Genomic DNA, 276,419 nt, shown 5'->3' on the forward strand with positions numbered 1-276,419 from the left:
GGACACCAAAACCCACAGCACTTTGTACCCAGAGTGCTAATAAAGCCAGTAGTCAGGACTTCTCTGGTGGTGCAGTGGTTGAGAATCCGCCTGCCAAAGCAGGGGACACGGGTTCGAGCCCTGGTCCGGGAAGATCCCACATGCCACGGAGCAACTTAGCCTGTGTGCCACAACTACAGAGCCTGTGCTCTAGAGCTGTGAGCCACAACTACTGAGCCTGTGAGCCAGAACTACTGAAGCCCGCACGCCTGGAGCCTGTGCTCCACTGCCATGAGAAGCCCATGTACCGCAACGAAGAATAGCCCCCACTCACTGCAACTAGAGAAAGCCCACACGCAGCAACAAAGACCCAATGAAGCCAAATAAGTTGATTAATTAATTAAAAAAAAAAAGCCAGTACTCATCCTGGTCCAATCCCTACCCCAGGTAAACCTCTCCTGGTTTCTGTGCCCAGTCTCTGGCCTCAAACTCAGGGTACCTGCCTTTTCCTTTGAGATGAAAACATTTGCTCCTAAGAGAGGTCACTTTTAACCTAGTTCAAATCTGATCCAGCCTGTGGATGTCTTCATTAATTTATTTCTTCAAACTAGGGGGAAAATGTCTTTTCAGTGTCTTCACCTGAACTTGAAACATTCCCAGGTAAGAAAGCAGAAGCTGTAGAGGTTCTTGAGGCCCTAAATCAGCCACAGAGCCCAGCAACAAAACACAGCCATGAATAAAAATAAAAAAGAAATAAACAAATGTAAGATTAAACACACACACACACCACAACCATGAAATGCAGTTGTGGAACTCAACATAAAAGCCAGCCGTAAAACCTGGCTATAGAACCCAACATAAAACCCAGCCACAGAACCCAGCCACAAACTCAACAGTGGAACCCAGCCACAGAATCCAACAGAAAACTCAGTCACAGAATTCAACCACAGAACCCAATCACAAACCCCCACTATAGAATGAAGCCACAGGACCCAGCCACAGAACCCAACATGAAACCCAGCCACAGAACCCAGCTGCAAACTCAACAGTGGAACCCAGCCACAGAATCCAACAGAAAACTCAGTCACAGAATTCAACCACAGAACCCAATCACAAACCCCCACTATAGAATGAAGCCACAGGATCCAGCCACAGAACCCAACATAAAACCCAGCCACAGAACCCAGCCACAAAACTCAGGCATGGAACCCAGCAACTACTCACCCTGAAGGGAGACATTTTTGTAGCTCTTCAGTTTTTTCTTTTTAAATAAGATTTTTCTTATTTATGTCGTTAAGACTTTCTCTTTACAAAAAGTGCTAGGAAAGAAACCACGTGTGAACAAACGCTTCTGGGTTACCCCAACCTCCAGCGCCTCTTGATCAATTCCAACCAGGTGACTTACAAAACGGAAGTCCAAGTTGTAGCACAGCAAGTTGTAATTATGGAGTTTGTCAGTGGAGAGCTGGACGCCCAGGACCGAACTGCAGAAGCTCATTCAAGCCTCTACGATGCAGCCCGATGCCGTGTCGAGAGGGAAGTGTTGGTGATTCTGCTGCTGCCCAGCTGGGCACACTCAAGCCAAATTGCTTCCTTGCTTTGCCGTGTGTGAAATGCAGCTCCAAGACCAGCTCTGTCTGTGCAGTTGCCCAGAGCCCCATGCTCAGAAGAAACTTGCACTTCGTTTTAGGCTCTGCAGCTGCCCTCAGGGAATTTTTTTCCTCCCCAGCTTTATTGAGATCCAACTGGCACGTAACTGTGTACATTTAAGGTATATGATATGTTGATTCAATACACTTGTAAACTGCAAAACCATTACCACCAGAACCATCCTGTCACATAGTTACCATTTCTTTTTCGTGATGAGAACATTTAAGATCTACTCTCTTAGCAACTTTCAAGTATGTGATACAGTATTATTAGCTATAATCACCATGCCAGACGTTAGATCCCAAACCTTTTAATCTTATAACTAGATGTTTGTACCCTTTGACCAACATCATCTTCCCATTCCCCTCCCCACCCCCCTTATTTTGGTTTCTAAGGGAAAGGCAAGGCGGAGCAGGGTAAGGTTCAGGATTGACTTATTTGAATAATTTCAGCCAACTCTGTGGCGTAGGGGCTCTCCCTAGTCGCCTGGCACTTAGCCTCAGGGTGACTGGAGCAGGGGAATGTTGGCTCAGATTGGAGAGCCCAGTAAGGACGTGGTTGTGTTTATGAGTTTTGCATTGGCTGGTCTGCAAAGGAAAGAAAGGTGTGCTCTCCGAGGCAGCTGTTCACTATCTCTAGGAATTAGCTAATCTCGGGAGAAGCCTGTCTCCAGGATCAGCAGGGCCCCCGGATGTCAAAGCATCAAAAAATACAGAACGTGCAAACGCATGATGAATATACTCTTTCACATTGTGACTCCACTCACCTTTACCCCTTTATCGCTACACCTGTTCCCTGGTCCTGAGCTAGCACGTGTGTCCTGTGTCTTCTGTTTCCCTCCTGTCTCCATAGCAGCACAAGTGTCTCAGGGAGCCTGAGACCCACATGTCCTTCGCCTTCCCAGATATGTCCCCAGAACCCATCTCAACGTTGTCCACCGACCCAGGTAAGGGCCCAAGCATCCTCCTAAATGGCAACTTCTCCCTCATCCCCTGCCGCCGGTTGACCATCCAGCTCTACTGGAGATGTCCCCTCTTCACTCCACCAGCGACGCATGGCTTCATTCCATCAACAAGTGCGTATCAGCCCCTTCGTGCAACGGGCCCTAGGTTCCTAGAGCCACTGCAATGGCCGGGACGGACAGGGTCCCTGCCCCAGGGATCCAGACACTTGACCCCTGTTTCTGCTTTTCAACCAGCTTCCTGCTTGGTGCTCCTGACTCAGCCCAGCCCCATGCCCACCAGCCACCAGCAGCTAGAGAGATGGCTTTGAGAGACACAGGATGGCATCCCTCATCCCCACTTAGAATCCCCCAGAGCTGTCCTAGAGCCCGGAAAAGAGCTCACGCTTCTTAGCTGGGGACGTAGAGCACTTTGCAAGCTGAACTCGCTGGGCTTCGGGGTGATTCACTCATTCCTTCCTTTTGGTCTTAGGCACTGATCACCACACACACACACACACACACACACACACACACACGCACGCGCGCGCATGCGCCTGCTCCCCCAGGACATCAGAGCCTCACTTGTCCCCAGGCCCGTTCACATGCTCTCTTAAGCCTCTCTGGTATCAGATGGGCAAAGAGCAAAGTTTGAGAAGACAAGGTGTGGGCTGAACTGTGGGGACCCAGCCCGTCAGTCATTGCAGGGGTGACCCAGCCCCGGGCACAGCCTCGGAGGAGGGCAATCAGAGGCCAGCTATAAAACTGTGAAATGCACATGCCCTTCGGCTCAGCCATCCCACTTTTTTTTTTTTTTTTTTGTGCGGTACGCGGGCCTCTCACTGTTCTGGCCTCTCCCGTTGCGGAGCACAGGCTCCAGACGCGCAGGCTCAGCGGCCATGGCTCACAGGCCCAGCCGCTCCGCGGCATGTGGGATCTTCCCGGACCGGGGCACGAACCCGTGTCCCCTGCATCGGCAGGCGGACTCTCAACCACTGCGCCACCAGGGAAGCCCAGCCATCCCATTTCTGGGAATGCATCCTGCAAATAAACTTGCATGTGCAAGGAAATTCGAGAAGAGACTCCTTGCTACGTAATTTGTGGTAGGAAAACATGAATGTTTGCCCACTGTGGTCCAGTTAAATAAAAACAAGGGCCCCTCCACGATATGGGACCCTGTGTAGCTGCCACGTGGGAGGAAGCAGGTCGGGACACACTAATAGAAGCGGCTTAGATGCATGCACTATGATGAGTGCTTTATCTGTGTTTGTGTTTTTTCTTGGCATGTACTGAAACACCACGTTTAGATCTGGAAACCAGCTGTTGTAATTCTCCCCCATTTTACGGATGAGGAGGGAAGCTGAGGTGGCATTGAAGGGTTAAATGATCTGCCTGGAGTCACAGAAGAAGTGACAGAACCAGGAGCTGAATCTGGGCAGTCCACAATGCTAATCTCTGAGTTAGCACACCTCGGTGAATTTGTAAAGGTGTCCAACTTCCACCGTTCGTTTCAAAAGCACGGAACGGTTTTGTAAAATGCTAGTATTTAGGAGAAGAATTAAACAGAAACACGCCTCCAAGAGATATTTGTACACCATGTTGATAGCAGCATTATCCACAGTAGCCGAAAAGGTGGAAGCAACCCGAGTGTCCATCGGCAGATAAATGGATCTGCCCAGGGGGCTGGGCATGGCTGGGGCTGATTTCCAAGATACCTGAGTTTATGCAACTCGGCTGGCACCCAGATCACAGAGGCTCTCCACGTCAGAGAAACCTCAGTATCTGGCTAGCTGGGAACAGGGTAAAGAGGAGGCAGATAGTTTTTCCCAAAAGAGGGTGTAAGGTTACCTGGTCAGAGAATAGATTCAGGGCAGGGGACCTGGGAAGGGAGGGAAGGGAGGAGTTTTGCCTGCAAGGGCCCCTCTCCCATCCTCGCCCTCCCCTCATCTTTTCCCAGGCAGATTAAAGAGACTTAAAAACATTTTTTTTAAATTGAAGTACAGTTGATTTACAATATTGTGTTCATTTCTGCTGTACAGCAAAGTGATTCAGTTACACATATATGTATACATTCTTTTTCATAGTCTTTTCCATTATGGTTTATCATAGGATATTGAATACAGTTCCCTGTGCTATACAGTAGGACCTTGTTTATCCATTCTATATATGAAAGCTTACATCTACTAACTCCAACCTCCCACTCCATCCCTCCCTCACCCCCCACCCCTTGGCAACCACAAGTCTGTTCTCTATGTCTGTGGGTCTGTTTCTGTTTCATAGATAGGCTCATTTGTGTTATATTTTAGAGTCCACATATTAGTGATACCATATGGTATTTGTCTTTCTCTTTCTGACTTACTTCACTTAGTATGATAATCTCCAGTTGCATCCACATTGCTGCAAATGGCATTATTTCGTTCTTTTTTATGGCTGAGTAGTATTCTATTGTATATATGTACCACATCTTTTTTTTTTTTTTTTTGCGGTACGCGGGCCTCTCACTGTTGCAGCCTCTCCCGTTGCGGAGCACAGGCTCCGGACGCGCAGGCTCAGCGGCCATGGCTCACGGGCCCAGCCGCTCTGCGGCATGTGGGATCTTCCCGGACCGGGGCACGAACCCGTGTCCCCTGCATTGGCAGGCGGACTCTCAACCACTGCGCCACCAGGGAAGCCCTGTACCACATCTTTAAAGAGCACTTTGAGTGGGAAATCAATGCCGAACCACAAACTGCAGGCACAGGGAGCAGGTGGGCAGGGCAGGGGCTGCAGTGTGGAAAGACCAACCTCCCAGAGGTTCCTAGAGATCAGAAAAGGCATCAGCTTTGCACGCCCACAAGCTGGATCTTCTCAGGGCCCACTGAAGTTTAGACATAGTAGCGGTTGATGATCATGATTATAATTAGTTACAATGTGTCTAAGCTTCCCCATGGAAGAGGCAGGAAGCCCTAGCCAGGGCACAGGCTGTCTTTGTGTAGATTGCAAAAACAAAGTGTGCCCTCTAAGAGGCAAGAGCACACAGGAATCAGAGTGTGGGCTGTGGAATTGCAGGACAGAGTTCAAATTCCAGCTCTGCCAGTGAATTATTCAACCTCTTTCAAACGCAAAGTTTACTCTTGTGCAAGATGGGCATGACAGCAACACCAGTTGTGAGGGGCTGTCCCGTGAGTTGGATAATATACATAAAGAAGAAAGGCAGCGCCTGGCACAGGAAAAGTACATTCTGACTCTTAAGTATTACTTCATGACTGTTATTGTTGATGTATGATGTTTGAGACTCAAATGTAACCTCGAATCCCTATGAGGACCCTAGAAGGCAGGGATTATTATTATTTGCATCTTCCAGATGGGAGATCAAGAGTCATGAAGATTGAACCTGAGAGCCTAGAGCTATAGAGTAATGAGTGGGGATTTCATCCAGCCTGCCCATTGCCCCAGACTCAGAGGCCTTCTCCTTGTCCTGGATCAAAGCCCCAGACGTGGAGAGGAAGCCAGGCATCCGGTCTGTGAATGGCACAAGAAGGGCAGAGTTCACCAGAGCGGATTCTCCGGCCATGGCTAAGCCCCCTAATTCCAGCTACAGTTCTTTTCTCTTTGAATGGGTTCTAGGAAGATGCTTTCTTGTGTCCCTTACCCAGCAGGGCACAACCGTTTTCCAATCCCACCAGCCCCATCCTTCCTGTCTGGAGCTGTGGACAGTGTCTCCAGGGCCTGGGCTATTCTCATGGCCATTCTGGCCACTGAACATGAATTTTTCCATTAATTTATCTCCCCAGAATGGTGCTTGTTTTCCAGGAATCTGCGGGGGGGGTGTCATTCACTGGAGCCCCCACTTTGCCCATTTGGTGGACGGAGGTTTCTGCAAGGTGAGTGACCACACGTATCCAAAAGTTGAATAAATGGCCTTTGACCCAGAAATTCAACGTTTAGGATTCAATCTTAAGAAAATTATTAAAGGCTTAATAAAAGTTATATATATATAATATATGTATATTACATAAACATATAGTTATATACATAATATATATTATATACATATATAATTATATTTATACATTATATATTACATATAGTTATATAATATAGATGTATGTAATATATATCTATATATAATGTATACTTATGCAATATAGTTATATGTATATAAGTATATATGTTATCATAAGAGTAAGTAATTAGAAGCAACCTAAATGTCCAATAATATCGATAGAATATTGGCTAAGTATATAATGCTATGGCCACATAATAGAATACTATACGGTCAATTTAAAAAAATGAGAAAAATGAGGTCTAAATTTATGGACATGGAAAAATGTCAATTATGAAACAAAACAGATGGTTAGAAAAATAACCCATTATAGATAAGGCTAGTTAATGAGAAATGGGAACCACAGGAAAAATTTTAAGGGGCATGGAGGATAAATCCAAGTATTCCAACAGAGAAGGTTCCACAAGGAACTAGAACGGGCAAGCTCCAAGTGGTATAAATCGTCTGATTTGCTCAGTGTTATATTGCCAGGACCTAGAATGGTGCGCAATAAATAGCTGTTATCAAAAAGAACAATATTTGAAGAAATAATGGTAGGAATTTCCTGAGGGGTAGGAAATAGATTCTCTTGTGAAATTAGTTCCCAAATGGGAGGTACCAGGCGTGAGGAGGGAAGAAAAGGAACCACATTTAAGCAAGGGATGGGGTGAAAACTTTGTGAAAATTAATAACGGGAAACCTCACTAAAATAGAAGTGGGAGGCCAGAAGGGGGCGCTCCCATGCACATGTATCAATACAAATTCCAGCAGGAAGAGATACTTTGCATCTCTGGCAGGAAGTGACACTACGTTACTACCCAGCAGGGAGAAGAAAGATTTCTCCTTGCCTGGCAACAGTTCAGCCAATGAAAAACCACTATACTTCTAATCCCAGTTTCCTCCAATGGCCTTTTTATTTACAATATTCCCTCCCAACTTCCCCTTCTCCTCTATAAAAGAGTGTCCTTTGTTTTACTGGAGTTGCATGTGGTTCATCATAGTTGCATGTCCCGAATTGCAATTCTTTGCTGCTCTTGAATAAACCCATTTTGCTTGTAAAATAACTGGCTGTTTTATTGTTTTAGGTTAACAGCTTCCATACTGGAGAAGATCACAAGCGCTTCCCTGCTGGGCCGCAAGAAAGCCAAGGGTACTCCCTCCCACCTCCTACCCACACACACAGGAGACTGTGAGTCTTCTCTGGAGAAACCAAATGGCTTCAGAGAAAAGACCTATAGTGACTGACGTTTGTGGGGGGACCTCTGGGAAAGTTTGCCTTCAATGAAACTCCCCACTGACATGAACCCCCTACCATTTCAGCTGCTGGACCTCACATTCAAATATAAGATTTAAGGAAACCTCCAAAATGAAAGGTAGAGACCAGAATAAACACAGGAAAAATAAACAAACTCAGGAAAATAAAAACAATTGAAGGAGAAAAAAAAGCACAACACAACCCCACTGAATTATTATCTTCAGAGAAATAGAAGAAGATATACTGAGTAGACCAATAACACAGCAGATGGCTGTTTTAAAAAATAAAAAAGAGGAATAATCAAGTTCATCACATACTTGTTTTGCTTGGTAGAGATTTGAAGGGGTCTGGGGTCCATTGCTGGGGGAGTAGATGGATGGTGAAACTGGGAGATGCACAGCCAGAAGTCCTGAGTGTAGCTGGAGTTAACAGACACGCCTCACATGAAGCAACCTGGATAAACCTTCCTAACAAAGTGCCTCCTAATAGCCAGGAAGTGGGAACGACCCAAAAGTCTATCAAATATGAAAGGGTAATAAAATGTGATCCATCCTTCCATACAATGGCACATGAGCCAGCCATGAAGTGTTGATACACAGTACAATACGGACGAACCTCAGGACATTATGGTGAGTAAAAGAAGACAGATACGAAATTCACATGTTGTGTGATTCCATTGATATGACACGTCCACACAAGCAAATCCACAGAGACAGAAGGTAGGTTCACGGTTGCCTGAGGCAATGGGAAGAGGGGAGGAGGGGTGACTGCCAAGGGGTATGAGGTTTCTTTTCGGGTGATGAAAACGTTCTGGAATTAGATTGTGGGGATGGTTGCACAACCTTTCAAATATAATAAAAAACCACTGAATCGTACACTTTAAAAGGGGTGAATTTTATGGTATGTGAAAGATATCTCAAGGAAAAAAATGCAGATTCTGATTTAATCAGAAAATAAAATGCCAATAGAGAAGGGAAGAAATGAGAAAGAGAGGGAGAAAGAGAGAGAGCGAGTGAGAGAGCACAGCATCGTTTGGGCAAATGTAAAACACAGGCACATAGCTCAATACACATTTTGCAGAATCAGAAACAAAGAAAAAGACACACACTAAACTCTCTAGGATGGGTAACATTCTAGAATGGAAGTAAAAGAAAGAAGTGGGCAAAGATCCCCCATAAGCTCTCTCATAAGCCCACCCTTCCACCCCATACCCTCCTGTCACCCTCCTCGCCCCAAACAGATCAGCAGTGACAAAGGACAATGCCTTGAATGACAAAGGAAGCCAAAAGGGAACTGGTAAACTATTCAGAAAACAGTGAAAGTAACATTTTATATCAAAATCCCTGAAAGAGATAAAACTGATCTTGGAGAAATGCTCAGAGCCTTAATTATCCCATTGTTAAAGAAAACAAAGATGTGGGAACTCCCTGGCGGTCCAGTGGTTAGGACTCCGCGCTTTCACTACTTTGGCCCGGGCTTGATCCCCAGTCCGGGAACTAAGATCAGCAAAAGAAAAAAAAAAAAAAGAGAGAAAGAGGAAAAGAAAACAAAAATGATGGAACTGTTTTAACAAATTAGACTAAGAACAAAAAGAAATTAGGAAGATGGAATAGATAGAGAGGAAAAACGGAAATGAATCAAATGGGGAGGAAGATCAAACAGGGTGAGAAAGGAAGTGGATTCTTTAAAAGCCAATGAAATAGGGCTTCCATGGTGGCGCAGTGGTTGAGAGTCCACCTGCCGATGCAGGGGACGCGGGTTCGTGCCCCGGTCCGGGAAGATCCCACATGCCGCGGAGCAGCTGGGCCCGTGAGCCATGGCCGCTGAGCCTGCGCGTCCGGAGCCTGTGCTCCGCAACGGGAGAGGCCACAGCAGTGAGAGGCCCGCGTACCGCAAAAACAAACAAACAAACAAAAACCAATGAAATAGACAACCTCTCACAAGCCTGATTAATTTGTAAAAATCAGAGCGGGGGTGGGGTGGCATGGGGGGAGGTAATAAACACGATTAGGGACCTCTAAGGAGATAAGGTGTCAGCATAGATGCAAACAGTCAAATAAGAGGATTCTATATGCCGCTCAGGCAACTTTCTGGAAAACCTAGAGGAAATCAATGATTTCTGAGAAAAATGCACATTCTGCTCACTGGCCCAAGTGGAATATCTGATTAGGTCAATGAACATAAAAGATATTAGAAAGGTGATTAAAGAACTATATTAAGAAAGTTTCTCTAAATAATCATAATCATAATCCAAATTATTCAACCTATTCCATAGAAAAATACAGAAAACTCACCCAGTAAATCTATGACCTCATTTTATGAATGCATTTCACAGCTTCAGTTCCAAAACCATAATGACAGGATGGAAAAATACAGATCAATCTCACCTAAGAACACAGAAAAATTCTAAATGTTATCAAACATTGTCATTTGTCCAAAAGAGAAGCTACAGTCTGATATAGTCAGCTTTATCTCCGGAATTCCAGAGAGTTCCAATAAAAAGCACTCTATCAAATTAAACAAGAAAACCCACAAGATCCTATTAATATGTACTAAGAAACATTTGATAAAATTCAGCAGTCTTTTTCAGTGAAAGTGAAGTAACATTTAAAAAAAAAAGAAATTGCTTAAATATAATAAAAGCAATTACCCTAAAATCAACAGTAAATATTATACTATATTTAGTATATATGATACTGTATAAAAAATCATAAAATCTCATTAAAGAAGATAAAGCAAGATCTGAAGTAATGGAAAGACATAGCATTTCTTTGATGGGTCGATATCGATAAAATATGTTATCCAAAAATTATAAACTTAACGTGATTACATTCAGCATTCCAGTGTGGAAAGCATAATTATTTTTCCTGAATTGGATAAAAATTATACGGAAGACCAGCCAACACAAATGTAAAAAAGAATAGGGGGATACTTCAATTGAAATAGTTAAAATGGAACTAATTAAATAGATGAGTAGGAAAAAAAATCACAAAAATTCAGGAAGATGTCCCAACATACATGAAAAAGGTGGCATTTTAATTCTCAGGGAATAGCGTGATTTATTTTTTAAATAAATCTTGAATACACTTTGGTACACTGCTATCAAACCATCTGAAAAAAAACAGGTAGACCCTCAGCTGATACAATAAACAAAAATATGTTCCAGTACTCAAATACAAAAAATAAGAACGTGGTTAAGAAATCTAAGTAGCTATATATATGATCTGAGGACAAAAGAGACTTCCCTAGGCAAGACTGGAAACTCTGGATGACAAAAGATACCACAACATTTTGAAATCAATAATTCAGCTGAGAAACAGCATGTACAAATTGAGAAGAAGTCAATCCAAAAGGAAATAAAGGTTAAACAGTATGAATAAGCAGTACACAAAAAAGCAAATCCGGGCTTCCCTGGTGGCGCAGTGGTTGAGAGTCCGCCTGCCGATGCAGGGAACGTGGGTTCGTGCCCCGGTCCGGGAAGATCCCACATGCCGCGGAGCGGCTGGGCCCGTGAGCCATGGCCGCTGAGCCTGCGCGTCCGGAGCCTGTGCTCCGCAACGGGAGAGGCCACAACGGTGAGAGGCCCGCGTACCGCAAAAAAAAAAAAAAAAAAAAGAAGCAAATCCAAGTCACCAAAATCAGATGAAAATATGCTCAGATGGGCCGGGGGTCAGGACATGCAAATTGAGACAATGGTGAGATGCCACTTTCTCAAACTGGCAAAATTTTTGAAAAGTGATAACACTCATTTCTGGTGAGACTGTGGCAAAAAGTGTTCTCGGGCATGGCTGGCAGGAATGTGCTCTCCAAAAGGGTTTAAACACTTTGCCCTGGCAACAGCTATTTTGGATACAAATCCTTTTTCAGAAATGTTTTGTAGTATTTTCTTCTAGTCTACGACTTGTCTTTTCATTCTCTTAATAGCATCTTTTGCAGAGCCAAAGTTTTTAATTTTACTAAAGTTCAACATCAACTTTTTCCCCCATGGATTATGCTTTTGATGTTGTATCTAAAAACCCATTGCCAAACCCAAGATCACCTAGATTTTTTCCTATGTTTCCTTCTAGCAGTTTTATAGTTTTGTGTTTTACATCCAGGTCTATGATTCTATGTGTGTGGGCCGGGGTTAAAATATACATAATACACAGTGTACCATTTTAACCAGTTTTAAGTGTACGATTTGGTGGCATTAACTACAGTCACAATGTTGTGCAGTCATACCACTATCTATTTCAGGAACTTTTCATCATCCCAAACGGAAATGGTACCCATTAAATGATAACTTCCTATACCACATTCCCGCAGCTTCTAGTAACTGCTATTCAACTTTTTGTCTCTGTGAATTTGCCTATTCAATGTAACTCATTACGATGCATTTTGAGTTCATTTTTGTGAAAGGTGTAAGGTCTGTGTCTAGATTCTCTCTCTCTCTCTCTCTCTTTTTTTTTTTTGGGCATATGGACATCCAATTATTCCAGCACAATCTATTGAAAAGACTGTCCTTTCTCCGTTAGATTGCCTGTGCTCCGTTGTCAAAGATCTATTGACTATATTTGTGTGGGTCTATTTCTGGGCTCTCTATTCTGTTTCATTGATCTGTGTGTTTATTCTTTTGCCAATTCCACACTGTCTTGATTACTGTAGCTTTATAGAAAGTCCTGACATTGGGTAGCGTCAGTCCTCCAACTTTGTTCTTCAGTATTGTGTTGGCTCTTCTAGGTCTTTGCCTTTCCATAGAAATTTTAGATTCAGTTCATTGATATCTACAGCCTGACAAAATCTATTAAAATTTAAAATACATAAACCTGGGACTTCCCTGGTGGCGCAGTGGTTAAGAATCCGCCTGCCAATGCAGGGGACACAGGTTTGAGCCCTGGTCCAGGAAGATCCCACATGCCGCAGAGTAACTAAGTCCATGCGCCACAACAACTGAGCCTGCTCTCTAGAGCCTGTGCTCTTCAACAAGAGAAGCCACCGCAATGAGAAGCCCGCACACCAAAACAAAGAGTAGCCCACTCTCGCCACAACTAGAGAAAGCCTGCGTGCAGCAATGAAGACCCAACGCAGCCAAAAATAAATAAATAAACTTATTTTAAAAAAAGAGAATCCGCCTGCCAATGCAGGGGACACAGATTCGAGCCCTGGTCTGGGAAGATCCCACATTCCACAAAGCAACTAAGCCCATGCGCCACAACTACTGAGCCTGTGCTCTAGAGCCCGCGAGCCACAACTACTGAAGTCCGCACATCTAGAGCCCGTGCTCCACCACAAAGAGAAGCCACTGCAATGAGAAGCCCGCGCACCTCAATGAAGAGTAGCCCCTGCTCTCACAACTAGTGAAAGCCCATGCACAGCAACAAAGACACAACGCAGCCAAAAATAAATAAATAAATTTACTAAAAAAAAAAATACATAAGCCTTTCACCCAGCAATCTCATTCCTGGAACTCTGTCCTTTAGAAATAAAATAATCAGCACATATGGACATAGGTATAAAAATATTTATTGCAGTGCTTTTTTTTTCTTTTAGGTAGCAGAGGGAATAAAACCTATAAAGCAAGTGAAAACCAGTTAATGGGAATGTGGTTGAACAAATTATGGTTCATCCATACCATGGGAGTTTATCAAACAATTACGAAGAGTGAATTAGGACCTTAGCAGGTGGTCTGAGCAGTTTCCATAAGATACCCTGGGTAAAAAATAGTGTATCCAATATGATTCCAATTTATAAAACAATAACCCTCACTCTCTATTTTTGGTCTATTTATTATGTACTATTATATAATTATTATTGTTATTTTGTGGTCATGCCATGCAGCATGTGGGATCTTAGCTCCCCAGCCAGGGATGGAACCCATGCTCCCTGCAGTGGAAGCACGGAGTCTTAACCACTGGACCTCCAGGGAAGTCCCTGTATTATGTACTTTTAGTCAATGAGCAGGAAGAATAACCTGGTAGAAAACACTGTAGGATGCTTACCTTGAAGGATGTCCAATATAAGAGAAAATAAGAGGAAAAGAGGGTAGTTTGCCCCCTGGCAACTGTTGAAAACGGTAACTGTTTTCTCTAAACCAGTTCTGTTCAATAGAAATATAAATGCGACCCATTTGCACAATCTTAACTACATTACAAAAAAGTAAAAAAGAAACAGATGAAATTTAATATATTTTTTAGCCCAGTGTGGCCCAAATATCACCAACATCATTGATATTTATAAAAGCATCAGTGAGGCATGTGACATTCTTTTTCTCTTATGAAGTCTTCAGAATCCTGTGTGTATTTTAAACTTAAATCTCCATTTGGACTGGCCATGTTTGAAGTACACAACCACTCCCTGTGGCCAGCGGCCACCATCTGGACAGTACAGCTCTGAAGACAATCTATAGGAAGACTTGAGTGCCCCCTAGTGGCAGGCTCCATTAACTCCACCCTTCTTGGCAATCTGGTCCAACTCAAACATCAATCAGATTGTGTGGCTCCCTGCCTAGAACCCTCTATGGCTCCCTGATGCCACCAGGTCACGTCCACACTCCCAGGTTTAGCTTTCAAGGCCCCTCTCAATCTGAGTCCAACTCACCTCTCTCCAAAGGAGAGGATGTTTTCCACTCCTTCCCCCCAGCCACAGTGGACTTGCCCACCATTCATTCATTCACTCATCCATTGATTGATTCAGTGAATGTTCACTGAGATCCTAGGGGCTACCCTGGATCGTGGGTGTCTTCCGAGAGTCAGTGGTGCTTGAGCTTCTGGGATCAACAGTCTGCACTTAACCAACTGCCTCCTTGGGCCTCGGTCTTCACGTTTGATATTGGACTTCACACCTTCCTGGTAGGATTATCGGTGGAACTCATGTAAAGCTCCTGGCACACAGTGGGTGTTTAATAGATGTTGACTGAACCAGTGGTATCCTTGAGGCTTGGGGTCAGGGCAGGAAGCTGCAAGTAGAGACTCTGACAGCAGCTGTGGGGTGGATGGGTTCATCGGGAGACAGGCTAGGCCGTAGCCCCAGAGAGATGGGTTCAGACGGTGGGGCTGGGGGTGGGTACCCAGGTCCTCCCTCTCCCAGCAGGACTAATCCACACCTGGCCCAGTGACCCCAATCTTTGCAGAACCCACTTGCAACCACCTCCCTGCATGAAAACCTTCGATGGCTCCCTGTTGATTTTAAAATAGCAAGAAAATCCCCATAGATTGTCTCAGCCTCACCTCTCATTCCCCTCTCCCTTAGTTCCTGGTGCTCCAGCCACGCAATTCACACAGGGTCTTTGCACATGCCATTCCCTATCCTTGGGATGCTCTTCCCTTCCTTTCCCTCAGTATTTTTTCAAAATTTATTTTATTTTTATTTATTTTTGGCTGCATTGGGTCTTCGTTGCTGCATGCGTGGGCTTTCTCTAGTTGCGGCCAGTGGGGGCTATTCTTCGTTGCAGTGCGTGGGCTTCTCACTGCAGTGGCTTCTCTTGTTGCAGAGCACAGGCTCTGGGCACACGGGATTCAGTAGCTGTGGCGCACAGGCTCAGTAGCTGTGGCGCACTGGCTTAATTGCTCCGTGGCATGTGGGATCTTCCTGGAGCAGGGCTTGAACCCATGTCCCCTGCATTGCCAGGCGGATTCTTAACCACTGCGCCACCAGGGAAGCCCTCCCTCACTTTTAACTCCTCCTTATCTGGCCAATCTCAGAGCAAGTGTTACCGCCTTGGAGAAGCCTGCCCTGATCCTTGGCCAAAGTCAGGCCCTGGGGCACCAGTACCTCCCTTCCATGGCACTTACTACCACTAGAATGTGAGTTCCAGGGATCTTTGCTTTGTTTGCGACTGTGTCCCCCCAGCACCTAGAACAATGCCTGGTATACAGCAGGCACTCAATAAATGGTTGTGTGAACATTCCTCAGACTCTGATAAACTGCAGGACGGCAGGGCCTGAAGCTGTTTCTGCTTCCTTCCTGTCCCCCCGTACCTGGTATGCAGTAGGTGATCAGTAAATGGTTGTTACAGAAATGGAGGATGCCCTCAGGCCTAGGTCGCTGGGCGCCTGGGTCTTGGGCCACCACGTGGCCACTGCATATTTCTATCAACTTGATCCCACTTGATTTTCCCCAGAAGATCACCAAAAGAGAGATTTTCTTTCCTATTTGGAAGATGAAGAAAACAAGATCTGGAGGTTGAGAGCTCAGACTCCATATCTCGTTTATTCCTCTGGAGCGAATGAGGTTTCTTCTCCATCAGGAAGACTCTCTGTGGCAGGCTACATAGAGCATCCCAAAGATGTCCACACCCTAATCCCCAGGACCTGTGAAAGATGGTACCCAACATGGAAACATATTTACAGACGGGATTAAGTTATGGATATGCAGAAGGGGAGATGCTCCTGTGTTACATGGGTGTGCCCAGTGGAATCACAAGGGTCCTTAAAAGAGGGAGACAGGGGTTTCCCTGGTGGCGCATTGGTTGAGAGTCCGCCTGCCGATGCAGGGGACACGGGTTCATGCCCCGGTCCAGGAAGATCCCACATGCCGCGGAGTGGCTGGGCCCGTGAGCCATGACCGCTGAGCCTGCGCGTCCGGAGCCTGTGCTCTGCAACGGGAGAGGCCACAACAGTGAGAGGCCCGCGTACCGCAAAAAAAAAAAAAAAAAAAGAGGGAGGCAGGAGGGTCAGAGAGAGATAAGAGGATGCTACACTGTTGCCTTTGAAGATGGAGGAAGGGTCCACGGTCCAAGGAATGCAGGTGGCTTCCAGGAGCTGGAAAAGGCCAGGAAACAGACTCTCCCCAGAGCCTCTGGAAGGACTGCAGCCTTGAGGGTGCCTTGATGTTAGCCCAGTGAAAGCCATTTCAGATTCTGACCTCCAGAACTGTAAGATAGAAAATTGGCATTTAAAAAAAATTAATTTATTAATTTATTTTTGGCTGCATTGGGTCTTTGTTGCTGAGCGGGCGTTCTCTAGTTGCAGCAAGCAGGGGCTACTGTTCGTTGCAGTGCACAGGCTTCTCATTGTTGTGGCTTCTGTTTTTGCAGAGCACGGGCTCTAGGCGTGTGAGCTTCAGCAGTTGTGGCACACGGACTCAGTAGTTGTGGCACACGGGCTGAGTTGCTCTGGGGCATGTGGGATCCTCCCAGCCTAGGGCTCGAACCCGAGTCCTCTGCATTGGCAGGCAGATTCTTAACCACTGTGCCACCAAGGAAGTCTGAAAATTGGCGTTTTGGGGTTTGTGGTAATTTGTTACAGCGGCCATGGGAATACACCCTCCAACCTGGGAGGAAGTTTCCAGCCAATCAGAGGGCAGAAGGCATCTGACAGATGCCACATGACCATTGCCTCAAGTTCAAAGCCCCGTGTTTCGGACACAACCAGCGCTGCTGCCCTAATTGTCTCCCAGAAAACAGTGGCCAGGTCTGCCCTCTCTAGTGACAGAGAGAGGATTGTGACTTTAGAAATGTGACAGAACCGTCAGAGGTACAGGAAATGCATGACTTGTGAAATAAAATGGCCACCAGCAATTATTCATCCTACAGCTGCTTAAACATCCAGCCTTCCCTCCATCAAGAGAGAAAACAAAAACCAAGAAAAACTCTGAGCCCTCAATGAAACTAACATGATATCATGTTTCTGGAGCTGCATGCATAACTGGGTCACTTTGTTGTACAGCATAAATTAACACAACATTGTAAATCAACTATACTTCAATAAAATAAATTTAAAATATTTTACTATCCTAATCATTATTGAAATTATTTTTAAAAATTTTCCCACTTTATTGAGGAATAATTGACAAATATAATTGTATTGATTATAAGTGGACTGTGTGATGTTTTGATATACATATACATTGTGGAATGATCGCTTAAGCATTTTTTATTTTATTTTGCGGTACGAGGGCCTCTCACTGTTGTGGTCTCTCCCGTCGCGGAGCACAGGCTCCAGACATGCAGGCCCGGCGGCCATGGCTCACGGGCCCAGCCGCTCCGCGGCATGTGGGGTTTTCCCGGACCGGGGCACGAACCCGTGTCCCCTGCATCGGCAGGCGGACTCTCAACCACTGAGCCACCAGGGAAGCCCTGCTTAAGCATTTTTAAGTGTGCAGTTTAGTGCTATTAAGTACATTCACATTGTTCGGCAACCATCCCTACCATCCATTTCCAGAACTTTCTCATCTTCCCAAACTGAAACTCTGTCCCCATGAAACACTGACTCCCCACCCCCTCCCCCAGCCCCTGGCCCCCACCCTCTACTTCCTGTCTCTATGGATTTGACTCCTCTAGGGACCTCATGTGAGTGGGACCATACAGTATTTGTCCTTCTGTGTCTGGCTTATTTCACTGAGCATCATGTCCTCGTGGTTCATCATGTTGCAGCAAGTGTCAGAATTCCCTTCCTTTTTCTTAAAAAAATTATTTATTTATTTTTCGTTGCATTGAGTCTTTGTTGCTGCGCGCGGGCTTTCTCTAGTTGTGGTGAGCGGGGGCTACTCTTTGTTGCGGTGCGCGGGCTTCTCACTGCAGTGGCTTCTCTTGTGGAGCAGGGGCTCTAGGCACGTGGGCTTCAGTAGTTGTGGCTCGCGGGCTTAGCTGCTCCGCGGCATGTGGGATCTTCCCGGAGCAGGGCTTGAACCTATGTCCCCTGCACTGGCAGGAGGATTTTTAACCACTGTGCCACCAGGGAAGCCCTCCCTTCCTTTTTAAGGCTGAATAATATTCCATCATATGGAGCTGGAGCAGGTGGGAGAAAAAGGAAGCCTCCTACACTGTGGGTGGGAATCTAAATTGGTGCAGCCACTATGGAGAACAGTGTGGCGTTTCCTTAAAACCTAAAAATAGGGACTTCCCTGGTGGTCCAGTGGTTAAAACTCCATGCTTCCACCTCAGGGGGAGCAGGTTCCATCCATGGTTGGGCAACTAAGATCCTGCATGCCCCGTGGTGCTACCAAAAAAGAAAAGAAAACAAAACAAACCTAAAAGTAGAACTACCATATGATCCAGCAATCCCATTCCTGGGCATATATCAGGGGAAAACTCTAATTCAAAAAGATACATGCACCCCAATGTTCATTGCAGCACTATTCCCAATAGCCAAGACATGGAAGCAACCTAAATGTCCATCGACAGATGATTGGATAAAGAAGATGTGGCACATATGTACGTACAATGAAATACTACTCAGCCATCAAAAAGAATGAAATAAAGCCATCAGCAGCAACACGGATGGACCTAGAGATCATACTAAGTGAAGTAAGTCAGACAGAGAAGGACAAATATCATATGATATCGTTTATATGCAGAATCTAAAAAAAAAAAAGACACAGATGAACTTATTTACAAACCAGAAATAGACTCACAGACTTAGAAAACAGACTTATGGTTACCAAAGGGGAAAGTGGGGGAAGGAGTTTGGGATTAACATATACACACTACTATATGTGAGGACCTACTGTATAGCACAGAGAACTATACTCCATATTTTGTAATAACCTATAAGGGAAAAGAATCTGAAAAAAAATCTATATATGTATATACATACATATATAGATATATATATGAATCACTTTGCTGTACACCTGAAACTAACACAACATTGTAAATCAACTATACTTCAGTTAAAAAATTTTAAAAATATTCCATCATATGGATACCACATTTAGTTTATCCATTCATCTGTCAATGGACACGGGTTGCTTCTACCTCTTAGCTGTTGTGAACCATCCTGTTTTCAGCATGGGTGTGCAAATATCTCTTCAAATGTGGCCTCCACACTTTGACCTGGAATGGTTGACCCACCTCCCCCACTGTACTTCCCTGAGCCCATGCCTTGTGTCTGACTCTGTCCTCAGACGAGGTCCCTGAGAGTGTGGTCCTAGGGTCCCCTGAGAAGGGGCTCACCTTCTCAGCCTCCTCCAGATGAAATGAAACATGTCCTCAGCAGGCACAAGCTGCTTATACACTTTGGGGACCTCAACTCTGCAAGCCCACGTGGGCTCTGCCGGTGTGCTGCCCCAGATTGGAATCTGGAGGGCTCAGGACACACTGGATGCAGAGGGATCGGAAACACTCCTGTGTCACACCTGGTGTCAGTCAACAGGCAAACAGTTTCTCTCAGGGGCTCGGGTGAATGTTAACTGATAGAACCCACTATGGTTTGAATTGTACCCCTTCCTCCAAAAAAGACATATTGAAGTCCTAACCCCCAAAGGAAGTCCTAACCCTAACAAAGAATGTGACTTTGTTTGGAAATAGCGTCTTTACAGAGGCAATCAAGTTAAAATGAGGTCATTAGAGTACATCTTAAACCACTATGACTGGTGTCTTTATAAGAAGAGAGAAATTAGGATGCAGAGACTGTTTTAAACTGCAGGTCCTCATCTGCAGGTATGACAAAGCCAAGAGATCAGGAGACAACTGCCAGTGAAAAGGTACATTGTTACTCACAGCTCCTAAAAGGAGGGGGCACAGCACACCATGCAGGGCCACACAGAGAAGCACCAGGGTTGGTCAGGAGGCCTATGGAGCAAGGGGGAAAGATGGGAAAAAGCCTTTCATTGTGGTTTCCCGGGGAAAGGCCAGGCAATGCAGGGTAACCACACTTGGGATTGGCCAATTTGAATAATTTCAGCAAGCTCTGGGCATAGGGACTGGCTCTAGCTGTCTGGCACCCGGCCCTGGGGTGATTATGGCGGGGGAGAACTTGATAAAGGAGGTGGTTGAGGGTGTGGGCTCTGGATTGGTTGGTTTGCATTTGAAAGGCGCACGGGCAGGTGAGCCTAGGAATTAGTCCTGGGAGGGGCAGCCCCTGAGTCAGCAAGGCCTCGGGTATCAAAACATGAAAACTACAGATAACAAAGAGACATGCTTAATACAGAGACAGACACACACAGAGGGAAGGTATTATGGAGAGACACAGGAAGAAGACAGCCATCTACAAGTCAAGGGAAGCCTGAGACTGCCAAAAGCTAGAGAGAGACCTGGAACAGATCCTTCTCTCTCATCCCTCAGAAGGAACCACCTCTATTGATACCTTGATTTCACACTTCTGGCCTCCAGAACTGGGAGACAATACATTTCCATTGTTCTAAGTCACCCAGTTTATGGTACTTGGTTATGGCGGTCCTAGGAAACTGACATAAAATCTTTCTAGAGGGTAGTTGTGTAATCATCACATAAATATTTCTCTGTTCTTGAATAAAAATAAGGCCGAATACTATTCCATTGCATGGATCGACCACATTTTGTGTATCTATTCATCCTTTGATAGACGCTTGGGTTGTTTCCACCTTTTGGCTAGCGTGAATCATGCTGCTATGAACATAAGTGTGCAAATATCTTTTCCAGACCCCGATTTCACTTCTTTTGGGTAGGTCCCCAGAAGTGGAATTACAGGATCATATGGTAGTTCTTGGTTTAACTTTTCATGGAAACACCATGCTGCTTTCCACAGCAGTTGCACCATTTTGCATCCCCACCAGCAATGCACAAGGCTTCCAATTTCTCCTCATCCTCAGCAACACTGGTTATTGTCTGTTTTTAATTTAATTTAATTTATTTTTTATAATAGTCATCCTGGTGGATACGAGGCAGCATCTCACTGGCATCACAGTTAAAAAGACTCTCAAAAGTACAGCATGGTTTTCTGTTGTCTTCTGTCTTCTGGTGGTTCTAGATGAGAAAGCTCCCTCTTGGTTTTCCAATTCATGACATTCCAGATGTGGTCGGCATGTGTCTCTTCTCGGGGGTGCGTAATGGGGGGAGTCTGAGAGTCAGGAGCCCTTTCCTTCAGAAACACAAGCCTGTCTTCAGCTCAGGAAATGTTTGCCCATTGTGGTTCTGTGGCTCTGTCCCCTCTGTCACTTCCAATTTCTCTTTCTGGAGTGTCAGGAAGACCTCCCATTTGGGAGCTCCTGCCTTGGACATCCAAGTGACTTTTTTTTAAATTTATTTTTTAATTGAAGTATAGTTGATTTAAAATGTTAATTTCTGCAATATATCAAAGTGATTCAGTTATACATATATAAACATTGTTTTTTAAAAAATATTCTTTTCCATTATGGTTTATCACAGGAAATTGAATATAGTTCCCTGTGCTATAAGTGGGACCTTGTTGTTTATCCATTCTATATATAATAGTTTGCTTCTGCAAATCCCAAGTTCCCACTCCATCCCTCCTCCCACCACCTTGGAAACCACAAGTCTGTTCTCTATGTCTATGAGTCTCTTTCTGTTTTGTGGATAAGTTCATTGGTGTCATATTTTAGATTCCACATGTAAGTGATATCATATGGTAGTTGTCTTTCTCTTTCTGACTTACTTCGCTTAGTATGATCATCTCTAGGTTCATCCAAATGGGATTATTTCATTGCTGTAAATAGGATTATTTCATTATTTTTTGTGGCTGAGTAGTATTCCATATACATACCACATCTTCTTTATCCATTCATCTGTTGATGGACATTTAGGTTGCTTCCATGTCTTGGCTATTGTGAATAGTGCTGCTATGAACATAGGGGTGCATGCATCCTTTTTTTTTTTTGCAGCATGCGGGCCTCTCACTGTTGTGGCCTCTCCTGTTGCAAAGCACAGGCTCTGGACGCGCAGGCTCAGCGGCCATGGCTCACGGGCCCAGCCGCTCCGCGGCATGTGGGATCCTCCCGGACCGGGGCACGAACCCGTGTCCCCTGCATCGGCAGGCAGACTCTCAACCACTGTGCCACCAGGGAAGCCCCATGCATCTTTTTGAATTAGAGTTTTGTCTGGATATACACCCAGGAGTAGGATTGCTGCATCATATGGCAACTCTATTTTTAGCTTTTCTAGGAACCTCCATACTGTTTTCCATAGTGGCTGCATCAACTTACATTCCCACCGACAGTGTAGGAGGGCTCCCTTTTCTCCACACCCTCTCTAGTGCTTGTTATTTGTAGACTTTTTTTTTTTTTTTTTGGCTGCACCATGTGAACATGCTTGCAGGTTCTTAGCTCTTCGTTCCCCGACCAGGGATCAAATTTGGGCCCCCTGCAGTGGAAACACGGAGTCCTAACCACTGGACCGCCAGGGAATTCCCTGTAGGTTTTTTAATGATGGCCATTCTGACCAGTGTGAGGTGGTACCTCATTGCAGTTTTGATTTGCATTTCTCTAGTATTTAGCGATGTTGAACATCTTTTCATGTGCCCGTTGGCCACCTCCAAGTGTTTTTTATGACCAGCGTTTCTTCCATCTCTCCTCCAGGCCAGCACTTTTGTTGTCAGCAATGGCCATCCTTCCTTGCCCTGGGCTGAGTAAGCACTCGACCACATGATGGCTAAGTAACATCTGCCACCCCGAGAGGATTCTTAGTGCTCCCCTAGAGCTCCCTGCATGCTCTTGTGGATGTGCTGTTCCCATCCTCCCCATCACTCTGGCTTCAGAGGGATCACGGGGGACGAGTGGTCCCCTGGGCACCTCAGGCTCCTGCTCTCCAGTAGCTGATCCTGCCGAGAGTTGTCATTACCCATGCTTCTCCGCTCTGTCCCTTGTTCCTTCATTGGACAGGCTGGCTGGGTGGGAGGGGACAAGGGTGACCATATATTGATAAGTATTGAAGCTGAATGATGGTGCCATGGAAGCTCATCACACTGTCTATATATTCACTCTACTTTTGTATATGCTTGACATTGTCCATAACAAAAAGATTTCTAGAAACCCTGCATGATGTCTAGTGTAGGATGACCCCTGTACCAGGCTATTTCCTGAAGCACTGTCTGAAATGACCAGAGGTCTAGCACCTGTAAGTCCACCAGCAGGCGACTAGGTAAGTAAATCGCAGTTCAGCCCACCAAAGAGTCCTCTGTAGACATAAAAAAGAAGGAGCAAGTTATCTCAGAACTGACACAGAAGCAGTACCGAGATGTTTTAATAAGTGAAAAGAGCAAGTACATTCATAGCAGATTATTCACAAGAGCCAAAAGGTGGAAACAGCCCAAATGTGTGTCAGTTGGTGAATGGATACCCAAGCTATGGTCCATCTATACAGTGGAATATTATTCAGCCATGAAAAGGAAGGAAATTCCTATACATGCCACAGCATGGATGAACCTCGAAATCATTATTAATAGTAAAAAAAGCTAGATTGAAAGGTTACATGTTGTGTGATTCCACTGATATGAAAAATCCAGAGTAGGCAGAGCCATAGAGACAGAAAGTAGATTATTGGTTGCCAGGGGCTGGGGGGAGGGGATAATGGGTCCTTGACTTCGCTTTGGGGTGATGAAAATATCTTGGAACTAGATAGAGGTGATGGTTGCACACCACTAGTTGTGGACTTTGGTTAATTTGATGTTATGTAAATTTTTACCTTAATTTAAAAAACAGTAGGAAAGATACATGCACCCCAATATTCATTGCAACACTATTTAAAATAGCCAAGACATAGAAGCAACCTAAACGTCCATCAACAGATGAATGGATAAAGATGCGAGGGCTTCCCAGGTGGCGCAGTGGTTGAGAGTCCGCCGGCCGATGCAGGGGACATGGGTTCGTGCCCCAGTCTGGGGGAATCCCACGTGCCGCGGAGCGGCTGGGCCCGTGAGCCGTGGCCGCTGAGCCTGCGCGTCCGGAGCCGGTGCTCCGCAACGGGAGAGGCCACAACAGTGAGAGGCCCGCGTACCGCAAAAAAAAAAAAAAAAAAAAGAAAAAAAGAAGATGTGGTACATATATATAATGGAATGCTACTCAGCCATGAAAAAGAGTGAAATAATGCCATTTGCAGCAACATGGATGGACCTAGAGATGATCATACTAAGTGAAGTAAGCCAAAGACAAATATCATATCGCTTATATGTGGAACCTAAAAAATGATACAATTGAACTTACAAAACAGATATAGACTCACAGACATAGAACACAGATTTATGGTTACCAAAAGGGAAGGGGGGGAGGGATAAATTAGGAATGTGGGATTAAAATATACACACCACTATATATAAAATGGATAACCAACAAGGACCTACTGTATAGCACAGGGAACTACACTTAAATATCTTGTAATAACCTATAATGGAATAGAATGTAAAAAAAAAAGTATATGTGTATATATATACATATGTGAATCACTTTGCTGTACACCTGAAATTGTCAATCAATGATATCTCAGCAAAATTTTTTTTAAAAAGGATATATATGTATAACTGAACCACTGTGCTATACACCTGAAACTAACACTACAATGTAAATCAACTATACTTAAATTAAAAAAATAAATTCAAGGTAAGTTAAAAAAATAAAAAATAAATTTTATCCCGGTCCCTAAAATAAATAAATAAATAAATAGATAGATAGGGACTTCCCTGGTGGTCCAGTGGTTGAGACTTTGCTTTCCAGTGCAGGGGGTGTGGGTTCGATCCCTGGTCGGGGAGATAAGATCCCACATGCCTCACGGTCAAAACACCAAAAAACATAAAACAGAAGCAATATTGTAACAAATTCAATAAAGACTTTTAAAATGGTCCACATCAAAAAAATATTTAAAAAAATTAAAATATATATACATATATATATAATTTAAAATACAATAAAAATGATAATCATTAAGAAGCATTTATTTGGTTGACAAGTAAAATAAATGTTTACAAAAAGAAAAAAAGGAAGGACGGAACAATGCGTATGGGGGTTAACATTTGTGTTCATTGTTAAAGAGAAAATATATGTTTGTGTATCAAAGAGACACAGGATTCTGCTGCCTCCCTCTGCCCAGGAGACTGAAGTTTGGGGCTTTGTGACCTGGATTCAGTTCTGCCTGTGATCTTTACTGGCCCTGGGGACAGGGTGAGTGACTTGGGGCTCTGTGCCTCCGTTTTCCCATCCGTGTAATGGGGATAGCAGAGCCTGCCTCGGGGGTCTATTGTGAGAATGGTTGTGAGGGCGGGGAGCTGTCATTCCTGGAGAACCAGATGGGGAAGCCCTCGGGGTTCAGCTGCTGTCTCTGCCCCTCCCAGCCTGCCCCTGACCTTCCCGGGAACTCCAGGACCGGCCATCTCCCCAGCCTCATTCCCAGGCATCCGGCCAAAATCCCCAGCCATGTGCTCCATCCTCCCTGAGCCCAGCTGCTTCCCGTGCTCAGACAAAGAGAACTCTGTCCCCAGACCACCAGGCCTGGGCAGGATCAGTGTACCCCACACAGCACACACCGCACTCCCATCTCCCCCACTGTGTCTCTGTCCCCAGCCCTGGCCCTGTGCTCCTGGACACGCTGTGCCAGCACTGGCTGTCCTTCCCTCAGGCCCACGTTAATGGGGCATTTCGGAATCTTCTGCTCCTGGACGCACACAGTTGAGTTCTGTCTGCAAGAGGCGACTCCAGGACAGCACAGAAAGTTGGGGCAGGGGGATGTGGGGAGAAAGAATAGAGCTGGGATGACTTAGACGTTCCATACTGACCCTACAGATAACAGCACGGAGGTCCTCAGTGTAGCATGAATGGTGTGGCAATGTGACAGGGAGAGGTGACGATGAACAAGAACAGGGGGTGATGGAGACAGTAGGACAGTAACAGGTGACATGGTAAGCATGACAGCAACAGGTAACATGGCAATAAGAAAATACCCTAGGGATTGGTGTAATGTTGGTAGGGCAGCCATATGATGGTGACAAGGGATGGTAAGGAGAGTGCTGCAGTGAGAGATGACAGTATTAAGACACTGCCGTGGTAATGGGTGACAGTAGGGAGATGGTGGGGCAGGAAGAGTGACTGATGACCAGACGGGGACAACACAACATATAGGATCTTTGCCATCTCCTTGGCCATCAGGTGACTCAGATGATCCTTCCCCGGGTCTGGGAAGTGCTCCCTTCACGAGGCGGATTCCATGACAAAACAAGACACCAGATCCCCATTCTCCCAGTCCCCTTGAAGCAAGGTGGGGACATACGCCCCCCCCCCACAGTCCTCCAGCCAGGTAACTCTGCCCCAAACTCTGATGGATGCTGGCGTCAGAAGCGGGGCCCCCTGGACTCCGTTTTGCTGAGGTTGGCCCCGGTTTCCAGTGTCCAGGATCATTAAGCACCATTTGAGCCCGGGGAGCAGAGAGGGGATGGATGGTGTCTTGGTGGGACGCGATCTGCGGGTGATTTGGTGGTGACTCTGCTAGCTGCAGAAGCCCCAGGCTTGGGTCTCCAGCCTCCCGGGGATTCTGCACGTGACCAACGGCTCTTTCTGCCGTGACCGATTTCTGCTGCTTGCAGTTTAAGAATCCTGACACTCTGGGTGACGGTACAACTGTTAATGGGTGACAATGTCACAGCAATAAGTTAAAGGTATAACGGTGACAGGAGACAACATGAATGTCCCAGGCAGTGGAGCAAACCAGAAAACGGCAAGGTGTCCCATGGATGGGTGACAGTGAGAGGGCGACAGCAGTGGGTGACACTGACAGGTGATCCTGTAATAAGAATTTGGTGGTCATGCAATATTGACAGGGAGACTGTATGAATGCTCTACCCTTAGGACAGTGTTGGGGTACACTAGGATGCCGGAGGGGGAGTGAGAGCCTAAATGTCTCTTCATGACAGTGTGATGTAACAGAGTCATCGTATCGGTAATGGACACCAGTGTAACAGATTCAGGCAGTGGAAGGCAAGGTGGTGTGACAGTAGTGAGGAGGGTGCAGTGGCAAAAAACACTCACTCCCCGCTGTCACTGAGAACTTCCACGTGTCACTGAGACTTCCAACAGCTCCACACCGCCTCTGTCTCGCCACACCTGATGGATTCCTTCTCCCCTGGCTTCCGGAGAGCGGGTAGGGAGAATTCTAGAAGGAAGCACTGCCTGATCTACCAGCCTACCTCGGGGTTTAGCCATCGAAGTATTGGTCGTGCCGTGTCCCTGGTGTGGGACTGTACCTCCCCACATTCCACACATATGCTGGGCTGCTTCTGGGGCAGCCGGAACCTAGCCCAGTGCCCGTGTAAGGCACACTGGGTGGCTGAAGAGCAGACCAGGGTGGACCTTGGCAAAGCAGCCTAAGAAGCGGTGACACAGGTGTCCCCGAAAGCTGGCTCATCCACGACAGCCCCCGGGCCTTCCCACGCTGGAATTCCACACCTCTGTCAACTTGATCCTGGGGTTCCTTTCCTAGCTCACTCTCCCCACACCTCACCACCCCTCCTGACCGTCCTCACTGGCCCCGGAAACCCCTCTCCCTCAGTCAGGATGCCCTGAATCTTGTCTCCAAAGTTTCGCTCTTCCTCATGCCCCCCTAGCCCAGCCCTGGAGCCCTCACTGCTCCCCTGACCCAGTTCTAGGCCCCACAGAGCAGCCTTCAGAGTGACTCCTCTTCCTGGAAGCCCACCATGGCTCCCCTCAGAGGTGCGGGGACACTACTGAGGGCTCCTGGCCTCTGCTTACCCCTCCAGCTTCCCTCTTGCCCGCCTTCCCTTTTCTCCCCTCCCCAAAAGCTCCAGTTTTGCTCAATTTCCGCATGTTCCATACTCTCCTGTCTCTAGGCATTAGCCTATCTTTCCCCCAACTTTTCATATTTGCTCTTTTCCACTGAGCCTTCAAGGCTCCCATTCCCAGGCAGAATGCTCCTTTCTGGGCTTCCCTAGTGGCGCAGTGGTTAAGAATCGGCCTGCCAAGGCAGGGGAAATGGGTTTGAGCCCTGGTCCGGGAAGATCCCACACGCTGCGGATCAACTAAGCCCGTGCGCCACAACTACTGAGCCTGCGCTCTACAGCCTGAGAGCCACAACTACTGAGCGCGCGTGCCACAGCTACTGAAGCCCGCGTGCCTAGAGCCCATGCTCCACAACAAGAGGAGTCACCACAGTGAGAAGCCCACGCACCGTAACAAAGAGTAGCCCCTGAGAAGCCCCCGCTTGCCGCAGCTAGAGAAAGCCCACGCGCAGCAACGAAGACCCAACGCAGCCAAAAATAAATAAGTAAAAAAAAAAAAAAAGAATGCTCCTTTCTTTCCCCCCTCCTTCTCTCTGGCCCAGGAGTGTCATAGAGTCCAGGTCTGTCTCTTGGGACCCATATTGGGAGATTATAAAAGTTATCTCTCTCGTAGAGATTTTTTGGTGATTAAATGAGATAATGTGTATGAAACTCTTAACACCAAGTCTGGAACATAAGCACCTGCTAAATATCACCTCAAATTGTTATTTGCTATTTATTTCATTCCACAAGTACTTTGATGGAGGCATGATCAGCACAATCAGCTTTGGAATTCAATAGGGTAAACTAACAATTTCGGTGTGGGGAATGGATTTTTGAACTGGGCTTTGACAGATGCACAGGAGTTTGCTGAGTGGACTAACAGCCTCAGGTCCAACAAACACCTTCTGACTAATCCCCATATTCAGGCTCACTGGTCTGGTGGTGTCTGTTTTCAGAGGTGGGAAAGTAGTGGGGAAAGCTAGAAATTTTTGTTTGGATATAAGCTCCTGCTAGGGAGCAGAAATTCTGAAATTCAGCCCCTGTGACAGGTGGAGAAACTGAGGCTCAGAAAGTCTAGAACTTCGGGATTCTTAAACTCTCCATTTTGAGAATCAGATGAAAAATGTGGACCTCCTCTCTAGAAAACTCATCTTTGGCCATCGTTTTGCCTACATTTTTAGGGGCTTCCGGATGTCCGTCTAGTTAAGAATCCAGGCCCCAGGCGCCAGGTAAGTTTCCCAAGTCACCCTTGGAATTCTCCTTGCCCGAGGGAGGAGGCGGCTCGGGAGGATGTAGGAGTGAGCCTCCAGGTGAGTCCCGGGACCTTTCAAGCCTGGTTCTCTTACAGGCCACCCCAAATCGCAGCCCCATCTCAGGGCACCACCACTCAATTTCTATGTGAAAACGTGGTCCCCCCAGCCTCCCCACGCCGCGTCTCAGCCCACGCCTACGGCTCTTTGCCCCCCATCCCATTTCTTCAGCCCCTCGGAGTTTCTCCCGTAGCCCCAGGCCATCCCCCAGCTCCAGCCCCTCCCTCCGCCCGGCCTCGGAGCCCCCGGCCCCCGCCCCGGGAGCTTCAGAGGTGCAAACGCGCCCTCCCCCAACTCCTCCCGCCCCCGACTCCCCCCGTGTGGCAGCTCTGGGCTGGGAACTCGGCGGGGTCGGCCTCTCGGTTTCGCGTTCCCGCCCCGGGCCCCCGGCGCCGCGCCAAACCGGCCCTCCAACGCCGAGCCCCGCGCGTCCGCTCGCCGCGCCTGCCTCCACGCGCGCCGGCTGGCAGGTAGGGAAAGCGCGGGACCATCGGCGGGCGGAGAAACCGGAGAGCAGCGGGTCGGGGGGAGGCAAGGGCGGGAGGAGGGGGCCGGGGCGACGGAGGGGGAGGGGATTCCTTTGTTTGCAGCCGGCAGCCCCGGACCCAGCCCCTTCCCCTCCCCGCGCTACGCTCGTCGCCGGCGTGGGGCGCGGGGACCTGGCGCGGGCGGGAGGGGCTCGGCCCGGGTGCGGGTGCGGGCGCGGGCGGCGGACACAGCCGGGCTCTGACCCGCAGGTGAGGGCGGGGCCGAGCGTGGTCGCGGGTCCCGGGCCTGCGTCCCCGGCTCAGCCCGGTGGAGAACGCGGCTGGCGGGCTCTGAGGACGCGTGCCCCCTCCTCGTCGGCGGAGCCCGGGATTCCTCGCTTCCTGCCCGCCGCCTCCCCCAGTTACCCCGTGCAGTGCGCGCCGTCCCCCCGCTCATTCATTCCACAAACTCCCGGGCGCGGTTCTCAGAGGCGAAGTGGGGGGTGAGGGAGGAGTTGGATCAAGCCAGGCCGGAGATGGAGGCCCCGTGGGCCCTGAATTCTGCCTAGAGAAGGCGTCCTCGGAGTGCAGACCAGCCGGGACAGCCTGGGAGCAAGAAAGGGGTGCCCCTCACCAGCCGGGCCGATTCTTTCTCGCTTCCCCGTCAAAGGTGACAAAGGTCTTTTCCTTCTCCGAGGACCTTGGGACCACCTGGTCAGACTCTCATGTCACCCCAAGGCCCAGAGAGGGGCAGCCACTGACCCAAGGGCACACAGCAGACTCCCCGTCTGTTCTGCACCCAGGCCCAATTCTTCTCCCTGGTGTGGAAAGTGGGACTTGAAAGGGGCCCCCCCATGAAGGCCACTTGGTCTGCCTTTTGTTCCCTGAGGGTTCAGCTTCCATCCTCCTAACCTTTGCCCGGTCATCTTCTCTGCCAGGAGTGGCCGTGTCCCCATCGCCTCCCTCCCATCCTTCCAGGTCCTGGAGAGAGCCAGCCACCTCCTGGAGGGTAGGGTACCCTTGATCTTCTTCCCCTCCCTCACCTCTGCCTGGGCTTCAGCTCCCACTCAGCCCTTCGCTAAATGTGTGATGGCCTTTGTTTGCTCCTCTGTGAAGTGGGCACAAAAGCTGTCCCTTCCCTGCTGGGCAGAGGGATGTTCTGTCCTTTGGGAAGTTCCAGCCTGTGCCCCCTGCTCCTGGAATCCTTTCCTCTCATCTGGATGCCTGCCCCAGCCTCTTCAACTGCGTGCTTCCTCTGGGGCCCCTGCAAGTCCTTCCACACTCCATCAAACACCCATTTCTGCCCTTGTTCCTCCCACTTAGAGCCCTTCAAGGGCTCTCCATTGCCCTTGACGTACAAGTAGAAGCTGCATTACCCAGGTATGCACTCCTGAAACACCCTAGCTGCCTGCCAACCCCTCCCCTCCTCTCAGCGGTCCACGATCTTCTTGCCTCTGCTCTCAGTGTGCTGTGTCTGCCCCGACACCCTTCTCTTGGATGACTCCGTCGCTGAGACATCACACCTCCTCCGAGAAGCCTCCCGTGACTGTTCACCTGCTTGTGGGTCGGGGTTGGATGCCTCCCTGGGCTCCCACAAGCCCCCAGTTTCTCCATCCCGGCAGCGGTCCCACTGTTTCTGGTTCTCGTGGGTGCCCCGTGGCCAAGGGCTTCTTGCTGAGGTTGACTCTGCTTCCTCTCCGCAGCCTCCGAGGGACACGTCATGGTTCTGGAGGGTCTGTGCTTGACAAGGAGAGGGGCCGGCACCCACACCATGGCCCGGGACCCCTTGGCTCGGCTCTTGCTGGCCTGGACAGCCCTGTCGTGCATGGCGGGTGTCCAAGGCCGTTGGGATGGGGCTGTGGAGCCTGCAGGTCTCGGACGTGTGCGCAGGCGTGGCAGCCCAGGCTTCTTGCAGGGGTGTGTGGTACCCGGGATGCCGAGAAGCCCCTGGGGTGTGGGCTGGGCTGGGCTGTCCTGCTAGGTGCGGGGGGTGAGGCCCAGGGGATGTCCAGCTGGGCAGGGGCTCACCAGCCATGCCTGCTCTCCTGAAGGCCGAATGTGTGTGGCTCCCGATTTCATGCCTACTGCTGCCCCGGCTGGAGGACGCTGCCTGGTGGGAACCAGTGTGTTGTGCGTGAGTGTCGATCCCTTCTGGAGGTGGGGGATGCAGGCAGGGGACACTGGGGCAGTTCTCTTACTTACGGCCAGCAAGTCCAGCCTTGTTTAAAAGTGGACTTGGCCTGGGACGTCTGGCTAAGCCACAGGAATGGCCCCTGCTTCTGTCTGCAGGCTCCCAGGCCACCCGCCCGTGTTTCTTTGTCGTACAACTTCCCTGTGTCTGTCTGCTTGTTGGTCCGTCCGTCTGTCTCAGTCTCTGTCTCCTTCTGTCTTGGTCTCTCTCTGAGTCTCTGTCTCTCTGTGTCTGTCTTTTTCTCTGTGTGTGTGTGTGTCTCTCAATCTCTCTGTTTCCCCACTCCCACACGCACCCCATTCTAATGTGTCTAGAATCCGACTCTGCTTCCAGGAGATGCCCCCTCGCCTCCTCCCCAACAGTACAGCCAGTGCCCCAGCACCTCCAGCTTCTGTCCTTACTACTCAGCGTTTCTGGCCCAAAGAGCACCTCTGTCTCCCAATGGCTCCAGCAGAGCCTCGGCCCCCGGGGCACCCATGGGGTGGGGATGGCGGAGGATTCGGGTTCTGGCCTTGACCGTCACCTGTTACTCTCCAGCGGTCTGTAGGCACGCCTGCGGCGAGGGCTTCTGCTCCCGACCCAACCTGTGCGCCTGTGCTGATGGGAAGCTGGCCCCCAGCTGCGGGATGAGCCGAGGTGAGCAGGAAGTGACCCCCCAGGACTTCCCTGGCGGTCCAGTGGGTAAGACTCTGCGCTCCCAACGCAGGGAGCCTGGGTTCGATCCCTGGTCGGGGAAGATCCTGCATGCCGCGTGGCGAGGTCAAAAAAAAAAAAGTAAAAAATGAAAAAAAAAAATTATAAGCTTAAAAAAAAATAAAGAAAGCAAGTGACCCCCTAGGGGTGGGAAGAGAAGGTGAGAGGCTTCCCGAAGCTTCCGGGAGCCCAGGCGGGTTTTGCTGAGGGACCAGAGCCAGGCTGGGCGCACCTGGTCCCGGCGCCTTGTGCATGCATCTCGGGGCCTTCCTGTGTGTCCCTCTTCCCCGCCCGCAGGGTCGGGGTGCAGTGTGAGCTGCATGAATGGGGGCAGCTGCCGAGGGGAGTCCTGCCTGTGCCAGAGGGGCTACACGGGCACCGTGTGTGGGCAACGTGAGTACCCATCGTGCACACCTGGGCTTGGGACCCCAGAGGTCAGGTCTCCGCTGCCACCCGCCCACCGCCCACGGGTCACTCCTCTGGGACCAGGATTGGAGGGGACACATTCATTGTCACAATCTTATCTCTTGGTCTGGGCTGGATTATGGGGATTCCTGCGTGAAGAAGGGCCCGCCCGGGGCCCCAGCTCCCTCTGCTGCTGGGGGACCTCAGGCCACACCCCCGCCACTTCCTCCACAGCCGTCTGTGACCACGGCTGCCACAACGGGGGCCGCTGCATCGGGCCGAACCGCTGTTCCTGTGTGTACGGCTTCATGGGGCCTCAGTGTGAGAAAGGTACCAAGCTGAGCGCGGGGCAGGGGTTTGGGGGGAGGAGGGCTTCCTGGCAGCCCCTGAGACGTGGCCAGGCCCTGGGAGGGTCCAGCTGACCTCCTTCCTGCTGTCCCTGCTGCTGTGAAGGGCAGAGAAACTGTGCTCCAGGGAAGGGAGTCACGGAGGGCTTCCTGTAGAAGGGATAAGTCGGAGTTCATGAGATGGACACGCCCCCTCATGTTTCATCCTCACTGTTGAAATGATCCCACGGGCTGAGGTGGGTGGAGGTCACCTGTTGGGAGGCTGTAACCAAGACAAACACGGTGGAAAGAACAATGTTTTGTGAGAAGTTGGATGTTGGGGGGTGGGGTGGGCAAGGGGAGGGACGGAAGCAGGGACAAATCCCAGGTCTGCTCTGAAAATGGGAGGGAAGATGGTGCAGCCGGGGGTAGGGAGGGGGAAGACCCTGAGGCTCAGTGTTGGCCGAGGAGTCCGTGGGTCACCCAGGAGGCAGTTGGACAGCCAGGCCTGGGGCTGCCCCATCCACGGGGCTGAAGCCCAGAGGATAGTTGAGGTTCTTGGGGAAGAAAAGGGAGGGCGATTTAAGGGTCCACCAGAGAGATGGAGACCATGGGCAGCTGAGAATGAGAAAGTGAACAAAAGCAGGTGGCGTTGGGGATGCCCAGGCTGGCGAGTTTTGCAGCTGTAGGAGCCATCAGAGTGCCCTGTGTGTCCAAGGAGCCCGGGAAGGCAAAAATGGGCAGGACCCTGGGACTCACCCCAGTGTGAAGGGTGCTGCTGGGGATGGAGGCCCATCTGTGGCCGAAGCCGGGTCGGAGAGGGTATAGCCATGAATCAGAAGCTGGAGGGGCTGGGGGTTACCTGGGTTTGAGAGTGAGCGTTTGGAAACGGGATTTGGCGAGAAAACAGAGTTGGAATTTGGGCCGACTTGGGGAGCAGTCGGGATGGCTGAGGGAAAATGAAGGTTAGTGGAGAGGGTGGGAGAGGAGAGGCCTGGAGCGGGGGTGGGGGCCCCAGAGAGAGGCAGGGTTGGGTGCCTAGGCAGGAGTGAGTGGGGTTCCAGGGTCCTGGATGACTGAGGTGAGATTCTGGGGGCCGTGTTTTGCTTTAGGAAGTCAGGACTGTCGCGGGTCTCCCCTCCTTCATACAGGCCTGGGGGCTGGCTTTGGCATCTCCTTCTGGAAGGGGCTTCCCTTGGTCCAGTGCCAGCCCCTTGATTGGAGCCATCTGGAGGATGGAGCCAGGAAGTCACATCTGGGCCCGTGCACGGCGGTGGGGGGGGCCAATGAGACCACCTTCAGCTGGGTGGGGAGGGGGTGTCGGGGATGCAGAGTTGTGGGTTCAGAGCATTTGGGCGGATGCTGGGTCTGGGAGATTTGGCAGAGCCAGATGTGTGCTCAAGGATGAGAGAGGCTCTCCAGCGGGGCATCCATGGGTCCCCGCCTGGGCTTGAAGGGAGGGTGGGCCTGGGGGAGTGGTGGGGGTCTCCAGACATGCCCTGGGTTTTGTAAGCTTGGAGGTCCTGGCCTCTCTTGGAGGTTGGTTGGAGAATGCTTTGGAGAGAAAGGGTTTTGAAGGGTGAATAGGAGTTCATCAGGTAAGGAAGGGGAACAGTATGAGTAAAGGCTTGTGGTCAGGAAAAAAACCTGGTGTGTTGGTATAGGGAGGCTGGGAAGGTGGCTACCGCCGTGGTCCAGGCGAGAGAGGTAGAGGCCTGAGTTGGGCTTGCTGGGATGGAAATGCAGAAGACTATGGGGTGGGGGCAGCCTGAGGCCAGCTGCCCACATCCATCTGCCCTGCAGACTACCGGACAGGGCCCTGCTTTGGTCGAGTGGGCCTGGACGGGTGCCAGCACCAGCTGACAGGCCTCGTCTGCACCAAGGCGCTCTGCTGTGCCACTGTGGGCCGGGCCTGGGGCTTCCCATGTGAGCTCTGCTCTGCTCAGCCACACCCCTGCCGCCGGGGCTTCATCCCCAATATACACACGGGGGCCTGCCAAGGTGAGTGGGGGGCCCAGTGCGTAAGGACCGAGGTCCTGGGAGCCAGGGCTGAGTGGGAGCCCTCAGCAGCCTTGGTTTCTCCCTCTGACGTGCCTCTCATCCCCTTGCAGACGTGGATGAGTGCCAGGCTATCCCAGGCCTGTGCCAGGGGGGCAGCTGTGTTAACTCTGTGGGTTCTTTTGAGTGCCGCTGCCCAGCTGGACACCAGCTCAGTGAGAACAGCGCCAAGTGTGAAGGTGGGCGACGGGGAGAGCTTCAAGCTGGGACCTTCTCTCTGCTCTGGGCAGCTCAGGCTCCCCTGCAAGGAGGAGGAGGTGGAGGTGGGGTAAGGCTGCTGGGGGGCTGGACTCTAACCGGACATGTATCTACGTAGATGTGGACGAGTGTATCAGCGTGCCAGGCCTCTGCTCCGGGGGCGACTGCACCAACACAGTCGGGAGCTACGTGTGCACCTGTCCCCGTGGTTATGCCAGCAGCCTGGACGGTACCCGTTGCCTGGGTGAGCCAGGGCCCAGGGGGGCTGGACGGGCAGAGGGCAGGTAGGAGACAGACCCTCTGCTCATCTATCTCTGCAACCCTCTGGCCCTCGGGCTCCTCTAGTCCTTCGATTTCTATGCCCTTCTGTCTTTTTCGGACCCCGGTCTCCATCCACTCGTTAATTCTGGTTCCCTACCCATTGGCCTTTGTGCTCTCTGGACCCCAGTCTGAGAGGCCCTCTAGCCCCCATCTCTATGCCCTTTAGCTCTCTGGTCCCCTGTCTCGGTGTCTTGGCTGTGCCCCTCTGCCCCTCGGACTCTATGCCCTTCTGGCTCACTGGTTGCCTTTTTCCCTTTCTGGCTCCCGCCGCTGTGCCCCTCTAGCCCCCGCCTCTATGCCCCTCTGTCCCTCTAGCCCCCACCTCTACGCCCCTCTAGCCCCCACCTCTATGCCCCCATCTTGATGCCCATCTGGTTATCTGGCCTCCGTCTCTACGCTCTTCTGCCCATTAGCCTCTCTGGCCCCCTCTCTGTATCCCTCTTTACGCTCCGGAAGACTTTTTAAAAGTACCCCGTCTTCCCTCACACTGTGTTTGAGATAAACTGAGGCCCAGAGAGGGGAGATTTGCTTAAGCCAAATCCGCAAGTCCAGAAGAGAGAGCTACCCACACCCCAGCTCCCCAGACCACCCCGCTCCCTGCCCCCAGCCAGGGTGGGGTCGTCAGGGCTGTGCCTCCCCCTGGAGGCTCACCCTCCTGGCTGGGGTGGGAGGATCCTTGGGCTCTCACTCCCTGTCCTGCTGTCTTGATGAGCTGGTCATTAGACTTCACAGGTTGCCAGTGGCCAACAGGGCTGGCCAGGAACACTTGCGGTGGGGCATGGATAGCGTCTTGGTTTGGGGAGGTGGGGTGGGCTTGGCAGGTCTCCAGCACCACTCGGACATCTCAGGCTGGGTCTCTACCAGCCAGGACAGGGAATATTGTGTCTGGAGTTCTGCCAGTGTACCATGGCCAGCGCCAGACCTATTTATTCCTCCGCCTCCGGGGGCTATCTTGGCTGGCAGGGAGGCTACCTCTGGGCACGTCCCCTGGACTGTAGCGCGTTTCCCAACCACTAAATAGCAGAGCCTAGATTTGAACCAAGGTCAGGTGTCCTCTGAACATGGGCTTGGAATTCAGTCCTGAGTTCCAACTGCTACTTAAGCTGCTTGCGTACTCTGTGACCTTGGGCGAGTGACTTAACGTCTCTGGGCCTCAGCTGCCTCATCTGTGAAACAGAGATAATGGCTGTTCTAAACCACATGGGGAGGATTAAATAACAATTTATGAAGAGATTTGCCCAGGGCTGGGTGTAGGGGGCACTCAATACACATTCACAAAGACAGGGGAGCAGGGAAGTTGGGTCTGTGACTGCTTAGCAGGACCTGATCACAGTAGGTGCTTAATAAGCAAAGGCAGCATCATTTTTGTCAAAATTCTTACATTTTGTCTCATCTTCCCTACTTGGGAAGCAGCTGCTTGGTCAGGTCCCCTGGGGTTCAGGGATTTGGGTTTTCATCCCGCCTAGCTCTCCAGCAGCTGTGTGACCTTGAACAAGTCTGTTGACCTCTCCTCGCCTGGGCAGGCCCAGTCCTGTTCGTGGGCCAGGGGTGGGGCTGAGTGCAGAGCCTCGACTCCCACACATGCACCTGGGGACCACCCCCCTACCCTCCCGCCAGGTGCACGGGGTATGGCTGGGGAGGTGGAAAAGCTTGCTGTTTTCTCCGCCTTGGGCAGCTCAGGGACAGCTGCAAGGGCCCTCCCGGCTGGTGGGAGGGGTTTTTCCGCTGTGGGCCACTGGCCAATATTTGTGGGTTTTCAAACCTAAAAATATGCTCTTTTAGAGTCAGAGCTTGAGAAATATGATCACCGTGTAACGCCATCAGGCTCGAGGGCACAGTGGAAGCGTCTGTGGTTTTCATACCTGGGGAGTCTCTGCCTCAGTCTCTCCAAGAGTTGCAGCCATCAGTCCACCAGTCTGCTTCCCCAGCCCCTCCTCAAATTCACAGCCTCTTAGGTTTCCCCAGAATGCCCAGGGCTGGTAGGCAGGGGACACACAGATACAGATCCCAGCATCTCTGCTTGAGCACCCAGCATGACTTCTCACCGGGGCAAACCCCTGAACCAGGGGTCTTACTCAGTGTGGTTGAATACCCACAGTGACAGGGAGCTTCCTAACAATGCCAGCTTTAGATGTTGGGACACTTTTGCTCAGCGTGAGCCTAAGTCTCCCTCCCTGGGGTAATTTGGAAATCTTGGTAATAAGATCCTCACTCGGTGAGGATTGGCCAGAGTGCCGGATACGGTGCACTCTGCAACACTCTACCGAGGTGAGGTGGGTGTTCTGAGCCATCTCCTACCCATGGATGGAGAAACTGAGGCACAGAGAGGCAAGGAGGTCTGTCCTGCAGATGGTGCTGGTAGAGCTGCGGTTTGAAGTCTGGTAACGGATCCTCCCGACCCCCCACCCCCTTGCAGACCACCGTGCCGGCACCTGCTTCTCGGCGCTGATCGTGGGCCGCTGTGCCGGAGACCTCGCGGGCCACTATACCCATAGGCAGTGCTGCTGTGATACGGGCAGGTGCTGGGCAGTTGGCCCGGCCCCTGAGCTGTGTCCGCCGCGGGGCTCTGGTGAGTGGCCTGGGGCCACCTCCCACCTTCCTCTGCCCCCAGAGCTTGGCCTGCGGGTTGGGATCCCGGGTCACAACAGAAGGCTTGGCCTCCAACCCCGCCTCCTTGCAGATGAGTTCCAGCGACTGTGTGCCCTGGGGCTCCCGCTGCTGCCCTCCTACCCAGGCCCCTTCCCCGGCCTCCCTGGCTTCGGATCCAGTGGGCGTGGGGTTCCCAGCCTGGGCCTTGGTGACACCAACATTGGTGAGGACTTGGGATCCAAGACTCCTCCCTTGGGGGAAGGGGGTCCAGGCCTCAGAGACAGAGAGTCAGGGCTTTGGAGTATGGGTCCTGGCCTGGGCAGTAGGGATGAAAGTACTGACAGTGGTCTGGGGCTGGGGATAGATTGGGGATCCAGGCCTCCAGGTCAGGGTTTGGGTTTTGGGTGAGGGTCTAGGGCTGGCGTGGGGGGCTGGGGGTCTCAGCCAGGGTGGAGGTGGGGCAGGAGTCGGCTGAAGTGGGAGAACCTGGCCATAGGGGTAGGGTTCCAGCTTCTTGAGTGGGTGTCTGAACCCGGAGGTGAGGTCCAGACCCAGGGGGCCAGCACATGCTCGGGTGCCCCACGTCGGCCCTACTCACAGGCACAGCCACGCTGAACCAGACCATTGACATCTGCCGACACTTCACCAACCTGTGTCTCAATGGCCGCTGCCTGCCCACCTCTTCCAGCTACCGCTGCGAGTGTAACGTGGGCTACACCCAGGACGTTCGGGGCGAGTGCATCGGTGAGCAGCGGCTGGGGCAGGGGTGGGCTGGGGGCGGGGGAGCGCCCTGGCGGGCTGGGGCTCAGGGTCCTCTGCCTGCAGACGTGGATGAGTGTGCCAGCAGCCCCTGCCACCACGGAGACTGCGTCAACACCCCCGGCTCCTACCACTGCCGGTGCTGGGAGGGCTTTCAGGCGACGCTCACCAAGCAGGAGTGCGTGGGTATGGCCGTCCATCGGACAGTGGGGGTGACCGGGAGCCTGACTGATGGAACCTGCATCTGAATTAGAGCCTGGGGGCCAGGAGGACACCTGCTGACTGCCCACCTGCCTCCCCACCAGACATGGACGAGTGCATCACCAGCAGTGGCCTCTGCCACCACGGCCGCTGCGTCAACACAGCAGGCAGCTTCCAGTGTGTCTGCAATGCAGGCTTCGAGCTCGGCCCCGATGGCAAGAACTGTGTGGGTGAGTTGAGGGTGAGCGGGTGGGGAAGCGGCTTCTGGGCCCCAGTAGCTGTCTTCTGCGTCTTGCCACTCGTGCTGCATCACCCACCTCCCTCCTCACGGTGGTCCTCTGCTCCCCTTTCTGAGCCGAACCAGCCCATCTGAGATCCTCCTTGTGGTCTATCCAGCCCCTACTCACTCCTTCATTCTCTCCTTCCTGAATTCATACCCTGAATCCCAGGAAGGGGCCTTTGGGGTAAGACCATGCCATCAGCTGTCTGCATCTGCCTCTGCCCCTGACTCATGGCCCCTCACCTGTCCTCGAGAGAGTCTGGCCTCCGAGAGAGGTGGGTCAGGACCGTGGAGAGCGCCCCGATCTCAGGCTCCCTGTGGGGTATGGGGGTGCCACCCAAGCTCCCCACAGCTTGTAGGGGCCACCGGGGACTCCCTTTATTCTTTTCTGTCACCCTCTCTGAGGGGACCTGCCTTGTAGTCTTCCCTCATCAGGAAGGATTTTCTTCCTTTCATTCTTTTTTTTTTTTGCAGAGCATTTACTTTCTGTTGATTTTTAGATACGTTTAGAAAGTTGATTATTAAATTAGCTATTTTCTTAGCATTAACTTTAGGTATAGTAATTTATGTCTGTGCACAAATCATTATAATTTTTATTTGCATTGTTTTTTATTAGTTAGATATCACCTACTGAAAGTAATTTTGATTAATTCATTGTTTTATAATTTTACCATTGTCTTTTTTTTTTTTTAATTTTTGGCTGCTTTGGGTCTTCGTTGCTGCACACGGGCTTCTCATTGTGGTGGCTTCTCTTGTTGCGGAGCACGGGCTCTAGGCGCACAGGCTTCAGTAGCTGTGGCGCGTGGGCTCAGTAGTTGTGGCTTGTGTGCTCTAGAGCCCAGGCTCAGTAGTTGTGGTGCACGGGCTTAGTTGCTCTGAGGCATGTGGGAACTTCCCGGACCAGGGCTCGAACCCGTGTCGCCTGCATTGGTAGGTGGATTCTTAACCACTGCGCCACCAGGGAAGCCCTACCGTCAAGTCTTTAATATTTCCTTCAGATCTCTGCATAGTCTGTAACCAGTAAGAGTTGAAATCCTTAATCAGTGTTTTTCTTGGTACATATAAATTTTATTTTTTTAATTTATTTTTTGTAGTTGAAGTATAGTTGATTTACAATGTTGTGTTAGTTTCAGGTGTACAGCAAAATGATTCAGTTATACATGTATCTATTCGTTTTCGGATTCTTTTCCTTTATGGGTTATTATAAAGTATTGAGTATAGTTCCCTGTGCATTCTTTCTTTTTTTTTTTAAATTAATTAGTTTACTTTTTGGCTGTGTTGGGTCTTCGTTTCTGTGTGAGGGCTTTCTCTAGTTGTGGCAAGCGGGGGCCACTCTTCATCGCGGTGCGCGGGCCTCTTACTATTGCGGCCTCTCTTGTTGCATAGCACAGGCTCCAGACGCACAGGCTCAGTAGTTGTGGCTCACGGGCCTAGTTGCTCTGCGGCATGTGGGATCTTCCCAGACCAGGGTTCGAACCCGTGTCCCCTGCATTAGCAGGCAGATTCTCAACCACTGCACCACCAAGGGAAGCCCTCTTTCATTTTTTAAAAAACCTTCTTAGCATCTTTATTGATATATCATTCCATACCATGCGAGTGGCCATTTAAAGTGTCCACTTCAATGGCTTTTAGTACGAGCACCACCACAATCTAAGTTTAGAACCTCTTTATCACCTCCTCTCCATTAGCCGTCATTCCAGAATCCTCTCTCTTCCCCCCCAGCCCTCGGCACTAGGCTAATCGACTTTCCGTCTCCATGGATTTGCCTGTTCGGGGCGTTTGGTATAAATGGAATCACGTACTCCGTGGCCTTTTGTGACTGGCTTCTTTCACCGAGCATCATGTTTTCAAGGTCCACCCGTGTTGTAGCAGTTGTCAGAACGTCATTCCTTCTTATTGTCAGATGACATTCCATTATACGAATAGACCACATTTTGTTTATACGTCATCAGTTAATGGCTATTCGGGTTGTTTCCACTCTTTGCTGTTGTGGATAAAGCTGCTATGAATGTTCATGTACAAGTTTGGGTGTGGACCTTTTCTTCATTTATTCTTTCCTTTCCTTCCCTCCCTCCCTCCCTTCTTTCCTTCCTTCCTTTTGGTACAGTCCTTTATTGTTCAAAACTGATACTTTGGGGGCTTCCCTGGTGGCGCAGTGGTTGAGAGTCTGCCTGCCGATGCAGGGGACACGGGTTCGTGCCCTGGTCCGGGAAGATCCCACATGCCGCGGAGTGGCTGGGCCCGTGAGCCATGGCCGCTGAGCCTGCGCGTCCGGAGCCTGTGCTCCGCAATGGGAAAGGCCACAACAGTGAGAGGCCCGCATACCGCAAAAAACAAACAAAAAAAACCTGATACTTTGGTAAACAAATCATTTCTGCACCCACCGCCTTCCTTTAAATTAGACTTTTCTTCTCAGCTGACGGTTTTTGCCCTTTTCTTTTTAAATTCAAGTGAGATTCACGCAAGATAAATTTAACCATTTAAAAGTGAAAAATTCAGTGGCGTTTATTTAGTAGTTCCCAATGTTGTGCACCCACATTTATTCAATTTTTTTCTGCAGGAAAGTGAACGTAGCATTTTTAAGTGAACAGTTTGGTGGCACTTAGGATATTTCCAAGGTCGTGCAACAACCATCTCATGTATGCAATTCTTTTTTGCATTTTTAAAAATCGTGGCACAATATACATAGTGTACCATTTACCATTTAACCCTTTTTTTTTCTTTTCCATTATAGTTTATTACAAGATATTGAATATATAGTTCCCTGGGCTATACAGTAGGACCTTGTTGTTTATCTATTTTATGTACAGTAGTGTGTATCAGCTCCATTCCTACCCTTTTTTTTTTAAATTTTATTTATTTTTGGCTGTGTTGGGTCTTCGTTGCTGTGAGCAGGCTTTCTCTACTTGCGGTGAGCAGGGGCTACTCTTCGCTGCCGTGTGCAGGCTTCTCATTGCGGTGGCTTCTCTTGTTGCGGAGCACGGGCTGTAGGCGTGCAGGCTCCAGTAGTTGTGGCATGCGGGCTCAGTAGTTGTGGCTCGCGAGCTTTAGAGCACAGGCTCTGTAGTTGTGGTGCACGGGCTTAGTTGCTCCAATGTCGGATCTTCCCGGACCAGGGCTTGAACCCATGTCCCCTGCATTGGCAGGCAGATTCTTAACCACTGCGCCACCAGGGAAGCCCCCTACCCTTTTTAAAGGAACAGTTTGGTGGCATTTACTACATTCATAAAGTCATGCAAACAGTACCTCATTTTTTCCATTTTTTTTGCGTTTCTTATTGTGGTGAAATATACATAACATAGTTACCATTTTAACCATTTTTAAAGGAACAGTTGGTGGTATTTAGTGCAATGTTGTGTCACCACCACACCTCACGTATTCGACTTTGAGCAACTATTTGTGGAGCAGCTACGGTGTGCCAGGATGGAAGATGCAGACTCGAGCTAGTGGCCCCAGTCTTGCCCCAGGGGTGTTCACACTCCAGCAGTTCACTATATCCAAGCCGACATAGTCCCTGACAGTCACATTTTGTCCTGTCAGGCTCGAACTGCCCTGGGAAGGGTCCCTGGAAAAGTGAGGGGGCGGGACTGGTCTACCAGGCAGGGCTGGCCCAAAGAGGGGTGACTGCTGGGACCCTGCTGGGAACCAGCCTCTCCCGGTGTCCCCAGACCACAACGAGTGTGCCACCACCACCATGTGTGCCAACGGAGTGTGCCTGAACGAGGACGGCAGCTTCTCGTGCCTCTGCAAACCCGGCTTCCTGCTGGCGCCCGGTGGCCGCCACTGCGTGGGTGAGGCTGGAGGCTGGACCACAGGGGAGTGATGGGGATTGGGGAGGAAGAGGTGAGGGGAGGCGGCAAGGGCGGGTGGCGGGGGACTGGGACCTGTCGCAGTCGCCCACGGCCCCCCGCAGACATCGACGAATGCCAGACACCGGGCATCTGTGTGAACGGCCACTGTACCAACACCGAGGGCTCCTTCCGCTGCCACTGCTTGGGGGGCCTCGCGGTGGGCGCTGATGGCCGCGTGTGCGTGGACACCCACGTGCGTAGCACGTGCTACGGGACCCTCAACAAGGGCTCTTGTGCCCGCCCCTTCCCCGGTGCCGTCACCAAATCCGAGTGCTGCTGTGCGAGCCCCGACCACGGGTTTGGGGAGCCCTGCCAGCTGTGTCCTGCCAAGAACTCCGGTGAGGGTCGGCTGCCCCACGTCCACCTGCTTTCCTTTAGTTCTTGCTTCTGGTTGATCACCCAGGGGGCAGGAGGGGACAGTGGGGGGGGGGCTTGGCTCCTATGGGGTGGGGGGGTGGGGATTTCTCTCCCCAAGAAGACATGGAAGTTGCTCTTCCCATTGCGGGGGGGGCATCTTAGTCCCAGACCCTCGCTCATCTCCAAGGGGCCACGTCTTGGGCGTGGTTTGGGTTCGGCAATGGCCACTGACCCCTCTCGCTCTGCTTCCGCCACTGCAGCCGAGTTCCAGGCCCTGTGCAGCAGCGGTCTTGGCATCACCACGGATGGCAGAGGTGAGCGGGGCAGTGCTGGGACAGAGGGGTGGGGTCGTGGTTGGGCACTGTCATGTCGCTGGGGCTGCCGTAACAAAGTACCACAGGCTGGGAGGCTTCAACAACAGACGTTTATTCTCCCACGGCTCTGGAGAGGCGAAAAGTCCGAGATCAAGGTGTGAGCAGGGATGGCTCTTTCCGGGGCTGTGAGGGAGAGTCTGTCCCGTGCCTCTCCCACAGCTTCTAGGACTTCACTCTTAAATCCTCAGCTGGCAGAAGCATCACCCCGATCTCTGCGTTCATCTTTTTTTTTTTTTTAAGTTTACAATGTTGCGTTAGTTTCAGGTGTACAGCAAAGTGATACATACATATCTAGTAGATACATACATAGATACATACATATCTCTTCTTTTTCGGATTCTTTTCCCTTATAGGTTATTAAAAATATTGAGTTCCCTGTGCTATACCGTAGTCCTTGTTGGTTATCTGTTTTATATATAGTACTGAGTATGCTATTCCCAAACTCCTAATTCATCCCTACGCCCTCTGTCTTCATCTTTTTTTTTTTTCACGCCGTGCAGCTTGCGGGATCTTAGTTCCCCGAGCAGGGACTGAACCCGTGCCCTCGGCAGTGAAAATGCAGAGTCCTAACCACTAGACCACCAGGGAATTACCCCTCTGCCTTCCTCTTGACATGGGGTTCTCCTTGTGTGTCTGTGCCCAAATTTCCCCCTTTTATAAGGATACAGTCATATTGGAATGGATTGCGGGTCCACCCTAATGAACTCGTTTTAACTGGATCACCTCTGTAAAGTCCTTGTCTCCAAATAAAGTCACATGCTGACATCCTGGGGGTTAGGACTCCAACCTGTGACACCATCCCTTCCTGAAACAGCCTTTCTGCCTGAGCAAGAAATAAAGATTTTCCATCCACTGCTAGGCCATCAGGGCAGGACAGATGTCCACCCCTCCCCCACCCCCTGTCAATTAAAGGGACAGATTCTGGAGCCAGATGCATGGGTTCGAATCCTGGCCCTACTATTTATTGATTGAATAACCTCAGGCAAGTTACCTAACGTCTCTGTGCCTCCTTGTCTGTACAGTGGAGATAACGGTAAGACCCATTTCAGGGATGTTGTGAGGATCAAATGAGCTAATACGCTTGGCACAAAATAGTAAACATCCTATAATGGTAGTGATTATGATTGCACTTTTTTTTTCAAAATTATGTCGCTGCCGTATAAACATCTGTTCCATGAGTTCCAAACTGGGGACAGTTTTGTTCCCCCTCCCGAGGGGCCATTTGGCAATGTCTGGACAGATATTGGGGAGGGTGCTACTGGCACCTCCTGGGTAAGGCTGGGAATACTGCTCAACATCCTACAATGCACAGGACGCCCCCCGTCACAGCAAAGGATGATCTGGCCCCAAATATCCACAGTGCTGAGAAACCCTGGTTTCAAGGGGAAGGAGGCAGGGTCTAGGCTGGAGCTCTGGCCCCGGAGGACATGGCTTCTGGAGCCTCCAGGGAGCCAGGGCAGCTGCTGACGCCCTCCTCCTGGTGCAGACATCAACGAGTGTGCCCTCGATCCTGATGTCTGTGCCAACGGTATGTGTGAGAACCTGCGGGGCAGCTACCGCTGCATCTGCAACCTGGGCTACGAGGCAGCCGCAGCCGGCAAGGAGTGCATGGGTGAGCGTACCCGGCAAGTGGACGGGCAGGTGGGTGGGCCGCCCCCACTGCACACCCCTCACCCCGCTCTCCCCCCCTCACCCTGCAGATGTGGATGAGTGTGCACTCAACAGCCTCCTGTGTGACAACGGGCGGTGCCGGAACAGCCCTGGCAGCTACAGCTGCTCCTGCCCCCAGGGCTTCAGCTTCTGGCAAGACACGGAGACCTGCGAAGGTACAGGGCCGCGGGGCACACAGCCACGCACATGTACACGCAGATACTTATGCACGCTGCGTGCTCTGGGTACACACATGCTCAAAGACGCATGTATACCTGCATTCACGCACACAGACACGCTCAAAGGCATACATGTATTCACACTCAGTCTCACGGTTACACACACTCATAGGTACACACACAATACCCACATTCACACACTTATTCTCACACTTTACACGCATGCCCACAGCCACAGTTACACCCTCAAAGGCACACCCTTATGCAGACACTCAGACCCTCTGACATTCACACATGTGTGCATATGATCACTCAGTCACACACACCGGTACTCACACAAAACACACTCACATACCCATATTCACACTCACAGACATTCCCACAGCCACACACCCTCACGTGCACACTCTCAAAGATATGTGTGTGCCCACGTTCTTTCACTCACCCTTTCACACACTTAGGCTCACAGCCACACACACTTACGTGTGCAGTCACACACACCCTCACATACCTGCACAGTTGTGCACTCACATGCTCATACACACTCACGCTTATACACAAGAATACGTGCCCATCCTCCCTCTCCCACGCGTGCAGTCACTGACACATACACATGTTCAAGTGTGCATGCTCGCCATTGCCCACACACACGTTGTTGTGATGACCTTGCCCATCGCATAGATCCCTTGGCGCTCACAGATGCCTGCGCGCGCGCACGCACACAGTCACGCACAAGCTTTTCGTCTGGCCCCACCCCTCCCCTGGTCCTTTGTCTTCTTTCCAGCTGACACCCCTCCCCCACCCTGGCCACACCCAGGCCTCCATCCCCTCTGGGTTTTCCTCCTGCCTCTCACCTGTCTTGTGCCATGACCGACCCTTTGAGGGCCACAATTCCCCACCGTGCCTATCCCTCTGCACTTTTACCTGTGTGCGCTCCCAGGACCCTGCACGTCAGCGTGCTTGTGCAGGTGCACAAGACGATTCAGTGCAAACTCACGTGCGTCTGAGCCTGCGCAGTCCGTTCCTTGTATTCTGACCGCTTGCGCCCCCGCCTCTGGACTTTGGCAGCCGTGGGGAGGAGGGGCCCCTGGTCAGGTGGGGCTCCCCCTCCTGCAGCTCAGGACTCAATGTGGGGTGGGGCGGCTGGGGGGCTGTCCCTGCAGACATCGACGAGTGCCTGTCCAATCCGTGTGTGAACGGCGTGTGCCGCAACCTGGCCGGCTCCTACGCCTGCGAGTGCGCCCCCGGCAGCCGCCTGGGACCCTCCGGCACCGTGTGCTTAGGTGAGAGGCCCCACGGAGCAGCGGGGACCCCGACGCCCCGGAGTAGGCTGGGTCTATGCGGGTCGGCGTGCAGGTGTGGGCCCGCCAGGTGAGACAGCAAGCGCCTCCCCTCAGACAGCACCAAAGGCACCTGCTGGCTAAAGGTCCAGGATGGCCGCTGCGAGGCGAACCTGCACGGAGCCACCCTGCGGTCCGAGTGCTGCGCCACGCTCGGGGCTGCCTGGGGGAGCCCCTGCGAACGCTGTGACATGGGTAATGCCCTGAGGGGGGGCTCCGGGGGCTCCCACGCCATTGGGACAACTGGGGGGGGACAGATCCCCTGTGTTTGAGTGGAGAGAGTGACTCCTCTCCCCAACCACAGACCCCGCCTGTGCCCGTGGCTTCGCCCGCGTGAAGGGGCTCAGCTGCGAAGGTAACCCCCATCCCCACCCTCTTTGGTTCGCCCTCCAAGCCACACGTGGGCGAGTGTCATGGGGGCTGCCTGGGGCCCCTCCCTGAAGTCATTTGAGATCGAGACATTCTCCCTCTTTGGTACCTGGGTCTTCCCCGCGATCTGCCAGCCCGAGGCTGGCACTGCCCCTTCCCCCTACCCAAGGACCACGTGGTGTCCTGAGGCCCCAGGGGAACAGCTCCTGGGAGCCTCCAGCCCTTGCCTCTCCTCCTTGTCTGCTGCTGCCCAGATGTGAACGAGTGTGAGGTCTTCCCGGGGGTCTGTCCCAATGGGCGCTGCCTCAACACCGCTGGCTCCTTCCACTGCGAGTGTCTTGAGGGCCTGACGCTGGATGCCACGGGCCGGCTGTGCGTGGGTGAGTGCGGGCTGGGTCCCCATGCAGGGCCCCCTGCCCTTCATTGCCTCCACTCCCGGCGGCTGGAGACCCCTCCTAGGGACAAGTGGGATCTCGGGGTTCTTCCAGGACCCTCTGCTCACTGCCCACCTCCTGCCCACGTGTCTCCAAAGACATTTGTTTTGGGGGATGCATCTTCTCAACTGCCCTTCTAAGGAAGCTCATTGCAGATGGCAAAATCTCGTGGAATAATACTTGCAACCTTCGTTTATTCTTTCTTGTTAGCGAGTAAGGTTTACACGGGGGGATTTGAGCAGGAGGTACCTCTAGCATGAGAGCTAAGTGATGCTGGTGAACCTTCCTCAGCATCCAGGGCTCAAACCCTCACCCTGAATGGCTTACCCTCAGTCTCAAAGGCTCTGAGATATTTTCCCCCTCGATGAGGGCTTCTTGCTTTGTCCCTATCAACATCTCGAACAGGACATTTCTTGGCCAAAAGCATGTGCCGGCCAGCAGGTAGTGCTCCGAGTTCTATCAGCTTTGCCTCCTGTAGTCCCGTCAATCCATTGGTAGCCTCCTCAGGGTCACCTTGGAGCCTGGCCAACATCAGGCAGATGGGCCCTGATGACCCTTCTCAACTTCGATTTCCTTCTAAACTGAGCTTCAGGTGTGCAGCGGGTCTTCTTGCTGATTCCAAAAGGTGAGCAAGGAAAGAAAGTAACTGAGTAAAGAGAAAAAAGCCATTGCTGAATTCACGGCCAGGTGAAATGGCTCAGTCTGGTCAGCCCTGGACCAAGCCACCGGGTACACGGGAACTTAAGACAGATCCCTGTGTGTCACGGCGCTTCTGCTTATCTTTATCTTTTCCTAAAGATTCCGTAACAGGGTCTTGTCCTCAAATGGACCCCCTTAAACGTATGTTCCTTTTGTAAAGAGTGAGAAGTTGTCTTAGACCAGGGATCAGCCAGCTGTTTCTGCAAATGTTTTCAGCTTTTGGGGCCTCACAGTCTGTTGCAGCTACTCAGCTCTGCCGTGTAGTGTAAGAACACCCACAGACAGTACAGAAACAAATGGATGTGGCTGTGTGTCAATAAAACTTTATTTACAAAAACAGGAGGCTGGCACCCCAGGCCGTAGTTAACCAGCCCCATTCTTAGACCCTCATGTCTGGTGCTGAGGAAGGCTTATCCACTCCCAGATTATTCTAAGGGAGTTTTACAGGTTAAACACACACACTCTGGAGCCAGATGGTCTGGTTTGAACCCCGCTCTACCTCTTACTAACTGGCCTCAGGTCAGCTACCTAACCTTTCTCTGCCTCAGTTTTCTTGCCTGTAAAATGGGCATGATGATAATATTTTCCTCTTGGTGTTATTTTGAGGATTCAATGGGTTGATGAGCTTAGAACAGTGCCCATCACATAGCAAGCACCCAGCAGTGCAAGTTATTATAGTGTAAGATTTGAATGATACCATTATTCAAATGTAACTATTGGATGATATCATTTTTAAAATGTAACTGTTGGGAATTCCCTGGTGGTCCAGTGGTTAGGACTCGGTGCTCTCACTGCTGGGGGCCCCAGGTTCGATTCCTGGTCAGCCATGCAGCACTGCCAAAAAAAAAAAATATATTGGATGATATCGAATCTCAGCATAAGGAAGTCACTCTTCCCGTTGGGGAGGAAGTTTCAGAAGAAGCTGCTGAAGGAGGATCTAATGCCTGTCCTGGCAGGCACAGTGTAGCAGGGGCAGGACTGGTGACTGCCCCTCCTTGCAGATGTGCGCCTGGAGCTTTGTTTCTTGCATTGGGATGAGGATGAATGTGGGGCCGCCCTGCCCGGCAAGTACCGGATGGACGTCTGCTGCTGCTCCTTGGGAGCTGCGTGGGGGGCCGCGTGCGAGGCGTGCCCTGAGCCTGAGTCCCCAGCGTTTGCCAGCCTGTGTCCCCGGGGGCTGGGCTTTGCCAGCCGGGACTTCCTCTCAGGCCAGCCCTTCTATAAAGGTGTGTTTGGGCTCAGGGAACCTGGTGGATGGGGAGAGGGCACAGCGTGGGTAGAGGCCTGGAGATGGGACGTGTGTTTGGGAGAGAGCAAACATCTGTGGCCAGAGGGGTGAACGCTCAGGAGGTGGGGACCCAGAGACATCGGGGCGGCGTGACATTTTGTGCTCCCGTGCTGCAGATGTGAACGAGTGCAAAGCCTTCCCCGGGCTGTGTGCACACGGCACCTGCCGCAACACCGTGGGCAGCTTTCGTTGCTCTTGTGCTGGGGGCTTTGCCCTGGACGCCCAGGAAAGGAACTGCACAGGTACGTGCCCGCGTCTGCCTCCTGGGCGGTTGGGGGGCGCCTACAGGGATGGGGGCCATGAACTAGAGGCACCTGAAAGACAAGAACTGGCCTTTTCCTGCCCGTCTGCCTGCCTGCTCTGTGACCGAGGACAGCTCAACACCCTCTCTGGGCCTTCAGGATCCCAGCTATAAAAGGAGGGGCTGGCACAGGTGGCCTCCAGGGGCCTCCAGGCTGGAAGGAAATTCCCTACCCTCGTCTGGGGTGCAGTCACGGCACCTCTGTTAACCTGGGTTCAGCAGCTTGGGGCTCCTGTGCACCCCTGGGTGTTTGCAGATGTGGAGGCCCGGCCCGTGCCCACTCTCTCCACAGACATTGACGAGTGCCGCATCTCCCCTGACCTCTGCGGCCAGGGCACCTGCGTCAACACTCCGGGCAGCTTCGAGTGTGAGTGTTTCCACGGCTACGAGAGTGGCTTCATGATGATGAAGAACTGCATGGGTAGGCAGCCACCCCAGGCAGGGTGATGCTCGGCGGTCTCGGGGCCGAGCCGAGGGATGGGGGTGACATTGCTGTGATGGATGTAGGTGGAGGGGGCCAGAGTGGGGAGAAGCCATGATCCAGCTGGGACACAGCGAGTGTGGGCGTCATCCCTGTAGGCTGCTGGACATGGGGTGTGGCAGTCAGATGAGAAGCCTGGGAACCAAGATTCGGGCAGGCCTCCCCGGGGGCTCGTAGCATGAGAAGAGGAGGGGGCCCGGGACAGAGGAGCCTCTTCCCCTTTCCTTCACTTTTTCATTCAATGAACATTTCATGTGCATCTACTCAGGGGAACCACAGAGAGCTCGGCAGCAGAGGGCCATTTTCTCTGAGCTCGTGACCTAATGGGGAGATAGATGTTTAATAAAATAAATCGCCAGACAAATGCAAAATAAACAGCCACTGTCACAAGCACTTGAAAGGGCCATATGGTGCAGCGGGAGCGTAGACCCCTAGGATGTATCCCATTCTGTGGGGCTGAGAGAGTGGGAGTAATTGGGGTCAAGAGGGGCTGAAGAGCGGCTTGAAGAAAGAACAGTGCATGCAAAGGCCCTGGGGTGGACGTGAAGGATAGAAGGAGCTGCTGTGTGGAGGGCCGGGTGGGAGGGGGAACAGCACCTGAGGGGTGGAAGGAGGCCCGTGAGGCTGGAGTGGGAGGAGAGTGGGGGTGGGTGGTGAGGTCCCCCACTCCATGTGCTGATGTCTGGAGGGGCTGGGCCTTGCCTTCCCTCTGTGTCCTCCAGGGGGCGCTTCTCAGGGCCTCCTTCAGCTCCAGGAGTGTCAGCCTGTGTCCCTGATAATTCTGAGAATTCCAGCTTCCCTCCCAGTCTGACTCCCATGGGTCACCCAAGTCCCAAAACTCCAGGCCCTTTCGGCTTCAGCCAGGGTGACAGGGTTGGGGGAGAGGGGCACAGGGAGAAGCTTCCACAAGCCACATCACACCCTGCCAGGTCAATGTCCTCACACCTCCTCTCTCTCTCTCCACACGCCCAGACGTGGATGAGTGTGCCCGGGACCCACTGCTGTGCCGGGGAGGCACCTGTACCAACACAGATGGGAGTTATGAGTGCCAGTGCCCCGCTGGACATGCGCTGGTGGCCAAGGGCACTGCTTGTGAGGGTGAGTGTGGGTTGCATGAGGGAGATGATGGGAGTGTGTGTTTGTGCATCTCCCTCAGTACATACTTATGTATATGTGTGCACACGTGTGTCAGTCTCTATGCATGTGAGCGGTCGCATGCATGAGGTAGCATGGGTGCAGGTCATTGTGTGTCCGTGTGATATGACGTGAGGCGGAGGAAGTGTGTATTTGTGTGTCTGTGTGAGCATGCAGGTGTGTATCTGGGAATGTGTACAAGAGTGAGTGTGTGCATGGGTGTTTATATGTGAGTCTGAGCGTGTGTCTACACAAGGATGCGTGTTCTTATGTGAGGGGATGTGGTGTTTGTGCATCTAATGAGCTTGTGAGAGAATGTGTGTCTAGGTGTGGATGTGTGTTTGCACACGGGTGGGTGTGTTTGTGAATGGGGCTGTGTGCATGTGGGTGTGGGTGTGTGTCGAGGGTGTGTTTGCATATGAGTGGGTATGAGGTGTATTTGTGAGTCTTATGAGTGTGCATGTGGCTGTGAAGGTGTGTCTACTGAGGGTGATTGTGTTTGCATGTGAGTGGGTGTGAGGGTGTGTTTGTGTGAGCTGTGTGCACGTAGGTGCATGGATCAGGGTGTGGGTGTTATCTGCTGCGGGTGTGTGTATTCAAGGGTGTGTTTTGGGTGAGTCTTGTGGGTGTGCACGTGGGTGTGCACGTGGTCTTGTGGGTGTGCACGTGTGTGGGCACGTGGATCTGGGTGTGGGTGCGTGTTTGTACAAGGGTGAGGTGTGGACTCCCCCCTGTGGTGGCGTGTGGATGCCAGGAGCATGAATGTATCGGAGTGCACACGTGTCCCAGTGCCTCGGGGTCTTGCAGATGGCGGCTGAACACAGGCCGGGCCTTCCTGGGGCCCCTCCCCTACCTGCTGTCCCCACCAGCCATGTGCTCCCCCTGCAGACGTTGATGAATGCTCCCTGAGTGACGGCCTGTGTCCCCACGGCCAGTGCGTCAACGTCATCGGTGCCTTCCAGTGCTCCTGCCACGCCGGCTTCCAGAGCACACCTGACCGCCAAGGCTGCGTGGGTGAGACCGCGCCCGCCCCCAGCCCCAGCCGAGGCCCCCACTACCACAGCAGTCTCTCTCCAAGTCCCTGCCTCTGCTGGCCCCGCCCCCTAGTCTGACCCCTGCTTGACCCGCCCCCGCCACGCCCCCACCTCGCTCCCACCTCCCCCTGCCTCCCGTCCCACCACGCCCCTACCTCGCTCCCGCCATGCCCCGCCTCGCCCTGCCTCCCGCCCCGCCACGCCCACCCACCTCACTCCCGCCACGCCCCCACCTCGCCCTGCCTCCCGCCCCGCCACGCCCCCACCTCGCTCCCGCCATGCGCCTACCTCGTCCTGCCTCTCGCCCTGCCACGCCAACCCACCTCGCTCCCACCACACCCCACCTCGCCCTGCCTCCCACCCCGCCACGACCCCCACCTCACTCCCGCCACGACCTCTACCTCGCCCTGCCTCCCGCAGATGTGGACGAATGCCGCTCTGGGAACGGTGGGTGCCACGTGCACTGCATTAACACCGAGGGCAGCTACCGGTGTGGCTGCGGACACGGCTACTCGCTGATGCCTGATGGGAGGGCGTGTGCAGGTGGGTGGGCGCGGCCTCCTCCCTCCGCGTGGGATGGGGAACACACCTTTCCTGACCCAGACGCAGCCGGCCAGACCCGGGACAGGCCGCTGACCCTGCAGCAGGGTCCCTGGGACTCCCCCTCCATCCCTGCCTGCCTGCAGCCCAGCCCCCCACCCTGCTCCCCCAGACGTGGACGAGTGTGAGGAGAACCCGGACATCTGTGACGGGGGCCAGTGCATCAACGTGCCGGGGGGTCACCGCTGCCTCTGCTACGACGGCTTTGTGGCCACGCTGGACATGAGGACGTGTGTAGGTGAGGAGCTGGGACTACATACAGGTGGAGGAGGCAGCTTCACAATTCACCCACCAGGCCTTCCACAAGGAGGCCACGTGGGCAAGACAGACGACAGTCCCATCCCCGTCACACGCGGGCAGGGGAGATGAGGCTTTGCACTTGGCAGTCTGCTCCTGGCCACCTGTGCCTAGAGCCCCTGCACCAAGACCCGTGGGATCTCATTCACAGCAGCAGAGGCCCTTGAACCTTGTTATTTTATGAACAGTTATCGAACACTTACCGTATACCCAGTGCATGCAGAGGCGTGTGCCCTGTTCTGAAAGCAGTGTATCGGATCGCTGCAGACCAAGGGGTTTTCTGCAGAGGAAGGTGAGCTAGATGGAAAGACACTGTATTCTCTGAGCCCTGCTTGGGGATCCAAGCTGTTTGGGCCGTGATCACCGTCCTGTCCTGGCTGCAGGTCATCACGGGGCCCAGGGAGCAGATGTCTACTGGGTGCCCCGTCAGGGCAGAGCTGCGGCCAGTGTGAGGAAGTACCAGGAAGTAAAAAACATAACCCTCCCAGGGAGATGTGTCCAGCCCAGGACAGCTTAAAGCATTCCCGATCACAGGTGTCTTAGGAAACACTGAAGAAAAGGGGGCTTAGGACCAAGTTAAATAGGAAATGCTGCTTCCTCCATCCCTTCTTGCAGATCCACGTTGGCATAAAGGCTCTGAAAAGGCCTGCAGGAGGAAAAAATCCAGTTAGCTTTGTTTAACTCAGCGTTGTCTAAATGTATTGGTATAAAATCCTTTTGGGAATGCATGTCCGGTGTGTTCCACGGAATATGTGCTGTAGACTGTTGACTGAACATTCGCGGCTGCCCAGCAGTGGAATTGGGGGAGTTCCCCACCCCTGAAGATGGGCAAAGAGAACCCCGATGCAGGGGACCCATGTGGCAGGGCACTTAGCAATGCTGCTGCATCCCCACCCTCACCTGCTTCCTCTCTTGTCATCCCACAGACGTGGACGAGTGTGACCTGAACCCCTACATCTGCCTCCATGGGGTCTGCGAGAACACAAGGGGTTCCTTTGTCTGCCACTGCCAGCTGGGTTACGTCGTCAGGAAGGGGGCCACGGGCTGCTCCGGTGAGCTGGTGGTCAGTGGAGCAGGCGAGGGGGCCCTCGAGGGGCCAACTTAGGGTTCATGGGGTCTGCCCCATCCCTTGGAGCAGAGTACAGCCAGACCTCATTCTTACACACTTCCACTGGTGGGACCTCACGTTAAAGCAAAACGTAGGATCCGATCACGTGCCCCTGGGGCTCCCTTAACAGCTCTGCCAGGGGGAGCTCTGGGTCCCTTTGTATGCACACGAGTTCCCAGAGCATGCTAGCCTGATGCTCTTAAGTGGTACAGGGATGAACATTTAAACACTTCCGTAGTTCTTGTTTTAGCCTCCCAGGATTGCTGAACCCCCTGACCACAAACCTGGTGCCTCAGAACCACAGAAATCTACTCTCTCTAGAATTAACAGTTCTGGAGACCAGAGTCTGAAATCATAGTGTCGGCAGGATTGGTTCCTTCTTGGGGCCCCAGAGGGAGAATCTCTCCCATCCCTCTCTCCTCGCTTCTCATGGTGCCCATTGGTCCTTGGCATCCTTGAACACACCATTCCAATCTCCACGTCCATCATCACAGGGTGTTCTCCTCTCTGTGTCCAAATTTCCCTCTTCTTATGAGGACACCAGTCATTGGTTTTGAACCCACTGTAATCCAGGATGACCTCATCTGATTTTGGTTACACCTACAAAGACCCTATTTCCAAAAAAGGCCACATTCAGAGGTTCTGGGAGTTAGGATTGGAACACATTTTTTTGGGAGAACATAATTCTACCTGCCATAATTACATAGTTATTTTAATGCATACTGGAAAGAAACCTTGGAAAACAGTATCAAATCCGTGATTTCTTAGAGATCGTTGTTATTTTTCTTTTAAAATACGTTCACGTGAGTAAAAATGGGAGGCAGTGTAAAGAAACTTTCAGCAAACAGCAGTTCATTTAGGTGGTGTATGAACATGGCCGAGATAAGTGTGATGCAAAATTGGTTGAGGATTAGACACACGGCTTTAGAAGGAAATTCTGCTTTAGAGAGGGAGCGTGTGCATTAGGACAGTTCCTCTTAGCGTCTGCCCTAAGTCTCTCATGCTGCCATTTCAGGGCGCTTCTGGGAGTCATGCCCTGTTGGGTTTGGGGGTTTTCCTCTTGGGCTCTGGGTGAAGGTGGAAGCTCCCGCAGTGGTGTGGGGACATGTCTGGGCCAGCCCTGCCCTAGGGAAGATCCTTGCTCTCTCCCTTGCTCCTGCACTGAGTCTTGCCACTCTGTACCTGAAGCCCTATTTCTACTGGGCCCAGGTTTCCCGGGGGTGTTGCATCCTCCACCCCCTCTCCTGGTCCTGCCCCTCCTATGCCTGGGTCCCTCTCCTCTCAGATGTGGACGAATGTGAGCTTGGGGGACACAGCTGTGATGGTCACGCCTCCTGCCTCAACGTCCCTGGGAGTTTCAGCTGCAGGTGCCAGCCAGGCTGGGTGGGGGATGGCTTCGAATGCCACGGTGAGTGCCTGAGGGCAGGAGGTCCGGGCAAGAGCTGTAGAGGTAGGTGGGGCGGTGCAGGGGGAGGCAGGTGGCAGGGAGGGGTGACTGGGCTCAGGCATGTCCAGGGGGGCCGGTCAGGGCTGGGGTTGGAGGGTCTGCCTCCCTGCAGCCCCTCAGTGCACACACCCAGGGGACTCCGGGTCCCGTCTCCTGCAGACCTGGATGAATGCGCCTTCCAGGAGCATGGGTGCAGCCCGAGAGCTGACTGCCTCAACACCCCCGGCTCCTACCGCTGTGCCTGCCCCCCGGGCTTTGCTGGGGACGGCTACTTCTGCGAAGGTGAGGTCAGGGGTTAGGATGGGAGGGCTGGAGGGGCCCGAGAGGCACAGCCATGGGGGCTGGATTCCAAGGTGGCCACAGTGGTCAGTTGGCTTCCCGACTTGCACTGATCCACCCACCCACCCCGTGGGTGCCGGAGAGGACATGCCTTCAGCATTTGGGGCCACAGGCCAGAGCCTGAGTCCCTGGAGGCAGTCTTCTCCCCTGGACTCAGAATGCATGGAGCCTTATGGATGTGGGGAACAGGAGAACTTGCTTACTTCCTGGCGGCCCTCCACCCCAGATCCTGAGTGACCAGGTCCCCTCTCTGCTCCCTGGCCCTGACTTGGTCACCTGCCCTCCAAGTTCCCCGGGCTACTTGCCAGCTCCCTGGAACCCTGGGTGACTGAAGGATTTGAATGACAGGGGCCACCTGCCCACCCTGAGTGGGTCCTGGCCAGCTGACCCCCAGCCCTCTGTCTCTGGGTCCCCTTAGACAGGGACGAGTGTGCGGAGAATGTGGACCTTTGCGAGAATGGGCAGTGTCTCAATGCCCCCGGGGGGTACCGCTGTGAATGCGAGATGGGCTTCAACCCCACAGAGGACCAGCACGCCTGCCAGGGTGAGGTCTGGGGCTGCTGGGGTGTGGGCGGGTCCCTGGAGCCGCTGGCACTGGGGGTGACAGGAGCAGGATGCCAGGTGGGCTTGGCTGCGCTGAGCTGGGGTCCCCCCCCCAGATGTGGACGAGTGTGTTCTCGGGAACCTGTGTGTGTTTGGGAGCTGTGAGAACCTGCCAGGCATGTTCCGCTGCGTCTGCGATGAGGGCTACGAGCTGGACCGTGGAGGCGGCAACTGCACAGGTGTGGGGTCCGTGGGGCTGGGGAGGGGGCGTGCAGCTCATGTGTCCCAAACAGGGTTCAGCAGTAAATATTTTCAGGTTTCGGCCATACAGTCTCTGCCCTGTTGCTCAGAAACAGACACAGGCGATAAGTGAATGAATGAGCGTGCCTGTGTGCCAATAAAACTTTATTCACACAAACAGATAGGGGGCCGGATTTGGCCCACAGGTTGTAGTCTGCCAGCCCCTGGCTCAAAACATGTCCTGAATGTTGCTTTTTGTAGGTTAGCTCGTGGAATCTGGGACAGGGAGAGCTGTCAAGGGCAAACCTCCAGGCCAAGTAGAACAGAGCAGGGGAGGGCGTGGGGTCGCCTGGGACAGGGCAGACCCCAGAGGCTGCTGTCCCATCAGGCTTTCTTCCCGGGGGAGGATGTGACCTGGCCCCTAAGCCTGGCCCCCAACAGCCAGGGCTCGACTCCCTGGGAAGAAGGCAGGAGGGAAGTGGGTCAAGGGAGGGCTCCCTGCTGACGGTGCCCCCACCCCACAGATGTGAATGAGTGTGCAGACCCCGTGAACTGCATCAACGGCCTGTGTGTCAACACCCCCGGCAGCTACGTCTGCAACTGCCCCCAGGATTTTGAGCTGAACCCCAGCAGGGTGGGCTGCGTGGGTGAGCACGCACTCCACTCCGGGTGGGGTTTTGGGGTCAGTGGGCTGGATGGGGCCATAGCCTGGGTCACCCAGATGCACCTGCTCCTGACACACAGGCCCTTGGCCAGAGTGATCATCCCGATCGTCTGTTGAGATACAGCCTTCTGCTCTAGACAGATGGACAGACACATGCATAGAGTCACACATGCACACAGAAATATGCATGCACACTTCCACAGTCACACACACAGGCACCCATGCACACACAGACACACATAGAGTAACACACAGTTACACGTACACAGAAGTGCAAACACACACACACACCATTTCTCCCCCACCACTTGCTAACCATCCCTTTCTGCCTCTTAAGACACCCGGGTCGGGAACTGTTTCCTGGACACACAGGACCGAGGGGACGGTGGCATTTCCTGCAGTGTGGAGATCGGGGTTGGCGTCACCCGAGCATCCTGCTGTTGCTCCCTGGGACGGGCCTGGGGCAACCCCTGTGAGCTGTGCCCGCTGGCCAATACCAGTGAGTCCCTGGGGGAGTGGGGGCGGGGGAAGGCAGAGACCTAGCCCTGGTCCAGGCTCCCGCAGGGCTTAGTGGGTCATCTCTGCTAAGGGAGGGACACTGGGAACGAGAGAGGGAGGGCTCGCCCTGGGTCACACAGCATATTCTCAGCAGTTCATCATCTAGGTCTCTCCCCAAAGTCTCCTTCTGCCATCTCTTCCTGCAAATTCTTTGTGTGTTTATATTGACTTGCTCACTCAGTCAATCAACAAACATTGAGCATTCCTCTGTGTCCTGTTGTAGGGGTGGGGACCTAGAGAAGGATGGGCCGCAACTGCTGTACACTGCCCCTTACCCGTAAACCAACAGTCCCTGGACTGTTGAGAGTGGAACTATCCTAAGGGTCTGTTTGAGGCATAGTGATGGGTCAGGAGGAAGCCATGGAGAGGAAGGGGGTAAGGGAAGCCTTCCCAACATAGGGACTTGAATGAGGTTTTGAAGGGTGAGTAGGAGTTTTCCAGGCAGAGTAGGGGAAAGCGTGTGGAGTGCAGTGGGAAGAGCATTTGCAAAGTCGTCAGGTGTCAAGTAGGGAGGCAGCTGTCCACCTATTCAGGTGTGTGTGTGTGTACATCCAGGGTCTTCCTTTCATGGGGGAAACTTGTGGTCACACTAGGGTCTGGTTGTGGATCACAAAGAATCCCTACCTACCCTGAGCTACTACCACAAGATCCATCTGCTCACATGTTGAATTGTGAGCACATGTTTACACACACACACACACACACACACACACACACACACACACACACACACACACACACACACACACACTGGATCCCCCAGGATTGGCTCAATGTCTCTTGGTCCCAAGAGGCTGAGGAGGTAAGGGATGTAATTTCTGTGCTAAAGGGATGTAAGGCCCACTCTTGAGCCCTTTCTAGGGGACCTCCTCTCCCCTGCTTCCCCTGAGCTTTGCCCAAATGCCCCATCCCACAGCCCCTCACAAGCACCTCTTTCCCTTGCAGCTGAGTACAGAACCCTGTGCCCGGGGGGTGAGGGCTTCCGGCCCAATCCCATCACCGTCATTCTGGAAGGTGAGTTCCTGGTAGACCATCCACTGATTGACCTTCCTCTCATTCCCCCCTCAGCGAGGAACAGAGTTGGGCCGCTTTGGGGTTGGGGGCAGATCCTCTCAGCCATCTCCTCTTCCACCAGTTTGTTTATTGATTCATCCTTCTATCCAACCCCCATCCACCCATCGATCCATTCATCTCTCCTCTACCCACCCATACATCCATTCCCTATTTATCCATTCTTCCTTCCTTCTTTCCTTCCATCCGTTCATCCATCCATCCATCCATATATATAAGTATGTTCGTACATCTACTCACCCACCCACCCACCCATCCATCCACTCATTTAGCTTTTCGTCCATTGACCCATTTGCTTATTCACCCATCTAGCACTTTTCATATCCACCCATGTACCCATCCACACAGCCATCCTCCCATATCCATTCATCCATCCATCTATCCATCCATCCATCTATCCATGGGGGTAATGAGATTGGAGAATTCCATCAAGACGGAGCTTTGTGATGGATGGATAGATGAAAGGATGTTCTATCCAATGAAGGGAAAGAGGATGAATTCAGGGTGACATTGACCCAGGAGAGTCTGGGTGCAGCCTCCAAATATCCAACAGCTCTTGGGTATTCTTTTTTTTTAATTAATTAATTTATTTTTGGCTGTGTTGGGTCTCCGTTGCTGCACGTGGGCTTTCTCTAGTTGCGGCGAGCGGGGGCTACTCTTCGCTGCAGTGCGCAGGCTTCTCATTGCGGTGGCTTCTTGTGGAGCACGGGCTCGCAGCGCGTGGGCTTCAGTAGGTGTGGCTCGCGTGCTCTAGAGCGCAGGCTCAGTAGTTGTGGTGCTCGGGCTTAGTTGCTCCATGGCATGCGGGATCTTCCCGGCCCAGGGATCGAACCCATGTCCCCTGCATTGGCAGGCGGATTCTTAACCACTGCGCCACCAGGGAAGTCCCTGAGTATTCTTAAAGAAGCAGGACTGACTCTCCAGGACCCTGGAGAGCCCAGGGCAAGGCATGGGTGTCCCCCAAGTCCTCTGCTTGGATTTACCTTCCAATCACAGCTTCCTCACTTCCTGACAGACATTGACGAATGCCAGGAGCTGCCAGGGCTGTGCCAGGGAGGCAACTGTGTCAACACCTTTGGCAGCTTCCAGTGCGAGTGTCCACCTGGCTACCACCTCAATGAGGACACCCGCATCTGTGAGGGTGAGCTTGAACCCACCCCATCCTCCCTGCCTTCCTGCTCAGCCTCACCTCCTTTTCAGGTACTGGGGCCTCACATGCCCCTTGGAGTCTTCTCACCTGCTTTGTTGCCTGGGGCCCATTAGAAGGGTTGGGAAGGTTTCCTCGGAATGTCCCAATCTACCCTCTGCTCCGCTGCCCCCTCCCCGTCTCCCCATTGCCTGACCTCCAGCCTCCTTCCCACTCAGAAATGACCTGGCTTTATCTCGGTGACCATGCCCTTCTTCCCTTTGATTAAAAGCTGAGCAAGGCCCAGAGCTAAGAGGGGGAAGGGAAAGACACCAAAGGAACAGCCATACCTTTCCTTTTCACTTGTCTCCTTACTGTCCTCTTCTGCGTCTTAGTAACAATCAACAGTTAATTGGTGTCTGTGATTGCATGTCACCACGGTGCTGACATCTGCATTTGCCATTCGTTCATTCACCAAAACAGCCTCATGAGAAAGATGTTCCTATTATGACCCCATTTTTCAGATGCAGAAACTAAGGCTCAAGGGGGTTAAGTCACTTGAGAGGTACCAGCTAGTAAGTGATTGAAACTGGCTTTGAGCCCAGCCATCCTTATCCTTGAGTCTGAGCTCTTTTGATGCAATATATGAAATTCCTTCCTTCCTTCCTTCATCCATCCATCCATCTGTCCACCAATCCATTCTTTTTCTTCTTTTCAACAATATTAACTGAGCACCTGCATGCAACCAGACACTGACATCAGCACACGAGGACAGTAGATCTTTCACTCTGATCAGCACTCTTTAGAAACTCAAGGAAATGGTGAAAGAAGGGAGAGATCTAAGATTGAAAGCCCAATTTCCTTTCTACATGGAGGTGGGAGCTGTCAAACCAGAGTCAGAACCCAAAACGCTTGAAAAATATCTCATCCCTCCCTGCCTCCCCTATTCCGTAGACTCTCAAGGGAAAAAGGGAAAAGTCCTGTCCTCAGATATGGCCCTGTGTTGCATTTCTTGACTGTCACAGGGCAGGGAGACTTCAACCTGAATGTTAACCTTGGCTGTGGAGCCTCTCAGGGCCAGTTTGTGCCCTTGAGGGCTGCAGGCTTGCAGCATTTCCCAGCTTTCAGACTCAAGGGCCCTGTACTCCAAAGGGTGCCATTCTCCCACCCCTCCCACCCCCGCTTAGTTTAATGCTCTGCTGTCACCATCTTGAAATTCTTCATATACTTTGCCCTGGACAAATTCTGTAGCCAGTCCTTGTCAAACATTTTGTCTAACTCCTAGAATCACTAAGTCATATGGTAATTCTATGTTTGACTTTTTGAGGAACTGCCAAACTGTTTTCCACAGCACCTGCACCATTTTGCATTTTCACCAGCAACATAAGAGGGTTCTAGTTTCTCCACATCATTATCAACACTTGTTATTTTCCATTGTGTAAAATATTATCCTAGTGGGTGTGAAATGGTATCTCATTGTGGTTTTGATTTGTATTTTCCTAATGACTAATGAGGTTGAGTACCTTTGGAGAAATGTCTATTTAGATCTTTTGCCCATTTTAAAATTGGATTGTTTCCCTTTCTGTTGTTGAGTTGTGGGAGTTCTTTATATATACTGGATATAAGACTCCCATCAGATATGTGATTTGCAAAGAGTTTCTCCAGTTCTGTGAGTTGTCTTTTCACTTTCTCGATAGTGTCTGCTGATGCACAGCAGGTTTAAATTCTGATGAAATCCAATTTATCTGTTTTATTTTTCCTTTTGTGGTTTGTGCTTTTGGTGTCATATCTAAGAATCCATTTGCTAAACACAAGGTCATTAAGATTTACCCCTATGTTTTCTTCCAAGAGTTTTATGGTTTTAGCTCTCATGTTTAGGTCTTCTATTTTGAGTTAATTTTTGTATATGGTGTGAGGTAGGGATCCAACTTCATTCTTTTGCCTGTTGGTATCTAACTGTCCCAGCACCATTGGTTGAAGAGACTTCTTTCTGCACTTTGGTGAAAATCAATTGACTGTAGATGTCTTGGTTTGTTTCTGGTCTCTAAATTCTGTTCCACTGATTTATAGTTCTATCCTCATGCCAGTACCACTCTGTTTTGATTACTATAGCATTGTAAGTAGGTTTTGAAATGGGAAAGTGTGACTCCTCCAACTTTATTTTCTTTTCTCAATATTGTTTTGGCTGTTTGGGGTCCCTTACAATTTCATATGAATGTTAGGATCAGCTTTTCCATTTCTGCCAAAAGAAGAGAAGTCACTGGGATTTTGATGGGAATTACATTGAATCTATAGATCACTTTAGGGAGTATTGCGATTTTAACAATAATGAGTCTTTTCATCCATGTACACAGGATGTCTTTCCATTTATTTAGGTCTTCTCTAATTTTTTTCAGAAATGTTTTATAGTTTTCTGTGTACCAGTCTTTCACCTCTTGGGTTGAATTTATTCTTAAGTATTTAATCTTTTGGATTCTATTATAATTGGAATTATTTTCTTAATTTCCTTTTCAGTTGCTTTTTGGTAGTTTGTAGAAATACAACTGAAATTTCTATGTCAGTGTGTTGATCTTGCATTCTGCGTTGTGCCCACTTCATTTATTAGCTCTAATAGTTTTCATTCTGTGGGTTCTCTAGGATATTTTATATATCAGATCCCCTGGTTTTGTAAGTTTTTGACGGGATTCCTGAGTTCCTCAAAAGTTCATTTTGTCAGTTTTTGCTCAGCTCAGTAGCTGTTTTTGTGGAGGAATAAAGCTCTGACATTCCCTATTCTGCCATTTTTGGAAATGTCACTCCTAGCTTGCTAATACTCCACCACCTGTTTTTGTATAGCCCACTAAGAATGCTTTTCACATTTTTAGGTTATTGGAAAAAATCAAAAGGAGAATAATACTTTGTGCCGCATGAAAATGACATGAAATGCACATTTCAGGGGCCATAGATCAAGTTTTACTGGCGCACAGCATGCTAGTTTGTTTACCCATTGTCTATGGCTGGCTGCCTTCACGCTACCATGGCAAAGTGAATAGCTCATCAGAGACCATTGTTTGGCTCGCAAAACTGAAAAAAATATTTACTTCCAGCCCTTTACAGAAAATGTGTGCTGCTTCTGGACTAAGGGATCAATGAGATTGAGAATCAACTTTTTTCTTTCAAGAATATTTTATCCATAGGGCTTTGCTTCCTATTGCATCACACTGGGAAGCACATGATTGCCCCACTCTTGGTGATAATATCATTAAATGAGCTCAGATCATATTTTTTCTTCATAGAAGTGGGATCATAGTAAACTTTTTTCCCCACCTAATACTGTGCCGTGTCTTTACGTATCACTAAGATGTCCATGCATTTTAACCTAATCTTGAAACTCAACTCAACCGCATAGTGAAGTGGCTCTAGCAGACCTGGGGTGGGGAGTTATCCAGACAATTCCTGGATGCAGACAATTCCTCCCTCCCCCTGCAGACATCGATGAATGCTCTGCACACTCGGGCATCTGTGGCCCTGGTACCTGCTACAACACTCTGGGGAACTACACTTGTGTCTGCCCAGCGGAATACCTGCAAGTCAACGGTGGCAACAACTGCATGGGTACGAAGTGTGATGATGGGGGACCCCAGCCGTTGTGAGAAAAGCACTCGGGTGTGGGAGGGGCTTCTGGGAGTCTCCAAGCCTTGGAAGAGTGTGGAGAGGCATGTTTGTGGGAGGAGAGAGGGAGGGTGAGTGTATTTGAGATGCTGGTATGCAGCAGTGAGCAAGGCTGCAGGGCTCAGGGACCCAGGGCTGCCGTGTATGGTTGTCCAGGTTGTGCACTGCCTGAGAAGGGCTAAACGTGAAGGGCACCCTCATGTGTGTTGGGGAGAAGTCAAGCCAGTAATTTCCAAATGGATTTATGAATGAATTCCTATCTCTCTGGCTCTCTTCCTCTGGTGTCTCTTGCCTGCATCCTTCACCCCAACCCAACTGCAGACATGAGGAAGAGTGTCTGCTTCCGGCACTATAACGGTACATGTCAGAATGAGCTGACCTTTAACGTGACCCGGAAGACGTGCTGCTGTTCTTACAACATTGGCCAGGCCTGGAATAGACCCTGCGAGGCCTGCCCAACTCCTGCCAGCCGTAAGTGCCCCTCCCTGGCCTTCATTCCAGCTTGGCCCTTTTTAATGCAGTGTTTAATGAGGCATACCGCACTTAGAACTCCCAGATGAGTCTGTTGTTTTGATGAGAGCTGAAGAGTTGAAGTTCCATCGCAGTCAACGTATGGAAAAATCAATACTTTTAAGGAGGGCAAGGCATCCTTCTATTTCACAGACTCGGGGAATTCAGGATGGATCAGTGAGGCTTTCATTTGTGCTAAAGAACCTTGAACACTCACAGATTATTTGGTGGGGTGGGGGGGTCAGTGAGTGAGTGCCTAGGGCCAGAGAGAAAAGCACAGCTGGTTGGAGGCACCAGGGCCCCATGAGCTGCGGGCGGAGCAAGCTTGCAGAAGCTCTGAGGAGGATTACAGAAATGTCGGTCAGGATGAGGAAGGGTATTCCAGGCAAGGAACAGCAGGAGCAAAGTCCTGAAAGAAGGACTGAGCAGAAGAACTTTTTGGCAGTTGGGATGAGACCTATTAGGATGATCTAGCAACCAGCCCAGGCATCAGAAAGAGCTGCAGGAATGGAGCAGTGAGTAGAGGGGATAACTAGGGGGTTACAAGTTTATTAGTGCTATGGACTGAATGTTTGAGTTCCCCCCAAATTCATATGTTGGGGCCCTAACCCCCAGTGTGATGGCATTTGGAGGTGGAGCCTTTGGGAGTTAATTAGGTCATGTGGATGGAGCCCCTAAATGCGATTAGTGCCCTTATAAGAAGAGACACAAGAAACGTTCTCTCTTTGCCACGTGAAGACACAGCAAGAAGACAGACAGGAAGAGTTCTCAGCAGACACCAGATCTGCTGGTGCCTTGATCTGGGACTTCCCAGCCTGCAGCGCTGTGAGAAGTAAACGTTGGTTATTGAAGCCATCCAGTTCATGGTATTTCCTTATAGCAGCCTGAACTAAGACAATTAGTTTCCTAGGGTTGTGGCAACAAATACCACAAACTTGGTGGCTTAAGAAAAAAAAAGAACACCAGAAACGTATTTTCTCACAGTCTTGGAGGCTAGATGTCATAAATCAAGGTGTGGGCAGGGTCACGCTTCCTTCAGAGGATCTAGGGATGAATTCTTACTTGCTTCGTCCAGGTTCTGGTGGTTCCAGGCATTCTTTGGTATTGCTTGGCTTGTACCTGCATCTCCTCCATCTCTGCCTTCAACTCATATGGCTTCTCCCTGTGTCTCCACATGTCTCTTCATTTCTTATAAGGACACCAATCCTTGCATCAGGGCTCCTCTGATCCAGGATGACTTTCACTTGACTGTATCTGCAAAGACCCTATTTCCCAAAAAGGTCACATTCAGAGGGTCTGGGTGGACATGAACTTTGGGGGTGGAGGGTCATTATTCAACCCAGTGTAGTGGTATGAGAAGGGGTCATTACTGGCTGTCTCTGAGTGCTGGGCCCTGTTCTGGGTTCTAGGAAATAAGAATAAGGTAGACCCAAGCTGTGCAGTCTGGAAGGAAACTGCAGACAGCCAAGTCTGGTCATGAGATTGTCAAGACAGATCAAATGTCACTCACAGATTATGTGCTGGGAGTTAGGTACCTACCTGAATCTTAGGCACCTGAATCTGAGGTGCAGGTTGAATATGATGAGACAGAAGTCCACACTAGGCATAGGGGCCACTGAGATTGGTCTGTTCTCATCATGATACAGGCAGAAGAGCAAGTGAGGAGCAGGGCAGGGACCTGGGGAAAGGTGGCACTGCCCAAATGCCTGCCCATGTCTATCAGGTGGGTCCAGGGACACCCACCCACCTGGGAATCTAGGTCGGGCAAGCAGCATCTTGGTGTCAGCAGTGGGATACAGTCAGAGAGTGAATTGCCCTGGAAGAGCCAAAGGATGGCGTCATCAGCTGTCCAGGGCCAGAGTGGTGGGCTGCCCAGAGTCCTCAAGGTTGAAGTGGACTATGCTAGGGAACAGCAAAGGGAACAGCATATGCAAAGTTCCGGTAGCATGACAGAGCAGGACACATCCAGACATGGAATGAAATCATATAACAGGAGGGCAGGAGATGCTGTTGGAGGAAAGGTGGGACTGAGGGTGAAGGTTCTTGAGGTCCATACTGAAGAGTCTGCATTTTATAGTGAGGACAGTGGGGTGTAGCTGGTGGCACTCACGCAGGGAAGAGATGAGGGAGGTCATGTCTATGTGTTAGAAGATCACACCACACAGGCGAATGGCACCCGTAACCCTCCCAGCACTGGTCAGAGTGGAGGGAGGGAGAGGGACTAGTTGTCAGGGGCCAGGTGAGCACTGGGCTATAGGGATGGACAAGCTGATCAGAGGAGGAGGAGGTGTCCTCCCAGGGAGGCTGCAGCCCCAGCGCCCTGCCTTCCCCATTCTCCTTTGCCCAGTGGATTACCAGATCCTGTGTGGAAACCAGGTTCCCGGGTTCGTCATTGACATCCACACAGGGAAGCCCCTCGGTGAGTGACCACCACCCTCCTGTCTGTAGCCCCAGGTCACTCTGTGCCCAGAGCCCTGCCCCCTCTCTTCCTCTCCCCCCACAGCTCTTTCCCTTCCACCCTCCCCTACCCCACACCCTCATTCTTCCAACTCCCCAGGCCAGGAATCCTGACCCTTTTTTAAAAAAAGCAATGAGAGTATTTTTATTAAATTCTTATTCATTTTTTAAACTTCTGTAAAAATACACATAACATTTACCATTTTAACCATTTTTATGTGTCCAGTTCAATGGCATCGATTACATTCACACTGTTGTGCAACCATCCCCACCATGCATCTCCAGAACTTTCCATCTTCGCAAACTGCAACTCTGTCCCCATGAAACACTGACTCCCATCCCCCTCCCCCAGCTCCTGGGAACCCCCATTCTACTTTCTGTCTGTAAATCTGACCTCATAGAAACAGATTCGTACAGTATTTGTCCTTTTGTGTCTGTCTTATTTCACTCGGCATAATGCCCCCAAGGTTCATCCGTGTTGCAGTGGAGCAGAACGCTCCCTTTTTAAGTTAAATGAGGTTTTGTGCAATTCAATACCTGAATGCCAAATTTCAGCTGTGCGGTGTTTCATTGATGAACCTATTTTCAGTTGTTTTCATTCCACCGTTGTATTCTCCTTATTTTCAACAATTGGAACAGAGCAGATAAGAGCAACTCCCCCTCCAGTCACCCCCTCAAATCTAAGTCTCCTTCATACTCTCCCAAGGTCATAACTCAGTCTCCCATGGATGGATACAGGCTGATTCCAGGTTCTTTTATATGAACAATAGATTTATTGATTTATAATTCATGCTTTACACCTGGAGTATTTCTTTCTAGTTCTTTTTTTTTTTTTTTTTGTGGTACGCGGGCCTCTCACTGCTGTGGCCTCTCCTGTTGCGGAGCACAGGCTCCGGACGCGCAGGCCCAGCAGCCATGGCCCACGGGCCCAGCCGCTCCGCAGCACGCGGGATCCTCCCAGACCGGGGCACGAACCCGCGTCCCCTGCATCGGCAGGCGGACTCTCAACCACTGCGCCACCAGGGAAGCCCTCTTTCTAGTTCTTTCTTCATGCATTTAAACACACATAGAGATCCGCCTTTGAAAATGTATGGCATTGTTTTCTGGGGAGTTGGACATAAATTCTGTGCTTTCTTATGTCTTGTCTGCAACTTATTTTTCTCACCCAGCAAAGAGTCGTGAAGAACCAGCCAGGTTACTACACGCAGCACTGCCTCCCTCTTTGCCCTGCTTTGTAGTATTCCATACATGGACACATCCCAGGTCATAAGTCAGTCCCCCATGGATGGACACATAGGCAGATTCCAGGTTCTTTTATATAAACAGCAGCTTTATTGAGATATAATTCATTTCACCCATCAAAAGCGCACAGTTCAGTGGGTTTTCGTATATTCACAGAGTTGTGCCCCATCACTTCAATTGAAGTTTGAACATTTCATCACACAAAAAGAAACCCTGTCCCCATGAGCAGCCATTCCCTGTTCTGCCTTCCCCCAACCCCTGGCAACCACTATTCCGCTTTCCATCTCTTTGGATTTGCCTGTTCTGGACGTTTCATATAAATGGAATCGTACGGTATTTGTCCTTTGGGGACTGGCTTCTCTCACTGAGCATCATGTTTTCAAGGTTCTTCCACGTTGTAGTGAGTGTCAGTGTTTCACCCCTTTTTCAGGATGAATCGTATTCCCTTGTAGGGAGGGACCACATTTTGTCATCCATTCCTCCGGTGATGTTTCCAGTTTCTCGCTAAACGTCACCACAGGTCCTCCCGTGCAGCCTCCTGCTCACACACGGGACTGCCTCGTTCCCGGAGACCCCACAAAGCAGGCTTGCTGGGTCACAGCAAATGTGCATTTTTGTTGAGAAAGAGGCTCTCTCCCCCTGCCTTCCCTCCCACATCCTGATTTCTTTCCGGTGTGAGCAGATATAGTTTGGCCACTGCAGGATTTTTCAAGTGTGTGCTGGTTGGGGGACACATCTTCTCCTAGACTGCATGATCTCTTAGGTCAGGGTCCCCAGACGTTGCCGGGAGCTGAGCTGCTCCTGACGGCTGGCGCCCTCCCCAGACATCGACGAGTGTGGGGAGATCCCTGCCATCTGTGCCAGTGGCGTCTGCATCAACCAGATTGGGAGCTTCCGCTGCGAGTGCCCCACGGGCTTCAGCTACAACAGGGTGCTGCTGGTCTGCGAAGGTGCCGCCCCCCTGCCTCCCCAGCCCCGGGTGGGTTGCTGGTTCCCCCTCCCAGCCTGTGCTCTCTGGGCAAGTCTCTTAAACCCCGTGAGCCTCAGTTTCCCCCTCTGTGTATGGGGCTAACGCCTTTCCGAGGGGCTCCATCCCACATCACCCCGCTCAATGTGGTTCTGGAGGGACCACCTGCTCTGAAGTGTGGGGGGGGAGGGCTGGGTTTAGGGTTTGATTCTGCAGGGAAGCGTCACTTTCAACCCCGCCCCGCTGGCTGTACTCCCCAGATGTGGACGAGTGTGCCAGCGGGGAGAGCCCCTGCCAGCAGAATGCCAACTGCATCAACATCCCCGGCAGCTACCGCTGCAAGTGCGCCCGAGGGTACAAGCTGTCGCCAGGGGGTGCTTGTGTGGGTAAGTGGGGACCCTAGTAGGGAGGTGAGGGAGTGGGGTGTAGGACAAAGCCAGACTCTGCCTCCCGCTGTGACTTGGGTAGGACACGGCTCTGTCCGGGCTTTGTTCCTTGGCTGTACTTTTTTTTGGGGCGGGTGGTGGCTGTGCCGCTCGGCTTGCAGGATCTTAGTTCCCTGACCAGGGATCGAACCCGTGCCCCACTGCAGTGGAAGCGTGGAGTTATAAGCTGTGGACTGCCCGGGAATTCCCTCCTTGGCTGTACTTTGGGGTGGGGGTGCTGAGAGCATCTGTTAACGGGAGTCGTGAGGGTGAAATGGGAGGTGAAGCATTTCCCCTGGGACAGCAGCTAGAATGGGTAGGCGGTCGGGCTCTCCCACTGCCACGTGTGATGGCTTGCAACACACTGTGGGGTGGGGACTCTGTGGGGCACCACACTCCCTGCCCTCCCTCAGGACGGAATGAGTGTCGGGAGATCCCAAACGTCTGTAGCCATGGCGACTGTGTGGACACAGCTGATAGCTACATGTGCCTGTGTCACCGTGGCTTCCGGGCTTCAGCAGACCAGACCCTGTGCATGGGTGAGAGCGCCCTCTGCTCCTTCCTCTTAGGCCAGGCTGCCAAGGGCGAGGGGCCATGGGTCTACACCTCCCCTGGGGTGGGGGTGGTGCTTCTGCCCATCCTGATTCACAGACTCACAGCTGTGAGCCCTGGCACCTAAGACCTTGGGTAACTGACTTATTCACCTCCCTGCACCTCAGTTTTCCCATCTATAGAATGGAAGTGATAAATAGGGATATATCCCAGCCATCACTTCCCATCCACCTGGGCAGGGTGAAGTACAGGAGAGGGGGGCTGGGTCCAGCCAGGCCCTCACTGCCCAAGCTGCCCGATGCCCTGGGTGAGCTGGGCGGGGATCAGGGGCTTTGCTCTGGCAGACGTCGACGAGTGTGACCAGCAGCCATGCGGAAATGGGACCTGCAAGAATATCGTCGGCTCCTACAGCTGCCTCTGCTTCCCTGGCTTTGTGGCGACACACAACGGACATTGCGTGGGTGAGCTGCCCAGGCTGGTGGGCAAGCCTCAGTGCACCCCCACTGAAAAGTGGGTCCTTGGCTTGAGGACACCCCTCTGAAATGCAGGATCTCGCCCCAGGGATACCTTCAGGAAAACAACCTCAGGGGATTGAAAACTAGTTAACCGTAAAGTTCTCCAAACCCCTTCAATTGTCAAGTACCAAGGGTCCCTCACTAGAGCTTACACTCAGGTCGATAAGAAGGAGATGGACAGTACAGAGAGAAAAGTGAACAGTGAAGACAAGACGTGGGTGGTGTGATGCTGGCAGTTCAGTGCAGTGGTTGAAAGTGGATTCCAAGGTCAGGTGGTGTGAGTTCAAATCCCAGCTTTGCCATCTGCCAGCTGTGTGACCCTAGGCAAGTCGTTTACCTTTCTGTGCTTCCGTTTCCTTCTCTGTAAAAAGAAGATTAATAGTAGTACCTACCTATCTTAATATCAGGCCAAATTGACTTCTTTTTTTTTATAAATTTATTTAATTTTTTGTTTATTTATTTATGGCTGTGTTGGGTCTTCGTTGCTGCTTGCGGGCTTTTATTTTAGTTGCAGCGAGCAGGGGCTACTCTTCGTTGCGGTGTGTGGGCTTCTCATTGCGGTGGCTTCTCTTGTCGCGGAGCATGGGCTCTAGGTGCGTGGGCTTCAGTAGTTGTGGCATGCAGGGTCAGCAGTTGTGGCTCGCAGGCTCTAAAGCGCAGGCTCATTAGTTGTGGCGTACGGGCTTAGTTGCTCCGTGGCATGTGGGATCTTCCCGGACCAGGGCTCGAACCTGTGTCCCCTGCATTGGCAGGTGGATTCTCAACCACTGCACCACCAGGGAAGCCCCCAGATTGACTTCTGAACAAGGAATATTACCAGAAATAAAGAGAGTCAATATATATTGATTAAAGGGTCATTTCTCTGAGAAGACATAACAATCATAAATGCATATGCAGCTAGCAATAGAGCTTCAAAACACATGAAGTAAACATTGATAGAACTGAAAAAGAAATAGACAAATTCATAATTACAGTTTGAGGCTTTAACACTCCTTCCTCAATAATAGAGGGAACAAGTAGAAGATCGGTAAGAATATAGAACACCTGAACAATCATGTGAACCACCTAGACCTGAGTGATATTTATAGAACATCCCAGAACATACATTCTTCTCAGGTGCACATGGACCTTCACCAGGAAAGACCATATTCTGGGCCATAAGGTAAACAACAAAATTTTAAAAATTGAGGTTACACAAGATAGGTCCTTGGAATGTAAGTGAATTAAACTAGAAATCAGTCACAGAAAGATATCCAGAAAATCCCCAAATGTTTGGAAGTTAAATAATACACTCCCAAAGAATCCATAGAAAAAGGAACAAATCATAAAGAAAATTAGAAAACATTTTGAATTAAATGAAAACGAAAACACAACAAAATTGGTGGGATGCAGCTAAGGTAGTATGTACAGGCAAATTCATACCCTTAAGATGCTCATGTTAGAGAATATTGGTGTCTGCTTTATAGGATAGTTGGAGGGTTAATATACAGCTGGTATATAAGTGCTCAGTAAATTGAAGTCATTGCCATCAACTCAACTCTGTGAACAGAAGAGCAAGGGAGGCTCAGAGCCCTAGGCTATGTGGGTGACCCCAGTGGCCCATCTTCCATCTGCAGATATGGATGAATGCACCACCATCGTGGGGCAGGTGTGCCGATTTGGCCAGTGCCTCAACACAGCAGGCTCCTTCCACTGCCTCTGCCAGGATGGCTTTGAGCTCACAAGTGATGGGAAGAACTGCATAGGTGAGTCTCACCATGGTGCTGGAAGCCATCTCAGCCTGCCCCTACTCTAAGTTTACCTTCAGTTTGTACTTCCAAGTGAGCATGGTTCCATTTCATAAGCATGCATTTATTTTAAGGTATAAAACCAGCACATCACACCCATGTTTTCACAGGGTTTGTGATTTAGGGTGAGGCTGTCTTGAAGCTCTAAGTTTTATGAAGTATGGTATAATAGAGGTATTGAATGGATGCCATGAAAACCATGAAAGGGGTGTGTGAGTGGCTTGAGATTAGGAACTTTGCTTCCCCTTCCCCTGGCTCCACCTATAACCCCCATCAAGACCGAGAATATTCTTCTCCAGATGTCCCTGTTTTCCTGAGTATCAGCCCTTCCTCTGGATCCAGAAAGGCTTGTCTGGGGGCCTTGGCCATCATGCAGTGACCATAGGTGCCGGTCCTAGCCCCAGGCAAGCCCCTGCCACCAGCTGTTGCTGGGACCCCTCCTCCTCCTCTCCCCAGACGCCAACGAGTGTCTCAGCCTCGCGGGAACCTGCCTGCCAGGCACTTGCCAGAACCTTGAGGGCTCCTTCCGCTGCATCTGTCCCCCCGGCTTCCAGGTTCAGAGTGACCACTGTGTCGGTGAGTGTCTGGCCTCACCTCCCAGCTCTGGAGCCAGGGAGGTACCTCCGGGCCTCTGTTCTTCCCCCATCTGTAAAATGGGAATGCCAGCTGGGGTGGTGGTGAGTGAAGAGATGCAGTTAGCACAGCACCCCATACAGCTCCATATACTGTTACTGTTATTAGGATGCTCTCTTGGCTCAGGGCGCTCTCTCTCTGGGGCCCCCAGGCTTCCTCGTGAATCCTATAAAATGGGCATGGGTGTGGGTCTCACTGCACCAGACATGGAACTTCTCGCTTGATGAGTGGTGGTCAAGGACCAGTCTGGCCTGAACACCTCTGGTCCACTCATCCACTTGGACTAGGCTTGTACAGTCTGGGCTAATGTGGGCCAGCCTGGGCTTAGCAGATGGGCTAGCCTAGTACAACGCAAGCTAACTTCTTCCACTGTAGGCTAATTTTATCTAGTCTTACTTAGTTAGCTCTGTATAAATTTACTCTCTAAAGATGAACTTTTCCAGACCATGACCCCTACCCTGGAGACACCTTCTAGGAAAGACCCCACACACACACACTGCCCACCTGGTGCTTCCGCTAATCCTGAGCCCTGGGGACCCCACCCTGCGTCAGTCCCTGGACCCTCCCTGCCTGGGCCCCCCACTCCATCTGCCCCTCCCAGCAGCCGAGGCCGCCCACCCCAGTGGAGGGCCTGCTGCACCCCACCCACCTCATGTCCCTGCCCCTCCAGACATCAACGAATGCTTGGAAGAGCCCAACCTCTGCCTCTTTGGCACCTGTACCAACAGCCCCGGGAGCTTCCAGTGCCTCTGTTCGCCTGGCTTTGTCCTGTCTGACAACGGGCACCGTTGCTTTGGTGAGTCTGGGGCCAGGGAGCACACAGGGTTAGGGAAGAGGTGGGAGGTGGGGTGAGGAAGAGCTGGGTCACCCAGAAAGGGGGCTGCAGTTTCTTGTATGTATCTCCAGGAGCCTGGTCCAGTGTGGGCTAGCCTCACCCAGGCTGAGCTGGCCTCTTCTCTCCCAGGTTAGGGCAGCAAGGCAGAGGGCAGGGCAACTCAACAAGTATTTGTTGTTATGGGGGCCAGTGGTGAACCAAACCCCAGCCTATCTGTAAGGACATCTCAGGCCGGTAGTGTTCCAGGGCTAAGGACTGGGAGTCAGTAATGAGGATTTGGAGTCTGAAATCTGGGTCCTCTGGCTTTCTGGAATGAGTCACTTTGCCTCTCCAGGAAAGGAGTTCTGATCCAAGAATAACATGGCTAGGTTTGACCATTCTCCCAGCCTGAGATGACCCCCACAGATGTGAATGTGGGGTGTTGCTGGAAGGGATTCTCAGATTTTCAGCAAAAACCCCAGGACTGACCCTCATTGGCCCAGTGTGGGTCACATGTCCGTCCCTGAACCAATCACCATGGAGTGATTCTGGAGCATTCTGATTGGTCGCTGGTAGGGTCAGGACCACCCTATTCATGAGGACTGGGGTGGCTAGCCCTCCTAGCTTTTCTCTGGGGAATCACCCCACAGACACACGGCAGAGTTTCTGCTTCACCCATTTCGAGGCTGGAAAGTGCTCGGTACCCAAAGCTTTCAACACCACCAAGACCCGGTGCTGTTGCAGCCAGAGGCCCGGCGAGGGCTGGAATGACCCCTGCGAGCTGTGTCCTCAGGAGGGCAGTGGTGAGCGCCCACCCCCATCCAGTCTCCCCTGACCCTGCCTGCCTGCCCCCATCTGCTCTCCTTCAGCCTTCCCTACACACAGGGGCATCCTGGGGGCTGCACGTGGCCCCAGGCCCTCACCTCCCTTCCCCTCTCGGTGTCCAGCCGCCTTTCAGGAGCTGTGCCCCTTTGGCCACGGGGCAGTCCCAGGCCCAGATGATTCTCGGGAAGGTGAGCCCCTCGCCCACGTGCTAAGAGCCCCCCTGGGGCACCGCAGTCTCCTCTTTTCCCGCCCAGCCCTGTCTGGGCTCTACCCTGGTTCCCAAGTCTCAGGCTCCCTCCTCGTCCCATGGGTAGCCCTGGACCCCACCCCCCTGGAGGGAAGGAAGAGACCCTGATTGTGGCCAGGGCATGACAGATGCCGTGCCTGCAACCTCCGCTACCTGCAGACGTGAACGAGTGTGCGGAGAACCCTGGCGTCTGTGCTAACGGCCTTTGTGTCAACACTGATGGCTCTTTCCGCTGCGAGTGTCCTTTTGGCTACAGCCTGGACTTCACAGGTGTCAGCTGCGTGGGTGAGTGACCAGCACGCCCCAGCCTGCTTCCCAGGGAAGGAAGGAGCCAGGGAGGGCAGACACCACCCAAGGCAGCACCCTGCTGCTCAGCCACTGTCACTCTCCCCCACCCACTCGTGCTCCTTGCTGTTTATTCACTCATTCATTTATTCATTTACTTATTCATTCACGCATTTGCACACTTTTCATTCATTTACTTGCTCTTCACTCGTTCATTCACTCACTTATTTACTTATTCACTTATTCATTTATTCATTGAACACATACTGCATGCCTGCCCCGCGTCCAGTCTATTACGCATTTTGTTTTTTGTTTTTGTTTTTGGTTTTTTTTGCGGTACGCGGGCCTCTCACTGTTGTGGCCTCTCCCGTTGCGGAGCACAGGCTCCGGACGCGCAGGCCCAGCAGCCATGGCTCACAGGCCCAGCCGCTCCGCGGCATGTGGGATCCTCCCGGAGCGGGGCACGAACCCGCGTCCCCTGCATCGGCAGGCAGACTCTCAACCGCTGCGCCACCAGGGAAGCCCCCGTCCAGCCTAAAGGTGCAGCAGATCTGGCCCTATCCACTCTGTAGGAAGTCAGCAGGAGGCAGACAGGATCATGTCAAGGGTGGGAGCCCTCTGCAGGCTCTGACCACCCCCTTACCCCCACCCCAGACACAGACGAGTGCTCTGTCGGACACCCCTGCGGGGAAGGCACCTGCACCAATATCATTGGAGGCTTCGAATGTGCCTGTGCTGATGGCTTTGAGCCTGGTCCCATGATGACCTGTGAGGGTACGACCCTGCCTGCCCAGACCTGGGCTGTGTGATAGGGGTGAGGGGGGCTGGCCTGAGAGAGGGACAGGGGGTCCTGCAGGCAGACCCCACCCAGCCGGCACCTCCACTGACCTCCCCAGACATTGACGAGTGCTCCCTGAATCCCCTGCTCTGCGCCTTCCGCTGCCACAACACTGAGGGTTCCTATGTGTGTACCTGCCCGTCTGGCTATGCCCTGCGAGAGGATGGGGCCATGTGCCGAGGTAGGACACGTATGGGCAGGCGGGCTATGGGTAGGGCCCTGGGGCTCCCCATGCCTCGGTCCCGAGAGAAAATGGAGACATAAGACCTCTGCCTCCAAGGGTGGGAATGAGCGATAAGTGATAAAGTGAGGGGAGAGCTGAGGCGAGTGAGGGTGCAATGGGTGCTCTTTTGTGAGCAGTGGTTCTGCTTTTATAGTTATGAAAGGGGGTGCTCGCATCTCCTTGGCTCCCCAATCTAACAGAACAGTGAGTGTGGCTTTCGAGGCGTCTCCAGTTGCGGCTGGACATGCTCTGAGTGGGCTAGCACAGTGGGGACAGCAATTGTGCCCCTGACCCAGGGACATGTGGCAATGTCTGGAGACATTTTTTATTGTCACAGTTGGGTGGGTGGGTGGGTGCTACAGGCATCGAGTGGCCAGGGGTGCTATTCAATATCCTACGGTGTGCAGAAGAGGCTCCCACCACAAAGAATTTTCTAGTCCCAAATGTCCAGTGTCGAGGGTAGAAACCCTGGCCTGTGACTTGGTCCCTCAAGGGCTATTTCAGAGTCAGTGTTCCAGGGACCACAGTGCAGGCCAGACAGATTCACAGACCCTGATGTAAGCAAGGAATGGGGGTGCTGGGGGCAGTTGTGACCGCCCCCCTTGGCTTCCCAGGAGGTCTGGGACGGTCGGGGGAGGAACGGGCGCCTGGCAGTGCTTCAAGGACCTCACTCTGGCCCACCGAGGCCACTGGGGGGTGGGGTCCAGGTCCTCACATCCCGGAGCTGGTCCATGGTGTGTCTGGTCTTCACCGCCATTGGTCTGGGGTTGCCCGCAGATGTGGACGAGTGTGCAGACGGCAAGCAGGACTGCCACACCCGGGGCATGATGTGCAAGAACCTCATCGGCACCTTCACCTGCATCTGCCCCCCGGGCATGCGGCCCCAGCTGGGCTCTGGGGAGGGCTGCACAGGTACAGGAGGGCTTCAGGCATGCAGGGTCTCCCTGCCCCCGACGGATGGGAGAGTTCAAAGCCAGAGGGTGTGGGTGGGCAGACTTTGACCCTGGAGGTGGAGGCCAGCTCGAGGGACTCTGGCCTCCCCCCCGGCCTGCCGCATCCCTCCCGCCTCAGATGACGATGAATGCCATGCCCAGCCCAGCCTCTGTGCCAATGGCCGCTGCGTCAACACCGCAGGCAGCTTCCGCTGTGATTGTGACGAGGGCTTCCAGCCCAGCCCTGACTTCACTGAGTGCCACGGTGAGTGTGGCCAGACCCAGGTACGGGGGACATAGCCACCCAGCATGTGGCACCGCCACCTGGGAGCTCCCCAAGGCGGGGACGGGGCCAGGGCCACCGAGGGGGTCACTGAGCCAATCCAGACACACGTGTCCACCGCACGCCCCCAGCTTCCCTTTGTCCCTTCAGTCAAACCCCCTGGAAGATTAGAGCATCTCCCCCCTGCCCTGTCCATCATCACACCCAGGAACCGGCCCTCCCCAGGTTCACCACTTCCTAAGGGCTAAACCTGGAGGGTGACCCAGTGGTACCGTCTGTCCCGGAGACTTCTCTGTCCCTGTCCCCACAGTCCTTGCCACTCTTCTCCCTTTTTACTCTCCCCCGACCCCGAGCACAGTGTCCACCCCGCAGCTTCAGATCAAGCGTGTGTATCCAGCTGTCTCCTGGACACCCCCATCCCCCATGCACCCCAGGTTCAGCTCAGCATCTTTGCTCCCCAAGCCTCGTCTCAGCGATGCCCTGCCTCCCACCCAGACCCCAAGCCAGCCTCCTGGCTGACCCAGCGGCCTCCCCCCCACTCCCCTGGATGCTGCCCCTCGCTCTGTCCCTACTGTCTCTCCTGGACGCCACCACCTTTTGCCTCCACGTTGTCCCTTGTTCTCTCTGCGGCCAGAGGGATGCTGCCCTCTGACCTCAGGAAGCCATCCTCTGCAGCCCAGGGGTACCTCTCTGGTTTGGGGTCTGCAGCTTCCGCCACAGCCCAGCCCCAGCCCCGAGAGGGCATTTAACAGCACTGAGCGGCCACAGCTTGCAAGATGCCACCCCGTGCACGGGCACGGATGCGCCGGAGATGCTGGGAGCCCACGTGTAGACTCTCAACACCGCTGGACGCCACGGGGAAGGGGCACCCAGACAGCTCGTTCCTCCCACCCACCATCCCCACCCGTTCTTTCCAGACACCCGGCAAGGGCCCTGCTTCTCCGAGGTGCTGCAGGCCACGTGCCAGGCTCAGTCCAGTGGCGGCGAGGCGGTCACCAGGGCCGAGTGCTGTTGCGGGGGTGGCCGCGGCTGGGGCCCCCACTGCGAGCTCTGTCCCCTGCCCAGCACTGCCGCCCACAAGGAGCTGTGCCCCCACGGCTCGGGCTACACCGCCGACGGCCGAGGTGGGTGGCGATCTGTTCATGATTGTGTGTCTGTGCTCCAGCCAGTGTTAGAGTACGTGAGCCAGTGTGTGCATCTCTGTGCTGGCAGGTGTGTGGACCAGCGTGAACCAGAGCCTGTTGGTCGCTCTGCGTGTGTGCGTGAACTTGGGTGGGATAGGGGAGCAGGTGTGTGAGCCAGCGTGTGTGCGTGTGTCCTTTGTTCTGTGTGTGCAGGCTCATTAGTGAGCGCATGACTGGTGTGCAATGCTTATGCGTCCATCTCTGCTTCCATGTATGTGGACGGGGTGCCCTGAGAAGGTGTCGCTGATGAGGCTGTGGTGTGGGTGTGTCCCCACCACGGGGATTCTCAGCGTCCAGCGGAAGGAGTTTCATTCGCCTCAGGGTGGGGTCCACGGGGGCCAGGCCGCCAGCTCTGGGGTGCCGGGAGGGGAAGCAGAGGCTGGCCTTGCCTCCCGGGAGAGGGCTGGTGGGCCCAAGGGAGGCGGCATGCCCTGGTGACCCAGGGGGGACGGCCCCAGCCGAGCCCTGCTTGTCCTCAGACGTGGATGAGTGCCGCGTGCTCGCTCACCTGTGCCCCCATGGCGAGTGCATCAATAACCTTGGCTCCTTCCGCTGCCACTGCCGGTCTGGGTACGCGCCTGACACCACTGCCACAGCCTGCGTGGGTGAGCCCCCTGCCCCACCCCATGAGCCTCTCTGTGCAGCGCCTGGCACACACCCCCGTGAGAAAACCGAGACCAGAGGCAAAGCATCCTTGTTTCTTCCCTCCACCCCCAGCCCATGTGGACCACTTTCCTCCTGTTATCTGGTGCATCCTAAGTTTTTCAGTCACGTTGTGCAGCAGGTGTTCATCTAAGTCAGGGTCGGCAAATTCCTGCCCAAGGGCTGAGTCCAGCCCTCCGCTTATTTTTGTTAATAAAGTTTTATTGGCACACGGCCACGCCTATTTGTTTCCTTACCCTCTGTGGCTGTTTTCCTGCTACAGAGGCAGGGTTGAGTGGCTGGGATTGAGACTGTCTGGTCCGCCAAGCCAAATGTATTTACTCTCTGGCTTTTTACAGAAAACAAACAAACAAACAAAAAAACAGTTCCTTGTGTAAGCCCACAGATTCTGAATAGCTGGGGTCCGGGAAGGAGGCCTCAGCAGGGTGGGGGTGGGGACCCCAGCCCCTGAGCCCCCAGGAATGTCTGACTGACCCTCCTGAGTGCTGCGTCCCCTCTAGATGTGGACGAGTGCAGCCAGGTCCCCACGCCATGTCCCTTCCTCTGCAAAAACACCAAGGGCAGCTTCCTGTGCGCCTGCCCCCGAGGCTACCTGCTGGAGGAGAATGGCAGGATCTGCAGAGGTGACGTCCCTCTCTCCCCACCTATGCACCATGGGGCTCTGTCCCTGTCCCCCACAGGGGCATCTCACACCCTCCCACTGCATGGGGTCGGGTGCCGTCTCCAGGGTGTCTCCCCTGGGAAGCCCCAAGTCCCGGCGGGCCCTGCCCTGAGCCCGCTGGGACCCTGTGTGCTGCAGACGTGGATGAGTGCTCCTCCAGGCAGCACAACTGCCAGTTCTTCTGCGTCAACACCATCGGTGCCTTCACCTGCCGCTGTCCCCCTGGCTTCACCCAGCGCCACCAGGCCTGCTTTGGTGAGTCCCCTTCGGCCCTCGCAGCTGGTGCTTGGCCCCAGCCTTCACCAAATAAGTGGCAAATGCACAGTGTGTGCCAGACATCAGGGACACAGGGGTGATTAGAACAAAGCCCTTGCTCTGTCGCTGCTTACGCCCTGGTGGCAACTGGGACGTCAGTCTCCTTCCTTGCCTTAGGGACCTGGGAGACCACCCTCAGGAGTCTCTCTGACCTTGGCCCAGGACACCTACCCTCACCCTTGACCTGCCGAGTCTCTCTGCAGAGGGCCTCCCCAGGGTGCCCCCAAAAGCCAAGGGGGTGACGCAATCCAACTGTCACTTCTTAGTGTCTTGTGACCTGGGAGAACTAGACCTCCCCCAAGGGCTGAACCTAGACACGGGTGGCTTCTTTCAGGCTCCCACGAATCCACTCAGCCAACACCTACCAGGCAGTGCTCTAGACCAGAGCTCAGCAGACTCCAGCCCCCAGGTCAAGCCCGGCCCCCTGCTTGCTTTTGTCAATAAAGTTTTATTGGCACACAGCCATGCCCATTCATTTACGTATTGACAGCAGAGCCAAGTAATTGCAACAGAGTAAAAAATATTTCCTACCTGGCCCTTTACGGAAGCAGTTTGCCTCGTCCTGTTCTAGACCCTGAGGGCACAGCAATTGAACACAAGGGTCAAGCTTGCTGCCTCATGAACCATCCCTTCTGCCAGGCAATGACTAGAAACAAACATAACAGCTTACCACTGTAGCGTGTTAGAAGGTGATGTGGGACATGAAAGAAAGAAAAAGTAGAAAGCAGGGGAAGGCAATCAGGAGGGCTACAATATAATTCTATTTTTTAAGTGAGATATAATTGACGTGTAACATATTACTTTTAGGTGTACAACATAATGACTCGATATTTATGTATATTGCGAAGTGATCACCACAGTAAGTCTAGTTAACATCCATCATCACATAGTTACAAAATTTTTTTCTTGTGATGAGAACACTTAATATATACTCTCTTAGCAACTTTGAAACATACAGTACAGTATTATTTTTTTTTCATTAACAGATTTTTTAATTTAATTTTTATTTTATATTGGGGTATAGTTGATTTACAATGTTGTGTTAGTTTCAGGTGTACAGCAAAGTGAATCAGGAATACATAGACACATACTTATTCTTTTTCAGATTCTTTTCCCATATAGGGTTATTACAGAATATTGAGTGGAGTTCCCTGTGCTATACAGTAGGTCTTCATTGATTATCTATTTTTGTGTGTGTATATGTTAATCCCAAACTCCTAATTCATCCCTCCCCCTCACCTTTCCCCTTTGGTAACCATAAATTAGTTTTCTAAGTCTGTGAGTCTATTTCTGTTTTGTAAATGAGTTCATTTGTATCATCTTTTTAGATTCCACATATAAGTGATATCATATAATATCTGTCATTCTCTGACTTACTTTGCTTAGTATGATAATCTCTAGGTCCATCCATATTGCTGCAAATGGCATTATCTCATTCAATGCAGTATTATTTATTTATTTATTTATGGCTGTATTGGGTCTTCCTTGCTGTGCACAGGCTTTCTCTAGTTGCAGCGAGCAGGGGCTACTCGTTGTTGCGGTGCACGGGCTTCTCACTGTGGCGGCTTCTCTTTTGTGGAGCACAGGCTCTAGGCGCGCCAGCTTCAGTAGTTGTGGCATGCGGGCTCAGTAGTTGTGGCTCCTGGGCTCTAGAGCTCAGGCTCAGTGGTTGTGGTGCACGGGCTTAGTTGCTCCGTGGCATGTGGGGTCTTCCCAGACCAGGGCTCGAACCCAGTGTCCCCTGCATTGGCAGGCGGATTCTTAACCACTGCGCCACCAGGGAAGCCCTCAATGCAGTATTATTAACCGCAGTCACCATGCTGTACATTACATCCCATGACTTATTTATTTTATAACTGGAAGTTTGTACCTTTGACCACCTTCTTCCCTTGCAATCACCTCCCAGACCCTCCTCTGGCAACCACATGTCTGTTCTCTGTATCCGTGAGCTTGGCTTTCTTGTTTTGTTTTTAGATTCCACATATAAGTGGGATCACACGGCATTTGTCTTTCTCTGTCTGACTGATTTCCTCTTAGCAAAATACCCACAAGGTCCAACCATGTTATCACAAGTGGCAGGATCGCCTTCTTTTTTATAGCTGAATAATATTCCACTGTACGTATATAACACATTTTCTTTATTCGTCCATGTTTGGGTACTTAGATTGTTCCCAGGTCTTGGCTATTCTGAATAATGCTGCAGTGAACATAGGGGTGCAGGTACCTTTTCAAGTTAGTGTTTTCATTTTCTTTGGATAAATACACCCAGAAGTGGAATTGCTAGGTGGGCTGCAGGAAAAATGGCAAGCCTCACTGAAAGGGGAAAGATTTGAAGGAGGTGAAGGAGTGAGCCGTGTGCATATCTGTGGGAGGAGTGAGCATTCCTAGCCACGAAATGACTGGCATTTCTCCTTTTTCTGTACAGTCAAGTTATTTTCCCTCCTTCTTAAGGTGAGCACACTTACTATGGCATTTGTGTGTGTGCAGCTGTATGCGTGTGCACACAGGGGCTTAGAAGCCCCATGTCCCAATGCCTCTTGTACCCAAGAGAGATTCCAGGTTCCCACAGGGCTGTGCCTGGTGTCAAGAATCTCCACACTCAATAAAGAAGATGTGGGCTTCCCTGGTGGCGCAGTGGTTGAGAGTCCGCCTGCCGATGCAGGGGACACGGGTTCGTGACCCGGTCCGGGAGGATCCCACATGCCGCGGAGCGGCTGGGCCCGTGAGCCATGGCCGCTGAGCCTGCGCGTCCGGAGCCTGTGCTCCACAACGGGAAAGGCCACAACGGTGAGAGGCCCGCATACCATAAAAAAAAAAAAAGAAGAAGAAGATGTGGTATATATACAGTGGAATACTACTCAGTCATAAAAAAGTATGAAATAATGCTATTTGCAGCAACATGGATGGACCAAGAGATTACCATACTAAGTGAAGTAAGTCAGACAAAGACAAATACCATATGATATCACTTATATGTGGACTCTAAAATAGAACACAAATGAACTTATTTACAAAACAGAAATGAACTCACAGACATAGAGAACAGACCTGTGGTTGCCAAGGGGGAGGGGAGGGATGGAGTGGGAGTTTGGGACTAGCAGATACAAACTATTATATGTAGAATGGATAAACAACAAGGTCCTACTGTATAGCGTAGTGAAGTATTGATATATTCAATATCACTCAATAAACCATAATGGAAAAGAATATATTTATGTATAACTGAATCACTTTTGTACACCAGAAACTAACACAACATCGTAAATCAACTATACTTCAATAAAATAAAATTTTAAAACTTAAAAAAAAATCTCCATGGTCAAGGAAGCCTAAATTAGGGTTCCCCCTAGAAATGTAGGGTTCATTCTCCATGACCCCAATCCCAATGCAATTTACCACCATGGACCATGACCACCATAGCAATGTTGCCTGATAACCAGGCCTGTCTTAGCTCAGGCTGCCATGACAAAATATCATAGACTGGGTGGCTTACAAAACAGACATTGCTCACAGTCTGGAGGCTCTAGGTCCAAGATTAACATGCTAACAGGGTCAGGTTCTGATGAGGGCCTCTTCCTGGCTTGCATACGGCCACCTTCCTCCTGTGTCCTCATGTGGTAGGGAGAGAACAAGAGTAAAGGTCTTTGGTGTCTCTTCTTATAAGGGCACCAATCCCATCAGGAGGGCCCCACCCTCATGACCTCTTCTAACCCTAATCACCTCCCAAAGGTCTCGCCTCCTCATACCATCACTCTGGGGGTTAGGGTTTTGGGAATTTGGCAGTGGTGGCATTGGGGGTGGGGCAGGGGGGACACACACATTCAATCCATAACTCTGGCTGACATCCCACAATTGTCAGGTTTCCATGAGGACAGAGTGCAACAGTTACCCCGGGTCATTTTCCCACAGAGAAGGACAAGGGGTTTTGTTAATCTTTTACTCTTAGGTTGAGCACTGTCCCAGTGCTTCATGTGATTAGGTTAATTTAATTCTCACAAAACACAATGAGGTAGATATTATCATCTCCATGCTACAGCTGACAAAACTGAGGCACAGAGAGAGTAAGTCGGTTGCCCTACGTCACACAGCACTGAGGTGGTAGAGATGAGATTCAAAGTCCTATATGTGCGTGCTCTTAAGTGTTTGTGACAGTTCTGTGAAGTGGGAACTGTTATGGATCTCCTTTCACAGAGAGGGAAACTGAGGCCCAGAGAGGTTAAGATTTGCCTGGGGGACTTCCCTGGCTGTCCAGTGGTTGAGACTCCTCACTTCCAATGCCGGGGCTGTGTGTTCGATCCCTGGTCTGGGAACTAAGATCCCACAAGCTGCATGGTGCAGCCAAAAAATGTGTGTGTGTGTGTGTGTGTGTGTGTGTGTGTGTGTGTCTGTCTGTGTCTGTGTGTGTCTGTGTGTGTGTGTGTGTGTGTGTGTGTGTAAAAGATTTGCCTGGAACAGTTGATCAGGTGGTAGGCCTGGTATCGTGGTGCCTGACATGAACCCCCTAACCAGCAGGTGGCCCTGCCCGTTCTATGTCCTCTGCAGACAATGACGAGTGCTTGGCCCAGCCTGGCCCGTGTGGCACCCGTGGACACTGCCACAATGCCCCAGGAAGCTTCAGCTGTGAGTGCTATCAAGGCTTCACCCTGGACAGCTCAGGCCATGGCTGCAAAGGTAGAACCGGGCTTTGGGTGGGGTCTAGGCCTTGGGGGTGGTCCTGAGGGCTGCCTGGCAAGCCTTCTGTCCTCTCGACATCTCACAGATGTGGATGAATGTGACGGGCCTCATCGCTGCCAGCACGGCTGCCAGAACGAGCTGGGGGGTTACCGCTGTGGCTGCCCCCAGGGCTTCACCCCACACTCCCAGTGGGGCCAGTGTGTGGGTGAGTAGTGGGGGCTGGGAGGAAGCCGACCCCCCACCAGAATCTGTCCAAAGTGGGCAACTGGGAACCACCCCCATGGCAGGATGTTGTGATAAGCACAAGTACCTCAAGGCCGATGGCCTGGTCTGGAAGGTAGTTAGTTCCCTGCTGCTGGGCAGGCTGGGGAGTTAAGGGTCTGCAGAGTCAGCCTGGCAAAGTGGTGGCCGTTTCTTAGGGAGTGATGGTCTGGAGGGCTCAGTGGAGATTCTGAGATAGTATCTGTGATCACTGGGAAAGGAGTGCTGGGATTGATTAGTGACGTCTGCCATGGATGTGGCAACGGAAGTGGGTGCATGCATGCTGCATCTTTTGTCATAGCTGTTGCAGACGCCCTTGGTTTGGGGAACTAGCCTTCTGCCTTCCCTCCGACCTTGCCCACTGCACCCTTCTGTTTGCTGCTCCGGGGCCTCCCAATGACAGCCTCGTCCTCACCACCTCTCTTCGTTCCTCCTCTGCAGTCGGGCTTTCACTCTGTACCCATGTAGGGACCACTCTCCTGCATCCTCTCCATCACCTTTCCTCAGATTTCGCCTTCCACCTCCTCTGCTCTGGGCACCACTGCCTGCCCCTCCTGGACTCTCCACCCACAGCCTCTGTGACTCGGCTTTCCCCTCCCTCCCACTGCCTCGGCACTGCCTTCTCTCCCGCTCGTCCTCCTGCCCCTCCTGGTGGGTCCTCAGCTAAGTTCTCTGTCTTTTCCTCTGTCCCTCAGCATTTGTCCCCTGGGAACCCCGCAGACCATTGCCTCTGCTGCCAAGCCCTCTTTCTCAGCCTGCTCCACATTAGTTACTCATTCATTCCTTCGGCGATGGTTTGCCCAGGACCCATGGATACAGAAGTGAGCTGAGATCAGATTCCATCCCTGCCCTCCCATTGTCCAGTCTTCCGGGGGAGACAGGGGTTAATTAGGCCAGTGGTTCTCAACTGGGCACCGTTTGAAGTGTCTTGGAGATATTTTTTTTTCTTTTTTTTTTTGTGGTACGCGGGCCTCTCACTGTTGTGGCCTCTCCCGTTGCGGAGCACAGGCTGCAGACGCGCAGGCTCAGCGGCCATGGCTCACGGGCCCAGCCGCTCCGCGGCATGTGGGATCCTCCCGGATCGGGGCACGAACCCGTGTCCCCTGCATCGGCAGGCGGACTCTCAACCACTGCGCCACCAGGGAAGCCCTCTTGGAGATATTTTTGATGGTCACAACTGGGCACTGGGTGCTCCTGGAATTTAGTGGGTGGACACCAGGGATGCTGCTCAACGCCCTGCGGTGTGCAGGACGGCCGCCATCACAGAGAATGAAACGGCCCCTAACGAGGATAGTGCCGAGGTGGGGAAACCTTGTTCTAGACCATCCCACCGTTTAACATTCCTGGGAAGTTTTGAGCAATGCTTTAAAGCAGAATTACAGGATGGCGGGGGGTGCTGGGGGGCTGATAAAGGAGTGTAGAGGACAGCAGACCTAGTCCAGAGGCTCACTGGGAGCTTGATGGAGGTTTTGACGTTGGCCTTGGGCTCTGAAGGAGGAACTAGAGTTGCCACGTGGGCATGGGAGGGAGGCATGTGGAGGGATCTGGAGATGCGAAGGCTGTCCCCTGCCCCTCCCCCCGTCCTCCCCCTCCCCCTCTACAGACAAGAACGAGTGTGTCCTGTCACCCGCGGCCTGCGGCAGCGCCTCCTGCCACAACATGCTGGGCGGCTTCCGCTGCGTCTGCCCCTCCGGCTTTGACTTCAACCAGGCCCTCGGGGGCTGCCAGGACGTGGATGAGTGTGCGGGGCGGGGCGGCCCCTGTAGCTACAGCTGTGCCAACACCCCCGGTGGCTTCCTGTGCGGCTGCCCCCGAGGCTACTTCCGGGCTGGGCAAGGGTGAGGGGCTTGAGCGGGGTGGACACAGACACCCGAACCCTGGGAGTGCGCGCACGCACACACACACACACACACACACACACACACGGGCCTGTGCACACGTTCACGTACATACGTGTGCATGGAGAAATGGATGCAGGGGACTTCCCCGGTGGTCCAGTGGTTAAGACTCTGCGCTCCCACTGCAGGGGCCGTGGGTTTGATCCTGGTTGGGGAACTAAGATCCCACATGCTACACACACTGCATGGCCAAAACAGAAACCAACAAAAACAAAAACAAAACAAAAAAGAGAAATGGGTGCAGAGGCCCCGTGGCAGCTGTACCTGTGCAGACACAAGCTCACACCCCACGTGGAGTAATTGTCCTGTATGTGCTTAGTGCAGGATGCACGCCTCCCTGTAATACATGTGAGTGTGTGTGAGGCTCACACCTGTGCCAGCATGCCCGGGCACCCTCATTCATATATCCCAAAGTGCACATGCGTGCAAGCACACGTCAGCATCCAGGGTGCACGCAGGCTCATACACGCATACGCCCCTGGGTACACTCAGGTATATCCTACACCCCTGCACGCATGCAGGTTCACACCTACACCCAGGAAAGCCAAGGGATGCACACACACACGTGTAGGCACGTGCAAATCCGCACTGGCACCTTGGTACACTCGTAGTTGCCCCCACGGGCAGAGTGGCTCCAAATGGAGTGTAGGGGGTGGGAGGATGGTAGGAGAGGTCCCATCAGCCTGCCCTGAACACTTTCCCACCCCTGTCCTGGCTCAGGCACTGTGTCTCTGGCCTGGGCTTCAGCCCTGGACCTCAGGATGCCCCAGATGAGGAGCTGCTCTCACCTGAAGCCTGCTATGAATGCAAGATCAACAGCCAGCCCCCTCGTGACCGGCCACGGCGCAGCCCCCGTGGGGACTATCAGGTGCCATGGGGAATGCACTGGGCATGGGGCACAGTGAGTGGCAGGGACAGCCAGGGAACCGGCCATGGGTAAGAGGACCAGGCTCCAGGTCACAGCTTGTCCCCTAAGTCATGGTGCCTTTCTGGGTCTTCGTGTAGTTCCTCAGCCTGAGGATTCCCCTTGGGGGCTCTCTGGGGGACACAGGCCCCCAAGCACCCCACCTTGCTCCAGATGAGAAGTCAGGCACCTCCCACACAGGCCCTGGGTGTGATGCTTCCCGTGGATCCCTTCCATGGAGCTTCAATGCATGCAAGAAAAATGCCTTGGGCCCCCCAACCCTGCCTGCACCCTGGAACTTGTCACCTGTCACCTCCTGGCTGGCAGAGCCCTCCCTCAGAGCCCCTCTGGATTTAGCACCAATAGCGCTCAGAGCAGCTAGCTTAACCGCTTCCATCATCCCCTTTCTTCAGACCCTCTGCACCTCTTTCCTGCACCCACAATGCTCCTGGAGCTATGCTCAGGCCTCCTGAGCCCACCTTGTCTCTCCCCGACCCCACCCGCCATGCTCTCAAGAACAGCAGAGCAGCCCTGTGGTTTAGTCCCTCTGTCCCCTGGGACCACTCCAGCTATGACCCTGACCCCACCAGGTTGTGCAGGGAGGGCAGTTTTGTCACAAATTCAGCTTGCTTGTCCTACAGCTGAAAAGTCGTTGAGGCCATTGCTGCCTGGTCTTGCCACTATGCCCCAAAGAATATGAAAGCTAACCACTTATTAAGCACCTGCTGGGTACACGTGCTGCTCCAAGCATTCTACATTCATTCACAACCTCTCAATGTTTACAACAGCCCTGGGAGGTGTAGGTACCACTATCATCCTCATTTTACAGATGGGGAATCTGACGCTCAGAGAGGTTAGGTCACATGCCGAAGTTACAGAACTAAAACCTGGCAGAGCAGGATGGCAGTCATCCCGGGCCCCTCTGCAGCCACCACCTTCTGAGGTCATTACTTTCTGTTATTTCAAGAAAAAAAAAATCACTGAGCACAGAAGCCATTACCCACATCTGGAACCAAACTCCTTCACTCCATAGATTTTACTGAACACCTACTCTGTGCTGGACTCATAGCGAACAAACAAGAAAATGGAGCAACAGTGAACAACACATAAAACACACAATAAAAAAAAAAGTCCCTGTCCCCATAGGACTGATATTCTAATAGAGAGACAGATAAGAAATATGTAAAACACATCATATTTTGTAACACATGATAAGTATGATACATGATAAATACTATGGGGAAAAAATGAAGGCAGAAGTGGGAAAGGAATGCTGGGTCTGAGAGGCTCTCAATATTAGATTATCTAAATATGAATGTTCCTTTGCTTTCCTTTTCCTTCTAGTTGTTTCCCCTTTCTGGGAAAAAGAGTGTGTACATATTATTCCCATTGTTACCGTTATTTTTGTAAGCATCACAGGTATAGGGCCCAGTGTCTGTCAGGTTTGCCACTATGTCACCAGCCCTTGCTACTCAGTAAGAGTGAGTGGAGAGGTTGTCAGGGCTCCTGGCATGGACACAAGCAGATCTGGGCAAAGGCAGGCAGGGTCCTGTGGCTTTGCCTGCAATACCCACGGATTGCCAGCAGGTGTCAGTAAGAGCACACGTCTGAGCAACAGTCCTGGTGAAGGGCTGGGAAACAAGAATAGTTTTCACTTTCCTGCAACAGCAAAACACTCCATCAGCATGTAAATTAGGCAGAACAAACAGCTCTGCCCAGAGCAAAGGAGAAGAAAGCACAGATAATCTCCTGTGGGATTGGATACATCACCCAGCCCCCGTCAGCCTGCCTTTGAGGTTTGCTGGCTTATTCAGGGCCCTGTCCGGCTGCCAGGATCAGGAAGCATTCTGAGGAGCTCAGATAAAGAGGGGTTTGTCATCTGCACACAGGGGGGGTCTCAGAGAGCGCAGATGCAGGAAGTGCAGCCAGCCTCCAGGAACCGGATAGCTACTGGGCAGCTCCTTTGTATGGCCCAGCAGGGTCTTGTGTTTCTCTCACTGTGTCTGGGGCTGGCTCGTGCTGCAAGGCCCTTGGTCATAATTCCAGCCACCCCAGACCACCTTTGAGTGACCTTGGGTGCTTTGGGGCCAGATGCCATCTGACTGCCTCCCAGTCTGGGTATCTGAGGGAAAATTCTCCATTTCCTCCACCAGGCTGGCAGGGATCGAACTAAGACAGACAGTTGAAACAAGGGGTCTGGAGTCAACCTGTGAAAAAGTTTCCTTTCCACCTGGGAACCAGCCTCCACCTCTATCCTCTACTATAGCCCAAGCTGACCATTGGCCTTATGGGTGGGGAGGGCTAGACAGGAGTCAAGGGCAGGGAGTGGTCTGTGTTTTCCTCCATTTTAGAGATTGCCTAAAATTCTCCTCTTGGCCCCCTACCCACCGCATTCTGATTTCTCCCAGCCCCTGCCATCATCCACCTGGTCTTTCTCCCCAGGCGAGCCTGGCCAGCCTTGATTCGGAGGCTCCGCTGACCTTGGGCCTGAACCTCTCCCGCCTGAGCCGGGCCGAGCACATCCTAGAGCTGCGGCCGGCGCTGGAGGGTCTGGGGGGCCGCGTCCGCTACATCATTGCCCGTGGCAACGAGCAAGGTTTCTTCCGCATGCATCACCTCCGCGGCCTCAGCTCCCTGCAGCTGGGGCGTCGGAGGCCGGGGCCAGGAATCTACCAGCTGGAGGTGGTGAGCGTGGCTGGGGCCTGGGGCACCCAGCCTGAGGGGTGGCCGGCAGGCCGGGCCTTGCGGCTAAAGGTACAGCTGCAGCTGCTGTAGTCCAGAGGCACCCACGCCTCACACCTGGCCCCAGGCCCCTCCTGCAGCCCGCTTCCCAGACTCACCACCTGGGCACCACCCCCACCCCCCACCTCCTTCCACAGGATGTCACTCTGTTTGCTACACCCCTGCCCCCCCCACCCCCACCCCCGGGAGACCCTTGACAAGCCCAGGCGTCGATGGGCCCCAGGGTCGCTATGCGGTCCTCCTCTCCAGAGGCGGGAAATACTAGAGCTGGGAGAGATCAATCCCCGGCGGCAGTGGCTGACCAGGTGGAACCCCAAAACTCAGGAAGAGCGAAATGCTATCCTGTGACCTCAAGCGAGCCCAGCCTCTATCCGAGGGACCCCACCATTCGGTGTTTCCTGGAGACAGCAGGCAGCTGCTGTGGCGTGCCCCCTCCACTTCAACAGCCAGGGTCAAGGAGGGCCCTGGGTTTCACTGTATCTGGTCAGTCTCAGGCTTAAACTTCTGCACTGCACGGGGGCTCAGCCCTGGGGGTTGGCGGGACATGGGAACGGGTGGCTAGGGTGGGCCTAGGGCTCGTCCCTCCCAGCAGAAGGGCCCACGGGGCCCCAGCCAGGGTTGCTGACATGCAGCCATGTTCACTCCCACGGGGAGCTGGGCTAGGGTTCTGAGGGTGCTTTTCTATCGGAAGCAGAGACAACAATAAAGTTATTTTGGGTTAAGTCTGTCCCTTGGCAGGTTCTGGCAGTAAGGAGACGCTGCCCTTGGCAGGGCCGGGCAAGGCTCACGTGGCGGGGTAGCAGGAGGCCCCAGGAGGGCAGCAGCTTTGGAAAGGATGCACTTCTGCCTAGGGTTCTGAAGAGGATGTGTGTACGGGAGAGGTGGGTGAAGACCATCCTGCACCTGGGGGTGGGGGACACCATCCCGGGGTGCAGGTAGGTTCTACCAACTTCACACCTGGGAGTTTGGCACAAAGCCAGGCTGCAAGTGGCAACCATTGGATCCCTTGTGGGTTCACCATTACTGATAATAATGGCTCATGATTTCTGACCCCATACTATGTACCAGGCACCATTCTAAGCATTGTACAATTACTGACCCATTCAGTCCTTGTGACTGAGTCCAAGCTCATACTACTCGCCACACGACAGGCCAGTAAATCGAGAGACGAGTTGTTGGGACAAGGAATAGCGACTTTATTCGGAAAGCCAGCAAACCGAGAAGGTGGTGGACTCGTGCCCCAAAGAACCATCTTGCCTGAGTTAGAATTCAGGCTTCTTTTATACTAAAAGGGGAGGGAGTAAAGTCAAACCAATTTCCTTGTTCTGGTCAGCTTCTGGAGGGGATGTGTTCATTTCTTCCTGCAGACATTCACAGGTGGGCCTGGCCTGGATGTTTCCTGTGAGCTAAACAAAGGTATTTTAGCTCAGCACTCATTACCTGGGAAGCAGGGTTCCTGGCCCAAGATGGGCCATTATGTATAATTTAAGCTTATAGGCAACATCCCTTTAGTGATTAACTTATAATAGAATATAAAAGTTCTTCCTGGGCTTCCCTGGTGGCGCAGTGGTTGAGAGTCCGCCTGCCGATGCAGGGGACACGGGTTCGTGTCCCGGTCCGGGAGGATCCCACATGCCGCGGAGTGGCTGGGCCTGTGAGCCATGGCCGCTGAGCCTGCGTGTCCGGATCCTGTGCTCCGCAACGGGAGAGGCCACAACAGTGAGAGGCCCGCGTACCGCAAAAAAAAAAAAAAAAAAGAAAAGTTCTTCCTTATTACATCATCACTATGACCCCATGGAATAGATACTGTTATTCTCATCCCCATTTTACAGATCGGAAAACTGAGGCTCAGAGAGGTTAAATGACTTGGCCGAGGTGACACCAGATTACAGGTAGAAGAACCTGTTGGGCAGTGTCCTGGCTCCAGGTTGGACTGGATCTATTGAATTTGATGGCTGAGCTCAGTGGATGGGATACTCACTGTGTTAACATGCAGGTTGTGCGTGTGCTGTATGTCACAAACGGCAGTGTATTTAGCCCCCACAGACTTGTATGAGGCAGGCAGTGTTATCACCTCTGTTTCACAGCGGGGAAACCGAGGCTCAGAGAGTTTATGGCATCTGCTCTGGGTACCCATACAGTGTCGTGGGGCCTGGAAGTTCCTTTGAGTCTGCACCCTGGCCCCAGGCCCCAGTGCTCAGCACCCCAGGCTGAGAGCACAGATCCTGGGGTGGGAGGGGATCACATGGGTTTCAACACAGGCTGGGGACTCGCACCCCACAATGAAAGGTGACAGAGACAGGAATGACGTCCCACCAATGGTTTATTTAAAAGTTACAGAGAAGCACATCCTGGGAGAGAACTGAAGCTTTGCAAAGACCCAGAGGGACACAGGCAGGTGTGTCCCTACAGCTAGGCAACTATAGTGATGGTTCTTTCCAAGAATCGTTGCCCAGGCAGGTGTGACTCTGGTGCCTGGAGTAGGCACGGGGCTTGAAATAACAGAGCTCCCTTGTTCCAGCTATCTGAGGAGCAGGAGGTAGCAGGGGTGACAGGGAGGGAACTGATGCAGCCTCAGGTGCGGGGACTGAGATTTGCCCTGAAGCACAGAGGGGCTGGGGCAGCTGAGGCTGCAGGGTGATAACTGTGGCATACAGAGGTCCAGCCCATCTCGTGCTGGCTGATCCTAGAGAAGTGCGGGCTCATGGTCCTGCAGGAGGGACAGGGCGGATCGGCAGGGGAGGGGGCGCTGGAGTGGAGTCAGGGGCCCTGAAGTTTTCAGTCCACGCACTTGGCGTTTCATTTCAGCACTTGCCGAAGCCCCTGGGCCGGAGCAGGGTAATAATGAACAGCCCCCTAGGACCCCCCCATGCGAATCTGTGGGGCTGACCACAGAGCCAGCCCTCCGTGGTCCTGGAGGTGAGCCCCCTGACCCAGTCCGGGCTGATCAGGAGCACTCACTCCTCAGCAGTGATGAGGGGAGGAATGGTCACAGGCTCAAGAGTCCTGACCTGGATTCGCTGTTCTCAGGAGGGAGGTTTTCCTGTTGCTGCTTCTGGTGGGACCGCTAAACTTCGACAATGGTAGTGTGGAGTTTCCAGAGCTCAACTTCCTCACCCCAGAATGAGGGGCTGTCAGAGAGAAGGCAAGAGAAATAGATAAGAGCTCCACCAATACCTTTGGATTACGTGGATCCAGCCCAGCCGGATGCCGCCCACTGGGTGGTTATTTGAGCCAATGAGTTTCCCGTTTGCTTGAATTTTCCATCTCTAGCAATTGAAAGTGTCTTGACTAAAAGAGCTGCATGTTCACTCAAGCCTCCCACTCACAAGCCACTGACTCTTCTTGGGGTGCAGGCAGCTGTCAGATGCTGGCCTGCCATTCCCTCCTTTGGGGGTTGAGAAACTCAGGGGCCCGCAGCAGGGAGGGTCGGCCCCTTAGATGCTGGGCTGGGGTCTCACCCACCCTGGAAGTTTCTCCGGGTGCCGTGGTGGGGCTTTAAATGGGTCTTCTTCCGAGCATCCAGGATCTTCATCCCAATCTGCACCCACCTGGCCCTTGGCTTCCCACACACCATCTTGTTTTTCTGGGGGAAGAAGAATCTGCAGGGATGGGGGTGTAAGCGGGGAGCGAAGTTGCGTGAGAGTCCCCACCCCCTCCCCCTCCCCCATGGTCCCACTCACATCACCGCAGGCAGGTTGCAGCTCCCGCTCACGTCCTGGCGATGGTAACTCTGGGCGAACCGGAGCATGGACCGTCTTGCTGGGCCGTGGTAAGCCAGGCAGCAGTCCTCAAAAGCACCTGCGACCACACAGCCGCCCAGAGGCTCGCATCTCTACACGTGCGTGTGCGGCTGCGCATGCGCTCTTCAGGAACGCCCACAGCCTTGGGCACCCGCGAGCCTGCGCGCACACCACTACCCTCCCATGCCCTGTGGAGGCCCGGGCACAGCCCAGACGGTAAGGAGGCCGTTCGGCTCACCTTTGGTCCTTGATAAGGGGACAGGAAGCGGGAGTTGGAGAGGGCCCCGCAGGCCCCTGCTGGGTAGGGCCCAGGACCACGAAATAAATGGCGGACCAAGGCCATTTCCATTCCTGCTCTGGGGCGGAGGGCAAAGAGGGGGTGCAGCGCCCTGAGAAGGGGAAGGGGGCATGGTTGGACGAGGAGGAGGTGGTGGTGCCAGAAGGTTCTGGAAGAATGAGCAGGTGGAATGAGCAGAGGATGAATTAATGTGGAGACGGTGCTGGGCCTTCAGGGTCCTCTGGGATCCGTCCCTCTGCCCACCCGTGCCTCCAGGGGCCACATCTCAGTTCTGGGAGGGCCGTGGGAAGGGCTTGGAGGCTCCCTCCATCCCCCACCTTGACCCTGAGAGCAAGGGTCAGTGGAGTCAGATGGACCCTGTGTTGCAGTGCCAGGCAGGCAGTTCCCCGGGGCTGAGGGCCCCGCTGGCCCCAGGATCAATGGGCCCAGGCTGGGCCTGGCGCCTGAAATGGACCTCTAATAGCAGGACAATGGGAACGCAGCCCAGTCCCCTCCTGGGCAAAGGGTAAGGTCTGCTGGGGTCAGGGCTAGGGCCTCTCAGAGCTAATGAGGGGCAGGTGGGTGGGGCCATGGGGCTTCCACCTGGGCAGGGGCCCTGCTTGGCCAGCTGCTGGGGCTCAGCTGCCTCCTCCGGCCCAGCGGGATGCAGAACGCAGCGGCAGAGCTGGGGGACACTGGGGGCAGTCAGAATAACCTTTGGTCACTAATATCACCAAATGCCTAAGCTAGGGAGAGGAGGAGAGGAATTCCCCATTGATAACAGTAATGGTTATCAGTGCTGCTGCCAGGCACTGGGCCAAGAGTTTTGCGGGAATCAGCCCATTGGATCCTCACGTCCCATCTCTGCGACAGGAGTTTGGAGCCCCACTTTGCAGATGAGGAAACTGGGGCTCGTAAACGCTGAGTAGCTACTCTCAGCCGGACCGCACAGGTAGCCGGAGTAGGGGAAGCTGAGATGGAGACCCATGGTTGTTGGTCTCCCAGGTTCTGATCTCAACCCCTACCCCTGGCTCTGCAGGTTCAGGTCACTGCAGTGTGTCCCTGAGGGTAAGCGGCCCCGCTGCCCGCAGTCCCTGGGCTGGCTGGAGTCCAGAGGGAGGCCTTGGGTCATGGACTGTGGAGGAGGCACCCAGGGGCTCTGAAAGGAGGGACTGAGGACCATGCACCCCCAAGGAGCTGCACAAATGCTGGGAGTTTTTGCATGCCTGCTGGGGGGAGCTGTCCACCCGAGAGTGAATTCAGTGGTGAAGGGATGGGGGAGGCTTCTGGGGGAGGAGACAGGCACATGGCAGGGGAGGCACAAGAAGGATGGGGAGAGGGGGACTCCAGGGGGGAGGGTAGGTATTGTCTGAGATAGTACCTTGAGCGTGGACAGTGGGAGCCCAGCCACCCACGAAGCAGGCCACCAGGCAGACCAGGAGCCATGGATTCATAGTGCAGGCTGGTCTTCCTCCTCCGGCGCCTTGAGGGTTAACTAGGAAGGGCGGGTAGGTGGTTGATGAGGACCCAACATGGACAGTGGCAGGCACTGGGTGCACCCCCGTCTCGAGCCAGGGCCCTCTGCAAGGGAGGCAGGTGGCATAGGATGGGGACAAGTGTGCTGGAGGGACCTGCTGCTGGTCTTGGGGGGAGGACTCACCAAAGCCAGTGGGGTCCCTGGAGCCGGTATCTGCTGGAGTGGACCTGCCTGCCACGCCAGCAGGCTTCACCCTTTATAGATGGAGCCCCGCCCTGCCGCTCCCTCCCCACCTCCTCTCCCACTCCACCTCCCAGCTTCTCCCTCCCGCCCTGCCCTCCTCTGTTCTCCCCATGTCTTTCTAGCTCCTCTCTCCAATGTCAGGATGCACCTGTTGGAAGTTGGGCGCGAGGGGCAAAAGGACCCAAATCAAAGAGCTGGGCAGAAAACAAATGACACCTTCAACTAAGTACTCGGACGGGGCGGGGGGGCGGGAACGGACGGACAGGGATTTGGCTCCTTCAGTGATGAGAGGTGGACGGATGCAGGTGGACAGTCACAGCCTTGACCTCAACGAGCCCCCTTGAAGGCTCACGTGCCCCCTATCCCAGGCCCCTCAGCCAGCACCCCGGCTTTCTCCCTGGAGGGTCCTTTCTCCTCCTTGTCCTGGCCCCTCTCTTGCTGCACCTCTAGGTGGATACTGGCTTCCCAGGGGCAGGACCCAGGCAGCCTAGAGCAGGGGGCAAGCCTCCACCTCTGCTCCCCACTCCCAAGCCGCCTGTTCCCACGGGGCCCTGATTTCACCGCATTTTTCTCTCCTTCCACACAATGGGATGACTTATCGTGTCACAGAAAAGCCTTGTTTTTGAGAACAGGCAAACCCATAGAAATAGAAAGTAAAATCAGTTATTGCCATGGGCTGGGAGGAGGGGAGAATGGGGGGGGGTGAGGGCGAAAGGGAAGGTATGGGTTTCTTTTTGCTCTGAAATTAGATGGTGGTGATGGTCAAGGGACTCTGTGAATATAGTAAACACCACAGAATTGTACACTTTCAATGGGTGATGTTGGCGAAGATAATCAATATTAAGATTAGAAAGGAGTTTGGGGACTTCCCTGGTGGCAAAGTGGTTAAGAGTCCACCTGCCAATGCAGGGGACATGGGTTCAATCCCACATGCCACATGCCACGGAGCAACTAAGCCCGTGCGCCACAACTACTGAGGCCCGCGCGCCCTAGAGCTCGTGCTCCTCAACAAGAGAAGCCACCGCAATGAGAAGCCCGTGCACCACAATGAAGAGTAGCCCCCGCTCGCCACAACTAGAGAAAGCCCGCACGCAGCAACGAAGACCCAATGCAGCCAAAAAAACCCAAATTAATTAATTAATTTTTTTAAAAAGAAAAGAATAGAAAGTTTTATTTGAGCCAAACTGAGGACTAGCCCAGAAGCCCGCTTCCCAGATTACTCTGAGAAACTGCTCCAGAGAAGCAGGGTTTTCAGGGCAGTTTTATATCTTGTCAGAAGAAAGAATATGAAACAAGTCAGGGAGATATTTCTTCAAGGTTTCAGAAAAACAGACCAGCATGTACACAAGTCAGTATGACCTTGGTACCTGGAAGGGAGTCTTATCATCAAAGGAGGACCAGCCCTGGCATCCCAGGAGGAGGGGCTTTAATCTTTATTTTTAACATGGACATTCTTTACTTCTGGTCAATGTGCCCTTTTCTTTAATAATTAAAGCAGACGGCAGTGCATGTTTGATAGGCCACAAACAGGCTATTTTAGGTAACATCAAATTCAAGTTAACTTATGTATAAGCCAGAATGGCTTCCCTATATCTCAATATGTAAAAATTTCTTTTATCATGCAATGTATGGAACATGAATTTTCCCCAGTATTACATTGAGAATAATCTCAATAGAACTGTTATTAACGACCACAATAAAGCAATGCTCTGGTTTTGGAAGAAAAGAGGGAGCCCCAGGTAACCACGCAGGCAGGAAGCAAAGCAAAACCCAACTAGAAGTAGTTTCTTTTTCTCCTGGGTTAGCGCGGCCCACCCGGAACAGGGGTGTGGGGATCGGGGTGGTGGGGTGGGGAGCGTCGGGGAAGGGGAAGGGGGTTCTGCAGAGAGCTCGCAGCTGATTGCTTTTAACTTTTTTATTGTCCGCATCCTTAGCTATGGACCACCCTGAGTATTTATGACACTCTGTACCGCTTTCTCATCTCTCGCGCTCCACCAGGAGGCCCTGGCAGGGGGTGGGGCACGCCACCCACTCCCTGGGTCTGGCCGGATGGGTGGGGCTTAGCACAGGGGGCGGGGCCTGATGAAAGGCACTGGGCGCCGGGGCGGGGCTTTCTCTGTGGGGCTTAGGCCAGGGCAGGGCTTACGGGCCCCGCCCCGCCCCGCCCCTCCACAGCCGCCGAGACTCGGCGGCCCGGCTCGCGGTCCTGTGCCGGTGGCAGTGGCTGCTCCCGGGGTGGGTAAGGCTGGGCCAGGACGCGGCTCCGCGTGGCTGAGGGCGTGGGGACGCGGCGTGGCGGGCTGGGGCCAGCCTCCCCGCTGCGGCCCACTGCCCCTGCCTGCCCCGCCAGCGGTCAGCGGCCAAGACGTGGCGTTAGGAAACCTTGGCTGAGGTCCCCGTGAGCGAGCCCACCTCCCTGCACCTCACAATTTGTCCCACCGGCAGCCTTAACGGGGAGGAAGGGGTGAGAGGAACCAGCACGCGCGCGGGGCAGACAGGGATTGTGCGCTCTTGGACCCGGCTCAGAACCCAGGTGTCCCGGCAGTGGACGGGATACTTAGGGACTAAAGGCTCTGGGTTGAAACCCAGAGTTCGGAGGACCGCAGTTGCTCCACGGTCAGGGCTAAATTGCGAGAGGGGAAGCCTCCACTCCTACAGCTGCTGGAGGCATTAAGGGTAAACTGCTTCCAGCAAGGGGACTCTGTTCTCCGCACGTGTGAACCGGGCACAGAGGACAGAAGCTTCCTCCCGGTCAGCAGCTCAGAGAATGGGGCCGTTGTGCGTGGCCTCCAGCCTGCAGCTGAGCCAGACGCAGGGGCTGACCACACCCTAAGGACTGCAGGGCAGGCTGCAGTGCCCCCGGGGTGGGGGAGGGGTGGGCAAGGGCACAGCTCAGCTCAGGGTGCCTCTGGTGGGTGCACACAGATGGCTGTACTGCAGACTGGGGCAACAGTGGGCTTGGTGAGGGGAAATTCCAACTACTGCCTTTGGAGTGAGCTCCTCTGGGGCGGACTGAATACCGGCTCCCTCTCATTTCTCTGCTGGAGGAACTTCCCAGGTGCTCAACGGTTGACCCACTTTTACAGAGAAGGAGACCGAGGGTCAGAGAGGCCAAGTCGGACTTCCCTGGCGGTCCAGTGGTTAAGACTCCACACTTCCAATGCAGGGGGTGCGGGTTCGATCCCTGGTCAGGGAACTAAGATCCCACATGCCGTGCGGCACATCCAAAATGAAATAAAATAGAGAGGCCAAGTCATTCCCCCTTCTAACTTTTTATTCTTGGCCAGGAAAATCCGACTTTTATTTCTTAAATATTGTGAAGGAAAGGGGGACAGTCCCCTAATGGGAGAAGGCCATTGAGCATCTCCAGCCACAGGTTAGAGTCAATTCGAAAGTTTACATTGTTTCTTTTTCCTTTTATTTATTTATTTTTCTGTGAAAATTTTTATCAATAAGGATAATTAACAATACCAAAACAATACAAATCACCTCAAAATATAAATTGGTGAAACAGTGGTAATACACACAATGTAACATTATATAGCTATCTAAAAGTTGTCAAAAACTAAGATGGAAAAATGCTCATTAAACATTAACACAGATCATTAACAAATAGGTACAACAGAATCTCATATTTATTTCTTAAAGTCTAAATGCATAAAAATATGAAAACGTTTGCAGTAGTTATCACCACTAAGTGTTAAGATGAATGCTCCGAAATCTTCTTGGTGTTTTCCTGTCTTCTCCCAGGTTTCCTTACAATAAACATGTGTTACTTTTGCAATCAGAAAAAAAGGGAGGGGGAGGTTTGGGAGTAAATTTGACAAATCATTTTTTTGCAGTACTGAGTCCCTAGCAAAGTATTCTCCCCCAAGACTGCCACCCTCAAACCTTAGTAACTCAGCTACTAATTCAAATCACTATAGAAGTGGTGCTGTTATGAAGACTGGTATTTTTGATGAGTTTTTTTCTACTTCAGCGTTAAATTCTTTAGCAGATGACACATTAGACTTCCCTCATTTTGATGAGTATCTGTTTGAGAACTGTTGAATGGTTGTTAACTCTTTTTAGTTTAATATTTATTGTTACTCTTGGAAAAATTTACTATGTTTTTAGGTAGAGTTTATACACCGGCCTCGTCATGAACAAAATGTAAGCTACTGAAGGTTTTGCCTTTGGTTATGCCCACAAAGCATTTGATCTGTTTCACAAACTTAAGTGATGAAGAATTGGTTCTCCTTGTTGGCTTCATTTTGTGTTTGTAGGAGAATGAGGATTTCAAAATGTTAAAAATGAAAAGTAGTTTATAGTTTCTGGCAGTTTGTACAGTTCGGTACATTAAAGTTCTACATTTTAAATTTTAGTTACCTTGGTTCAGGAAAAACACTAGTTGATACAAACTTAAGTCACTGTCTATGATACGTGAACACGTGAATGTTTTGCTAATGGTTCTGTGGTCTTCCCGTAAGAGCCTAAGCCTGTCTCTTCTACCATTAGAGTGGTGTAGAATGTAAGCTTCCCCTCATACAATTTGTCTCCTCTTTCTCTCTTTACAAAAGATGGCAGGAAACTTGTTACTAGAACTTAATATAATGTAAAGTGATCAAAAAATTGATCTGTAACAGGAAAAAGTAACCTATTTTTGTGTTGATGTGCTTAAAGTTTACGTTATAAGTATCATCTTTCTCCCCCAAGACATTTATTTCTGTAACCAAAGTGAGACACCATCTAACAGTTATATTTTGGGAGAAATAGCCAGTGCATGTAAGGCTTGCATATGTTGGATTCTACTATAAATGAAACATTAATTCATTTAAACCTCAACGTTCTTATGAGCAAGGTACTCTTATCACTTTTAACAGATAAGGAAACAGCACAGAACGAGTAAGTTGTAGAGCTGGGATTGAGTAGAGTGGTTACTACAGTGCTTGAACTTACTATATGTTCTACCTCTAGCTTCATTTCCTTTTATTTTTTATTAAGACATTTTTGTTTAAAGCAGTTTAATTTTCCAAGCAAAATTGAAGGGAAGGTGCAGAGATTTACCATATACCCCCTGCTCCCACACATGCATTGCCTTCCCCATTATCGACATGCCGCATCTCAGAGGTATGTTTGTTACCATTAATGAACTGACACATCATTATCATCCAAAGCCCATAGTTTGCATTCGGGTTCACTCCTGCTGTTGTATATTCTACGGGTTTGGACAAATGTATAATGACATGGACCCACCATTATTGTGTCATATAGAGTATTTCACTGCTTTAAGAATCCTCTGTGCTGCGAGCATGTGTTTTTTATTCTGATGATTTGACAGCCAGGGCCTTACTGATGGTGGAAGTACTATCCCTCCCAGGGCTAGCAGGTTCCCAAAGATAGTAAATGACTTCCTTATAAGGGCACCTTTCATATGCAAACCAGACAATCCAGAGCCCATACCCTAACCCCCTCGTCCATCAGGCGTCTATCCTCCAGCCCTGATCACCCCAGGGCCAGGTGCCAGACAACTAGGGACAGTCTCTGTACCCCAGAGCCTGCTGGAATTATTCAAACTAGCCAGTCCTAAGCCTGCTTACCCTGCCTCACTCAATCCTTCCCACAGAAATCACAATAAAGCCTCTTGCCCACATTTCCCCCTCGCTCCCTCTGCCTCCTGACTGGCCCTGGTGCCTCCCCATGTGGCCCTGCATGGCACAGTGTGTGCCCCCTCCTTCTGGGCTCTGTGAGTAACAAGGTGCCTTTTCAGTGGCAATCGTCTCCTGATCTGTTGGCCTCACCATACCTGAATAATTATAAAACCTACAGTTTAAAACAGGTGTCAAGGGGGACTTCCCTGGTGGTCCAGTGGTTAAGACTCTGTGCTTCCAATGCAGGGGGCGTGGGTTCGATCCCTGATTGGGAACTAAGATCCCACATGCGGTGCGGCACAGCCAAAAACTAAAATAAGTAAAGTAAAAATAAATAAAACAGGTGTCAAGTGATATGCAGAGAGTTGGAGACAGAGGGCAGGTAACAGATGCATCACTCCCCACATGGGGCTCACAGCTAGTGGGGGAGATGTTCGTGGGATGCTGCAAGGCTACATGGTCAGCATTCTAGAAAAACATTCACAGGCAGGCTGTAGGGGTTCAGAGGGCATCCTATCAGGTCTCCAGGGGGAATAACTTGAATGGAGACCTAAAGACAAGCAGGTGTTAGCGGCCAGATGGAGCAGGACACCAGAGAGACCTGCCACGTTCAGGATGGCTGGGGACTGGAGGTGCGGGGGGGAGGATAGTGGAAGATGAGGTGGGAGGCGATAGGCTATTCAGGGCCTCACGTGCTGAGCTAAGAAGGGCCATCTTCATCCAGAGGGCGCTGGGGAGCTGCTGAGGGATTTAGCCAGAGGGAGGGTTGTGGTCAGGCCTGTGTCACAGCTCTGCCAAGGTCACGTGGAAGATGCACTGGAGGGGCATCAGCTCAGGCACAAGAAGACTCAACAGTCACCAGGCTGTCTTCCCATGAGGGCTGTGGGGAAGCCTCTTTCCCAATCCTTCTCATGCCCTACCTTAGCAAGAAGTAACTCAGGAAATATTTACCGAGGTCTACTATGTGCCAGGTTGGGTAGTTAGAGCGGTGACAAGACAGACTGGTGCCTACTGTCGTGGAGATTTTTCATTTTTGTTTTTCTAACAAAGGGGTTGCCATAGCATGTGAGGAATGCTAACATGATGCAAAACAGGGACCCAGAAGAGAGAAAAAAAACAAAGTCAGAAACAAAAGTGAATGAATTTTATCTACAACCCATTTTGTGTCCGTCATCTCTGTGACAAGAGCATTTTCCCAAGGTTCTGTCCCTGGTCCTTTTTTGGGAGGGCTGAGGCTGCACAAACCCTGCTTTGGTATTTTAGCTGTTGATGAAAGAGCTTGAGGTGCCTCGTAGACTATATGTCTGTTTGGCTGTGAACTTCTGCCAACACAAGATGTATGGCTATAAAAATGAGATGTTTTCTCCTAGGGATGAGGGGAAAACAATTGGTCCAGGACGTGTTGGAGAATGTGGGAAGCCTTTCAAAGTCAACTACGTGAAGCAAGGATTAGGGCTTTTCGGTCTTTACGTGCATAACTTTTTTTTTTTTTAATTTGGGCAGAAAAAGTGATCATTTTGTCTGTTTCTCCATCTCAGTGTTCTAAGCCTGAGAAGGTCTGTCTGGTCCACCCAAGCCCTGATTCCTGGTATTCTCTTACAGTCACGGAGGGCAGAAGTCCTAAAATCAAGGTGTCGGCAGGGCTCGTTCCTTCTGGAGGCTCTAGGGGAGAATGGGCTTCCTTGCCTTTTCCAGTTTCCAGCAACCGCCTGCATCCCCTGGCTCCTGGCCCCTTCCTCCATCTTGAAAGCCAGCAGTAGAGCATCTTCAAATCTCTCTCTGACCTCTGCTTCTGTTCTCACATCTCCTTCTCAGACCCAGACCCTCCTGCCTCCCTGTCATAAGGACCACCATGATTGACGCTGGGGCCGCTGGATAATCCAGGATCATCTCCCATCTCCAGGTGTGATTAACTTAATCACACCTGCGAAGTCCCTTTTGCTGTGTAAGGTCACATATTCCCAGGTTCTGGGGGTCAGGACACAGAGACAACTTGCGGGAAGGGCATTATTTGGCCTACCACAGCACCCATGGGGGTCAACCTCCTAAGGGGGACGGGGAACACTCCTGGGGGCAAGTGATATGTAGACTCAGTTCTGGAAGATGGCAGGTAGGGAGGGGGATGGGGGGCAGAGAGTTCCAGGTAGAGGGACTAGGGCACATAAAACAGCAGGCTCCCTGAATACCTGACCTGGCTGTGACCTGAGGGCCCTTAACATCAGCACAGGAACCTGGTCGAGGGGACAGCTGCCCAAGTCCGGAGAGATATTTGGCTGTCACAGTTGGGGTGGGGAGGTGGGGGGCCAGAGATGCTGCTACACATCCTGCAATGCACGGGGTTCTGTCTCCACTAGGAAGAATCCTCTGGCCCTAACAGCAGGAAGCCCTACTGCGGCCACTTTCTGGCCCTGTCTCTCCAAACCCAGAGGGGCTTCTCCCCTTCTCTCCGCATGGAGGGTTTCTGCTCAGCAACCTGTAGCCCATCTACCCCTACCCCACCTTTCTGGGGAAAAGCTGTTTCTACTTCCTCCTGACCTTTGGCCCACCCCAGAACGGAAGCCTGTGTGTGGGCTGAAGGCTCCTACCTCTGGAATGTGGGGCCCTGGGAGGGAGACAGAGCTGAGTAGTAGTGCTTTCTCCCTGCGCCCCGCTCCGCAGCCCCACCCCAGGCCTGACCCACTCTGACCTCTGGGTCCCTGCAGCACCGGGAAGGGAAGGGAGTCAGACGGTGTGCTAAGGTCGATGCATCTGTCATTGGACGGGGAACAATCTAGTTCACCCACGGGACACTAGACAGCAGGTGACAGGGCTCGTGACAGGAGGAGGGGTGAGTTGGTGCGGGGGATCCCCCCTCCAGCTCCTTGTTGCCGCCACCCTGCAGGGCTCAGGTCGGTGACGTCCCTCAAATACGGGCCCCTTGAGTTCCGACGGGTCTTCCTGGGGTCTGGGCAGGAGTGGGTGTCCATCTCACCCACTGAGGAGGGGACCCCTGTTGGGGTGGGGGGGACGGAGCGGGGTGGGTTCTGCCGCGACATGGTGAAACCGGGCTAGTGCCTTACTGCCGTTGGCCCTTGAGAGCAAGTTGGCTTCTGGTTCATTAGGTCAGCAGACCTTTGACACCTACTGGGTGCCAGGCTCCGTGCTGGCCGCTGGGGGTGATAAGGCCAGCAGTTCCCTCAAAGAGCCCGCAGAGGCTGGGGAGGGCAGGGCTCTCACTCTGCTGACCGCTTAACCGAGAGCCAAACCCTGTGCCGGCGCCCCATCTCCCAAGATGGCGTGGGAACAGAGGGGCTGCATTTCTGGGGGGAGAGACGAGGGGGTGGGAGGAAGGGGCGGGGTGGGAGGAAGGCGGGCTGCGGTGATCTGGGTAGAGGAAGCCCCGGTGCAACTGCGCAATGGCCCCGGGAAAAGGGGGAGGCGAGCATGTATTCAGTGGGACTTCCCTGGGGTGAGCCCAGGAAAACCGCTGCTCCTGGAGGGGAGGGCTGGTCTGGGGTGACGGCCCACCTCTCCCACCACCACTGGCTCCTGCCCCTGCTGTGGCCAGCCTCTGGGCATTTCCACGTGGCCCCTGGCTGTGTCAGAGCCCCTAAGGTATGGCTCCCCGTCCACCCACTGGAGCCCCAGGGCTGCTTCATCCACCAGAGAATGCGGTACCCAAACCCCAGAATCCCCTTGGCCTATGGAAGACTGGGCAGTGCCTGTGTGTGATGAGGGCCACCTGAGCTCCCCCGCCCACACCCAGTGGGCTGTGGCAGAACTACATGCTCCCCCAGTGTTATGAGCTGGATTGTGTCCCCCTCCCCCAAATTCATATGTTGAAGGCTTAGCCCCCAGGACGTCAGAATATGACTGTCTTTGCATTTAGGGTTTTTTTTTTTAATAAATGTATTTATTTATTTATTATTTTTGGCTGTGCTGGGTCTTTGTTGCTGTGCACGGGCTTCTCATTGCGGTGGCTTCTCTTGGCACAGGCTCTAGGCGCACAGGCTTCAGCAGTTGTAGCTCGTGGGCTCTAGAGCACAGGCTCAGTAGTTGTGGCTCATGGGCTTAGTTGCTCCGCGGCATGTGGGATCTTCCCGGACCAGGGCTCGAACCTGTGTCCCCTGCATTGGCAGGCAGATTCTTAACCACGGCGCCACCAGGGAAGTCCCTGCATTTAGGGTCTTTAAAGAGGTCTTAGAGTTAAAAATGAGTACAGGGTGGACCCTAATCCAATATGCAGTCATATGTGTGTCCTTATAAAATGGGGAAATTAGGACACAGACAGATGCACAGAGGGAAGACCACGTGAGGACACAGGAAGAAGATGGCTGTCTGCAAGCCAAGGAGAAATACTTCCGAATGAAACCAACCTCGACCCTGGACTTCTCGCCTCCAGAACTGTGAGGAAATGTGTTTCTGTTGTTTAAGCCCCCAGCCTGTGCTTTCTTTTGGCAGCCCTAGTGAACTCACACACCCAGGATGCACCTGAGCAAGGTGGCAGCCCATTGGGTGCCTAGGGATGTGGGGGGGGGGACAAAGATGAAGATGGACCCTTTCTCCATGGCCTTGGTTTCCTCCTCCTCCCGTGTGAACCTGAAGCCATCACTTTAACTGCACCACTGAGGATGCCCGCTTCCCTTCACCCTCGAGCATCTTAAGCCGCTGGGCCCTGGCTGGGTGGAGGAGTGGAAATAACACCCCACAGATGCTACCACGAAACCACGAGCCTCCACCCCAGCTGGGTTCTCCTTCCCCAGAGTGGTCCATGAAAACCATCCCCCCGGCCCCTCCCCTCTCCCCAGCTCCCACGCCCACCCCCGAGTTATCTGCGTCCTGCTCAGTCCTTCCTCCTGCCCATCCAACAGTACCCAACTCACAGGTTTATGGTGAGGATTAAACTGCGTCCCCATAGTGCTCAGCCCACGCCTGAGAGGCACTCTTACTCCACATGGTTGCGGGGCTCCTGCCCATCATTTCTAGAGGACGCGCGATTCCCCAAGCCAGCTGCGTCACTGTGCGTCTAGATCACTGCCAACCTTTTACTCATTGAAAGGAGTTCCCCGGTAGCCTAGTGGTTTGGACTCTGGGCTTTCACTGCCATGGCCTGGGTTCAACTCCTACTCATTAAAGGCTGTAAGAATAGCCCTTCCACTGGGGGCTCAGGACACTTTTCGGTGGTTTAACCAAAGTGTGAGACTATGACCCCTGTAAGATGCTGGGTAAGTATCTTCCAAAGGTTTTGGAATTTTCTGATTATCATGGCCACCACCCTGAGGAAAGCCAGTGTCCGGGTCCCGGCAGCCCTGGAATGATCTTCTTAACCAGCCTGCACCCGAGGGCCACTCTGAGGTTTGTTGACTCCCCCACCCCCACCCCCGTGAACTGTCTGTTTCTGATCTTTGCTCCTTCGGTTCTTAGCAATTTGCGTGAGCTTTTAACAGCTGATAGCACACCTGGCTTTTCCTCTGGCGCAACTTGCTCTTAACTACGGGAGATCAGAGGTTAGCACTCGTGGAGCACTCCGAGACATGCCACCAGCTGTGCTTTTGGACCTTTCGTCTGGGGAGCTGGGTGGTTTGAGGGTTTCCTGCTACATGGAATGTGGGAGTTGCCAGGGTGGGGCAGAGGCCCCGTAATGGGAACACCCACCCTTGGTTGCACTTGCCCGGCACATCGGGACAGGTGGGAGGCACCCTGGCAAATCCACGGGCCCCTGGCCTGCTTCCCATGGGAGGCTGGACAAGGAACAGGGCTGGAGAACGGTCACAGCCAGGTGAGCCAACGACTGATAGGCATGCAGCCTCCATCTCATTTATAAAGAAAAGATTTGGGAAAACAGCCTGGCAGTTCCTCAAAAAGTTAAAGTTATTTTGTCATCCAGCCACTCCACTTCTAGGTATCTACCCAAGAGAAATGAAAACACATGTTCATACAAACGCTTGTCCATAAACGTTCACAGCAGCATGATTCACTAAAGCCAAAAGGTGGAAACAGCCCAGAAAACGTCCATTGATGGATGAATGGATCAACAAAATGTGGTCCATCCACACAGTGGAATACTACACAGTCCTAAAAATGAAGGAGGTACTAAATCACACTACAGCACAGATGAACCTCGAAGACATGATGCTCAGGGAAAGAAGCCAGGCACAATAGGCCACATATTGTATGATTCCATTTATATGAAGTGATCAGAACAGGCAAATCCATGGAGTCAGAAAGTAGATTAATCGTTGCCAGGGGCTAGGGGAGGGACTGCTAATGGGCATGGGGTTCCTTCTTGGAGTGAAGAAAATGTGCTGGAATGAGATAGTGTGAATATACTAGAAACCACTGAATTTCTGCTTAATTTTTTTTTTTTTTTTTAAGAAGCACTGCAAAAAGCCCAGCAGAGAAATGTAAAACATTTAGAGACAGAGCAAGAAGGAGAACCTGTATGGCATGAAAAAGAACAGTTGGGTTTTTTAAAAAAAAACCAGAAATCTTAAAAATGGAAAAAAAAAAAAAAGTGACACAGCAGTTACTACCTGGTCACTGGCAGAAATGAGGAGGGTGACATGATGGTGGAAGTGAAAGTGATCACCGTCAATAACACGGTGACCCTCAGAATCAAAGCTGTTCTAACCTTTGACCCAGTAGGAGATAAAATGCAAAATGCCACTGCTGTTCTTGCCGGAAGGTCAGCCGAGTGTAAGGGGCATGGGTCAGATCCAGAAAGGTAATTCTGGAAACCAACACTCGCCACGCTCACTCAGGTCAGTGACCCGTGTGATCTCATGCTGGGGCATTTGGAGACGAGTTGGGGAGCCCTTCCTGCTCTCCCGGGCACTAAGCATAGAATTTTCTTTATGGGGCTGCACCACAATGGTTGTCCCAGGCATCATCTGCTCTGCTCGGGGCCTGCTCTACATGTGTCCCTGGTGCCCCCTGCTTTTTACAAATAAGCACACGGAGGCTCGGGGAGGTTATCAGCACAGCAGTTCCTGGACGAAAGCCCTGTGCTTCTGTGCCCGCTCCAGGGCCAGGCTCTTCGGGTGAGAAATGTGTACAAGTAGGAAGCACGGGCGACCCACACCCGGAAGGAGCCAGCGCCCGTGGCCACCCACTCTTCCAACACTGAAGTAATCAGGGCCATGAGCCCCAAAGGGTTGCCCACCGAAAACTAAACTCAACCGTCCAGGGAAAGGTCAGTACAGCTTTCTGGTTTTCTAAATAACTCACCTATTCAGCACTTGCGATGGAATCAGTTGAAGTCGGGCCCCAAAGAGCTCAAGTGCCAGAAGGTTCTTTGGGCTCGACCAGGCTGCCCGGCTTCTGTCCAGAGCAGGATGGGTGCTCTGCTTCAATGCTTCGGCTCTGTTTGGGGGCTGACCAGTGAACGGCACCCCTGACATTTAAACCTATTGTTTTGGTCGTGCTGCGCAGCCTGCGGGATCTCAGCTCCCCGACCAGGGATCGAACCTGTGCTCCCTGCAATGGAAGTGCTGAATCCTAACCACTGGACCGCCAGGGAGTTCCCTAAACCCATTTCTTATGTCCCCAAGATACCCACACACACACACACTCGGAGCCCTGTAAGTGGTCCAGATGTCATGGCTTCCCCATCACTGTGCCTAATGACTCGGGCCACCACCTTCTCCACACGTGACTGTCACTGAGTCCCAGAGATCCCACCTCTAAGACATCTGGAATCCTCCTCCTCTCCATATCCCACCCATGCCTGCTTTGACAGCTCTCCCGAGGGGTTTTCTTGACAGCCTGCCTCTTTTGAAGAGTGCACACCCCGCCTGCCTCTGGGTCCCTTCCTTCTAACAAATAAGCAAAGAATCATGTTAAGTGTCTCATTTAAAATTCTCTTTGGCTGAAAGACAAATTCTTTTAGGTGCCCACTGCCTGTGGCAGGAATATCAGGGTCCTGTGGCTGCTACAGTAAAAGACCACAACCTTGGTGGCTTAAAACAAGACACATTTATTATCTTACAGTCCTGGAGGTCAGAAGTCCAAAGTTAGTCTTACCGGGCTAAAATCAAGGTCCCGGTGGGTCTGCGGTCCTCCTGGAGGTGCTAGGAGAGAATCTGTTTCCCTGCCTTTTCTGGCTTCTACAGGCCGCCCGCATTCTTTGGCTCATGGCCACGTCCTCCATCTTCAAAGATGTCAATGGCATCACTGCTTATAGTACTGCTGCATCTCCTTCTCTGCCCCTCCTGCCTCCCTCTGATAAGGACACTTGTGATGACACTGGTCTCATACAGATAATCCAGGGTCACCTGCCCATCTCCAGATCCTTAATCCCATGTGCAAAGTCCCTCTTGCCAGGTCAGGGAACACCTTCACAGGTCCAGGAGACCAGGACCTGGACCGCTTGTGGGGCAGTTATTCTGCTCACCACAGCAAGACCAACCTACTTTTTCTGAAAAGGGCCCCAGGGTAAATATTTTAGGCTTTGTGGGCCATCTGATCTCTGTTGCCAAGATTGGCTACACAATTTATAGAGCCTGGTGCAAGATAAAAACATGGGGCTCCTCATTCATAGATTAAGAATTTCAGAACAGTGACAGCAGAAGTGCAAGACCCTGTGTCACTGCATCGTTTACGTAGCCAGAAAGCGGGCCCTGCCTGAGCAAGTCCACCTCTGCTCCTGCGGCCTGAAAGCAGCCACCAGCAACACGTGGACGACAGGTGCGGCCGTGTTACCATCAAACTTGATGGATGCTGAAACTGCACGTCATGTAATTTTCCCATGTCACAAAATGCTATTCTTCTTTTGTTTTTTTCCAGCCATTTAAAAATGTAGGGACTTCCCGGGTGGCACAGTGGTTAAAAATCTGCCTGCCAATGCAGGGGACACGGGTTTGATCCCTGGTCAGGGAAGATCCCACATGCCGCAGAGCAACTAAGCCCATGCGCCACAACTACTGAGCCTGCGCTCTAGAGCCCGTGAGCCACAACTACTCAGCCCTCATGCCACAACTACTGAAGCCTGCACGCCTAGAGCCCGTGCTCTGCAACAAGAGAAGCCACCGCAATGAGAAACATGCCCACCACAACAAAGAGATGCTCTGCGCATCTAGAGAAAGCCTGGGTGCGGCAACAAAGACCCAACACAGCCAAAAATAAATAAATAAAATAAACAAATTTATTAAAAAATAAAAAAATGTAAAACTCGTTTGTAGCTCACAGGCGGTACAAAAGAAGAGCCATGGGTGGAATCGGGCTGTAGTCTGCCGGCTCCTGGTCTGATGGATAAAATCCCACCTTCCCTGCCTGACTCTCTAGGGCCCTTTGCAGCTGGAGACAGACACTTCTCCAGTCCCATCTCACCATCCTCTTTCCTCATGACCTGCATTTGGCGTGTCCCACCGCTCCCTGCTCCGGAACCACGCTCGGGAACAAAAGCTGTGCCTTTGCTCTGGCTGGTCCCTCTATCTGGAAGCCCCACTTCCCACATCCTCTGGCTGGTAGACCCTTGCTCCTGCTGTCCTCTGGCCCAGACGCTGCCCTCATGAGAGGTGGTGCTCTGTGCCTGGCCCTCGTCACACTAACTGGGTTTATGTGTCTACACGTCCTCTTCTCCCTTGCAGCAGTGATGTCCTCGAGAGCAGGAACCCAAGCTGAGTCATCTTTCTGTCTCCTGATCTCACGGACCCTCAGAGCATGTGCTGAGAGAGATAACAAGAATAACCTGGGGACTTCCTTGGAAGTCCAGTGGTTAGGACTCAGCACTCAGTGCTTTTACTGCCAAGGGCTAGAATTCGTCCCCTGGTTGGGGAACTAGGATCCCACGAGCTGTGCAGCGCGGCAAAAGAAAAAAAAAAAAAGATTGGATAAACTAATAAATGGGGGGAAGAAGAGGTAAGTCTTTCATGCAGAAGAATTCCATATAACTTAAGTAGATATCCACCCTTGAGAAGGGGAACAGACATCTCCACTCTCCGTGTGGGCTGCACATAGTGACTACCTTCCAAAGGAAAGGGGGGAAAAGTGACTTTATAGTGGAGAAACCTGACAAATACTAACTCTGCCAGGTGATGAAAGCCAATATCAACATGCATAAATAAAGCTGATAGTATGTATCCTTGATATGATGTAATAAGGATAGCACTTTACCTCTTTGGTCTTCCTCCCTCAAACCCATCATCCCAGTATTACCACGGAAAAATACCAGACAAATGCCAATAGAGGGACATCCTACCAAATATTTTTTTTTGCGGTACGCGGGCCTCTCCCTGCTGTGGCCTCTCCCGTTGCGGAGCACAGGCTCCAGATGCGCAGGCTCAGCAGCCATGGCTCACAGGCCCAGCCGCTCCGCGGCATGTGGGATCTTCCCGGACCGGGGCACGAACCCGTGTCCCCTGCATCGGCAGGCGGACTCTCAACCACTGCACCACCAGGGAAGCCCCCTACCAAATATTTGACCAGCCCTTCTCAGAACCATCAAGACCATCAAAAACGAGGAAAGCTGGAGAACCTGACAAAGCCAAGAGGAGCCTAAAGAGACAGGACAACTAAGAGAATAGATTTTGGGACTTCCCTGGTGGTCCAGCAGTTAAGACTCCGCACTCCCAATGCAGGCGGTCCGGGTTCGAGCCCTGGTCAGGGAGCTAGATCCTGCATGCTGCAAGCTGCAGTGAAGATGCCGCGTGCCGCAACTCAGACCCAGTGCAGCCAGATAAATAAATTTTTTTTTTTAAAAGGGATTTTTTTTTTTTTTTTGGCCGCACCATGCGGTATGTGGGGTTTTAGTTCCCTGACCAGGGATCGAACCCATGCCCACTGCCCGGATTCTTAACCACTGGACCTCCAAGGAAGTCCCAAGAATAGATCTTAAAAAGTTCTCATCACAAGGGAAAAAAAAATTGTAACTATGTGTGGTGATGGAGGTTAATCATTAACCAAACTTATTGTGATCATTTTGCAATATATACATGTATCAAATCATTATGTTGTATACATAAAACTAATGCAATATTGTATGTCAATTATATCTCTTTTTAGAGAGAGAAGACAACTAAATGTAATGTGGTATCCTAGATGAGATTCTGGAAGAGAAAAAGGACATTCGGTAAAAACAAAGGAAATCTAAACAAACATGAACTGTGGTTGACAATAATGCATCGATATTGGTTCATTAAGTGTAACAAATGTATCATACTAATGAAAGATGTTACAGACGGGGAAACGGTATGGGAAAAATGGCAACCCTGTATCTTCTATGCAACATTTCTGCAAATCTGAAATTCTTCTAAGAAACAAAGTCTATTAATGATAGCAAGGATAAAGCACAGACGAATGAATGAAAGACTACATTATTCATCACGGTGACAGTGACTATAGCTCCCCTCTCACAGAGCTATTGTAAGGACTCCATAGAACCCACATAAAGCATTCAGCACACAGTACAAGCTCAACTCAGAGCACTGGACTCGTCGACATTCTACTAAATCTATGCCATCCACTCTGGGAGCCACGAGCTCTAGGTGACCAAATTTAAATTAAATGAAAATTAAGTACATTAAAAACTCAGTTCTTCAGTGCCACCAGCCACATGTCAAGGGCCCAAAAGCCACATGGAGCTAGTGGCTATTAAATTAGGCAGTGCTGATAAAAAAAACCCAACATGCCCATCATCACAGAAAGTTCTATTGGACGAACACTGCACAAAACCATAAATGGCATGATTATTGGTTCAGTGTTCTTGACTCCTTGGGGTCCTTCTGCAAATCCTATCTTCTCAACCTTCCTGACAGCCCTCTTTCAAACTGCAACCTCCACACCCCACCCTTGCCCTATGTCCAATTTACTTTTCAGTCTTACCACTTTTCACCACTTGGTGTGGAATCCACTTGATTTCTTTCCTGCCTCCCCATCTAGCTCTGCATGGTCCGATGCGGTAGCTGCTATCAGTTGTGGCTGTTGAGCCCTTGAAACGTAGCCAGTCTAACTTCAGATGGGCTGTGAGTGTAAAAGACATACCAGATTTCAAAGGCATGAAAAGAAAAGAGAATGTAAAAAGATCTCATACCTTTTTATATTGGTTACACGCTGAAATAACATTTTGGACATAAATTGGATTAAATAAAACACATGATTAAAATTAACATCACTTGTTTCTCTCTCTCTCTCTTTCTCTTTTTTTTTTTATCCTTTAGTATGGCTACGAGAAATGTTAAATTATGCGCGTGGGTAACATTTGTGGTTCGCTTACATTTCTCATGGACAGCGCCAGTCTAGAATGTCAGCCAAATAGAGGCAAGTATTTTTGTCTGTTCACTGTCCATACAGTGACTGGCACATAGTAGGCGCTGAATTAAATTTTAATGAATGGATGTCAGGCAGAGCCTCTGGAAACCCGCTAGTTCTAATAATCAACACTGATGGTACACTGATCACGTCCCAGGCCCCACTTCCTCACTACACCTGATAAGGAAACTGAGGCCCGGCGACGTGACGTCAGCCCATGCCCAACGGCACGTAGTGCTGAAACGTCGGGGCCGGGATTCGAACCCGGGTTCTGTCCCCAGAGCCCTGGCGTGCTTACCGCTCCTACCTCGCAGGGTGGTGACGGCGGCCGCGGCGGCGGCGGGACAGACAGGCGCGAGACCCACAGCATGCCCTCGACAAGTGGCATGGCCCTTCGGCCACCGCCATCCATCGGCCTCCGTGGGCCAGGCCCCAGTCTGCCCCCTCCGCGGCCATCGCTGGCCACCCGCGTCTCTGCCTGCAGCCGATCCCTCCTCAGGCGGCGCCAGACGGAAGTCCCGCCCCCGCCGTGCGCCCCGGTTCGCCGCGACAGCAACGCGGACCAATGAGGAGCGCGCCGTGGCGGACGCCGGCCAATGGGCGCGCGCGCCGGGGGGGCGTGTCCGGGCCGTGGGCCGGAGCGGGTCGTGCGCGCTGAGGAGGAGCCGCCGCTGCCGTCGCCGTCGCCGCCGCCGCCGCCGCCGCCGCCACCGCTACCGAGGCCGAGCGGAGCCGTTAGCGCCGCGTCGCCGCCGCCCGCCCGCCCCGGAGCAGACCCGGGCCCGCCCGCCCACTTCCAGGTGAGGCGGGGGCCTTTGGCGGTGCCCGACGGGGTAGGCCGCGGCAGGCCTGATCTCGCCTGGCCGGGCCGCGGGCGCTCGCGGGCCTGCACCGGTGGAGGCCCAGGCCGCGCCGGGCCAGGAGGGGACGCGCGCGGGCCTCGGCGAGCGGGCTGGGGCCGGCCGGTGTGGGCGCCGGCGACAGACCCCGGGCCGGATTCCTCGGCCGCCGGGAGGGCCGGGATAGGGGGGCACGGCGTGGGCACGCGCCTGGCGGCCGGGTTCCGAGGCCGGGCCCGAGTAGCCTTGCAGGCCGGGTATCCGGGGGCGGGAGAGCGAAGCCAGAGGCGAGGGAGTGGGGTGGGCGTCTTCCGCGCGCAGAGGTCACGGCCCACGGGCTCGCTCCCCCGGGAAATCCTACACATTCTTTTGTGGTCGTTGTCAGAGGACCGCGGCCGATCTGAGGTCCTCCTAGAAGTGTGCAAACCCTTCAGTATGTATGAGAGTCCTAGAAAAAAATAATTTTTTTTGAACGCCATCTCTAACAAACAATTTTTGGGGCGTGGGACGTTTGGATTTGTAAAGTGTGTGTGTGTGTGTGTGTTGAAAACACAAACTGCACGCAATTGAACAATAGGGTATGGATGCTCTTCCTTTTCCGGCGTCCTTTGCTGCTAGGCTTATTAAAATGGGTTCTAATACCTGCCGTGTGTAGGGCAGGTGGGTAAGGACTTCTGCAGGTGCTGCCCCTGGAGGAATAGAGCACACACCCCCCCTTACTGAAAGTATTCATGGGGGATCCGGATAGCCAATGCTCCAGAAGTGGGACGATGGGGAGGAGGATTCACTAGAGAAGGGTTTCTCAGCCTTGGCACTACTGACATTTTGGGTCTGATCATTCTTGGTTTGGGGTGGGGGGAGCTGTTCTGTGTGTTGTAGGATGTTGGGTATCATCCCTGGCCTCTACTCACTAGACGCCAGCAGTGTCCTCATTCCCCAGTTGTGAAGATCAAAAATATCTGCAGACATTGCCCAGAGTATCACACACATACACACTCACACGTGTGAGAACCACCACTGGACTAAATGATCTTCCACTAAAAGGTCCCCTAGCCCCATCTCTGATGCCTTGGAATCCAGTGCTCCCGAGACGTTGAACAAACTCAACTGTGGGAGCCTTAGTTTTCTTATCTGTAAAATGGGATGGATTAGAATATTGCCCTGCAGATTTAAGGGTGTGGGAAGCGCCTTGCATCGTGCGTGACCTGTGCCTGGTAGACACTGAATTTATAATGTTATAAGTAGTCGACAGTAATATTTAGTGGGGATTTACTGTGTGCTTTCTACTCACAGATGTTTATCTCCAGCCCTTGAGGTAGGTGCTGTGTGTTGTAATTTCCATTTTAGGAACAAAGAAACTGAGGTTTCGATGGGTCACTTAATGAGACCAGTCTCACACAGGAAAGTGGCTGATGGCAGGATTTGAACTCAGGCCCTCTGACTCAGAGTCCTTACTCTTAACTACTGGGGTTTACTGTTCTTATAATCCCAGGGTCTGGGGGACCCCCGAGAGACATTCCATTCAATTGTCATTGAGCATTTTCAGTGTGCAAAGCTCTGTGGTGGGATCTGTTATAAAATTCTGCGACTTCATGGCCTATGAAGAAGCCAATATATAAGAACATCTCAAAATGTGGAAATAAATCACGTTTATGTTGAAGCACTTGGTTTTGAGGAGGCGGAGTTTCAGGTTGGATGTGTTCAATCTGAGGTCATGGGGCAGCAAGTGGAAAATGAGAGGAGAATTATGAAAATACCATCTTCCTGATGCCTTGCTTTTGCCTCTCTCACTCCTGCCTCCCATCTCTATAATCTTTCCACACTCCAGCAAGAGCTGTCTTTTTTAAATGCAGATCTGGTTATGTTACTCGCAATTAAGAGTCTTTGGGTGGAAAAAAAATTAATTTTTTAACCTCTTTAGGTGGCTTAAAAGCTAAAGTTTGGGGTCCCAGGTCTTGCACTTTCTAACGCTCCCCTCCTTTCTGAGTTCACCTGCACATAGGCCCTAAACTCTGACACCCTCTGCCTTTTGCCCCCATTGCCTGGAATGCCGTTTTCCTCCACCTAGAGATCTCTTTCTCATGCTGTGTGGCCCAGGTCAGAGCTCACTCACCATTTGAAGCCTCCCCTGACTGCCACTCTTTCTCTACCCACGCTGGAGTCAACTGTTACCTCGCCTGTGTTCCCATCTCATTCAATGGAATCAAATTAAATGCTGAATGGTGAAAGAGGTGCAGTTACCTCCTTTCACCCCTAGGTGGCAGTAGTGAAGCAGCGAGGCCGACCTGAGATTTTGGGTCAGGGGAAGACCAGAGGAAACCAGCCTAGGGAAGGGAAGTCAGTCTTGCTTCCCGCCTTTAACCAACTCTCTCCGCTCCGCTACTGTGTCCCAGGTCCTGTGCTAGGCTCTGGGGAGGCACTGGTGATTGCGATGTGTGCATAGATCGTTTTAGCCCACTCTGTTGAGTGTGGTGATTGTTATGCGCTGGCTGATGGAAGCACAAAAACTGTTAACCTAGCCTTGGTGGGCAAAGGGGACCACAGAATGCTTCCCAGAGGAGGTGAAGCGTGAGGGGAGGGGTTAGCCAGGCCAAGACTGTGGGGGAAGGGCTTGGCAGGAGATTGGGACAGCATCCGCAAAGGCACGGAGGTGGGAACATCTAGGTTTGTTCAGGGAACCACATGGGGTCTGGTATCTCAGAGGTAAGAAAGGTGAAGTGAGGGGCGGCAAGAGGACTCGCACAGCTGGTGTGCAGAGGGCTTGGCTGTTGGCCTGTAGGCCAGGCCAAGGGTGTCTGTTGGGCAGTTTCAGTCCACAGTGAAGGGGTCAGTTCTGCACGCTGGAGGGGGATATTGCTGAAGGCTGGCAAACCATTGAGGAGGTGATTACTTTCCCATAAAGCAGAAAAGTTGCTAATATGACCCAGGGCTGTAGTCGGGAGAGAGAGGGGGTGGGTTTGAGACACGGTTAGGGGGTAAAGGACACAGGGCTCAGTGGGTGTTTAGCTGTGGGACGTGAGCTAGAGAAAAACATGGGTGGATGATTCTGGGTCCCTGCCTGAGTGCCTGGCAGATGGATACGGTCACTAAGAGAAACAGAAGGCTGGAGAAGGAGCAGTTTAGAATGTAGACGTGGACAAAACAGCGCATCACTCGAGTAGGGTGCGCGTACGTGGATATACAGACAGGAAGTGGGAAGGTGGCAGAAGGTACTGTCTGTGTCCATATGTGTTGACGGGACTCGCTCATATGATCACTGTCCATCCTCACGTGACCCAGGGCCTCGCGTGTACTGGCCAAGTCAGTGAGCACAGTTTTATAGACTGAGCCCATGTAACCTTACCGCTTGCTCATTGTTGTGGGGAACGGGGAGAAGTGGAAGAAATTGCCTCCTTGAGGAATTTACACCCTGAATTGGTGAGAAAAGACATAGATGTGTGAGATTAAAGTAATGAAAAGAGGAAGCCGTGAGTGGTGACAGCATCGAGACTATTGAAAGAAATGATTGTCCGTTGCTTGGGTTTTGTTCTTGATGAAAGAGCCGGTGTCCAAACTGGTCGCTGTGACCAGAGAGGCGTAGGCAACAGTTTCCAGGTGCGGCCAGCAGCCCGAGTGAGTAAGAAACGAGGCGAGTGCAAACAGGTCCGGAAGCCTGAGGGGACCAGTTTGGGCAGGCAGAGGGTCAAGAAGGTGGACTTGGAGATAAATCTAGAAACGTATGCCATGGTCAGGTGGTAGAGGGTTTCTGGGCACAGTCAAGAGGTGAGCTCAGAAGATCGCTTTTCTGAGTGAGAGGTTAGGATGGACAGACCAGTCAAAGGCTTTTGCGGTACTGAGCTGGTCTGGTACTGGCCTGAATTTGAGGGTTGGGACTGGGATTGCTTCTTTATCTTATACACACACTGCCTTGCTCGTGCTGGCACGTGGTCGCACTCCATGTGTGCTGGGCGAAGGAAGAGTTAGAAAGGAGCTCAGAAGTGACTGGATCCAGCTACCCATCAGACAGGCATTCATGCCAGAGGAAAGATTTACAGGAGAGGGAACAGTCCAGAGCAACCCAGTGGCAAGACTGATGTCACCACGAACAGAAATGGGGAGACAGAAGGAACAGGAGTGATCTGGAGGGAGAAGACCAAATGACTCTCGGTTCGAAATAATCGTGTGGCGGGGAGACCAGTTAGGAGTCAGTCTAGGCAAGAGGTGACAGTGACCTGAACAAGGATGATGGCAGTGAGATGGAGGGAGAGTGAGACATCTCAGATGTAAAACTGGCAGAACTTGGTGCTTACTTAGGTTTGGGGGATGGACAGAGGTGGCCTGGGGGACAAGTGCGTGCATGTGCCACCAAATGAAGTAATTCGGGGGAGGAGGAGGTTTGAAGAGGGGGGCGAGGACAGGCGGAGAGGAGATGAAGGTGTTTGCAGCTGGAGGTGGGGAGGGCAGGGAGACACGCGCTCACCTTGATTTTGTTGATAAAGTAAGAGTAGGGGGACAAGACTTGAATAAGGTTCATATCTTTGGTGAACAGATAAGGAGGCCCGCTGATTCGTCCAAGGTTGCGTGTGCGACTGGTGAGTGATTGAGCAGGACTACCCGCGAGATCTTACACGTTCCATGGGGCGCTGCGCTCGTGGGCCCAGGCTGGTAGAACCGCATGTGGCTTCCGTGGAACCCAGGCCCATTAGAAATGGCCTCAAAGGTGTGGATCGGTTCCAGGGTCCCAAGGGGAAAGGGTCAAAGTGTTCCTTAGTAAACCTGAGGTGAGTGGTGAAGTGGGCGCTCACCAAGTGTCGGGAAGTGTGTTGAGAGCTGCAGAGCAGTGGGTAACACCCCAGTTTGCAGGCAAGGAAACGGAAGCTCAGGGAAAGGAAGTGACGTCCCCACAGTGGTTCGGATGATTAGCCGTAGGGTTAGTGTTGGAACTCAGGTCTGTCAAAGCCCGTGAGTTTTTCCCGCTGTGCCATGTTGCTTTGCAGTTCCCTGTGAGAGCCCTGGAGGGCCCTTGACCAGCCAGAAAGAAGCCAGGACTCCTAGCAGCGCTCTGGGTCTGATCAGGTCCCCTTGGGACCCATGGGGCACTTTGACTGGGCCAGACACTGGGCTGCACCGATGGGCACCTGCTCTGCCCCTCCCCTGGGCTTCTCAGGCTGGCAGGCGTGGAGTTGCTGTGACTTAGATGAGCTGCCCACTGGGCATCTTTCCCCTCTGTGGGCGGTGGGAAGGGACGAGTAAGGAAACGTGGATCAAGTCAACCTAAAAGAGCCCTCACCTTGCGTAGCACTTATAATTGGGTCAGGTGGTGCCTTCAGTTTCTTTCTGGCACCACAGCGTTTCTTGGGTGACCTTGCATTCCTAAGACTTTAACCTTGAAGAACTCAGGACTATACATCTGGAAAGGACTGCAGAAACAATTGAGTCCAAGCCCTGTCGTAGGATGTGTGAAGTGTCAGGGTTGAGCCTGAGGTTATATTTGACTGTTCTAGTTTTGTTCTGGCCCAAGTAGTTTAGAAAGCCTGCTCTGTGACTATAAAATGAGACAGATTCTCAGGGGTGCCTGATGGAATCCGGTCTTGCTCCTTTACATAGGTACCATCTACGCATGTTTTTACGTCGTTTATATTTATATATATACATACACATGTACACGTACATAGATATTGTATCTGTTCCTTATATACATAGTAGGTATACTACTGATGTGAACAACATCTCTGAAGTCACACAGACAACCAGGATCGCTTAAAATAGTGCAGTAGGGCTGAAAACCCTCAGAGATCATCCTAAAAGGACTTCTGCATGGTATATCTGTTACCAGAAACATTTCCGAATCAGCAGGAATTGCTTTGCTAAACTAAGTTTCCCTTTTGCTCCCTGCAATTGACTTTGATTCTGTGGGTTGGGATGGGATGGGATGATTCTAAAAAAGTAAGATACTAAGTGTATTAATAGACTGTCAGTACAATTTCCAACCACCCTTCTTTAATGTAAAAGAATGCACCAAATACACATGATTCCCAGGTGAGTCTGAGACCCTGTATCTGTTCCCCCCTCCTGTGTGTGCCTGCATGATGCACCTACATTTTGCCAGGTACCTTGGGTTTACCTGGGGACCCTTGGCCTTGAAGCCTTGGGCCTCAAGGCTTTCACCAGTGCTGTGGGTGAAAAGCAACTAATTACGAGTTGGAGTGATTCATGCAATAATAAAGGTTCACGCCAGTGGTATACGAGCACTGAGAACTAGAGCAACCAAGCGTCCTGGGAGACTCTTTAAAGACAAGTGAGGAGGTGGTGGAGACGGCGGGCAGTCCCTGCCAAGGGAGCAGCCGTAACAAAGGCACAGGAAGATGAAGGTCTGCGGCGTGCTGGGGGAGCTCAAGTGAGGGGAGAAGGGGGACAAGCAGGGGCCATCGCAAAGGGCCTGGTGTTTCATCCTTGAAAGACTGCTCTGTAGCCATAGCTCAAGGCCTGGCCCTGCCACTGATTAACAGTGTGATGACTGCCCCTGAGCAAAGTCATGTAACCTCTGAGCCACAGCAGGTGGTGACCCCACTGACAGGGAGAGCCGGGGGAGGGGCTAGCTTGATGGGGCTGAGTGCGACAACCTGGAGGAGTCTACAGGACAGCCACGCGGAGAGAGACACGCTGAGTGAGAGGTGGCCAGAGGTGGCCATGACTGGGAGTCATTGATTGTCAGGCAGATGCCAAGGCCAGGTTGTAGTTGGTACTTGTGGGAACAGAGCTTGTTTGGCCCTGTATCAGATATGCAGGTTTGGAAAGGTCAGGGGAAGGGGCCTGGATGGCAGGGTGGCACTGAAGCACCGAGAAACTGTGCTCTTGGTGTTTGGGTTCTTCATTGTTGCCAGTTGACCAAGAATGGGGCCCGCAGGGGGCTGCTCAGCCTTGGCTGGGCCCGTCAGTCATGAGGAGTCAGCATGCCGAGGAGCAGGGCAGTCGTGCAGAAGCTTCACTTTTTAAATCTTTTAAAATTTATTTTTTAATCCAGTTTTTGGTGTAGAGTTGAGTTTTGATAAATGAGTGACCACCACCATGATCGTGATATTGGAAAATTTTATTGCCCGGGAAACAAAACTATTTCCTCATGCTCCCCGTGTCAACCCTTCCCCTGCTCCCTGCGCCCAGCAACCACTGATCTATCCCTGTGATTTTGCCTTTTCCAGAATGGAATCATGCAGTAGCCTTGAGTCTGGTTTGTTTCATTGAGCAAAATGTATTTGAGATTCATACAAATTGCGTGAATAGTAGTACCTTTGTATTGCTGAGTAGTATTCCATTGTATGGTGTACTATAGTTTATCCACTGAAGGTTTGAGGGACATTTGGGTTGTTGCAGTTTTTGGTGATTATGGAGAAAGCTGCTCTGCGTGTAAATCAAAGAAGTTAAGACACCACCTCACACCATACACAAAAATAAATAAAGACGTAAATATTAGACATGGCACCATAAAACTCCTAGAAGAGAACATAGGCAAAACATTCTCTGACATAAATTGTACCAATGTTTTCTTAGGTCAGTCTCCCAAGGCAATAGAAATAAAAGCAAAAATAAACAAGTGAGACCTAGTCAAACTTATAAGCTTTTGCACAGCAAAGGAAACCATAAACAAAATGAAAAAGACAACCTACAGACTGGGAGAGAATGTTTATAAACAATGCTACCGACAAGGGCTTACTTTCCAAAATATACAAACAGCTCATACAACTCAATAACAAAGAAACAACTCAATCGAAACATGGGCAGAAGACCTAAGTAGACATTTCTCCAGAGAAGACATACAGGTGGGCAATAGGCATATGAAAAGATGCTCAACATCGCTAATTATTAGAGAAATGCAAATCAAAACTACAATGAGGTACCACCTCACACTACTCAGAATGGCCATCATCAAAAACTCTATACATAGGACTTCCCTGGTGGTGCAGTGGTTAAGAATCCACCTGCCAATGCTGGGGACACAGGTTCGAGGCCTGGTCCGGGAAGATCCCACATGCCGCGGAGCAACTAAGCCCGTGCGCCACAACTACTGAGCCTGCGTGCTAGAGCCTGTGAGCCACAACTACTGAAGCCCGCGTGCCTAGAGCTGTGCTCCACAACAGGAGAAGCCACCGCAATGAGAAGCCCATGCACCGCAGCGAAGAGTAGCCTCCACTCACTGCAACTAGAGAAAGCCTGCGTGCAGCAACAAAGACCCAATGCAGCCATAAATTAATTAACTTAAATATATATATATATATTTTAAAAACTCTACACATAATAAATGCTGGAGAGGGTGTGGTGAAAAAAGGAACCCTCCTACACTATTGGTGGGAATGTAAATGGGTACAGCCACTTTGGAGAACAGTATGGAGGTTCCTCAGAAAACCTAAAAACAGAGTTACCATATGATCCAGCAATCCCACTCCTGGGCATATATCCAGACAAAACTCTAATTCAAAAAGGGACATGCACCCCTATGTTCATAGCAGCACTATTTACAATAGACAAGACATGGAAACAACCTAAACGTCCATTGACAGATGAATGGATAAAGAAGATGTGGTACATATATACAATGGAATACTACTAAGCCATAAAAAAGAATGAAATAATGTCTTTGCAGCTACATGGATGGACCTAGAGATTATCATACTAAATGAAGTAAGTCAGAAAGAGCAAGACAAATATCATATGATATCACTTATATGTGGAATCTAAAGTACGGCATGGGGACTTCCCTGGTGGCACAGTGGTTAAGAATCCGCCTGCCAATGCAGAGGACATGGGTTCGAGCCCTGGTACGGGAAGATCCCACATGTGGCTAAGCCTGTGCGCCACAACTACTGAGCCTGCACTGTAGAGCCCTCGAGCCACAACTATGAAGCCCACGTGCCAAACTACTGAAACCTAGAGCCCGTGCTCCGCAACAAGAGAAGCCACCGCAATGAGAAGACCGCGCACTGTGATGAAGAGTAGCCCCCGCTCGCCACAACTAGAGAAAGACCGTGCGCAGCAGTGAAGACCCAGTGCAGCCAAAAACAAATAAGTAAATAAAAATTTTAAAATATGGCACAAATGAACCTATCTACAAAACAGAAACAGACGTACAGACATAGAGAACAGACTGTGGTTGCCAAGCAGGAGGGGAGGGATGGAGTGGGAGTTTTGAACTAGCAGATGCGAACTATTATTAGAGAATGGATAAACAAGGTCCTACTGTATAGCACAGGGAACTATATTCAATATCCCGTAATAAACCATAATGGAAAAGACTATGAAAAAGAATAAATAAATAATAAAAACCGAGTGTTAAAAAAATGCATAGTGCTTCCCTGGTGGCGCAGTGGTTGAGAGTCCGCCTGCCGATGCAGGGGACACCGGTTCGTGCCCCGGTCCGGGAGGATCCCGCATGCCGCGGAGCGGCTGGGCCCGTGAGCCATGGCCGCTGAGCCTGCGCGTACGGAACCTGTGCTCTGCAACGGGAGAGGCCACAACAGGGAGAGGCCACAACAGTGAGAGGCCGGCGTACCGCAAAAAACAAAAAACGAAACGTTACAGCCACTGTGGGAAACAGACTGGCACTTTCTTATGCCTAAATATACTCTTACCATGTGACCCAGCAACCTTTGCCTAGTCCTCACGTACAAGAAATAGTTTTGTTCATATAAAAACCTATGCGATACCGTTTATAGCAGCTTTATGCATTTTTTTTCCTTTTTTTTTTCTTTTTTTTGCGGTACGCGGGCCTCTCACTGTTGTGGCCACTCCCGTTGCGGAGCACAGGCTCCGGACGCGCAGGCTCAGCGGCCATGGCTCACGGGCCCAGCCACTCCGCGGCATGTGGGATCCTCCTGGACCGGGGCACGAACCTGTGTCCCCTGCATCGGCAGGCGGACTCTCAACCACCGCGCCACCAGGGAAGCCCTGCTGTAACGTTTTTACAATTTCCACCAGCAGTACATGAAAGTTCTAGTTTCTCCACATCCTCACCAGAACTTGATATTGTCTGTTTTGTCGTCATTGTTTGCTTGCTTGCTTGTTTTGTTTGGTTTTAGGCCTCCTAGACGGGTAGTGGTATTTCGATGTGGTTCGTTTGTTTGTTTGTTGGCAACACTGCACGGCTTGCAGAATCTTAGTTCGCTGACCAGGGATTGAACCCGTCCCTCGGCAATGAAAGTGTGGAGTCCTAACCACTAGAGCACCAGGGAATTCCCTTGATGTGGTTTTACTTTGCTTTTTGCTAATAACTGATAATGTTGAGAAACTTTTCATGTGTTTATTTGCCATCCGTATATCTTCTTTGGCTCAGTATCTGTTTACATCTTTTGCCATTTTAAAATCGGGTTGTTTTTTTCTTATTGTTAAGTTTCAAAGGTTTTTTAAAAAAATATGTTCTGGATACAAGTCCTTTTTCAGATATGTGATTTGAATATTTTCTTCCAGTCTGTGGGTTATAGTTTTCCTAGCAGTGTCATTTGCAAGAGCAGAAGTTTTAAATTTTGATGGTATCCAGTTTGTCAATTTATTTTAAATGAATTTGGCTTCTGGCATGGTATCTAAGAACTCTTTGCCTCACCTGGTGTCGCAAAGATTTTCTCCAAGAAATTTTTCTGTTATTTACATTTTAGAACAAAGGTCGGCACACTTTTTCTGTAAAGAGCCAGATGGTAAATATTTTCAGCTTTGTGAACCATATGGTCTCTGTCACAACTACTCAGCTCTGTCACTGGAGTGCAAAAGCTGCCATAGACAATTCATAAACAACTGGGAGTAGCTGTGTGCTAATAAAACTTTATTTATGAAAACAGGAGGTGGACTGAAAAAATTTGGCCTGCAGGCCATGGTTTGCCAACCACTGTTTTAGGAAGCTAACTTTTTACCAGGCATAGAGGACACCCCACTCTGGATAACGAGAATGGGGTAATTACTGCCCAGTTTATCTTCCATGAAAGCAGGGTGAGGGAAAAGGCAGAAGAGTGGATGCCTAACTCAGAACAAGAGTGAAGAGAGAGGGGGATAAAGGAAAAAAAGAGGAAGGAGGAAGAAAAACATTTGAGTCACATTTTGAGCAAACTTCAGTGTGCATTAGAATTCTTCAGAGTTAACCCTTGTACTTTGGTTCAGGCTTCAACAGATGTTTTTGTTTGTTTGTTTTTGAGCTAATGATTTATCTTAGTCTCATGGCCACAGAAGGTTTAATAGATTTGTGGAGTTTTTCCTTATTAAACCCGTTAATGCCATGCTTTCTACTGAAAATTGTTATTTATTGAACCATCCCCCACTAATAACATACTTAGATTGTGTCCAGCACTTTACCAGCCATGGGGTCGGTGTGTTCCTCGCACATGTTTTCCTGCATATGTATGATTATTTCTGTAGAGCAGTTTCCTACAGCTCTGAGTCAGAGGGTAGCATTCACATTAAACATTTTGATAGGACCGGCCATGTTATCCTTCCAAAAGGTTGTACCATGTCACACTCATATCGATGGTGTATAAGGGTGTTTTTTCCTCCTTATCCTTACTTACACTGGGTTTTATCCATCCTGGATTGTATTCCATCTGACTGACGCAAAGTAGCATCTCTTTTTATTTTGCATTTTCCTCATTGTTTGTGAACTTGAGCTTCTTTTCATGGCTTATTAGCTCTATGAATTGCCAGCATCTATTAGTTGCAGCTCATGTATTTTGTCCACTTCTCTGCTAGTGATACGTGGGTTTTTTCTTTTTAATTTGCAGATGCCCCAAATCAACTTTTCTCAACCTCAGCAGTACTGACACTTTGGATTAGATCATTCTTGGTTGGGGCTGTCCTGTCCTGTCCTGTGCTTTATGGAGTATTTAACAGCATCTCTGGCCTCTACCCACTAGATGCTAGTGGCCCAGCACCACCCCCCAGTCCTGATAGCCAGCAGTGTCTCCAGACACTGCCCCCTGTCCCAGGGGCTGGGGGGTGGGGAGGCGGGCAGAATCACCCAGTGTGAGACCCACAGCTCTGAATAAGATGATAGGCAGCAGGCATTTTCTCCCAGTCTGCTGCTTGTCTGTGTGTGATGCGTTTGCCCTCCAAAAGTTTTTAACCTTATGAAGTCTAAGTTTCCAATCTTTCCTTTTATGGCTCTTGATGCTGAAATATTTTATAAAGAGCAGGAAGCATAGAACATTTTCAAATAAATAAAAGAAATTCTGGGAGACTGGACTAATTTTGCATATTGTGTATGGTCTGAAGCAAGTGAGAGGGTAGGAAGGTAGAGAAGACCTGAATGTCTCCACCAGGAAACAGGGAACCAGACCCGATTCCTCTCTGCTTCTTGATTCGGGGCAGGTGGGAAATCCTGTGCAGGAGATGTGTTCAGGTTTCTATATAACCGCTGGCAAGGCTATTTTTAGAGGAGGCTAAATGCTCCTGACACTGGGCACTGGGTTGTTGTTTTCTGGGGTTTTTTGGCTGCTCTAGGTCTTCGTTGCTGTGCATGGGCTTTCTCTAGTTGCGGCGAGCGGGGGGCTACTCTGTTGCAGTGCACAGGCTTCTCATTGCGGTAGCTTCTCTTGTTGTGGAGCATGGGCTCTAGGCGTCCGGGCTTCAGTAGTTGTGGCTCACAGACTCTAGAGCGCAGGCTCCGTAGTTGTGGCGCACTGGGCTTCATTGCTCTGCGGCATGTGGAATCTTCCCGGACCAGGGCTTGAACCTGTGTTGCCTGCATTGACAGGCGGATTCTCAACCACTGCGCCACCCGGGAAGCCCTGGGCACTGGGTTTTGAAGCATAAAATCAGAACTAGGCAGTAGGAATCTGGAGAAAGGAGTGGGCTGCTCCCCTGTAACCTACCCCGACTGATGGGCAGCAGGGCCTTTTTCTCAGTGATGACATTTCAGCCCCACGGGGTGCCTATTTCTTTAGAGGCAGAGACACAGGACATCTTGGACGAGGCAGCCGCAAAGCAGTGCCTGTGAGCAAAACCCAGAGTGAGTGGTGCTTCCAGAAGAGTGGTCTTGAGCTGACTCTAGTCCGAAGCCATCACTGTGCTCTGGTATTTGTCACTGAAAGTAAAGATTTGTGCAGGTGGCTAAAGGTATTCCAGAGCCTGCCAGCTTTGGAGACCAAGCTCCTATAACAGGAAGAGACATCTTAACCTCTTTCTTGGCTCAGTTGCTCTGTCTTGGGAATAAAGGGGCACAGAGGACCATTGCCTGCCTGCTAGAGTACAGACAGCGTGTCTGGGTGGGGTGCTCAGGTGCACCTCGCAGGCTCCTCCATGTACAGCTGCATCAGTAGTGCATGTGGAGATGAGAGAAAGCAATCAGAGATCTTTGGAACGTTCTCAAGACAACCCACTTTTCCCAGAGGCTTGAATTGTGGTGCTGGAATTGTTTGTAGGTTTGTTTCTTTAAAGCCCTCTTGGTAAGTGGAAATGGTTGGACTTGGGCTTGTTTTGTTTTTGTTTCAGTAGACATTATTTTTAGAGCAGTTTTAGGTTTACAGAAAGATTGCGAAGGAAGTCCAGAGTGAGTTTCCATAAACCCCTCCTCCAACACAAAGTTTCCCCTATTATTAAATCTTGCCTTTGTGTGGTATTTTGTTGTAATTGATGAGCCGTTGTTATTGCATGCTAGCTAAAGCCCAGGGTTTGCCTTAGAGTCTACTCTTCATGTTATGTTCTGTGGGGTTGGACAAATGTATAATGACGTGTATCCACCATTACACCCTCATACAGAATAGTGTCACTGCCCTGTAAAACCCCCTGTGCTCTGCCTATTCATCCTCCCTCCCCGCAACTCCTGGCAACTACTAATCTTTTTGCTGTCTCTCTAGTTTTGCCTTTTCCACAATGTCGTATAACTGAGACCCTCTAGTGTGTAGCCTTTCAAGCTCTTCTTTCACTCAGCAGTGTGCATGTAAGGTTCCCCCATGCCTTTGTGGCTTCCTAGCTCCTTTCTTTTTGGCACTGAATAACACTCCATTGTGTGCATGTACCAGACAACTGGCCTGTGTTTCTCCATTCACCTACTGAAGGGCATCTTGGCTGCTTCCAGTTTGGGGGCAGTTATCAATAAAGCTGCTATAAACATCCACATGAAGGTTTTTGTGTGGACATAAGTTGAACTTCTAGTGTTGAAAAGAAAAATGTCTAAATGCAACACAGTCGCGAGCGTTGCCTTAATATCCTGCATTATGAACATTTGGAATTTACTTCCCTTTTTTTTTGCCCCCTGCAGATTTAAAAAAAAAATACAATGTCTAATGGTTATGAAGACCACATGGCTGAAGACTGCAGGGATGATATTGGGAGAACAAATTTGATTGTCAACTACCTCCCTCAGAACATGACCCAGGATGAGTTACGAAGTTTGTTCAGCAGTATTGGTGAAGTTGAATCTGCAAAACTTATTCGGGATAAAGTAGCAGGTAAAGAAACAAGAGCCGTTTTTGTAAAGGGGGTACGTGTGGCCGTCCTGCTAAGCACTGTCTTCTTTGCCCTGCAGTGCTCCTCAGCCAGGAAGAGCCATAGCCTTGAAATGATAGCTGTGAAGTTTCATTTTTATCTCAACTCTGTTTTGCCCCCACCCAAGTGTAAGATTGGACATAGGTTCCCCAAAGAGAAAAATCCATCATAAGATGGAGAGTATATACAAAACACGACGGTGGGAGGGGAGGGAAAATGAGAAGACAGGAGAACAGGGACAGTCTGAGAGCTGGAAGGGGCATGGTGCCACGTGTGGAAGGGACTCTGGCCAGCGCCCTGCCCGGGGCAGGCCCAGGCAGGTCCACCCTCTCTTCCCAGGCTCACATACAAGGTCAGGCCCGCAGCAGAACACTGAGTCCCCTGTGGGCTGTCCTTCGTTAGGTTTGGGCCACCCTGACTGTCTGCTGTTGTGCTATCAACTTAACGTCTGAAACTGAGGTTGCACTCTCAGGGCGGCTGGAGCAGGGCAGCGGGTCATGGGCAGGCTGTGGGGTTGGCAGGCTGGCTCAGAGCCCCACCCTCCCACCCTGTCTCAGTGTCCTCATCCATGAAGTGGGGATGGTGGCGCCTACATCCTGATGCTGCCAGCTGCCTAAGAGATTGCACAAGGCCCGGTGCCTGGTAAGGCCCTCCCTACAGAGAGGCCTCTGTTCTGAGAGCGTGGTTTCAGGGGCTCTGGAGAAAAACATGGGGAGACCAGGTGCTCCGAAGCACTTCTTCCTTTCTTTCCTCCCCAGGGAGGAACGTTTTAGGGAGCCTCCTCCTCTCTCTCTTCCCCTCTTCCCCCCTCCTCCTCTTCTTCCTCCTCTCTGCATAACTGGGCTGAGGAATGGCCGGTCCTCTCAGGAGGGCTCTGGCTGCCACTCTGGCTTGTGGGACCAGGATTCCCTACACTGAAAAATAATTTCAAAGTCAAAAGCCGTATTTATTATAGAAACCTAATATTTTATTGTATTTCAATTTACATTAAAGTAGAGTAATATTATTGAACCCCATGTACTCATCATCCTGCTTCATCGACTTTCAGCCTTTGCCAGTAACGTGAAGATGCCTGTACCCGAGATGACTCCTGTAGAGGCTGGCTGACTACTGTACAGGGAGTTGGTTCATCAGAACGGGACTTTGAACGCAAAAGTCCTTTAAGGACCCTTCCAATTCTGAGAGTCTGCAATGTAATAAATGTCTTCAAAATAGGATCTTTAGATAATACACAAAATTGAAGTGTTGGAATGTTCTAGAAGCCACACTCTCTCTCCAGTTCCAGGAGACCATCCTGAATAAGAGAGTCCTTGTTCAGAGGGGTTTGAAATTCTCCTGTGCTGCTACTGAGTCTTTCCTTTTTCCTTTTATGTTCTGGTGGAAGGGAATTTTCAGTCCTGTTGATATTCCTGACTTCTTTGTCTCTTGGCTTGTTGTGGTTTTCAAAGGAATGTGAGCTATGTTAATAGGAACACCTAGATTTGGCAAGATCAGTCCGGAGAGAACTGGTTTTGAGAACCAGCGAAAGCAGCAAAAGTGTAATTTGGAAATTATTTCAGTACAGAAATAGTCCTTTTCTGCTCTCTGGGCAAAGTTGAGTGTAATGCACCGGGAGTTGTGGAGTGGGTGGGCCTGGGTTGGCATTTCAGCTCTGCATCTTGCTAGCAGTTCTTTAAACTGAATGAACTTGACTTTATGGAAAACTTACTGCATTCACTTTTCTCCTCCTGCCACCGGTGTGTGAAAACTAATTAGAGGCTGTTCCCAGGGCCGTGGCCTCACATCTCATTCCCTTTTGTCCTTTATTACACCGCTCTGGTGAAACCCCGGACTTGGTTATGTCTGGCTGCTTTCTCCTGGCCTGTCTCAGGTGCCCACCCCAGAGAGAGTCTCGCACCCCAGCAGACAGGCACCCCGTCTGATGAAACCCCCAACCGAGTTCACAACATGGGCATCCCTGTGCCACAGCAGCCACTTCAGCGCATTTTCTCCCCTGAGGCCCCCTTTCCTCTCACATGATGGCCGCTTCCTACTTCACAATGAAAATAACGGCTGGCTCACTTCTGCGCTAGATCCCTTCCCTTCTCGGCATCCCAGGAACCTCAAGTTATGCAAGTACCCACTTTGCTGGTGGGTCTTTCCAGGATCACCTGCCAGCATTCAAACACGCTCCAGCCTCTGCGCTGTTTAAGAGATGCCTGGACTCCCTCTAGCTCACAGTTTCTCCGCTTGAGCACTGTTGACGTTTGGAACTAGATAACTCTTGTGGGAGGGCCGTCCTGTACATTGCAGGCTGTTCAGCGGCATCCCTGGCCTCCACCCAGTAGATATGCCAGGGGCACCTTCTGAGTTGTGAAAACCAAAAAATGTTCCCAGATGTTGCCATGTCCCTGGGGAGCAAATCGCCCCCGACTGAGGAGCTGCTCCAGCTGATGTCCTCCCTCTCCTCCCAATCACAGAGCCGTCTCCTCTGCCTCTTCCTTTTGGAAGCTTCCTCTTCCCTCGGGTCCGTGAACCTGGCTTTCTCCTACCTCTGAGGCCTCCCTCCCTCTGTCTCTCTTGCGGCTCCTTCCCAGGCGCTGACCTAGGCAGTCCTCGGCTTATTCCCATGCCTCCTCTTCTTTCTAAGCCAACCCTCGGGTCAGCGGATGCACACCCACAGCTTAGCTGGACATTCAATTTGGCCACCTCTCTTTCAACCAGAAAGTTCTCCCGAGAGAACTTTCTAGGCCCTTCAGCCTCTCAGTGTTTCCCAAACTGACCTTGACTCTCCCACAAGCCGACTGCTTATTTCCCAGGGTCCCCATCTTAGCAGATGGCTCCACTGTCCACTCAGTGGCTCCAGTCAGAAGTCTAAGCATGACCTTTGACGTGTGTCCCTGACACTGGTCCTTCTGGATGCTTCCATCCTTTTTCCTCCATCACCCCTGCCACCATCTTAGACCAGGCCACGTCGTCTTCTGCCTGCCCTGTTGCTTTAGGCTCTTAACTGGCCAGCCATGCTCCCTCCAGCCCATTCTCCCAACTGCGGCAAAGGAATCTCTCTTTAACATACCAGATGTACCCTGTCACTCAGCTGCTTTTAAAGCCTTCACTTCCTGGGCCCCGTTTGCTTTAGGATGTCTTTCCTGGCCTGATCTACTCGGCGTGAGATGCTCTTTGGGTCCCCATAGCAATCAGGCAGACCTGCAACGTGGGTTTCCACACTGCACTGGGGTTGGAACTTTCTGGTCCAGTAGGTCCTTATGGTTCTCGGAGGCAAGGACCCTATTGTATTCCCAGATGTAGCCAGAGTCAGTGTTTGTTGAGTGAATGAATGAGTAGATCTAGGGATTGGGGGAGAATGCAGATCAACATAGACATTCATTCATTCAGCAAATATTTATTGAGTGCCTACCATGGGCCAAGCACCAGTGATAGGAGGAAGCAGGGACATGGTGGTGGCTGGGATGCTGAGAATGTTTGACATGCTGGCCTCGAGGTTCAGAGTGTTTCTGGCCAGCCAGGCCCCCCTGTGGGAGACGTGCATTTGTTGATGCCTGTTGCATCCACAGTCACTACCTGGCCTTACTGTGCAGCCCTGCCCTGCTCTCTGTCCTGGTGTCTAGCCCCTCCTCAGATGACATATGGCCCACGTGGGACCATGAGCCAGGCTCTACCTTGCTGCATTACGTCATGCTGGCCACTTGGTCCCCAGACTCCAGCCTACATGCTCAGCTTCTGTCTCATTGCTCAGCTTCTGTCTCATTGCTTTGCACCTCTGGTCAGGATAAAGCCCATACCCTGGCCTGTAACTCCCAAGTCTCCTTGAGACCCTGTCCCCCTCTTCCCCAGCCACTGCACCCCCCCCATTCACCCTCCTGTTGGGCTAGACTGAGCTGCTTGTCATTTTCCAGACACACCCTGCTGTCACACTCTTGTGATTTCTCCAGTACTCTTCCCGCTGCAGGGATGCCCTTCCACACCTACCCAGCTGACCACTTTTTTTCTTAATGTAAATCACCTCTGTTCCTTTTAGAAAAAAATTTAACATGAGACAAACAGGAAGAAAAGTTTAAGTTACCCATAATTCCACAACTGTTAGCTTTTTGGTTCATGTCCGTCCAGACTGTTTTCTTTACATATTTATGGTTGTGAGCAGTCATGTGCTTTTACAAAAATGGGCTCGCACCTCCCAAGCTGTGTGGGGAACTTTTCTTCCTGTACCTGTGAACATTTTTCCCTGTCACTGAACATAGCTGTCTCATGGTCACAGGGGTTGCGTGGTATTCTGTTGCATGCAGGTTCTGAGTTCACAACAGGTTGTAACTGTTTTTCCATAGTTACAAGCCCGGCTGAGATAAATATCCTGGCACAAATCTTTGCTGACTGGTTATTTCTGTAGGAAGTCTTCCTAGAAATGAACCGCAGAGGGGAGAGAGTGTAGTTTCTAAAAGCTCTTGACCCTTATTGCCAGCTGGCCCTCCAGGGGTCTGCGGTTCACCCTCTGCTCGGCCCTGCCATCCCCTGGGCCAGGCAGGGTTTCTCACCTCTTAAGTGAAAAATGACATCTGATCGTGGTGGCAGTTTGCATTTCTAGTAAAGTTCATCTCTTCTGGCTGTTTGTACTCCTCTTTTGTAAAAGGACTCTTGTCCTTTGCCCATCTTCTTTCCTTTGGGGACATTTGCTACTTCTTATTTATTGCCTAATTAATTCACTCATCCCCCCCCCCCAAGACCCAGTCTCCCTCCATCAGTGATGTCTTCCCTTGAGCCCCGTGGACCTTTAGAGAAAGGACTCACGTTGCAGAGGAGGGCCTCGTCCACGGGGCACTCACCTTCCTCAGCTGTGCACCCCAGGTCAGTGTGAGGAACACTAAGGGATTAAAACATTACGTCTGGCTGCTCTGGTCCACGAAAGCAAGGCGAAATGCCATGGAATCGTCTCTTAGTCTTAACCCTTGTCTAAAGAGAGAGAAAGATGTTTGGCAATGCAAGAGCACTGGCCCAGGGGTCACCCAGCAGAGCGCCCCTTGTGGAGACAGCCTTGCTTTCTCCAGGGCAGCGGCTCCTGGGTGCCAGCCCTTGACCAGCCGCAGCACCTGGGGACTGGGAGAAATGCCTCTCAGGCTCCAGTCAGACCCACTGAGTCGGCCAGTCTGGGGTGTTTGAACCTTTCTGGAGGGAGGGCAACGCCGGTGCCGGGCATAGTCAGAACCAGAGCTGAGAAGCAGTGCCCTTCCTACGGTGCAGGGAAGTGAGAGCTGGGGGACGCTGGCCTCATACATCTCTAGATCAGGCCCAGGGTTTATTCATCCTCCGTCCCCGTCCTTCTTTCCCTCATCTCCCTCCCCTCCGCCCTCCACCATATCTCCCATCCTGGGCTCTGGTTGCCCCCACTCCTGACCCTGGCAGGCCTCGCCCTCCTCAAGCCCCAGCAGCCTGTACAGGATCCACGCACTGACCGGGCTTGTGCCTGAGCACCACCCCCCTGCTCCCCCACCAGACCTCAGACCCCCCTCATTCAGGGCTGGTCTTCCATCGCCCCTAAAGTGGGAGGGGGCAGCAGCTGACCTGCTTTCAAGGCACTGACTGCAGCAGGCCCGCTGCCTCTAGGGGGCAGGATCATCTATAAGGGGCTTGGAAGTGTGGATCCCGACGCCTGTCCGATGTCCTGGGTCCTGGGCTGAGGAGGGCCCTGGGGGGGCTGCATCGTTACCCCGCGTAGCTTGTGGCCCCTATTAGAGAAACAGTAACTTGGGAAGTGAGGGCCTTCCCCCAGGCACCTGCTCTGATCACAGCCCGTTAAGTGGGGGCTCTTCTGCATAACCACGGGGAGCCCCGCTCCTGTCGTGCACTTCCAGCGACAGTTCTCAACCTGGGCTCTGAGTTGGAATCATTGGGGAGCTTTACAAACAACCGAAACTGTCCCCACTCCTGCCTCGCTCACCCCCATTCTGATGTCATTGGTCGGGACTTGGCCTGGGCAGTGATAGTTTTTAGCAGCCGCCCTGGTGATTCTAACAAGCGGCTAGAATTGAGAGCAGTTGGTTTATAGTGAAGGAAAGGGGGGAGGTGGGCACTCAGCACTGTGTGTTAACGCTTTAGTCACCGGCCTCATCCAGTGGACGAAACCAGGGCCTCCCCTTCATTCCTCACCCGCCTTCCCTCTTGGCGCACACAGCTGCCCACCACAGAGAGTAGAACACTCCAACCCTCCCGGGGACCCACAGCCCCTCTCCTGTGCCGTGTCCCTCCTGTGTATCCAGTTGGTGGTCACTCCTGCCACTTCTGAACAGTTCCCCAAGAGGGAGTGGGGACACCCTGCTTGTAACCCTGGACTTCTTTGGGAAGAACTCAGGTTTGCACCTGCCTTACAACTCCCCCAGGCTTCGGCTAATGAGGCTGTTGCCGAGGGAGCTGCTTCCAGGGGGGCTCTGGATACCTGGCCAGGGCTGTGGAGGTGGGGCCCCCGGCTTCTCCTGGTGCTTCCTTCCTCCTCCCCGAGCTGGGCGGCAGGTTTGGGAAAGTGAGGGCAACCGACACTGGGTGGCGCCAGAGCCCAGCAGGCCTTCCCACTCTGGGCGTGGAAGTCGTGGAAAACAGCCTGGACACTGACAGATCTTAGTCAGGTTCTCCCCACCAGCCTGTCCTGTGTGCTGCTGTGACTGTCCTCCTCCTCACCCCCCCAACGCAGTCCCCCGCGGAGCCACACAGAGCGGCCGGCACCAGTGGGACGGCTCCTTGTCACTGCTTTGGTGATGGGTTCCCTAGGATGCTCTTAGTAACACAGTGTTTCTCTTTAAATAAACTTTTTTTTAAAAAGTAACATTTTGTAAATTTGTTCCTTGCAGAAAATGTACAGGTTGGCCAAGGGAGTGTAACAAATAAACCATCAATATAGATTGTAACCATTGATCTCTAACTCCCACCTTCCCAGAGGCCTTGGCTCTTAGCGTTCTCTCTCGGTCTTCTCTCTGCTCTTGTCCTTTTGAGCCCAGCCGGACATAGTCCTGTTCATCCTCCCCATCTCTCTGTCTCACTCACCCACTGGCTCTCAGCGGCTCACCCATGTCCCTGTGTTCTCCCACACAGGACACAGCTTGGGCTACGGCTTTGTGAACTACGTGACTGCAAAGGATGCAGAGAGAGCGATAAACACGCTGAACGGCCTGCGGCTCCAGTCAAAAACCATTAAGGTAAGGAGCTGCAATCACCATCTCGTTCATTCCTGGCTGCACAGAGGTCTGTGCTGAGCCCTGGCCTGGGTGAGAGACCCCCCCCAACCCTTACTTCACATCACCGTCACCGCACCATTAGCACAGTTGCGCCTTAGAGGCCTGCCGCTTTTCCAGGGCATCTGGGGGGCCTCCTGTCTGCTCAGAAGAGAGGCGTTGCGTGTCAGATGTGTCGGGTGGTGACCATCCCAGGCCTTGTGCCTCTGGCTCATGTCCTCCTCAGCCCCACCAGCAACGGGAGTGTCTCCGTGAAGGACTTAGGCTGGGACATCCCTCTCCCTGGCCCCCGGTGTCCCTCGTATGTTTGCTCACAGCAGCCTCCTCCGAAGGCCTCCCCACCGGTCTCTTCTACTGGCCAAGGTGCTCCCGTCCTCTTGCAGCTCCCGACCTCATGCTGAGCGGGTGTTGGGCTTGCCCTGCCGTCCTGCTCGCGCCCGGTTGTTGCTGTGGTGGTGGCAGCGGCAGCAGCAGCATCGTCCCTCCCGCCTCCTGCCCAGGCTTCCATTCCTGCTCCATCACTGGTGTAATCCTTCTCCCACCAGTCATTCAGCATTCATTTGGCAAATGTTTATGAGTGCCTACTATATGCCACGCAGTGAACAAAACAAATTCCATACCCTTGTGGGGCTGGGCCTGTGTGTGTGTGCGCGCGTGCGTGCGCACAAACGATAAACAAAACAATGAAAGCCAGGTGTGGCAGAGGTAGGCATCCCAGGGGTGCCGTGTCCTGGGGGGGTGGTTCATGACGACTTTAGGAGAGTGAGGGAGCCATGCAGCACCAGCTGGGAGGCCCTTGGGCAGACTGTCATCAGCGTCATTCCCAGTTCAAGGGCTGTGTGGCGGCTTCCTGGGACAAGTCAGCGAGTCCTCCAGGCCTCAGGGTGGCTTCTCCAACCTTCACGCTCCTCTCAACCTGCCACTGCTAACCACGCCCTCCTTCTCTCAGCCCGGAGCCCCACCTCCTCCCCACCCCAAGTGTCTGTCTTCAGGCTCTGCCTACCCCTGGACCAACCTTGGGTTTTCCCGACCATCGGTCCCTGCCGAGCCCTCCTGTAGAATATGCCTCCTACCCCCGCCCCACGCAGGACCCTGACCCGGCTTCCTGCAGCAGCCTCTCAGCACTGTGCCCACTGCCCCTCACCTGCAGACTGGCGAGTCAGCCCTCATTCCTGAGACACATGCCTGCCAGAGTCACCAGAGTTGTGTCCCTCGACCCGAAGCCACTGGAATGAGATCATCCTGTTGAGCCTTTGCATCTTCCAGTTCCTCACACCGAGTTCTGAGGGCTGGAAGTCCAAGATCCAGGTGTTGGCAGGTTGCGTGCCTTCGGAGGGCTGTGGGCTGTGAAGGGGGATCTGTTTCGTGCCCCTCTTCTGGCAGCTGGTGGTCACTGAATCTTGGGCAATCCTCGGCTTATAGAAGCATCACCCCAGTCTCTGCCTTCATCTTCACACGGGGTTCTCCCTGAGTGCATGTCTGTGTCCAAACTTCCCCTTTTTATAAGGACCTCAGTCATTGATTTGGGGCCATCTTATTCCGCTTTGGCCTCATCTTCACTAATCGCATCTATAATGATCCTGTTTCAAATGAGGTCACATTTTGAGGTACTGAGGGTTAGGACTCCAACATGTGAATTTGTGGGGGAACGTAATTCAAAAATTCCTTGTTCTTCAAAAACCTCTCACAGGAATGTTTCCTAAGAATAGGACAGTAGGGCTTCCCTGGTGGTGCAGTGGTTGAGAGTCCGCCTGCCGACGCAGGGGACACGAGTTCTTGCCCCGGTCCGGGAGGATCTCACATGCCGCGGAGCGGCTAGGCCCATGGGCCATGGCGGCTGAGCCTGCGCGTCCGGAGCCTGTGCTCCGCAATGGGAGAGGCCACAGCAGTGAGAGGCCCACATACTGAAAAAAAAAAAAAAAGAATAGGGCAGTAGACCAGATTGAGGCAGAGGAGCAGGTGGTGCCAGGAACTTAGAAAAGAGGGTTCTGGGCCTAGTGTCTCAGAGCGGGGCCAGGCACACCTGCTGCGTCATCACACACCTGCCACGAGAGGGTTCTCTAGTGCAGTCTTCTTGGATTCTGATTTGACTCTGAGCTTGACAGTGGCTGAAGAGCAAAGGAAAGCTGCAGTGGCCATCAACGTCCTTGGAGACACCTGTGCTGAAAAGAATTGAAGCGCAGTTGGCTTTGAAAGTATTGCCTCTCTGGGGCTTTATCAGGGGACAGTTGTAACTACAGTCAGTGCCAACCTCTACACCACTCCCACGGTGCTAATCTGGGAATGTTCTTTCCCACGGTGACCTTCACCAAAAGCCAAGGGCAGACCCCAAATGCAACCTGTTCTGGACAGATCTGCAAGGGACGAGACAGGATAGTCGTGGGAGGCAGCTCCCTACTGGCCCAGCCTGATCCTGGGAAAGCACAGACTAGCCTGAGTCCCGGCAGGCCTGCCTCCCTCCTTCAGCTGTCCTGCCTGAAATCGGACGCCCCTCGTTGGGGCATTTGATAAAATTGGACAGCAGACGGTTGGAGTGACCCCCTCTGGCAGGAGTCTGAGTGGGGTGTTCTGTGGGGCTGGTTGACGTAGATCCGGAAAGTGGAGGCCCAGAAGTGGGGCAAACGTCCTTCCTGGTAGTCAAGGAGCGTGACCACGCCCACCTGGGAGGCCCTGGGGAGGCCCCAGGGGCCAAGGTGGCCTCTTGGGGACAGTGCTGCCTCTGCCCCAGGTCGTGAACAAACCATCGGGTGGCCCCAAAGTGTTCCCAGAGTGCCTTAGGCCTGGCTGCAGTGCAGGGAAGCTTTCAGGGAATGTCAGCTTGTACAGTACTGCTCTGTGGAGGCCACCAGCCCCTGACGGGACCCGGTGCCCTGGGGCATCCTTCCGATCAGCATCACTTCTATTCCGCTCTCCTCTGACACTCACCTCCATGAGCCCAGCTCCTCTTCGGGTGGAGCTGGGCTCTGACCACGCCACGCTGTTTCTCCTTCCATCTGCCGTCTCTCCCGCTAGACTGCATTCTGCTTTGCAGGCAAAGGTGGCGTCTGTCTTCTCCTTTTCTGGAATGTCCCAGGTGCACCTCAAATGTTTGCGAGTCAACGAGCACATGAATGAAGGGGTGGGTGTGTGTATGTGAGTGTGTGGTCTTAGCATGTAGAGTTACACCCTTGCCCTTCCTGGCAGGCCTGAGTGTTGTGGTGAGAACACACCTGTCGTCTTGCCCTTGTGCTGCCCCCTTGGCTGGCAGGGTCCACCCAGCTGTCGCCCCAACCTGGGAGAGCGCCAGAGACCCTCTCCTTGCTACCAGCCCCACACGCACGCACCCTTTTACGTAAACCACTGCACAAGCTCCTTTTAGCCTTTCTTCAGCTTTGCAGAACATAAGCCTAAAAAGCATGGGGTCATTTAATATGTGTGTACCCCCCAGCACTCGGGCCCCACTGGGCTCCCATGGCGAGCTTGCCTGTTGTCAGGTGGGTGTCACAGTCCCAGAGCACCCAGCCCGCTGTCCCCTGGGCTCCTCACAGGCAGGACCAGGTCCCCTTTCCAGCCCTGCTCATTGTCCAGAGAGGCCTGAGGCCACGGTAGGAGCACAGGCAGCCGGGGTTGGCTCCCTGCCCTGCCCCCGAACAGCCATGGACCCTCAGACTCTCGACTGTGAAACAAGGATAATGTCTTGTCATCAGGGTGTGTGAGGGCCCTTGCCTGGCCCATGGGGAGCTGCCAGCACGGGCTGCTGCAGGTGACCGCCTTCCATAGGGTTGGCTTTTTCTCACCTGAAAATTTAACACCCTCCCTCGATGCTTTGACCACACATCTGCCCTAATGCCAGTGAGTGGTTTTGTTTTCAAGGTGTCGTACGCTCGCCCGAGCTCAGAGGTCATCAAAGATGCCAACTTGTACATCAGCGGACTTCCGAGGAACATGACCCAGAAGGATGTGGAGGACATGTTCTCTCGGTTCGGGCGGATCATCAACTCCCGGGTCCTCGTGGATCAGACCACAGGTACGGCGGGTGGCCCAGGATACGGCGAGGTTTTCCTCCAGGCAGGGGCTGGGTCTCCTAGGGAAGACAGATCGCTGTCATTAGTTATTCCACCAATGAGGACAGAATCAAAATGAGAAGACGTTGGCTTTTGTTTAATGAGGCTGGGGAGGTTAAGTGGCATAAAAGCAGCCCTGACATAAAAGCCTGTTATGGTGAAAACACCAAGAGATTCTGGCACTTTCTACAGGCACCCACACGTCCTAGCCTGGACTACGAATGTTGCCGTTCTTCCTGCAGGCAGTGGTGTGCTGCGTGAGACAGTCTTTAGCTGAGGTCCAGAGTCCCCACCTTTCATTACCCCAGAGCTCCAAGGGTGACTGTTTCTGAGGAGCTCTTCTTCAGTCTTCATGACTTGGATGCCGCTCCCACCTTGGGTAGCACATTCAAAGCTCAGAGCTCAAAGGCAGTGACTTCCTCTCTCAGGCAGTCCTGGCCACTTTGCCAGCCACTCTCGGGTCGTCTCAGTTCAGGACACGAGCAGCTTGGGCGATGGGCTTTGCATAAAGCAGTAAGGCACCGCCAAGCTGAGCCCTGCGTACCCCGGAAGCAGCCCCTCACTGCGGCCACCTGCCCCACTGGGGTCGGGCCGGCCCCGCCCAGCCCTGTGTGTGGCTCCGTCTGGGGAGCAGCGAACTCAGGCCGCCCTGCTTTAGGTCCCTTCATCTCTGTTCTCAGCAGGAGTGGGAATTTACTGACCAACTAGCAAAAAAGTTTACTGCTCAGGGAGCTCAGCGAAGCCAGTGGAATTGTCTGCGGTTGGTTTTTATGTTCTTCCAGCACAGAGCGTGTTCACCACCCCCTTGGCTGAGGTAGTCAGACACACACTGGGTGGTCGGGCCAGAGCAGTCGTGGCTCTGAGGTGACCTCCCCCGGGAGGCTGCAGGGCCACACAGAGAGCAGGTGGGCAGGGTATCCTGGCCCATGACAGATGGGGGTGGAGGTGCATGCGTGTTTTCCCACATCCCCCCTAAGCTGTGTGCTCTGGGGCCCACAGTCTTGTCACCTGCACTCCCTTGTCCTGTCCCAGCTGTGGAAGCTCGTTTTGGCATGGGCTGGCCCTACCTGCTGCCCAGGCTGCAGTCCTGGGCTGGGGCCCGGCCTGGAGACGAGTGGACAGCTCGAGTCTCCCAGGGGCCTGAGGAGGAGAAGGGGCTTCTGGACCGCAGGCTCTGCTGGAGGGACATAGACTCCACCCACCCGGCCTCCTTCTTTCTGCCCCTCGGCTCTAGGCCGGGGGATGGGCATGAGGTAAAGATGCCGTGTACTTGGTGTAAACCCCTGTTCTGTGCCAGAAGAGCTTCCCGTGGTCCCTAAAGTTCCCCTTACTTATCTTCAAATGCCAGTTGAAAGAGTGATCCCGTCGGCTGGTCAGCACATGTATTTATCCCCAGCCCCACCTGCACAGAAGTGCCTGAGTGGGCCACCTGGAGACCTGGCAGGGATGACGGTGCTGGCCCGTATTCTGCCTCTGTGGCCCTGCTTTTCCTGATCCTGTACGGACTGCTGTGCCTCTGCTCGTCTCTGTCCAGCCCAGCACCGCTGAGCAGGGCCCAGCTCTCAAGTTGGAGTCCACCCACCTCGAGAACGCACCCCCTGCCACGTAGCTTTTGTCTGCATCATCCTGAGGGAGGTCTCTCCTGCAGACAGTTCCCTCACCCCTTTGCTGGGACTTTGCCTCCTTTCCCTCTGCAAAGTTGGTGTCTCCTAGAGTTTGGGGGCACCTCAGGGTTGTGCCCTCAGGCCTCCCCACCAGCTTCTGCCACTTAGGCGAGAGGACAGGGTCCCTACCCCACACCTCTGTCTGTGTTCAGGAGCTTTGCGAGAGGGCGGGGGGGATGGAAGCCGCGAGGGAGCCCCCGGGGCTCCTCCCTCTCCACAGCCCTCCCCTAGGCTGCGTGTCGAATTGGAGAGTAGAAAGGTGAGCCCCCGGGACTGTGGGCTCCCCTTCCTTCCCTCTGCTCCGGAGGAGGCCACCATGCAGGGCTCCTCTGCTGGGACCCCATGGAGCCCCGGCGGCTGGGGCAGAGAATAGCGGGGCAAGCAAGTTTGTGTGTCAAGTCTCCTTCGTATGACGTGCTTTTTAAAGAAACAGAAGCTCTCTTAAAAAACCTTAATCTCCTGAGCTGACAGAACTTTTTCAGAGAATGTCTTTGCTTCTTTATACATTTTAATTGTGAACTTCATAGTTGACTCATCTGGAGATCGTACCATTTATTGGTCTCTGCTCTTAATCCTAAAAACGCTATAGGAAAAAAAAATCCAGTCATCTTCAAAAAGTGTACATTCATCCAATCATTGAGTGAGTTTATATTCCCTCAGTTTAAGTAACATTCTCTCTCTTTCTCAGGTTTTCTTCATTTTACTCGGGCAGTTTTCATTTGATAGTCATTTTGCAAAACCAAACAGGGAAACCACACTTGCGCGTACACACTCTGTCTGCTTGATTGCAAGGTCTTTATAAATAGAGTGGAACCGTATCCTGCAGACAGCTTTCTGTAGCAGCCAGCCAACCACAGCTTCCAGTGGGATTTGCCTGCAGTTAGATTTCGTTCGGGTTCCCATCTGTCTAAGCTGTCGTTCGTGCCGTTTAAGAGTAAATAAAAACAGTGTATGCCAAGTACATGTTTTCAGGTGTTCCTTCTGAACCGAAATTTCAAAGTGGGCTCAGGCTCTAGAATTTTCCTGGCACACGTGTGAATTGCTGGGTCTGATTTCACTAATTCAGTGAGCATCTCTGGCTGTGTCAATTTTAAATTTATACTTAAATAGTGATGGAACCAATGCAGGGGCAGCCCTGAGGCCATGAGGAGCCGCTGTGCTGGGGGCGCCCAAGAAGGGAGAGTTTCCCAGTTGGAGAGTTGGGGTGTGTGCTTTAGGACTTGGCGGAGGGCATCCACAGGACGCTCCTGTTGTAAAGAAAGAGCCCCTGCCCGAGGGCCCCTGACTACTGTCTGCTTGTTCACAGGGGGCCCACGGTGTTGCATCCAAGTCAGGACAGAGCTTGGGATTCTAGGCCCCAAGGGGACGACCGCGCCTTGCAGTGACACTTGTCATCTCCGCACCAGCCTGGTGTGCCCGAATCTCCCAGGCCCCTCCGCGGCCTTGGGGCAGCTGGGGATGCCCACACCTTGTTGCCCATCGTGGGGACGATGGGTGGGACCCTGCGGGAGATGGCGAGGAAAGGTGCCGGGATGTGGGAGCTGACTGGGGGACGTTCCTCACGCTCACTTAGCCGGTGGCCCGAGGCCCTGGGCTCTTCTGCTCTGATGGTCGTCACTCACCACATGCTAAAGGCCTTTGTCTAGAGGAGAAATTGTGTCTTACGGCTGTCTGCCTCAGCCTCCCCTACCAGGGCACACGGTGCCTCCAGCCCAGGCCCGTCACCCCCAGGCTGGCCCTGGCCGTCACCAGTACACTTCGACCTTCACTCTTGACCCCTGTTTCTTCTCCCCAGGAGAAGGAGCCAGTTCTCTTCCGCGGCTCCACGTTCCCTCACCTCAGCCCCACTCCATTCCTCGAGTTCTTCAAGGGGCTAGAGGGTGACTGAGCCCCTCCCATCTGGTTTGTTCAGGTCCCACACTTGTGCCAGACTACGCTGACCCTGCCTTCAGCAGTTGGGCCTGGGACTCGGGTAGCCTGGCCCCGGGCCATGTCCTTGCTCTGTTGAGGGTGGGGTTACAGCAGGCCCAGGACTTGCCTTTGGTGGCTCAGTCCACGTGGCAAGAGAAGGTGTTCTCCCAAGGCAGCTTGAGGCGGCGGTGAACGGGCGCAAGACGGGGACTCTTCAGCTGCTGGGGAGTCTGTGGGTGGGTGAGTCAGCACCATTGTCGGCAGTTTTCTGGGAAAAGAATGCGTGGCCTCACTTGATTCTGAGGGCAATTTGCGGCCCACAGGAGGTCCAGGGACCTTACAGTGGAATATCCAAGAGGTGAGTGAGGTGTTGGTGGCAGGAAAGAGTCATCAGGGTTCAGCTTGGTTACTAGGATTCTACGCCCTTGAGGGATGCAGGAGGCTGAGCCAGGCACCGAGCAAACAGGGATTCGGTCAGGCCGGCCCAGGAGGCGACATGCTGCAAAGGCCCAGCTGGGGTATGTGGCCAGATGGCCGGGAAGGCCATGGGAGGGAGCTCCCGGAGCCCAGGGACAATTCCTTGTCACCCACCTACCCCTCAGCACACCGTGCACCCACACTGCGGTGGGCACCTGGCATCGCAATGGTGATGGAGGACATAATCTCTTCTAATGTGGCTTCTTTTAAGAAAGAGGTCTGGGGTGTCTTATTTGAGACTCCTTTCACCAAAGTATCTTTTGGCACTGAGGCTGTGGAGTCGTTGCTTCAACTCAGAAGAAAGTCTGAAACCTTAATCTTTTATTAGTTATTGTTTGTTTTTTTTAATTTGTTCATGTTTCCATATTTAGGTTTAATTTTTGTTTATCTCATTAACCAAGCATCCAGTTTTGAACCACAGTAGCCTGACTGACTTGACTTTTGCTTTTCAGTTTTAAAAATCCTTGCAGTTTTTCCCCTAACTCCATTTTTGTTGGTTTGTTAAAAAGGTTTGTCCAGAGGGGTTGCGTTTATCCGGTTTGACAAACGGTCGGAAGCAGAAGAGGCAATTACCAGTTTCAATGGTCATAAACCCCCAGGTTCCTCCGAGCCCATTACAGTGAAGTTTGCAGCCAATCCCAACCAGAACAAAAACGTGGCGCTGCTCTCCCAGCTGTACCACTCGCCAGCTAGGCGGTTCGGAGGCCCCGTTCATCACCAGGCGCAGAGATTCAGGTGGGTCAGGAGGACGCGCTCTTCCCACCACGGCCACTCGGGCCCCTTCTGGCTGCGCGGAGCCCTGCTGGTTGGGTGACTATGTGCAGTGGAAACCTCTGGGCTGATCACATCAGAAAGTCGCGCTCACGGCCATTTCATGTCTCCATGTCCCCCACCTGCATCAGAAAGGTATCTGTATGGAAGCTGTTTATTTCCATCCAAGTGTTGTCTTTAACTAGAATGAAAAAGGTAGTGCAGCTCCAACCAGCTCCCAGGAGAGTGAGTGCATAGCGCTGCAGCCCACAGTTTCTAGTGATATGTGAGTAGACCTATGAGTTTAAAAGATCATCCCGTATTTGGGAGAGAAAAGATGCAGCTTTAGGGGTGCTTAGGCAAGAGCCGTTCTTCCAGAGTTTTAAACAGGTTTTAGACATTTGATCAGCAGTCCTAAGGCAAACCTTTCTCATACATCTACCTTGTGGAGTCATTTGGTGTCGAAATATTATTATATGCCTTCTGTTTAAAAGCCGCATCCTAGAGGTGAACTGTTTTCCCACCTTCCTTAGTCTTTCCATATAAAATGATTCTAGTCGCCAGGATCTAGCAGAACAGAGACAAGCAGAGTCAGTAACTTGGACTCTGAAATCAGGTGTGTTACTGCCTCACGAACAGCTGAGATCCCACTTCTCCCAGTTTTGAGAAGTGGCATGAGGGCTAATCTCAGGTATGTTAAGGATTTCTCTCTGCGACTTTTCAGGGTTCCCGTCTTTGTTTTAAGCAGTGAGGTTGGGTAACACCCCGCTCATTTCCACAGATGCTGTTTTTCAAGGTCTTATTTTCACAGTCCAGTAATCCAGTGTTCTCAACTCAGCTCAGGTTCCAAAGCTGGCCTTCCTTCGTTGGCTCTTCTGGTTTAAAGGCAAAGCAGGGGAAGCGTCTTTGGACAGAAGTGAGCTAAATCCAGTTTTGAACGTCAGCACGGTCGACCTCACTGGTGATCGGGTGGGATGTATAGATAGCCAAGTTCAGTGAGTTACCCAGAAACTCTGGAAAACCAGGAAGCTTGGAGGAGAAGAGAAAGGAGAAATGGGAGGTGCAGAAGGGGCCAGGCAGGAGAGGGACCGTGACGTCCAGAGATGGACAGAAGGAAGGGGCGGGCGGGAAGGTTCGCCACCAGAAGGCCAACTAAGATAAGAAGGAGAAGAAAGAAGACCCAGAAGAGGAGAGGGTTTGCAGTCCGTTCTTATCACGTTGGGAAAAGTCCCCAAGTCAAGGAGGAGTCAGTTCTCCTCTTGTACCATCAGAGGAAAGAATGGGGGTGGGTTTCATGACAGTTGAGATGAAACAGATCAGCTCCAACTAGCAGGAGAAAACTCACAAGAATGAATGAGAATCATGTCAATAAAAGACAGTAAACTATTACCTCCGATTATTTTCAGTATAACATCTATCTCAAGATGTAGTTAACTGTGATAACGGGTCCGCCGTGTCCTACAAAACTTGGAGAAAAGGAGGTCCTTCTAAAAGTCAGAATGTCTTTCCATTTCTCACTGAGAAGCAGCTCATACAGATACTTGGGTGCCTTTTCCCACCCCCATTTCAGTGATGCTGTGGTCTCACCACTAACAAGCCTCCTGAGTCATCTAACCAATTCAGACATTTGGTACGGGCTGTTTAAAATTATTCTCGCAAATTCAAAACCATGGCCCACAGTGTGCCTTGATTCTTCTGTACCTGCATCAGCGATCACCGTTGTGTCAGTGGTCTGCACCTCGAGGGCTGGCCACTCTTCTCCCATGTGTGCTGAGTGCGTGAATCTGTTTAGTGACACTTGAAGGCACCCCCACTCACCCCTGGATCAGACCCACAACTCGAACCTGATTTTATTTTGGAGCAGGTAATACTTCGCCAGTTGCATTGTGTGGCTTCAGAGATGCTGTATCGTGCTCAAATATTCTTAAATTGATCCTCCAACAGTTACTTTTGAGCTTGTGAAACATCTCAAGGGCCACGTGGCTTCAGTAACAATCTTGTCATCTCCCTTAATCCTTATTGCCCACGACTTGTAGAAGGCTTATTTCTGATGTGACTAAAAGTGGTGCTTTAGAAAGGAGCTCCACATTTTTGGTAAAGCTTGGTGGACTTACAGTTCACAGCCCTGGCCCTTCTGGGCTGTTAAGAGCCAGCAGCAGAAGGGTGTCCGGAGCTGTGCCCTGCCGGCAGTGGCCCTTCAGGGAGTGTGCTATATGTAGGCACCGCTCGGATGTGAACCCTCGGAGAGTGAGGGTGCTGATGTGGGTGGGAATGGGGTATGAAATTCAGAGAAAGAAAAAAATTCAGCCCTCTCCCCACCCCCACCCCCACCATACCCCCGCAAACACACATACAGACACAGGCACAGGATGAGGAACGGTTTCCTCCAGGGAGAGCTGGGGGTGTAACAGCACCTCGGAGGATGTGGAGAAGCTTCCATCACTTAAAATGTGGGAAGTACGGGTGTGACTAAACAGGACCACCCCACCAAGGTGGGAGGGGTGGAGGGAGCGGCTGGTCAGAGGCCACTAGAGGCCGTAGCTCTGAGGCCTGACCCCCTGCAGGCAGCAAACGTCTCTCCTCAGAGTCGACTCCCTACAGAGCAGGGAGCCCATGCCCTCCCTCTGCCCCCATATTGAGTTCCTCTCAGTTGAAAAGTCCTGATTTTGACTGAGTGGGGTGTGTCAGCCCGAGCGCCTCACGTGGGCTGCGTGCAGCTCGCTGGCCCGCACTGACCTTGACCTGAATGCTGTGCTCTCTGTTTGCTAGGTTCTCCCCTATGGGTGTAGATCACATGAGTGGGCTTTCTGGTGTCAATGTCCCAGGCAACGCTTCTTCGGGCTGGTGCATCTTCATCTACAACCTTGGTCAAGATGCCGATGAGGGAATCCTCTGGCAGATGTTTGGCCCCTTTGGTGCAGTTACCAATGTGAAAGTGATTCGCGACTTCAACACCAACAAGTGCAAAGGCTTTGGTTTTGTGACCATGACAAACTATGAAGAAGCCGCGATGGCCATAGCAAGTCTGAACGGCTACCGCCTGGGGGACAAAATCTTACAGGTTTCCTTCAAAACCAACAAGTCCCACAAATAACTCGCTCATGCTTTTTTTTTGTACGGAATAGATAATTAAGAGTGAAGAAGTTGAAACTTTTTTGTTAGTGTACAACTCATTTTGCGCCAATTTTCACAAGTGTTTGTCTTAGTCTAAATGAGAAGTGAAAAGGTTTTTATACTCTGGGATGCAACCGACATGTTCAAATGTTTGAAATCCCACAATGTTAGACCAATTTTAAGTTTCTTAAGTTATTTCCTTTAAAATATATATTAAACAGAAATCTAAGTAGACTGCATTGACTAACCAGTCCTTCGGGATGGTGGTGAAACTGAAGCATGCTTTAACTTCTGAGACTGTCTAACACGCGTTTCATTCGATGTCTCCACAAACTGGATAGAAACAAACAAACAAAAAGAAATGACCTTTTAGTTTTAGTTTTTAAACTAAAGATGTTAGACAGATGCCTTGTGTGCGTTTCTCAACCGCTTCAACATTTTAAGCGATTTCTGCTTTGGTTGACAGGAAATTGCTTTCCCAAGCAGGTCCCATTGCCACCTCCTGCTCACTCAGCCGATTGGCCCCGGCAGTGGCAGCGGGCCCGTCTGCCGTGGGCCGCAAGCGGGGAGGGGGGCCACACACCAGGCCGGGCCAGGCTCTGCCGAGGACACGAGTGGGTTTCCTAAGCCCAGGCGCCAATGGGAACGGACCAAAGAGTTTCAGGGAAACTCCAGTATATTCCAGAGTCAGATCTCAGCTCCAGGCACGCCTGAAGACGTGTTGCTCCTCTGACATCCCGATTCCTGTCCACACATTGCATGCATGGTGCCTCCACACATCAGATACTGTTGTTCACAATCATCTCTCCAGTTTTCAAGAGCATTGAACATGGCCCCAGTGCGTAAAATAGCTCTATTTTTTAATGACACAGAAACATTTGAGCATTGTATTTCTCGCATCCCTTCTCGTGAGCGCTAGGCTTTTTTCTATTTTAGTCGGATTTTGTTTTGAAACTTTGCTTTCCTATGAACACTCAGCAGAAAAGTACTTACTTCCTGCCAGTTACCTATTAACAAAAAAAAAAAAAAGAAAAAAGAAAAAAAAAGAAAAAAAACCCTTTGATTTGTAGTTTTAAAGATTAACCTTCAAAGTTCTCTTCATAACTGCCTTGACATTTTGGGTTGTTCTGTTCTGTTAATTTTCTTTTGCTTTTTTGTGTTTTTCGTTTGTTTTTACTTTTGCATTTAAGACCATTAAATTTGATTTTGTTTTGCTCGAATTTTGTTTTGTTTTTTATTTTACCTTTTCTTTCTTTTTGGCTAGGTAAGGTACAGACAGCCCAGCATTCAGGGAGGATTTATAAGATCTTAAGAAACAAACATACTTGCCTCAAGACAAAGCATTTACAAATCTGTGACGTTAGGATTGTGCCATCACAGATGGTGTTTTTTTTAAATGGGGAGCCGGCAGGGAGAGTCTAAGAGAGGGCCTGAGAAGTAAATAGGCAGGGCCCGATCTCCGGGCAACTCCTCAGGAGCGTGATCTGATTTTTATAAATAACCAGTGTGCAAGAGAATCAAAAACACAATAACTTAGTACCAGCAGTTTTTAACCTTGACACGAGACTAAAACATGTAACAGTAAGCTGCTTTTTAGTTATTGATGTCATGAAATTGCGACATTATTTATTTATCTATCTATCTATCTATTTATTTAAGTGGAAGACATTGGGCAGTAGGCACAGCGTTCTCCAGAGCGGGTCTGTGTTCTGAGCAACCCCTGGACCGTTTGAGGCTGCCCGTCCCCCCCCCCGCCCCCACTGCTTCCCTCATACTTCACTGAGGGGCTGCCAGCTGCTTGCGTGATCCTCCTGAATTTCCCATGTTGCCCTCTTCTTCTCCCACAAAGGGCCAAGTTCATACCTTGAAGCCTTGTCTTATAAAGTGGCCAAGTGCCATGGAGGGCCTCCTCTCTGCAGCAGAATTTTCCAGATTCTAAGTCAAAGCTAGCTTGTGTGCCTCTTCCTGGAACCAAGGCCCGTTTGCCCAGATTTGATGCAAAGAGGGTCCCTGCTGCGTGTGCCCCAGAGCGCTCTGCACCCCGGGACTGGGATGTTTTCCTGGAAAAACATGCCGTGTAGGTTGTGCTAGCCTCGGGCCAACATCTCAGTGAAGATGAGCTTCCCAGTCCTGAGAGTGACCCTTGAGTCTCCTCGCTGACACACCATCCTGCCAGCCTGCACTAGTGTTCCATTTCCTACGAGAATTCTGTCAGAGGCCTAAACTGCGAAGTGACGGGCTCACAGCCAGCACCGCAGCTGATTTCCTCCCCTCTATTTTATTGGAACCACACTGATTATCCTGGTGCTGGCACAGACGAACAGGAAACGTGAAGCGCATACGGACCTTTGAGAGTTGCCTGAAGTTTCTCAGTAAAATTCTCGTTTTACGTGGTCCCCACTCTTTGAACATCCTTCTGGCTGAAAACCCCAATGTGCTTCTTCGGGAGTTTTAATCTGTGAGCGTGCGGGAGGATTTTGCCTTTGACATGTTTTACTCCTGAAAAGTAATTGTCACTCCCATGGAAGTGCCAGACGCTGGCCCTGTGTCCAAAAAGTTCATTACATCTTCTCTCTAGGCCTGTTTGCAAAAGGAAGATGCCATTTTTTTTAAAGTTACAATCCAAAAGAAACTGTGTTTAAAAAAAAGTTGTGTTTTTTTTTTTTTACATAGATCTATCTTACTTGTATTTCGTAAAATGAGTGCTCTCCTTTTATTTGGGAATTTTGATGAAAAAGTTAAGAGTAGATGATGTTAATTTATTGAAACTTTGGTTTGGTACATAAATACCAAAGAATTCTCTTTTGATTGAATCGATTGAATTCTCTTTTGGCCTATGTAACTTCCCCTCAGAGTTGTTCGCTAAGCAGCTCCAGATTTGTGAACCTGGTTCCAGTTGAGTTATTCATTGTTTATTACCCCGTGGCGCTGCCTTTCTTTTTAGCTTTTCGATGTGATATGGCAAGCTGTGATTTTCTGCACTGGCTGTGCCTCTGGTCACGCGTCCTGTGACTGTGATCCCCCGGCCACCACGACCACCCTCTTGCCAGAATAACGGAGGAGCTGGGCTCAGCCCACGGGCAGGTGGCGCCGGGTGGGTTTCACCTTCTTTGTCCCCCGAAGAGTGAGTCTTTCCCTTGCCAAGGGCAGCTGCCTTAACCTCCGAGAGTCTGCACTTGGTGTTAGTGCTGGAAACCCAGGGTCTGAACCGCGCTGCTTAGGGAGTCGGCCCTTCGGGAGCCGGCAGCTCGAGGGGAGCCCTGCCGGGTCAGGCAGACAGATGAATCCCAAGACACTCACTGGCAATAACTTATCGCTGGTTTGCCTCCAGACTAGGGCCATGGACTGACCCCATTCGCTGTTGGCCTTGAAAATCAGAGTTCACGTCTCCCAGCTGCCCCATTTCCCATCCGATTCAGCCTGACCGGACTTCTCTTGCTTTCCGCACCCATCCTGGGTTGGATCACAGAGAATGAGAATAAGCTGCTGGGGGCATCTCTTCCCCATAACCCCCAAACCCTCCATCTGAAATCCTTCCCATCTTCCCAGGACCCGTGGTACCTCCTGGGCCCTGAGGCAGCTCCTCAGGAAAACACCTGCTGCTCATCAGATTCCCAGGCCCGGCCCCCACCCGAAGCCCCACGTGCTTTCCGTGGAGCGGCATCGAGAATGGACAGTCCTACGGTAGCTAGTGGTAGGACCCCCGGCAGGGTTCACATTTCCACACCTTTTGATTGGACTCTGACTTCTAATGATTGTATTTTTCCACAACCTTTTGGTGACAGAGTTCAGTTTTCCGCTTGGTAGTTTAAATAAATAAATAAATGACTCCTTGTAAGTCCCCGTGAGGACCGAAGATAGGCTGACCGGTGGTTTGCTGCGACTCGGTAGGACTGTTTCACTTCCACCAGGAGAGAAGGCTTGTCTGTTGGTTGGGGCCACCTCTTTACCATGTAACGTTCCGTTTACAGTGATTTGCTCTGGGGGGCACTTTCCCAGCTGGTTCCCATGTTGTACAGTAGATGGGTAGACCTTTTGTATATTAGTGTGTTTTAAGTTATTGATTTGTTTTATATAAAATAATTTATTTTTCAGGTACCATTTTTCATTTTAACTTTGTTTTTACATGGGTTTGTTTTCAATAAAGTATGACACTGCTGTCCAAAAGTCAACAATAAAATGAATCCCATTGTGTTCTTTGGAGGATGCTTATGTAACTAGCCTTTTTTCTTTTTTTTTTTTGCCTTTTTTTTTTTTCTGGCTTTTTTTTTTTTTTTTGCTTTTCAGAAGAAAAAAAAAGTCCTTCTCAGTTTTCCATCTCCCCGAGTTTGCCTTTTTATCCTTGTGAATAAATGTTCTTTAGTGTTTTAGGAGGAAAAAGCAAACCTAGATTTTGATAATCCAGAAGATTTCAGATTAATAAAGAAGCTTTGAAAGAAGACCATTTTTCAAAATTTTAGTGAAGTGTGAATATTTTTTGTCAATGGCTTTCTCAAAGAGAATGAAACTTTTGCACCATTTTCAGAGTTTTTATAGAGATGCCAAATTGATATATTTACATGTAATGGAAACATGAAAAAGTTTTATTAAACAATTGTTCATAGCTGTGTAGACATTTTAATTCAGTTTCCAAAGCTCTCAAAAGTGTATTTTTGGAGTACGGAGTGATAACGGTTTGGGGCGTTACGGTTCCAAACGACTCGATTGTCCGAATACTTAGTTCCTTTCACAGGTATCAGGTTTGTGTTAAACGCTGTATGTTAACTATGACTGGACCTCTGTGATATTTTGGTAATAAATGAAGTGGGATCGTTGAGACACGGTGGTGTAGGGGTGATGGTGTGTGACTCGTAAGCAGCCATCGCCGAGTGACGCGCCAGCCAGGGCCACAGGTGACTTGCTCCTCCCTAGGTGAGCGTGGGCTGCCCCTCGCCAGGCTCTGTGCCAGGCCGTGGCCTTGACCCGTGTGGGGAAGGAGGGAGCCCTCAGACAGCCCAGCCTGGAGGACGGAGAGGAAGGCACCAGGACACGCCCTGTGACTGGCTCCCCCACCTCCCTCTGCCCCTGCCCAGATGCTGGCCTCTCCCCCGGACGCACTCACAAATCAGCCCCCTCCCCCTGGAGACCCAGGGACCCCTCTTCTCCAGGCTCAAAGGTTCCTGGGCCTCCTGTCTTGTCCCTGAGTGTTGCCTGTCTGTCTGCTCCCCACACCTGAGCCCCTGGCCATTCCAAATGTCTTCTGACACTAATCTCCTCGGGTGACGGAAGGTGAGTTCGAACTCACCAAGAGGCAGGACGGAGCATAAGAGTCTTAGGGTCGGAGTTTTAGGTTCGAATCCTGACTCTGCCGCCTCCCCAGTGTGCACCGCAGGCAAGCCCCTGACTCTCTCCGAGCCTCAGCCTCCCCGGCTGTGAAATGGGGTCCATAACGCCCAGCCCATAGGATTCTTGTGGAAAGGAAAGCAGATCAAGTAGGTACCACACCACAGCCACTCTGAATCCAAGACGCATCCAAGGAGAGAGGCTACGGTTGGCAGAGAGAGCAGGAACCCCCCCCCCGGCTCCCCCGCACCCAGCGGGCTCAGCTAAACCCGCGGACGTGCTTCCCCAGCGGCACTGCAGGGCCTCTCCTGAAGTCACTGGATTTTCTTTCTCCTCTGTGTGTGTGTCTTGCGGTTCTGCGTTGAGGTCCCTCAGAATACCCAGCCCGAGTCCCTGGCAGAGGGGCAGGCGGGCACCACCTGGGGAAGGCGGCTGGGCTCCAGCTGGAGGTGGCTCCAGGGATGTCCTGGGACCTCCAGGCAGCTCCGCAGGCGCCGTCTACACCTACTGCACTGAGGAGAAGGGGTCTGGGCGTCGGCCCTTGCCTGCGCATCACAGACCAGAGTGTGCGCCCCCCTCCCCCAGGGGCCTTGTTCAAAAGCAGATCCGAATTCAGCAGTTCTGGGCTGAGCCTGAGACTCTGCACTGCTAATCTAACCAACTCCCAAGTGATGCCGACACTCCAGGGACCCCCTCTAAGAAGCCAGTGGTGTAAGTGGGGGTGTGCTGTCACAAAGCCTTGCTGCCCCCAGCTCCACGTCTGGTGCGCAGGCCATCTTCCGACTCCCCCCACCCCAGGATTCAGAGCTGAGAGGCTGAGTCCACGTGCGAGGTGGGGGGCTCTTGCCGCCAGCCTGCCCGGGGTGGGGGGGTGCCGTCTTCATGGTTCCGTGCAAGGTTAAGACTCTGAGGGCTTAATGCCTGCATCCCTTTGCTTTGGGTCTTTTTTTTTTGAAGATATATATTTTTTAAATATTTATTTATTTATTTGGTTGTGTTGGGTCTTAGTTGCGGCACTCACGTGGGATCTAGTTCCCTGACCAGGGATCAAACCCGGGCCCCCTGCATTGGGAACGCAGAGTCTTAGCCACTGCGCCACCAGGGAAGTCCCTGTCTTTTGGGTCTTTTTGTTTGTTTCACCTCAGTACTTTCCTAGCACAATTGCAAAGGATTTCCTAAAGAGAAGGGAGAAAATCATAGACACTGGTGTCCCTGAGAACCACGGTTTCTGTTTAGTGACAGGAAGGACCGTTCTGCTGTGAGAGTGTTTTTTACCATGGAGTCGGGGGCGCTAGGGACAGCACAGTGGATCTTACCCTCTGCCCCTGGCCTGGATCCCACTCAGAGCAGGACAGATGGTGGTGACGTGGGCCTGCAAGCCTGGACAAGTGGCAGCCCCGGGCTCTGGGAAGCCGCCCGGAAGTCCCGCAGCAAACTTCAAGCTGGCCAGGGAGCATTTCTCGCCAGTTCACGCCTTGCTTTGCCCACCCAGGGGTCCAAAAGAACAGACCGAAGACCCCCATCCCACGTGTGGGTGTGCCGAGTGCCGGGGCATGTGAGGCCCTCCGGGGCGTGGCGTCTGAGCAAGTTCCGAGGAGCCAGGAGGTGGTGGTGAGAGGTGATCGCTATTAGCTACTAGCGTGCTGTGCACCTTACAGAGTACTTCACTGAACTGTGAGCAAGGTCTTAGTATTGCCCACGTACTCATTTAAAGGTGATGCCCTGAAGCTTAGCCAGTTGGAAAAACAGACACCGTTTGGCGCTGGTGATTTTTGTCTTTTTCACTGGTTTGATACAGAGCATCCTGGGTTTGGACCTGCCCCTTAGCTCTGTGCCTCTGAATGTGTCCATTTTGGGGTTCAGTCAGGGATGGGAAGTTGGGGGTTTGGACGGGGCAGGGCTCCTCCCACAGGTGAGACATTATGCCTGTGTAACTGCACAGGGGTGGGGAGAGGCTCAGGTGCCCGTGGGCACGTGCCAGGGGCCTGAACCCAACCCCCAGCTCTCCCGGGGGTCTTTCAGTCACCCCAGAGCAAGCGAGGGACAGAATTTCTCTTGAGCCCCTGCATCGTGAGCGCACAGCCAGCTCCCCCCCACCCTGGACCTCCAGGGACAGTGTCCTCTGAGAGCCCGAGGGCTTCTCCTAAACTCCACCAAACCGGGACAGAATTTGCAGGGACCTCTGGTTCAGAAAGTACCAAGAATTTCAAGTCAGTGACCGCAGAGCGTTAAACCAAGCGTGGGGCATGGCGCCCTCTGAGCTTGGGGTCTTGTGGAAGCACGGGTCCCACTCCCACGGCCTGCCACCCTCTCTGTTCAGGAGGTTTCTGGTTTTCTTTGGGCTTCCTGGAGACTGTGGAGTCTCAAAACCCACCTTCCCGGGACTTCCCTGGTGGTCCAGTGGGTAAGACTCCGTGCTCTCAGTGCACGGGGCCTGGGTTTGATCCCTGGTTGGGGAACTAGATCCCGCATGCATGCCTGCAACTAAGAGTCCGCATGCCGGGCTTCCCTGGTGGCTCAGTGGTTAAGAATCTGCCTGCCAACGCAGGGGACCGGGTTTGAGCCCTGGTCCGGGAAGATCCCTCATGCCACGGAGCAACTAAGCCCTTGTGCCGCAACTACGGAGCCTGCGCTCTAGAGCCCACGAGCCACAACTACTGAAGCCCGCGCGCCTAGAACCCGCGCTCTGCAACAAGAGAAGACACCGCAATGAGAAGCCCGTGCACCGCAACAAAGAGTAGTTCCCACTCGCCGCAACTAGAGCAAGCCCGTGCGCAGCAACAAAGACCCAACGCAGCCAAAGATAAATTAATTAAATTAATTTTAAACAAAAGAGTCCGTATGCCGCAACTAAGACCCGGAGCGGCCAAAATAAGTAAATTAATTAAAAAAAACAAAAAAACTCCACCTTCCTCTTCATTCCAAGGACCACCTTCCGTCTGATTGGTTTTCTCAGAGTTGAAGGATTTGGTGCAGGGCCTGAAGAGTCAGAGCACAGCGGCATCTGGGCCCTGCGGTGTGAGGGCCTGGGTCCCAGAAGAAACTGCAGCTCAGAGAGCCGCTGGGTGGGTGTCGGGGAGAGGGACCAGGGCTCGGGGCAGGCCCCGCTGAAGGGACATTCCCGGTTGGAGGGATCCCAGGACAAGAGGTGGGGCTGGGCAGGCACAGGCACGAATACCCTCTTCTCTCTGTCAAGTGAAGCCTCCTGGAGACGCTTGGTGGGTCAACTGTGTAAACCACCCACCTGCCCGCCCCACGCCATGCAGCCAGCCCCCGGGGCAGCACCGAGGAACGGGGCAGAGCGAGTCCTCAGACATCGTCTGTGCAGGGGCTGGAGCTCCAGGACCACCAGGGCCCCGCGGGAGAGACCCTGGGATCCAGAGGCTCTGAAACTAAAGCCAGCTGTGACCGACAAATGCACATCCACATCAATAAAATCGCCGCATGCCTGGAAAACAGGGAAGTGGCCTGATGGGGATGTCTCACCTGACATACATGACGCACGGCAACCAAAAGCCCAGGGCCCCTCAGAGAGCCATGCACGTGTGCTTGCACAGAAATCTCAAGGCAGACCCTGCAAGACGGCGTAGATGGGCACGCAGGCCTTTCCCGGGGACGGGGCACTGGGTGTGTCTATCTCAAGGTTCACAAGTCAAGGCGGTGGAGGCCTCGAATGCTGAGGTCACACCCGCAGTGAAGGGGTCCGTGTTCCTCGGATGCCAGGCCTGGCCCTTGCTGTTCCCCTTGCTGGGAGTGGCCCTGCCCTTCTCATGTCGGCTCTTCAGCATAAACTCCACCTCCCGGGCTGCGTGGACTGGGCCGGGGCGCGAGGGGGCAACGCCACTAAAGGGTTTTCACGGGGCATCTGGCGGTGGTGCCTGTGCTCTGACTGAGGAGGCCTGGGGCTAAGGAACAAATGGACCACAGGGCAGCGTTTCAAGGTGACAATAAAATGTGAATGAATAAAGGGAAACTTACAAAGAGATGTGCCCCAGATGGAGGTATCGACGTGCTTCTTAGAGCGCGAAGGAGGACGATCATTGATTGTGGATGCATCGGGGCCCCGGACCCACAGAAAACCAAAAGCATAAACCTTAAATATGCTTTTTCAAAAGGCTTGGTCTCTTGTGGGGTTTTTTGGTAATTTTTAAAAATCTTAAAGCATTTCACTCATCTGCTTTCGTGACTGAAGAAGAACATTAAAAGGTATCAAGTTCGGGGCTTCCCTGGTGGCGCAATGGTTAAGAATCCGCCTGCCAATGCAGGGGACACGGGTTCAATCCCTGGTCCGGGAAGATCCCACATGACGCGGAGCAACTAAGCCTGTGTGCCACAACTACTGAGCCTACGTGCCGCAACTACTGAGCCCACATGCCACAGGTACTGAAGTCCGCACGCCTAGAGCCCGTGCTCCGCAACAAGAGAAGCCACCGCAATGAGAAGCCCGCGCACCGCAACGAAGAGTAGCCCCTGCTCGCCGCAACTAGAGGAAGCCCGTGCACAGCAACGACTGGCAACGCAGCCAAAAAAATAAATTAAAAAAAATATCAAGTTCTTTTTAAACCCTTTTGGCCACACGAAGATGCAACCTGTAAACGTTTTCAATTTAAAGACGCGATGTGTGTATAGCACCCCTTTCCTCACCTTCCCCCTTTACAGGCCCTTTGAATCCTCCCTTGCCCAGTGCAGATTAGATCCTGCATCAGACGGGAGGGTGTGGGCACCATGTCAGGGAGTCGGGACAGAGGGAAGGGAGAGGCTGAGAGCATCCCAGCCGCCCCTGGGCATCCACAGGCAGGTGGGTTCACACAGGCCTGGGTTCTCCCCGTGCCTGCCCCATGCGAGTCTCAGCGGAAGGGGTGGCGCCGTTCCTTGGCTTGTAGATGTCTGTCTCCTCCCTGTGTCCTCACGTTGTCTTCCCTCTGTGCATGTCTGTCTCTGTATCCAAATTTCCCCTTGTTATAAGGACACCAGTCCTATTGGATTGGGGCCCACAATGATTTTCACTTGATTACTTCTCGAAAGACTGTATCTCCAAATACGGTCGCATTCTGGGGTCCTGGAGGTTAGGATTTCAACATACGTTTTGTGGGGGACACAATTCAACCCATAAAAGGCCCTTCAAAATTTGTCACTGGGTCTTCTCCGAGTTCTTCCCCAAAGCAGCGTATGGGGGGGAGTTAGTCATTTGACCCCCTCTGGGTTCCCTTCAGGGAGTTTCAGGGAGGAGGGGACTGAGTAAGCTGTCGGCTGGGCCTGGAAGCATTTCTCCTACTGGATCTAGTGTGACAGGGGCCAGCTGGACAGGCTATGTAATTTGGGGGGCCCAGTGCAGCATGAAAATGCAGGGCCCCTTGTTCAAAAATTATTCAGAATTTCAGATAAACAAAATGTTAGTATATACATAAAATGGACTATTATTCATCTTTTAAAAGGAAGGATATTCTGACAAACGTTACAACGCGGCTGAACCATGAGGACATGATGGTAAGTGAAATAAACTAGTCACAGAAAGATAAATACTGTCTGATTCCACTTATGCGAGGTCCCCAGAGGAGTCAGATCCACAGAGACAGGAAGTAGATGGTGGGAGCCAGGGGCTGGGGAAGGGGGATGGGGAGTCAGTGTTTCATGGGGACAGTTTCAGTTTGGGAAGATGAAAAAGTTCTGGAGACGGATGGTGGGGATGGTTGCACGACAGTGTGAATGTGCTCGATGCTGCTGAGCTGAACACGTTTACAAATGATGCATTTTATGTTATTTGTATTTTACCACACTTTAAAATAAAGTTTTTTAAGATGTATTAAGAATTTCAGGGTGACAACAGCAGAGCATGAAACTGAGCACGGACCAGCCCGGGGACCAGACGTTGCCCCAGTTGGCTGCGTCTTGCATCCCCCTCTGGTGCAGCCAGCAGACCTCTCAGTGCTGCCAAGACGATGTCGCCCTCGGTGCCCAGGTGGGGAGACACCTGCTCCCCACAGCTGGTGTTTTCAGCACCTGGACAGATGCAGCCCAGGTCTCTCTGTATGAAAATCCACAGTGCGTTTGCTGGCAGAGAAGCAGGCTGGGTGGTGATCGGGTCCCAAGGGCAGAATTTTGGCTTCCCTCCTGACAAGGTCTGGGTGTTGCAGGTGGAGGACTGCCCCTGCTGGGGTCCCAACCGAAGGACCCCAAGGGGGGGCCTCGGCCACAGTCACCTAGAGAGGGGAGCAGGTCAGGCGCGGCTCTGAGCGAGGACGAAGTTTGCTCCCCTCCCCCCATCACCTACCCCACATCCCCCCTCTCCCATGCTCCCCTGGCTGACCTAGGAGTCCCCGCTGGACTCCTGGCCCTGAGGGAGGGCGGCAGGGCCTGGGCCACCTGTGCCTCTGTCCCCACAGCTCACCTGTCCTCAACCTCTATCCTTCCAGTCATTCTTTTTTTCAGTCCTCACATATTCACTGGGTAGAACATTTTAAGGCAGGTGGGCCATCAACACACGAACATAAACACAGTGTGGTCCATCCATACAGTGGAGTATCATTCAGCCGTAAAAAGGAATGAAACACGGACAGACACACTACAACATGGATGAAGTCAGAGAACGTGATGCTCAGTGAAAGAAGCCAGACACAAAAGGCCACACATTATATGATTCTATTGATGTGAAATGTCCGGAACAGGCAGATCCACAGAAAGTAGATCAGTTATTTCCAGAGGCTGGGGGAGGAGGGAACGAGAGCTGCTGCTTAATGGACACAGGGTTTCCTTCTGGGGTGAAGCAAATGTTTTGGAACAAGATGGAGGTGGTGGTTGCACAACCTTGTGAGTGTAGGGAAGTCCACTGAACTGTTCAGTTTAAAATGGTGAATTTTCTGGGAATTCCCTAGCAGTCCAGTGGTTAGGACTCTGTGCTTTCACTGCTGAGGGCATGGGTTCAATCCCTAGTCGGGGAACTAAGATCCTGCAAGCCGCACAGCACAGCAAATAAAATAAGACAAAATAGAATAAAATAGAAATTTCTGATACCGGAATTTTATCTCAATTAAAAAAACAAAAATCACCTTAGGGCTTTCCACTGCCAAGAGTTTGACATTCGTGGTGGATCAGCTGACCCAATCATGCGTGCTCAGCCCATGTGGGGACCCCATTTGGCACTCCAAATCGGTCAGCTCACATAGGGAATATTAAGTCTATTCATGCACAGATATTAGCGTGCAACAGGCATTAACTAAAGACGTGTCTTAGTTTGCTAGGGTGGCTTAAACAACAGAAAAACTTCTCACAGTCCTAGAAACTAGAAGTCCAAGATCAAGGTGTCAGCAGAGTTGGCTCCTTCTGAGGGCTGTGAGGGGGAATCTCTCTCTCCTAGCTTCCATGGTTTCTGGCAATCTTTGGCATTCCTTGGCTTCTGGTAGCCTGACTCCAATTTATGCCTTCACCTTCACATGGAATTCTCCCTGTGTGCACGTCTGTGTCCAAATAAGGCCACCAGTCCTATCGGATTTGGGGTCCAGTATGACCTCATCTTTATGAATTACGTCTGCAATGAACCTATTTCCCAATACGGTCACATTCTGAGAGCCTGGGGGTTATGACTCCAACACATGAATTTGGGGAGACATAATCCAACCCATAACAACCTACAACGCGCTGGTTCTGAGAGTACAGAGATGAGCCCAAAAGGACAGTCCCTGTCCGCACTGAGCATGTGCTACGCTGGTCAAGGCTGAGCACAGCAAACAAGTACAGGACCGGAGCAGGGGTGTCTAGAAATGCGGGAAGCCGTTTGATATTGTTGCGACCTCCAAGCGCAGCCTCAGCTAACCCTTCTCCTTGCCCAGGGTCGAAGCCAGTCTTAGAAGTCGCTTGGCACTTTCCCAGCTGTGTGTTGGCCACATACAGCAGAACAGCACATTGCTCCACAAGAGGTTGGCAATTTAAAAAGAAGCACAACCACAACCTGATGCTTCACTATACATTGTTAGAGAAGAACAGTGAGCCTCAAGAAGGAACAGCAGAGGGGCCCAATCTAGAGGGGGCTCAAGCAACTGGCGGGGATTTCATCCAATCAGGAGGGGTCAGAGTAGGGAGGAGGACGGAGAAGCCATTGGCGGAGCCGGGCAGGAGGAATCCAAGGGCAGTGGGGCAGGGCTCCTGGGACGACTCCGTCCATAGACACAGCTGCACCTGCCAGAAGCCGTAAGCAAAGCCAGAAGAAGACAGACCCCTGGTGGTGCCGGCATTGTCAGCCTGGACCCCAAGCTTGGTCCCGGCAATCCCCTCAGCTCCTCTGTTCCACAGAAGGCTCAAAGGCAGAGGGCCTGGGAGGGATGGGGGAAGTCTCAGCTTTGATGATCCCAGCCTCCCACATCACCCATGTCATAGAACCTGCCCTCAGTCCTGCTCCAGCCTTCCTGTCTTTGTCCTTTGGCAACGCTACTCCTGTTCCTTGCATATTAACTGTGTCCTTTATTTTCTGTATTCTGATGATTTGACATCTTGGGGCCTTGGTGATCTGGGAGAGACTCCCAGGGCTAGCTAATTCCTAGAGAGAGTAAGCAACTTACCAACAAGTGCACCTTTTGTGTTGGTGGACAAATCCACCAGTCCAGAGACGATAGCGGCAACCACCTCCTTTATCAGGCTTTCACACTCCAGGAGGTAATATTCCTTTGCCCTGATCACCCCAGCACCAGGTGCCAGACAACTAGGGCCAGCCCCTACACCCAGAGCCTGCTGAAGTTATTCAAATTAGCCAAGCGTAAGCCTGCCTACACTTCCTTGCCCATTTCTCCCCATGGAAACCACAATAAAGGCTGCTGTACACGCTCCCCGCCAGCCCCACCTTCCACCCCCCACCTCCTGACTAACCCTGGCCACCAACTCCTAATTTATCCCTCCCCCCCTTTACCCTTTGGTAACCATACGTTTTCTATGTCTGTGAGTCTATTTCTGTTCTGTAACTATGTGTCACTTTTTAGATTCCATTTAAACTATTTTTAAGTGTCCAGTTCAGTGGCATTCAGTACATTCACTTTATTGGGCAACCATCCCCACCCTCCATCTCCAGAATTTCCTCATCACCCCAAACTGAAACTCTGTCCCCATTAATCACTAACTCGCCATTTCCTGTGTATATTCTTTTTTTCTAAATTTACTGAAGTATAGTTGACTTACAACGTTGTGTTAATATCTGCTGTACGGCAAAGAGATTCAGGTATTCATACATATATTCTGTTTCATATTCTTTTCCATTATGGTTTATCACAGGATATTGAATATAGTTTCCTAGGCTGTACAGTAGGACCTTGTTGTTTATGTATCCTACACATAATAGTTTGTATCTGCTAATCCCAAACTCCCAATACTTCCCTCCCCCACTCCCCCTCCCCCTTTGCAACCACAAGTCTGTCCTCTATATCTGTGAGTCTGTTTCTGTTTTGTAAATATGTTCACTTGTGTCATATTTTTGATTCCACATATAAATTACATCATATGGTATTTGTCTTTCTCTTTCTGACTTACTTCGCTTAGTATGATAATCTCTAGGTCCAGCCATGTTGCTGCAAATGGCATTATTTCATTCTTCTTACTGGCTGAGTAATATTCCATTGTATAAGCGCCACATCTTCTTTATCCATTCATCTGTCGATGGACATTTAGATTGTTTCCATATCTTGGCTATTGTAAATAGTGCTGCCAGGAACATTGGGGTGCATGGATCTTTTCAAATTATAGTTTTGTCTGGGTATATGCCCAGGAGTGGGATTGCTGGGTCATATGGCAACTCTATTTTTAGTTTTTTGAGGAACCTCCACACTGTTTTCCACAGTGGCTGCACCAGTTTACTACATTCCCACCAGCAGCATAGGAAGGAGGGTTCCCTTTTCTCCACACCCTCTCCAGCATCTGTTATTTGTAGACTTTTTAATGATGGCCATTCTGACAGGTGTGAGCTGGTACCTCATTGTAGTTTTGATTTGCATTTCTCTAATAATTAATGATGATGAGCAGCTTTTCATGTGCCTATTGGCCACCTGTATGTCTTCTTTGGAACCCTGTGTTTATTCTTAATAAGTAATGTTCACTGTGCAAAGCATACAAGGTCCAAAGATGAGTGAAGGAAAGCTCCCCCTCCCTCTGGTTTCCCAGCCACCTGGCTTTCCTCTCTCGAGCTGCCTGTGTGTTTCCCTCCTGAAAAACTCTGCACATTCAAGCCAACTGTAGGTCTATGCTGTATTTTAAGTGGGGAAGGGGAGGCGAGGCCACCAGATCTGTGTTTTAAGCCCACCCAAACGCTGAGAGGAGAATGGCTCTTTACGTGTAGAGTTTCGTGCATTTCAGAAACCGTAGGCTTATTTAACAAATGTTTTCAGATTCATCCATGCTGTAGCATGTATCAGAACTTCATTCCTGGGACTTCCCTGGCGGTCCAGTGGTTAGGGCTCAGTGCTTTCACTGCCAGGGCCCGGGTTCATCCCTGGTCAGGGAACTAAGATCCTGCAATCCACATGGCCAGAAAAAAAAAAAAGAAAGAAAGAAAGAAAGAAAAGGAAAGAGAAAAGAACTTCATTCCTTTTTAAGGCTGAATAACATTCCATCGTATGGATGGACCACATTTCGTTTTTCCATTCATTCATCAGTGGACACCTACATTGCTTCCACCTTTGGGTTATGATGAATAATGCTGCTATGAACATGGGTGTGCCAATACCCCTTTGGTCCCACTGTTTATTTTTTTTCTCTCTTCCCTCCCCACCTCCCCTTCCTGGGTCATGGTAACAAAGGAGTTGATAATGGCACCCAAGACTGAAGAGACAGACCTTAGCATGATAAGGCCAAAGAAGTAAGCTAAAATCATACCCCACTGTGACTTTCATGGGTCCCAGGCACTTTTGCCTTCATGGGTCCCATCCTTCACGAAAAAAAGAAAAAAAATTTTAAATTATATTTTACAACTAAGTTGGCATAAAGATGACTATAATTCCAGCTAGATTATATATATTTCCCTTCTTATTAAAAAAAAAAAAGTGAAACATTTGCAAGGGCCCCCAAAGTGTCGTGGGCCCTAGGCAACTAATAGGTAGGTCAGCCCTGCTAAGAGGTCAGGCCTGGTTCTTTGAAAGGCCTGATCGCCTTAGAAGCCCTGCATCTGCTGCCTGACTGTTCCACCCACACCCTCCATAGACTCTAATAAGCGCAAATAATTGTGAGAAGAGAGATGAGGTTCCAGAGAGAGAGAGTGTCCTCAAGGGCCACTGGAGATGCTAGAAGCCCCTCCCGATCGCCCGCCTGCGATGGCCAAGGGCACTGCACCACGGCCGCGCCTGGAGGTTGACAACCAGGTGTGCCACCGACCTGTACCATAAAAGGTTTCCTTGTCCCTGAGTCCTGAGCGCCCTGACTCCTGGCTGCTCAGCAGGCCCATCTGCCACGTCCCCTTCGTTTGGGACACTGTTATCTCCTAGCGACCACAGTGGCCTCCTCACTGGAGCCAGAGGGGGAATCTTTCCACAAAACAGAACTGACCGTATGGCTCACACAACACCCCGCCACGCCCCATTTAAAACTCCCCGGAGCTCCTGGCTTAGGCGACCCTCGTGATCTTGTCCCTGCCTAGTCTCTCCGGCCAAGCTCTTTTGCTCCCCCTGGTATTTCCCCAATCTGTCCTCATCCCCTGCTGGTGCCGTCCCCACAGCAAGCCTTCTAGTCTAGCTGCCCTTTATGGCTTCTTTCAAACGCCTTCAATTTCCCCATCCTAGCACTTGAGTGGCTTAACTTCTGGAGGCCTTTGCTTCCTTGCCAGGAAAGGGAATGATGCCACCAGCTTCACAGATATGAAGGAGGATTCAAAGCCTGTCTTACAGACGGCCCTTGCTTTCACATCACCTGGTCTGGGCACAGCCGACGGGGCCAGGGGTCTATGCTGTGACCTGGGTCCGAGGCTCTGCCCTAACCGGGCCAGCTAGATTCTCTTTGTTGACGTGGTCAGTACGGGCAGCTTCCTTTCCCTCTGCAAGCTTTGGGTGCCGGTCTGTACGAGAGCGCTAATGATAGCATCCGCCTTGAAGGCTGGTGGGCTGGTGCTAAATGAGACACCGCTTCCTGGGGCCTAGCGCGCCATCTGGAACAGGGAAGGCACACAGCCAGTGCCAGCAGCTATTATTATTCCTGAGGAAGGGGAACAGGAGAAGGAGGAGAGAGTCAGCTGGGTAGAGGGGGCAGCAGAAGTGGGAAGGAGGCCAGACAGAAGTGAGACAGATGGCGGAGGCCCGTGGGCAGCAGAAGCTGGATGTGCGCAGGGGCTCTGAGCCTGAGGGGAGAGGTAGAGGATCTGTTGTCTGAGTTTGCATGGGCTGCCCTAACAGAGGACCACAGTCTGGGCAGCTTACACAACAGAAATTAATCTTCTCGCCGTTTTGGAAGCTGCAAGTCCACAGTCAAGGTGTCTGTAGGGTTGGTTTCTCCTGAGGCATCTCTGCTAGCCTTGCAGACAGCTGTCCTCTCCCTGTGTCTTTACATGGTCGTCCCTCTGTGTGTGTCTGAGTCCTAATCTCCTCTTCTTATACGGACACCAGTCATACTGGCTTAGGTCCCACCCCAGTGACCTCATTTTACCGTAATTACCACCTCAAAGGCCCTCCCTCCAAACACACATCCTGAGGTCCTGGGGTTAGGACTTCAATACATGACTTTGGAGGGACACCACTCAGCCTATAACAGCTGGTGAGGGGGTCGTTGGGAGAAGGGGAGCAGGAAGGTTGGAGACAACAGATTCCTCTTAATAACGGAGTGCCTGCATCCCAGTCTGAGGCTGGAGGGACGGTTCAGTTCTGCCCATGAGGCCCAGCTGCAGGGTTAGATGCCCGTCCCCCCCACACACTCAGGCTCCTTCCAGCCACAGAGGGCCTCCCTATGTGTGAAGCACTTGGCACCCTGCCTAGCCCAGGAAGAGCTCTACAAATCGTAGCTATTATTGTTCTAAGGGTTATTTGATCAGTGATATTAATTTCAGAAAAAAATATCAAGAACCTGATTACATAATGATTACCGTTACCGTAAAATTGGAGCTGTGGCATTATTAAACCTAGAGCCTTCGTAACATACAATAATAAAATGGAAAAAAAAATGTTAGGACTAGAAGACATTGACAGAGGCATTCATTGCGGCGAGAACTGAATGTCATCCTACTGAGTGCATAAAAAACAAGTAATTGATCCAGCAGTTGCCCCTGTTGGGATTTTTCCAAACGAGGTTAAAACTTACCAGCGCGCAAAAACCTGCACGTGGATGTTTACGGCAGCTTTATTCAAAATTACCAACCAAGACGTCCTTCAGCAGGTGAGTGGCTAAATAAACTGTGGTATATCTGGACAGCACTCAAAAGAAATGACCTACCCAGCCATGAAAACATGGAGGAAACTTAAAATGCACGTGACTAAGTGAAAGAAGCCCATCAGGAAAGGCTACATGATGTATGATTCCAACTCTATGACATTCTGGAAGAGGCAAACCTATGGAGACAGTAAAAAGATCAGTGGTTTCCAGGGGTTATGGGGCAGGGAGGGATGAATAGGCAGAGCCCAGAGGAGTTTTAGGACAATGAAATTATTGTCTGATACCGTGATGGTGGATACAGGTCATTGTTCATTTGTCCAAACCCACAGAATGTTCAACACCAAGAGTGAACCCTAATGTAAACCATGGACTCTGGGTGGCGATGATATGTCAGTGCAGGTTCATTGATTGTTACAAAGGCACCACTCTGGTGCCAATGTTGACAGTGGCGGGGAGGCTGTGTGGGGCGGCTGGGGGGCAGGGATTATATGGGAACTCCCTGGACTTTCTGCCCAATTTTGCTATGAGCCTAAAACTCTAAAAAACAAAGTTTTATGTTCCAAAAAAAAAAACCCAACAGAAAACGAAGAATGGTCCCTAATTATTTTTTTTACGTTAATGCCTATATTGAGACTAGTAAAGCAAATACATTAAAATTATGCATCTATTCATTAAAAATAATGACACAGACACCATTTCCCCTATTAGCAATATCTTAGACTGGTAGGAGACATTTGTTACAATTAAGGAACTGATACCGATACATTATAATGAACTGAAGTCCATACTTTATTCAGATTTTCTCAGATTTCCCCTAATGTCCTTTTTCTGCCCCAGGTTCTGTTTGGTACAACTGTAACAAATAACGTTTGAGTCAGCCCTCAATCTTGGCCTCCCCAGGCCATAGAATCAAATTGCTCTAACACTTACAAAGAGTGTAGGTGGGGGGCAGCCTCTAACATAGCCTCCAGGACCCCCTACCTCCTATATTCACGCTCTGGTCTGATCCTGTCCCCTTGAGGGTGGGCAGGACCTAGTGAGTCCCTTTTAACTAACAGAATATGACAAATGTGGTGGGATGTCACAGCCAAGATTTGGTTACAAAAGACTGTCTTGCTGGCCCTCTCTTGCACCCTCGGATGGGAGCCAACCGCCATAATGGAAGCAGAAACTGAAGAGGGTCACCAGGCAACAGTCAGTGGGAAGCGGAGGCCCTTCATCCATCAGCCAGCAAGGGACTGAATCCTGCCAACAGCCACGTGAGTGACCTTGGAGCAGAACCTTCCCCCAGTTGGGCCTAGCGGGGCAAACTTCCGGATGCGTCTCATCAAAGTGCCCCAGTACCTTTATAAAAGAGGCCCCAGAGAGATCCCTTGCCCCTTCCACCATGTGAGGACACACAGCGTTATTGAGGTACCATTGATATACACAAGCTGCACACATTCAGTGGATACAATTTGATGAGTTGAGGCATCTGCACACAGACCCCGTCGCCACCATCGAGGTGATGAGCACGTCCATCATTTCCAAAGTTTTCTATGTATCCCTTTGTTTTGTGTTTTGTGTGTGGCTTTTTGTTTGTTTGTTTGTTTTGAGGGGCGTGGGGAGGATGAGATCTACCCTCTTTTTTTTCACTTTCTTTTTGATTGATGTATAGTTGATGTACAATATCATATAAGTTACAGGTGTACAATATAGTGATTTACAATTTTTTTGTGTGTCAATCCCAAACTCGCTATCTATCCCTGCCCCCCACCCTTCCCCCCTAGTAACCACAAGTTCGTTCTCTAAGTCTGTGAGTCTGTTTCTGTTTTGTAAATAAGTTCATTTGTATCACTTTTTTTTAGATTCTGCATATAAGTGATATCATAGGATATCTCTCTTTCTCTGTCTTACTGAGATCTACCCTCTTAAGAAATGTTTTAAGTGCACAGTACAAGACTATTAACTGTAGGCACCAAGCTGGCTGTATGAGAGAGCTCTAGAATTCACGCATCTTGTGTATCTACCCCCAATCCCTGGCAACCACCATCCTACTCTCTGTTAAGCCGTTACATTTTGGGTAATTTGTTGCAGAGCAGTAGATGAATAATACAAAGAGTCTTTCTGTGATCATCTTAGCCCCAGATCTTGCCCTTCCAGGGACACCATGCACACACTGCCATGCACACACTCCCCATTGCCTTGGTCCATGTCCCACTCCTGGCCTTGCTGTTGACTGTGCCCAGCCCACTGTAACACACACTCACTGGACGGCATTGGGAAGGTTTCCAGGCAGCCTGGGGTTAGTCTACTGATCCGGGAGAACAGACTTGTCTTAGTCAGCTAGGGCGGCTATAACAAAACACCACACCCACTGGTGGCTTCAACAACAGACCATGATTTACTAGTATGCTTTGCAGGAACATGTAGATCGATCACAATCACCAATGACACACCAAGTCACAAGACGAAGCTGGTACGTCTGCAACTGAGGTCTTATCAGGGAGCTGAAATCACAAAGACCCCTTCCTTTTTACCTTTTTTTTGCCTTTAAGAAGACCTAAACAGACATTTCTCCAAAGAAGACAAATAGATGGCCAACAGGCACATGAAAAGATGCTCAACATCGCTAATTATTAGAGAAGTGGAAATCAAAACTACAATGAGGTACCACCTCACACTGGTCAGAATGACCATCGTTAGAAAGTCTACAAATAACAAATGCTGGAGAGGGTGTGGAGAAAAGGGAACCCTCCTACACTTTGGTGGGAATGTAAATTGGTGCAGCCACTATGGAGAACAGTATAGGGGTTCCTTAAAAAACTAAAAATAGAGTTGCCATATGATCCAGCAATCCCACTCCTGGGCATACATCCAGGAAAGACAAAAGCTCTAATTTGAAAAGATACATGCACCTCAATGTTCAGAGCAGTACTATTTATAATAGCCAAGACACGGAGGCCACCTAAGTGCCCACCAACAGACGAATGGATAAAGAAGATGTGGTATACGTAATGGTATATATAATAAGTAATGGAATATTACTCAGTCATAAAAAAGAATGAAATAATGCCATTTGCAGCAACATGGAAGGGCCTAGAGAAAAGTTTACTAAGTGAAGCAAGTCAGAAAGAGAAAGGCAAATACCATATGATGTCACTTATATGTGGAATCTAAAAAATAGTACAAATGAACTTATTTACAAAACAGAAACAGACTCACACACATAGAAAACAAACTTATGTTTACCAAAGGGGAAGGGGGGGAGGGATAAATTGGGAGTATGGGATTAACAGATACACACCACTATATATAAAATAGATAAACAGCAAGGACCTACTGTATAGCACAGGGAACTATTTCCAATGTCTTGTAACAAACTATAATGGAAAAAAATTTTTTAAATCATTACACATATACATATATGTATATAATTGAATCACTTAGCTGTACACCTGAAAGTACCACAATACTGTAAATTAACTATACTTCAGTAAAAACAAAAACCTTGTGCCCACAGCCAGCCAGCAAGATGGATTTGAGATGAGTCTACGTCTCTCATCTTCCAGGTTGGTGCCTCTTCAACTAATTAACCTTTCTCTGCTCCAAAGTCCAGTGTTTCGGTTTGTTTGCCTCACTGTTCCTTGGGCACACAACCTTGAGTTTGACAACACATATATATTTGTTTGCATACATATGTTTGTTTGCATATACATAGAGAAAGAATGCTAAAGCAAGAGTAGCAAAATGAATCTAGGTGAAGGGTACATGAGTGTTCATTATAGTATTCTCGCAACTTTTTTGTAGCTTTGAAAATTTTCAAAATAAAAAGGTGGGAATAACACAAACCACCCTCACTCTACTCCATATGTCCCTCCAGCTGTCATCATTTCACCTTCTAAGCACGGCAAAGATTCCTTGGAGGCGTCTCTGTTCTCCCTCTCTATGTGGTGGTTAAACATTTAATAACTGGCCCTCCAAACAAACCAGAAAGCGACCGATCTGTAGTGTTTGTCAATTCCTAAATACTCCCACCATGGGAGTAAATACTCCCACCACGGCCAATTTCAGGCTATTAATGTGGTGTCATTAAAGACAAAATGCATAAGAGATGCACCGCATATAATATGGTATTTCCAGCCTACAGATGTGATATATGCAAATAACCTCAGTAGCATAGATAGTAACATAATTAAGAAGTGCTGAGTTTTGAGTAGTTATTACCTTTGTTTTAATAAAATCCAGTTGATCGTAAGTTTATACAATCAATTTTTAAATAATGGCTGTGTTTAACAACTGGCCCCAAAATTCCTGAAAATTTGATAGTTGGCTCTTGCCAGGCAGTACAAGCTGGCTCCAGCACACCTCTGTAAAAAAAAAAGAAAAAATCTCAGCCCACTGAAACCTGGCTTCCACAGCCACCATTCAACCAAAACCCTCCAGCCTGTCTCCCCAGGGACCTCCTCCATATTACAAAATGAAAAGAACGATAGATAGAGCTCTGGCCTGGTCTGCCTTGCTTGAGTTCTCTGCAACATTTAGCACTGTTTACTCTACCTGCCTTTTCCAAGGCCCTCTAGGTCCTCTTCTGACCTGCTGACCAGTCCTTCCCAGTCTCCTTTAAGGGCTCTTCTTCCTCCATTTGACTATGGGGCTTTGATGTGCCCCTCTGACATACTTCCCCTGGGTGCCCTTGTCCAACTCCACGGTTTCAACTACAACTAAGAAGCCCAGACCTTTTTCTCAACAACAAACCTGTATATCCCAACCTCTTAACTAGTTTGCTCCTCTTGCAGTAAAGACATTTCAAACAAAGCCGAGTGGAAGCCCTCATCCCTTCTGTCACCTCGAGGTGGAGGTCCTGAGTTACAGGAAACGCAGATCTGTCCAATCCTGAAGCCAGGGAATGTATGTTGCCTCCCTTTCAAGTCCCATAGACCCTATCACAGTTTAGTAATGCAAAAGGTTTCAATAGGGCAAAGGCAACATACATTAACTCTCCCCGGGGTACCAGCCCACCACCCCTCCCCAGCCTCAGATTGCATGGCCATGTCAAGGTACCGTCACTTGGTGGCGGCATTCTCCAAATGGAAAATAGTATCTGGGTGCTGACATGACAGAGGCTTGAGCTTTTTCAGGGCCAGATGTATCAATTCACAATGAATCGATGGAGGGAGGAGTAGTCCACCCCCACCCAGGTCTCAGCTTCCCGTTCCTTTTCTGGACCAAAACCAACAGGCGCCTTCCCAAAGTGCTGTACAAAAGTGGGCTCATTCGCCCTTGCTCGTGAAGCAACTCACTTGCCCGTCTGTTGGTCACTGTCCATCATTGTCAGTGAGAGCCAGAGTCAGTGGCTTTCGGGCTGGTGCGTCGGTGCGGGTCGTTCTGTTTACCCGTTCTTCCGGCCACGCGAAACCCGAGTTGCCAATCGGAGAATCACAGCTCGCGACAGAATCCACACCCTCAGGCTCCGCCCCCCCGCTGTTTTATCCAACCATACGTCTCTGCCTCACAGGAGTACCCGCCCCCCAGGTCACATCCAGTCACAGTCCCCGCTCTTCCGAAATTCTGCCCTATCAGAGGCCTAGCTCTCTAGGAATCCCCGCCCACCATTAGGCCACGCCCCCATAGTGGATTTCCCTCCACGGCGCCGCCCTCCTTGGGAGCCCTGTCCAGTGATAGGCCTTTCCCTCCCACAAACCCCACCCACAGGTCTCGCTTTTCCCAGGCTCAGGCCGCACTAGGCCGACGCGGCGGATGACGCCATCGGATGACGCCGCGAGAAGGTCACACGGGATCTTACAGCATGGCGGCGGCGGCGGCGCTGCGGGGATGCTGGTGCCGCTGCCCGCGGGTGAGCAGAGTGCGAGGCCGGGGGGGCGGGCTTAGGGAGCTCCGGACCCGTGACCTCCAGGGCCTCGTTCTCCCCAGGCCTTTGACCCCTTCGGCTCTTCCCTGAGCTTGGCGAGAGGCTAGGAGTTTGGTCGCTGGGTCAGCCGAGGCCGGGGCGGGGGCCCCGGAGCGAGGCCTCGGAACGTGGGTCCCGAAGCAAGGCCGGAGGGCGGGGGCCGGGCGTGCCGGGCCGGGAGCGGATCGCCCCTCACTTCCTGGCTGACCCCATGTGTACCGAGGAGTGAATGGTGTCCGTGGTGCTCAGTGGAGAAAAAGTAGCGAGGAAAAGGCAAAAAACCGTGACAGTCACAGCTCACCTTTATATGCCACGTCCCCCTACCAGGAGCATTTCCTGCATCGCCCCTCTTAATCCTCTGAAAGTGTGGGAGGTAGTTGTCGCCCTGGCTAAGAGCCTGGGCTCATAGATGCCCTGGGGGTCAAGGCGTGTAAAGCGGCTTCAGAAAATAGTACTCACGTTGCTGCTGTTTGTCGCTGTTTCACAGGGTAGGAAGCTGGGAACTCAGAATTGTTAAGCAAGCCGCGCACGGTCTCAAGAGTTCAATTGGGTGGCTGACCTGGTCCAAAGCTCAGGTCAGTCTGACGCCAGAGCCAGACTCTGGAGGAAGAAAAATATCTCCCAGGAATCTGAGTGTCAGGACAAAGAAGGTGTTTTTGACTCAGGACTGAGCTTTTTTTCCTGGGCTTGCTTGTCTTTTGAGGCAGGTTTTAAAGGTTGAATGTACACGTGTTTGGATTTGGGCACGTCCCAAGGAGAACCACCCTCAGGTTTGGTCCTGCTGGAGGATTTTTCTCCTCAGTGAGACAACCATCCACTTCTATTTCAGGCTGTTACTGAAGTCAGTGGCTCCAGGATCAATGGGTGTAGGCATTCAGAGGAGTAAAACAAGTTAGTTAAACTCCCAAGAGTTACTCTTGAGTAGCTATAGGAGAGTGTGGCATCTGTGTAAGTTCGGGGTGTTGCTTAGAGTGACTGGAGACAGGAAGCATGGAATGGGGAGAGGAAGGGCCCAGGGGATGTGGAAATGGAAGAGTGGTTCCATCAGGTCATTGACATCAGTGTACCTCGCTCCGTGCTGGGTGCTAGGGTGTAGCGTTGAACAGGACCTGCATGGAGCTTCCCTCGTGGAGCTTTAAGTTCCTCATTTGGTAGGAGAAGAAATGCTTACCAAAGAGGTGCTGCACATGAGGTTAGCAGCATCTTTGCCCAGGTGACGCCCCTAAGTTGCTCTGCTCACATCTCAACCCTGGACCAGGACATGGTAGCTTTATTCCAGGGTTGTGCCTGGGACAAGTTAGCAGTGTTCACCCCTTGAAGCCCAGGCCTCTGGTCCTCCGAGGCTGGCAGAAGTAGGGTGGGCTGGTGAGAGAAGACTGCTTGCCACCAGCATCGAGTCTTAGCCTGCCCATTTTCAGACTAAGGTGTTCAGCTAGACTGGCATATTTAGCCTTCTTCCACCATAGGTTGGCATTTCCTAGGACCCATCGGTTTCCCCCACGTTCAGAGGCAGGAGGGTAGATATGGGCCCCGGAGGTGCAAATCGAGCGTTTTCTCTTTCCACCAGATTCCGCTGGCTTCTCAGAATTTGGGAAGATGGTCAAGCATCTAGCGTGGAGCAGACATGTGATAAAAATCGTGAAATGAGTCTCCGACAACCCCTGCTCTTTTGGCGTGGCCTGCTTCCTCATCACCCTCTAGTTTAAATGGATCTTTCTCTTTTCTCCCTCAATTAGAGATGCCTTGGAGGTGGAGTCCGTTTTCTCTCCAGCCACAACCTAGTGCCACTACCCCATGGTACCTATCAGATTCCCCGGCCGAGTGGAGAGCTGACCCTGGTGAGTGACTCAGGATACAAGCAAGCCGGCAGGAGGGGGAGGTGTGAAAATCAGACCTAGTTGACAGGAGAGAGGGCTGCAGGATGCTGTCCACACTGCTGGGGGTGTCTGATTGGCAGGCATTCCGCATCCAAGGTCTTCCGGAGTTACAGAGCCCAGTGGGCCTGGTCCTCTTGGTATCCCGGGAAGTGCTCGACACTGTTAGGGGTAGGGCTCCTGCCTCACACAAAGTAGCATGTCTCAGCTCTGATGGCTAGAAGGGCATTCCTCTAACTGAGCTGAAATCCACCTCCCGGTGGCTCCCACGTGTGGGTCCTTCACCAAGCAAGGCTGTGCCCTCTGCTGGGTGACAGCCCTCTGGGCATTTGAGCAGAGTCACCCATCCATCTCCTGGAGCTGGGTTTCCCCAGGCCATATCTCCCTTCTTCTTTATGTTGTTCTTCACAGAGAGCATTTTCTAGAGCTTTTCTGCCCTCCCTGTCATGTCTCTTCACGTTTCTGTTGGTTCCTTACCACCATGGGGAAGAAAGCCTGAAATCTCACAGTCTCCAAATCCGCATGCTCAGGCAGCCCACACCCTCCCTTCCCTTCTGAGTCTCATCTCATCCTCTAGCCTCAGCATGCTTTATCTCCCGGATCCTGTCCTGGGGCTGTTGTGGGCTTGGGACATGCCCTTTGGTGCTTCCCCTTAGTTGTCCAGCCCCGCCCTCACCCCCAGTTTGCAGCCCTGGAGTGAGCCGTGGGGCTGCCGCGAGCTGGCGCAGTCCCTGACAGTCTTAGAACTTGGACTTCCCCTGGAGCAAGGCTGGTCAGGGCACATCTGGACCAGACAGCAGCCTGCTGTTGCCAGGCCGGGCCACCGCACCTGTGGGGCAGCACCCAGACTTGCGGCTGCTCTCCCTGGGGCTGGACAGGGACCGGGTAAGCAGTCGCCCCTGAAACTGGTAGGGTGAACCCCCAGCCGCTGCAGCGGACCCCGCACACCGGCAGGAGTGGTGGGAGCAGCTGAGCACATGCAGCTATTTCCCTGTGACTTACTGGCTCACAGTCAGTCTCTAAGCTTTCTCTTTCCCGAGCCTGCAAGTAGTTACACAGGGGGCGAAGCAGGCATCTACAGCCGGCTGTGTCTGACCCAGAAGCCTGCGTCTCTGGTAGGGCAGTGCCTGGAGCAGGGCCTCAGGCTATCTTCTGGCCTCTGGGTGTGTTTGGTTGGGTTTTCCTGTGGGGATTGGAGGGGGGACGCTGAGCTCGGGCTCTCAGAGACTGTGATCCTGTGGGCCAAGAGAGGGAGGTTTGTGCCAGTCCCCAGGCCCTTGGGTGACATGTAAAGCCCAGCTGGGGACTCGGGAGTGGCCCCAAAGGAAGAAGTTACCCTGGGCCCAGAAGCCCCTGGAGTAGTGCCTGGGCCGGCTCTTTTGGGATAAGGGGCCACAGAGTCCTTTCAACTCTAGTCCTGGGACGAGGGTCCCTTTGGGTGTTGGCCTTTTCCTTGGGTGGGCGTGTGTGAGGCCCCATGAGGATTCCAGGCTGTGCCTGTTTCTCTCACCCCAGAGGGAGAAGGGGCCTGGCATTTTCTTTTGTTTTTTAATAGACTTTATTTTTTGAGCAGTTTTAGTTTTACAGGGATATTGAGTGGAAAGTACAGGGCCTGCCCATCAACCTCCTGTCCCCCTCTCCTCCCGCCGGGCACGCAGTTTTCCTCCGGTTGTACATCTTGCAGTTAGGGCGGTACATTTGTTAAAACTGATGAGCCAATATTGACACATTATTGTTGACTTTAGTCTGTGGTTGACATTGGGTTCACTCTCTGTGTTGTACATTTTATGGGTTTGAACAAATGTATAACGTATCTACCGTTAACAATATGGTTACAGAGTAGTTTCATTGCGGTGAAAATCCTCTGTGCTCTGTCTGTCCACCCTCCCTCCCCTCCTCCAGCCCCTGGCAACCACCAGCCTTTTCCTTGTCTTCATAGTTTCACCTTTTCCAGGATCTTAGAGTTGGAATCCTACAGCCTGTGGCCTTTGCAGATTGGCCTCCCTCCTTTAGTGATATGCCCTTAAGGTTCCTCCGCATCTTGTTTTATTGCGATGTAATTGACATAACATGTCATGTGACTCCTGTATTTTTTTCATGGCTTGATAACTCATTTCTTTTTCTTTCTTTTCTTTTTTTTTTTTTTGCGGTACGTGGGCCTCTCACCGTTGTGGCCTCTCCCGTTGCGGAGCACAGGCTCCGAACGCGTAGGCTCAGCGGCCATGGCTCACGGGCCCAGCCGCTCCGCGGCATGTGGGACCTTCCCGGACCAGTGCACGAACCCGCGTCCCCTGCATCAGCAGGCGGACTCTCAACCACTGCGCCACCAGGGAAGCCCAACTCATTTCTTTTTCTTGCTGAATATCTTGTCCCACAGTTTACCGCCTGGTGGCTTTTTACTTTGTCTGTTATCTCTTCTAAAAGAGATAACTATTCATTGTGGGGTTTTTTTGCCTTTTGTTTTGCTTTGTTTTGTTTTTGTTGTTGTTTTTGTCCGCACCGAGCAGCCTGCAGGATCCTAGTGCCCCAACCAGGGATTGAACCCGGACCCTCAGCAGTGAAAGCGCAGAGTCCTAACCACTGGACTGCCAGGGAATTCCCAAATATTGTTTTTATTTATTTTTAATTTTTTATTTATTTATGTATTTTTGGCCACGCCGTGCGGCTTGTATTCATTGTTAAACCTGTATCAACAGAAAGGAGAAAATGAAAACATTCTTCCTTCCTTTTACATTCTTTCTAGTCCAGATCCTATTCTTCTGGAAACAGGAAAGGCTTTCTCTCCGGCTTGCTAGATAATATCAAACAAGAGTTAGCCAAAAACAAAGAAATGAAAGAAAGTATAAAAAAGTTCCGAGATGAGGCCCGGAAGCTGGAAGAGTCCGATGCGCTCCAGGAAGCCAGGAGGAAATACGTGAGTCCCCTTTGCTCTGAGTCTCCCTGGGCAGTCACACCTGCTCTCAGAGCCAGGAGTTCCCTCCCAGTGCAGTGCTGGGGCGGCCGCGGAGTGAGGGGACAGGAGCAGGCCCCCAGCCTTCCAGTTCAGCCGTGAGACTGCAGCCTTCTCTACACACGGCCCAGCAGCACTGACGGGGTTTCAGAGCCCTCTCGACCTGCTGCGTCAGAATCTGCATCTCCACGGGTCCCTCGGGCACTAGGTTTGAGATACGCTGCTCCTGAGGGCCTCTGACTGAAATGGGTAGAAAGTGAGTTGCGGGGCTGGTGTAATCATTATATTAATCACTGCCGCCGTCTCTCACGGAGCAGCTGCCAGGCGCCCGCCAGCGCATGGGCTTGGCGCCCTTTATTTGTCTGCCCTTGAGGGCTCTGCCCGGCGGCACCCCCATCTCACCTGTGGGCAGCTGAGCCTGGGGTTGTGGGCATTTGCCCCAGGCCCCTCGGGGGTTTTGTTCTGTTGGCGCCCCTCCCAGGCCATGGGCGACGCCTGTACCCCTGAGTCTCCCCAAGTCACTCACTTGTATGTAACTACCTGTGAGGGATCCGACCCTGCGGGAGATCGCCCTTCCTTTTCATTAAGGAAGAGGAGTGAGCCGAGGTATCGTCTGGGGGCAGCGCAGGCCGAGCTTGGGGCCGGGTGATGGGGAGGGGGCAGAGCCAGGCAGGATGACGCTGAGAATGCCCCGCCCCGCCCCCAATATATCACTGGTAAGCATATGGGCAAGATCACCCCCTGCCGCCCAGAGACAGATGCGGGGCCTGGGGCCCTGTGCTCAGGAGGTCCCTGTCCCAGCCTACAGCCAGGGACCCTGGGGGGCCGGGAGGGGCCGGGTGGACAGGCTGAGGGGGTGGAAGAACGGGGTGTGTCTGGGGAGGAAGGAAGGGACTTCTGAGAAAACGCTTCTTTAGACTGTGTCGCAACACAAAGATCCAACATCCTTTACCCTAGAGAACCATTGAATCAGAAACCATGCGGACGGGCGAGGTGATCAGGAAGAAGCTGGGGGAGATCACCGGCACCGTGAAGGAGGTAATGGCCTCTGGACCCCCAAGGCCCCTGACGGCCCCCGGAGCCCATCTGTTCCTCACCTCTGGCGGAGGAGCCGGGGAGCAATGCTGGGGGCAGCCGGGGGTGAGCAGGCGGGGGAGGCTGCCCGGTCGGGAGGCTTCCGGAATCAAAGTGCAGGATGCCTTTGGGAAGGAGGGAGAGCTCAGACTAACCCACTGGCCTGCGAGTCACCACTTAGGTTAGAAGCCTCTGGACTACAAGCAAGAACAGGAGGGTGAAAGGAGGACGCTTTTCTTCCTGCCTTAGGCTAGAAGGAAGCTGGGACCCTGCACGCCCCGCCCCCCACCCCGGGAGGGTGGAGATGGGGGTGAGACTCCTAGAGGGCCTGGGAGACTTTCTTTTTGTTGCTTCTCCTGGGCTGGAGAGAGGGGCAGGGCTTTACCTCGAGGCCAGCCCAGCGCGCTGGACACGCCTACCTCCCCTTCGTGTCCTGACCCCGGGGCTGCTGCTCCTGTGCTGTCCTTCCTGCATGTTCCAGGCCGGAGCCCTAGGGTCCAGCGCCCCAGAAATCGTAGGCATCCTTCTGGGGCATGTGCACCCCAGTCTCGGCTCCATGAGCCAGAATGGGCTCAGGACACCTGCTCCCACCCTCTGGAGGCCGGGTCTGCTGTTAGCTCGGGGGGAGCTCCTGCAGGCCCCCACCGGGTGCCACGCCAACACCTCCCTCTTCTCTGTCTCAGTAGAGTCTTGACGAAGTCAGTAAAAGTGACCTTGGCCGGAAAATCAAGGAGGGTGTGGAAGAAGCAGCCAAGACCGCCAAGCAGTCGGCTGAGTCTGTGTCCAAAGGTGGGGAGAAGCTTGGCAGGACCGCCGCCTTCAAAGCCCTCTCCCAGGTGAGCTGGGCTGGGGCTTGTGCCCGCGGGCGCTCTGGGCTCAGCCCCGAGAGACCTCACCAAGGGCTGCAGGGACACCAGGCCTCAGCCCCTCCTGGCTGAGCAGCCTCGGGCAAGTCAGAGCCCCTAGGGAGCTACACATAACCCGATGTCAGCTGCTGACACCCTTAGCTCACATCCAGAGACTGTCGGGCTCTGGGTCACTTGAGGTCCTGAATTCATTCCGTAAATATCACTTACCACACGCTGGGCCCTCTACTGGCCATGGGGCCTCAGGAGAGAAGGTCCGAGTTCTTGCTCTCAAAGGATCCTGGGACAGGAATAGGGACAGGGAAGGGGCAGGCAGTTCCAAGTAACACATGACAGGAACGCTCGGGGAAGGCGCCGGGCCAGGGGAGCGGGCATCACCGGCTCGGGGCGCCCCACGCAGCTAGGTGTGGCCAGAGTGGCTGCAGGGACATCAGAGGGTCCTGGAGGCTGTGCGGGGGAGTTTAGGTTCATCCTGAAAGCACAGCCTCCCAGTGAGGATTCCGGCAGCAGCTCAGAGGAGGCCGGAGAGTGTCTTGGGTGATGGAGCCAGGAGGGAAATGGGCTCCAGAGGTTTGCGGAGGTGGGATCCAGAGGCTGGGTCAGCTCGGATGGAGGTGGTGGGGCAGAGGCAGCCTCTCAGGACGCCTGTCCGGTTTCTGGTCCATGTGAAGGAAGTTTCCAGCGAGAGTGTGGAATCGGCCTCAGAATGTGAGGGTCATCTGGGGGCAGCTCTTGGCGGGGGGCAGGTGGGGGCAGAAGTCAGAGCTGGGGTCTCCCCTCTGCCTCCCCACGAGGCTTGGGCGTGTCCTTGCCCTGCACCTGCGAGTCACGTGACCTTGAGACCTGGGAGGCATGGCCCCGGGGTGGGTCCACAGCTGCTGGTCTGGGGTGTTGGGGAGCCCCAGCTCCCACATGGCCAGCTGTGCTCTGCAGGGTGTGGAGTCCGTCAAGAAGGAGATCGACGAGAGTGTCCTGGGGCAGACCGGGCCCTACAGGCGGCCCGAGCGGCTCAGGAAAAGGAAAGAGTTCTCGGGAGAGAAATTCAAGGAAGAGAAAGTGTTTGAGGCCAATGAGTAGGTACCAGAACTGCCAAGGGGCCCACCTCTCACCACCTCCCTTTGCAGCACCTGCACTGCTGTCCATTTCCCAGGACCCACAGAGGGTTCCTACCCAAGTCAGTTTGTGGGGTTTCTTTCTGCTCGAGGTTCCCAGGCACCCTGAGAGAACCGGGAGGGGAAGGGTAGGGTGGCAGGAATGGGGAAGGAGAAGGCAAGAGGCCGGGGTCATCACACCGTCCTGCTGCCCCCTCTTGCCATGAGCGGAGCGGCTCCCGGGCTGCGCTCACTGGCTTCCCTGATCTTCCCCAGGGAGGCCCTGGGGGTCGTGCTGCACAAGGACTCCAAGTGGTATCAGCAGTGGAAGGACTTCAGGGACAACAACGTGGTGTTTAATCGTGAGTGTTCCCATCTCAGAGAATTGCCTGACAGCAGGCTGGTGACGGACACTTACCAAGTGCTCCCCGAGGGCCGGGCACAAGACAGGAGGAGGCCGGGGTCAGAGAGGACCAGTCACTCCCACAGGGTTGCCCAGCGAGTGAGCAGCGGAGCGCAGGCCTCAGGCGGCCTGAGGGGGAGCACCCAGTACCTCTCGGGCGGCGGGCTACCGCCGTCAGGGCTGAGCCACCACCTTGGCTGGAGCCAGTGTCGTTGTGAGGCAGCCAGGTGCACGCGCCAGCCACCCCCCATGTGAACTTGGCCTCAACACACCCCCTCACGGGCCAGGAGCCAGCTCAAGGCCCAGAGCTCTCTGCTCAGTCTGGGGCACGTGGCTTCCCAGGCGCTGACAGGGAGCCCTGGCCCTCCTCAAATGAGGATGTCCAGAGGCCTGTGTTCCCTCAGTAGCGAAAGCCGCAGCCAGCAGGGGTGGCGCCCGGCGTTCACTCGCCTCCCCTCAGCCCCTGGCGGAGGGGTCTCTGCAGCCTCCCAGGGTCGGCCAGCAGGCTCGGAGGGGGCTGCGATGGAGTGGGTGTGTCTCTCCGGAAGGGGCCCATGACCCCATCCGCCACCCCCGACAGGGTTCTTCGAGATGAAGATGAAGTATGACGAAAGCGACAACGCTTTCATCCGGGCGTCCCGCCTGCTGACAGACAAGGTCACAGACTTGCTGGGTGAGTGGGCTGCCCCGGGACCGTCCCCCCACAGCCCGAGCCGGCGGTGGGAGGAGGTCCCGGGCCCTCACCCCACTCCTGGCTCGGCTGCCCCAGGGGGCCTGTTCTCGAAGACGGAGATGTCGGAGGTGCTCACGGAGATCCTGCGGGTGGACCCCGCCTTCGACAAGGACCGCTTTCTGCAGCAGTGTGAGAACGACATCATCCCCAACGTCCTGGAGGTGGGTGTGCGGCTGGCAGGGCCGCGGCCCTGTGGAGAGTTCTGGCAGGGCCGCTTGGCTGTGGACAGGGCTTCTGAGCGGAGAGGTGGCTCCAGTGTTGACAGAGGCCTGAGCACCCCACACGCCCAGCCCTTGTTAGTCGAGCAGCTCGAGAAAGCCAGGCCGCTGTGGTCTCCTGCAGCCCCCGCTGGTCCCTGGGCCGGTGCCCTGACCATTCTTGCCTCGCCCACAGGGTGTGTCTGCCCCAGGGACTGAGTTTCTCACCCACTGGAGCCTGGAGCCCCGTGGCTTGTTTCCCTCGAGCTCTCTTCCTGAAGTTGTTCCCTTGAAGCTGCCAGGGGCCAGGTGTTTGTCTCCCAGAGGCCAGGGGCCTTTCAGGAGTTGGGAGAAGCCGGCTGCTGCTTCAAGGGTGCGGGGGCAGCGCATGACTCAGGGCAGGGAGGCGGGACCAGCACAGCAGCCCAGGGGCCTTTCCTCTCTGGGAGCCCTGAAGCTCATCTTCTGGTCTTCTCGCCTCTCCTTTTGGCACATAAACAAGGAGGAGGCGACCTGCTCAAGGTCACCCTCCTCGAGACCCCCCCGCCCCAAGCTGGGGCTGGAGCCTCGGCATCCTGCAGCCCAGCCAAGCCAGGGGCTGTTGGCGCGGCCTTAGTGGGGCCGCAGGCAGCCCGTCCAGCCCCGTGAGGATGTCCGTCCCTTCCTCCCGCGCCGCGTCTGCCTGGCCCCCTCTCCCGCCTCCGAGTTCCCAGATCCCTCACGACACTCGGCGGGGTTGGGAGGAGGTGAAACTGTAGCATTTCCCCAAAGCAGCAGCCCAAGCACGGGCAGAATCTTCTGGGCTGAGATTATCTCAGCCCCCAGATTCCCTGTGGTTTCCCACCAGCATCTCACCACCCCACTCCCCCCAAAACCCACCCTCTCCCTCACCAGATCCAGCCCTGTCTCTGGGTTCCTGTGGAAGCTTCTCTCATTGCACCCTGGGAACCCTCCCCTGCACTCCCCCTCTGCCCCGTCCCGCGTGGACCTGGCTGCCTAAGGCTTCTTCATCCCCAGGGGAGGTAGAATGCCCTGCCTGGCCTCCTTGGGTTGGTTTCCCGGCCAGGGCGAGAGCCCGAAACGCTGCCACCTTCCTTTTCCTTCCAGCAGGCCGCTGGGACCCAGCCTGGGCTGCCCCGTTGTCACTTGCGGGGGCTCTGCTCCCACTGCTGCAGCCTAGCCCAGTCTCCCTTCCCCAGACTAGGACCCGGAGGCTGGGGCCGGGGGTCTGCAGAGGAAAGGTTCTAACTGGAGAGTATTCTCCAGAGTTTACCTGCCTCAAAAGCCCACTCTCATTCTCACACTTTTTTTTTTTGTCTTTCCCTTTTTAGGCCATGATTTCTGGAGAGCTCGACATTCTCAAAGACTGGTGCTATGAAGCTGTAAGTGCTTGCTTGCTTCCCCCCCTATTCAGGCCTCAGAAGAATCACAGTTCAGAGCAGATCTGCTTGGGTGGCTCAGTCCGAGAAGGGCTGAGATGTCAGGGGCGGGGGTGGCTACAGGCTGGGGGCCCAGGGGTCAGGGGGTGGGCAGAAAGGGACGGCGGATAACTTGGAGGGTGCATTCGATGTTCCCTCAGTGCACGGGGGTGGTGGGTGCTGGCGGGCAAGTGGGGTTTGAGACCCCACAGCCTCCCTTCCCTGGGCCGGAGTTACATCATCGGGCTCATCTCATGGGGGTCGTGAGGACGCTTTGGGGACACAAGGGCAGCGCTCCAGCACATGCAGCGCTGGATGTATTCATTAGCTGTTCTCATTGCAAGATCCTCAAACACATCCAAACCGACATTGATAGATTCCCACCCGGGAAGAGCCGCGTGTCCTGACGAGGCCCGGCTGCTTCCTGGAGTCCGGGCTCTGGGCCCCGGGCCACAGGCCGCGCCGGGCTGCATGGCGGCAGCTCAGGCGTCCTTGGGAGCATGCTGTCTGCACTGCCCCTTCCTGGCAGCCTCCCCGTCCTCGTCATCAGGCCACCTCACCCCACCCTGCTCACTCCCTGACCTGTGTCTTCACAGCATTTGTTCCCCCCGTCCCTCCCCCACCAGCTCCTTACTGAGCAATCCAGAGTCTCTTGGCTGATTTATTCTGTACCCAGCTCACAAACAACTTGAAAAAGCAGAGGAGAAGATGTCAGCTTTCCTTGTTAAATACTCCCCTGCACGGTGACTAATCCAGCGGGCATTTATGAGTGGTTTGGTTTTTGTTGTTGTTGTTTTGGTTTTTTTTTTTACTTTGGGACCATTAGGATGTAGCTGGTTATCTTTGCCAGCAAGGTGCTGCTGGTGCCCCTGGAAGCGCAGCTGAAGTTGCAGCCGCTCACACAGGGGTGTTTTGAAAGTGTCATCTTTAAGAAACCACACAAGATGGGCGCTTTTTTTTCACTTGGTGGATCAGTTACTTCCATAAAGAGTGAATGCTGTTGGAATGTCTTCTGTCATGGTTGCTTGTTGAGATATAAAGCTGCTGGCTGCTGTGTCCCGGGCTTGGGAGCAGGCACAAGAGGGTTAGGGTGTCATTTGGGGCACCACTGCCCCCGTAAGAGGAAGAGGCTGCCAGTGGCCGAGACCCGCCCACAGGGGCTGGTCAGTGACAAGGCAGTAGACCCAGGCAGTTCACCCCAGAGCAGCCGCGGGGTAGGATGAATCCTAGAAAAAGCGTTTGGTTCCAGGCCAAGATTCACAGTGAGGTGAACATGGGAATGTTCAGGGTCAGCCAGAGAGGCCTCGACTTACCTCTGGGAGTGTATTCCAAATCGCGTTCCCGGAGAACTAACCAGACTCACTGATTAATACCGCTTTCGATAACGTTGATACGGTGCTGTCCTTATAATGAGAGGGCAGTGTGTGATTCGAGCCAGCCAACGGGTGGCACCGGCCTCCCTGCTTGGACCCATGCTCCTGGCATCTGCCACTCCTGGTGCCGCACACCCAGGAGCCGGGAGCCATTTCTGGAAGGTACAAGAGCTGAAAGCCTGAAACCCCATGGTGAGCTCGCCCACAGGGAGCTTCCCGAGACACCGCAACAGCCCCCGGCTCCCCTGCGGTGCAGTGCCTTGGCCTGGGTCGCACGCACAGGTGGGCGGCCATACGGTTGTGTCTGGCTTCTTGTTGCAGACCTACAGCCAGTTGGCCCACCCGATCCAGCAGGCCAAGGCGCTGGGCCTCCAGTTCCACTCCCGCATCCTGGACATCGACAACATCGACGTGAGTGCCTCTTCCGGGGGCCCAGGTGGACCCCAGGGTGGGCAGGGGTGCTTCTCTGAATTGCGCTCAGCTGGGAGGGTTGAGCTCCCCCTCCCTGGAGGAGTTCCAGTGCTTGGATTAAGTGACCTCCAGGGTCCCTTTCAGTGGAAGGTTTCCACCGTCTTGCTGTCGGGAATTCTCAGGCAAGTGGTGGCCCAGGGGGTGCTGTTGCCCAGACCCAGGGTCCCCTGAGGCCCCTGAAGCCAGGGCTATCTCTGCACCTTCACTGAGGAGGCTTTGTCAGGACCGCTCAGGTCCCCCACTGGTCTGCTCTGCCACGATCCCCTCGATTTCCTCCCCGTGGGGAGCTGAAGGCACACCCACCACACGTGTGCGCGAGACAGCCGGCTCCGAGAGGCCATTACACGCCTGCACAGCCTCAGTCCGCGGAGCCTGTGTGGGTCCTCAGTGGTTCACGTTCTTCCTCACAATTGAGAAGTGCCCGCCCGGAAACGGGCCAGTGGCAGGTGGCAGCCCTGGAGTGCTGAAGCAGGGGTCTGCACCTGGAGGGGGGAGCGGCAGCAAAGGGGCTGGGGACCATTCTCAGGCCTGCCTGCCCTGTCGTGCCCCTGCAGTTGGCCATGGGCAAGATGATGGAGCAGGGCCCTGTGCTGATCATCACCTTCCAGGCCCAGCTGGTGATGGTGATCAAGAATCCCAAAGGCGAGGTGGTCGAGGGTGACCCGGTGAGTGAGCGGGGGAGGGGATGGGGCGGGAACACGCAGTGAGGCCAGTTAAGAGTCAGGAGTTGCGGCGTGGCAGGGCAGCACCTCGAGCTGGGCCTGGTGGAGGGTAGCTGATCTCTCCAGTTTGACCAAGTCCTGAGTTACAGCCTCTGTTCCTGCCTCTGCTCTGGACCCCAGACCCCGCAGCACCACTCCCTGGTCCCTCCCAGTGCCCTGAGCTGGCAGTGTCTCTCTCCGTGCCCTGCGCTCGTCCTGGAGTGGGTGCCGAGCTCGCACCCTGCCTTTAGCCCTCACCCTTCCCCGATTCTGCAGGACAAGGTACTGCGAATGCTGTGCGTGTGGGCTCTCTGCCGAGACCAGGGCGAGCTCAACCCCTATGCGGCCTGGCGGCTCTTGGACATCTCCGCCTCCAGCACAGAGCAGGTCCTCTGAGCGCAGCAGCCACGAGTGGGGCCTCGGGGCTGGATCGTCACTGCAGACACACGGGGGACTGGTGTCCACCTGCAGCAACTAGACCTCTGGGGACAAGACTGTCAGCTGTGCCCCCGCCGTGCCAGGACTGCTGCAGAGCTAGCGGGATGCGGCGGGGAAGGGAGGGGCTGCTGTGCACAACGCCAGCCCCAGCACCGCCCCTCTGCCCCATGGGGGCTGCTTGGGCCGTGGGCACCCAGGCTACGGGCAGTGCCCAGAGGCCCCCAGCCCAGGGGTACCCTCCCAGGACCCAGTGGTGCGGCCTGGGCCCACTGGCCACATCAGCCAGGCCGTTTCAGCCTTTTTTTTTTTTTTTTTTTTAACAGTGCCCTTATTATTATCCTATACATATGCAGAGATTTGGAAATAATAAAACACCAAAGTGCAGGAGAACAACCTGGGTAGTCCAAGGTGTCTGTCACTGGGGTGGGGGGAGCTGGGACTGGGAGTGGGCAGCCCAGTGGTCATGGGGCGGCGGTCGTGGTCACTGAAGGAACTCTAACAGAAGAGGGGGAGGACTCACCTGGACGGGACCCTGCCCACCCTGAGTATGTTGTCGGGCGGGGGGAGGGGGGGGAGGAAGGAGACTGGAAAAGCTACGGAGGTTTTTAGTGACCTGGCTGGGGTTGCTTGAGGGTTGGGGTCCCCGAGGCTGGAGGACCTTAAGCGCCTGTATGAGTTTTAGGGGCACTGGGATCCCCCAAACAGGGAGTCTGAGGGGTCGGTTGCAGAGGAGAATGGGGCTGTGGGAGCTTAAGTCGGGCTGGGTGGTTTTGGGGGGGTGCCTGTGGGGGTGGGGGGTGCCTGTGGGGGTGGGAGGGCGAGGCCCTCGGTGCTCATGGTTCTTTGGGGCCGGTGGTCTCCCCGGCGCCTCTGGGCGGGGCCCGGTTCTCCCGGAGGACGGGGCGGGGTCGCGGGCCCGAGCGCCGCTCCCTGCGTAGTCTCCGCCCCCCGCGGCGGCCCCGCCCCCGTCGCCATGGGAACAGCCGCGGCGGCCCGGCTGGCGCGGAGCTCGCCTGCCTCGGTCTCCGCCGCTCCAGGGGCGGGTGGGGTGGGCAGAGTCCGGGCCGCCGCCGCGGCCACCGGGGAGAGACCAGGAGCGGGTGCGGGTCCCGGAAGAGAGCGCGGCTGCCGGCCGCTTGGTCCCGGTCCCGGTCGAGGCCAGGGTGAGGGGCGCGGCGGGGCGGGGGCGGGGGCGGTGGGGGAGGGGGGTCCCCAGGACGCAAGAACAAAGGGAGCGGGGTGGGGGAACCGGGTCTCGCCCCCCACCACGCAGCCCGGGCCGCGCGTTCGCACCTGTTGTGCGCGGGCCGGCCGGGTCGGGGTTTCCTCTCCTTGCTCTTAGCGTCCCCACCTGCGCGCACGCCCGGAGTTGGGTGCCCGCGGGCCAGGCATGGGCGTAGCCAGGGGACAAAGGCGCGGGCGGGGGCTGGGGCTCGGCAGGGTGTGTGGGGGGGCGGCGGGTGGGGACGATGCGGGGGCGCGGGAAGGCGCAGCTTCATCCCTGCCTCACGGGCGGGCCCCCTCCTCCGCAGGGCGCGCGGCGATGTGAGCCATGAGCGCGACGTGGACGCTGTCCCCCGAGCCGCTGCCGCCATCGACGGGGCCCCCGGTAGGCGCGGGCCTGGACGCGGAGCAGCGCACCGTGTTCGCCTTCGTGCTGTGCCTGCTCGTGGTGCTGGTGCTGCTGATGGTTCGCTGCGTGCGTATCCTGCTCGACCCCTACAGCCGCATGCCCGCCTCGTCCTGGACAGACCACAAGGAGGCGCTCGAGCGCGGGCAGTTCGACTACGCGCTGGTCTGAGCGGTGCGGCGCCCTCGGCCGGCCCTCCGCGGGGTCTCTCTCCCGGGGCCGATCCGACGGTGCGCCGCCGGGCCTGGACCGCGCTCAGGATCCTGCCCCCGAGCCCGCAGCCCGAGGGGGGAGGGCGTCAGGATAAGTCCAACCCCTCCCCCCTCACACCCCTCCCATCTTCCCTCCTGGCCAGGCCGGAGCCCCACTTCGTGCCTTTATCCCGCCCTGTCCTCTCTCCGTAACTCACCGGCCCGGCTGGCCCCCGACTCTAAAGCCTGGGTGGGAAGAGGACGCCCGCCCCTCCGCCCCCAGCGTGTAGGTGGCTCTGCTACTGCCCTGCCGCCGAGCATGAGTGTCATGTCCGCTCCCGGGTTCGGGGACCCCCGTGTCCCTTCCCCTCCCTCCCCTGTCCTCTGGCCATCCTCACTCCCCCGCCGCCCGCCCCCGCCAAGTGTTGAGCCCCTCCTCGGGCTCCGGGCCTGCGGGCTCTCCTGGGCCCATGAGGTGGACGCTGCATACCAATATGACCTGCGGGGCCTGCTCCGGAGACAGTGACTGAAGAGCGACAATGGCTGCTGTGTCCAGGATGCGAGGCTTCTTCCATGGGGGGGAGAGGGCAGACAGGCTCCCTCCCGCCCCCAAACCAGGCCCCAGTTCAGGTCAGCGCGCCCCTCCCTCTGTCACCACCTCCACCCCTCATTGGCCCTCCTGCCACCTCCCCCTGGTTCCTCCTGCAACCCCCCCCCCCAGGCTCTCCCCTTGCTTTCTCACTCCTCCCTGCCTCTGAGCCCATGGTATTAATAAAAGCTGTTATTGAGCGCTTACTGCATGCCAAGCAGCGTGCTGAGGTAGCTCCTCCGGTACTTGGTCTGTTCTCTTTTCAGGACCCTGTTAGCATCCTCATTCTACAGGCCGGGGGACTCGGGTCCAGGCAGGTTGAGTGACCTGCCTATAGCTGGCTTCTAGCCAGGCTAGAATTTGAACCCAGGGCTGACTTCTGCACACTCTTAACAGCTGCCCAGGGCTGCGAAACACCCAGATGTACACTCTGGGGGACCAAGGCATAATTCATCCCCCTCGCTCCAGGAACAGCCAGGACCACCCTTCTTTCCCTTGACTTGAGGAGACTCTGGGGGCCGTGGAATGGACTTGGGCTAGTAGGGAGCCTGGATGGGGTGCCCTCAGCCAGCCCTGGAGGTTGTCTCCAAGAACTGGCACGGCCTTCTGGTACTGTGACCACACCCGCAGCCCCAAACCTCTCTGGCCTGGTCCCTCTGTCCCACCATCAGCATGTGCACTTTGGACACCAAGGGGCTGGTGCTGTGAGTCCTTGGGCATGGAGTGGGCTGGCTCCGCTCCACGGCCCGCCTGCGAGATGTGTTGTGCGCCCCCCGGGGGAGCCGTGTGCAGTGTGTGTGGGGAGAGACGAGCGTGGCTATAAAAGGAAGGCTGTGTGAATGCACAGGCTCTGCGAACAGAAAATTCACTGGCTCTCAGAGGACTGGTTCGATTTGGGGGAAGGTGGTGCCGTAGGAGGACACCCGGTTCCCTCACCCGGCCCTCACCAACCTGCCCCTGAATCCACACGCTCATCGAGGCTGAGGGAGGGGGGGGCCCTGCGCAGGGAGACCTGGCAGCACCTCTGGGACTTGGAGACCTTGGGTCACGGCCAGGACCCCAGCCCCCTCCTCCACCCAGCTCTGCCCCCCCTTTCCTGCTCCTAAGGCCCCTCCAGCTCTCCCTCCCTCCCCCACTTGCTTCCCCAAGGCTACCTCAGGGACTCACTCCCCTCCCTCCAACTTCCTGCCACATGGGCAGCCCACCTTTAACCCTCCGGTGGTCAGGAGTCCAGCTCCCCCGACCTGGCCACCCTCACTCTGCTAGCCTCTCCCCTCCGTCTGTATGATGGAGGGTCATCGGGCTCTGAAAACCTTTCCCCGACACGGGTCAGGCTCAGGCCTAGACCCTCCAAACAATCACCAAGGGTCCCCTCACAGCCAAGCCAAGGTCGCTCCAGATGGCATCAGACTGGACCTGGTGCAGTGGCCTTTACCGAAAACCACACCCTCCTCCCTGGCATGTCCCCGCTCCGTCCCCAGGACTCCAAGCTATGGCTCCCTACCTCTGATTCTAGGCCCCCTCCCACCTTTCACTCACAGGAGAAAGACAGCCAGGGGTATAGACCAGAACTTTATTCACAGTTACAGGACACCGGACACAGGACTTCAGAAGGGATGAGAAACCAGTGGGGGGAGTATTTGAGGGTGATTTTAGCCCAGCCATCTGGCTGGAACCCCCCCACCCCAGTTCTATGGCTGAAACCCTGTACAACTTTGCTTCGGTTTTGGGGGTTTTTTTGGCTGTGCTGTACAGCTTGTGGGTTTTTAGTTCCCCAACCAGGGATTGAACACGAGCGCTCGGCAGGGAGAGCGTGTAGTCCAACCACTGGATCACCAGGGAATTCCCTGTGCTTCCATTTCTGAGACCCACACTGTATCGAGCACCTTAAAGGCGACCTGTACTGCACACTGCATCAGGGACCTTCCGCCGTGGCAAGATCCTCAGTGACAACCCAGTGCCAGCCCAAGCAGGACTGAGGGCCTGGGGGCTCACCGATGTCTGGTGTGTCTGGTGAGGTGCCGGGCCCCTCACCTTGCAGGGGTGGCCACCTGGCCCAGAAGCTCCAGGGGTACCAGGAATGGGTTCAGGGGGCAGATCCCAGATGCTTGCCAAGTGGATATCGGTTCGCTGGGCCCAGCATTCTCGGGGGCCTGAGGAGTGGCCTGGCCAGCCTCCTCTTGCCCCCTGGAACCTGTCCCGTCATCCTCAGCCCCAGACCCCAGGCCCCCACTGGCAGGGTCGGGCTGGGGGGCCATCAGGCGTAAGTACGTATCTGACATATGTTCAACCAGGGCAGCGCAGGGCAGGCGGGACAACTCCTCAGGAAGTGCCATGAGCAGGTCAAGGACCACAGCTGACTCTGGTGATGGATGGAAAGGGGACGGGTGAGGGAAGGGCGGGGCTTGCCGCCGGAGACTCCCACCCCCAGATCGTCAGCCCCTCCCTTCTCACCAGCTGGGGAAAGCTCGGGGCCTTGGCCGCCGCGGGAGATGGACGACAGGTACTTGTAGATCTTCTCGAAGTCCACAGAAAAGTCTTCCTCAGCGGACGGGCCAGCCAGGGACTCAGAGGATGCCTCAGGGGCAGGGCCTTGTGTCTTGGGGGCGGGGCCAGGAGCCTCAGGGCCCAGGTCCTCCTGCCTTCCAGGGGCGCTGAGGAGCAGTAGCTTTCCACGAGCCTGCGTGGGCTTGGGGGGCTGGGAGTACAGGAGGCTGATGGGCTCCGTGGCTGCGATGGTGAGCACCTGGCAGGCAGAGAGATCAGGCAAGGAAAGGCAGAAGTGTCCCCGTGGGCTACTCCCCTGCCCTGCAGGAGACAGCCTTCCACCTCCAAATCCTCCCTGCCACCCTGAGGAAGGCGTCACATTCAGCAGAGGGCCTCAGAAGGGCGGACACTGAGGCTAGGGTGTCCGGTGACGGACCAGAGTCACAGAGCTGGCAAGAGGAAGGGACCCAGGAACCAGGTCCAGCTTAATGAGACTCACATATATGACCCCGTCCCCGGGATACCCCCATCCTTCCTGGCAGATGGCTGTACCTGTGAGAAAGCCACGGTCAGGGCCTCCTCCAGCGGGCCTGTTATCTTCTCAGCCAGATCCATCCACACCTGGGTGGAGTAACCAGAAGGTGCTCACGGATCAACCTTCAGGAGTCCCCCAAGCCCTACCCCTCCTGCGGCTCCCCTGACCAGGTTATCCCCCCAACTCCCACCTCATCCTCCAGGGGCCGGCCTTGGGGAGCCTCGCCCCGCCTCACCTCGATGGGGGCCGGGGTCTGTGTTTCCCGGCGCCTGGGACCCTGTGGGCCACCTGGATGCATCCTCCGAGTGGCCTTTCGGAGCACTCGGCCCTTGAGCTGCCGGAGAAAGTCCTGGATCTGGGGAAGTGAGAGGATGAGGCCAAATGGACCTTCTAGAAGCCCAGGGCTAGGCAGTCCACTGCCTGCTCCAGGGCCGGCCACTGCTCCCTAGCCTCCCGCTGGCCCGGAGTTAAGGGTCATAGGGACTCTGCCCAGGGGTCTTGGGCCAAGGCCCCAGGTGTGACCAGCTACCTGACAAAGATGTAAGGCCCTGGCTGGTTCTGGCTCCTCCCCGCAGCCAGGGCCCACCCTTTGCTAAGTACTACCCTAGTCACCTGCCCGCTTCGTCCACTCCGCCCCATTTCCTGACTCACTTCAACCTCATTCCCGCCCAGTCCCTCTGCGCCTTCCACCCAGTCCGGGGCCTCCGCTCTAACTCGAGTTCGCCCCGCTCCTAAATTTTGGGTTCGCCCCGCCCCTCAGCCTGCCGCAGCACTGCCTCCTCCTCGCCCCGCCTCTCGGCTATGTTCCGCCCTCGCCCCGCCCTCAGCTTCTCGCAGGCACACAAGGCCCAGCCTTGCACTAATCCCGCCTCCTCCGGCGTTCTTCCGGTTCCTCAACCTCGCCCCCGCCTCACCCTCGACCCGCCCACTCCAAGGCCCCGCCCCCAGCCTCACTCTCGTCCCGCCAACTCCCAGGGCCCGCCCCTCCGCCAGCCCCGAACACATCCTAGCCCCACCTCCAGCCTCGCTCCCATCCCGAGACCCCTCTCACCTCGACCTCGCTCCGGCCCGACAGCTGCCGGGCCAGCTCGGCGGCGTCCGGCTCCGGCTTGCCCCGTCGCGCCTGCAGTAGTCGTAACAGCTGCCGCTTCTCGCGGGCGCTCCAGGCCGCGGGGCCGGTCACCTCACCCAGATAGCGCGCCGGGGCCGCTCGCCGCCGCTGCGGGGGCTTCATGCCGGTGAGCCGGGTGAGGGCGGTGTCGTCGTTCCGGGGCCGTTTCCCTAGTGGGCGGGGTTACGGCGGCCGCTGGGGCCAAAAGACCCCGCGCGGAGGCAGAAGTAGATGGGGGCGTGGCTCTGCGTTTGCGGGCCGAAGGGAACTGCTTCCCCGGGAAGTAACGGGGAGACTGGCGTCTAACTGAGGCGGGGGCGAACGAGACCCCCCGCCCGCATTCTATCTCATTCGTGAACTGGAGCCAAGTTCTTAGATCTCGTGCCCTCCCTCCCTTCCAGAACTACGTCTTGTGAAACTCCTATTATGTGCTTTGTAGCCAAGAGCCTGGGCTGTGGGGTCGGCCAGCCCTGACTGGTGAGCAAGTGATTTGGCCTTGCCGAACCTCAGTTTCCTCAACCGTAAAATGGAGCTAATAGTCATCCCCTTGTCTATGCTCTGGGGAGGGAGGAGCTCGGGCAGGAGGGATTTAAGGACCTTTAGGCTAGACGGAGAGGAGACTGGAGCAGAGGCCTGAGCTCGAGGCCCTAGCGAGGGCAGGGTCCGGGCGGTGGGAGTGGAGAGCGGAGAAATCCTGGGGTTGAGAAGGCAGGTGGGCGGTGCAGGGGTGGAGAAGGAGGCGAGGCTTATTTTTAAATTTAAGCTGGTGGGGTTGGGTGTCCCTTTTTTGTCTGGGACAGAATGCCCTTGGGGCTCCCCTGGGCGGTAACCGCACACGTATATATAAGGGCGTATGAGCCCCGCCCCAGAGCTCCACCCCTCCAGTCTGGACCTTTTCCACCCCGGAATCCCCACCCCCGCGCCACGCGCGCACGCAGACTTCAGAACGCTGCAGTTCAGGCCAGATGTTTATTCTGAGCCCAGGTGGGAGGGTGGGAGGAGGAGCAAGAGGGGGCGCGGGGCGCAGGGATCTTAGTCCCATCGAGTCTCAGGTCCTGGCGGGCCTGGTCCAAGGCTGTGGCTGGTATGTCTCTGGACCCTGTTGGGGGCGCGCTATCTCTGGAGAGGGGCGACTCAGGCTGAGCAGGGTAGAGGACGCTACGGCAGGTCACCCCCTTCCCAACCGATCATTGGCCGCCCCATCAGTCTGTGTGCCGGGGTGAGGGTGGGTGCTAGGTCTGAAACCCGAATTCTCCTTGCCTAGTGTGCCTGTCTGAGGTGTTGAGGTCCTTTCTTACGACACTAAGCCCTCAGTCGGCCGCGAGTCACCCACTACGTGATTTCTAATCCCAGCTCCACCAAATTTTGTGATCTTTGGCAAGTTAATTTCAGAGCGTGTCTCATTTTTAAATATCTATTATGGGGATTATAGGAGTATCTACCTGAAGCTTGTTACAAGGATTAATATGCGTAAAACATTTGGTACTCCGCCTGGCAGAGAGAACGCGCTATGAAGAGTCATTATCACCTCCCTCCTCCATCCGTCCTACCGGCCCCAGGTTACACTCCCCCTCTTCCCTCCCCCCAACACTTACCTGCCTCACTGGGGCCTGCTGGGCGGGGGGCCGCTGGGCGAGGCTGTCGGGGGCGGGCCGGGGGGCAGGGGCGCTGGAGAGGAAAGGCAGTCTGAGGAGTAGGGGTTGCTGCGCGCTGGGCCGGGGCAAGGTCGCCCCCTGGGGGGCTGCTGCAGGCGTAGCGGAAGCAGGTCTAGGGATGGTCAGGCCCGAGCAGGCTGGGATCGCCGCGACCAGGGGTCCGGACGCGTGGGAATAGGCTGGGGGCCAGGCGGAAATCCCGGCGGACGCAGGTTGGTACCTGAGTGAGCGCAGACGAGGCCGAGCCCGGCGGCCAGAGCGGCGCCCAGCACGAAGGCGGCCAACACAAGTGCTACCACCGGCGCGGGCTCTAGGACCCCCGGGGCCGGCGCGGGAGGCTCGGGTCGCACGGCTCTGCCGGGGACGCCCTTGGGTGGCCCTGTGAGGAGTACAACGCAGAGACTGGGCTCATGCCTCAGATGTCCTCCCCATCCCCCTTCCCGACCCCAGAGAGCCCCGCTGAGGACTACTGCGTGCTCACTGGGGGGCAGCCGCGGCACCGTGACCACGATGGGCTGCGTCAGCGTGTGCAGGTGAGGGCTGTCGGCACCCAGACTCTCATCGCGGCCACTGCCGGCGCCCGCGCACGCCTCATCCCGAGGCAGACACTGGGAGGAGGGGGAGGCAAGAGGCGGGGACGTCAGGGCCCCGGCTCCAGGGGCGGGTCCCCAGGGCTCCCAAGAGATCTAGGCGTCCAGCACTATATTGCAACCAGGTGTCGCAATACTAGACCCCTGGAAATTCGGCCCCTTCGGACGCCCCTGAGACCCAGTGCCTACTCCCAGTTTCGAGGTACCTCCGCCCCCAGGTCCAAAAGCTCCCAGACCCTCAGATCCCCAAACCCTAAGAGGCTTCTCCCTCAGATGCCAGAGGCTCTTGTGCCCAGCCCCGATGGGCCCGGGCGCCCAGATTCCCCGCCCCGTGCCCGAGCACCGGCGACGGTGGAGACAGCGTCAGAGGCGCAGGCGTCTGGCGGGCTCCCCGGAGGCGGCGGCAGCGGCTCAGCTGGCAGTGCAGGAACTGCACAGAGGCGTTGAAGACCGGGCGCAGGCGGAAGCTGAAGCGCGCGGGGCGAGGGGCACCTGGGAGCGGCCGCGGTGGCGGGAAGGTGACCGAGGAGTCGGCGGAACAGCCCCCGCGCAGCAGCGCCAGGGCGGGGCCCGGGGTCTGGCGTGAGGATGGTGTCACCCAGCAGCGGTGCAGGGCCATGCCCCAGCGCGGGGAGGGACGGGCCAGGGCCGCCTGGGGGGCGGGGTCGCGGTCAGGGTTGGCTGCCCCCACCGGCTGCCACCCGGCCTCGGTGAGCCCCGCGCCCGTACCTGCACGAACACGCGGCTGTCAGCCGGGACCTCCAACGGCCCCGCGCGGCGCGGGAAGGCGTCCTCCGCGTCCGACAGCTCCAGACTGAAAAGGGGTCGGCGCAGCCTGGGCCCTGGCGCCGCGCGGAACGGGGACACTGGCAGGGAGAAAGGGTGGCACAGGGGAAGGAGGATGCGCTGTCCCTTAGGCCCCCTTGGCAAGTGAGCCAGCCTCGCCTCCACTGCCTACTTTGGAAAATGGTTGCAGTTGCGGTGGAGGATTCACCCGCGCTCGGCTCCGCGCTTCCCACCGCCAGCCGTAAAGCAGCTGGGATGTACCCGCTGGAGACCTGGGGGACATCCCAGCCCAGCCCCTGAGCCTGGGCGCAAAGCTGCGCCTTCCTGGGGAGGAGCCCCCTTCCCAGACCTCTACTTCACCATCCCCAGTGAGCGAGGGAATCCCTGGCCCGGAAGGGGTCGAGGGGCACCTGATGGTGGAGGGTCAGCCTGGGTAAGGTCAAAGGCCCTCCCCTTCTGGAGTCTGAACCCCCCGCTCATCCACCGAGGACCAGGGGCTCCTCTGGGGTCACAGCAGGGCCGTTTGGGGGGAGGGTGCTGGCCCCATTCTTGCCTTTCTAAGGGGAGGGAAGAATAGCAAGGCGCTCTCCCCCAAGCCCTTTGGGCATCGTGGAGGCCCAGCCCGGGGCCTTTTCCCTTTGTCAGTGTTCCTCACTCACTCGCAGGCTGAGGGCAGCATCGGCAAAGGGTAGAGGCACAGGGGAGCCTCCACTGGGGTGTGTGATCACACACACATGCACCACACTGACAAAGACCTCTGCCTTAAGGAGGCGCTCAGCTGGGGTCCTCATCAAAGGATGTTCTCAAATGTCCAGAATTACCGGCACAGACACTCCCTAAAAGCATTGGCGCAGACTGCTCCCCTCCCACAGCCCTTGGTCTCACCTGGCTGCTGGGACTTCGAAGAAGTTGGGGATCCCAGAGAACCTGGAAAACGGGGGACGGTGCGGACCCCACCTCCCACCCACCCCCGTTCCCCCAGGCGGGGTGGATGAGAGGGTGCACTGAGAAAGAGTAACACGGGAGTTGGGGTGTGCTGGGCCACGTCCCCTTGCCTGTACATACCAGCTGACTCGCTGGGCAAGGTGGTCATCCCTGGGAGCAGGGCCAGCAGCAGGATAGCGGTGCCCAGCATGCTGGACCGGCTGAGGCAGCACTGGGCCAGGCAGGCGGGCAGGCGGCTCTGGCCTTGGCTGGGGGGCCATTTGGGGAGGCAAGGAGCGGGGGCGGTGCACTGATGGGCCGACATCAGAGCCCACGGCCAAGGCCTGCTGGGGATTAAGGGCTCTCTGGCCAGACCCGTAGCTATCAGGCTGGGGGGCGGTCCCTCACAATGGCCATTAGATATGGGGCTAGTCACTACAAACACCTCCCCCCCAGGCCCCAGCCCTGCCTGTCTCTCTTCGCTGCAGAGGCCCCATCCACCAGCCCCCAAGCCCCAAGGTCGGGGCTCACGACCCCTTCCCTGGCCCCTTTCCCCACCTCACTGCCAGGCCCTGCCAGGCTCACAACACACACCACAGACACCGCAGAAGAAAAGGGAGGGGTTTTATTCTCAAGCGTCTAAGGATTTACAAACGAGGGCGTTTCGTTTTAAAAAGGGACGGGGCAGTACTGGCGGCCTGAGAAGGGGTTGTAGACCATGGGCTGGGCCCAGGCCCCCACCTGCCCACTTCACCCTCTGCCTGATGGAGAGGGATGGCTGGTGACTGGTGACTGGGTGGAGGGGGGGAGACACGGGAAAGGTAGGGGGGAAGGAGAGGCTCCCATTTAACACTGAAGGCGGGGAGGGGAAACGGGCCGACACACACTCACAAAACAGAAAATAAAGTTAAATAAAAATAAACTCAGGCAGCTGGCCCTTGGGGCCAGCCACGCGACCTTCCCGGCTACCCACAAAGGCCCCTGTGGCTGGGGCCCATGAGGGAGGGCGGGAGCCAGGCCTACTGGCCCCGCACCCTGCCCCCCTCCCCTCACAAAGGGGATTGGAGCGAAAGAAGGTGGCCACCCCCGGGGTGGGGGGCAGAGAAAAGATGACTTCGAGTACTTTTTAAACATGCGGCGTTTTGTGACTATCCTAGTAGTAACTACAGTCGGTGAGCTAGATGGAGGGTACAGTGACGCCTAGTCTAGATTGCTTCAGCTACATCCAGCGAGCTTCCTCACCTTTGGTGTTGGTTGCTTTTTGTGGTTTTTCTGGAGTTTTCTTTTGTTTTTTGTTGTTATTTCGTTGTCCACTTGATTTGCATGCATCACCAACAAAAAGGAAACACACCCCCTCCTCCTGCTCTCGCTGCTCCCCAGGGCCCGGGCCTCGGTGTGGGCTGGGGACTGGCCAGCTCTGGGTGAGTCGAGGGGCGCTCAGGGCCACTACGAGGGCGTGACTGCCTCCACACGCCCAGCCCTCGGCCTGCCCCACCTCTGTCCCTGTCACACATCCTCAGACCCCCCACGTCCACTCCACGTGCCCTCAATCCCTGTCTCCCCGGGCCCCATGGCCCCCGCTCCTGTCACCCATTCCCTCCTACGCCTCTGCCTCACCGGCACCTGCTGCCCTCCACCATGCCCCACGCCTGCCTTCCCTGAAGGCCACCCTGTGTGGCCACGGCCCCTTGGGCTCCCTCCACACCCCCCGAGGTCCTCAACTCACCCCTACAAGCTGTGGCCAGTCTCCAGCCCCGAGGGAGGAGCACCCCGCCCCCCCACCCAGAGCCCACCTTTGGGACTAGTCTCTCCCCGGCGGGGTGGCCCAGGCCCCCAAGGCTCGGCCCCCAGCCCCCCAGCGCCCGTGGGCCATCGGGGGGGCTGCCACCACAAGCAGCTAAACATGACTTTGGTAAAAGTTTCTGAAGGTACCGACAAACCCCATGAGAACAAGCTCTTCTCCTCCCCCCACCCCCCAAACACCCCACCAAGTACAATAAAATACGATAAACTCCAAAAAGGACCCCCTGAGATCAAAAAGAGAAAGAGAGAGACCAGCCCGGGTCTGGCTGCAGTCACAACGTCCAGCCCGCCTGCCCAGGGCGAGGACGCCAGCCAACTGACTCATGGCTTGCCGGAGACCTAAACGGACCCAGGGGTGCCGCCGGGGGTGGCAGGGCCTGGGCCAGGAGAGAGGCAGAAGCAGGGAGGGAGACAGGGAAAGCCAGAGAGGTAGAGAGGGAGGGGACAGAGAGAGGGAGATGGAGCCAGGGTGCATGTGCGTGCGAGGCGGCGGTGGGACAGCGCGGTGTGGAGGGGAGGGGACAGGACGGGCGGCTCTCTCCCGGCCCCTGGGGGCCGCCCCAGCCCAGAGGTTACAACTGAATAAATAGCGAGTCTGCTCGCGGCCTGCTGTCTTCCGTTCACAGTGTCTGTCGGAGGGGATGCGCACAGCCGGCTGATCCTAGGACGGGAAGGGCTGGGGCCTGGTGGGCCCATCTGTCCATGGCTGGTGGGCAGGGAGTCAGGGGTGGGTTGGCGCCCCCTACTTTCTGTCCTCAGCCCTCGGCGGCCGTCCAGGTCCCAGGGCTCCCCTGGCGGGCAGCTGGGTGGCCGGGTGGGGAAGGGGAGGCCGGTGGCCACGCCCCCGGCCCCCAGTAGGCTGGCCGCCGCTGTGCGGCTACCTGAAGAAGGGCAGGTGATGCTGGCTCAGGACCCCGCTCGCCCGCGGCGACTCGGTCTTCGCCATGACATCCTTGAACCAGGACGCCACGTCCACCTCCAGCGTCTCGTAGCGCTTGATGAAGCTGTGTTCCTGTGGGGCCCAAGGCAGGGCACTTAGGGCGAGGGCGTCTTCCCTGCTGGCCTTGCTCAGGCCCGGCGCCCAGTGTGGCGGGGGGCTTAGGATGGGGGCTGGGGAGGGCCCCGGGTACTCACAAGTAGCTTATTATACTTTGGTCTCTTCCTGTGATCTTTAGTAAGGCTGGAAGGAGAAGAGGAAAGGAAGAGAAGTGAGAGCAGGTAGGAGAGGCCTGGCCGCCCTCGTGGCTGAGTTGTCGGGTCTGCAAGATCTGTGGGCAGAAGCCCGCACCCTCCCGGGCCTGCGCTTGGGCCCCCCACCGTGACAGAAGCCCAATGTGGGCCGTGAGACGCCCATGGGAGGGGTGGGTGGGCTCCCCCACGAGAGGCTCCAATGTGGACGTCCCGCGTGCGCTACTCTTGCCAGTTGGTGCAGGACACTCAGAGCCCTTAGCCCTGGGGCGCCTCTGCTCGTTCACAGCTCCCCCAAGATGAAGCCCGAGGGCCACCCTGCCAAATACCCCTGGGGCCAGGTGTCCCCTCAGGCTGAGTCCAAACCCAACTCCTAGCTCCCGGGGCTCGGGCTCCAGCCCCCACACCATCCTGGGGCCCCTCTCCCCTCCCCAGTGGCCTGGGTGCAGGGCCACATCTGACCTCACCCTGCCTTCCAGAGTGGAGGGCGGGGGCGGGGCTCCTCACCAGTCTTTAACTCTTAGTTGCGGCATGCATGTGGGATCTAGTTCCCTGACCAGGGATTGAGCCCGGGCCCCCTGCATCGGGAGCGTGGAGTCTTAACCGCTGTGCCACCAGGCAAGTCCCCTCACCAGTCTTTGACGAAGGACTGAAAGTCCCCCGAGAAGCCCATGTGACCGGGCAGGAGCGGGGGTTCTTCCTGTAGGACTTTGGTGAGGACCTCAAAGTCCGTCTTGCAGTTCTTGTAGGGAAACTGTCCCGTCGCCAGCTCCACCTGGGAGAGAGACGGGCAGGGCTGGGCCGGCCAAGGACAGGATCCTGCCCTTTCCCGCCACCTGCCTCCGTACCCCGAGAAGACCCCACCCCTGGCCTCGGAGAGCAGGGACCCCAACTCACCAAGGAGATGCCCAGGCTCCACACGTCGGCCCGGATGTCGTAGTCGGGCTTGGTGGGGTCCGGGGGGTCGATGCGCTCAGGCTGCCGGCGGGAAGGAGGAGAGGGTGGATGTACCCCTGTGGCTGGGGTGGGCGTACCGCCCCTCATGCCCGCCCGCCCGCCGGGCGCTGCTGGGCCCCACTTACTGCCATGTAGGCAGCGCAACCCGCGCTCCGCGTTTTGGCTTTGGAGTCGACGAGGCGGCCGCTGATGCCGAAGTCGCAGAGCTTGATCTGGCCCCGCTCATCCAGCAGGATGTTGGAGGGCTTGACGTCCCGGTGGATCACGCCGTGCTTCTCCTTCAGGTAGTAGAGTGCCTTCACGATCTGCGGCGCGGGCAGAGGAGGGCACCAGTGATGGCAGGGACGGGGCCTGGTGGGGCGGGGGGGCGGTTGGGGACCACCCGCCCGCCCGCACCCCACCCAGCTGCTCACCGCCACCGTCATCTTGCCCAGGATCCGCTCAGGGATAGGGCCCTGCATCCGCTTCTTGAGCTTCTCGGCGCACGTGCCCATGAGCTCCATGGCAATGAAGACGTCCGTCTGCGGGGACAGCAGGTGGCGGCTTGGCGGGGTGGCTGTACCCTCCTGCCCACCCCAGACAGGCTCGGGTCCTGGGGGAGGGGCGGGGGGCGCGGGAGGCTTGGGGGGCGGGCGGCCGGCTCACGTTGGTGATGAAGGTCCCGAAGCACTGCACGATGTAGGGGCAATCGTGGCTCTTGAGGACCACGTCCAGGTCCATGAGGATCCGCTTGTTCTCTTCCTTGTTCCCCGAGCGCCGCATTTGCTGCACGGGACAGCAGGGGCCTTAGCGCCGAGCCTGGGGCGCGGGGCCCACCCGGGGCGGGGGCGGGCTCACCTTGACAGCGATGACGTGCCCCGTCTTCCGGAAACGCATCTTCCACACCTGGCCACAGGTGCCACTGCCCATCTCCCCCAGGTTCTCCAGGTCGTTGATTTCCGCCTGGTAGCGCTGGCGAGGAGAGCCAGGGCTGGGGGTCCACCGGGCCTCTGCCCTCCACCCCCAGCCCAGACCTACCAGCAGCGTCCTGCCCACCCTCCCTGGGGGGGCCGAGGGAAGGGCGGTACCTGGCCCCCAATGGTCAGGTAGCCCGTCTGCTTCATGATCTCCTGCAGCTTCTGGTCAATCTCGATGCTGAGGGGACAGAGAGCGGGTCCTGACCAACCTGAAGCCACCCCAGCCCCTAACACACAGGGTCCCACAGAGCTCACCAGCTCCTCCCTGAGGCTTGCCCTGCGCCCCGCCCCGCCCCGGCCCCAACCTCCCGGCCCTCCCACCGGCCACCCTAGCCGCTCACCTCTCCATGCTGCGCGGTGTGAACAAGGTTGACGGGAGCCCCAGCATGTGGCGGGGCCGTGCGGGGGGCGTGGGGTGCTGCGGGGAGCTCTCGGAGGACGGTGAGCGGCTGCCCCCATCGTTGGCCAGTGGGAGCTGCAGGGCTGGGGTGGTGAGAACCAGGGGCGGGGAGGGGGTTAGCTCCCAGCTGGCCCCAACTCAAGGGCCTGGAACCCTCATCTTACCCTCCCTGGCATCCCTCAGGTAGGGCGGCACAGCCCCCTGCCCCGCTGGGCTGGAGGAGCTCCCCGCTCCCAGACCACTCCTAGGGTGCCTTTTCCCACCCCGCACCCCGCCCACTCCTCTGACCTGGAAGGGCTTGCGGTGGGCTGGTCCCCAGAGGCTGAGGGTTCATCCCCAAGCCTCCCCTGACAGAAAACGGAGGCCCAGAGGCGGATGCCGTCCCTCGGGCAGGCAGCCTCCCCGCTGTGTCCCTTTCCTCCCCACCTCCGCCGGGGAAGCAGGCCCAGGGCCACCACACCCACACTCTGGACCACACAAGGCAGGAATGCCCGCTGGGATCAGCCCGAGCTCTGGCGCTGTGGGCAGCCTGACCTTGGCTGGACCACCCTGAGGAGAGAGTGGGCAAGGGACCTAGGCTTCCAGCTGCCTCGCCCAGCACTCTGTTTCAGGGTCAGGGAGGGCCGCCCTCTGGCCTGCGGGCTCATCGGTGAGCCTCCCGGCCTGGCCTGCGGAGCTAGGGCCGACGAGGCAGGGGCAGGACCCCAGGCTGGGGTGAGGGGATCCAGGTGGCACAGCCCCTCCAGGGGCCAGGCCAGGCGGCGAGTTTGGTTCTTTCCAGAAGCCTGCATGCGGACAGCTCGGGCATGCTACAGGCAGGCAGCGGGCAGGCAGCGTGCAGGCAGCGGGCACCCCAGGACGGGCAGGCGGCATTAGGGGACGGGAGGGCGGGAGACAGACAGCCGGGAGCCGAGACTCGGGGCCCAGCTGCCCAGAGGACGCGCTGCAGAGACAGGCCGGGGAGGGGCCTGGGAAAGGAGAGCGGATTCCCTGAGGGGCTAGGAGCCTCCGGGCTGGGCAGGCCCCAGGGTGGGGAGTGGGGGCCAGGGTGATGACCCTCCAGTGAACCCCTGAACCCCGGAGACCCTGGCACTCGGCCTCCAGAAGGGGAGCCCCTGGCTGAGGAGGCTGCAGGCTACAAGCACCTCCCAGGTTCACCTTCCCCTGGAGAGCAGGCCAGGAGCTGGGGGCGGGCCATTCTCCTTAGCCCTTGGCTGACGCCCCCTCCTCTCTCCACACTTCCCGCATGGCCCACCTTCTCCTCCCACAGTTCTCCAGGCACCTGGTGACGTGGGCCCAGTGATCAACGGGTAGAGACAGGTATGTTCAGCACCTGGTGCCCAGGCGCTTTGCTGGCCTGCAACCCTGACCGCAGCCAGAGCGAGGGGCAGGTCTATGAGCCTGGCCTGCAGTCCTAGGAGGGCCTGGCGGGAGTGATGGAAGAGCTCTGGGGACCCCGGGGACGTGGCCGGGCCCAGTCCCCTCCACTGGCCCGGAGGCCTCTCCTCCCGTGCCCTCCCTGCTGCTCTGCTCTGCCGGGGCCAGAATCCCAGTCGTAATACCTCCCTCTCTGGCTGGACAACCTCCGGGGCTCCCGAGGACCCTCGAGCTCCCCCTGCACCGGGACCCTGGATCCCTGTCAGGTTCAGGTTCCCTGGGGGCACCAGGGCCCCCTTTCTGAGTGAGGACCACAGCCCTCTCCTACCCACACCTCTCGGTGTGGTGTCCTGTCGGTCCCCTCCCTTACACAGTCCACCGGGCCCCCTGAGGGCTGCCCCAGAACCCGGGGCCAAGGCTGTAGGGGGACAGAGGCTTCCAGCCAGCCCCGCAAACTGACGCACGGTAGGCGTGTGAGCGGGGCCGGTGCGGGGTGGCTAAGGTGGGGTGGAGGGAGGTAGACAAAGACCCTGAGAACAGAAGTCACAGAGGTGGTACCGGGCCCACGGCAGGTCAGGAGGGCAGAATGAGAGCGAGAGGCTGAAGGGGAAAGAGAGAGAGAGAAGAATGAATGAGAGAGAACGAGAAAGGACACGGGGCGGGGGTGGGGGGTGGGGAGCACGCAGCCATCAGGAGCCACACACGTACCAGGCTGTCAGTCGACACACGTAGGCACACGCACACAGGGCATGGCACAAACCCACGCAGATGGGCAGACGACATGCCACAGGGTCTCCAGCAGAGCCACAGAGCCCCTCACCTTCCGACACACACGCACGCACGCACGCGCGTGCACACACACACACACTTCCCAACCTAGTCCTGCTCACAAGGACCAATGAGGCCAGACCCCCACCCCATCTCTCTCAGCACCCCCGCCCTTCGCACAGGCATGTCCCACACCCGTCTGCTCCCAGACCCACTGGCACCTGCCCTCCGCCCCTAGGGGGGCTGCTTCCTCTACTTCCATCCCTGCGCTGCCCCCACCTCCCAGGAGACTTTGCTCAAATTCCACCTTCTCCAGAGGTTTCCCGACTGCAACCCTGCTCCCTGCTCCACCCGGCCTTCCCTCCAAGGCGCCGGGGTCTCCTCCACTTCCCGCCCGGAGGCCCTCAGTGCTCACTGCCCTCCAACCCCCAGGGTCCCCCACCCCCTGGAGCGCACCAGCCCTGAGAGGACAGGGACTCAGTCCAAGCCTAGCATGGCTCAGCCCAGGGGGTGACACGGGTCCGCTGGGCTGCTGAGGCGGATGAGCAGCTCTCCCTCCCCCCGCTCATGCACACGCCTGCAGGCACACGCACGGACACTCGTGACCCCCTTGGCAGGCGACAGACTCCCGGCCGGTGAGGGAGTCTGTCTCCTCCTCCAGGGAGTCCAAACCTGAGCCCAAGAGGAAGGGAGGAGCGGGAGGTGAGAAGACAGAGGAAGTGGCCGGGTGGGCCGGACGCGGACGGTGTGGATGGACAGAGAGTGAGGGTGAGAGGGGGGGATGCGCACACGCACACACGGAGCATGTGGGAGGGGGAAGGGGGGGATGGCATTCTGCGGCCGGGGCAGCGGTTAGGTCAATGGTGCAGAGGTCCAAGCAGCGATGATAAAAAGGCTGGTACCTGCTCGTTGGGACGGGGCAGGAGCAGGGCTTAGAGTGATCACAATAACTGGATGGGGAAAAGGAAGAAAAAAAAAAAAAAACAACACCACGATAAATCACAACGGAAACCACCGATTTGTCCAAAAGAAAAGAAATCAAATCAAATCATAACGGAGAGGAGGGGGAGGCACGCGGTACCAAACTGCAGAGATGGGTAGAAACCGACAGAGATGGGAGAACTGGGAGGATGGGATGGAGCTGACACAGACACAGACGCCTGGAGGGGGCTCCCCGCGGCCTGCTCGCCATGGGTCTCACCGTGCCTCGCTCTCCATCTGGGACAGCCACCCTGCAAGGCACCCCAGGCCCCGTACCTAGGCCTGTCTTGTCCACACTGGGGTTGGAGGGGGAGTAACACTGCAGAGACCAGCGGGGACCCTCCAGTCCTGGCTGGGCTTCCTACCCCAGGCAGTGTCCAGTGCCAGCACTGCCACCTCGGGTTTTTTTCTGGGCCCCAAGAGACACACACACACACCCCCAATCCAGTGAGAAACCCACACGGGCCCAGGTCAGGAAAGGGAGAATGGGGAGTGGACCCTACACAAGGATGGGGGCGCCAGGCTGGGTGAGCAGGCAGTGGTGGGGGAACCCAGATGAGGAAGTGTCTTCCCCGTTCTGTCAGGATGACTCCACAGAGAGCTACATAAGCCACAGGAGTCACATCAGAGGGGATAAAAAGGAGAGCAAGTTGCTGGATCAAGAGAGACACAGAAGGCATGGGTGTGTGGGCAGGGGAATTCCCTGGTGGTCCAGTGGTTAAGACTGCACTTCCAACGCAGGGGGCACGGGTTCGATCCTTGGTGGGGGACTAACATGCCACATGCCGCGCGGTGCGTCCAAAAACAAAAACAGAAAGCATGTGTGTGGGCTGCTGTTCATCAGGTCTGTAGGAAGGGGAAAAATCTGACTCCCTCTGAGCTTCAAGGATATGGGGAGGGGATCATGCAGGAAATGACAAGGAGACTAGATGTGGTCACGGTGATTCCGAGCCAGGTGTGCGTGCTGGGGGGTAGCTCTTGACTCCAGATGACAAGACGCCAGGGAGACACGGGGACTGTGGGACCAGAAAGGAGGTGTACGTACCCTGGGATGCCTAGATAAAGTCGCACTGGCCTCAGGTATCCCCGGGCTGGATGGGTGTGGGTGTGTAAGAATGGGGAAGTCACTTGATTCTAAATGACAAAGTCGCCGCGCTTGGGAGTTGCGTGTTTATTTCTGGAGGAGCCAGAAAGATGGCAACAGTGAAACGAGTCAGAGGAGTATGAGGGGGCCTGGTGTATATGGGTAAACTGTATGTGGGAGGGAGTCCGCTGAGCCCAATGACAAGATCCCAGACACGGACCCAGGTGCGGAACGGGGGGGGGGGAACCTCTTGACACAATCACTGAGATGGCGGGAGTAGAATCAGCTGGTGAAAAGGGATGTGTACATGTTAGCGGAGGACCTGGATGTAGTCACGGTCGCATGAAGTAGGAGAAGCAAGGCTCAGGGTAGGTGACAGAGGCTCCGAGGATCCCGGTGATTGGGGGCGGGTCATCAGGTGGGGGGCCTCGCCTGGAGCCGGGTAACTGGGCTCCCAGGCCCCGTTAAGGGGGAACCCCCAGGCAGGGGAAGGGCTGCCCGGGAACCCGCGGGCCCCACGCCTCCCGGGTCACCGTGACCCTCTCACCGCTGGCCGATAGCGAGGAGCGGGGCGGAGAGAAGGAGCTAGAGCGCCCCGGAAGCGGGGGCGGGGCCTGGAGGCGGGGGCGGGGCCTCCCGCGGCGCGCGCCCCGCCCCGCTCGCCCCCTCCCCCACGCCGCCGTGCTTACTGGGCCTGGGCCGCTGGGGGCTGATATCCAGGTTGAGGTCGATCCTCCGCCGGGCCTCGCGGTTCTCCTGCTTCAGCTTTGCTTCCAGGCGGGACAGCTTCTGCTCCAGGGAGGACGCCGCCATCTTCCCCGCCGCCGCCGCGCACCGCCCGGCCGCCCGTCAGTCCCGCAGACAAACACCGCACTGCGCCTGCGCTCGGATGACCCCGCCGAGCCGCCGTCTCGCTCAGCAGGGCGCATGCTCGCGGTGCACACCCGCCCTTCCCGCGTGCGAACTTCCGCGCGTGCGTGCTTCGTCCCCACCGGAGGGATGACGCCGCCTAGAGCTCGCTGCTGGCAACGTGCGAATCCTCTCAGTGTGAGGCGCATGCGTGAATTCCCGAGCGCTCCGGCAAGAGGCGCTGTCTGGAAACCCACTCACCGTTCCGCTTACAGCGGTGGGCGGAGAAAGCAGCGCGCAAGCGTACAGAGGAGGAGACCAGGTCACGCCCGTGGCCTCTGCTGCGCATGCGCACTCGTGACTTTGTTTTTTTTTTTTCCCCTGTCGCTGTCCCCGGTGGTCGCCATGGTTGTGTGTCCTCAGCCTCGTTCTTTCTCTTCTCGGCCCGGCCATCGCTGGCACCTACTCCCTCTCGGAACTGCCTTTCTCATCTCAGTGCTTCCTTAGGATCCCTGTTATGCTTAATTGCTGCCTCCTCACCATAATTAGGCACCCGGGGCAAGCCCTTTCCATTTCAGCAGGCTCAGGGTTGGCCGAGGACATGTAGGATGGGCGGTGTAGGGCTCGGGCCACTGTCAGGACCCTGGGAATCCAGTGGCGTGACCCCTGCCCTCGGCGACTGGGGGGGCCGGTAGGGGGGCCAAGGTCAAGGTCCGAGAGTTCCAAATCAGACTTGCGTGGGACATTTTAAGACTTCCCTCAACTGCCCTGCCCCCAGAATTTGCTCCCAGCTCCTGGACAACGCGGAAGATAGGCCCCGGGGTTTGGTGCCTCTACCTGGCGCCTCCGCGGCCTACACATTTTCTTTAGCTGGTCTGAAGAGTGCTGGGAAAATGTCCCCATCTGGAACCCTGGGGCCCCTGGAGAGCACCTTGCCTCTGCTCTCTGGTGCCAGGAGGAGGCTCGCATTTTGCAGACACCATGGAGGTGGTGATCCCAGGAGGTCAGGGTTGGGCAGGCTGTGCCCTGCCCGCTCCAGCACAGGGACACTGTGATGGGCGTTGAAGGCTTGTGGCGACTCCTCTGGTGACAACTTACAGGTGGAGCAGATCCAAAACTGTGGAGCCGGGAGACTAACAGGGAAGGTAGAGGAAGAGCAGTTCTCCAGGAAAAAACCTAGGCAGACGATGCCACCTGATTTCTCCTGGTTAGCTGAGGTCTCTCTCTGCCTCTGCTTCCGGGATGCACTGATACCCTTGATTCTGGAATGTGACTGTCGCCACTTCCCTGTACTTGGTCTGGTGGAATCGAAGGCTTAGACTCACAGGAGTGGACACAAGGATCAAGATTCTAGTTCTCATAGTTAGTATCATTTATTAAGCACCCACTGATATACATTCCCTCGCATAGGGAACATGTGAAAGACAAAGTCCCAGCCTGTCTTCAGAAAAATGTACCCTCCACAGCAGGTGTTCTTAACCTGGGGTCTCCGATCCTTAGGATGTCCATAAACAGCCCTCTAGGGGATCTGGGGGAATCTGTTGATTGCCTCAAGTTGTTTGCAGAACTTTTCACGTACGTGAGCATTTTCCTGAGGAAGGAGGTGCCCAGCTTTCATCAGGTTTCTCAAAGCATCTAGGGATCTAAACAAAAGTTCAGAATCCCTACTCTAGACACCCAGATATCTGACTCTGTAGGTCAGCATTTTCCAACACACAGGCCTGGGACTGTCTTTGTCAGAATTACCTGGGATGCTTATATTTACCGGCAAGTTCCTGGCCTCCAGGCAAAGCTCCTGAGTCAGTCTTTCAGGGGTGGGGCCTGGGATGTTTTGTTTTGATGCTGACTTTGATGCCTAGCCAAATGTGAAAACCATTTTTTCTGAGTTCAGGTGTCCATAGCAAACAACTTATAAATAGGGGATTGGGCTTCCCTGGTGGCGCAGTGGTTGGGAGTCCGCCTGCCGATGCAGGGGACACGGGTTCGTGCCTTGGTCCGGGAAGATCCCACATGCCGCGGAGCGGCTGGGCCCGTGAGCCATGGCCACTGAGCCTGCGCGTCCGGAGCCTGTGCTCCGCAACAGGAGAGGCCACAACAGTGAGAGGCCCACGTACCGCAAAAAAATAAATAAATAAATGAAAAAAAAATAGGGGATTAACATCCAAGTTGGAGGTGGAGGAGGGGGGAGCTTGTCCGTTGCGTCTGTGTCCCCTCCTTGGGAGAGAACCCCAGATGTAAGCTGTTTTGGTCAGGAAGAGAGGGTTGAAATCCCATTGGGATGAGCCCCACCCCCATATGTGGCATTGATTGAGCCCGAATGTTCGGAGTGGGTTGGGGGAGCAGCAGCTCTGGCCCAGGGCTGGGGGCAGGCAAGCTAGCCAAAGACACAGGTGTGGTTTTGCTCTGAGAGTCTTATGACTGAGTTAATCCCTCCAGGATGTTCCACCCTAGATCCACAGCCTCCCAGGCAAACCAATCCTAGGATCTTGCCTTGGGCTCCACCAGCCTGGCATGTCTGCTCCTCCTGTCCCGGCCTGGGCTCACTTGGCCCCCTCCCTTGAAGATAACAGTAGAGATTCCAGGGTGATAGCATCTGGAAGGCCTCTACCGCAACCTGCCCCTCCCTGGCTTCTCTCCACCTCCATTCTGTCCCGCACCTCTGCCGGCAGCCCTTCGTAAAGGGTGTCCTCCACCAGGAGCCCCGACTTCTTCAGTCCCCCACAGTTGCCGAGTTCTTCCGGCAGCGCCTCCAGCCGGTTGCCCTTGAGCTCCAGGCGGCTGAGGGCCCCGAGGGCCCCCACCTGGGGCGAGAGCTGGCTCAGGTTGTTGTAGCCGAGGAGCAGCGTCCGCAGCTTGCGGCAGAAGAAGAGCTCGTCGGGCAGAAGCTCCAGGGCATTGTAGGAGACAGCCAGGTGCTGCAGGTTCTGGAGGAGGCCCAGCTCGGCCGGCAGGGAGTGCAGCCCGTTATGGGAGATGTCCAGCAGGCGGAGGCCAGAGCACATGCCGAGCTGGGTGGGCAGTGTCTCCAGCTTGTTGTGGCTGAGATAGAGCTGCTCAAGGCCCCGGAGCTTCCGTACGTGCTCGGGGACATAGGCGATCTGGTTGTGCCACAGCCGGAGTGTGACCAGCTTGCGGCAGTGCTGGAAGCTGAGGATCTCCTCGATGGACCGCAGGTGGTTGTCCTTGAGGTCCAGTTCCTGTAGTGCGCTCAGGCTGAAGACGGCATGGGGGATGCGCTCCAGCCCGCAGGCCACCAGCTCCAGCTCCCGAAGCACCGCCAGCTTCTTGAGGCTGTTCAGTGCCAGCAGGCGGGCCCCGTCGTTGTGCAGGCTGAGCCGCTGCAGGTGACCGGCCACGTCGGTCACGCTGGCGGGCACTTTGCCGGCGTTGCTCCGCAGAGACAGCACCTTCAGCTGCTTCAGCTCCCGGAGGCTCTCGAGGGTCGCTGCCCGGGCCAGCTCCGGGGGGAAGACCCCCTCCAGGTGCAGCTCCTCCAGGCTGCGCAGCCCGAACACCCAGAGGGGCACCTCTCGGAGCTCCTCGCACTTGACCCGGATGACCTTCAGGTGGTCCCGCAGGAAGATCTGCGAGGAGAAGGGCAGCCTGGCCGGAGAGTGGAGCAGGCTGATCTCCTGCAGGTGCACCAGCTGCGAGAGGCCTGGGGGGAAGGTGACGTCACAGATGGCCTCCAGCCGCAGGGCCTCCACCTCGCTGAGCTCGAAGACCGTGTCGGGCAGCCCCGGGAGCATGCAGAGGGCCAGCTCGAGCCGGCCGCAGGCGTTGCGCTGCAGCTTCTGCCGCAGCTTCTCGGTCGTCCACTCGTGGTTGAGGTTGAGCTGCTTCAGGCGGCTCTCGCTGACCTCGGAGAGGAAGACAGCGAAGCGCTTGGAGTAGAGTGAGTCGTACTGGTCGATGAGGTGCAGCATGAAGGCGAAGTCGTTCTTGACGTCGGGGATGTCGCCCATGCCCGTCTCCTCCCGCACGGACCGGAAGGAGTACTCCTTGAGGGGCCGGTGGAAGAGCCAGAAGAGTGTGTAGAAGCAGATGATCCCGTAGACGCACACGAAGCAGATGTAGCAGAAAGCCAGCTTGGAGAAGAGGTGGGCCTTCGTGTGGCTGCAGCAGAAGCTGGCATAGCCCGTGACCTCCGAGGTGTCCACCGTACAGGCCACCAGGAAGCTGATCTTCCCCACGTAGACGAGGTTGTAGACCAGGATGGCCAAGAACTTGCAGACCTTGAGCACCGTCTGCCGGATGTACATGGTGTACAGGATGTCCCCCTCTTCCACGTGCATACGGAATTTCTTGACCTTCTCAAACAGGGCTTTGGCCTGCTCACCCTCCTTTTTGTCCAGCAGGGTGACAGCCGGTGGCTCCGTCACCACCTTCTCGGGCTCCGCCAGCATCTTCTCCTTCTCACCCTCACCTGCCTTCCCTGGTCCTGCCGCCGCTGCTGCCATGGTCACCGTTGCCCGCCCGGCGGCGGCAGGGTCCTTGTGGTTCTCCCCGGAGACCTCGGATAGGGCCCGCGTGGTCCACGGAGAGTCGAAACACTTGCCCAGGATAGAGATGAAGTGCTCGATCTTGGAGCTGGTGCCGGGAAACTTGAACCAGAAGCTGGTGCAGACCATGAAGTTGAGCGTGTGGATGACGACCAGGTAGGGGAAGTACTTGGCGTACCAGTGGAGGGCCGTCTCGTAGCAGAGCTGGTTAATGAAGCTGTATTGCTGCAGGTCCAGGTTGTTCCTGAGGCCGCTCAACTCCTGGAGGTCCCCCACATGCTCGGAGACCCCCTGCAGCAGCAGTTGCCGGCACGCGGCCTCTGATAAGTTCTCCCGGGGTCCGTGACTGGGCAGACAGATGATCTTGTCCTGTGTCACCTGGGGATGGGAGAGAGGGTGAAAGATGGTGAAGGATCTGGGGCGGCCTGGGAAGTTGTGGGGTGGGGGAGGAAGCAGGCTGAAGGCAAGAGGGGTTTCCATCAACCCCCAACTGTCCCCAGTTTGTTCCCCAGCTTTGGAAGAGTCAGTAAACCTCTGAGCGTCGGACTTTGTCTGAAAAAAACGGCTGGGTTGATTTGTGTCCTTCGAAAAGATGTTGAAGTCCTAACCCCCAAATACCTGTGAATGTTGCCTTGTTTGCAAATAGTCTTTGCAGAGCAGATGTAATCAAGTTAAGATGAGGTCATTGGGGGTGGGCCCTAACCCAATAGGACTCTGGCCTTATAAAAGGGAGAAATCTGGACACAGACTCACACAGACACACAGACACACACACACACGCGGAAGATGCTTTGAAGATACAGGGAGAACGTTATCTGTAAACCAAGGAATGCCTGAGGCCACCAGAGTCTAGAAGGGAGCCGTGGAACACATTCTCCCTCACAGCTTTCGGAAGGAACCAACCCTGTCAACACTTTGATTTCAGACTTCCAGTCTCCAGAACTAAGAGACGATAACGGAAGACTTCCGGAACTTCCCAGACCCCGCCCCTAGAGACCCCGCCCCTGCCCCGCCCCTTACCTGGAGGGTGCAGCCGAAGACCCCGATCATGAGCATAGCCACGGTGAGGTACTCGGCCAGCACGTCCCACCAAGGTTTGAGCACCTTGAAGTTGGGCTGGTGCTCCGCGAACTGCTTGAACTCCGCCACCGGAATCATCCCGCCTGTGGTAGAGCGGGAAGTGGAGGGTGCAGAGAGAGACCCTCAGGAAAGGGCGCCCGGTGCCGGGTCCCCAGAAGAGCCAGACACACGCATCTGCTCCCAATCCGCGCTCGGCCCTGCCAAACTCTGGCAGAACCCACAAGCTGTGCGCTTCCTTCCCCTCCCCCCACAGACCTCGCCTCCTTCCTGGAGCCGGGCAACTACTGTCCTCACCACCTCTGCTCCCAGGGACCCCTGCCTCGGTCGGACTCTGCTTGCCCTCAGAGCTCAGGAGGGGCAGTCCACGGGGCCGCTGCCCCACAGCTTGCCCGTGTGGCCTTCTCCCGGGGCCCAGGCATCTCCTCCCACCCTTGACGCCAATTGGAAACACTTCGCTCTGCTTCTCTGACCCCAGGTACCCGGTATCCAGGCGGCCAGCCCCGGCTCCCTCCACCACTGGACCGGAGAGAGTCCCAGAGACACGGAGACTTCCGGGGCATGGGCCCCGCACCCCCTTCAGGGGCGCTCCGGGCACCACCTCCAACCTCCAACCGGAAAAGCCAGCTGGAGCCTGGCTGGAGCCTGGCTCTGGTTTCGGGCCCCAGGGGCAGGGAGTGGCAAAGCTGAAGGCTGGTCAGCCCTGGGGGGTGGGAGTGACTAGGACACCTGGGTTTCTAGTGGGGCAAGTGCCTAGGATCTGCGGCAGAAAACAGAAACCTGGCCTCTGAGAGTCAGGGGCAGGGGGGCGCAAGGACAGGGCAGAGGATCAGGAAATGGAAAACTCACAGGGAGAGAGCCAGGGTGACACCTACGACTGGGACAGGGCTGGGCTGCCAGGCTCCTGGGCGGCCAGCCCACTCTGTCTGTCCCAGGCTTTCATTTTAGACCAAGGTATCATTATTCCAGATACAGACAACTAGGCGCAAGTCACACGGGGGCGTGGGCCACGGGCTGGGACATCACCCTCCCCGACAGGCAGTCGGGAGCCTTTTCCCCCACCTCCGAGGCTGGAGGGGCGAAGGAAAGGGAGGCAGCAAGCCCCTCGCCGCCTCTGGGGGGGCTCCTAGGCGTCTGCCCCCCTCCCCAGTATCCATGCTCCCAAATATAAAGATCTTGTTTTATATCAGGCAGGTTTCCTGCGGCCTGCGGTCCTCATCCTGACAGCCTGTCACTGGGCACAGGCTGGGCAAAGAAGGGAGGCATCTGGGCCACCAGCTGGTCCTCCAGCCTCCCACCCGTCTCCTGGGTGGGAGGGAAACTGGCCTCTGTCCCACACCTCAGTCAATTGCTCTGACACCTCCTTGCCTCCCTTTTTGGTCTCCACAACCCTTGAAGGCCTTAGGGTTACTCCTGAGTGAGGACAAGGTGGAAGTAGGCGGGGATATGGGATGCAGGCCCCACCCCCAGGCTGAAGTCGGGGCAGTCCTTAATCCCCTTAATCCCATCAGAGGCTCCCACCTCAGTACCCGGGATAATATGTAAGGGACAGGGACACGCCTGCCCACACCCAGGCTCCGGGGCCTCCTGACTCAGGCCCTGACTCACCCAGCAGCCGGCACATGCAAGGGGGTGTGCAGACAGAGCACAGGATCCCTCACCCAATGGCTCATCCCTCGTGCTCAGTTTCACACCCTGTCCTAAACAATAAGCCGAGTAAAGATGCCTCCAGTGCGTCACAGGCTCAAACACCAGGGAATCTGCTAGAAACACACTCAGGGCAGCTCAACAGCCCCCAGGAGCCAAATTGCAGCCACCGAAAGGGACACCCTGGGGGCATTCTGGAGCGTGCACCTCAGGGCATGTGTGTACAAAGGGCAAGTACACACTAAGTTGAGGAGAGACCCAGGACCAGGGAGCCGGCCATATGCCCTCTTCCAGTTCTGGCCACCCACCATTCTCCCTGCCCTGGCCACCTACCCCTGCGAGGGACACTGCTTAGCTGCTTCACCTGAGAATGGTAACTGTTAGCAAAAATGCCACACAGACGGGCAGGGACCAACTGCCCGCCCCCTGAGTCCTTGCCACCCTTCAGGACCCATCTCACAATGGTGGAAGCTCCCCACTGGCCATCCCGGGTCCACAATCAAAGGCAAGAAGGCAGAGACACACCCAGGGTCCCCAGCAGATGGCCCAGGGGATGCACCCACAGAGCAAAGTGTATACGCAACAGCCTCAGAAGCAGACATGGGTTTATCATTATCTGTCTCCACGACTCAATCTTGATCGTCCCGAACCTGCCATTAAGTTTCCCCAGACACAAGGCTGGCCCCCCTGTGTCTGAACAGGGCTGGTGAGAGGGCTTGGGGAGAAGGCTTCATGGGGGTGTGGGAGCAGAGAACTTATGACCACCAGATGCCTTCAGTGTCTCGTTTTATCCCAGCTCTGGGAGTGTGGATGTTGGGACCCTCCTTTTCCAGACTCAGGAGAGTGAAATAACTTGCTCAACATGTCACAGCTTGTGACACGTGGCATTCGAGGCGAGACTCCCCCAAGTCCCGTCTGTCTGATCACGTTGTTGAGCGAGAACGTCTCGCTGAATTGAAGCATCTTTGCCAAAAGAACCTCAGAAGGGGTTCCTTCAGGCAGAGAAGAAATGGAGGGAGGACGGCTGCTCTGCCCAGCAGGCTGAGCCTAGGGCCAGGAACATGCCCCCTACCCAGCCTTAGCTCCACTCACCCATGCCTCACCCTGCTTCTGCTTCCCTCTCAGGCCTTCCCCAAGCCCCCAGCTTGCCTCTGACCACGTGGCGGTGGCGGGTGCTCCTGGACCAGCGCGCCATCCCACACGGTCCCCACCCACAGCCCATGCTAAGGGGCAAAGAAGAAACAGTGACTGTTGTCAGCCCTGAAATGGGTCTTGGAGGACACAGGGTCCAACTCTGGACTTTTACACAAGTGAGAAACCGTGGCCTGGGTGGGGGAGGGTGGCCCCGTAGTGGCGGATCCTGCTCTGGGCCCCAGGCCTGGGGACTCCCAACCCAGTACTTTTCCAAGCTGTCCTGCCAGGACTAGGGGCGTCTGGGGAGTCTTGAGGTTCAAGAGTCCCAGAAGGGACAGCCTGGTGAGGCTCCCAAGTGGTAGGGTTCTGGGAATTGAGGGGCTCACAGGGTTGAGTCGTCAGCAGCGGAGGAGAGGGGAGCACGGTCAAGACCCTCGGGTGGACCCCAGCCTGTTTATCTTCACTCCGTCCTTGGCCAGGCCTGCCGGGCTCCCTGACGGGCGCCCTTGGGCTGGCCACGGCGGGGCCTCTCTCTGCACCCCCCCAGCCCACCCCCCAGCTCCTTCTGTGCCCCAGACGGCGTTGGGCTCAGGTCACAGGGCAGCCGCACCTGGGGCGGTCCTCCCGTGGGCCAGATCCTCACCCCGCCACCTGGTCCCCAGGGGCGGAGAGCCACCTACTCACCTCACGGGCCGGACGCTTGTTCCAACTCCTGTGTCTCTGGGAGCGGAGCGGCCGGGACTCCCGCAGAGTTCGCGGGACAGGCTGGGTGAGTCAGGGCGGGCGGGCGGGCGAGCTGGACAGGAGCCGGGAGCAGCTCCGCCCCGCCAGGCCCCGCCCACCAGCCGTATCGGCCCCGCCTCCCTTAGGGCGCTCACAGGTCGCCCCCGACTCCTGGTACCGCGGGATCGCGGGAGGAGGGCGATCCTAATCCTGGTGTCTCCGTGGTGGGCGAGGGGCTGGTCGGAGGAGCGGGGACCGTAGAATTCTGGGCTCCGCTTCAGTGAGGCAAACCTGGCACGGGGGAAACTGAGGAGGGCTGGAGGCGCTGGGCTCCCAAAGCCGACCTGAAGGCACGCTTCCGGGAGCCCAGCTGCATAGACCTTGTCAGGAACGCGTGGAAGTCCTCCTTCCCCTCCTCCTCCCTTCACTCCCAGGTGCAGCTACCTGGCCTGGAGGCTCAACCAAGGAATCAGTGACCAGGGCCCAAGAGAGGGCACGGCGCTTCCCCCTTCCTGATCTGACCACCCAGCCAGGGGAAGCTCTCCACTGGGGGAGGAGAGGGAGTGAGCCGCTCCCGGGTCCTGGTGGGGTTGGGCACGGGGGTCAGAGGGCTCTGGGAGCCGGGGTTGGAGTCCGGTCTGGGAGGCCGGCTTCTCAAAGGGAGACTCTGCCTCCCCTCCACACCATGATTTCCTCCCCACTTTGGGAGGCCTGAGCTGGGTCTTAGGCGACAGTTGACCTTGATCTGCCCTGTCTGCAAAACTCAAGGGAGAGGGGACCTGGACCAGGTGGCAGAGGGAGGCCCCATCTCCCATGGGGAAAAAGAAAACAAGTTCACCAGGGTAGAGACACTCCGAAACCTTGAGAGTTGGGATCCCCTAAGCTTCAGTTCCCCTGTGAAACCCTGCAATGGGCGCGACCCTTGAAGAAGTCCCTGTGGGCTCGGCCACAGGCTACCCAAAGGCAAACCTTCTCTCTCAGAGCTTCTGCTCTATTGCTGTGTGTGTGGATTGGGGGTGGAGTGCGGTTGGCGGAGACAGAGATAAGGAAGCAAATAAGTAAGGAACAAGGTAATGTCAGCTTGTGACAAATGCTGTGTATATAACAAAGTAGGGCGAGGTGAGATGGTAGCAAGGGGGCAGGGGCCTTTTGAGCTGAGTAGTTTCTCCCTTTCCTCTAGCCTCGGGAGAAGCTCCTTGAGATCCATACCCTGGCCGTTTGTTTCCAGCTTTATGTTGGGATAAGTGTTTTCATAAACGACGCTTTGCGCACTTGTGCAAGAGTCTCTGTGGTGACTGGAATCGAAGCCCCATGATCCCCAGACACGTGTCTCTTCTGTTCCCTACTGTGTCCCCAGCACTTGGGATGGTGCCTGGCACACAGTGGGCATTCAGTAAATGATGGACGGATGGATGCTTAGTTCGGGCCTTTCTAGATGCAGATCCTGAGGCAAGGAATTAGATGCAAATAGTTTCTCTGGAAGGTGAGGCAGTGGGGAAGGGAAGGAAGCCAGTAGTGTTAATGAGGGTGAAGGAGCAGGCTGCCAATATAGGCAACTGGGGTTCCATTGTGCGGGGGAGCTCTGGGAGATGGTGGAGGACACACCTCCAAGTTTTCCCACCCAATAAGTGAGGGAGTTGAAGCATTGACGTACCAGCTCCTGTCTGTCGTGGCTGAGGGCTGCTCTGGAGAGGGGGATGGAGGGAGTGTTAAGGCCCTGACACTTCTGACTTTCCTGCAGGTGGGGACTCTGGGTGCTCAGGAGATATGGAAGGAGCTGTATGGCACTGCCACAGGTACAGACGCTTGAGTGGAATGTCTCAGTCATATGACACGCATACAATGCTCTCCAGCTGTCCTCCAGAAAGCCTGCCCCCTTTACATTCCCACAGGTAGTTTGTGAGTTTTCCCGCATGGACACTGTCCAGGTTTTAAACAATTGTGGTAGAGCACACACATAACATAGAATTTGTCATCCTAACCATTTTTAAGTTTACAGTTCAGTGCCATTAAGTACATTCAGTGTTGGGCAACCATCGCCACCATCCATCTTCAGAACGTTTTTTGTTTTGCAGAACTGAAACTCTGTCCCCATTGAACTCATATTCCTCATTCCTCTCCCTAGCTCCTGGCACCCACCATTCTACCATCCATCTCTATGAATTTGAATCCTCTGGGGACCCCATATAAGTGGAATCACAGTGGTTGCACCATTTTACATTCCCACCAACAGTACAACTGTTCCAATTTCTCCACATTCTCAACAACACTTGATATTTTATACCCAGCTTTTAAGGTTTTCTGAGCCTGAGGTAGTTACATATTACTGTGCTGTGTAACAAATTGCCCCCAAACCTAGCACCTTAAGACAACAAGAATTTATTGTCTCACATAGTTTCTGAGGGTCAGGAATCAATCAGAGTGGCTTCAATTGGTGGTTCAAAAGTTTCCCTCCCCCGGTGGTCCCCAACAACCACTGATTCGCTTTCTGTCACTATAGGTTAGCTTGTGTTTTCCAGAACATTATATAAATGGAATCGTACGGTGGATACTCTGTGTTTGTGTATGTATGTACAAATGTGATGGGGGAAGGGGTGAGGCAGAAGGAGCTGGTTCTTTGGGATGGGGTAGTGAGTGGCTAAGAGTCTGAAGAGATGGGGCTTGGGGGCAGAGAGCACAGTGTGTGTGAGTGTGTGTGTGGGGAGCCATGTGGCCTTGAGTATAAGCAGAGGTGCAAGAGGGCACCTGGCACTGTTGGCCAGCTGTGGGCAGCTGAGGATGGCCATCTTCCTCTTCTTGCTTCAACCCCCTCAATGCCACAGTCCCCTACCAAGGTCCTCCATGAGGCCTCTGCACCAGTTTGGCGGGTCACCAAAATGACACCTCTTACTCCCTCAGGTTGGGCTGGGAAACCTCAGACGGGATCTTCTCGGCTCCTCTTGCACCCGTTTTTATACCTCCAGGCCCCCCATAATCTCATCCCCACAAATCCCGGCTCTGCCAGGAAGCCTTTGCTGACTTGACTTCGTGTGACCTGGGAGGGTGTGGCGAGTGGGGGGGGGTGCTCTGCCCTGCAGAAGGCTGGGTCATCTCTCACCATCCTCCGTCTCTCGCTCTTGTCCTTTCTTCCTCTCTTCCCCCAAATCTGGGGTCTACCCCTACATTCCCAGGGCTGCATTCTCCCACCAGTCCCCCTAGCCCAACCAGGTACGGGGTTTCCTGGGGTCTGTGAAAACCCTTTGGGTATGAGAGGGGCGGAAGCCCCAAGAATCCTGGGGGGCCTGCCTCTGCGGTCGCAAAAGCGAGGACAGGGCCTGGGACACCGAGCGGCCGGATTGGTCAATTGGGCACGAGGCGCGATGGTCCCGCCCCCTGGTTGCCAGGGCCCAACCTATCCGCGTCCAGGCGGGCCTTGGTCGCCAAGCAGTTGGGGTGGGGGCCGGGGCAGGTGTGTATGGCAGGGGGTGGGGAGAGGAGGTTAGGCTGAGTTCGGGACCCCAAGGGATTCCCCCCGAAGCCCGACCGGTTGGGTGTCTGGGGTCCTCAGGCGCAGCCGCGGAGAAGCAGCCCCTCCCTCCTACGCGCTCCCGGCCGCCCTACTCGGCGCGCTCCCGCCTCTGCCTGCCGGGTCTGCATCCAGCGCGCGCGGCCCCTGCTCCCCCGCCCGCAGCCGAGGGGCCGTCCGGCCTCCCCGCGCCGCCGCCCGCCGCCCCCTCCCCTCGCCTGCCCTCTGCTCGCGGCCGCCGCGGCGCTCCCACCCTGCCCCACCCCAGGCGACCCAGCGTGGAGCGGCGGGAGGCCGGAGCCCAAGGTGAGCTCGGCTCGAGCAGGTGGAAGGGTGGCGCGGACCAGGGCCCAGCTGGGGGAGGGGAAGGGCTCGGGACGCGGCTCTTTGTCTCCCCGAGCCCGTGCGCGGGCAGCCAGGGCCGCTCCTCCTCCCGGCAGGTGCCGACATCCCTCCGGGACGGCGCTGGTGGCTGGCGAGGGGGACCTGGGCGTGTGCTCCCGTCCCCTTCATCTGGAACCTGTGGCAGCCCCCTGTCCCGACGCTGGTGGTCAGGGTCCCTGAGGGGGCGAGGGGTAGGGGGGTGGATCTCCGGTCCTGAGAGGGAGCAGGGGGTTGGCTGAGGCTGGCATGGCCTGGAGGAAGGCGGTGAGGGTGGGACTTGGGGACAACCATGAGCAGCTGCGCTGGTGAGTGGTGGGTGGGTGGGAAGGAAGTGGATCCAGGCAGAGGTTTGGGCGCGCATGGGTGGCGACGCTGGGGAAAGAGCCGAGAGGTGCCAGGACCCAGATCCCTGCAGGCAGCGTAGCTGTCCAGGACCTGGGATGCTGATCGGTCTGTCTCCTCATCAGGTGCGAGATGGACAAGAGGGACAAGTCCAGGGCAGGGGCCGCCGGTCGGACGCCCTCTTCTCGCCCTCCCAACCTTCCGACCCCCAAGCCCCCAGGGTCTCCGCGACCCCTTCCCCCCGTAACCAGCGCGGCTCTTCGAGTTCTGGGAGCAGCGGGAGCTTCAGGGCGAGGGCCTCTGGCAGAGCGAGCGGGGGGCAGCCGGGGAGCCGCTCTCCCGGAGGCTACTCCCCGGGGGGGACCACCGCGGAGTGCTGGGACAGGCCCCCGGAGCCCAGGTACTCCAGCCTCTTTCCCTGATTCGGACCCCATCTTCTTGCCCCCCTCTCCTCTGAGGCACCAGCCTCCCCTTCCTTTCCGGGGCACCTGCGTTGACTCGGCCTTCCCCCCACAGCCTCCAGGCCCCCAGCAGCTGGGAGAGGGGAGCGGGCCCCTGCGAAGACCCCAGGCCCAGGCTGTATCTCTAGCTCGGGGCATGCCAGCGGGCCCACCAGGTAACAAGCCCCCTCTCCCCTGTTGCCTTGGGCAAGGGTTAGTGTCTCCATCTGGAAGCTTTTAATTAAAGTGTGTGGGAGTACTTGCTCATCACTGGGTGCAAATTGGTGAAAGCTATTATTGGTTGGCAGAGAGGGCATATGTCCTCACCCACGGGGAAATGTAGACTTGGGAGACGAAACAAGGAGCTGGAGCGCTGTCCTTAGCGCAGACCCTTTTGTCCCCAGGCCAGGCCCTCTTGGGCAGAAGGGGCTCCGGCCCCCAGCTGAGGAACCTGTGGCCAGAGGAAAAGCCCCTGAAGGGCCCAGAAGGAGCGCCCTGAGCGCTGGGGCACGGAGAGGTATGTGATCTGGGGAGGAAGGGGGTTCCTCGGATGTGAGTGGGACCAGCCTAGAAGGATCGGCGACCCTTCGGTTTTCTGCTTTGTCCCCAGACTCTTCTGGGTCCACTCCAGCCGTCTCTTCCTCGGCCATCTCCCGTCGATCCCGGGCTGCGGGCACTGAGGTGGGTGTCCCCCGGGCAGCTCCGAGTGCCCGGCCCCGGCCCCCGACCGAGGCTTCCAGGAAATCAGTGAGCAGCGCCCCAGAGCGCAGCGCCGCGGAGCCGAGCCCTGCCACCAGGAGGCGACCCAGCGCCGGCGGGGGCCTCCAGAGGCCAACCTTGCGCCCCCTGGCCTCCAGCGCCACTCCTCTGTCCTCTCCAGCCCGCTCCGGGGCTTCCCCGGCTGGAACACCCCGGGCTCTGGGGCATCCCTCGCAGCCCAAGTCCAGAGGACTGCAGGCTCTACGCCCCCCGCAGGCCACACCCCCAAGGAAGGGCGCAGTCCCCGCACGGGGCTTTTCTCCTCCTTTGGCCACCTCCTCCCTACCCTGTCCTATTGCACCGCCTTCCCATATCACAGACACTCCCTTGAGGGGCTCGCTCCCACCATCTCCACCGACCACGCCCCCTCCCCAGGCCCATATCCACCCATTGGCCACGCCCCCTCCACTAGCCCCTCCTCCCTCTGCTCCACCTTCTCTGCCGACCCTCCCGTCTCCACCGGCCACACCTCCTTTGCAAGCTCCCCCCGCACATCTGGGTACATCTTTTCCGGAGGTATCCGCCTCTTCCTTGGCCACGGCCACTTTTCTGGCATCAGTCCCTCCATCAGTTTCACCCGCTCTGCAGAGTATGCCCCCCACCGAAGCGTCTTTGGCTTTACCCCCTTTTCCAGCTCTCCCCTCTCCCTTGGCCACACCTCCTTTGTCGGGTCCTCTGCCACCAGCCACTGCCCCTCTACAAGCCCCTCTCTCTCAAGCAACATCTCTGAGGAACCCGTCTTCTTCCCTAACCACACCCCCTCTTCAGGCTCCTTCTGCTCTGCCCACGCCCCCTCCGCAGGCCGGTCCTTCTCTGTCTCCACCTTTTCAGGCCACGCCTTATACACTGGCCACGCCTCCCACACAGGACCCTTCTATGGCCACATCTCCTCCACAGACCTCTCCCCCTTCCTCTCGTCTGACCACACTCTCTCTGCCAGGTGCTCCTCCTCTAGGCTCACCCTCTCCCCTGGCCACGCCTCTGGCCACTCCCCCTCTACAGGCCACTCCTCCTATACAGACACTATCTCTGGCCTCACAGCCTCTGCAGGCCCCTCCTCCACTGGCCGTGCCCCCCACACACACTCCACCTTCTCTGGCCACGCCTCCCTTTCAGGCCGCTCCCTCTCCTCAGAGCTTGCCTCCTCTGCAGGCTCCACCTTCTCTGGCCTCGCTCCCTCTGCAGGCCCCTCTCTCTCCCCCTGCTTCACCCCCTCTGCAAGACCCTCCCTCTCCCCTGGCCGCGCCCCCTCCTCGGGCTCCACCTTCTCTGGCCTCACCGCCTCTGCAGGCCCCTCCCTCTCCCCCCTCTTCACCCCCTCTGCAAGTTCCTCCCTCTCCCCCTGCTTCACCCCCTCTGCAAGATCCTCCCCTTCCCCTGGCCTCGCCCCCTCCGCAGCCTCCACCTTCCCTGGCCTTGCCCGCTTTGCAGACCCCTCCCTCTCCCCCTGCCTCACCCCCTCTACAAGCCCCACGCCGCCCCCCAACCCCGGGTCCCGATGCCCCAATCTCGGGCCCACGGCTGACCCTGGCGCTGGCCCCGGGCCCACCGCCGCCACCCTCGCGCAGCCCGTCCAGTACGCTGAGCGGCCCGGACCTGGCGGGCCACAGCAGCAGCGCCACGAGCACGCCCGAAGAGCTGCGCGGCTACGACAGTGGGCCCGAGGGCGGCGCCGCAACCTCCCCGCCCGCCGATGCGGAGCTCGCCGCCTGCCACCCGGCCGCCTGGAGCCGAGGTTCCGCTCCGCCGCTGGCCATCCGCGGCACCTCAGGTAAGCAGCCCTCCGGACACTGCGGACCAGTAGGAGGGGCGAGGTTGGAGGCGAGGCTTTGCAACTCGGGGGCAGGACAGTTGGGTCTGAGGGCGGAGTTGACGGAAGGGGCGGGGTCTCGTTCAGGGGCGGGGCTTCCCGCTCCCTTTGCCCAGTCTGGCTCCTCTCCCCGCAGGAGCGCCACTGCCTTGGTCTCCTGCTGCCGGGTCGGGCTCTGCTGACGGCTTGTGCACCATCTACGAGGCTGAAGGGCCCGAGTCGGCAACTCCCGCCACAGGCGCGCTGGATCCGGGGCCCGGGTCTGGCGCGGGCGGTGGGAAGGCGGCGGCTGGGGCTGGGGCCGGGGCTGGAGCGGCTTCGCGGGGAGCGAAGCCGGCGCGTCTGGGCGAGCTGCCGCTGGGGGCGCTGCAGGCGAGCGTCGTGCAGCACCTGCTGAGCCGGACGCTGCTGCTAGCTGCGGCCGAGGGTGCCACGGGCGGCACCGGTGGCTCAGGGGACGCGGGGGGTGCCGGCAGCGCGGGGGGAGCCCGCACTGCGCTCAGCGACGCCGAACTGGGCCGCTGGGCCGAACTATTGTCTCCCCTGGACGAGTCCCGCGCCAGCATCACCTCAGTCACTAGCTTCTCCCCGGATGACGTGACTTCCCCGCAGGGTGACTGGACCGTGGTAGAGGTGGAGACCTTCCACTGAGCCAGACCCTAGCCCTGCCCACCCGCCCCACCCCTGCCTTAGGATCCGTCCCTCAGGTTGTACATCTTTGTCTTAGATCTCCCCCTCCCCTCCTCCTGGAGTCCGGCTCCCTGTGGCTTGGTCTCAGACCCCTTAGAGCCCTAGAATTTTGGCCCAGGCTTGCGACCCACCCACACCTTTGGCCAAGGCTCACCCTTGAGCCCCGCCCCTTTGGCTTAGGACAAGCTCCCGCTCCCCTCGAGCCTCGTCCCTCCCTCGGCCTAGGCCCTGCCTGGAGTCCAGTGTATCGTCTACCGCGCGCAGCCCGAGTTTGCAATAAAGCCGGGACACTGAAGCCTGTTCACTTTCGCCTTTGCGGTCGCGGGCTGGGGCCCTTCAGCGGCGCAGCTGACCTCAGGGCGGCGAGAGGGTCCGGGCCGGGCTGTGCTGGCAGCTGTGCACAGCAGGTTGTAGCTCTGGTTGAAGGCTTTCCCGAACACTCCCCGGCCTTGCGTCTTCTCCACTGAGGATAGGGTCGCGCGAGGAGGGGCTGGGGTGGGACCAGGCGATGCCGAGTCCCCGTGGTCCAGCGCCGCGCACCCACCCGCGTTCGTGAACGTAGGTTTTCTCATGCCAAATTTCTCATGGAAAAATTAGGTGCAGGAGGGGCCCAGGTGGGGCCGCGCGACCGAGTGAGCAAGGCGTGGGCCGTGTGGCCAGTTGACCAAGCTCTTCCCACGCTCGGCCAGGGGAGCGCGCACTCCTGGGGGGAGGGGAAAGACGTGGGAAAGGCTTGCTTGGATCCAACGAGGGGGGGGCCCTTCCTGAGGTCCCTCCTCACAGTGTGAACCGCCCTACTTTGCACACCCTGGGGTGTAGGAGGGGGACGGGTGGCCTGAGACCCATGGTCATCTCGGGTCCCTCCAGGGCCTCTCAAGCGCGCACACTGCCCTCTGCTCACCGAGGAGGCTGCAGTGCAAAAGGCGGGCCTGCAGCTGGGTCCAGGGCTCGTGAAGGGCATTCCCTGCCTCCTGGGTGGACCGCACTAGGAGGGCCTGCAGAGAAGGAGCAGCCTCTCCCAAGGCTGGGTGGGAGATCAGGGAGTCCTCACAATGCCCACTCCTCTCCAGGTGCCCTCATCATGCCCCTCTGTGCCTCCCAACCATGGGCCTCGCCTTTCATCCCAACTTCGGGCGTCCTCCCCAAGCCCCTCCAGCCAGGCATTCTTGCCCGTGTTCCAGAGTCAAGGGTCCTCACCAGAGCCAACCAATGTCTTCACTTGTCTCCCCCAGTCAGAATTCCTTGCTCTCCCACAGTCCAGTCACCCTGACCCTGGACCCTTTAAACCCCAGCCCAGGCTCTCCTTTCCAAGTGCCCCTGCCGGAAATGCACCCCTTACGCCTTCCCTCCCTGAGGGTGTCCTGCTTCATACCAAGAATGATGGAGGCCCGAGGGGAACCACAATCCCCAGGGCAGGTAGAAGGACAGAGTGGGACCCTGTGTTGGGCCCTCAGCCCTATCTCTGCTCCTAGACCCAGTCCCTGAAGCCAGGTTCCTGTCAGACAGGAATCACCAAGTCCTGCCTGTCCCCCACCCCAGAAGCGGCTGCCTCCCAACCTGGGGTCTGAAGAGACATTGGTGCTGTCGCAGTGGGACACTGCCACCTCCACCCCTGGGAGCCAATCAGTTAGGTGGCAAACTACAGAAGTTCCTTTTTTTTTTTTTTTTTTGCCACACCTAGTGGCATGTGGGATCTTAGTTCTCCTGACCAGGGATCGAACCCATGCACCCTGCATTGGAAGTGCAGAGTCTTAACCACTGGACTGCCAGGGAAGTCCACAGAGGTCTCTTTTTTAAGCTGGGCCCTGGTGAGAACCCAGGTGTCCTTGTTTCCAGATGCTGAGACAAGCCCAAGGGTAGGGGCTGACTCTTGACATGCTGGGCAGCCAGGGCCCTAAGGCCCCCTGTGAGGGAGCAGGGCAGAACCTCAGACACTTCCCCCAAGGCCGTGCCCCCTCCTGGGAGCCAGCCAGCTGGAGCCACCAGCTACCCGGTGGCAACAGGAGAGGCAGACAGCAACTGTCAGGGTCTCAGTGTTAAATCTGTGTGATGGGAATGACACATCGGCCCGCAGGAGCTGTCGTGGGAGGGAATAGAGCTGGGGTTCGGCTGTCCTGGTGCATAACCAGTGTCCTGCCCTGCCGCTTGGCAGGTATCAGGCAGCAGAGTGGGGGACACTTGGTGGGTCCACACTGGGTGTAGAGGGTAGGGCCTGGCTGGCACCTAGCTGGACCCAATTAAATGTCTCCTCCTAGGAAGCCTTCCTTTGCTCCTGGCTGTGTCACCCTCTAACTGGGACTCTGTCTCAGCTCCACGGGCAACCCCACAAAGGATGCTGCCTCTCCGGGCCTTCTTCCCCCAGGGGAACCCCCACTGCCTGGCTGTTTTGCCTCTGCACTGCCCCCCAACACTGTAGTCTACCTGATGGTGCCCCTCTCACCTAAGCCCTCCATGGCTCCCCAGCGCCCTTAGTTCACAGTGCAAACTCTTTCTCCTGACTAGAAAAACCCCTTCCTGGTCTGGCCATGCCCACTCTCTCCTGTTCCTTCTTCACAGACCTCATGTGCCTCCTGCTGGTCCCTGCCACGTCTCACCGTTATGCTTATGCCCTTGCAGATCCCCCCCCTCCAGGAAGCCTTCCCTGATCTCCTTACACATTCATCTAGGCACTTGCCACACTACTGTGCCGGCTAAGTCCCCGCCCCCACCCCAATGTCTGTCTGCTCCACTACACTTGGGACCCCTCAGAACCGGGCACAGTGGAGCACCCGGAAGGCCTTGGGAAGTGGGTGCTGAATAAACCAGATACTGAATCCTCCTGAGGCCCTAAGACCCTTCATTCCTCTGTGTCTCTCAGGGGAGGCCCCAGCTGAGTCACCCAGTCACCCATGATGGGAAATCATGGCCCATCCTCCCTCCCCATCTCCAGAGACACCCTCCTGAAAATGCCCTGCTCTAAGGGTCTGTCCCTACGCCTGACGTCCCAGGTCCTTGGTGACTCGTTCCTACAATACTAACCATCTCTTCTGACGCCCACACTTATGCTCACACTGTACGTGTGAATGTCCTTTCCTCTTCCATGATGCACCCGACCTGGACAGCCTCTTTGCCCCCCCACCCCCGCCCACACTGGCGTGCTATGACCTCCACCTCTGGTTCTCTTAGATGGTGGGAGGCTCCCAAGGGCAAGGACAGCCTGCTCCCTTCCCCGCTGCTTCACTGGACAAGGGGCCGGGGACCCATGGCTGCTGGTGATTCCCCTACCCCAAGGCCTGCCCCACTCAGCATCCCTTGTCCGTTACTGTGTAAATACACTTTATTTTCCATCTTTCCCGCCTGGGCGACATGTGGAGTGTGAACAGGCAGTGTGCAAAATGGTGGGAGGCAGTGTGGGGGGCACATGGGAGAGCCCCTCGGATGCCCACCCTGGTCCCCAGGCTTTGTAACACTGAGGAGTGGGCGACCGGGAAGGGGGTACTGAGCATGGATCCCCACCCCAGGAAGTGCCGGGGAGACTGCTTGTGATGCTGCTCTAGGCTCCAGGAGCACCGAGAGGGTCAGCCTGAGGGTCGTGAGGCCCCAGGGGGCAGGGGTCTGGGGGCATCGTTGGATTTTGGCACCGTTCTTGGTTCTGACTCAGCAGAGACCACGGGACCACCATGAGCAGGCGCTGGGAGGCAACTCAACTGGGAGGCCTCCTCCCCTGGGGCCTGGCTCTGGCCAGAGAGTGGGGCCGGGGATACTGAGAAGGAACGGAAGTGGAGGCTGGGGACCCCCTGGAGAGGAGGCTAGCCTGGGTCGGGGAGCCCCTTCATCACTGGCCAGGCTGGGGTGATGGGACTGTCACAGAGGGAGACGTGGTGTGCTGGGGAGAGGGGGGTCTCTTCACTTCCTTACAGCTGCTCTGGCCCCCAAGAAGCAGGGACAGACACTACCCAGGCCCTGGCTGGTTCCGGCTGGCCACCACACCCTGCGCGGCCCTGCACACAGTAGGGGGGGCTTTGGTTTCTGTCGCAGGGGCCACAGTGCCTGCCCCAGGCAGGAAAACCCAGCCTGGCCATCTGTCCCCAGAGGCCAAGGGTCCCGAGGGTGGCACGGGGTTGTAACGACAGGCCTAGAGCGGCCTCTTCTTCCTCAGGCCTCCTCTAGCTCCTGGGTCCTTCCCAGCCGGGCCACCCTTGTCCCAGAAGGAGGCCAGCTAGGAGGGGGGAGGTTCCTGCTCCTCCAGTCCTGGGACCCCTGGGTCCACCCCTGCCCTGGCTGTTAAGAGGGGCAGACCCTCCAGGTAACTGGGCCCAGAGGGCTACGGACCAAGATCGGTAAACACTGCTGGGGAGAGTGGGCCTGCCAGGGGACTCAGGATCCCCAGACTTCGGTCCTACCCTCCGCGCCCTGCCGCGCTGGTCCTGGCCCTCGGGGTGGGGGGGACCACCGAGGGCCTGGAGTTTGTTAAGTGCGGGCGGCGGCCAAGGAGCGGGCAGGCGGCGGCCCCGGGCTCCGAGCACGCGGGGCACTGCCTTAGTTGTCCAGGCCCTGGCTGTAGGGCGCGGCCAGCTCGTCGGCATCGCTGTCTGAGCTGCCTTCACTGTCCTTGGCCGGCCGCTCCAGACGGCGGAAGAAGCGCGCGTCGCGCGGGGACAGCGGGTAGAGCGCGTCCTGCAGCGCCGCGCCCACGCCCACGCTGAGCAGCTCCTCGTCCGACGACGGCAGCGAGTCTTCATCCAGGTGCCGTGCCAGGCCGAGCCCGTCGAAGGCCAGTGGGTCCTCGAAGGGCGGCGGGCCCTTCAGAAGCCGCACCTGGGGCGGGGGACCCGCGCGCTGGAGGCGTGGACCGACGTACCCACGGACGGAGTCCGGCCGCCTGGCCCCCTCCTCTCCCGCTCCCCGAGGCGCCGACTCCCGGCCCGTCACCGGCCGAGAACACCGGGGCTCTTACGCCCCTCCCGCGCTCACCTCGGCTTTCAGCTCCTCGATCTGGTCCTTGAGCTCGCGGATGTACTGCGACGAGTCCGAGTGGTTCAGCTGGCCCTGGATGCGGCCCTCCTCCCTCTGCGGGCGGGCCAGGTCGCCGGACTTCAGCGCGGGGTCCCGCCCCGCAGCCCGGCCCCAGCCCCGGCCCCGCCGCTTACCTGGATTTCCAGCTCGGCGATGCGCTGCCGCATCTCGGCCACCGCCGCCATGCTGTCCGCCTCCCTCAGGCGCACGGCCATCACCTCCTCCTTGCTCTGGGGGCGGGGGAACAAGCGGTCAAGGGGCGCTGCGGGCCGGGCGGGGGCGCGGGCACGGTGTGTGGGGGGTGCGGCACCTTGCACTCGGCCTCGGCCTGCTTGCGGCGGCTCTCGCTGAGCTGCGTCTGCAGCCCCTTGTTCTGCGCCGCCAGGTACTGCAGCTTCTCCTGCAGCGCCGCTCGCTCCGCCTCCACGCGGTTCAGCAGGTTGCGGTGGATGTGGTCCTGGGGGCGGACAGGCGGGGGTCACGGCCTCGCCGCGGGGCCGACCCCGGGCTCCGGGTCCCCTCCCCAGGCGGGCAGCGGCCCACCTGCGTCTCGAGCTCCACCACGCGCTGCCGCAGCTCGCGGCCCTCGGCCACAGCCTGGGCCTCGCGCAGCCGCACGCTCATCAGCTCGTCCTGCAGCTCGCCCAGGACCAGCTTCCGCGGGGACTCCTTCCAGCGGCCGCCGCGGGACAGATGGGCCTGCGGGGAGAGGTCGGCGGTCGTCCTCCGCCTGGGAGCCCCGAAGCCGCTTCGTGCGCGTCGGGCGAGGCCCTCCCTCACCTGCCAGGTGTCCGAGAGCTCCTGCAGCTGCAGTTTCAGTTCCCGCGCCGAGGCCACGGCCTCACCCTCCCGCACCTTGAGCGCCTTCAGCTCCTCCTGCAGCTGCGCCACGTTGTTCTCGTCGGGCAGCGAGCTGTTCCTCTGCGGGGGGAGGAGCAGTCAGAGCCCAGGGGAGCTGCGCGGCCACGCGGCCCTTCCCGTAGGCCCCACGCCCCCGCTCTCCTCTCCTCTGCGCTCCGCCTTGGGCGGCCCGGCTGCGAGAGGGTGCACCCTGGACCCCAGGATGCGCCGGGGGAACAAGGACCAGGCCCGAGGCGGGGAGACCCCGCCCTTGTCGCCCCAGCTGGACATCGTGGTCTGTAAAATCGGTGTAATAACAGCACCTGCTCTCTGGCACAACTGGCCTAGGGCAACCCCCTTACAACATGTGACTGCTAGTAACACTAGCTGGGACAGGACGGGTGCTACCCGCCTGGGAATCTGAGATCCACACCCTCTGGGCCCAGACCCGGGACCTGGCCCAGCTGGAGCAGAGAAGACCGTGGATTTCAGCACCGTCTCCCTGGGGATGGACTGAGGGCCGGCTTAGGCCCTATCCTGGCCTCCCAAGGGCTCAGTGATGAGAGATTCGTGCTCCAGGCTCTTGGACCAAAAGCCAACTTGCTGCATGATGTTCTCCCTGACCCTCGTTTGAGTCTGGGAGTTGGGGTGGCGGGGGGTGGCAGACCTACTTGTCCCACATTTCCCTCTGATGTGGAGGGAGGGGGTGGAAAGCCCAGCTCTGGGCAGGCGGGAAGTTGGGGACCGAGAGGCCGATGGCCCCATGCAAGGCTGTGGCAGAGACACCCCACCTGGGAGGGCACCCAAAATAGCGCAGCTTGGAGGTGGGGGGCATGGCTCCTGCAAGTGGGTGAGTGCTGCCCTCTGGTGGCCGGGGCACCTCCCTTCTGGCAGCGCCTTGGGAATTGAGACAACCAGTGTGGAAGGAGCTGGGAAAGGACCAAGAGGCCTGGTGCCCCCTGCAGGGCTGCAGGTGGGAGAGGATGGCCCCCTGGGTGGTGTCTCCATGGAGGGGAGCAGCCCTGATGGGCCTGGGCCTTGGCCTTCCCTTCCCCCTCTCCATCCTGGAACCCAGGGCCTGAAGGGGACACATACAGCCCAGGGAGCCCATGAAGGCCACCGCACTGGTGGCCTGGTGCCTGGCACATGAGGGTGGGCGCACCCCTTGTGGAGTCGTGTTGCTTTTTGTATGCTCGTGTGTGTGTGTGTGTGTGTGTGTGTGTGTGTGTGCGCGCGCGCGCACACGCACGTATGTACCTCCAGGGCTTGAGAGGGTCTGAGGGTGAGGGGCCCAACTTCCCATCTGCCCTGACCCTGGTGTGGAGACCAAGGAGAAGGAGGCAGGGGCCGAGGGAGGTGCCCTGAGCTCCTTGGGGGCTGCTGGGGCAGGGGGCTCTGACTCCAGGGCCTGTCCCACTGGTCCCCCTGGCTGCCCCTTCTCCTTGGCTAGGGCCTCTTGTCATCTCCCCTTCCCCATGGTTCCCCCAGCACCTGCCCAGTCGCACCTTCTCCATGTCTAGAACCTTGTCCTGCATCTCCCGCAGGGCCCCCAGGGTCTCGGTCTCCCGCAGCCGTGACTGCTCCAGCTCTGTCTCCAGGTGGGCCACAAAGTCCTCGGTGAGGCGCGGGTTATCCTGGGGGCGGGCAGAGGGCTGCGTTGGGCCCCAGGCTGTGGCCAGAGGGGGGCAGCCTTCCTGCCAGCCGGCTGTGGGCCCAGGCCTGGCCCCACCCCGTCCACCTCCAGGGCCGGGCTGTGGGTGGAGAGGGGGGTGAGGAGAAACTCCGGATCTGCCGGAGGGGCCGGATGCCATGGGGGCCCTGATGCTCTGTGTCTAGGGGTCCTGGAAACAGAGGGGACTTTCCATGGCCTCAGGATGCCATGGAAAGGGACACCAGTGACTGGTTCCCAGGATCACTGGGATGAGGACGGAGGGTGAGTTCTCCGGGGACCCCTTCCTGTGTGTGGCCCGTGGCCTAACCACAGGGTGAGGGTGGCATGGGGCAGATGGGGAAAGAGTTTGCTGAGACTCCTTTCTTGGTCAGTGCCCAGGGGCTTCTCAAAGGTACCCTAGGAGTCCCAGGGGTGATGGGTGGGCCCAATAAAGAAGACCTGGCCGTGGGACTTCCCTGGCGGTCCTGTGGTTAAGACTCCGCACTTCCACTGCAGGGGCACAGGTTCGATCCCTGGTCGGGGAACTAGGATCCCGCATGCCGCGTGGCACGGCCAAAACAAAACAAGCCTGGCCAGTGGGGGAGGGCAGCCCCTGGGCTCAGAGCGGGGCCTGCATCTTGCTGCCCGGGGAGCCTGGCAGGGCAGCTGCCACCCTCTTCCCCCACCTGTCTAGCTGCCCAGGTCTGCTCGCTGCCCTTGACCACTGGGGGTCTCTGAGGCCCATGCGTACCAGTGGCTCTCCCTTGGCTCAGATGGGCTCTGGGCCCCATGCCAACCTCTTGCCAGGCTGCACCTCCTCCAGGAGCCTCTGGAGACGGTGCTCAGGGGCTGCACTGGCACCTCCCGCACTCCCTCCCTCTGCCTGCAGCGGCCTCCCTGCCTCACCCAGCTCTGATCAGGCCCTAAAGGCCAGAGCTCAGAGGTGGCAGGTGAATGCCTCTCTGACTGGCCTGAGAGGGGGCATCATGCCATGGGTGGGGTTAGCCCAGCCTCAGTTTCCCCACTGGCCTGGCTGCTTCAGAGCCAGGTGGGGCTACAGCACTCGAAGTTGTGGGGCAGGAGGTGGATGCAGGTGAGCAACAAAGGTGAAGTTCCACCCCCCTGGACCTGGGAGCGAAGAATCAGCTTGCACCCCTCAGGCCAGGTCTCCAGGCCTGGGTGAGGGGGCCCTCCTCAGCGAATGACCCTTCTGTCTCCACCTACTGTTTCTTGAGCACCCTGTGGTTTCTCCAAATCAGGGACCCCCCAAACACCCCTGCCCCCAGCTCACTGCCAGGCCCTGCTGGGTTCAGCCCTGGATCGCAGGGAGCCTACAGCATCCTTCCCTGCCCCTCTGGGACCTGCGCTGGGGCACGCATGCTGAGTTTGCAGGCTGCAGCTGCTGGTGGGTTGCCACATGAGGCAGGCAGCCTGCTGGGTACGGCTGGAGGAAAGTTCTGAAAGCCCTCTCTGGGAGAAGCGGACTCTCTGCAGTGCTCCAGCCCATGGGTCCTCCCACTACCCATCCGAAGTTCATGACCCCACAACAGACTTGGGCTGCCCCCTCACCCCCATCTCACCGGCTCAGACTGGTGGGCACAGGCCAGACCCTCTTCCGAGGGCAAAGTGCTGGGCGCTGGAAGGAGTTACCCTCTCCCTTGTCCCAGGTCCTGCCCTGCATGGCTGGCCCCGCCGGGGAAGCCCTGAAACTGAGTCCCCCTAAAGCTGAGTTCCCCTGCCAAGCTTAGGATTAACCTCTCCATCCAAAACTTTACTGCCTTTCTGTGCCACCCCTCCCCCCATCAGGATTGGCAAGTTTCGAAGAAAACGGGGGATTGAAACCGAGCAGGACCCTGTGGGGCCTTCCCAAGTACAAAAACCCTTTGGTGTCCCCATTGCTTGTTTGTAGAAAAAGGCTTTAGTCTCCTAGGCCTTCCCTGAGTTCCAGAACGCAGCAAGCAGTTAATGAGGACAGCAGGTCACAGGACGCCTAGGTCCTCCTGAAGGGACACAGATATAACCATCTGACATGGATCTCTGAGCAGTTCTGCAAGAACTGGGACCCCCAGCCAGGTGGAGGATGGTGACTACATGCTGAACACAAGCATGCACCCCCGCCTGGTTGGAACCAGAAGGCTGATGACGGAGATTCCTGAAACATCACCCTGTTACCTCCCCACCAACCAGCCAGAAGGAGGTCCATGAGCTGGTCATGCATCCTAGGACCCTCTCCCCCAACACCGTCTTTACAAACCCCTGCCTAAAAGCCATTGGGGACTTTATGGGTTCTTTTGAGCATGAGCTGCCTGTTCTCCTTGTTTGCAATAGATGCTTTACTTTCCTTCGCCACAACCCAGTGTTGGTAGATTGGCTTTGCTACATGTCAGGTGAGCGGACCCGGGTTTAGTTCGATAACAGCCCAACAGCCCTTCAGACCCTGGGGAGACACCAGGGCTCCCCCAAGGAATCACAGCCCCATCGGTGGAAGGAGGGGTCCCAGCAGGGACAGCTGGTTCCCAGGGGCTCTTGTGCTGAGGCTGGGGCCCGGGGAGGGTGACTGCCTTGCTCTCAGTGTGGAAGGCCAGACACCCTATTGGGGGGTGGGAAACGGAAAACACGGGATACCCCTGGGTGTGGGGCTGTTCGCTGCTGAGGATGGGGAAGAATCTGCACTCTGCTGTGGGTCCCCTGCCCCCCAGCAAGGAACAGGCGGGCCAGGGACTGAGGCAGGGCTGATTTGGAGCCATTTGCTCAAGAGCCCTGCAGGCAGCTGGGCATGGGGCGTGGCCTGGCCCTGGTGGCCCCGCCCACCCAGCCTGCTACCTGCTGCTCCTGCAATTGCCTGATGGTGCTCTGTGCCTTCTGCAGGTCCTGGGCCGCTGAGCTGCACTGCTGCCGCACCACTGCCAGCTCCCGCTTGATGACGTAATTCTCCTCAGCCTCCTGCGCTCGTGTCACCTGCCCCTGAGCACAGCGAGGACAGGGGGCCGTGACCCTCTGCTCACACCCCAGGCGAAGCCCAGAGAGGGTGGAGGTGGGGCGGAAGGGAGAGGGGTGAGGCCTCCCACACTCAGAGCCTGGGATGGGGCGCCCCACGGGGCCTGGGGATGGGGGGACCGGCAGGAACAGGACACTCTGGGAGGAACCTGGAGGAACACAGCCGCCCGGGGCCCAGGCTCTGGCTCTCAGCCTCTGTCCCAGGTGAGGAGAAAGAAGTCCTTATCCAGGGCACATGGCACAGCAGAGGCTGGGCTCTGCTGGTGACGCTGAGGATGTGGGGGTAGCCAAGGGCCCAGAGGCTGGCTCCTTAGGGCCAGGTCAGGGGGTGGGATACAGCTCTCGCGGGGCCTTCTCCAGTCCTGGAGCCCGGGACTTCCACCTGCCCAAGGCCCCCCCAGCCTCATCCCTTCAGCCCACCCAATTTAGGCCCCCCGTTCCAGGCTCAGAGCCACTAGGTAGTGGGCAGAAGCTTCCAGATAAAGCCATTCAAGATGAGGCAGCAGCAGAAGCAGGTGAGTGAAAGAAGATGGCAGGCCTTGCAGGTGGGAGCAGAGAAGAGCGTGAGGGGCCGGAAGGGGTGTGTGTGTGTGTGTGTGTGTGTGTGTGTATTGGGGAGGCTCAGCCGTGCACACACCAGGGCCTGTTGCTGATGCAGCCTCAGGGTCCCCGAGCCCTCCTGGGTCCCCACCTGTATCCCCTGGTGGGAGGAAACCTGTGCATGTGCGTGTGGGTACACTCACAGATGCGCCCACACGCACCACGCGTTCACACGCACGCCCCTCCCCCAGAGGGAAGCCTCTATCTCCCGGGGGAAGCGGTCCCCAGTCACCCCCATGCGCAGCTCCAGGCCTGCCCCCCTCACCCCCCGGGGGATGGCAGCGGCCAGGGAAGAGGTGGTGTGGTGGTCATGTGTGGGGACCAGGAAGAAGTGGGAACGGGAGACGAAAAGCTACAGTACCTGGATTAGCCTATCAGCCAGAGCAGCGCTCTCCTACCCGGTGGAGGGGTTCCGAGCGACAGGGGGAAGAGGCAGAGCAGAAGGCGCGGGGACAGGAGAGAGGGAGAGACAGACAAGAACCACTTGTCACTAACGCAGTGGACTGTCTCTAGAAGCAGGGAGAGAGGAGTGAGACCAGAGAACCAGAGAACCAGCAGGAGAGGACCCAGAGGAAGACCAAAGCCAGAGCCAGCTCCGTCCTGGAGAGGGGTCTGCGTGTGAGTGGGGAGGGCGGTGCCACTCATGGGGGCCGCCAGGCGGGGGCCTCACTCGTGAGTGAGGAGGTGCCGTCCGGGGAGGGGGCAGGGGAGGGAAGCACTGGGCCCGGTGGGTGCATTTTAATTTGGAGGCAAAGCAAGAATCAAGGCTTTGGGGCAAGGGCAACAAATTCCACCTACTCCGTGTGGTCAGTGGAGGGTCAAGCAAGACTGAGTGGGGAGCTGGAAGTAGAGGATCCCCGTCTCTACTCCCATCTTTAAAAACAGGTTGGGGGCCAGGGTCAAGGCTATGGCAGCCCCTCAACAGTGCAAGGCCGCCCCCTTCTCCCCCACCCTATCTCCTTTCTTTTGTCCAAGCAGCCCGGGAGGGCACCGGGCACAAATGGATTTCCGTGTTTGCAGTTAGCAGGGTTATAACTCAATCCCTCCTCAAGCAAAGTTTCGCCACAGTCCCAAATTTATACAGCGGCCCAAATCTCAGTGAGGCTTGTGGTGGGGTCTCTGGGATTTACGCCACAGGCTTCGGGGGGTTGGGGCGCGGCGCCCGGGGCAGGAGGCTGGCTGGCCCTCTGGCTGCTGGGTCCTGCTCGGGACTGGGAGGGTTCAGTGCCACAGGCTGGTGGCCACACCCCTCACCTTCTCCAGGGTCTCAATCCGCTGCTTGAGGAGCCGGTTTTCTGTCCGAAGCCTCTATGCGGGGAGAGGGGAGAGCACGTCAGAGCCCGCCGCCTGCTTCTGTACACACAGACGGCTGTCCCTGCAGGGCTAGGCCACCTCCCGGGAGGACAGCGCCAGTGTCTCTCGCTCTGGGTCAGTGATTCCAGAAACCAGTCAAGGCCAATTCCCGTTTGGAATGGTCCACCAGGTGTTATTTTTAAAAACAAACTCTGGTTCAGTAAAAATAATGTGATCACTTTGATGGCTATGCACTGTGTGTGCAGGGGGTGGGGGGCGTTGGGGGGGGTGGTCCCTCCTCCGGAGTCTGTTTCTACCCAACGCTTGAGCCTGTCAAGGGCCAATGTGACGCCCCCCACAGGGCAAAGGCCTCTGTGTTTTGGGGGAAGCTGCTCGCAGACAGGCCCCACCCCCTCACTGCTTCACTTGGAGCGCCAGGGTTGAATTCTCAGAGGACAAACTCAGAGTCTGGGTCCAGGGGAAGAGGTCTTGCTGAACACATGCTTCTTTCAGTTTGACAACTACATTTCCGCAACCCACTGAGAGCCAGCTGTACCCAAGAGTGGTCAGTTTCCCCCGGCTGGGGTTCTGGAGATGGTCTCCTTGCTTCCGCCTTCCATCCTGTGCTGGTAGTCTTGGTTACATATTTGTGGTTTTAGGTTCCCTCACAGCCTTTTGGAAAGCAGGGGAGGTTCACATCTGCCTTGCACCTAGTTTCTAACTACGTACCCCTTAAGCAGTGGGTACAGAAATAGTTTTGATCGGTGGATTAGTGAGGGTCCTGCTTCCCTGTGGATCACACAGAACACTGCCTGGTTTCTACCGGGGAGAAACAGGCGATGGAAACACCCAGAGCACTCCCAGGAAGCAACTCTGGTCAGAGAGGATTGCAGACTTGACTGATGGGCAGGCACTGACTCATGTCATGGGAGGGGAAACTGAGTCAGAGGCAGGCAGTGTCTTGCCCGAGCCTCCCGGCTCGCTGGGGTCAGAGCTGTTGCCGGCACAGGTCTCTGTTGCTCATAGGGATCCAGAACCAGAATCCTGACCCCTGACCCCTGGAATGTCTGCCCCCTTTCTGGCCTCAATGCATTGATGCCACAAGCTCAGCCATCCCTGGAAGAGCTGGATGTACCGACCAACAACTCGCCTCTCTCCTCTTCCTCCCAAGGGAAAACCAGACAGGGAGTGAACAAGGACTATGGGGGCCTATGTACTAATCACACTATTAAATTTATTTTTTCTTTTTTTTGCCATGCGGCATGCAGGATCTTAGTTCCCCAACCAGGGATTGAACCTGTGGCCCCTGCAGTGGGGGCGCAGAGTCTTAACCACTGGACTGCCGGGGAAGTCCCTTTTTTTCTGTATTTTTGATGTTTTGACATCCTGTGGCCTTGCTAATCCTGGAGGCACTGCCCCTCCCAGGGCTAGCTAATTCCTAGGGAGAGTAGACAACCTGCCTGCTAGCTTGCCTTCCACAGGCAAACCTGCCAATCCAGAGCCCATGCCCCCACCCACCTCCCTTATCTAACTCTCGCACACCAAGCTAGTATTTCCCCTGCTCTCAATTGTTCCAGGACAGCTAGGGACCACCCCTATAGCCCAGAGCCTGGAAATTATTCAAACTAGCCAATCCTGAACTCTCTTGAACTTGCCTACCCTGCCTCGCCCATCCCTTCCTGTGGAAACCACAATAAGGGCTCTGGCCCATGCTTTTCTCCTTCTGCCTCCTGACCCACCCTGGTGCTTCCTCATGTGGCCCTGCATGCAGAAGTGTGCCCCCTCCTGTGAGTAATAAACTCTTCTTTTGAAGGCAGTTGTCTCTGTGTCTGTCACCTCACCATACCTGATTAAAACAAATCCCAGGTACATTTTTAAACAGGCGAAAGGTGAAAGGGCACAGGGCAGGGTCAGGGGAGAAGGCATCTGCCCTGCCCTTGGGGCACGCAGTCTCCTCTAGTGATAATATTCCAGGCTGGGAATGTGGTTTAAGGATCCGCTGTGTCCCTCCCTACTGCTGAGCCATCATGGTCACCATATGGCAGCAGGCCCTTGTCCGTGCATGAGCAAAACACACATACGCGTTTGGACTGGTGCATCAGTAAAGCTGCCATTCCTGAGAAAAGGAGATGCTTAAAAATTCAGGACACAAGACTATTTCTCAAAAACTTACAAACGGGGCCAGGACAATGATGCCCTCTTTCGCCACTCAGGTATGGGTGGCAGGTGACCTGGATTCTAACCTAGGTTCTGTCTCTGCCTTTCTAGAGGAGGTAGGGATGACGATGATGGTGGTGGTTAATAATAATAATTATTTGAACAGGAGAGCGTCATCCCTATTTTGCAGAAGGGAACACTTAGGCTCAGAGAGGTGAATTCACCTTCCTTGCAGGTCACACAGCTGCTCTGTAGGAGAGCTGGGATTTGAACTCTGGTCTGTGGAACTCCAGTCCCAGCCACTGTGGGACTCTGCCCCTGAAGAGGACAGAGCCAGGCTGTGCTGGTGTTTGTGTTTGTGTCTGTCCCCCACCTCCACTGGACTGGGGGCCCTCAGTCCTGCTGTGACTCTGACACACAGTTCTCACTAAACGCCTCTTGAGGGAATAACCAAAATCACGTCTGGCGGGATGACAGCAGAGGGAAGGAGAGATGGAGGGACGTCTGGGTTCAGAGGCTCTGCACACCCAGAAAACCCTCTACGATATTGTGATTTACAAGGAATATATACTTGGTCTTTGTCCCTGGTCCTGGCACAGGCTCCTAAACCCTGGGAATTTCCTAAGTGAGGAGAGGAATAAAGGTGTCTTTGTTATGTTAATGAGATGACTTTTGGAAAGCCCCACCCCCACCCGCCCTAAGGATGGTGCTGCTTGCCAGGGGACCCAGTCCTGTGATGAGAGGGTTGGACCTTTCAGTCCCAGCCTGAGACCACCGGGAGGGGAAAGGGCTGGAGGTTGAATCTCAGTGGCCCTGTTCACCACCGTGTCCCCAGTGCTGGGCGGGGGGGGCGGCGGGCCTTGCTCCCATGCCGGCCTGGTGGTGAGTGAAAGGACAGGCAGGCCGAGGGACCACCTCTCAGAGCCTAAGGACCCCCTGCTGTGTGGCCCGCGCTGGGTGGGCTGCCCTCTAGCGGCCATCGAGGGGGCTCCCAAGGGCATATCCACCACCACCACCACCATCCCCCCCTTTCCCGCCAACACTGCCCAGGCCAACCAGGGACTCACTTTGATCTCGATCTGCTCCTCCATCTCCTTGCTTTTCATGGCTGCGTACTCCTTCTCCAGCCTGCAGAGGAGAGGGCCGACATGCTCACTGTCCCACCCTCGGGGACCCCGCTCCTGCCAGCACCCTGGCCTCCCGGTACTGACCTCTTCATCTTCTTGGGGTTGTACTTGACCTGGTAAGCCTTGAGGATCAGCTTGTCTGGGCAGCTGTCGAACTGATGGGGGATTACCCTCTGGAAGTACTGTGGGGACACGGGCGGTCACGGACACACGGGCCCTGACCACCTGGGGCCACCTGAGCCCCTGCAGCACCCTGCTCCCCTGGAGGAGGGCCTGGGTACACCAGGAGGGACGGCCAGAGCCGGTCGGCCTGGGCCCTCGCCATCACCTGGCCTGTTGTGTGGGCTGAGTGAGTGAGTGTGAGAAGCAGGAATCATGAGAAGGAGCTGCCTGCAGCCAGGACCTCTGTGTGCAGGGAAAGCGGCTTCGGGAGCTCCTGAGGGCGAAGGCCAGGTGTGGGTGTGGGTGGGGTCCGAGCACAGAGGACCTTCACGGAGGAAGGGGGAGACATGCCGCTGCCCCAGGGGCAGTGAGAGGAGACGGAAGAGGCTGAAGGATTGGGGTGGTGTGGAGGAAGCCAGAGGGAGGACCCGTCAGTGGTCTGCCTGCTCGCCTGGGGCCCCGGGAACCTCTGCAAAGAGTTAAGTGCAAGCTGCCGGGTGGACACAGCTTGCTGAAGTTCGGGGCCAGGCTGGCTCCCGCGCCCTAGCCCAGCTGGCCCCTCTGGCAGCTGCGGACAATGGATGCCCGTGTTCGTGGACACAACTGTGGCCTTTGTGCATTCTTCCCTGAAGCACCAGCTGGAGGACGCTGGGAGGGGGCGGGGGCCTGCATGATGCGGACATGGCGGTGAGATGCAGGCCGGCCTCTTCTCAGCAGGCAGGGCAGCTGGGGTAGGCTGTGGTGAGGCAGGGCGAGAGTCTGCCCCAGACCCCTCACTCCCTCCTGTGCCCTCGCCCGGCCTGGTTGCTGGGGCCAAAACCACACCCAAGGCCTCCTGGTTTGGCCAGTATTACTATTTGCCATGTTAGGCTCTGGGGACACAGAGCTGGGGGCAGGTGAAGCGGAGGGACTCCCAGGGCTCGGCCTGGGCCTTCCTCTCTCCCTGCTGCCAGGCTGCTGGCCCTGGGATGTGTCTGGCAGAGCCTGGGTCTCCTCAGGCACCCCCCCACCCCGGTCCTCCATGGAGACCTGGGGGGGCACAGAGGTGATGGGAAAGGATCAGGGTGCTCAGGAAGTCCAGGGCCTCCCCATCTCTCAGAAGGGCTCCACCTGCCCAGGTGCCCCTGCTGGGGGGCAAGCCTGCCCGCCCTGGCCCTCCTGGCCCACCTGGGACATCCCCTCCATGTCCAGCTGCATCAGCTCCATCTGGTTCACCTGCAGCAGGGCAAGGCCCACCCGGAACACGATCTCCAGGCCCTGCGAAGGAGGCGGGGGTAGTGCATCTCTGGTCATGCTCTCCTGGGAGCCCTCCGACCCCTCCCTGAGCCCTGCAATCGTTTCCACTCCATCCAGAGTGGCCAAGAGAGGAAGGGGCATGTGGTCCTCACCTCGTACATGAAGATGTCAAAGACACGCGTGGCAACGGGCAGTGGGAAGGTGGTCAGGAAGAGCGTGAGGAACCAGGAGGAGGCATACATGGACGTGTGGAAGCTCTGGGAGCGGAAGTGGGTGTTCAGGTCCGGGAGCTGCTCCTGGGGTGGGGGGAGGAGGCCAGGCGCCATGAGGAGGGTGTTGGGCACAGCTGTCGGCACCACAGGCTCCCTCCACCCGGAAGTGCTAGGCCTCAGTGCCTGCATCTCCAGGGAGCCTTCCTTGACCTGCCCTGGGCAGCACCCCGCACTGTCTCTGGGTGGGGCGGCAGTACCCCAGAGCTCTGAGTAGCACTAGGTGGGGACATGGACAGGGATGGCAGGAGGCCCAGCTGCCTGTGGGACGCTCACCACCGCCTCCTACAATGCTCTGTGCTTTGCGCCCAGCAACGCTCAAGGGATGCCTGTCTGACTGGTCTGAACTTCAGACTGCTGGAAAGCGACAGAAACTGGGGGAACTGAGGCTGGAGAAGGTGGTAGGACCCCCTGGAGGTCCTTCACTGGGAGAACACACCCTCGGGCTGTCCCCCGGCCTGCCCTGGGCTTCCTGACTCAGGAGCTCTTTGGTGACGGCCAGCTCCTTCACCACGGGAGCTCTCAGCTCCCCAGCCTGGGGTGGGATTGCTCCTTCTCTGTGGCCCTGGAACACCTGCTTGCTGGCACTACCGGTCCCCTTGACCGACAGCACCTCTCCATCCTCTGGGCCTGAGGAAGGGGGCTTTCACTACTGGGTGCATCCTGCCCACTGTGGCAGAGCAGGCGTGCGTGCGTGTGTGCGTGTGTGTGTGTGTGTGTACACACATACACCGGCTCTCTCTGCCAGCCAGGAGCGGGCCCTGTGGGGCTGCTATTTATAAACAGAGGCGGCTGCGGTTCTCCAGTAATCAGCAAAGGCAGGCAGACGACACCTTCCCTCCTTCTGCCACACCAGGGAGCAGACAGGAGGGCGCCGTGTGTGTGTCTGAGCCAGGCTGACCCCTCCACCCTGGCCGTAATGGCTCTGGGAGCCCCGAGCTCTGAGAAGCCCCCACTGGAAAGGGCTGGCCCCTACCTGGTCCCTCAAAGCATACTTCAGGGCAGTGCTTTACAGCCCCTTGGGGAGTAGAGCCCCTCTCTGAGCTGGAACGTCTGGATGTGATTTCTCAGGCGTGGAATTTTCAGTCAAAGAGACTCGCCGGGACGGCCGACGTTAGCACCCGTAGGTGTGGGCTGGTGGAGAGGAGGGGGCAGGCGGGACCGCCCCTGGGCCCACTCACCTGTAGCATGTACTCGAACTGGTAGATGCAGAGCCCCAGCTCTGCCATGCTGGGCTTGAAGAGCTCCCGCAGGCGGTACTCCTGCATCAGCCGCACGAACACACAGAAGGCCTCCTCCTCGGGCATCTGGGGGTGGGCGGGCAGGGGGCTGTGAGTGGGGGTGGGGAGGCGGGGGCGCCCACTGCTCTTCTTATGGCTTCGCTTGTCTCTGCTCCATTTACTTTTATTGAACGTGGACAGTGCCGGGCTGCCCGGACCCACACAGCAAACCTCTCTGGTAAATATCATCACCCTGTTTCAATGACAGGAAGCCTCCTGAGGCTGAAGTCACCTGCCCAAGGCCTCCTGGCAGGAAACAGTGGAGCTGGGACTTGAACCCCAGGTCTGGCCACCTCCAGAGCCCACGGTAGAGGCATCCTCTGGTCCATTCCCAGCCATCTCCATTCTCCCCCTCCTAAGCCTGCTGGATTCTCTGGAGGAAACCCCGAGCCCCATAAACATCACACTGGCTGACCTAAGCCTGAATGTCCCACCCAACCCTGGGGGGTGACTGAGTAGGACGGCGTACCCCTCCCTCCAATCTTAGGAAGGGATAGGGGACAGAACAGGTGGCCAGCCTTCTGTGCTCACCCCCTGGGGGCCTGGCTGGGAGACTGTCAGAGGTCACAGGTGGACACAGAGGGAGGTTCTGACCTAGGAGGACACCTGATGGAGGGAACACTCTCCTTTTGTCTACCTCCTGGGGGCAGACAGAGCCGGGATGGGCCGGGCCCAGGCCACCTACCTGCATGAGGAGCAGGCCCACGATGAAGGCGCTGCCCTGGCAGTAGCCCACCTCCCGGTCCACCAGGGAGTAGGCCTGCGAGGGAACACATGCGAGTGAGGGCAGGGTCCTGCCAGGCCTGATGACCACAGCGGTTCTCCGTGTGGCCAGGGGGCCTCACCTTCATGACGTTGAAGAGCACTTCCTGGCCCAGGCTGTCCTGGCCCTTGAAGAACTCGTGCTCCGGGTAGGTGCGGGCAATGTCCCTGCGGATCAGCTTCTCGCAAGGTGAGGACATCTTGAGCAGCTCCGAGTACTGGTTCTTGACTGGCATGTCCGTGGCGCTGCACAGGAGCTGCCACACGATGGCCCGGAAATGGTGTGGGATGCCCTTGCGGATCAGCTCCTGGCGACAGGGTCAGAGCGGGGGTGGGGGGGTCGGGGGGTCGGATCGGGAGGCTGGGCTGGACCCCATCCCAGAGCAGCCTCCTCATGGCCGCCCAGCCCGGCCTCTGAGATCGGGTCCACCCACGCCTCACCCGGGGCCCAGAGCTCGGCCGAGCCACTGCACGGCACGCGGCGTCCATGAGGCTGAATGTGCTGCCCCAGCCCATCACGGAACTCACGGGCGGGAAGCAGGAGGGTGCCTGGGGTGCCAGCCCTGATCTCCACACCCATCCCCCCGGCCCTGGCAAGGCACCCCGAAAGTGCCCACACACCTCCAGTCCTGCCCTTTGCTCGTGCTGCGGCCCCTGGCAGACGTTCCCCACCCCCCGGCCGCCCGGCCAGCCCCGCCGCCTGGGCCACCTTGAGCAGCTTCTCCTTCCTGCGCCGCCACTCCTCCCACTCGTTGGCGATCCGGCCCCACAGGATCCATGTGTCCTCCTCCAGGTGGCTCAGGTTGGAGGAGGCTGAGGAGCTGGACACCAGCGAGGAGCCGCTGTTCCGCCGGGAGCCATTCATGGAGCGCATGGACTTGGAGTCGGCTTCCAGGAGCCTGGGTATGGCAGGGGGGGAGGGTGGAGGCTGCAGGAGCTTCCCACCCTGGCCCCTGGGTCCCAAAGAGCCTGGCCCCCCCTCCCTGGGGTCCCAGAGGATACCAGGGATTGGGTCTAAGTTGTTTTTCCTGAGCTGTTTTTCCTGAGTCACTTGCTGAGTGACTTTCGCCAGTGCCCTAACCTCTCTGAGCCCTGGTCCTGATCCCGGGAGCCCTGGAGAGGCTGCCATTCATGTGTCCCATTCTGTGCCCAGCCCTGGGCTGAGAAGCATGGGGAGTAGCTCATTTAGTCTGGTACCAACCCTGTGGGGCGGGTTTTGTAAAGATTTGTTTACAGACGAGGTACAGAGAGGGTGAGATGCTGGCTGGGGGCACCCAACTAGCAAGGGGTTGCATGAACCACCTATTTCTGAGGCTTTGACATCTGGGGCCTCCCTGACGCAGGAGGGACTGCCCCTCCCAGGCCTAGCAGATTCCTAGAGATAATTAACGACTTGCCTGCTAGTGCACTTTTCATATGCAAACCAACCAACCCAGAACCCACAAACCACCCACCTCTGTTAGGCTCTTGCACTCAGGGCCACTATCCCTCTGCCCTAATCACCCCAGGGCCGGGTACTAGACAAATAGGCCCAGCCCCTATGCCCCCAGCTTGCTGAAGGTATTCAGACTAGCCAGTCCTAAGCCTGATTACATTGCCTCACCATTCCTTCTGGCAGAAACCACAATAAAGGCTCTTGCCCACATTTTTCTCATTCCCTCTGCCTCCTGACTGACCCTGGTACTTCCCCGGGTGGTCCTGCATGGTGCATGGTGTGTTGTGCCCCTCCTCTTGGAATCTGTGCGTAACAAACTGTGGGTTTTTTTTTTTTTTGGCCATGCCACGCGCCATGTGGGATCTTAGTTCCCTGACCAGGGATCGAACCCGTGCCCCCTGCAGTGGAAGCATGGAGTCTTAACCACTGGACCACCAGGGAATTCCCCAAACTGTCTTTTTAATGGCAGTCATCTGGCTGGCCTCGCCATACTGGCATAATAATAAAACCTACACTTTAAAACAGGGGGTGGGTCAGAGGAGAAGTGGGAAGGGCCAACGCCAGAGTCAGAGGATTTACTCTTCCCTTCAACAAAGGCTAGAGAAGTGAAGGCCAGGTCCACTGGGCCCCCTGATACTGTGGTCTCCTCATCTGAATGGCAGAACCGTCTGGTGGGAGGTGACGGCAAACATCCTTGTCAAGCCTCTGTTGGAGCTGTCACTTGGCCCAGGGCCAGGTCTAGCTCTGAGAGTGAGGTGGCACCAGCAGCTTCTGTTTGGGGCCCAGGCTATACCCCTGGGGCCTCTCCCTTTCCCTCAGGTCCCAACTCACCTGTTCTGCTCTTCGAGTTTGGCCAGTAGCTCTAGCTCATCGGGGCTGAGGTTCTCGGAGTCAGAGGTGGGGGAGCAGGTGGGGGCCGACAAGGCCTCCTGGGACGAGGAGTCGGGGCTCAGAGTGGGGCTCGCCATGGTGGGCAGGCTCCTCAGCTGCGAGCAGGGCCAGGTCACAGCTCTGTCTGGGGACCAGAAACGTGTGGTCAGCTTTGGGCAGGGTGCCCACCCTGTCCTGCCGGCTCTGGACCAGTGAGCCTGCTGGTCACCCAGAGACATTTCCTCGCCCCGGGCTTCCCATCTCTGGTCTGTCCACTTGGTCACTCCTCATCCCCATGCACCCCAGTCTAGCTGACGGCCTGGCCGGCTCCTTCTGCCCCGGGGGCTGGCTACTGGGATCCCTGCCTTTGTAGTCCAGCGCCTGGATGGAATCAGGAGGGCAACGGCCAGCGCCTGAGCTGTCCTGCTGTCCCTGCGCATGAACACCAAGTCTCAGCTGACACCCTTGAGTCTTCAGCAGGGCCAGGGGCCAAGGCTCCCCGTCACACTCAGGGTCCCTGCTGCAACCTTGGGGGTGCCGATGCCCCTGCTTTGGTGGCTGTTCCTGACAGCTTTGGTCCCTGTCCCCAGCTGTGGCCTGTCCTGGGAGTCCTGCCTCAGCATCTGACCTTCCCTGTCTCATCAACCAAAGTGGGCTGCTGGCACAGCCAGAAGCAATTATTCTCTACTGTTAATTGTCTGGTGCTGCCAATGGCCAGAAGAGTCAACTCCCCTTGGGCTGGGAAGCCAGGGACATGTCAAAGTGCTAGGAATCTGTGCTCTGATGGCGTCAGAGTGAGAGCTACAGGCTCTGATCAGTATCCTGCTCTTGGCCTGTCATGTGCCAGGTGGGTGCCGGCCCATCTCTCCTACTCCTCCTGGGGATGGTCCAGCCCCACCCTCCTGGGAGCCTCAGGGACACTGGCTCCAGCTCAGCACTGTGCCGAAAGCAAAGGCTCTGGTCTCAAATGGAACAGCGTCTGAAGTGTGGCTCTCCTTGGACCTCACCTGACCTGGCTCTGACAGCTCAGCCACAGAGGGGCCCTCGCCCAGTTCCTGGAGAGGGGGCATCTGGTCTCCAGGCAGCAGGAGGACAGTCACAGGACAAAAGCAGCCCATTTTGCACCTGCCTGGCACCCTCAGGTCACTGAGCACCTTCCCACAGCCCAAGCTCAGCCCCCAACCAGCACCTGAGGGTCCACAGGTCAGCTGGACTTGATCCTGGCCATGCACTTGATTCTAGTCTCCTTCCCTTGTGCTCCCCATTTTTCTTTCACCTCATGGGGGGCTCATAACCCTCCCACCCCAGGACTCTGTGGCTCCCCAAGGCTACTGGTTCTGCTTCTGGCCCCTGAGGGCCCCCGAGTTTGTCAGGCACTGAGGGCTCTAGCTTTTGGTGAGTGGTACAAACTCTAGATGATGGCTCCCATCAGAAGCAGAAGACCTTTTCCTCCTGTTGCCCAGCTGGCCAGGGACAACCTGCCCCAAAGACCAAGCCACGGTGCGCCACCAAGCCAGGAGTTAATCATTCCTGAGAGAGGGACAGTGGGGGCCACTCTGGGGCGTCCCGCAAAGTCTGTGGCTGGCCTGGGGCGGAGACGGGCCATGGACAAGGAGTGCTGACTTGGAAGGATCTCTCTGGGCAGGGAGGGGCTGGGAAGGCTGCGTAGGTTTCCCAACTTCAGAGCTGGGAGAGGGGAGTAGGTGGTGGAGGCGAGGATTGGAGCCCCATAAGCACAGCTGGATTTGGGGAGTAGTGGGGGCCTCAGAGAAAAAGACCACACGTGGCCAGGGCTGGGGCTGGGGTCCACTGTCTCTGTGCTGAGCCCAGGGGACCCCAGCCTCAGAAGCACATTGCCTTCCCCCGCCAACCCCAACCCTGGCCTGCAAAGAGCCCAAGAGAATGGTTCAGCTCTGGGTTTCCGATTAAAAGAAACTACTAGGGCAATCCACTAGCAGAGTTTGCTCAGATACTTATCACAAATTAATGTGTATTTCATACAAGAAATAAAATGTATTCAATACCCAGGGCTTAAATTTGCAGTCTGAGAGGCAGAACCTTCTGGTCCCTCAGGAACTTTCTCTTGACTCATCCCCATACTCTCTAAATGCTGCGCAGCCCCAGAAGCCATCCTCCTGGTGCACGCACAGAGACACATACTCCTTCACACTCACACACTCACACTTACCCACAACCTCACACCCCACACACTCAGATACATCCACACACACACTTACCCACAACCTCACATCCCACACACTCAGATACATTCACACTCACACACTCACACTTACCCACAACCTCACACCCCACACACTCAGATACATTCACACTCACAAACCACCTCACACAGTCTTGCGTGCACATGCACACACGCTCTGACATACACTCACACACAGTCGCAGACCTACGCGCTCAGATACACAATCACACACTATCTCACACCCACACACCCCTTTGACCATACGTGCACATGTACACACACACACGCACGCTTCCTGCACTGACCAGGTCTCGCCACGCCTGGAACCGAGTACATACGGATGCACATGGGCTCACTGCCCTCCTAGCTCTGTGAGCAGCCCTGTCCCTTCTCCAGAGCGCCCGGACTCTTACTGCCTCAGTCCCTCCTTCCCTGGCGCTTACTGGGGGTCATCTGAGGGCCGGGTACTGTTCTAAGGACAGGGATGTGGAGTGGAACGAGGCGAATGAGCCCCCATCTCCCAGGGCACGCGGCCGCCCTACCCTTGCTGGATGGGCACAGAGACGCAGAGACAAGCCAGGTCCCCTCGAGTGCTGAGGGGCCACTGGCCTCTGAGATCCACACACAGGCCCTCCAGGTCTGGGGTCCCAGCCTCTCAACGGCCCCATTTGAATGCCCTTTGTTTCTGCTTCACTGCAGCCACCAGAAGGGGGTTCCTGGCTCCTGCGGAGTGGGCAGTGGGTCACCTAATGCCGTCCCTGCTGGCACCACCGCCCGCCACGCCCTTATAAGGTGGCCCATGGCTTCGGAAGCCCAGTCAAGCCAGAAGGGTGGGAGAAGACTGCCGGTGAGCTGGGGGTGGGGTTGGGGGGCAGAAAGGTCCAGATGCTGGGGACCCTCCACCTCCCTTTTCCTCTCCCTCGCAGGGGCATTTGGACACTGCCAGTCATGCTTCCTCCTTCTTGAAGTACTCTCCCATCTAGTTTCCAAGAGGCCAGGGTCCTGAGGCTCCTCCTGCCTCGGCCCAGCCTGGCACCCCTTCCTCCACAGGCCCTGCTTTGGTCCTTATCCCTTCATGCCCTCGGTGAGTTCACTTTCAGGACTTAAATGACCAGATACATGTTGGTGATTGTGACACCCTCGTCCGCAGCTTTTCCTTTCTCCTGAGCACCAGCCAAGATCGCCAACTGGCTCCAGAATGGCTCAATCAGATCCACCACCGGGGTAGGAATCACGACTGTCTGGGTCCCTGCTACTTCTGCGACCTGCACTGAGCCTGGTACAACCTGAGAGTCGAGAAATATTGGAGGAATAGAACCTGCCTGCCCACCCACCGGTATTTCCTTAGTGCCAGTCAGGTCCTGGGCACCATGATGAGGGCTGAACACTGCTGGGCAAAGACAGAAGCAGCCCCTGCACACCCAGAGCATACAGGGGTGGGGGGCGGGCAGAGACCAAGAGATGATCACCTGTGATTTCTATTACAGATTGAGAGAAACACATGGAATAAAAGATGAGGTAGAGAGGAAAACAGTCTGGCAGTTCCTCAAAAAGGTAGACAAAGAGTTGCCAATATGACCCAGCAATTCCGCTTCTAGGTTATCTACCTGAGAGAATGGAAAACGTACATTCACAGGAAAACCTGTACACAATTCTTTTTTAAATTCTTTTCCTGGCCGGGCTGCACGGCACATGGGATCTTAGTTCCTCAACCAGGGATAGAACCAGCGCGCCCTGCATTGGAAGCATGGAGTCTTAACCACTGGACCTGCAGGGAAGTCCCACCTGTACATGATGGTTCACAGCAGCACGATTCACAATAGCCAGAAAGTGGAAGCAACCCAGACGTCGATGGATGAATGGATAAATGAAATGTGGTCCATCCAGACAATGGAATGGTATTCAACCATCAAAAAGAAGGAAAATGATTTTTTTCAGTGAACTCTTTCCTGGCAAACCACCCTGCCCCCGACCACCTCCAGGGTTCTGGCTCAGTTCTCTCCCCTCTCCCCAAAAATACCTACCCCTATACCCCAGCCCAAGGCACATTCTATGGCAATTCCTACCATACACACCTGCCTGCCCTACTGGGTCATGAACCTTCTGGGGGCAAAGGCCTATCTTCTTAATTTTCTACTCCAAGCCCCTAATGCAGCATCTGGCCAATAGTAGGTGCTCAATCAATGTCTGCTGGATGAAGGAAGAGAAAAACCCCTGTGCTGCTCAGCCAGGTGATCAAGGTCAACACCATCAGTGATAAGTCATGTTGAGAGCATGTGCACGTGATACGCTGACATGAGAAGGGCACTTCATCTCTGGGCCTTTCTCCCCAAGACTATGAGAAAAACGTGACCAATCCAGATTAGGAGACACTTTAGAAAATCCCTGACTAGTCCTCCTCAAAACTGTCAACGTCATCAAAAACAAGGAAAGCCTAAGAAAACTGTCCCAGATAAAAGGAGCCTCAGGAGACTTGACAAAATGTCCTACGGGATCCAGGAAGGGGCCCTGGGAAAGAAAAAGGAAATTAGGGAAAAACTAAGGAGATCTGCATAAAGTATGGACTTTAGTTAATAATAATGTATCAATATTGGTCCATTAATTATAACAAACTTACCAGATGATGTTACTAATATGGGGAAACTGGCTGTTAGTCTGTGAGGGTGGGGTCTGTGGGAATGCTTTGTACTATCTTCTCAATTTTTCTTTTTTTTTTTTAAGAAATGATGAGAGATTACATCTATTTATTTATTTATTTTTGGCTGCATTGGGTCTTCATTGCTGCGCGTGGGCTTTCTTTAGTTGCGGCGAGCGGGGGCTACCCTTCATGGCGGTGTGCAGGCTTCTCATTGCGGTGGCTTTTCTTGCTGCAGAGACCAGGTTCTTGGCACGCAGGCTCAGTAGTTGTGGCTCGCAGGCTCTAGAGCGCAGGCTCAGTAGTTGTGGAGCATAGGCTTAGTTGCTCTGTGGCATGTGGGATCTTCCTGGACCAAGGCTTGAACCCGTGTCCCCTACACTGGCAGGCAGATTCTTAACCACTGCGCCACCAGGGAAGTCCTGATCTTCTCAATTTTTCTGTAAAGCTAAAACTGTTTTGAAAACTAAAGTCTATTTTTAAAATTAAAAAAAAAAAGATTCTGTACCAGGGTAGACAGAAAAGTAAAGGACAGTTTTATAACATGTGAGAGGTACCCTAGCGAGTAGAGAGTTGCTCACTGGGTCTCCTGACGAGGCCGTAGAGGAAGAAAGGTTTGCATTTGGATTTCTTTTCTCTTTCTTTTTTTCTTTAAGTACTGACCAAAGTATTTTAAAAAAATCATTTCATTTTATTTTCACTGAGCGGCTTGCGGGATCTTAGTTCCCCGACCAGGGACTGAACCCGTGCCCTCAGCAGTGAAAGTGCAGAGTCCTAATCACTGGACCATCAGGGAATTCCCTGCACTTGGATTTCTGACTCCAGAGCCTTCGCCCCAAGTTGATCAGCTGAGCTGTCACTCTGCATTCAATGACTTTAGAAACAACCTATGTAAAACACCGAATGCAGTGAGCGCTCAGTAAATGACTTACTCTTTTTCAACAGGGAGAGTGAGTGAGTGTGTGTGTGCCATCTTTCAGAGGCAGGCAGAAGACCCCAAGACTCCTTTAATTTTGCTTTCCTACCTACCCCGCCTCCATACCCCACCCCCTACCAGCCCAGCTTCTGATCCTCTACCTCTAATGATTATGGGGACCCAGAGTCATTTCTAAATCTGAAGCCTTGAAAGATGCCACGTGACCCCATCTGCCCAGACAGACTATCAGCTGGGCCACTCAGACCACCCCGACTCCTGGGGAGACGGCCTGACGTCTCCGGGTCTTTTCCTTGGCCATGGGGTGGGCATTTGATGGGCGAGCTGCCCCTCAGGTAACAAGAACGACTGCTGGAATTCAGCAGTCACTGCCGGCCCTCCTCTTGTCCCCAGTTCTAGCCGCTCCTCCGTGCCACTTGTGATGTTTCCACATCCAGGTACCTTCCTCCATGGCTGTATGTGTGGATAAATGATCCCAGATCTCTTGGCCTTCCGGGAGGACTTCAGAGCCAGCAGCCTGGGTTCAAATCCCTCCTCACCTACTTTTCTATCTTTCTGATCTGGGTACAATGTGCTTTGTCTCAGTTTCCTCATCTGAAAACAGGGCTGATGATAGTACCGACCTCACAGGTTTTGTTGGGAGGAGTAGATGAGCTAAAGCCTGTCAAGTGCTTAGTTCAGGAGCTGGCCCATGATATTTATCTCCCCCTGGGTAGAAAGTTCCATGAGGGCAGGGGCTGGCTAGCCCACTAGTGGATCCCCAGAGTCTAGTGTACCATTAGGCATCTGGTATTTGTGGACTGAATAAACAAACTTCCCCTCCTCAGCAGGCCCACCCCTTATGTGGCGGCCCTGTTTAAATATTAAACGCAATAAAACTAAAATCATTGTTATTGGTAGTAACAGCAGCAGCAGCAAGTACCTTCAGGCTAAAATCAGCTGTGGAAGGACCTGTGGAATCCCTTAGGACCTGTGGAATCCCTTCTGACCTAAAAAAAAAGTTTACTACCTTGCATGTCAGCAGCTACTTTCTGCCACCATCACAGGTTCCTTCCTGGCAAATCCCTGATTTCTCTATATTTCAGTATCCCTGAGAATGACAAAGGAAACAATTTAAAGCCCTCATAAGCCTTCCAGGGACAGGTGGATAAGAGAAGTGGCATCTTGTAAAGGATCTCGGCTCTTCAAAGCCAAGATGGTATCTTTCCTGCTGCAAAGGCTGGCTGGGCCAGGGCCCAGGGTGAGGTGGGTCGGCCCTGCCTTTGGGGGCTCTCCAAGCAGATGGATCTGACCTCTTTCTACAGAAGAGATCCAGGCCCTCTTTCAGAAGTGGGTGAGTAGGGAGGGCTGTCAGCTCCTAAAATCAACCAAGTGTCTACTGAGCATCTGCTATGTGCCCTGTTCTCGCCTAGGACTCAACCATGAATAGACAGAGACGTGCCCTGCCCTCGTGGGACTCTTGGGCTGGGAGAGAGCCCTCAATGAAACAATCTCACAGGGACTTCCCTGGCGATCCAGTGGTTAAGACTCCATGCTTCCAATGCAGGGGGCACGGGTTCCGTCCTCGGTTGGGGAACTAAGATCCCACAGGCCGCGTGGCGTGGCCAAAAGATAAACAACAACAACAACAACAAAGAACAATCTCACAAACACATCACGGTGCGCTGAGAAATCAAAGAAAAGTGCCAGTGGGGCTCTTGAAATTTCCCTGGAAGGGATCAATCTCTTCCCCAGCCCCGGTGAGTTGTTAGTTCTCCTAAGTAACCTCCCTCTTGCCCTCTGTTTGGCTTCTAGAACATGTGTGCAGCAGACGTCCCTGGGCGGGGAGGGGTGGGGTGGGGTGGTTTGCTGCCTTTCCAAGTTCAATTCCAAATACTGGTCTCTTTTTTTTTTGCGGTACGCGGGCCTCTCACTGTCGTGGCCTCACCGTTGCGGAGCACAGGCTCCAAACGCGCAGGCTCAGCGGCCATGGCTCACAGGCCCAGCCGCTCCGTGGCATGTGGGATCCTCCTGGACCGGGGCACGAACCCGTGTCCCCTACATCGGCAGGCGGACTCTCAACCACTGCGCCACCAGGGAAGCCCTCAAATACTGGTCCCTTTGACCAGGGAGTGTCCCATGGTGTGTGCCCCTTGGATGGCATTTGGGACACAAAGGCCTATAGGATGAAACCCACCAAACAAGGCACGCTTCCCTGCGTGCACCATGCTTGCTCCTGCCGCCTGGGCCTCTTCCAAGCACTTAGGCTGCCTGGAACACCCCTCCGTGCCATGCCTGCCCAGAGAGCTCCTCTCCCAACTCGTATATCATCTCTGCTCCACCTTCCCTGATGCCCCGGGGATGCACCGGGCCCTTTTCTCTGCTCCACAGCATGCTGTCCGTTAATCTGTCTCCTGCTTCCACACAGGATGGGATGGTACGGGCACGGGCTGGAATGCTGGTTCCTCCGGGTGGTTTGGGGGGATTAAATGAGATAGTATATCAATGGGGCTTGATACAGGGCCTGGTGCGCAGCACGGCCTGATCAGTGTGCGTTCCTGGTTTCAGCTCTTGCCTGCTGACGTGGAGAGGGTCTTTAGATGCAGGGCAGGAGCCACCCCTGACGCTCCTTCACACCCCAGCCCCTGACTCGATTCCCAGTACGTGGTGGAGGCCTCATCCGGAACAACCAGCACCCATATTCTGCAAGAGGAAACTAGAGCACAATCCTCCGTTCCCCCTGCACCCATCAAAAGCACATGCACAAAGACCCGGCCCCCGCCCCCCAGTCTAGGGTAAAGGGCACTGATGTCTTTCACCAGCCCTTCCCGGGAACCTTCCCGTGTTTTCCTAAGGAGTCCACAGTCTATCCCGGGGAGGCTTCTGAGCCCACTGTATCTGCACAAAGTCCCCCCTGGGGAGGCCGTGGAGTTTGTTTCCTGTGTGCCTCGTGACCTTCAGAAGTCTCCTCGTTCAGTCCTCCCTTCAGCACGTGGGCAGAACAAACCTCTCCCCGCCCTGCGTCAGAGGTCTACGTGGGGTGTGGGCACTGCCAGCAAGCAGGCACCCGACTGCCCTCTGCCCCCCGGGAGGTCCCTGTGGGGCCACAAATCCCACAACCAACTGTCTCTTAGCCCTGATGTAAACTGGCTCAGCCATGGAAAGACAGTCATTATCCACTGAGGCATCAGCTAATTCCAACCAGGGGCCCAGGATGCCCAGTGACTCTGCCAGCACCCACAGGTGGGTGACTGCCCTCCTGGACCCCACTGACCCCTTCCACCTGGTGCCCAGGGGACATTCAGGGCCACATCCTAACCCCTCTGGCTCCCCTGCAGTACAAAGTCCTGGTTTCGGGATTTCTCTCCCCATTTTCTAGATGGGTAAGTCGAGGCCCCAAGGCTAGATGCGCTTTTCCCCAGAGCCATCCAGAATCCGCTGGTAAATATCCACAAGGAAGCCTGGGCTTGCTCCTCTGGGGCTTTCCAGGCGTGCTTATGTCAGACAGGCAGTGCCGGCCTGATCTGGATTCCCCTCAGGCAGGACCTGGGGCTCCTTCGCAGTCCCTGCGGTCCTGGCTGCCCTGTCTCGCCAGTTCTGTGATCTGCCCTCCTCTTTGACTTGCCTCATCCCAACCTGCAGTCAAACCAAACCACCTGCAGTCGACCACAGAAGCCCAAGGGAACACACAGGTTGGACCCGAGGATGTGGGCTGTAGGGCGGGAAGAGCCAGTACACCTGGAAAGACACGATGACATGGGTCCCCCAGATCCATCCCAGCCCGGCTGAGGGGAAAAAAACCAAGCCGACTCCTCACTCGTGTTCCACCCGAGCCTCTTCAGCACATTTTTCCCTTCTGAAAATATTCCTTAACAAAGAGCTGTCTGCTTCTGGCAGGCCCAAACCCAGCCCCACTGGGTCTCAAATGCCAGGATCGAAGGAAGCTGTTTCATTTTGGCATGACATGCCGGTCGTGGGTGAAAGAGTTCTCGGGGCTGTCAGGGGCTGCTCCTGCCATCTGAGGCCAGCGGGCGTGGTGGGGTCAGGATGCTGGTCCTACCAGTCTGGTCAGGCTTCAGGACCAGGGCCAGGAGCAGGCGGTACCCCTACCCCTCTGCCAGGGGTGGCAGAAATCAGGGGGCAGCCAGTGGTTCTTTTGGGGAGACTGGTGTAGGCGAGAGAGGGAGCATCCTTCCCTTTGAAGAAGGGTAAAGCGAGGGAGATGAATAAAGGGGAAGAGGCCTGGGGCAGGTGTCCAAGGGGTGCTGGGAGATTCTGGGTCACCCCGCCACCTCCAGGGCCCCAATAGGGGCACAGGCTCAGGGAGGCTGGTGTGGATGGGAAGGCTGGCTGCCTGGGGCCGGGCAGGTAGCTCATGTGTCTGAGTCTCTGCCTGAGCTGGGAGCTGCGGGGTCCTCCAGGAGGACCTGGGCAGGTGAATTCCAAGGAGGGGTGCCAAAGTGCTGAGGAGCCGTGTGTGTGTGTGTGTGTGTGTGTGTGTGTGTGTGTGTGTGCGCGTTGACGGGGGCAGGTCCCAACTGCCTGGCCCTGTGTTGGAGGTCTTAAGTTTTTCTGCGTGTGCTGGGGATCCAAGTGTCTGTCCGTGCGTGTGTGAAGGGCTCCTGAATGTGTGTGAGGGGCCCAGGGTGTCTATCAGTATGAGTTGTTGGGGGTTCATGGGTTTTGCTCTGTTGCCTCCCGGATGTGTGTGTGTGTGTGCATGTGAGTGGGGCCCTCACAGAGGTGGGTGTCCCTTAGGTGAGGAGTGGGGTTCAGAACATCTGTTGGGAGGTCCTGAGCATGAGGTGAGGGTGGATTTCCAGGAAGTAGGGATCAAGACGGGTCAGGATCAGGGAGTGTGTGCGATGATGACCCTGAGGAGTGGCTTTCAGGGGTGCCCTTGGGCATGGGGCTGCTGGGGGTGGGAGATGGCCCAGCAGGCCGAGGTGAGGCCTGCGGGCAGGAATCCGGATTTACAGAGGCTGGGGAGGGGTCCTGTGCGGTCAGAAGGGAGGGGTATGGCTCTAAGACGGGTATCCTTGGGGGCGGGGGCAGGTCTGGGCCCAGAGATAGGATGTGAAGTGAGGGGAGGGATGGTGTGGCAAGGGGTCTACAGATGAAAGGGGTCTTGAGGGATCGGGACAGAGAGAGGGCGGAGGTCCTGGGCTTGCGGGGGCGCTCGTAGGGGCCGGGTCTGCGGGGTGGGGACTGGGGGAGCCCTGAAGGGTCCGGGAAGGGGTCCTGAGGGTCAGTAAAGAGGGTGAGCGGGGGTCACGGGCCTGAGGGGCCCTCCCGGGGAGGGGGCGGCGTGGGGGCGGAGGGCGCCCGGAGGAGTCGTGGGAGGGGCCCTGAGGGGTCGGGAAGCGTTGGAACGAGGATGGGCAGGGGCCAGGGCCCGAGGCTGACGGCCAGGGTCCGTGCTGGGAGTGCCGAGGGCTCCCGGCGCGGGGTCCGGGGCGAGGGGGCCCGAGTCCCAGTCTTGCCCGGCCCCCGTGGGCCGCAGCGCGGAGTCGCGGGCCTGAGAAGGCGCCCGGGAGGCCCGGCCCGCACCGCCTACCTACCTGCGAAGAGCGCGCTGCCATAGCCATGCCGAGCCTCGCCGTCCCGGGCCGCGCCGCCGTCCCGGGCCCCGCCGCGTCGCTCGCCCCGCAGCCCGGCCCGGCCCCCTCAGCCGCCCCCCGGGACCGCGGCCGCCGCCGGCTCTGTCGCTGCCATTTCACCCGCTGACAGGAGCCGCTGCCCCGCCCCCGAGGCCCAGTCAGCCAATTCACCGCCCCCAGGCGCTATGGCTCCGCCCACTGGCCAGGAGTGACGGGGTGTCTGGCCAATCCATGGTCACTCCGTAAGGAGGGCGAGGGCCCTGGCTACGGCCAGAAGGTTGCCGCCTTTAAGGAGAGAAGCGAATTGAAATTAGGGAAGCAGTGAAGGACGGGGTGTTTTGCCTATCGGAATGTGGAATCCTGTTGATCAACACTTGGAAGGACCAATAGGAAGGAGAGAGGGGGTGTGTCTCTGAGGGAAGGCTGCGTCCCTGAGGAACCCCAGACAGAGGCAGGCCAGCGTTTGGCTCTAAGCCCCGCCCAGAGCCGGGCTTTTTGCCCAATAACGAGACTTCCTGGGACGGCCATTATTATCTGCCCCTCAAACCTCGGCCATGGTAACTCTTGGGCCTCTATAAAGAAGATTGACATCTAGAGAGCCAATGACACTGAAGGAGGGCGGTGAAGTGACGCTCTCTGGCCAACGAGATCATGTGAGGTTAGCCTCCCGGGCGGTGGGGCTTGAGGCCTGGTGGAGTGAATGAAGTACGGGAGGGGCTGAGAAGGGCGTGGCCTAGATCAGTGATGGGGCGGGGGCAGATCAGGTGGAGGCTAATGGGTTGGGTCTGAGAAGGGGAGTTGCCAGAAATCCCTTAGGCTGCGGAACCACATCTTCTCTGAGCCCGGCTCTGTGCTGAGGGCGGGGCTTTGGGTGGTCGGGGTGTCACACCGGAGACTCAGGCCTGTCGCATTCTCTAGTCTAGGCCGGGTTAGGTATCTTGTCTGAGGCTGACAGTGTCTTATGTTCCCCCATCAAACTCAGAGCACGCTGTTATCACTGCTTACATGGCCCTCCCATCCCCCACCCCTCCTAAATAGATGGGGGCGGGGGAAGGCAGGGCCTAGGTCAGGGGTTCCCCGGCATTGCTGAGCAGGGGCCCAGCACATGGGAACTGCTTATAAATGTTTGATGAGTGAATGAATGGCGGGCCCAAGGTTATTAACAGGGAAGGGAAGGGTGGGGGTATCGCTCAGGCTGGGGAGGGAGATGTAGAGGCAGTTATGGATAGGGGGCAAGACTTAGAGAAAAGGACAAGTTTCCGCCCCAAGATGCAGGGGTGGGCCCTGGAGGGGAGTGGGGCAGGGAAGGACCCTGTCACAGAAGAGTGGGTGACATCGTAAGTTCAAAATGGAGAGACAGAAATGGAAACGGGGAAGGCTGGCACCCAGAGTGGGGAGTGTCAGGACCTTCTGAGGTTTGAGATCTCCACCTTCTAAATAGTAGGTAGGGGGCTCCTTCTGGTTTTGGGAGTGGTGAATGCCATACAGCCACGCTTTCTGCCCCTGTCCATCCGTCTCCGCCTGTCTACACTCTGTCCCATCTACATTTTGCCTCTGTCTGTTCTCTCTTTGTCTCTGTCTCTACTCTGAATCTGTCTACACCCTCTCTGCCGCTGTCTATACTCCTTCTCTGTGTCTTCCCTCTCTCTTACTATCTATTGTACATTGCATCTATTAAAATTTTGGAACTGTTAAGAAAAGCTTCCAAGCGTATTTCTAAAAACTCTGTGGTAAAAATAGTTATAATGAATTCCTTCTCCCCCACACGTCCATATACCCCCATACCCCATTCTTTAAAAAAGAACGTACCTTTGTGACTTTCCTGGTGGTGCAGTGGTTAAGAATCTGCCTGTCAGTGCAGGGGACATGGGTTTGAGCCCTGGTCCGGGAAGATCCCACATGCCGCGGAGCAACTAAGCCTGTGTGCCACAACTACTGAAGCCCACGTGCCTAAAGCCCATGCTCTGCAACTAGAGAAGCCACTGCAATGAGAAGCACGTGCACCGTAAGGAAGAGTAGCCCCTGCTCGCCGCAACTAGAGAAAGCCCACGCACAGCAACAAAGACCCAATGCAGCCAAAAATAAAAAAATGAAATTATATATATATAAAAAAGAACATAACTTTGATTCCCTGGCTGTCCAGTGGTTAGGACTCCATGCTTTCACTGCCGAGGGCCCAGGTTCCATTCCTGGTTGGGGAACTAAGATCCCACGTGCCGCAGGGCCAAAAAAAAAGAAAAGAAAAGCATATCTTTGCCTCCCCCTCCCTTTTTTTTTTTTTGGTGGGATCTTAGTTCCCAGGCCAGGGATCGAACCCATGCCCTATTGCAGTGGAAGGGTGGAGTCTTAACCACTGGACCGCCAGGGAAGTCCCTATTTGCCTTCTTTCTTTTAAAGCTTATGTACTGGCCATTTCATAGTCCTTGACAAATCCAAGGTGACCTTGGATTTGCAGAGTATGAAGCTGAAGAGAATCTTAGACATTGTCCTCTGATTCCTGGGTGGACTTGGGAGGCGGGGGGAGGACCCCTATGGGCATGTTAGAGATAGGATGCAGGAAGTCAGGAGGGCAAGAGTGACACCAGGATGTGGTGAGGGTCAAGTAGTCACCAAAGGACAATCTCTGAGCTGGCTGCCCATGGTCCCTCATGCGGAGGAGTGAGGAGCCGTCATAAAGGACAAATCTTGGAGTTTGCTTTCAGAAAAGAACAGTTTGGTGTGACCCACAATTTCCAAGGAACAGGAGAACCTGGACTGGTACAGGAGGTGGGGGACAGAGGGGTCTGCAGAGGCACAAACCTGGGTGGGGTCCAAGGCCACCCAGATAGAGGTCATGACCAGATCGTTTCTGGGACCTTGCCTAGGAGATAAGTGGCATCTGGTGTCTGGGGAATAAAGTTAAACACTAGGAAGATGCACAGGGCATCTGACCCTCTCATCCTTACTCTGCCGTATTCACACAAAGGATGGTTTTATTCTGGGGATGCTTTGATTCCATTTTTATAAGCACAGTGGGAAAAAAAATCCAACACATTTCTGTTGGAAAAGACTTTTGAATCCTAAGCTGAATCTAGCCAATTAGATTGCTGGATCACTTTGCTATTCAGTGCACTTAAACCGTTCCCAATTTTTTTTCAGTGTTCATTTTTACTTGATTGAAATCATTTTTATCAGGAACATTTTTTTCCATGTGATTTTTGCAGTAAACATTTGATTCATTAATTGGACTCTTTTTGTCCAGTTTTTACCAGCTGTCAATTCTACCTCTGTGATTTTTTTTTGGGGGGGGTGGTTGTCATTTCTTCAGAGTCAGATTTTGCATATTTAAATTTATTAAAAGACTCTTCTCAGTATTTAGCAGATAAGTTTTAGCACTTAAAAAAAATCTTTTTCTGGACTAAGCTTTGGACTCAAAATTTGTTTGTTGGGAATATTGACTAATATGGTCTCAGACTTGATACTCTCTTATAAAGAGCGAAAAAGGGGACAATATATGTAGTTCCTCCTATAAAGAAGTAGAGTCTGTTTCCCCATCACTTGAATTTGAGCTGGCTTTATCACTTATTCTGACCAACAGAATGCATCAGAAGTGATGCTGGGCTAGTTCTGAGCCCAGATCTTAAGAGGCTTAGCAGCTTCTGCTCTTTTTTTTTTTTTTTTTTGGAGAATTTTTAATTGTGGTAAAATATATAGAACCTAACATTTGCCTTTTTTTTTTTTTTTTTTTTGCGGTGCACCAGCTTAGTTTCTCCGCGGCATGTGGGATCTTCCCGGGCCAGGGCTTGAACCCGTGTCCCCTGCATTGGCAGGCGGATTCTTAACCACTGCGCCACCAGGGAAACCCCCTACTAGCTTTCTAAATGGTTGATCTACTACCTTTACTGTATATTTGCCTTTAACAATGAGATTTTTCCTTTCATAATTTCACAGTTTTAGTTATGGTCTTTTCTGCTTAGAGAAGTCCCTTTAACATTTCTTGTAAAGCTGGTTTGGTGGTGCTGAAGTCTTTTTAGTTTTGCTTGTCTGTAAAACTTTTGATCTGTCCTTCAAATGTGAATGAGAACCTTGCCGGGTAGAGTATTCTTGGTTGTAGGTTTTTCCATTTCATCGCTTAAAATATATCATGCCACTCTCTTCTGACCTGCAGAGTTTCTGCTGAAGAGTCAGCTGATAGCCTTATGGGAGTTTTCTTGTACATAACGTCTTGCTTTTCTATTGCTGCTTTTAATATTCTCCCTTTAGCTTTAATCTTTGCCATCTTAATTACAACATGTCTTGTTATGGTCCTCTTTGGGTTGATCCTGATTGGGACTCTCTGTGATTCCTGGACCTGGATGTTTGTTTCCTTTCCCAGGTTAGGGAAGTTTTCAGCTATTATGTCTTCGAATATGTTCTCCGCCCCTTTCTCTCTCTCTCATCTCCTTCTGGGACCCCTATAATGTGAATGTCAGCATGCTTGATGTTGTTCCAGAGGTCTCTTAAACTGTCCTCATTTTTAAAAATTCTTTTTTTCTTTTTTTCTGTTCAGCTTGAGTGATTTCCGCTATTCTTTCTTCCAGTTCACCGATCCATTCTTCTGTATCGTCTAATCTACTGTTGATTCCTTCAAGTGTATTTAAAAAAATATTTATTTATTTGGCTGCCCTGGGTCTTATTTGCGGCACGCAGGATCTTCGTTGCGGTGTGCAGGATCTTTTGGTTGTGGCATATGGGATCTAGTTCCATGACCAGAGATCGAACCCCGACCCCCTGCATTAGGAGTGCGGAGTCTTAACCCTTGGACCACCAGGGAAGTCCCTCAAGTGTATTTTTTTTTTTTTTTTTTTTTTTGCGGTACGTGGGCCTCTCACTGTTGTGGCCTCTCACGTTGCGGAGCACAGGCTCCGGACGCGCAGGCTCAGTGGCCATGGCTCACGGGCCCAGCCGCTCCGCGGCATGTGGGATCTTCCTGGACTGGGGCACGAACCCGTGTCCCCTGCATCGGCAGGCGGACTCTCAACCACTGCGCCACCAGGGAAGGCCCCTCAAGTGTATTTTTAATTTCAGTTATTGTACTCTTCAGCTCTCTTTGTTTTTTCTTTATATTTTCCAACTTTTGTTTTTTTAATGCCTAACTTCTGGGAATTCCCTGGCAGTCCAGTGGTTAGGACTCTGCGCTTTCACTGCTGAAGGCTCAGGTTCAGTCCCTGGTCAGGGAACTAAGATCCTGTAAGCTGTGTGGCACAGCTTAAAAAAAAAAAAAAAAAGCCTAACTTCTCACTCTGTTCATCCATTTTCCTCCTTAGTTCTTTGAGCACCATTGCGATCATACCTTAAACTCTTTACTGCGTAGGGTTGCTATAAACCTTTGACTGTTGAGAAATTTGGTTATGACAGTTTCTGCTTGTTTTTTGATGTTTCTGTTGGGGGTTGATGAGAGAGCTGCCTACCCTGCCATTTAGCCCAGTAACCTGGGTGATGAGAGGCACGTGACTCAGTCACCCCTGCGGCCTCAATCACCAACCAATCAACCTCCAGCCATGAGTAAGTCCATCTGTTCCCATTTTCTATTGCTGTGTAACATAAAATAGCAACCATTTAAAATATATTCATGGGTTCTGTGGGTCAGGAGCCTGGACAGGGCACAACAGGATGGCTTGTTCTGCTCCATGGCATCTAGGACTTAAGCTGAGAAGACTTGAAGGGCTGGGGGGTGCCTAGAGTGGCTGGGAGCTGGCATTTCTATTCACATGTCTGGTTTCTGGGCTGGATCACTCAAATGATTGGGGTCTCTTGGGGGCGGGGAAATCCCTCTTTTTTTCTGTAGTCTCAGGGTGTCTCCATGTAGTCCCTCCACATGGCATCTCTAGCATGGCAGCTTCAGGGTAGTTGGACTCCTTACATGACGTCTCAAGTCTCTGGGAGTGAGTCTTCCAGCAAACAAGGAAGCAGCTTGCATGGTCTTTTATGATCTAGTGTTGGAGCTCATATAATATTGTTTCTGCTATACTCTATTCGTTGAAGCAGTCCAAGCCCACTCAGATTCAGGGGGATCAAGACCTCCTCTCTTGATGCGAGCATTGTCAAAGTATTTTCACTTTCTTGTAAAACTGCACTGGCTAAGTAGCCAGACTTAATCGACCCACCAGCTGACCACAGATTCATGAATGAGCTCACCTGTGCTCAGCAGAACTTTCCAACAGAGCCAGACTCAAATTTCTGAACCACACAATTATGAACTAAATAGCTTTTCTTTTTATTTATTTATTTATTTATTTATTTTGTGGTACGTGGGCCTCTCACTGTTGTGGCCTCTCCTGTTGCAGAGCACAGGCTCCGGATGCGCAGGCTCAGCGGCGATGGCTCACGGGCCCAGCTGCTCCATGGCATGTGGGATCTTCCCGAACCGGGGCATGAACCCGTGTCCCCTGCATCAGCAGGTGGACTCTCAACCACTGCACCACCAGGGAAGCCCTAGTTTTTATTTTGATTCATTAATTTTTGGAGAGGGGAAGTTTGTTATGCAGCAAATGCTAACTGATACATCTTGGCAGGTACATAGCACTCACCAAGCCTAATATCTGCTGATCACTTCCTGGAGCCCTGCAAGGTGATGTAAATGAGAAGACCCATGGCTTCTGTAGTGCAATGACTTCTCCCTGTCTGTGTTCACCCTACAGTCCACTGCCCTTGGTTTTACCTGCCATGACAATTGCACCCATCCCACTGCTCCTTGATTAGTTTCAACAACCCGTGAACATAATAAAAGAAATATTGAAGCACTCCTTAGCTATTCTACTCTTAGACTATACAGCTTACTCCATTTAGTCTCTCATTTTACAGATATTAATTGAGCATCTACTATATGCCATTCACTCGAAAACACTGGAGACATGATAGTTAATGTGAACAAAAGGGTCCCAGCACTAACAGAATTATAGTCTGGTGGGATATGGTAAGCCGTTTCTAAAATGGTCCCTACCTCTTGGTATTCATGGCCTTGTGTAATCCTCTACTAAAGAGTAATTTGCTTCTAATTACTTCCAGTAGAATATCTCATCATGAAGAAATGCCAATTCGGAAACTAGTTTACAAAAGATTCTGACTCCTGTCTTGCTGGCACTCTCTTCCTTGCTGGCTTTGATGAAGTTGCCTTGTTGGAGAAACTCATGTGGTAAATAACTAAAGGCATCCTTTGACCAACAGATAGCTAGGAACTGAGACTCAGTCCAACATCCCACAGGAAGCAAATCTGACCCAAACCCACATGAGTGAGGTTAGAAGTGAATCCTTCCCCTATCCAACTTTCAGATGAAACCCTAGTCCTCCTGGCCATCCCCCTAATTGCAGCCTCAAGAGAGACCCCAGGCAAACGATCCACTAAGTCATGGCTAGATTCCTGACCTGCAAAAACCTGGGATAACAAATGTGTGTTGTTTTAATCCATTCAGTTTGTGGCAATTTGTTATATAGAAACAGATAACTTCTATGTAGGGGAGCCAGAGGTGAAACAAGCAAATCAGTGAACAATTTGGAGATAGATCACAGAGCGATACAAGATATCCAAAGGGACCCAAGAAGAAGCTTGAAATCCGAGCCAACTGGGGCTTCCATGGAAGTCCAGTGGGTACGACTCCGTGCTCCCAATGCAGGGGACCCGTGTTCGATCCTTGGTCGGGGAACTAGATCCTGCATGCATGCTGCAACTAAGAGTCTGCATGCTGCAATTAAAAGATCCAGCATGCTGCAACTAAAACCCAGTGCAGGGGCTTCCCTGGTGGCGCAGTGTTTAAGAATATGCCTGCTAATGCAGGGGACACGGGTTCGAGCCCTGATCCGGGAAGACCCCACATGCCACGGAGCAACTAAGCCCATGCGCCACAACTACTGAGCCTGCGTGCCATAACTACTGAAACCCGCACGCCTAGAGCCTGTGCTCCACAACAAGAGAAGCCACCGAAATGAGAAGCCCGCGCACTGCAATGAAGAGTAGCCCCTGCTCACCGCAACTGGAGAAAGCCTGTACGCAGAAATGAAGACCTAACAGAGTCAAAAATAAAATAAATAAATTTATATAAAAAAAGACCCAGCGCAGACTAAATAAACAACCAACAAACAAACAAACAAAAACCTGAGCAGACTAAATATCATACAAGACACTAGAAAGGAAAGTAATTCAAGATCTAGTACCTAAAACAACATCACAACAAGATTGTTTTGTAGCCTCACCCTTGTCTCCCTATACCCTAGCTTGTGGCCATTTGGTATTTATAACCACTTTGGGCTTTCACTTTTGACCTATTGGATCTGGGGTGGTTTCTCACTCAGTTCTGGTCTCGGTGTCTCCCTCTGACTTTGCTGCCCTCTGCAGCCTCAGGCTGGCTGCAATCCTGGAGAAATTGGACAATCAGTCCATCCCTGGTTCTCTTCCTTTCTTGTCCTTCCAACAGCAGAAGGGGATTTGGATTGCAAAGTTCATAAATGACAGGCAAATTGCAAGGTCAGGCAAAAGAAGAGGAAGGAGATGGAGCAATAGCGGGCTGGGAGGAAGGAGGAGACCCAGCAGGTGAAGCCATCTGGGGAGTCCCAGGAAAGCAGGGTTCAAGCAGGAAGTGGGGAGTGGCCACCATTATCAAGGGTGAGGCCAAGACAGTAATGGGTCTGCTGCTGTTCTCAAAGGAAAAGTAGATACTGCCATTGGTGGTTTTGGGAGGGGTGAAGGCAGGAGTGAGAACAGCCCTTTTCTAAGAAGTGTGGTGACACCTAGAGGTTTTTCCACAAAGATGGATGAAGCATGCCTCTGTTCCTGGAAGTCTTCCTGCTCCAAGACGTGAGGCACAACTCATCCACATCACCAGGAATGGAGTCTATGAGGCTGGAGCAACAGCTGACCCAGGACCCTTTACTGCAGGGCAGAATGTGTGATGGGGCACACCTTCCTTCCTGGGGCTCTGGAGGGCAGCAGTGCCTAGGAGGGGCTAAGACTCAAGGTGAGGAAATGAGCAAACCCAGAGGACTGTGAAGTTACTCTCAAGAATAGGTAAAATCTTGAGAGAAGGAGGAAGGGCAGCATGCCAGCCAGAGGGACCAGCTAATGCAAAGGCAAGGAGGCAGGAAGGTATCTGTTCTGTAAACCTGTGTTGAAGCCTCCTTGACCACTGGGTGGTGCTGTCCAGCCTGGCGAGAAACACAGTAGGCTGTCCATTGCCTGATTCCTGCCCACAGCCCACAGTGGTCTCCTCCTGGTCTGTGTATGTTAGCTGAGGTTCTGGAATTCTGGTGCTGGCAGGTTTCTGTGAGGCCAGCCCAGCCTGGGTCCCATTTCAATGACACCTCTAAAGCAGCAGGTGGCACTTGTCTGAGAATCAGGGAGGAAGGTGGGGTATAACCTGGGGCAGATCTTTGGGGAAATCCTTCTGCTGTCAGATCAAAGTTTATAAGGTAGACAGAGTCTGTGCAGCTCAACTCGTTTGGGAGGGGGCTCCACGTGGGTAGGCAAGGAAGACTTCCTGGGGGAGGTGATATTAAAAGATGATGCGATTTGTTGGTGGAAGAGAGAGATGAGAATCCAGGCGGGAACGTAGGACTGGGCAGCTACATATGTCTGTGTGGTACAGAAGATGAACTAGGCAATGGGGTGAGACAGTATTTCCTCACTCATCTCATCTGTTTACCAGACATTTGTTGAGATCTGATGAGCTTCGCGGTTGGTAAGGGTGGCGCACACCAGTTCCACGGGGACAGAAGCTCCTCCATGCAGGATTCTTCTGGACCTTGCCTTATGTACTCCATCTGGTTGCTCATCTGTCTCCTTTATAATATCCTTTATAACAAACCAGTAAATGTTTTGGTAAGTAAATGTTTCCCTAAGATTTGTGAGTTCTAACAAATTATCAGACTTGAGGAGGGAGTCATGGGAAACCCTGATTTGTAGTGGGTGGGTCAGAAGTACGCATGGCCTGGATCTACACTTGGTGTCTGAAGTTGAGGACAGTTTTGTGGGACTGACCCCTTAACCTGTGGGATCTGTTAAAAACAAGAAAACAGAGCCAAAATGGAGTCCCTTATAGTGAGTCTCACATCACCAAACTCAGGCTTAACGACAGTTAGAGCTCTCTCAGAAATGGAATCTTAAACCAGCCAATAAGGAATCGTCTGATAGACCCCTGCCATCCCCTGCAGGAAAATAATCTGACAATGACCCAGCCACTTTTTTGCCGGTACCACTTCCTTGATCCTACTCCCTTCTGCCTATATAAAACCTCTAGCTTGGGACTTCCCTGGCGGTGCAGTGGTTAAGAGACTGCGCTTCCATTGCAGGGGGCATGGGTTCGATCCCTGATTGGGGAACTAAGATCCTGCATGCCGTGTGGTGCGGCCAAAAGATAGAAAATAAAAAACAAGAAAACCCCAAACCAAGAAACCTCTAGCTTTGTACAGCTCTTCAGGGCTCCTTTCTATCTGCTAGACTGGATGCTGCCCAATTCTTGAATCATTGAATAAAGCCAATAAGATCTTTAACATGTACACAGTTGCTTTTTTTTTTTTTTTTTTTAACAGATCTGTTGCTGTCTCCAGGTGGATAGTGTCAGGACTGCGTTCAATCTGTAGGACATCCAGTCAGAGTCGGGTGAGACTGAGAGAGTGGCTTGGTGATGTTGGAAAATACCCCAGAGCTTTCTGACGGTCACATTCTAGGGGAAAGGTTACATGCTGAAGGATGAGTTGTTTGAGAGGAGATGGAACAGGGTGGTAGGAGAAAGGGTGTTTTCAGTTCAAGTGATCCACACGTGCAAAGGTCAGGAAGTGAAAGAGAATGTGGCTTCCTTCCTAGAGGAACTGAAAGTTTTTCAGCAGGACTTTAGAGCCCCAGGAGGAAAAATGGGATGGCCGGTCCAGGATCCAACCATGAAGTATTGAACACCAGGCGGAGGGGTTTATAAAGAACAGTAGTAGGAACAGCCCATCCAAGAGAAAGTATCTTGTTTCATCTTCCTGAGGGGTTGGTGTTCCAGCTCTGTTGATGTGTCTCTGGAGGTGGGAAAGCCACCACCTCCCCAGATCTGCCTCCAGTTGTGAGGCCGTGAGCGTGTCTCATCAACCCCTGAGCCTCAGTTTTCCCCATATGTGAAATGGGGACACAGAGCGCCTTAGTCCTTTCAGGCTGCGATAACGCAATGCCATAGACAGGGGGGCTTAAACAACCAACATTTATTTCTCACAGTTCTGGAGGCTGGAAGTCTAAGATCAACGTGTGGGGAGATTTGGTGTCTGGTGAGGACCCGCCTCCTGATTCACAGAAGACCATCTTCTGGCTGTGTCTTCACATGGCAGAAGGGGTGAGAGACGTCTCTGGGGTCTCTTTTATAAGAGCACTAATGCCATTCACGAGCTAATCACTTCCCAAATGCCCACTTCAGAATATCATCCCCTTAGGGATTAGGTTTCAAGATAGGAATGTGGCCGAGTGGGACACAAACATCCCGTCGATGATACAAACCCACTGCACAGGGCTGTCATGAGAAAAGTCGGGTCTCTTGGCACCAAACAGATGCCCGATAAAAGTTCTTTCCCTCCTCCTTTCTTTTTTTTCCTTCTTCTTCTTTTATTTTTTTGGCCGTGCTGGGCAGGCGGCATGTGGGATCTACTTCCCTGACCAGGGATCGAACCCTCGCCCCCTGCATGGGAAGCACGGAGTCTTAACCACTAGATTGCCAGGGAAGTCCCCCTCCTCCTTTCTTTCTTTCTTTCTTTTTTTTTTTTTTTGCGGTACGCGGGCCTCTCACCGCTGTGGCCTCTCCCGTTATGGAGCACAGGCTCCGGACGCGCAGGCCCAGCGGCCATGGCCCACGGGCCCAGCCGCTCCGCGGCATGTGGGATCCTCCCGGACCGGGGCACAAACCCGTGTCCCCTGCACTGGCAGGCGGACTCTCAACCACTGCGCCACCAGGGAAGCCCCCTCCTCCTTTCTTTAAGGAACAAAAACCCCTCCGAAAGACCTTGAACATGCCGCACAGTTGGATCTCCCATTCTCTGTTCAACCATCCACCAGCACTAGTCACTCTGGTTGTGTCATTACTTTTCCATCAAGAATATACAAGGGGGCTTCCCTGGTGGCGCAGTGGTTGAGAGTCCACCTGCCTATGCAGGGGACACGGGTTCGTGCCCCGGTCCGGGAGGATCCCACATGCCGCGGAGCGGCTGGGCCCGTGGGCCATGGCCGCTGAGCCTGCGCGTCCGGAGCCTGTGCTCCATAACGGGAGAGGCCACAACGGTGAGAGGCCCGCGTACCGCAAAAAAAAAAAAAAAAAGAATATACAAGGGAGGGACTTCCCTGGTGGTCCAGGGGTTAAGGCTCCATGCTTCCACTGTAGGGGGCGTGGGTTCAATCCCTGGTCAGGGAATTAAGATCCCACAAGCTGCCTGGCGTGGCCGAAAAAACTTTAAAAAAAAGAGAGAGAAAAAAAAGAATATACAAGTGATAATAACTCGTTTATTATCATTGTTGGAGTGCCCACTACCTGCCAGGCAGTGTTCTTGACTTTGGGGATGTAGCAGTGAAGAAAATAGACTCAGTCTCCTCCCTGTGAACAGCTGGCTCCCAGTTGTTTTTATAAATAGTTTAGTGAAACTCAGCCCCACCCATTCACTGACATATTGTCCGGGTGCTTTCATGTTACAGGGGCAGAGCGGAGGAGCGGTGTCAGAGACTGATTGACCCACAGGGCCGAAAAATACTTGCTATCTGTCCCTTTTCAGAAAACATTTGCCAATTCTTGGTCTAGAAGGTTACATTCAGGGTGAGACAGCTGGTAGACAGATAAAATTTTGAACCTGAATCTGGCCCTCCCTCTCTCTCTCTCTCTCTCTCTCTCTCTCTCTCTCTCTCTCTCTCTCTCTCTGTCGGACTCCCTAATTAAGAAAGGCAAAACTATTAGTTCCCACTCCACACCCTCCTGACTTTAGCACAAAGTAAGTGGTGAAGGAGTGCTGGCAGGATTTCCATTTCTGTTGAGAATGTAGAAGTCCCCCAAAGACCCTCCCTTCCATGGTGATAACTAGAAAAACCCGTACTTTTCAATAGGACTAGTCAAGAATGAATGCAAGGAAGCCTTGATGAGCTGGGTTTCAGACATAAAAATGAGCCCTTCAGGGACTTCCCTGGTGGTCCAGTGGTTAAGACTCTGAGCTTCCACTGCAGGGGGCACAGGTTCGATCCCTGGTCGGGGAACAAAGTTCCCACCTGCCAAGTGGCGTGACCAAAAAATTAAAAAACAATTTTTTAAAAAAAGAGTCCTTCATAGGTGAGGCAAGAGCAGTTTTAGCTTCTGTACCAAGGGGGCAGGCAGACACCAGCTCTGGGTGTGGATAGGTTTGCATAGATGGAGAGGTGTTTAGGGGACAGGGTACATCATACAGTTCTTAGATGACGAGAATAAGCATTCCAAATGGTGGGCACCAGAGTGCTGGAGTCCAAACTTGGTGAGGAGAGCATCCTCGTGGAGGGATGGCTGGTATGGGATGATGTCAGAGCCCAAGTGACGTAAGCAGGACAACAACATGGGGCTCTGTCTAGCCGGAGGGAGAGGGTCAGTGTCCAAGTGCAGTGAGGAGGGCATCTACATAGCATAGGGCAGGGGCCCCCAACACCCGGTTCATGGCCTGTGAGGAACTGGGCTGCACAACAGGAGGTGAGTGGCAGGCCAGTGAGACAATCTTCATCTGCCGCTCCCCATTGCTTGCATTACCACCGGAACCATCCCCCGACCCCCACCCCGGTCCATGGAAAAATCATCTTCCACAAAACTGGTCCCCGGTGCCAAAAAATGATTGGGGACCGCTGGCATAGGGGATAGTGATGGGAAAATGAGATTGGCTATATATAGGGGGATTGATGAAATAAATAAATCATGAAGGATAATGGGAACCAGGTTTCCCACCATCAGAAAAGAGTGTTACAAAGATGAATGGAGCGGGAGTTCTCCGGTGGACTAGTGGTTAGGATTACAGGCTTTCACTGCCATGCCCAGGGTTCAATCCCTGCTTGGGGAACTGAGATGCCGCAAGCTGTGTGGCAAAAAAAAAAAAAAAAAAAGTGAATGAAGGGAAAGTGAGAATGAACCTTATTGTATTTAATTGGAGATGTTGGTGTGAATTCATTGTTTTCAAAATATATAGAGAAATAAATGTGTGTGTGTGTCTGTGTGTGTCTTCTCATCTGCCTACTCAGAAGTCCTGGGATCAGTGACACCCCAATAATAATGAGCATACTTAATACTCAGGTTTTGGTTTCTAATGCCATTCTCTGCTTAAAAGCAACCAGTGCTCTTTGGAAAAATGGTTGATTCCAGGGTTCAGACAAGGAAAGTCTACTCAGCAAAAAACTGATAGGCACATGTCAAAAGGATACAGAAGCCAGCATGAAAGGCTTCCACTGGCCAAATCAAAGAAAATTTAAGCATCAAAAAACAGAAAGAGAAAAAAGGAACGTCAGCAAAAACGGCAGAGTAAAATTTGCCTTTCCATAAAAACAATGAAAAAACTGCAGAATTTGTCAGAATCAACACTTTTCGAACTCTGGCAATCAACCAAAAGCTTACAGTAATTCAGGGAGTAAAGAGAAATGACTGAATCTCAGTAAAGAACAACGAGCTTGGTGGAATTTTAACGTACCCTAGTCCCATTCCCCACTCTCCAACTCAGAAATAGCCTTACAGACTCACAGACATAGAAAACTGACTTGTGGTTGCCAGGGGGTGGGGTTCGGGGGGAATGGATTGGGAGTTTGGGGTTAGCAGATGCAAACTATCATATATAAAATGGATAAACAACAAGGTCCTACTGTATAGCACAGGGAACTATATTCAATATCCTGTGATAAACCATAATGGAAAAGAATATGAAAAAGAATGTATATATATGTATAATTGAATCACTTTGCTGTACAGTAGAAATTAACACAACATTGTAAATCAACTATACTTCAATAAAATAAATTAAAAAGAAAAGAAATAGCCTTGGGACTTCCCTGGTGGCACAGTGGTAAAGAATCCGCCTGCCAGTGCAGGGGACACAGGTTCGAGCCCTGGTCCAGGAAGATCCCACATGCTGCAGAGCAACTAAGCCCGTGCGCCACAACTACTGAGCCTGTGGTCTAGAGCTCTTGAGCCACAACTACTGAGCCCGTGTGCCGCGACTACTGAAGCCCGCGTGCCTAGAGCCCGTGCTCTGCAACAAGAGAAGCCACCGCAATGAGAAGCCCTCGCACCACAATGAAGAGTTGCCCCCATCCACCGCAACTAGAGAAAGCCCGCGCACAGCAACGAAGACCCAACGCAGCCAGAAAGAAAGAAAGAAAGAAAGAAAGAAAGAAAGAAAGAAACAAAGAAAGAAAGAAAGAAAGAGAAAAATATTTTTTAAAAAAGAAATAGCCTTAAAAAATAACAGCCCACATTCCTGGTACTGAAGAAAAAGAATAGAGCGGGAGCTCTTACAAAGCCTCATTCCCAAGGAAGAGTAATTATCTGATCTGTCTAGTGGTTCCCCAGAAGACCACACTCAAAAAGCTTGTCTTTAATTGACCTCACTTGAACTTGCCCAATGCTAAAATCCTCTCAGCAGGGAGCACCTGTCAAATGCTTTAACAACACAGCTGCCTGAGGTGATGGGTAACAGTTGGGGGTAAATAATAGCTTAACCAAAAAGTCTTAAAAGGAAACGTTAAGGAATGAGATGTCCTTAGGGACTTTGACAAGTTCCAACATACCCTGGGAATCTGGAAGGCCACATGTATGTGGAGGGTTGTGTGCATACCCAGGAAATATCTGAAAAGGTGCTAAGCTCTTAATTCTGGCCGACTTTGAGGCTCTGAGAAGGCAGGAAGGGGAGGGGAAAGCAGAGTTTTAATCTTCCTGGCTGAGTGTTGAAGTTGTGTCTTAAGCACACAGAGATCTTGGGTGAAGACTGGGGGACTTTTAGTTTCAGGTTTTCAGGGGAGTCTGTTCAATCATTAGCTCAGCACCAAACTAAGTAGGATTTTAGTCACCGTACATGACAGAGAATAGAGACTTTGCAGAATTAGTTCAGAAAAGTCATTAAATAAACAAAAAAACAACTACTATGGAAAAACAGCCATGGTAACAAACCTTCAGGAGGAGGTAGAATCTATTTCCATAGTTGCCATGTTATATTACAAGGCATACCTCAGAGACATTTTGGGTTTGGTTCCAGACTAGCACAATAAAGCAAATATTGAAATAAAGCAAGCCACATACTTTTTTGGTTTCCCAGTGCATATAAAAGTTATGTTTACACTATATTGTAGTCTATTAAGTGTGCAATAGCATTATGTCTAAAAAAACACTGTACATACCTTAATTAAAAATACTTTATTGCTAAAAATTACTAATCATCATCTGACAACTTAGAGTTGCCCAAAACCTTCAATTGTAAAGAAATGCATTATTGCAAAGCCTAATAAAGTGAAGCACCATAAAATGAGGCATGCTTGCATTTGAAAGGTCCAGTTTTCAACAAAAAGTTATGAGACATACAAAGAAACAAGAAAATATTACCCGTACACATGAAAAAAGTAAATAGAAACTGTCCCTGAGAAAGTCCAGATATTGGTTACTAGACAAAGACTTCAAATCAGCTGTTTTTAAAGTGATCGATGAGCAAAAGTAAATCATATTTAATAAACTAGAGAAGTATGAGAATAATGTATCACTAACTAGAGGATATCAAAGAGAAAGAAATTATAAAAAGGAACAATGTAGACCATTCTGGGGTTAAAAAGTACAGGGACTTCCCTTGTGGCACACTGGTTAAGAATCCACCTGCCAATGCAGGGGACATGGGTTTGAGCCCTGGTCTGGGAAGATCCCACATACCACAGAGCAACTAAGCCCGTGCACCACAACTACTGAGCCTGGGTGCCACAACTACCAAAGCCCGTGTGCCTAGAGCCTGAGCTCTGAAACAAGAGAAGCCACCTTAATGAGAAGCCAGTGCACCACAAGGAAGGGTAGCCCCTGCTCGCTGCAACTAGAGAAAGCCCACATACAGCAATGAAGACCCAATGCAGCCAAAAATCAATCAATCAATAAAAGTACAATAACTGAAATGAAAATTTTACTAGAGGGCAAATTGCTATTGATTTGAGTAGGTAGAAGGAAGTATCAGCAAAAAATGAAAATGGATCCATTGAGATTATCCAGTCTGAGGAACAGAAAAAAAATTATCAGAGCATCAGAGACATGTGGAACACCAACAACCATACCAACATATGCATCATGGGAGCGTCAGAAGGAGAATAAGGACAGAAAGGGGCAGAAAGAATATTTGAAGAAATAACAGTTGAAAAC

At 54.3% G+C, this 276,419-nt stretch overlaps 11 protein-coding genes across 20 annotated transcripts; 5 read left to right on the forward strand and 6 right to left on the reverse strand.

Annotated features, from left to right (window-relative positions):
• Window positions 1-29,956: 29,956 nt before the first annotated feature.
• On the forward strand, window positions 29,957-92,718 carry FBN3 (fibrillin 3). Its single transcript, XM_060297217.1, has 66 exons — window positions 29,957-30,018; window positions 30,954-31,024; window positions 31,719-31,932; window positions 32,067-32,149; window positions 32,744-32,842; window positions 33,197-33,292; window positions 33,539-33,634; window positions 35,434-35,631; window positions 35,742-35,867; window positions 36,005-36,130; window positions 38,624-38,776; window positions 38,888-39,019; window positions 39,397-39,540; window positions 39,622-39,741; window positions 39,861-39,986; window positions 43,705-43,827; window positions 43,950-44,225; window positions 44,505-44,558; window positions 46,105-46,230; window positions 46,319-46,444; window positions 47,611-47,730; window positions 47,845-47,982; window positions 48,092-48,142; window positions 48,411-48,536; window positions 50,291-50,515; window positions 50,694-50,819; window positions 51,171-51,299; window positions 52,332-52,457; window positions 53,382-53,507; window positions 53,948-54,070; window positions 54,240-54,365; window positions 55,351-55,476; window positions 56,818-56,940; window positions 57,139-57,261; window positions 57,737-57,862; window positions 57,978-58,100; window positions 58,626-58,748; window positions 59,103-59,264; window positions 60,269-60,337; window positions 61,410-61,535; window positions 64,989-65,114; window positions 65,493-65,642; window positions 68,029-68,100; window positions 70,205-70,330; window positions 70,608-70,733; window positions 71,186-71,311; window positions 71,669-71,785; window positions 73,456-73,584; window positions 74,083-74,202; window positions 74,930-75,055; window positions 75,724-75,876; window positions 76,021-76,086; window positions 76,305-76,430; window positions 77,085-77,204; window positions 77,327-77,449; window positions 78,269-78,403; window positions 78,563-78,688; window positions 79,624-79,830; window positions 80,370-80,495; window positions 81,054-81,176; window positions 81,353-81,469; window positions 86,072-86,200; window positions 86,289-86,408; window positions 88,068-88,302; window positions 89,083-89,230; window positions 91,709-92,718. The coding sequence occupies exons 3-66, from the start codon at window positions 31,736-31,738 to the stop codon at window positions 92,039-92,041; spliced, it is 8,523 nt and encodes a 2,840-aa protein (XP_060153200.1). The 5' UTR covers window positions 29,957-30,018; window positions 30,954-31,024; window positions 31,719-31,735; the 3' UTR covers window positions 92,042-92,718.
• A 613-nt stretch (window positions 92,719-93,331) lies between these two features.
• On the reverse strand, window positions 93,332-116,091 carry CCL25 (C-C motif chemokine ligand 25). Of its 3 annotated transcripts, none has more exons than XM_060297218.1 (7): window positions 115,911-116,091; window positions 115,178-115,315; window positions 97,410-97,523; window positions 95,692-95,809; window positions 95,474-95,610; window positions 95,020-95,139; window positions 93,332-93,697 (listed from the first exon to the last, which is right to left on the reverse strand). In XM_060297218.1, exons 3-7 carry the CDS (start codon window positions 97,480-97,482, stop codon window positions 93,483-93,485), a joined length of 663 nt encoding a protein of 220 aa, XP_060153201.1. In that variant the 5' UTR covers window positions 97,483-97,523; window positions 115,178-115,315; window positions 115,911-116,091; the 3' UTR covers window positions 93,332-93,482. The 3 variants fall into 3 exon arrangements, with proteins under 3 accessions (XP_060153201.1, XP_060153202.1, XP_030736245.1); XM_060297219.1 differs by having other exon boundaries at window positions 115,902-116,091; XM_030880385.2 differs by lacking the exon at window positions 93,332-93,697 and having other exon boundaries at window positions 94,314-95,139.
• Window positions 116,092-116,276: 185 nt separating this feature from the next.
• ELAVL1 (ELAV like RNA binding protein 1) lies at window positions 116,277-154,869 on the forward strand. 2 transcript variants are annotated; one of them, XM_030879552.2, is made up of 6 exons: window positions 116,277-116,403; window positions 130,652-130,841; window positions 137,953-138,056; window positions 141,945-142,098; window positions 146,697-146,922; window positions 149,707-154,869. In XM_030879552.2, the coding sequence occupies exons 2-6, from the start codon at window positions 130,670-130,672 to the stop codon at window positions 150,029-150,031; spliced, it is 981 nt and encodes a 326-aa protein (XP_030735412.1). In that variant the 5' UTR covers window positions 116,277-116,403; window positions 130,652-130,669; the 3' UTR covers window positions 150,032-154,869. The 2 variants fall into 2 exon arrangements, with proteins under 2 accessions (XP_030735412.1, XP_060153203.1); XM_060297220.1 differs by having other exon boundaries at window positions 146,787-146,922.
• A 19,543-nt stretch (window positions 154,870-174,412) lies between these two features.
• TIMM44 (translocase of inner mitochondrial membrane 44) lies at window positions 174,413-188,513 on the forward strand. The gene is made up of 13 exons (XM_030879549.2): window positions 174,413-174,532; window positions 176,323-176,424; window positions 179,204-179,374; window positions 180,368-180,448; window positions 181,171-181,320; window positions 182,284-182,423; window positions 182,718-182,803; window positions 183,425-183,517; window positions 183,614-183,738; window positions 185,106-185,156; window positions 186,887-186,976; window positions 187,591-187,701; window positions 188,014-188,513. The coding sequence occupies exons 1-13, from the start codon at window positions 174,449-174,451 to the stop codon at window positions 188,131-188,133; spliced, it is 1,404 nt and encodes a 467-aa protein (XP_030735409.1). The 5' UTR covers window positions 174,413-174,448; the 3' UTR covers window positions 188,134-188,513.
• Window positions 188,514-189,146: 633 nt separating this feature from the next.
• On the forward strand, window positions 189,147-190,835 carry CTXN1 (cortexin 1). The gene is made up of 2 exons (XM_030879546.3): window positions 189,147-189,338; window positions 189,708-190,835. Exon 2 carries the CDS (start codon window positions 189,728-189,730, stop codon window positions 189,974-189,976), a length of 249 nt encoding a protein of 82 aa, XP_030735406.1. The 5' UTR covers window positions 189,147-189,338; window positions 189,708-189,727; the 3' UTR covers window positions 189,977-190,835.
• Window positions 190,836-192,144: 1,309 nt separating this feature from the next.
• On the reverse strand, window positions 192,145-196,369 carry SNAPC2 (small nuclear RNA activating complex polypeptide 2). Of its 2 annotated transcripts, none has more exons than XM_030879545.3 (6): window positions 196,314-196,369; window positions 194,659-194,888; window positions 193,843-193,962; window positions 193,625-193,693; window positions 193,040-193,331; window positions 192,145-192,947 (listed from the first exon to the last, which is right to left on the reverse strand). In XM_030879545.3, exons 2-6 carry the CDS (start codon window positions 194,839-194,841, stop codon window positions 192,616-192,618), a joined length of 996 nt encoding a protein of 331 aa, XP_030735405.2. In that variant the 5' UTR covers window positions 194,842-194,888; window positions 196,314-196,369; the 3' UTR covers window positions 192,145-192,615. The 2 variants fall into 2 exon arrangements, with proteins under 2 accessions (XP_030735405.2, XP_060153205.1); XM_060297222.2 differs by having other exon boundaries at window positions 194,659-194,913; window positions 196,314-196,365.
• TGFBR3L (transforming growth factor beta receptor 3 like) lies at window positions 196,313-199,223 on the reverse strand. Its single transcript, XM_060297223.1, has 7 exons — window positions 198,815-199,223; window positions 197,693-197,829; window positions 197,307-197,615; window positions 197,216-197,224; window positions 196,855-196,981; window positions 196,594-196,752; window positions 196,313-196,386 (listed from the first exon to the last, which is right to left on the reverse strand). The coding sequence occupies exons 1-7, from the start codon at window positions 198,996-198,998 to the stop codon at window positions 196,319-196,321; spliced, it is 993 nt and encodes a 330-aa protein (XP_060153206.1). The 5' UTR covers window positions 198,999-199,223; the 3' UTR covers window positions 196,313-196,318.
• Window positions 199,224-199,281: 58 nt separating this feature from the next.
• Window positions 199,282-209,075, reverse strand: MAP2K7 (mitogen-activated protein kinase kinase 7). 2 transcript variants are annotated; one of them, XM_030879534.2, is made up of 12 exons: window positions 208,877-209,075; window positions 207,025-207,072; window positions 203,919-204,060; window positions 203,689-203,755; window positions 203,459-203,572; window positions 203,267-203,386; window positions 203,035-203,142; window positions 202,747-202,926; window positions 202,562-202,642; window positions 202,297-202,439; window positions 201,611-201,656; window positions 199,282-201,488 (listed from the first exon to the last, which is right to left on the reverse strand). In XM_030879534.2, the coding sequence occupies exons 1-12, from the start codon at window positions 208,998-209,000 to the stop codon at window positions 201,354-201,356; spliced, it is 1,308 nt and encodes a 435-aa protein (XP_030735394.1). In that variant the 5' UTR covers window positions 209,001-209,075; the 3' UTR covers window positions 199,282-201,353. The 2 variants fall into 2 exon arrangements, with proteins under 2 accessions (XP_030735394.1, XP_030735396.1); XM_030879536.2 differs by lacking the exon at window positions 207,025-207,072.
• A 1,329-nt stretch (window positions 209,076-210,404) lies between these two features.
• LRRC8E (leucine rich repeat containing 8 VRAC subunit E) lies at window positions 210,405-221,805 on the reverse strand. Of its 2 annotated transcripts, XM_030879533.2 has the most exons (3): window positions 218,081-221,805; window positions 214,559-214,701; window positions 210,405-213,916 (listed from the first exon to the last, which is right to left on the reverse strand). In XM_030879533.2, exons 2-3 carry the CDS (start codon window positions 214,694-214,696, stop codon window positions 211,577-211,579), a joined length of 2,478 nt encoding a protein of 825 aa, XP_030735393.1. In that variant the 5' UTR covers window positions 214,697-214,701; window positions 218,081-221,805; the 3' UTR covers window positions 210,405-211,576. The 2 variants fall into 2 exon arrangements, with proteins under 2 accessions (XP_030735393.1, XP_030735392.1); XM_030879532.2 differs by lacking the exon at window positions 218,081-221,805 and having other exon boundaries at window positions 214,559-215,491.
• PRR36 (proline rich 36) lies at window positions 221,549-226,341 on the forward strand. Its single transcript, XM_030879524.3, has 6 exons — window positions 221,549-221,930; window positions 222,476-222,750; window positions 222,867-222,966; window positions 223,195-223,307; window positions 223,401-225,320; window positions 225,496-226,341. Exons 2-6 carry the CDS (start codon window positions 222,483-222,485, stop codon window positions 226,008-226,010), a joined length of 2,916 nt encoding a protein of 971 aa, XP_030735384.2. The 5' UTR covers window positions 221,549-221,930; window positions 222,476-222,482; the 3' UTR covers window positions 226,011-226,341.
• A 3,012-nt stretch (window positions 226,342-229,353) lies between these two features.
• Window positions 229,354-259,155, reverse strand: EVI5L (ecotropic viral integration site 5 like). 4 transcript variants are annotated; one of them, XM_070045329.1, is made up of 20 exons: window positions 259,036-259,155; window positions 247,685-247,868; window positions 246,128-246,317; window positions 245,502-245,726; window positions 245,342-245,416; window positions 244,558-244,683; window positions 243,260-243,403; window positions 243,039-243,128; window positions 241,794-241,891; window positions 241,650-241,710; window positions 238,387-238,440; window positions 237,494-237,526; window positions 236,359-236,499; window positions 233,390-233,518; window positions 231,825-231,965; window positions 231,588-231,743; window positions 231,355-231,501; window positions 231,179-231,274; window positions 231,003-231,098; window positions 229,354-230,813 (listed from the first exon to the last, which is right to left on the reverse strand). In XM_070045329.1, the coding sequence occupies exons 2-20, from the start codon at window positions 247,819-247,821 to the stop codon at window positions 230,568-230,570; spliced, it is 2,385 nt and encodes a 794-aa protein (XP_069901430.1). In that variant the 5' UTR covers window positions 247,822-247,868; window positions 259,036-259,155; the 3' UTR covers window positions 229,354-230,567. The 4 variants fall into 4 exon arrangements, with proteins under 4 accessions (XP_069901430.1, XP_060153207.1, XP_060153208.1 ...); XM_060297224.1 differs by having other exon boundaries at window positions 229,354-230,846; XM_060297225.1 differs by having other exon boundaries at window positions 229,354-230,846; window positions 247,685-247,864; window positions 259,036-259,146.
• Between the last annotated feature and the right edge of the window lie 17,264 nt (window positions 259,156-276,419).

This window comes from Globicephala melas, chromosome 3 (genome assembly GCF_963455315.2).
Source record: "Globicephala melas chromosome 3, mGloMel1.2, whole genome shotgun sequence".
Classification (NCBI taxonomy): domain Eukaryota; kingdom Metazoa; phylum Chordata; class Mammalia; order Artiodactyla; family Delphinidae; genus Globicephala; species Globicephala melas.

What these genes read in the sequence shown, in the direction of transcription:
- FBN3 (XM_060297217.1), top strand. Translation starts at nt 31,736, where the DNA reads ATGGTTCTGGAGGGTCTGTGCTTGACAAGGAGAGGGGCCGGCACCCAC. An exon ending in AGCCCAGGCTTCTTGCAGGG is followed by an intron (nt 31,933 to 32,066) that starts GTGTGTGGTACC and finishes GCTCTCCTGAAG; the next exon opens with GCCGAATGTGTGTGGCTCCC. An exon ending in GGACATGAGGACGTGTGTAG is followed by an intron (nt 54,366 to 55,350) that starts GTGAGGAGCTGG and finishes GTCATCCCACAG; the next exon opens with ACGTGGACGAGTGTGACCTG.
- CCL25 (XM_060297218.1), bottom strand. Translation starts at nt 97,482, where the DNA reads ATGAATCCATGGCTCCTGGTCTGCCTGGTGGCCTGCTTCGTGGGTGGC. An exon ending in CACCCGGAGAAACTTCCAGG is followed by an intron (nt 95,140 to 95,473) that starts GTGGGTGAGACC and finishes TCTCTCTGACAG; the next exon opens with CCCCTCATTCTGGGGTGAGG. An exon ending in CCTGAGAACAGCGAATCCAG is followed by an intron (nt 93,698 to 95,019) that starts GTCAGGACTCTT and finishes TGCGGAGCACAG; the next exon opens with GATCCGGACACGCAGGCTCA.
- ELAVL1 (XM_030879552.2), top strand. Translation starts at nt 130,670, where the DNA reads ATGTCTAATGGTTATGAAGACCACATGGCTGAAGACTGCAGGGATGAT. An exon ending in TCCAGTCAAAAACCATTAAG is followed by an intron (nt 138,057 to 141,944) that starts GTAAGGAGCTGC and finishes TTTGTTTTCAAG; the next exon opens with GTGTCGTACGCTCGCCCGAG. An exon ending in CACCAGGCGCAGAGATTCAG is followed by an intron (nt 146,923 to 149,706) that starts GTGGGTCAGGAG and finishes TCTGTTTGCTAG; the next exon opens with GTTCTCCCCTATGGGTGTAG.
- TIMM44 (XM_030879549.2), top strand. Translation starts at nt 174,449, where the DNA reads ATGACGCCGCGAGAAGGTCACACGGGATCTTACAGCATGGCGGCGGCG. An exon ending in GCTGGTGCCGCTGCCCGCGG is followed by an intron (nt 174,533 to 176,322) that starts GTGAGCAGAGTG and finishes TCCCTCAATTAG; the next exon opens with AGATGCCTTGGAGGTGGAGT. An exon ending in AGGTGGTCGAGGGTGACCCG is followed by an intron (nt 187,702 to 188,013) that starts GTGAGTGAGCGG and finishes CCGATTCTGCAG; the next exon opens with GACAAGGTACTGCGAATGCT.
- CTXN1 (XM_030879546.3), top strand. Translation starts at nt 189,728, where the DNA reads ATGAGCGCGACGTGGACGCTGTCCCCCGAGCCGCTGCCGCCATCGACG.
- SNAPC2 (XM_030879545.3), bottom strand. Translation starts at nt 194,841, where the DNA reads ATGAAGCCCCCGCAGCGGCGGCGAGCGGCCCCGGCGCGCTATCTGGGT. An exon ending in AGACCCCGGCCCCCATCGAG is followed by an intron (nt 193,694 to 193,842) that starts GTGAGGCGGGGC and finishes TACTCCACCCAG; the next exon opens with GTGTGGATGGATCTGGCTGA. An exon ending in TGACCGTGGCTTTCTCACAG is followed by an intron (nt 193,332 to 193,624) that starts GTACAGCCATCT and finishes TCTGCCTGCCAG; the next exon opens with GTGCTCACCATCGCAGCCAC.
- TGFBR3L (XM_060297223.1), bottom strand. Translation starts at nt 198,998, where the DNA reads ATGTCGGCCCATCAGTGCACCGCCCCCGCTCCTTGCCTCCCCAAATGG. An exon ending in CTTGCCCAGCGAGTCAGCTG is followed by an intron (nt 197,830 to 198,814) that starts GTATGTACAGGC and finishes TCTCCCTGCCAG; the next exon opens with TGTCCCCGTTCCGCGCGGCG. An exon ending in CCTCGTCTGCGCTCACTCAG is followed by an intron (nt 196,387 to 196,593) that starts GTACCAACCTGC and finishes TTTCCTCTCCAG; the next exon opens with CGCCCCTGCCCCCCGGCCCG.
- MAP2K7 (XM_030879534.2), bottom strand. Translation starts at nt 209,000, where the DNA reads ATGGCGGCGTCCTCCCTGGAGCAGAAGCTGTCCCGCCTGGAAGCAAAG. An exon ending in TGGGCAAGATGACGGTGGCG is followed by an intron (nt 202,927 to 203,034) that starts GTGAGCAGCTGG and finishes CCCGCGCCGCAG; the next exon opens with ATCGTGAAGGCACTCTACTA. An exon ending in GGAGCCTGGGCATCTCCTTG is followed by an intron (nt 202,440 to 202,561) that starts GTGAGTTGGGGT and finishes TCTCTCTCCCAG; the next exon opens with GTGGAGCTGGCGACGGGACA.
- LRRC8E (XM_030879533.2), bottom strand. Translation starts at nt 214,696, where the DNA reads ATGATTCCGGTGGCGGAGTTCAAGCAGTTCGCGGAGCACCAGCCCAAC. An exon ending in TCTTCGGCTGCACCCTCCAG is followed by an intron (nt 213,917 to 214,558) that starts GTAAGGGGCGGG and finishes TCCCATCCCCAG; the next exon opens with GTGACACAGGACAAGATCAT.
- PRR36 (XM_030879524.3), top strand. Translation starts at nt 222,483, where the DNA reads ATGGACAAGAGGGACAAGTCCAGGGCAGGGGCCGCCGGTCGGACGCCC. An exon ending in GACAGGCCCCCGGAGCCCAG is followed by an intron (nt 222,751 to 222,866) that starts GTACTCCAGCCT and finishes TTCCCCCCACAG; the next exon opens with CCTCCAGGCCCCCAGCAGCT. An exon ending in GGCCATCCGCGGCACCTCAG is followed by an intron (nt 225,321 to 225,495) that starts GTAAGCAGCCCT and finishes CTCTCCCCGCAG; the next exon opens with GAGCGCCACTGCCTTGGTCT.
- EVI5L (XM_060297224.1), bottom strand. Translation starts at nt 247,821, where the DNA reads ATGGCGAGCCCCACTCTGAGCCCCGACTCCTCGTCCCAGGAGGCCTTG. An exon ending in AGGAGCAGATCGAGATCAAA is followed by an intron (nt 238,441 to 241,649) that starts GTGAGTCCCTGG and finishes CTCCCCGCATAG; the next exon opens with AGGCTTCGGACAGAAAACCG. An exon ending in AGGCCGAGGCCGAGTGCAAG is followed by an intron (nt 231,275 to 231,354) that starts GTGCCGCACCCC and finishes CCCCGCCCCCAG; the next exon opens with AGCAAGGAGGAGGTGATGGC.